At 40.0% G+C, this 245,409-nt stretch overlaps 3 protein-coding genes and 1 long non-coding RNA gene across 17 annotated transcripts; 2 read left to right on the top strand and 2 right to left on the bottom strand.

The window, feature by feature from the left end:
- PSEN2 (presenilin 2) lies at window positions 8,398-25,976 on the top strand. 5 transcript variants are annotated; one of them, XM_021389519.1, is made up of 12 exons: window positions 8,398-8,536; window positions 9,442-9,499; window positions 12,452-12,648; window positions 13,353-13,582; window positions 14,533-14,674; window positions 15,270-15,337; window positions 16,260-16,480; window positions 17,333-17,431; window positions 19,212-19,289; window positions 20,897-21,007; window positions 21,547-21,665; window positions 23,566-25,976. In XM_021389519.1, exons 3-12 carry the CDS (start codon window positions 12,505-12,507, stop codon window positions 23,719-23,721), a joined length of 1,368 nt encoding a protein of 455 aa, XP_021245194.1. In that variant the 5' UTR covers window positions 8,398-8,536; window positions 9,442-9,499; window positions 12,452-12,504; the 3' UTR covers window positions 23,722-25,976. The 5 variants fall into 5 exon arrangements, with proteins under 5 accessions (XP_021245194.1, XP_021245192.1, XP_021245195.1 ...); XM_021389517.1 differs by having other exon boundaries at window positions 20,894-21,007; XM_021389520.1 differs by lacking the exon at window positions 23,566-25,976 and adding an exon at window positions 22,653-23,102 and having other exon boundaries at window positions 20,894-21,007.
- LOC110395325 lies at window positions 21,568-35,284 on the bottom strand. Its single transcript, XR_002436339.1, has 3 exons — window positions 35,144-35,284; window positions 34,276-34,368; window positions 21,568-22,097 (listed from the first exon to the last, which is right to left on the bottom strand). It is a non-coding gene; the product is annotated as an uncharacterized LOC110395325 (long non-coding RNA).
- COQ8A (coenzyme Q8A) lies at window positions 35,311-70,076 on the top strand. 3 transcript variants are annotated; one of them, XM_021389512.1, is made up of 15 exons: window positions 35,311-35,444; window positions 45,727-45,921; window positions 47,634-48,038; window positions 49,280-49,346; window positions 50,966-51,040; window positions 57,398-57,520; window positions 60,814-60,899; window positions 61,986-62,126; window positions 63,055-63,136; window positions 64,549-64,642; window positions 65,478-65,619; window positions 67,111-67,218; window positions 67,390-67,455; window positions 68,140-68,226; window positions 68,668-70,076. In XM_021389512.1, exons 2-15 carry the CDS (start codon window positions 45,745-45,747, stop codon window positions 68,959-68,961), a joined length of 1,947 nt encoding a protein of 648 aa, XP_021245187.1. In that variant the 5' UTR covers window positions 35,311-35,444; window positions 45,727-45,744; the 3' UTR covers window positions 68,962-70,076. The 3 variants fall into 3 exon arrangements, with proteins under 3 accessions (XP_021245187.1, XP_021245188.1, XP_021245189.1); XM_021389513.1 differs by having other exon boundaries at window positions 35,338-35,444; window positions 45,730-45,921; XM_021389514.1 differs by lacking the exon at window positions 35,311-35,444 and adding an exon at window positions 38,907-38,941.
- CDC42BPA (CDC42 binding protein kinase alpha) lies at window positions 72,105-238,233 on the bottom strand. Of its 8 annotated transcripts, XM_021389503.1 has the most exons (39): window positions 237,732-238,233; window positions 236,770-236,994; window positions 192,596-192,687; window positions 186,894-186,977; window positions 182,086-182,181; window positions 179,190-179,338; window positions 150,583-150,676; window positions 149,633-149,833; window positions 148,791-149,039; window positions 146,021-146,100; window positions 144,733-144,899; window positions 143,948-144,070; window positions 139,424-139,557; window positions 137,624-137,866; window positions 137,270-137,380; window positions 132,682-132,929; window positions 127,838-127,943; window positions 126,208-126,332; window positions 120,230-120,335; window positions 119,505-119,653; window positions 117,466-117,557; window positions 115,246-115,322; window positions 106,884-107,003; window positions 106,158-106,238; window positions 104,027-104,132; window positions 103,156-103,292; window positions 101,858-101,997; window positions 101,104-101,185; window positions 99,731-99,947; window positions 98,792-98,854; window positions 97,631-98,224; window positions 95,626-95,723; window positions 94,539-94,623; window positions 92,899-93,022; window positions 92,194-92,311; window positions 85,335-85,403; window positions 79,763-79,880; window positions 78,692-78,849; window positions 72,105-76,945 (listed from the first exon to the last, which is right to left on the bottom strand). In XM_021389503.1, exons 2-39 carry the CDS (start codon window positions 236,945-236,947, stop codon window positions 76,814-76,816), a joined length of 5,346 nt encoding a protein of 1,781 aa, XP_021245178.1. In that variant the 5' UTR covers window positions 236,948-236,994; window positions 237,732-238,233; the 3' UTR covers window positions 72,105-76,813. The 8 variants fall into 8 exon arrangements, with proteins under 8 accessions (XP_021245178.1, XP_021245179.1, XP_021245181.1 ...); XM_021389504.1 differs by lacking the exon at window positions 85,335-85,403; XM_021389506.1 differs by lacking the exon at window positions 137,624-137,866.

Here is a 245,409-nt window from a genome sequence, read left to right as displayed (position 1 = left end):
TTTTGGTGTTCATTGCTGTGAATATCCAAGTAGATATACTTTATGATTCATTTTTTCTGCTATGAGTCAACTTATGCTTGCTTCAGATTTTGCAAGAAATATTTTACATTAAAAAGCCTTCCAATCCCATAATCTAAAGTATACATCAAACTATTTGGCACATGACTTAAAACATGTTATATTTCATATATTTTTTATGATAAAGCAGAGGCCCTTCTAGAAAAGTCCCAAAGAGACTGGTATCATTTGTATCCTTTTTCTACTCTCCCACAGATTTTAGTAGAAGATTATATCCTATTTTTAGAAGTCCATTGGACAGTTTAAAACCAAAACAAAATAACAATCAAGAAGCAAAGAAAAATAAGAGATCCTATGAACTTGCCTGTTTCAGAAGTATAGCTTTGTTTGAGCCAAAAAAAAACCCAAACCAACCAACCAACCAACCAAAAAAAAACAGCAGAAAAAAACCTATTTCAGCATGTCAGAAATGTATTGCCTTTTAACAAGATCAAATTATAAGACAAGAGAAATCACTGCATTGGGCAAGGTTCCTCCCTTTGACTAAATCTGGCTGATGTAGAACAACCTTGAGAAGATACCTCTGTGAGAAAGGAGAGATGCAGATCAGATCCTCTCAGATGGAGGGTGTATTCAAATCTGGGTTTTACACTGCCTAGATGAGCGCCTGCTTTTGCAAATCGTGGCTGCTGCCATCAGCAATTTTATGTTAGCCTGCTAACTAACTTTTTTCACTCTAAGTAAGGAAAGCTTTCATTTGGGGTTGAATAATGTATGTTCTACAACTCACAGCAACATTTTACACTTTTTCTTGGGAACACACACACAAAAAAAACCACCCAAGATATCTCTGTCACAATCATTTCAAACTGATTTCAGCCCTGTTCTGATTTCTTTGGCTCAGCCACAAAACTGAAAATGTATTCAAATGACATTAGAGGCAGAATTTCCTTGACATAAATGACATGCACCTCTATAATAAGGAGTTTCTCTGTCCGAGTTTATTCTCTGAGAAGCAACTCAGGACCCAAGAAGATTCCCATCTTCATGTTGTATGGACGTTTAGGAACATTGAGCAGGAACTGGGAAGCCAACCTGGACTACCAGCACCCTAAAACAGTGACCAAGCCACAAGCTTTTTCTCCTTGCTGCTCAAATCTCCCACTTCCTTTCTGCAGCAAAACTATTCCAGCTCTGGTGGCTAAAGGTTCCCCTTGGTGTCAGAAGCGTTAGCTTCCTTATTCCCTTAGTGTGCACAAGGCAGCTATCCAGAGACCCTGAGACACAGCTCAGTACTGAGATTAGAAACAAACAGAGGTTCTGTGTTTGGATACAACCTCTGCAATGGGAACAAGTTCTTATTTTCAAGGTCTAGAAAAACTTCTCATCTGCAACCACCTGCCAAAACATCTGCTGGGGCATAGCCTGTTTTAACTACAGATCAGGATCTGCAGGCTAGACTTGCTTCAGCAATCACAAGGAGTCTTTTCTGAATAAGCAGAGTAGGCTTTGAGCTTACGAAAAGTGTCACACTGGCCTTCTGGGACAGAAAATTATTTTAATAGATGAAATGATCTGACTGGCTTCCAAGACATTTGTGCTAGGTGGAAGAATGAAATGATGAGGTTACGGAACCTCCTGTATGAATGTTGAAATAAACAGGAGTATGAACAGCTCCGCAGAAAGACATGGGAGGCAGAAATCTTATTTAGGGAGAAAAGCAGCAGAAGGCAAGAAGTGATCTAAGCATTGGCATTCCATACAGTGTAGAGGGCACTGCTTACCTTCATTAGAGAGATTTTGCTACCCCTCCCTGGATATCAAGGCACTTGTAACCCAGTGCAAGTCTCATTTTTTACATTATGCAGATGAGAAAATGAAGGCAGAGAGAGGTAAAGACTAACATACTTAAATCTGGCCAGTGAGTTTTGGTGTCCCTGTTTCCACATGTGTAAAAGGAACCTGATCTGGACTAAGCCATGACTTTCATGAACAATGTTTTTCATGAAATGTGAAGTATTTTCTGTTCAGCATGTACAAAAAAGAGGCACAAGATGTCTCAAATTCAAAATCTGAAATGAGTATATATTGGAAAAGCTGGTCTCGTATGTGCTACTTTTGCTCATACAGAAAGTGACTGCCATTACTGTTTCTTTTTCTAAGTTACAGCGAAGGTTGATTTCTTCTTTTCAAATGATGTATTTGATTTTTATGTTATTTATTATACCTTTTGTATTAACACTTGAATACAAACTGTAGGTCATCCATGCATAACACGGAGGTATCTGTGGAGTTGCATTTGCTTTTTCCAGATGTTTGTATGAGCATCTGCCTTAATAAGGAAAATGTATCTTACATATAAGTCATGAAGAACTGTATTTTGTTTTGGGTATGGGTATTGCAGCTCTTCTGACAGCACCACATCCATCTGCTGTCTGAGCTTTATGCCTCCTTCTGTGACAGCACAGATGCTAGAACTCCTTAGTGACTACCAGGCAATGTGTCCACAGAGCGGTGTTATTCTTTTACCAAAGATTTTGAGCACAGAAAATCTCCTGAATGAACCAAGCAGAAACCAAGCAGACTGCCTGCCTGGATTTTCACAGGGCTGCTTTGCAGGACCCATCAGTGAATTCAGACTGCTTCACTGAGCGCAGATCCAAATTCTGATGCAGCACCTCCCTTTGCTCAGATGCTCACCTGGGCACAATGACAGCATGTTCTCCATCCTGCTGTTTTCCCCTTCTCCTTATATGATGACCACATTGCTGCTATTTGTGCTGTGCAAGTACCCAGTTCCTCATATGGATCTAAGAAAAATCAATTACGCTTCCACAGATATGAGACATTTTGGAAAACCCATAGCTTGTATTCAAATGAATGTTTGTGATTTTTATTTATTTGCATTGTCCTTTTGTCTGCACTTCCCTATCGGGTAATGACTTTCTGACAGGCTAACTTTACCTTGACAATGTCAGATCTATGTGCTACTCTCTTATACTTCTCTCTCCTTGACAACTGTGTCTCGGCATGCTGTTAAACAGCAGCTGTGCTTAGACCCAGACCTGGCTGAAATGACCTGCAGGCTCTAACAGGGCTTTGGGAGACAAACACAGTCAGGCTCAAATTGATAGAGCTTAAGCACCTGCAGTCAACTCCGGGCTGTCTATGAGAGTTGCAGTATGACTGTTGCATGAAGATTGTTTTTACTATAGTGCCTGCAACATTTTGCTGCTCTGGAAACACTTGCTACTGGTATATGAAAACAGCTGTGAGATGTACAGTGATATCACCGTGGCAAGATGGGAACACCAAGATGATCTGGTTGAAAAATGGCGATGAAATGGAAAATGGCAAGCGTAACCGTGCCTACAAAAAATTACTGAGGTATGATTCATCAGCAAAGTGCAACACCTTGCAGCATTTAAAAATGGTTACCTTCTGAAGTTCTGCTTGAAGCAATTTATGTTTGTCATGTGGGAAGAAAGGAGGGAAGTTACAAAGACGAATCATAGAATGGCTTGAGTTGGAAGGTATACTTCTTTTTTCACACCTCGTTTAATAATTACCCACCTGCTGTAGAGCCATTTACATATGTACATGCTGACACCCCAAAATGAGGTGCTGCAAGGAAATAAAGGGAGCCCTTGCTGGGGCTGGTTTGAAGGGATGTAGGGTGCTTAAGGGACAAGGGGGTGGGGGGTTGTATCCCCTTTCTGTGCCATTTGGGGCCTCTGTGCACAGTGAGGGTGTTTTAGGGTGCCCAGCACACACACCCAGGCCCATCTTGGGCTGAGTAGGTACCAGTTACTGCTATTTCCTTAATTTTAGACGTATACCTGAACATCCTTGACATATAAGAGAAATCTTGTGGTACATTTTTTTTCAACTTACTTACAGTTTCATTGTACAAGAATAATAAAGCTCTATGGTTTTGAAAGCCACAGTGGTTTAACTGTAGGCTTAACTTAAAACTGCTTTGTCTGATCAGTAGACAGCCCCTATGTAAAATCTTTTATTTCATTTATCTCGAAGTGAAATAACTTTTCAGCTACCGCATAACTGAAAAATCAAACTGGCTTGATCCAGTTTTACTAAGTTGGTTCAAAAACCTAATTTAAGACTTGATTAAATGCTATTAATGCAAAGCTAAATAAACTACAGCCGGTGAAGGCTATTTTAGGAATGGCTGCTGCTGCTGAAGGAGTAGGGTTTTAAAACAAACTTAATTAATTTACTTTAAAAGTTAGTAAGATAAACTATTCTAAGTGTTTCCACGTAGAGAAACTTATGGAAGTATGACAACAGATCCTTTGGAAAGCTGCTGCTTAACACGAAGACAGGAGCGAATTTCAGAAGCCACAGGAAATAAAGCTTCGTGGGGTTGTTTTTGTTTGTTTGATTTTTAAAACTAAAATCAAAAAAGGACATTTTTTCCACTTACCACACATGGGAATGAAAAATCTCTTTTTGTTACATTCACTCAGTTTTTTTTGCTATTGCTGCTACAGTTGCAACTCCAGCATTGAGAACACTGATCTGTGCTAACAGAAACCAGCTGGGCTGAACCAAAGTGCCCCAATGGCATGGTGTAATCTGGCAAACAACAGGTCTCAAAACAATTGCTCTGCTAGTGTCAGGAGGTTTCCAACATGAGACATTTCACAGATTAATTCTCAGCAGAGGGCTATAGGACCACCCAGTGTATTTTGCAAGAATCTGATGACAATAAAATCTCCAAGGATTATCACGTAGTGTAACAGAGTTCAGACTGGAAATGTGTGCATGTCGAAGAGCTAATCCAGCTACAACGACGCCCATGCATAGAAGGCCTCTGCCCCCTAGTGTACGTACAGTAAGGCTCTCTTTCATAGGATATAGGGCAGTGAACCTCCTTGAAATACAAAGAGGAAGCATTTCTTTGAATGTTAATGTATAATTCACATGCCTCATCCACGTCCTCCCCCCAGTGACTGCATGAGCAGAGAGCCCAAGTAAATTGTTCAGGGTCATCTGCATTGTTATGGGGAACATCTTGTTTTGTCTGACATGCATTTTTAAAAGCTGTTAGATGTGTACCTTCCTTTTTACTTGGACTGACCTTTTCAGTTAAAGTCCTTATTGATTTACCATTGGCTTCAGGCAGAGCAGAGTGGTATTAACTCAAACTTTTCTCATTCATGTGAATAGGTCTGCTGACTTCTTGGAGCCTGAGACTGTCTGAAGGATTTGTCCTGAGGTCTGGATGGCCAAAGAGATACCAACCATTAAAGCCATAATACTTCTTTTCAAGTTAATGCATTTGTCCCCTAAGGAAATATTTGACTTTTTAGCAAAACCACACAAAGCAAATACATAAAGAGACAGAAGAAGCTGATTAAATGACACAGTGGTCCCGAGGGCTCCTCCCCTAGACCTGTGCTTAATGGTCCCACAAAGTTTGTAAGGCTCAAAGCAAAGCAAGACTTTGCTGGTATTGTGTTGATCTGGATGTGTCACCAATTGCTTTCTGACTGCTGACCTAAGCAGATTTAATTCCTGTTCCCCTCCCAGTACCTTGGCTTTGTCTGTTTGATTGAGCTCTCATGTTTGACTAATTTCTACCTACATGAGAAAGTAGCCATCTATAAAGTTTCTGTAATGCTACAAATGTTGGAATCAACGGACCATGATGATCTTTGATCTGTTTAATACCATAGGAGATATGTAGTTCATGAACATTCACAGCATAGTGTCAATTGCCTACTGGTCAGTACTGACATACAATTTGGATGCACTTCCAACAATAAGACCTGGGGGACTTCAGATATTTTGTCATTGTGTTAGGCAGAATGATATACCATGCTCATCAGTACTCGAGCATACATCTAAAATGTCTGGCTGGATCTGAGGCTCCGTGGATGCAGCAACATGAGATCACTCTTTAAAAACTAACACAAACTCGAGACACCAGTGTATGATTCCAGCCCACAGCTGGCACTCCATCATGAGCCCTGACTATACACTAAATGACCTTACAAATGAGCAGAACTCCTACAATTACAAGGAAGATGTTTACTTTGATACTCAGTAACAAACTTTTCTTGAGGGACTGCAGATTTAGTGTGCAATAAACCAAGAAAGACTCTTTCAAGGAATTGTCTATTCTAGCATAAAACCTCAGATATGCTGGGCCTGACTCTACTCAGACCTTCTGGGTAGGCATAAGAGGCTTTTTATGTTGGTTGTTTCTTCGCTGTTGCTGTTTTTTGTTTTATTTTAAGATAGCGTTGTGTCTGTTTCCATTCGAAAGCTGAGAGAGCATCTCAGTGTTTGAATTTGTGTCGGTAGTTCTATTTACAGATATTATTTATACCTCCTGAAATAAAACAGTTGCAATTCCTCAGATGTATTTGGATGACTGTAACAGTTTATGACCAAAAACTCTTCAAGATCTCCTACTGGAAATGTACAAAAATGAATCAAATTATGGCAATTCCACAGAATGTCCTTATGTACTTCAGTAAGGCACTGTGATCCCCCAAATCAAAAAGCTGTGATGCAGCTTGTCACACGGCCTTCTTAGGAACTGGCATACTTCACATTATCTGTGAAAGATCCTTCAAGGAAATGACTGCGTAGATCTGTTTAAAGAAGAGAGAAAAAGCAGAAATATTTTGATGGCCATATAAACACAGCGTGTGGGGGGGGGGGCCTGTTCAAAGAGTCTTTTAACACACTCTTGGGTCAGATGCTTCTCGTGTTCTCATGTGATGAAGCTAGAAAAAAAGCAAACAAAAAAACCCAAACATGTGAAGGGAGATTCTGACCGAAAGCTGTATCGCAATATCTCTCAGGAAAGTATGGACTGAAATACCTCTTTGCCATCATATTAACCACTAGTGCAGAAGAGGAACACTGAGTTATGCCAAATTTTTGTCTCTAACCTCCAGGCCAGAGACCTGACAAGAGGTCTTTTTAAGTATTCTTCTCCCTGAGGTCTTTATACTCCAGAGAAGTCATTCTAACTGAGAACAAAGCTGCGAACTCAGCTTCCAAGAGTCTCCATGAGAGGCCAGTTGGTCCCATTCCAGCCGCCAGGCAAGAAGGCTGGTAGTGAGGGTGGGACAAGGCCTTGTTAGAAGGGAAACGAAAAGACTTGTCGCCATTGTCTTGCAGCTCAATTATCAGCGATGGCACCAAGTGAAGGTGAAGCTCTGCCTAAAATACTGCGTGCCTGTGGTTGATGTTACCCCTAATAACAGCAGCAGCAGAGCAAAGTGGCTCTGGCACCATTTGTGGGGGCAGAGACATGAAGTGATGAAGAAGTGCTACAAAGCTGCCTGGATCTGAATTCCATGCTGTTACTGGTTGGACATGATCATATAATGGCCTTTTCCAACTTTAATGATTCTACGATTCTGTATGGCAATAGGTAACAAAAGATGAACAGGAGCAGCACTTGTGCTGACTGAAAACCTTTTATCTGTCTGTGTTATCTTGCTTGCTGTTACGCTTGACTTTTTAAAGCAAAAATGTTTACATTCTGAAAATAAAAACTTCTTGCATCCACAGCAAATAATGCTAAAACGTTTGTAATGTCACATTTTTCCTACTTGCTCCCGCGGGGAGAGGCCTAGCTGCCCGCGGGCTCCAGTGCCCCTCACGGCATCAGCCGGCAGAGCCCCGCCATGACAGGCAACTCCACCGCCGGGCGACACGGTGGGGAGAGCTCCCTCCCTATTGGCCGCCCCTCTTCCCACCCACCCTTCTCTGCTATTGGAGGAGACTGCCGGATGGGTGGAGACGCCCACTGAGTGGCAGCTGCACCGGCGAATCGCGGTGGAAGGGCACTCGTCCCCGCGGCCAGCGGTGCGGCCAGAACACGCTGGAGCCAATGGGATAGGAGAGAGGGGAGGCCGGCCGGGCCGGGTAGGGGCGAGCGCAGGTATGGGGGGCCCGCGGGTCGGGCGCCGGCTGCGGAGTCTCCGCCTGAGCCGGTTCGCTGAGGGGTGGGCGGGGGGCTCCGACACGGGGCTGCCCGGCGGCAGCGGGCATCGCGCATCGCGCTGCTGGGGCGGCGTGCGGCCGCTCTGCTCCGCGCTGGGCCCGGCGTGAAGGCAGGGCACGGCAGCAAGTAGGTCCGGCAGCTTTGCTGGCTCACGCTGGTGGGAGTCGCATGGCTGTGTGCGTATGTATAACGCTTACTGGCGTGTAAAGTAGAAGATCAAATACCTCTTTTTTTTTCTCCGGGGCGGTACGCCTGCCTGGAGCAGCGCTGGGACGTGGCGTTGGGCCGCGGATCGCTGAGCGCGGGGAGCAGCTGCTCGAGGTGATCCCGGCTGGGCACTCCGAGAAGCCTCCGGCCGGCGTCTTCCGTCGGGAAGCCTTCTGTTCTCCTGTTGCCCGCCGCCAGCTCCGTGCGGCGCACCTGGATGCGGCCGGCCATGCGCTTGGATGGACGAGGACGCTGAGCCCGCTGCGCAGCACCCAGCTCGCCGCCTGCACGCCGTGCCCTTGGGAGGAAGGGAGAGCGTTGGTGAGCCTTAAAAAGGAAAGAGGGGGCTGCAAACCTTTGCTGTCGCACCTCCAGTTCTGTTGTCTTTGCACGCTGGGGCAAAGCAAAATGTGAATGGCAATTACAGATCCTGTCTGTTTGGATGGTGCGTTTCGAGTAAGCTGTGATTTTAGCAGCATGCATGCCATGGCTTTATTTGTTGGCAAGAATCTGAAAGTCTTTTCTCTCGTTTTTTAGCGTGCCAGTTAGCCGTTCTGAAAGTGTTTTCCTCCTCTTTGTATTTACCAACAGCACTGATTGTTATAGCTGAAACTTAGGAGAACATCAGGCTGTCAGTGTCAGTCCAGAGTTTTCTCTTGATCTAAGTTCAGCAAAGGAGAATGCTTCTCTCCATCTGATTGTCATCAAAGAGAACAGCCTGTATAAACAGGAGTTTAATAATCTACTTGAGAGTTTAAATATTTTGCCAGGCAACAACAGCTGTTTTATGCTGTATTTTATGTTGGTATTTTTTTTTTTTTTGATGGATGAAGTACAAAGCAAAGGATTTGGGTTTGCTCCAGCACAGTAGCATGAAATAAGAGGCAAGCCAAGGCTCGACTCTGATGCTCGGGGGAATGGGCCCAGTTTCAGTGAAATCTATAAGACTGCTTCATCACAACAGAGGAAAGCTGTCCCTTGCACAAAGGGTATCTGCAAAGAGAGAAACAGTAATTCACACCTTTCTGTAAGCTTCACAGGGCTGCTATAAAGCAGGACTCACTGTAGTCCCACCTCAGCTGCTCCAGTAAAAGCTGCACTCGACTACTGACCTAGTTTTTTTGTCCCCTTTCATCTTTGCCACGTGACCTTGAGAGTTTGGTCTTTCAGCTCTTAAACATCTTATGATTTTTGAATGTGTCCTAACAGTTTGTATCTGTCCACAGAGGAAAAGAGGAAAACCTTGCCCGATACCTGTGACTTACTGAGTAAATTTGAAGACTGGTACGTGTTGTTCCTGTCCTTCATTTACTGTATTTGGTAGACAACGCTCTTTAGTCATCTGAATATAGATAAAGCATCTTTGGGAGGCAGAAATCATATCTGCAAGACCTTTTCCTTTTGTTTATTCAAAGAAACGATATCAGAAGAGTGTGTGGCTTTGGTTGTCAGGTGCTTTGTTGGCGTCCTTCCCATTCTTCAAGTGAGATCCTTGGGCAGAGGCTTTCTCTCCATTCCCTTTGCTCAGTCTGTGCTCAGGATGCAGTTGTGAGAGTTCCCGGGCAGGTCCTTCCTTCCTTAAAGGAGAGACTGCTTAAACCAAAGCTCTGCGGGGCAGTCAGCGCAGCCTTGGTGCCAGTTCACGGTGTGGCTCGGATGAATGAATGGTGGCATTAGACCGACTCACAGGGAGCCAGTGTGGGTGCCAGTCCTGCTGAAACCTGGCTCTGCCAAAGCCATGGAAAACAAGCGCCCATTGTCTCTTCAAAAGAACTGGATTGCCAGTGAGCACCTGATGTTGGCACTAGAAGCTGAGGATGGTGGGACAGCCCCTTTGGCAGTAACACAGATTTAGGTCACTTTAAGGCAGCTGTGAATACAACTTTAGAGGATTTGTTGAGAGGATTTGTTGAGGGCCAGTGGCTCCAGTAAAATCCTTAATGCTTTGGGGACAGCTTCACTTCTCACTGAAAGCAAAGCGCAGTAAACAAGGGGTGGTAAAGCAGCATTCAGGTGTAAGTCTGCCTGCCGATGAAAGCATTGTTATATCTTTGCCACTGTCCTTTCTGAGAGAGAATAATGGAAAATGTCAGGCATAAAAATGTCTGCCTGTTTTACAACATGAGACTCTTTTTCCAAGTAATCATGAGGGTCAGTAATTAGTGGAGTATTTGTGCTGTCTGTTTTTAACTCTTCCAGTGGGCATGACTGTGATGTGCAAAGTAGACTAATTGGCTTCCTCTTCTGAAATCTGCAGCGTTGCTTTGCTCACATAGCGCAAATTGTGTTGCAGTTTCTTAAATATTGGGAGAAAAAAATCTTTAATATTTTTATTGGGTTGTTAAAACCTGAATATTGGTTCCAAACTATGAAAGAGTAAAATCTAATTATTATTTTTTTTCCTTCCCCGGTTTCTTGACGATATCAGGAAGTTTTAAGAATTATTTACGTTCCACAGCTCACAGATTTAAGTACTTAGAATCCCATGGCATGCATATTTTAATCTGCAGACGGGTCCAGAAGTATGTCATGCTTGAATGATTTCATGTTACATGTGTATACAACTTCTTTAAAGAAGGCCTAAATCTAACTGAACCAGAATCTAGGCTCTCACTTGGAATCTATGAGTTCCCACATGCTGAGTGGGAATAATGTGTTAAGCACCTGGCAAATGGAAATTTCTGGCTCGGTAAAAGGAAAAAAAAAACAGTACAAAAATGTAAGTGTTAGGCAGCTTGCTCAGAAGGAACATGGTATTACTGTAAAGCTGACAGGCCTGGCTTCAGGGCTGCCCCTGCATTTGTTTCCCATAAATGTACAATTTTTATCACCGAAAGAGGAACAAAATGAGAGGAAAAGGCTTGAAGAGAAGGCAGGAGAGGAACAGTTGTCTGAAAATTCTTTGCTTGGGCGGAGTGAGTTTGCTTTCTAAAATATCTTGAAGGTGCTAGATGTGTTCAGGATTTTGTGAAAGACAGCGGAATGTCACACTCCTTCCTCTTTCCATCCCTTGAAGTGAATTTCAGTTTCTTTAATGAGAACAAGAATGTATCATAGAGCTTCAAGGCACCGACTCTAACCTCTCAGGCTAGCTGGTAGACAGCAATATCTACTGGTTGGCCTGCAAGTGCTTGATGCAGATGTGACTGTGTCCAAGTCACGTGGCTTCTTCAGCTTCCTTCTCTGAGCTGGATTAGTGGTCTCGTTTTGCTTACGGATAGGTGGCTGAGAATCAGGTCTCTGAAGTATCCTTATTTACTGCTGCTGCTTTGTTGAGCTGACTTAATAAGTCATAAAAGGAATTTTTGCTATCACCTATCTTTAGAGCTTCCTGAAATCATAGCTCTAAGGCTGTTCTGTATTAGCCTTAGCAGGGGCAGAGCCCACCTCCTTTCTCTTGTGTCTTAAAAACAAAACAAAAAAAACAGCAAAGCAAACAAAAAAACAGCTGTTCTTTGCTTTCTGCACTGTGCCACTCCTTTCTTTGTTATTCTGCAATAGGTGGAAAGAGGCCAAAAATTTCTAGCCCCCGCTTCCGTACTCCAAGTTGTTGCCCATCCCGGTGGCTTTGCTTTTAAGTACAAGGTGATATATAAAGGGGAGGGTGGGGGAGTGGGAAAGAAGTGGCTCACTTAAAGGATCAGGTCTTTCCCTTTCTTTTCTCCACGGTCCCTGAGCAAAGAGAAGAACTGCTTCTGAAATTCATCTGGTTAATCAACAGTCGAAACAGGGAAGACAGCATATAGCTCCTGCTTAGTGGCTTATGTAAAGCTGAGGCTCCAGGTTACTAGGAAACTTCTGCTACCTGCTAACGCTTGTAGGAGTGTTGTGCAAGAGCTGAGCTCTCTAACTTGTTTAGCAGTCAGCCAGCATTTGAAGTGAAGCGTTGTTTTGGCTCACACAAAACAAATATTAAGCACTGAAAAGCCTCCTTTGTGAATGTCAAGGTGCTAATGGGAGAGGCAAAGCATAGAGGCAGAAACTGTGAAAGCTGTGGCAGAGAAAAAATGTTAAGTTGACCTGGTCCAGTTGGGTCACTGCTGCGTTTGCTGTTCTCCCTGACTGCAAAAGATTTTAACTGAATGGATTGTCATGTCTGATGTGACAGCAGATAAAATCAGCAACTAGGAGTCACACAGTCTGCCTGCAGAAATTGTGCTTCTTTTTCAGGCTTCCAGTTGTTTGTGCTGCAGTATTTACTGTTTCTCTTTCCTTTGGCTTCCTTTGTCCTCTCAGTCCTGTGTAGTGCTTGGCTGAGCCCCTCCTGAGCGCTCCCTGTGAAAGCAACGATGATCACATTCATGAACAACTCGGACAGTGAGGATGAGCCCTGTAATGAGAGAACATCTCTGATGTCTGCAGAGAGCCCTCCAGTACCTTCCTACCAGGATGGCCTGCAAGCCTCAGAAACAAGGGAAGCACAGACACATAGGGTAGGCATGCATCCTTCTTGAGAGTGAAGAAATGGGGTATGATGATAAATGTAGTCCTGTTACCCTCTCAGTCCCTTTCAGCAGGCTGGCTTCTAGGACTGGCTTTAGACTGTGTTATTTCTCTAGTATTGCTCTTGGCCAGCAGCTGTAATGCCTGTTCCTATTTCCTCCACTGTGACTTTTCCCCCCTTTTACTCTCTGTATATACTCCTCCCCTTTCCTTCCTTTTGGTGAAGATACAAGCTTTTAATCAGGACCTGATGCATGCATGACTCTTGCAGGATATCCTTTCCAGCCTTTTTGTTTTGCCAGAAGTGTTGGAACAAAATCTAGTCTTACCGCTAGAGAAGCAGCACGGTAAAGCAAGCACAGTGCTGCTGTGGGAGCAGGAACTGCTCAGGTTTATATCACCTTAGATAAAATTTATTCTCTCCCAGTTCTCTGTACCTTGCCCTTCATGTGCTTGTGTCAGTCTTTCCGTATGTGCATTGAAGAGGCCCTTAGATATTCATGGTTCTTGTTTTAAAAACTCTGTTGCAGCCTGTTTGTAATGGCATTTCTAGTTGTATTGCTCAGTTGGTACCGTCTTACTAGGAACAAGTTGGTATGCTGTGGTTGCCCACAGAAGCATCATCCAGTATGATGGAATGAAGCTTTGAACGCAAAGTAAAAAGTCTTACATATTTGCTAATCCTTCTTTTCAGAAGAGGCAAACAGGTAGCAGCCGTAGCCCTAACAATGTTGCGGATGAGGATGCGTCTGACTCGGATGTTCGAGTGAGAGAGAGTGCCTTGGAAAATGAAGAGGAGGAACTGACTCTGAAATATGGAGCAAAGCATGTAATCATGCTTTTTGTGCCTGTCACCCTTTGTATGATTGTTGTCGTCGCCACCATAAAGTCAGTGCGCTTCTATACGGAGAAAAACGGGCAGCTGTAAGTGGGGTCTTCAAAACAGCCTCTGAGTACGTGGGATCCCTAGCATTACGCATACCTTCCATGCACACGCATCTGCGTACACAGAGTGCTTCCTTGGCAGGCTGGGGGAGCCTTTACACTGCTAAAGGTGGCTGTGTAAGCATACCAAGATCTTACACAGATGAACACAGCATACTTTTAGTAAGTTTTTTCTGTACCTGCGTTACACTGATTCATTAGCGCTGTCATTAGGCATTAGCCTGTGAGAAGCATAGCAATGAAGTTGCTTCATACTGCGGTATAAAAGACCCAGGCTTAACTCCTAGTCTGTTCACCCAGTGGCTGGCAGCAATCAGGGAATAGCATGTTCATTTGGATGAGTGTCTCATTTCCTGATGACATTTTTGTTTCCTAAAGACTCATGGTGTGGATACATAATTCCATCCAGCTCTTGCTGACTGTGCCCGAGAGTGTTCCTGGGGCTCTAACTGCACTTGCCATGGTGGGTAGAGAAATGGAACCAAAGAAAACGGGGTGGGGATGTGATGAAAAGGAGTAAAACAGTCTAAGAGACTCCTACAAAATGTGGAAAGAAGGGGTCCCTCCTGCAGGTCAGTACCTGGGATGTATCCTTGTCATTGTTGTGAAGAGGGTCCATAGACATGAACTAAAAACTAGTGGCCTGGGGAAAAGTTCACAAACTTAGTCATTTATGCTCTAGGAGTTTTTCTTTAGAGCTTTGCCAGCCACAGCTGCTCTGTAGGAATGTGCTTTTGTTAAAAACAACTAATCTTCAGTTGATAATTAACCGGAGCCCGGCCCCTTCAAAGGATACTTCTCATGTTTACTGCCCTTGGCATTCCTATTTCCCTTTCTTTCCCACATACACACAGAGCTCCGTTTTTATCTTGGGGCAATTATTTAAAAGAGAATGTATGTACTTTACATGGCTTTGCTTCCTTTTGCAGGATCTACACCCCTTTCAGTGAAGACACCCCATCTGTGGGCCAGCGTCTCTTGAACTCAGTGTTGAACACTATCATCATGATCAGCGTCATCGTTGTCATGACTGTGTTCTTAGTTGTGCTTTATAAATACCGCTGCTATAAGGTAAAGTATTTATGACAGAGCTTTTTCTACACGTGTTCTGTGAACATGTTCAAGTCCTTGCACGTCAGTGAGAAATTAAGGCACTGCATGGGCTAGTGAACAACTCAGTCATGGCAACAATCTCATTGGAGAGAAACCTTTGCTAGCAGTGGTGGAGCTGTGCTCTGGAGCGTGCTTGGCTGTTATTTTGCCACTAATGTTAGGATATTAAAACAAAGCCTGTTACTTGTGCTAGTCAGGTCTGAGTATTCTCCACATGGTTAAAAAATTCGGCAGCTTGTATTTATGGAGCAAGTTGTATTGTTTGCTGCAAATGCCTTCTCTGAAATCTTGGACAAGTCATGTGGGAGCTAGTATTATTCTTGCTTGTGGAGGTGCTGGTGGAAGAGAAGGATTGAATGTAGAGTGAAAGGGTTGGGGAGAACTGGGAGCAACTGGCTGTCTCTCCTACTTTACCAGCTGTGGGGAAGGTCTCTGGAAACTGGAGAAGTAAGAAAAGAAAGCTGGACAATACAAAGTTCTGTTAATAGTGCATGCAGTACTGCAAACTGTGCACTGAGCCCCTTCAGTCACTGTCTTTTCTTGCCCTTACTAGTTCATCCATGGTTGGCTAATCCTGTCCTCTTTTATGTTGCTGTTCCTCTTCACCTACATATATCTCGGGTAAGTAGAGATGTTGCAGGTAACCTGGCAATTCAGAATTAAATCTTTCACCTCTTTGAAGAAAATCCCCAACTTCATGAACAGAATGTCTTTCCCCTTCTCCAAATTGACCTTTTTTTTAAAATGGAAACCTAGATCTTTAATGGACAATGCCTGATTTTTACAGTACATACTCTCCAAAAATCAATGGGAGGTGATACAGTGAGCATGAAGTAAACTGAACCTTGTTGTGCAGAGATGCATTGATAGCAACTCTCAGGAAATATTGTTATAAACTGCTAGGATCCTAGGATATCTGTTATCAATTGTTTGAAGAGATAATGTCACATGAAACTGTTTGGTTTAGGTGGAGGTTCCCAGTACATGCTGTCAGTTTGTCTTTAGCCTCTGAGAACCAAGTGCAAAGGAACTTTACGTGCTGAGTTGGTTCTCTGGTTTGCCTTATCCTCAGGCTGTATCTCTTCAAGCTTGTTTCCTTGCCTCCAAGCTTAGAAAGAACAAAGTTTTTAACTTGCAGTTTATAAATATATATATTTTTAATTCATCTTCAGTATTGAACATCATACTTCCGGTGGGTTTACTTGTATTTGATGTCTTACCTAAAGACCTAAGTCTTATAGCCTATGTTAAATCTACTTTTGAAATCTGGTCTGCTAAAATCCTTGGAATCACCTCAGGACTGAGGCAGTGTGGTCCTTGCCTGTACTCACAGGGTGCCCATCTCCTGCACAGGGAACAGAGAATTAAGAGCAGCAATTGGCTGCAAAGCAGGTTCCCCTCTCGTGATGAGGCCTGCTTCTGTCCTGCTTCCTTTTGGTGTTGTAGGAGGCTTGTTTAACTACAGCTAGTAAGATGCTTTGTGTGTCAGGTTTTTTTTTTGGCTATATTTTTTGCTCAGCTGAATTTCCTTGTTGTATTCCAGTGAAGTATTGAAGACATACAATGTGGCCATGGATTACCCCACAGTTATCTTAATCATCTGGAATTTTGGAGCTGTTGGAATGATTTGCATCCACTGGAAAGGTCCCTTGCAGCTCCAGCAAGCATATCTCATTATGATCAGTGCTCTGATGGCGCTGGTTTTCATTAAATATCTACCTGAGTGGTCAGCATGGGTGATTCTGGGTGCAATCTCAATCTATGGTAAGTCCGGGTGGTGAATCACAAGGCTCACGGAGAAGTTACTCTGAGGCCATCTCAGGGCTGTACATGTAATTCAGAAAATGACTTTATCATGCTTACAGCTTTAGAAAGAGGCAGATGGGCAATTAAGTTGATTCCCTGTCTTGTCTCTTGTTCACGTAGTTACTGTACTCCTACCATGTCTTTCCTTCCTTAGAGTGGAACACTGATTTGAGGAAGTACTGAACCACATCTAATTGGTTGGCAGGGATGGTTGGATTTTTATCAGTAGCAACCTGATAGTCTTGCAGGTTTCAATTACCGGTTATGAAGAAATCACAGATTTTGGTATGAGTTAAAAGTTTGAAGAGAACCTGCAGAACAGGAGGGATCTGCAAGGTAACATTTAGATTGGTGAGGAGCTATGACGGAGAGAGAGAGAGAGTAAGCAAAGAGGAATTGGATCAAAGGGCTCGATTCACCTGAAAAATAGACTCAGTGTATGTAGTGACAGATTGTAGAACACGAAGTACTCCCAGTCCTTCTCTAAATAAATTTAACTGTTTTGTGTAATCTGGTCATCTACTCTCATAGAAATAATGCGCACTCAAGAGGCTCTTAAAAGTATTAACACATTGAAAACTCTTATTGTCCTGTTAAGCCTTGGAGATGGTATTTTAAGTGAAACACATTTTCAGAGACGCAGCTAGAATCACACAGTGTGGCAGAAAACTCCATTCAGGAAGTCATCCAGTTAATATTGATAGATGCCAGTATGAGGGCAGTATGAGGGAAGAATAGTTTTTCAAATACTTGGAATGTAAAATGTGTTACGGCTTAAGATGAGATTGTCTGGCCCCTTTCTGTTTGCAGATCTGATTGCTGTTCTGTGTCCTAAGGGGCCACTGAGAATGCTGGTAGAAACTGCACAGGAGAGAAACGAGCCCATTTTTCCTGCATTAATATATTCCTGTGAGTAAGATTGGAATATTAATGTTTTTAACCACATTAAACTTGCAACCTTTCTCTATGTCAAATCAATAAGCACTATTTCAGTTACTTCCTTGCCCTCAGATTAGTGTGCATTTATGTCCTATAAGACACAGTTTGTGGAAGACTTTGTTTACCGCTTACATGGTATTAACTCTAATTAGCCACAGGAGGGGCAGGTTTGCCTTGTGAAGCTGAAGCGTTCAGAAGTCGATTTATCTTTCCATGAATACACTGCAGAACGTGCCTCTTTGCTCTGCATACAAAAGCCTCGAGTGGACAACAGTGTTTGCAAAGTTATTTAGTTAGATGATACCCTCTCAGTACCCATATTCCTTCTGCATGTGCCTTACAGACATACTTTAATGACGTTCCATCTTTTCCTGTAGCCTTCTCTTCTGTGCATAGTATAGATGGAAGTGCTTAGAACGTACTTGCTTTGTTTTTTTCATTGTGTGGCTGCTCCTTTCAATTTGTTCTATTCAAATATTGCTCTGCAAACAAAATCAGTCATCCCTTTGCTGGCTTTTGTAGGCTACTTAGCTATGATGATGTCCTGTGCACTTATTCACAAAGGCATTTGTATGCTTAAGATTAGGTTAGGTAGAATGTGGGAGACTTAGGACTCCAAGGATCTGGGCTCACGAGCTTCGTGGACCTCAGTGACTTCCATTACATCTTTTTTAAGATGAAAGAGTATTTCCAAATGTTGGGTGCCATGCTGGGGATGCCTACAACTTGGCTCTCGTGGTTTTTCAAGTATTTAGTGCTACGTAAATGCTTTTTTGTGTTCCAAATAGAGGTTCTGTTGGCTTCACCTTGGAATGGAAGTGAAATGTAAGTCCATTTTATTGGAGATTCTGTTAGACTGGCCTGAGACAAACTAGATGAAGTCTCCCAGATATTTTAGTTAACATTTAAGAGTTGCCTTAAAGGAGAATGCAATTCAACAAATAGTAAATACTGAACAAGAAGTTCTTGTGCAGAACGTCAGTGTCTCCATTGCAAGACCATGTTCTGTGGATATCTCTAGATGCAAAAACATCATGTTTGCTGAACTTGTAATGGAATGGCAGACGCTGTGTTTGCCTTGGCTTTTTTGTTTCTTAGTTTAGTTTAGCTTTAGTGAAAACAGGAAGACTGATGTACACTTAAATAAAAAGCTGATATGAGTTCCCTTCCACTGATCTCAGAATGGCTTGTATTCCTTCTTAAGTTAGAGATCTCAAGAATAAACCCACAAACATTCTTCAGTTGTTATTGGAACCAAAACAGAAATTGCCTGTATTTTGACAGGAAAAATAATTACACAGAAAAAGGCGGAGAAAACTGGCACTGAGCTCCACTGTCTCCTTTGCTTGTGTGGTTTACCTTTAGCAGAAGAGGAGGAGTATGCCATCTAACTTAACCTCTGGTTATATTTGTACTAGCATCATTTCCTGGGCAACTGTTCCCTTTGAACAGAGGAAACCAGGAGGAAAACAAAGGAGATGAGGACCATTGTTTTGTATTTTTGCTTTCTTCACCCTATAGAGAAGACAATACTGACTTGTGCTCTGAGACTCTCTTAAAAATTGAATAAATGCAGTGCTTTAACTTTCTCTCTGACCTTGCCTTCTAAGGAACTAGGGAAACAAACTGAGAGCCAGTACCATTTGCAGGGGCAAGTGTTTATATTCTCAGAGATAGCTAAACACTTAGTTGCTCTGAGCTACAGTGACCAGCGTTCTAAGCAGCTGATAACTTGCTCTCTTTCTTCTAGCTGCTATGATATGGACAGTTGGAATGGCAAAACCAGACATGGCAGCAAAAGAACAAAGCCAGCAGACATGGGATGCAGGTATGCTTGCATGTCATTCTCCTATATAGAGCAGTGGCTCATAGAAATAATACATACATTGAGACTGCAAGTAAATGCACATTCTTGAATCTCAAAGGACACACTTTTTTTGTAGTATTGCTACATTAGTTGCAGAACTTAATGGTGTTCTGAAACCTGCTTTTTGAACTGGCAGCAAAGATTATTAGATGATGCTGGAAGTTCCAGTATTCAGGCTACCTTTATTCAAACAAACAAAAAACCCTCTTGAGGTGTACTGAAGTCAAAGGTGGAAGCGGGTACTGGATTTTTTGTTTGTTTAACAGCTTTACCAGCTGGCGATGGTTAATTACAACGCAGGCTCAAAACGATAATGCCAATGAACTGGTGAACTGGAGTGCATTTCAGTGTGTTGTATTCAGACAAGTGCCATGAAACAGATGTGCTCTTACCTAGCTCTAAGTTCAGTTTGGCTTACCCTGCCAAAGAAAATTGACATTCTTACAATTACCCTTGGGTAAAGGTTTGGACAGTTACACAGCAGTAGCTGATGTGTTCCAGGTTTATGTTCTAGCTGATCCTGTGGCAATTTGTGTGCCACTGCTTATACCTTCTTGAAATGAAAATTAAACTGCAGTTTTGAGAGTGATTGAATAAAATCTGACTTCTGGTGTTGAAAGCATTTCCTGTCTGGTCCTGTTCCACTTGAGAACAACTTTTTTTGCTACAGAAATACATTGTATTCTGAGGTTTGATAATGGCACATACTGCTTATTTTCAGGCTAAAGTAGCTGATATGTAACAGACCACAGGGACACAATCTTACTTTTAAATCTAGCACAGAGCAGGAGCGAACTACACTGTTGGGTCTACTGAATGCCTCCGTGGAAACTTTGTGTGTCCCAGGTCGTGGTCTGCTCCCATCTGCAGTGGCAGCATTCTGTCATGCTGGCATGAACTGGAAAGTTCGTATGAGTGCTTCTGAAAAATAGGAACTGTCAGCTAGAGTCATGTCTCACAGAGCAGATGCTTCTGAAAGCACTGACGAGAGGAATGGGAAAGATGAAAGCTACTGGTTAGATGTGTTTAACAAGATTAAAAAAAAAATTGTGAAGAAGGAAATACGTCTACTTACCTCTGCATGACCAGCCAACTCCAATGTCAATGTGATTCAGGGCAGAACTTTTCTCATAAATGGCTGTTCTCCTAGTCATCCATTTTTTATCATACTACCAAGGAGGGAATACCTGAGCACCTCCATGCTAAAGAAGTAACAACGTGGCAGTATGTGTTAGCTTTACTCAGTTTCACTTGTCACTTTAGCCTGCACAGACAGCAGATACTAGCACGTCTGACAGTTTGATCCATGGATTGGGAATTGAGGTGAAAACTCCCTTTGTCTTTAATGACTGGTAGATAAATGCTTAGTTCTGTGCATTTACTTGCTTGTTTAGGCCGCTGAACTCCTGGATAGCAGCCAAGCGAGCTGTGAACATGCAACAATCTGGACTGTTTCAAATAATAACATGCATGTTTTCATCAAATACACTGAATGTCTATGATTGAGCTGGTTTTTTTTTGTTTGTTTGTTTTCTTCTTGGCTAATTTTTTGTGGAACCAACAAGAAGATGGGAGAGAGAGCCACGGTAGCACTTCACACTCAGACTCTCAGATTTTGGACACAAGGAGCCCTGCTCCCAGCCATCCCATCACTTTAGAGGAAATGGAAGAGGAGGAACGTAAGAGAAGCTTCATACATTGTTTTCAGTGCGGTCAGGATCAGAGCCTGACATTTTTACTCATGGTGGTTAACACTGTAACTCATTTGGGTCTAATTGCAGTTTATTTGAAAAGCTGTGACGTGCTGAGGAACTAAGGTCTTGTATTACTTCTTGCTGCTGCAGTATCTGTTCTGGGTTTGTGGTTCCAGTGACATACCTCGGCTACGCAGACAACTTAAGCAGTTCCTTCTTCCCCTTGCATCCCCCTCCTTTCTGTCTCCACGCTTCCTCAGTTGGTACAGCTGTAAGGCAGCACAGGGAAGCACCTCTGAGAATTAGGTTATGTAAAAATAACTGGAGAAGAAGAGTTGGAAGTCTTGGCCTCCTCAGTAACCTGTGGAGGTAATCCCTTTTATGCCTGTGCCGAATGCAAAAGGTTCAGCTTGGTTGGTAGCCAGGGTTAGCAACCTTCACCTGGTCCCCAGGGGAGAAGACTTGGTTCAGGAGGAAGCAAAACAGAAGTAAAACTTGTTTTCTTTCCCTTCCGCTTCTTGCAGGGGGTGTGAAGCTGGGCCTTGGAGACTTCATATTTTACAGTGTGCTGGTTGGGAAAGCAGCTGCCACACCTAGTGGAGACTGGAATACTACGCTGGCCTGCTTTGTAGCCATTCTCATAGTAAGTGAGCAAGTTCTTAAAAACTGTTCCAGTCTTGTTTAGCACAGCTAAAGACTGCTAAATCACTCCGGTCATGTCCTGGGTACTCAGGTGAAAGCATCCATGGATTTCTTAGCCCAGTGCTCTATCTATAAAGACAGGCTGTAAGTGACTTCTAGGAGAAGCTGCATGATACAGGCTGGGAGGGAGGATTCCTCAGAGCAGAGCCAAATGTGGAGATGGTGCTGGTCAAACAGACCCTAGGAAAACAGTAACAGCTGAACAGCTTGCATGTTTGCTTCAATGTTAGAGACTGGAGACTTTGTCAGAAGCGAGAGTCAATATTACGAACTCCATGTTGATTAGCAGGTGTAGCCTAGGAGGCTAACTCTCTTTTGCTAAGGAGAACTGTGACGTAAAAGCATGAAGGCAGATTTCATTCTTGTGTTTGAGCTGGAAAAAAAAAAAAACAAAACATAAGGAGACTTAAAAATCCATGGCAATTATGAGTAAAAGCAGACGACTATCATATTGTACCTGCTTAAGGACTCAGGCCTGCCAGCTCTAACTACTATACACTGTTGAGCTTTCACCTAAGTAGAAAGTGATTAACAGTAACTAGCTCTTTACACCAGCATACTTGCTGAAACTAAGAAGAGCAGTGGCAGGAGTTCTAGAAGGTAAAAGAAAATGAATTATTGTGTGCTTCTTGAGCTTCCATTTCCGATTCTGCCCCAAGGGTAGAGAATTATAGTGACTCTCAGTTATGAAGAGCATGGCTCAGAGAACACTGGAACTAGAAATCTAATTTTAATAGTGTGTCGACTAGCTTTCCTGATGTGTCCTACCTCATAGGTCAGAGACACCTATACCGTTGCCTACCTCTGTGTCCTCGGGTCTAGCACAGGGTCCCTTGACTGTGAGGAAAGCTCTCCTCTGTCTGTCAGGCCTTATAGCCTATTCTGTGTCTTTTAGGGTGCTGTTAAGTTTGTTCTGGTTTCTTTTCAGTTTCATAATTCTGGTGCTGTATGGCTTTCTGGTTCCAAAACTGTCCCTGCAGCGTCCAGGCACATCATTTAATTACACTACAGAGCAGGTGTAGGCCAGATACGGTCCATGAAGAGTGTAAAGAACAGAGCCACGGGCTCAGCTGGCTTGTAGCCAGCCATGCAGCCCAGAAACACTGATTTAAAAATAAAGTCCCACCTGCTGATCCCTAGCTAACGGATGTTTTTTGGAGCCCAGTGTGAACGTCATCTCTGAAGTTTCATCATCTTAAAGGAAGAAAAAAGGGCTCAGATAAGAGAAGCAATCCATACGTAAATACACTTCATCAAACCGTACTGTATAACCCAAACCTTTAAAAGCTTCCACATGTTTTCTAAAAGATGGATTTTGGCCTGCTATGAAATAAAGAGAATTCACTGATTATAGTAAGCGACCCGGTCAAAAGAACAACAGTGGGATATTTTTTGTTGATTTTCTTTTTTCCCCAAGAGACCTTGAAACATGTGATGGTGTTAGAAGTATGTGCTGCTGTGTGTTAGAGCCGTCCAGTGAAACTCCTTCCAGTTCAACAGGACTAAATGGTTTCATCTGCTGGTTCAGTAATTGGTACGGAATGGTGTAGAACAAAATGTGAAATAACCTGAAAATAAATTAACCTCTCAATATGTCAGCACAAGCTGTTTACACTAATATCTGGAGCTGTGCTCCAGATTGCTGAAGAAAATACTTGGCCAGCTGTTCAGAAAGATGAAGATGGGGGGAAACGTATCTCCTTGCATTGGTAGTTTGGTGGTTCAGGCAGGCTTCAATTTCTGCACAGTGTATCTAGCTTCCTTATACATCGGATTGTTATGACACGCATGTTTCTGGGCTTCTTACTTTATTTCCTTGTGTTTTTTATTCTCTCTGGCAGGGTTTATGCTTAACTCTTTTATTACTGGCTGTTTTTAAGAAAGCATTGCCTGCTCTTCCCATCTCCATCACCTTCGGCTTGATCTTTTACTTCTCGACAGACAACCTTGTGCGACCGTTCATGGACACCCTGGCCTCCCACCAGCTGTATATTTAGAAGAAGTGGGAGTTGAAGAATTCTTTTTAAGCTTTGCTGTGGAGTATGGTACACTGTTTGGAATAAGTCATAACCTTTTTCACCTAGTGCCATATATTTGTAAGGAAAACAGTAACTCTGTGACATGATGTGTACTAAAAACCTAGTTACATGTTAAGCTGAACTTTCTCACAGGACTCCCAACTCTCGGACTCCAATGAAAAGCCTGGCTCATTGCAGATGTCAGAGCATTACTTAAATGTTAGTTAATGTGCACGCTGGCTCTTGTGAGCAAGGAAACCTATATGTAGTGTGGGGTACTGGAGAGACGAAGGGTCTGATCTGTGCTTCCAGAAGCTCAGGCGTTTTAGCCTTGGAACTGCAGTCTTGTTTAACTGCGCTCTGGAATTGTTAGCACTTCACACTTTGGAAGTGTTGTGCACACGTGTAGTGAAAGTCAGTCATGCTTGTAATTAGAAAAGCACAGCAGTCAGTGTGCAGAGAACAGAGAGGCGCGTTACACCTAGTGGTGAGTGCTAAACAGATGCGTGATGCCGGACTTCGTAAGCGAGGCTGTGTCAGTGCCCCAGATGTCTGTTTGTTCTGACCCTCGTGAGACGTGGCCGCGGCAGTCCTAGGTGGGATGTCAGCAGTAGGATGTCTGAGCATCAGGCTTCTGTTTCTGAGCGCATCCATCACGGCAGCTAGCAGCTGGAGGCAGGGCTGACTGTTAAGCAGATCGGATCCTCAGCGTGGAAATTACTGCACAGCTCCCAGTAAATCAGTTGACCTGTAACATCTTCTGTGTATCTCTGGTCTCATTTCTGTACGTTACTGTAACCGCTCCAGAGGAGGATTTGCCTTCCCTCTCTGAAGAGGTCCTCATACGCTGATTGAAGCTTGGTTTACCTAGTTTTTGGTACTGTTGTTTAAAGAGGTTTTTATTACAAATTTTAAAATAGCTATTTAATGTAAAAGGAACTCTTTTAAAAATACTGTCATAGTTTGTATCAAAATATGGGGGGGCAAACAGGAATCTGCTGTGACATTACATAAGGCGCCATCAATGCTGGAAACATTGACACAGCCTCAAGTGACTTCATTTAAAAAAACAGCAACAAAAAAATCACGCTGCCTGTTGCCAGTAAAGAAGAACAGGTCTGACTCTAACCTTACTGTTATTACTTAATTGCTATTTTCCTCCAGATTTGAAAAACATTTTATTTCTACTCTGAGGGTCATTTGTAGCAATAGGCAAGTTCTGTGATTTTTTTTTTCTTCTTACTTGAGTGTGTAACAAACAAGCTCTGTTTTCTTTGACAGCTGATCAGTATCAGTGTTTAAAATTGTAACGTTATGCAGGGTTTTTTGAACAATGCAATGTCAATGAGAGATACAGAACTTCAGCTCTGAGAACACTTTTTAGATAAGGCTTTGAAGTATGCCTTTTTAAGATAATGTTTTTTTTCCAGTAGACTTCTTCAAGCTAATCTACTTTTTGATATTTTAACAAGAACATCAGGTAGGTGCTTCAAGCTAATCTTCAAAAGCACGTAAGGTTTTTTGAGTTGTGTGTCTTAGTTTGGACAAGTAACTAATTTTTGCTCTTGGTTTAATTTTCTGTTCTTACTACTTACATTTGCAATGTTTGAATGTAAAAATTGCAGACAACTAATTATTACTGATAGGTATTTTCCTTTGGAAACAAACTGTCTGCTTGTTTTTTAAGGTTTATATAAATTAATTTTTCTTTTTAACAAATACAGTAATGGGGCCAAATCAAAATACAATCACTTGCAATCATGATTTTGTATTTTATATTGCATGGTGTAGAGGATGTGAAATAGTTACGTATATATATATGTAAGAAAAAAATCCTGCTTGGCTTAACAGGGCTGTAGCATATTGCTAGAAATTATTTATTTTTCTGAAAGTGAAGTTGATATAAGAAGGAAACTGGGTGGGTCCTTCTTACTGAAGTATCATTAATAGAGCTTGAGTTTTATGTAGATTTGTGCTTACAAAGATTGGCCCCTCACGGAGCAAATTCTGCACAACTTATAAAATAATTTAAAAGATGACTGAGCAATGGATTCTGTCAGTGCAACAAAATGTACTCGCTTGGTGAGTAAAGGGGTGTGTTGTGTGTGTATATACTGGAGTGGTTCAAACTGTGTAAATGTTTATATGTATTTACTAATATATATTCACTGTGAGTGTGTGTATATATGTATGTATATATACACATACAAGAGTTTTAAAATGATATCAAGTGATCTCTCGTCTCATCGGACATTTTTACTTGCATATAAAAGTGAAGTTCTGTTCATGTTGTTAACACCGCACGGGATGGCACAGGGTTAACGTTGTGCCCTTCAAAAGGGACGGACTGTAGCCTAGGGGCTACATGAGAAATGGGCCCAGGGATCTTGCAACTTGAGTGAGCGTGTGCGTGTGTAGCGAAGCGGTTGTCTGTCGTTCCTGCACACTCCTTGATTTCACCTTGCTGCACGCTCTGCTAAACTGCAGTCTGACCTTGGAGAAATCCTAAGTATTCCTGCTGATGTGCCTCCATGAGAACGTACAGCTGTCAGGTAGGTTAGGATGATAACCACCTTAATGTGGGTGTCACTCAACAGCTTGAAGTCCTACAGGAGATGCCATGCGTCTGTGTTTTCCTACATTTACCCTATCACACCTTCTTTCCAGTTTAAAATGAGTGTTTCATTGCATCTAGACTAAAGCGTGGCTTGGGCATATAACAATCCCTAATGTGTAAGATTGAAGCAGTATCCAGGAACAAAAATGCAGTGGTAAGCCTGCCTAATGCTGGGGGATATGCAGCATTTACTGCCTTCCTTCCATTTCCATCTTATTGCAACAGATTTTCTATCGTTTCCCACTAAATTCAAGATGTTTGCCCTCAGCTGTCAAGGAGTTAAGTGAATATGAACTGTTTACTTTTTCCTTCGTACAACTCATTTGTTTGACAGGTGCCCAGGAGCACATTTTGGGAGGTGTCAGTGTTCGGTGCTATTTATTGCTCAGTATTAAAAAGATATAAATAAATCAAGACTATGAAGTGGAACTAGCTAAGCTTCTTGATATAGAAACCTGAGCCACGTATGGGGCCAAGCAGTGGGAGTGGAAGATTTCCAGAACTGAGAACTGTTTGAATCCTATCAAATGCAGCCTGAACAATGTGTCAGCTTCTAGGCCAACTTGGGGTTAGGGACAGTACAGAAATACATAGTGTGAGCCTAGTGCTCCCTAACTGCTGCCTTGCAGGACCTGAAGAGTCAGAAGGAGGCAGAGCAGGGAAAGCGTCAGGCCTATCTCTGGTTTCAGTGAATTCAAGGAGAACCCTTGCTCACCCTAGCATAAAATCTGAGCAACTGTACAGCTAACTTGCATTTAGGAAGGGTAACAGCAAATGTAGAAAACCGGTCCAACATTTTAATTTTCACAGTACTCATCCTCAAGCTTTACAAAGCTAAATGGAAGCAATTACAATTCTCCCTGACTTGGTAGAGCTGCATCTATTTATGGAAGAACTCAAGTCATCATTCAGAACCGATTGGCAAGCAGGGTGTCTGAGGCTGCAGGTAGGTAGGTAGTCAGGGTTATTTTTAAAGCCACAGCTTTGATGTACCAACAAATAGTTAATAGCAATAAAATGACAGTAATGTGAACAGGATTATTCCAGAAGGAACTCCTTGCCCTTTTACCATACTAGAAAACACATGCCATCTCTTTAAGCCCCCACCAAATACGGCTATTTTGATCTTCCTGGAAATGGAATCAGAGCTATTCTTGTTTTCCAAATATTGTGCTAATAATTAGTCTCACAGCAGTGTTATATGCAGTTTTCAAGAGGCATGGAAACCATTTGATTTTCTTCCTTAATATGGAAAAATAAATCTGTGATTTTTGGCCTTATGTGATTTGGGCGAGCAAACCGAGGACCAGAATGGCAAACACTATGACTAATTTCAGAGAATTCATCGTGCAGGCAATCCAAACTCTGGGTCGTGTGGAGAACTAACAGGGAACAGGAATCCAGCAAATGCATTTGACTATAGAGGCTGCAATCTGAGGACTGTTAGCCTACGGATTAATACAAGGTTAGAAGAAACAAAGCATACCTGAGGCATAGGTTAGATCTACCAAAGAGAAGTAGGGTGCTGGTTTATCCAGGATTATCACAGCAGTGCAGTTATAAAGACTTCAACAGGGTGGAAAAATCGGGGCTAGCAGGGAACATAAAGCCGTATCAAAAGCACTTATCTAAAGGATTAAGTTACCTTACTTGCTGTCAGTGTGTCTCTGTGCTTTTCAGTGCTATCATGAAATAGTTCTGCTGCAGAGAGCAGAGAGAAGATCTGTCTCCCAGGAAAGGAACCGCTCCTTGTGTTGTGAAAGCAGGCCACCAATTAAACTAGAGTGACAGTTCTCCAAGTCCGTGGAGTGGATGGCACAGAATATAGTTACATGCTTCATCGTTATACTGTTTCTAGGGGGACTGCTGAAGTAAAGGGACATCTCTGATCCCACACCTTGGGCTCCTCCAGGCTAGAAATTCTTTCGGAAACATCTGAGAGCTCACTCTGGGAGAGTGAACCTGTACTGCTGGTTCTTGGCGCTGCTGTGCCTGAAGGCAAGCTCTTTTCACAGTGTGCAGCTACAGAGCATGTTGAAATTACTCTGCTGTGCTTCCAGTGAGGCTTTCCATGCGCTACTTTAAGAGCCAGGCTTCAAGAGCATGACAGAGCAGAAAATTACCTGCAGCTTTGTTTTACAGATAGGAGTAGAAGCATTTGTCGAGGGTCAAATGAAGGGCTTAACCTGGATGTCTGGACCATTTCTTGATGTGTCATTCTTTCCAGAGGCGTTAACTGCAAGAGTGCCCCCTCAGCTGAACTCAGATACGTGTCAGTCACTAGTGAATCCTTCTCTCCAGCTGTGATGACACAAATATAGATACTAGAGATCAGATTACGTAGCCTTTCTCAGCTGACCTCAAGCGTAGGATCAATAGCCATAACAAAGCAGAAAAAGGGTCAGTCAGCATCCAAAGTTAGCAGTGATTCGGCTTGCCCCAGAGACTGACTGCTAAAAGTAAATTGTTAGGACTCTGTGACTCACCTTCCCGCAAGTGGACAGAGTCTAGGAGATTGCCTGTTTGCCACACAGGTGCTCAGAAACCCCCCAGCTTGTCCTCTCTCCCTCGTGTTCCATGCTGTGTGTTGGAACAGCAAGTCAAGGTGCCAGGAAGGACCAGGAAGATGCAGAGCAGCTCTTGGGGCAGCAAAAGAAAACCCGCTGTCTTGAGGGTGAGTCTAGGCTGGGGCAACGCTGCTACAGCTATGTGACATGCAGCCATGCTTTGCCAAAGGTGGTGCAGCAGCTGTGTTGGGCAGCAAACTACCATTAGCTGTCAAACTGCCATGACTAGTGCTAATTCTTAGTTTGGGCTAAGTTCTCCAAAGCCTAGTGAAATGTTCTGAAACAGCTCCATTTCTCCTGTATTCTCCATCCTGTCTTCCTGTTTAGACTGATTCTGTGGGAACTCTTCTAGACAACCCTTCTGTCCTTCATCTAAGGGTCTTCAGAGTGGCTCAGTGCAGGTGAGGGACTTGCTTCTGTTTGCCTAGCTTTAAATTAGTTTCCACGTTTAACCAAGGAGTGAATGGCTTCACTAGTTATTATCTGTACAGTGAATCCTGCCTGGAATCTACAAGGAACTGACTTTCTACTATGTTTCTGCGGGCTCTACTGTGGTACATGTAAAATCAGTTAGGTGGCAGAAGGAAAAGGTAAAGCACACACTAAACTATACAAAGGAACGCAATTTACGGTGAGCAAGAAGAATAGACCTGTCTAGCCCAGGAACAAAGATCTACTGCCCAAGTGTTGTTTAACCAACAGAAATGCCACATTCTTGAGGCACACAGCTGCTGATCAGACTGCTGCATTCTCTTTCATCTCATCCAAAAGGCCTTTGCTCAGTATCTATAAAGCGCTGTGGTGCAAAAGAATCTGAACATTGTAAGCAGTACTGTGAATGTTTTACTGCACTGGGAGAGGTTTTGTCTTGAAATAAGAGAAATTCTTTACACTGAGAGCAGCCCATCGCTGGAATGACCACCCCAGCAATATGGTAGAATCCCCATCATGAGGTTTTCAAGATGCAGTTGGTCAGGGTGCCACCTGAGCTCCCTTTTCCCACAGAATGTTGGTCTTGATGATTTTCCAAGGTTCTTTCCAACCTGGGCTCTCCTACGTCTTGGATTAATTGCTAAGGTGGCAGGAGCCAAGTGCGCTGTCCCACGAGCAACCCGAAGACAAGGACTAGTATCGCTTTCTTCCATTTAGTGCTCTTTGTGCAGTCTTGCCACCTGTCTCTGCCCTTCTCTCAGCGCACTCCGCCCCCACAGGCTCGTCTCCAACTTTCCAAAGCACCCAGTGCCCACTGCAGCCACGTCCCAAAGTTTGGAGGGAACAGTGGCTGGCACAAACCACAGCCGGGTGGTGCGGTGGTAAGCGTAGTGTGCTGGTCAACTTTTTTCCAGCTATCCTCTGTCAGTGATGAACATGTTTGTAGCTTTGGCTTGTTGTGACTTGTTACCACCCCATCTAGAGAATAACAACTACTTCTGTGTTCTTTCATAGTGTAAGGAAAAACAGATACCTGTGTGTAAATTTCCACTTTGAGAGAAGATGTTTGTAACGCTTTTTTTCTCCCAGTGGGAAGAAATCGTGTTATCTGGCACAGTGAGAACGTGTGTGTGTTGGGGGGCAGGGGCAAACCCTGGTGAAAGATAAAGAGGCTGTGATCTCTGTCACGTCCCTGAGAAATCTGGGAGGATGCTCTTTAAGATGCCTGAAGAGTAGACTTGATATTTATTCCCTGATTATTAAAGACAATCCCAGCATTAGTGGGCCTGCCTCCACTTCCTATTAGAGGTCAGTACTGTATAGTAAATTTCGTGGAGCTGTATAGCTCTAGTGACAAATACTCTGTCAAAAGCCACATCGTGTATAACCTCACAGCAATCCCTGCCCACCTCCTCCTAGCAAGGGGCCTCAGCCTTCCAGCAGCCCCACTGGCCTCCCCTGCCTTCTCCAGCCATGCAGAGCAAGGCCGCTTGCTGAGAGCCCTGGATTGAAAATAGGGGTGGAAGTTTGTGAAATACCTGTCCCATTCCCGGCAATGCATCTTGGACAGAAAATGTTTGTTGCGAGAACAGACACACTGACTCCTTCCAAGAGAGCTAAACCATCACAGAATAAATTTCAACAAAATGAAATTGAGCCTCGTCTCCTTCCATTTACAGTGAGGGGAGAGAGGAAAGAAGGTCAAGTACAAACAAAGCCTGAGTGTTTGGGGGTGAAAATACACAATTCAGGAGTCAGGGCGTTCCAAAGTGCTATAAAAATAGCTCATCATTTGGATCCTATGATGATAGTGGATGTGCATCTGCCACTGACTGAAGTCAGAGGGATCTCATTTCTTTACAAGGTTGTTGCTCTCATTCTTGGCCATAAAGCCATGTAAATAACATATGGTACAAACAGCGTCACTGAAACCTGCCAAAGTTTTGAAATACTTAGAAGTTAAGTACTGAAACCAAGCCACCTGTCCAGTAAGTTCTCCTTGAGCTGTTCCAGTTCATCATCATTGCAGCGTTACGTTGATGGAACACCATAAATCTACGCAGGCAGATATGACATTCTTCCTGCCCTGTAGAAACATCCCTCTAAAGATGAGTGAACACATCTGAAGGTGAAGTTTTCCAAGACGTAGCTTATCTGAGCTTTCAGTGGTTGCTTGGAGGGGAAGAACTGACGGAAGCATTTCCAAAGTAGTTTTTGCCTTGTGGTTAGCTGTATGAATGTTAGAGAAGGACGGTGACGCATATTTTATTGTGGTCAGAGAAACAGCTTGGGCCTGTCCTATGCCTATGTAAGAGGATTTCTGTGCATTCTCTGAATAGTCCTGATGCTCATCAACCTGATGACAAGACCAATAGTTGCTTAATTGAGAATACATTAACTCATTTTTTTCCTGCAGGTCAGTTGTCTGCCTACTAATTTCCCATTGCAGTGGAACCCTTCTGACTGCAGGGCCCAAAGATCCTTCCAGGCTCTGGTTCTCTAATCTTGTTTTTCTGAAGTTGAGACAGCCTGACCAATTCCTCTCCTGTGCGCCTGGGAACTTGGCCCACTTTGTACAAAGCTCTGATAGAAGCCAGCTTTTTCTGAGTTCTTCAAAGCAGTCAACATCAGAACTGGCAAGCTTTTTTTTGGGTGTTCCCTGGCATTCAGTAAGCAGTGAGCTGCTAGCTGATGAGCAAACAGACTTACCTCAGAAAACAGCAAGCAGGAGAAAAGCAACCTCACCCAAAGCCTGACAGAGAGCCTGCTGGAAGTCACATTTAAAAAGTCCTAGATTCTATCTTCCCCATGTTGCTCTTGCTGCTTTTACCGAGACCTGCAGCACAGCTGTTTCTGCACCTCATGAAATTACATAATTAAGCCCTTTGTTATGTAAGTATCAACAGGCAATACAAGGTAAAGATATGATGGCAACGTGAAAGCATCTGCTACAGAGCCATAACTTCTAGCTGCTACATCAAGCATTCTCTAGAGGTGCTCAACATTTCTGGATAAGGCAGCAAATACATTGAAAGTTGACTGAATGTAACAATACTGAATAAGATGTGAGAAGCAAATGAGAGCCATAGTACCAAAGATATACTGTGGTTGAGTTCTTATTGCATCTTGTTCTCATAGGCCAACAAGAGACTCCTAAAACTTCAGGAACTTCATTTTTCACAGAACTGCTCAGGCTTGCTCTGCAAATTCAGATCTGCATTGCACAGATCTGCAAAAGGATACAAGAATGTAACACAGAAATTACAGAGGATCTAGACACTGAAGTACAAACTCATATAACACCCTCATTCTGCTGCCACATCACACTGGAGGCACTAAAGCATCAATGGATGCCAAAGTTTTTAATGTGAAACAGAATCGGAAGGGGTGGCCCGGACTGACCCCTACTGAATTCACATCCACATGTCCTGCCTCTGAAAACAGCTTGCACAAGGGAAGACCGTACATTTGTCTGGGATTTGGAAAGAATGGATGAGTACTCTATTCTCATTTCCTATTGCTGAGCTTTTCCATCAGGTACAGCATAACAAGTAGTAAGAATAATATTTGTGAGGCTAGAGAGTAGAAGGCAAGAACATGTGTAACAACTAGAGTCTCAGTGTGAGGGTGGAATGCATAAAGTTTTCACAGGCAGAGAAGGAAGCTGAATTTGGATCTTTTAAAGCCCGTGGGGGCTGTTAACCACTAGGCTATTACATAAATCACTGATATTTGACTCCTTGGTTTATTTTTGAAGTAGTTTGCCTCTCCTTTCTCCAGAAATTCAGAGCTATAAATTTAATTATCGGTAGCACTAAATATTGATTGTATTTTACCTTTTGCCGTTACTCTTCAGAGTACATGGCGATCTTGCAAGACTTCTGCCATGGAACAATTCTCCCTGTGCACTACATACGTTTGCCTTTTTATTTAGGATTGCGAACACTGTTAGCCAACCAAATCCCACAAATTAGCCTCTGGATTACAGATTTTGAATCCTGTGTGTTTTGTTCTTATCCGCCCTACAAAACTAAATGGTAACAAGAAAAAAAAAAAAGATATAAAGTATCAATTTCTGCCAGCTTCAGTCCAGTTCTTTAATCCCAACTCTTTGCGTTCCAAATTCCATGGAGAACAGATCGATCCTTCTCACTTCTTCAGTCTAAGTATAGAAGAAGTCTGTCTTGCATTCAAATACAAGGGGTCTTTTAAGGATGCAGAAAGCCTGGCAGTAGAAGGTGTGATGCAAATTAAACAGCAGCTGCAAGAATGGTTTACCACATGGGAATGAAGTGAACCAGCCAGGCCTGTCTTGGAAAGATGGGGAGAGCTTGATCCTTTGCTTGCTCTGCCTACATCTCAAACTACGACAGCGTGTTCATGCAGAAACCCACGGAATTCTCTGTGCTCAGCACAGTGAGTAAGGTATATTTCACAATTAATGCTGAGCTGACGCAAATTAAGTGGTGTTACACAGAGACTTAGAGGTGGCATCCAAATTCAGTGCAGTTGTAGATGAAAGAGCATACTTTAAAGAAAGATATCTCAAATACATCTGTTTCCAGATGAGGGTAAAGATTACCTTTCTTTTAGAGAAAAATAACAGCTAATTCATATGTATTTCTGGAGATGTCAGTACTACGTGCTTAGAGACAAAATTCTCAAGGCTAGTATCTTATTAAAGCCACGTTTTTGCATCACCTAGCAAGTCTAATCTCTATCCAGTTCTCCGGCACGAAAGCGTCATGTTTGGCCTTTGCATTTCAGACATATTGTGTCCGTGCAAGGCCTGGGTGTAGAGCAGTGAAGCCAATAATGAATCTTAACCTTTTAACTTCAAATTTAGCCTATCTAGCACTGACCGAGGCTTCCTTCCAATCCGGATAGCAGCTGGGTGATGAGTTTTACTAAACGTACCTGTAGCTGTCTGCTCAGTTCCAGGCAGGGAGCTTCTCATGGTTCAGTCAGGAAGGCGAGCAGAGCTTGGGTAGGATGCTATCCTTTTTTTATCTAAAACAAAACACATGAAGGAACGTAGGTAATATTTAAGCAACGTTTTATGTGTTCATAAAAACCAGCCAAATCACCTTTGGTATCAGCAGCTGGAACTAAGGGACACAATTGCTGCCGTGTAGGGAGGCCTGGAACTAGCAGCTGGGCAGGAGCATTCAGCAGCCGTGGAAGCAACCCCTGTATACAAGAGTGCAGCCGCACAGCAGCACAGCTCCGGCTGGCTATGAAACATGTCCTTCAGTGTGGATTTCGGGCTGCTGGTTAGCTTACAGGCTGGGCCAAAACAAGCAATTAACACGGCTGAAATTGAAGCTCAGGGCTGTTTGTTGGTCACTCCTGTAAACTACGCTAAGACTGGAGGATACCTATGAATCCTCTTTAAGAAGAAACGAACTATTTAAGCCCCAAACCTTGTGCGAATACACCCCTGCAGTCCCGCAGCCTTGCAGCACACGCAGCACTGGGCCGCGTTGCCGGGTGTCCGTCAGGCAGGAGAGCTGCTGCCAGCAACAACCACCACAGTGCTTACCGCCGGCCCCGGGACAGCGCGGGGAGCCCGCCGGCGGGAGCCGTGCTGTAAGGCAGCGCTGCCCCCCAAAAACGTTTCCTCAGCACGGAGCCCCGCGAAGCGGCGCTGCCTGCCGCCCGCCCGGCACTCCGCTGACGGGATACCGCCATCCCCACTGCCATCTCCCGCAGCCAGGCCCAACCCAGGCGGCCCCGGCCCGGCCCGGCCCCGCCCCGCCCGCCCGCCGTGCCGCGGCACACGCACCTCACGCGCCTCCCGCCCAGCGCCCGCCACCGCCGCACGGACCTCACGGGCCTCACGTCCCCCTGCAGCCGCCGCGCGCCCCGCCCTCCCCCGCCTGCCATTGGTGGGGGCGCGCCGCGCACGGGCTCGGCACGCTCCTCGCGGCCCCTTCCGTCGGGGGCGGGGCGAGAGGCGCGGAGGAGCCAATGGGAGAGCGGAGGGGGCGGGCCCGAGGCCGGGGGCGGATGCGACGGTAAACAGTCGCGCGGGGCACACGGCGCGGCGCTGGGCCCGCGGAGGTGACCGTCGGGGCCGGCGGCAGGTGAGCGCGGGGGGGAGACGGGCTGCCTCGGGGAGGCGGCACCCGGCTCTCACTGCGGTGGGACGGCGAGGGGGCCGGCGGGGAATGGCGACGGCGCGGAGGGCTGGAGCTACTGCAGAAACGGGCCTCCGGTACGGCCTTCCCGGCCGTAAACCGCTTCGGCGCTGTGCGAGGTGCCCGGCCTCCGCTGCCGGCCGTCCCGGCGTTTGCAGAAACGCCCGCTGTGTGGGAAGGCCGCTTCTCACAGCCCGCCGGGTTTCTCTTGCGTCTAGGGAGATCGTCGGTGTGCAGCTCTGCGGTCCCTCGCGGGGACGGAAGCCTGAACTCTGCGCTCAGCTCGATGGGAAAATAAACTAGTTAGGAAGTTAGATCTCTTTATGAGAAGGGAGCATGTTGTTTTGCTTAATGCGTAAGCAAAGGCGAAAGGAAAAGGGTGCAAAAGATTCTTCTTTTAATAACCTGACTTATTAATTTTCTGTAAAGCATGAGCTATCAACCTCTGAGCTTTATCTTTTCCGTTGCTTGTCTTTAGATTGCTCTGCAAAGCTGGGTTGTGTTCTCTGAGCATATGGAAGATGATTCTTAGCACCGAGTGCAGAGAGATTATGGTCAAAGTCAATAGTAAATCAGTAAGAGGCCTCAGAAGGGGTTCGGGAGTTGCTTGGAGTTGAAGGCTGAAGGCAGATCTGTCCCCTCAACAGAGAATTTGGGGCCTTGCGTCTTTCCTCCGTGTCACAAGTACTTTGTCTCTCACTTTTGCATAGATAGAAGGAAAAGTTTAGCAGGGGCTCGTGTGCTTGCCGGTCTGCTTGCTCTTAGACCCGAGGACTTATTTCTTCCTTTTGTAAACGCTTTTTCCTTAATGTTAGCAATGACCTTAGCAACCTTGAATAAGATATGCTTAAAATAAACAGTTGCACGTTGGCCAGTCTTAATCAAGAGGAGGAAAAAAATAGGCCACCGGCTGTGCTTTGAAAGCGTCTCCCTTTCCAAAATAAAGTGGTGTGATAAGTGGAAGAAAAGGTCAGATGTGGAGAATTCCCTGACATGTTTGCCGTCTGAGTGCTCATCACCTTGTTTTGTTGCGGTCAAGGAGAATTCTGTGCTGTGTAATGCAACTCTGCTTGTTTCATTTGTGATATTTAGAGCAGGTTAATAATAGCTCGTATTGAATCTATGCAGCAAGAACAGAACTTGTTTTGGCATCTAGTCTTCCAGCAGTCCTTTTACAGGCAAGCGGTGGACTATTTTTTCACGCCTTGTTTGTCAGGCATTTGTGTTTGGCCAGTCAGTAGAGACGTGTGGAGCTGAAGGAAAGATCTTAGATTCCCAGTTATTGTGTGCCCGAAGTGTTTGATGCACTTCTCAGCATAAGAGGTAGCACTAAATGTGGTCCTAGGGCTGTTTTACGTTGTGCAGGCACTGGCTTCTACTTATGAAGTTCTGTTACTGTGTTTGTTCTGCCTCTACAGTTTCTCCTGTTTTTTTTTGTTGTTGTTGTTTTTGTGTGTATGGATTAGATCTTCATGTAGCTTCTTTGTTGTCATTCAGGTCTCCTTTTTAACCAGTCATACGTCATGTTTTTTTGATGTGCTGGGCAAATGTACTGTAAAAGGGCTTAATGTAGGATTCTGAAATGTCGCAGCTCTTCTGCTGTTTGAATTATGGCATTTGGGAGTATTAAATCCTCATTTAAGTCTGATACAATCCAAGTGCTTAGTGATTGGGACTAGGAAAGAGGTGGAAAGATTGGATAGTAAGCTGCAAGTGAAATGATTATTTCTTTCAGAGAACTCCTGAAGTGCTTTGTGATGGAACCCTTTGTTTTTCAGTTTGTACCCATTGCCTTTTGTCCTGGCACTGGGCACCACTGAAAAGAGCCTGGCTCCCTCCTCTTTGCACACATATATCAGGTGTTTATACACATGATAAGATCTCTGTTCAGCCTCCTTTAGGCTGAACAGTTCCAGTTCTCTGCCTCCTCTTAGGAGAGGTGCTCCAGTCCTTTGATCTGTCTTAGCGGCCCTCTGTTGGACTCTTTCCATGCAATATGTCCGTGTTTCTCTTGTACTGGAGTGCCCAGAACTGAACCCACCACTCCACGTGCAGCTTCACAAATGCTGAATAGAGGGGATGGATTACCTCTTCTGCCCTGCTGGTGAGACTTTGCCTAATGCAGCCAATGATACCATCAGTCATCTTAGCAGCAAGTGCGCGTTGCTGACTCATATTCAACTTGGTGTCCACTAGGACCCTCAGGCTCTTTTCTGCTGAGCTGCTTTCCAGCTGGATGGCCCCAGGGGTTGTTCTTCCCCAGGCACAGTACTTGGCGCTTCTTCTTGTTGAACTCCATGAGGTTCCTGAGGTCCAAGAGGACAATATCCAGTGCCCTTCTCTCATCCATCAGGTTGGGCATTTTGTTGTAGAAGCTTACGAGGTTGGTTAAGCATGGCTTCCCCTTGGTGAATTCCTGCTGACTATGTCTGATGATTTCCCTTCATGCACTCGGAAATGGTTTCATCACCTTCTTGGGGATCGAGGTGAGGCTGACCAGCCTGTTGTTCCCCAGGCCATCCTTCTTGAAAATGGGAGTGATGTTTGCTTTCCTCCAGTCTTTACGCACTTCTCTCATTTGACATGATTGACCAAAGATTTGTGAGTGGGTTCCATCAGGGCCCATGGGCTTCTTAATGTCCAAGTATTCCCTCACATGATCATTTTCCACCTAGGGTCCATCTTCCTTGCTCCAGCCTTTCAGCCTCACCTCTTGGACCTGGAATTTCTGAAGGCCAGTCTTGCTGAGGCACAGAAGGCATTCAGTACTTCAGCTTTTCCACTATCGTGTGTGACCAGGTCTCCTGTTTCCCTCAGGAGAGGGCCCACATTTTTCCTAGTCTTTCTCTTGTAATTGAGGCACTTGTAGAAGCCCTTTTTGTTGCCCTTTGCATCCCTGGCCAGTTTCAATTCCATTTGGGCTGTAACTTTCATAACTCCATCCCTGCATTCTCTGACCATCTCTGTATCTCGCAGATTACCTGTCCCTGCTTCTGCTGCAGGCTTCTGTTTTGTTGCCAGGCCTCCTGGCAATTTTATCTGTTGTCCTTTTTGTTGAGACGAATTGCTCTTGAATTTGGAAGTGGTGATCCTCGAATATCAACCAGCTTTCTTGGGCCCCTCTTTCCTTGAGGGTTCTATCCCATGGGACTCTACCCAGCAGATCTGTGAAAAGGCCAAAGTCTGTTCTGAAGTTAGTTAGCTTGCTGTGCATCCTCATCACTGTTCTAAGGATCTTGAACTCCATCGTTTCATAGTCACTGCAGCCATAACTGCCAGTCTCCAATAAGCCCCTCCTTTCTGGTGAAAATAAGATCAGTTTGTGTTTTCTTGAAGCATTCTGTTTTGCCTACAGACCTCTTGTTGCTTCCTGTATTCTTTTTCTTCTTACAGAGAGGTTCTGACACAGCCAGAAGGAGAAGCATTACTGGTGCCCGAACTATGTGAGTTAAGGGGTCTATGAATAGCCTGTCTTGTAAGTTGCTAAATTTGATCATAACCCTAGTCTTCAGGGCAAAGTTGAAAGGCACGGGATATGTATAGATATGTACACCTCCAGGATCAATAGTGGGAGGCTGTGGTGTTTGACCTGCTGTTCACAGTGATAACGGAGGGGTTATGTTCACTGTGTGAGCAGAGAATGCATCTGTGCTGCCTGAAGATGCATGTGTGGAGTGCCTCTTCCTGGCTTCTTAAAGCAGTGACTTGAGATGTAACGTGCTTGGTTCTGTCTCTCTCTGCAGAAAGGGTTATAAGAAAAAGGTCATCTTACGCATAGGAAGATAGATTTACAATAAAGTTACAGGGTGTATCTAGTTTTCCAGAAGGTTATAATTAAAGTGTTCGACTAAAAACCTTTGCTGGTTCTTTGTTTAATCCTTTAAATATGTCTGTTAACAATATACCAGTAAGATACTCGGCAAACTGGTCATGAATCTGAGTGTTTTTCTGCATTATAGTGGAGGTGTTCTGTAAGGATTGTTGTGCTCAGAACAGAACAGTGATTCTTTTCCCAAGTCCAACACTGAGATGCTGTGTGACTTTGGGTAAATTACCTGCTATCTTCTAAAATAGAGGACTTTCCAATCAATCTTGTTTGTGTAGCTTTCTGAGATCTACTAGTGAAGAGTGATGCCTCTTTCAGTGAGAGAGGAAGAACTTCTATTTTCTCAAGAAAATGAGAGTCTTAAGTAATGAAGTATTTGAGCCTAAAGGAATCTTGCTTGTTTGTGAGACATAGCTTTTGTATCAGTTTTCAGTTTCCATATTGGATTCTGTGTCCTTTAAGAAGGTTAAAACTTGAACTAAAAACGATTACAACATGAGAGTGTATGGTGGGGTGGGAAAGACAAAAACAACCCAAATCAGTAGGCAGCCTTGTTGGTTACCTGTGCAGAGCTTCATGCTATGGGGCTGTGCACCATCCTGTTGACATCCAACGTGGAGCTGATGTTCGGTGCTATCTTCTGTCCTAAATGGTAAAGTAGCTCTGAGAAAGTGCAAACATCTGGATTTGATCAGCAGAGCTTTAGCATAACATTTTCATCAATACTGCAAGTTGGAATTCTTACATATTGTGGGAAAACATTGTTTTTGAAGGGATACTTCGTGCTGACACTGGTAGAGGGATGCCTCAGAACTTGTCAACTCTGTGAACTGTGCTTTTGTGCGAGTTTGCCATAAAAACAAAGGTGTTAATACAACTCGTAGTAGTTCTGTTTTTTAAGTGTGTGCTTAAAATATAGTATAGACATCTACTTAATTCTCAGGTTTTGTGGTCATGCTCTGTTTTTATTTTAATAAACAATCATCTGTGTTGCTGAGTGAAGTGTTCATGTGTGTGGGAAGCAACTTAGATTTTTTCAGAACTACTCATGATTAAAGTTACACCTGTACTTGCAACTTTTGAACCATACAGAGGATGCAGTGCATTGGCTTATTCTAAGCACTGCCCAATGCATAAATAATAGATAACAAAACAAGAGCCCAAACAACAAAACGAAAAGCTTTGTCTGGCTGGAACTGAGTGAGTTATAGATGAGTGTGAGTGGCAGATGGGCCACAGTAGTACTCCACAGGATCGATGAGGATTAACGTAATTATTTGTGAAATTAAATTAGTTAGGTGGTAACACAACAGAGCTTTTGATCCATTCCACTAAGAACAGCTAATGAAAAGTCTGCTGCTTTTGTTTGTGCCGCTTCAGTTCCTGGAGGAAGAGGGACTGTAAGTGCTTCTTTTCACTCAGTGTTGGGTGAAACGGGGAATAGAAAAAAAATAGCGTCATAATTCCAGTATCAAAGGCATTAGCCTCCATTAGGAGTCAAACATGCCACTCGTTGCATCCAGAAGACCACCTTTCTGGAGAGAAAAATGATGAATTGTAGTTAGTGGCTTGACAGTCCCGTTTTAGAGACTGTATACTCCAATTAGAGAGCCAAACCAGTGTTGCTACATCCTCGATGTAACAGAGCTAGAAAAAGTGTAAAAATAGCATAAATCTTTATTTGCCTGAATAGTGCATTTTAAAGAGCTGCAAGTGAGGTAAATGCAACTTTAATTTGTCCCGTCATTGCAAATACTTAATCCCTGGCAGAGCTTATTCTTGGGGAAAAGCAAGCGAGCGGTAGCCTTAAAATCAGAGAGAAAACTGCTTCAGTGAAGTGGGAAAGAACTTGTGCTTGGGACAGAACTTATTAGTGTATTGTGTTGAGATCTGTGGAGGAAAGTAGAGGAAAGCAGCTTGTAATGAGGGAATGCACTCTCTTGCTAGGATCTGAATTGTGAGTGAATTATTTCTAGGTTATGATTGTGGCAGAAGGAGCTGCTGTTAATTCCAGGCATGTGGCTGTGACCGTGCCTTTGCATGACCCCAGGCAGCGTCCAGAAAGAAGTCTATGGAGCAGTCGGTCCAGAGCATTCACTTTGCATTGATGTGTCTGTGCCTAAAATAAAGCAGACTGTGTTTGCTTCTAAAGTGTCCAAGTATTTTATTATTATTATTTTTTCACTCTTAGGTTGTGTATTAAGCCATTTATGGGGAAAATTGTTCATGCTGGATTTTGAAGTATCTATCTTTTGCCATAAATGACTGCAAAGCCTTCTGAATTTTGGTGGGAAGATATATTTGTCTGCCAAGCAGCCAACTCTATCAGTGCGCGTAGTGCTGTTACAATGATTAGAGAGTAAGCAAGTTCTGCCTGCCTTTCATAGGTGTTTGTCTGAAATTGCATTGGCAAGCTCTCTTGTATAAGAATAATACTAAAAGCTCTTTCAGAGACTTGAAAGAACTCAGCTTAAGGAGGCTTGAATCAAAGCCACAGGGCAAGAGGCAAATGTAGGGACCCTTGGAATATAGGCCGGATCTTGGAACAAATTTCTTCTGGAGCTGAAGTGTGTATGAATCATAGAATCACAGAATGGCTTGGGTTGGAAGGGACCCCAAGGATCATCAAGCTCCAACCCCCCTGCCACAGGCAGGGCCGCCAGCGTCCACATCTAATACTAGACCAGGCTGCCCAGGGCCCCATCCAACCTGGTCTTGAACACCTCCAGGGATAGGGCATCCACAGCCTCTCTGGGCAGCCTGTTCCAGCACCTCACCACTCTCATAGTGAAGAACTTCCCCGTGATACCCAACCTAAATCTTCCCTCCTTCAACTTAAAACCATTTTCCCTTGTCCTGCAATTATCTACCCTTTCAAAGAGTTGCAGTGAGGTATGGAGAGCAGGAAGAATGAAAGAGAAGCAGGGTAGGTCTTCAGTTTAAAGGATGATGAGGATGATGGCAACCTCTTAAAATGCTGTTTTCTCTGTGCCCAGTATGGTTGAAGAGTGGGTCAGCTGCAACCCAGGGAATCCAGCTAATGAAAACATGTCTAAGCAGGGACCTGGAAATCTGGTATAAAGAAGATTGGTAGGGAGGTATGTGGTGGAACTGAAGAAGGCCATGAGTGAAAGGAGCACATGAAAAGGCTGCTACAGCAAAACATGAAAAGAAATGGAATGCTTACTTTGAAGTTATTGTCTCCTGCTGGATTTATGGCCACGAAACAAATGTGCTGAATAGCTGGTGACGTGTATCTTGTCTTGTGGGATCTATATCTTGTGGTTGTGGGATTTTAATTTTGTTTTTTGGTTATTTGTTTCATACTGGTACAACAATCCGTCTAGTGTTGATGATGTGGTTTTAACATTGTTGCCAGGATTATAGCCCTTGTGTAGATACAACTAAGATAGCAGTGATTGCGATAACAGAAATAATGGAGTGGCAGAACACATAGAGACTGTTTAAATTATTTTCTTCATGTGCATGCAATTATCTGCCTTACTGTGATTAGTTTGTTTAAAAGAGAAGTTGGAGATAAAGAGGGAAGTTAAAATTTTGTGGAGACCTGAAAGAAATGTGGGCTATTGCAAAACTACTGTATAGTGGGGTGTGTGTGTGGAGTTTGTTTAAATTGACAGTAGATGAGCTTCCTTCTTGTGTGGGTAGCATACTGTTGATGGTAGAGAAATAATTCCCTTACACTGAGAGAGCTGTATTTTTTTTGGAAGAAGACTTTCAAAAATATTTCTGGTGTATTTCTGTACAGTTAGAAATCTCCTTGGCTTTAATTTTTGTCTTGTATATGTATTTGTATGTATACTATGAATAAGATTTTTGGCTGTTCAGGATTAGGGAGGAAAAAAGTCTAGGAGTCGGTCTAGTCTGTATGTTTGTAGAGCATTTGCCAGCATGGGGAAGAGAAGGGAGACCGATGGAGAAGTGTTTTGAAAAAAGCATAAACAGCATTTGTTAGCTCTCTGTTGTGAGGCTGTTTGTTACTGTGCTTGAGTGTCATGTTATACTTGCTAATCTTGCAGTCCGGTAGTTGGCATGCTGATAAAGGAAGGAAAGGTCGTTTTTCATCGAAGGAAAGTGACTTGCTAGGTGGGTGGGCGTTGCACTCGGGAGCATCCCAGGCAGCTTGCTTTATTACTTGGTTTAGTTGTGTGACATTACAATAGGGTTCAAAGACTCACGTGATGTCAGGAAGCTATTTACCTACCAGGGTGGTATCTAACCCATATCAGCCTTTCTGCCTTCTCTCTGCCCCACTGTGGATCTTGTCTGGTGTCCGTGGGTGGCTTTGTTCTGGTCTCCTCCATCACGTGCTGCTTGAAGGTGGGAGTGCTTTCCGTAGAAACTGGGGAACTGTGACACGGCCTATGCTGGGAAAATAGCTCTTGACTGACATTTGTCAGCTGTCTTTGATACGGCTTTGCAGGCACTTTGACAACTTGTGCAAATGTGATGACTTGTCTGTATGCATGCAGAAAGTGCCCTCCTCTGCCAGTTCTAGATAGTCCTCAGGAGACAAGTCAAGTGTGATACAGACTTCCGATGCTGGAGCCGATTCTGTTTGAAATGACTCCTTTAAATCACTTTGATAAAGCTTGCTTAAGCTGCTTTTTATTGATTTAGTAGTATCATAAACAGAGCTTAGTGTAAGGGAGAAAAAAATCCTTTACCTCCAGCCTGCACTGGGTTTTAATCTGTGTACACTGTTGGGGTTACGTATCAGTCTTCTGCCTTGGAAGTACATGCTTCGTGTCTTCCAGTTTTCATATTTCCTGTTCTTACTTGTGCTTATTGCTTTTCTATTGAAGAAAAAATAATTTCCTTAGCTGACAGGGAGCTTTCAAGTTTAAAAAGTGCATTATGCAGCATTAAACTATTGGTTAAATGCTGCAGGCATTCAGAAGTAACGGTTGTTATAGGTCTGTAGCTTACGGACAGGAGTCGTTAGGTTAACCACAGAATAATGACCTAGGTGGACTTCATTTTCATTTTTAGAGCTAACTCTAGCCTAGATATGCTGCTAACACTTGATTGTCCTTCTAACAACCACTCTTCAAAGCCTGTAGTGTGTAATACTTCCTGGCTACGGCAATTGTTTCTGATTTTGATCACTGATTAACAGTTGCTAGATAAATACTCCAGACACCACAGCTTACTCTACATTTGCCTAACGTGCTTACAAAATTCAGCTATAGGACACGTTTCTGAGACAGGCTCTGTTTTCCTGGAAAGGTTGCTTGTTGTTTGCAGCAGGATGTAATGCCGTGTGGACTGTTGCCTTAGTATCGCTCATACCACTTCAGTGTGTTAACTTTTATGTTTGTTGTATGTAGATGTTGAAAGGTTATCTTCTGAAAATGAATTGGTGTCTGTGTACCTACCTAGGAAATAACTTAAATCTGTGGCCTTGTAATGCTCAGAGGTGAATGAAATAAGTAGGTGAAAGTCTCCCTTCTGTATACTTAAGGCATATCCTGGCCACTCCTGACTTTCTTTTACATGAACCACAGACGTGAAGGAAAGCCAGTGTCCTGAGCCTGAGCTTAGTTCTCATGCAGGTAAAAGAGTTGGTGTGACTTGTTCTTCTCAGGCACACTGTCCTGCATCCTACAGTGCTTGCTTTGTATCTGAAGATACTGAAACTGATAAACTGTAAGGAATCTGAGACGGTGCCTCTCAAACAGGAAGGGATGTGGAATAAAAAGATGCAGCATCACAGTGTGATACTTTCAAATTGAGTGCACGACTGTGGTAGGTGAGTGTTCTGAGCCTACTTAAGTTTCCAACTAAAAGTAGTAGTGTGAGTTGAGGACTGAGCGGACAACCTTTGGAGGACAGACAAAGCTTACTCATTGATGTGAGGGTGAAGAAATTTGGCTGTGTAAAATGAGCAGGCATGACTCCGGGGCAGGAATGGGATGTGACAGTTGTCGGTACACTTCATCCGTGCTATCAGTCGCTGAGAACGTGTTCCATGTCCTGGTAATCAAAGGTCAAATGCTAATGCTTTTAATGCTTTTTAAATATTTGGAAAGAATTAAGACCATCTTTGCGGTGTTGCTGAAGTGTATCTGTCTTTGCTTCCTCTGGTCAGTGGCAACTTAAATATTCGCGTGAAATCCTGGAATGCTGTCCTAATTCATGGATAGTCCTAAGAAGAGTTCTCACCTTGCCTGGTAAGGTGACGGCTAACTAGCTGTCATTCAGGCTGGCCAAAGTGTTATCTGAGCTGCAAACAAATCTCACGGTGGCTGGTAGCCAGAGTGAAACAAGATTGTCTGCTATATGCCGCTAGCTCTTAGGTAACGTGAACATAGTTGTGAACTTGTTCCTTGACCTCTTACCTTGTTTTGTTTTGTTCTGGTTTTTTTTTTTTTTTTTCAGCAGAGAAAAAGTTCAGTCATGGCGGGAGATGCCATCATGGTCATGAGAGGTTTGACAAAGCTCAGTAAAGCAGTCCTGGAAACCCAAGCAGGACAGCTGCGGCAGGTGATCCTTGGGGGCGATGCAGTTACCATTGCAAGAAGTCTCCAGGCCACTGCTGAAGAGCAGTTTAGTTCTGCCTGGGGGAAAGTGCAGGTAAGAAATCTTCTAATGTGCAGTCTAGTATGGTGTTTGGCTTTTGCTCCAGGTACTCCCTGTGCTGTGTAGAGCTGAGGAAATCCTGTCATAAGCCTAGCTCTCTGAGTTACTAAAACAACTAATACAGATGTTGGAGTGTGCCAGGAATTGTCCAGGACTTCAGCTGTATGCCATAGATGCTTGGACAGGAGTGTAAGGGGATGGTTATTGTTACTGTGGAGCATACTGGTTTCCATTACTCAGTGTTTGAGGCCTGCTGACAATGCAGTGTGCTTTGCTTACCTAATCTTGTCAAAGATCAAGGAAGAGTGGCCAGTAGCTTTGTTATTTAAAGTCTCCTTCAGACTTCAGTAACTGATTACCTCTGCTTTGACTGAGAGAATGAGCTCTTGGAATTTATTGGCATTGTTGCTTCCTTTCTTTACAGGATTGGTACAAGTAATGTGTTTCAGAATAGGTCAGATATTCACGTGTTCCTCACTCACAGCTCAGGCTGGATTTTCAGAAGAACAGGCTTGCAAATGAGGAATATAAGGAAAGCCAGACTTTTTTTTTTTTTTTTTTAAGCAGTAGCTTCTCTTACCAGACACAAGGATGGTGCATTTATAAGAGCTTCACATTTGCTGTGTTGCCATCTCTTGGAAAAAGTGGGGCTTGTCCTCGGGAAAGAACTTATCTACATCAAGAGTAATCATCCTTTAGAACAACAGTGTGGCTCAGATAATGATTTTAAAACAAAAGCTAATGGGTGAGGTTTTAATGATATTTTATGCAGTAAGCTTGGGCTGTCCTGGCAGCTTCCTTAGGCTTCAGTCCTAGAACCTGTGTCTGTTACCTTATTTCTATTTAAGCTTGTAATAGCTTTGTCCTGAGAAATACCCTGAGTTTGTTTCTTTATGGGGACAATACTTTGTTTTGCCTTTGTCTTCCTTTTGCATTCAGGAAGGGAGAGAATATTCTTCTGTTTCTGTGCATGTTTCTCTACACAAGAGAGGTCAATGTCAAAACACCTACAAGAACTCTCACACTGCATTCTGAGTAGAAGTTGCTTGAGAAGCTGCTGCCAAAAGAACTTTATAAGAAATTTGCAGTCAGAAGCGACAATATTTTTCTCTTTTGGAGAGGAAAGCTTTTACATTAAGTGAATGCATTTCATTTCTCTTGACTGTCTGACCTGCTTTTAAATTTAAAACTATGAAAGTAGAGAAGCCTTCTTGCTCAAGATCATCAGTCAGTGCTTGGCCACAGTCCCTATCTGTAAACAGATTTCTCCCCTGCCCTTGCTGTGAAGTTGAAGTTCAGAATAGCATGAGACCTGCTGAATAATCATGAAGACATTCGGGTGGTGGTTTTTTTGTAAGGACAGGAAATGCATTTAGTGTTTAGGAGAGAGTCTAAAATGCACTGACTGTTTACCTGACCACAGGAGGACTAAAATTGTGTTGACTGGGGCATCTCCAGGTACTGGTGTTTGAGAATCTATCAATGAATTTGCCCGCATCAGTGGGGCTGGAAGATGGCCAGTAGTTCCAGGTGTCCTCAGCATCTCTTCCTTTTTTTTTCCTGTATTATGCTATGAATGTGACAGAGTCTCAACAAGTTAGTTATTTGACTTTGAGCCAAGCTGCATGCCCTTTTCTGAGGACCATGGATGAGTAGGGAGCAGGTTTTAAGTTCTTTACTTCAAGTATTTCTATTACTGTTTACAGGAACTGGGCAAACAACAGGAGAACTTAAGTGATCTCGGTGAGGATTTTGGGAAAGACTATGACTTCTTGGCACAAGAGCCATCAGATGCTTCGAGGGACTTCTCTGCTGCCCCCAGCAAGCCTCATGAACACAGCAGTGAAGGCCCTGCTTACTCTTACACTACAAATGGACCTTTTAAAAACGTTGGTGAGACTGGAGATTCTGGCCTGGGTCAGAAGCCTTTCCCTCCCAAAGTGGATGCAAGGTTATTTGGAGGCTTTAGGGACCCTGGAAATCCTTTTGCTGCTGTCTTTGGACAAAATAGGGCTTTTCACCAAGATCATTCCTCTGTTGGTGGATTAACAGCTGAAGATATTGACAAAGCCAGACAGGCCAAAACTGAGCAGAAACCCTATAAACAGATGGTATGTGTATGTTTGTGTGTGTATTTGTTTTAATTATAGGTTCTTGTTACTATTCTGGATTATCCATAAGTCACTTTCTCCTGTGTTTTTATATTTTTCTTTTTCTGAAATTCCCTTTTGGGGAGGCAAAGATAGAAGTGCCAGCGATTCTTAATCCAGATTTCTATGACATCTATTCTGGTAGTTGATTTTCAGACTCTCCTTTCACACCTACTCCCTTTGTATCCAACATTCTGATGTGAGAGGATGTTAAAAATGCCTATGCAGGGTTAGGCTTAAACTTCACGTTGACAGGAGTTCTTCTTTAATTCACTGGACTGTGAAGACTCAGTGTATTGATGCAGTAATGAAGGGTCTGTATTTCATCCCAGTTTTTGAGGTGAAGTGTTGAGAAGGCATGGACAGTTTGTAGGCTACTGTGGTTTGAAGACTGCCCTGAAGGGTCTGTCTTCTCCTTGAAAGGCTCTGTCTCCTTTAGCTAATGGTCTTGCTATGGCCATGAAGAATGGATTGGACCTAAACTTCTCTCAGCAAAGGCCGTGGCTTCCTGCATTGTCTTGTGGTCCTCCTAGAAATGGATGGAATGTTGTCCTCAGCGTTGGTAGATGGGAGAGTAGCATAGAGCCCTGAAGCAACAGTTGTGATCTATGCCCTTGTACGAGCCAGCACACAAAACCCACAGCAGAATTCACAGTGGAGGTACTTGCCTTCTGCTCTAACCTGCCTCCTACAAACCTAGCATCAGGTGCTGCTGTGGGTTCACTTACTCAGGGTATTGCTTCAGTGAAACTGTATGCTTCTGCTTTGGCTGTTTTGCGGGGAAATCATCTGCGGTCCTGTCAATCTGATGACTTGCCAAGAGTTTTAATTGCGTGCGTAGAAGAGAGTGTGGCATTGGTTGAGATTGTACTGCTTCTCCAAGTTCAAAACTTAAGGGCTATGGAGGTAAAAAATGAATATGGGGTTTCTAAATGTGGTTTTCGGCTTTTCTGTCTTTCCCACTCTTGTCCATTTCTTAGTTTAATGTATTTTTGAGTTTGGTGGCAGTATTTTGCAGTGTGCTCATTTGAAAATCTCCCACTGTGTATTAGGCTTGGTGCTCAAGAAGAGCTTTCTGTAGCACAGATATGCTCTTCAAGAGTTCTTGAAGTTGCACTCTGTATTTGCAGGTAACTGACTGTATACCCAGTTCATTGTGGATTTCTTTTTTTTTTTTCCTTTGCCCTGTCTTTCTCCGGCAGCTAAGCGAACGGGCCCGGGAGCGAAAGGTTCCTGTCACGAGGATCGGGCGGCTTGCCAACTTTGGAGGTGAGTTTGCACACCTGCATCTGCACAGACTGCTTGATGGCTGGCTGTGACAGTGCTCCTCCTAAAGCAGTTGTTGGTTCTATTTTTGTGTTAAGCTTGCTGATAGAAAGGTGCTTTCCCACAAACACACTGTTTGGCTCAGAGCTTGATTAGGGCTTTTTCATTACAATTACGGCTCTTAGCCTTTAGTCAGAATGAAGTTGCACTTTTCATCCTGTCTTTGTTGCTCTTTTATCGTCTCTGACTGCCGAGGAAGGTAGTACTTGTCTGCCTCTCTTTGCTACTGACAGTCCTCACTGGATTTGAGTTGTTTGTTTTTGTGGTCAAGGTCAAGTAAGTTAAAAAGATGCTGAGGAGGTCAAAAGCAGTTTTCATGTAACTGTTCCTGGGGTTCAGAAAGCTGAATTCCCATGCTGTTGGCATTATGGCCCTCACACTTGAATTATCCCTCCTCCTTGTTTATCTCATTGCATATTTTTCATTGTCCCCAGATGTACTAGGGAATACTGATCTCTGCTGTGACATGAAGGCATTGCGAGGTGATGAACGTATTATTAACAGGGGGCAGAATTACATGGACAGCAGAGTTCTGGGAGCAAAGAACATGTTGCTGGAACAATTAAGGATGCTTTTTTTTTCTCCAGTGCTTTTCTTGCTCTCCCTACTGAGCTCACGTTTCTGTGGTGTGAGGCACTGCTGAACTTCGTCACATTTGTACGTTTTCATATGCTGCTTGCTGCAGCTGGAGTGACTACTGGTAGCTGCATTTATAGTACTAAATATCATCCTTCCATTATTTATTTTATTTTTCCATACCATAGTTTGAAATGGTGAAACAAATTATTTGACTGAAGATGACTGAATTTTAAGTGCAAAAGATATTTACTCAGTGGTCGTGCGTAGCTTGGCACTATTGAAGAGTCTTCAGAAGTTGTTAGTTCTGTACCATAAATCATGGAAAAGACACTAAAAATATTTTGTTAAGGGCTTTTAAATCTGTGTAGTGTAAAGTTAAAGTCGTGGCATTATGTAAAAGGATTTTTGTTTATTACACATTTCTGTCTTTTGCTCTATGCCTTTAAATGTCTATGTGCAATGGAAATTGGAAGGTTGGTGTGAAGGTAAACCACCTCATAAAGATAAGATGGTGTGGAAGCAGCCCTGCGTGCAGTCCATGCAAAGGCCTTGTAACGAGCACTTTGAAGTCAGAGGCAGCTAAGGAGTACAAACAAACGTGGATGTTTAAACAGTAGGATCATAGGATCATACCCTTTTGAAGGGCTTTATCTGAATATAGTTTTGCTTCCTCTTATCGTGGTGATGCAGAGCTGGGGAGATGGGGGGTGTCTATTCTTTCCTCTGTTCTTCTGAACCCCACAATTTGAGTCTTCAGCATGACCTGAGCCAGAGCACAGTGCTCTCAGTAGTGCCTAGTGTGCTTTATAAAAGCTGGCCATCCCGGACTGGCCAGGCCTATGACACCTGGCTGCCATCTAATCAAGCTGTTTTGCAGCTGTACTTACGATAATGCTGTTTAAGATTAATTACAAAAAAAAAATGCTTCTGTATGTAGTTAAGATGAAAAGTATTTTCACTCTGACCTGCTTCTTATTTTAAAGGATTAGCTGTTGGTCTTGGCATTGGGGCACTGGCAGAAGTTGCAAAGAAGAGCCTTAGACCTGAAGACCGTAATGGTAAGCTCCTTCTGCATCCTCATTCTTTTTTTCTTTCTTCCTTTTTTCCTCCAGCCGCTGACTGCTTGCATAACTGTTTGAAAGACTGTATTCTTTTGAAAGATGAGAGATTGGTTAGTTCTTTTGTTTTTAACGTAATCCTTCTATCCTTTTCCTATTGAAGTAAGCCAGAAGCTCAGTGTGTAGACTGTGTAGTTTATTTTCCCATAGTCGCACATGAGCGTGAATACTGTACTTGTGTCTGCTCTTGGACTGTGTTGGTACAGCAATGTTTTTGAACTGTTCAGTGAAACCGTGCAGTTCTGTCAGTACACAAACTGTAAAAGAGCCCTTATGTCTGAAAACGTCATGCTGTTATTGGCTGTGGACTCTTCGAAACGTAAGGATGTTCTGCATAGTAGGAGTTTAGAGGATGGCTATTCTCTTCTGCTCTTAAGAGAGACAAAACACTTTGTGCACATGCTAAATGGCATTTCCCTACTTCTAGTATCTTTCATTTGTCTTTCTCTGAACAATTTTTGTATACATGCGGCTTATTTGAAGTTGGAGGTAAAAATGTTTCTGAGTTATACCTGGCTACGTTACGGTGGTTTCTTTCTAAGCTTATGCTTTGGTAGATCATGGTGGTACAGAATGGTACCATGCAGGTGAATGGCTTAGGGCCTAAAAAGTACATGGTGTTCTTTCCTAGAAAATGTAGGATTATTATAAACTTATGGTTCAAGGCACTTGTTCCTTATCAGTGAAATGCTTTGGTGGCATGTTGCGGAGTATAAAGTTGTTAAAATTATTGCAGGCTGTATGGTCTTCAGCTGCTCTTCATGTTTAGATTATGTTCATATTTAGATTATTTCCAGTGATGAGAAGGAACTGATAAAAAGGATAAGCTTTTGCAGTTAGAAGTTTAAAAGAAAAAAAAAGTCAAATTGTTTCTTGTTCAGAAGCATTGCTTTGTGATAACTTACAAGTACCCAGCAGTTCCAATTTACTCTGTGGTCATCAGTATTGTACTATGAGGCCAGTTTGTGTCTTTCCCACTCTTTTTTTTTTTTTTTTTTTTTTTTAGCAGTGAGGGAAGGATAGAGACTGGGGAAGTGAGAACCTCTATTCCAGGAGGTACTGGAGTGGCTTAGAATTAGAGAAATAAAAACCAACCAACCAAATTACAATTCTGTACCTCGCTCCCTGAAACAAACAAAACCACCAAGACCACAACAACAACAAAACAAATGCAACCCCACAGAAGAACTAACACATTCCTGGTGGTGGTGGGGAAGGAAAGGATTGTGAGCTGCCCAGGATGCTACCTGATAACATGTGCATTTTTGTATTCCCTTACAACTAGGCAATGCAGAGCAACCCAGCAAAGAAGGAGGATCCTTGGCAAAGAGTTTTCTCTCCATGACCTGAGGTTTTTGAGGCTGGATGACTTTCTTTGCTTTGATTTAAGAGCATGCATGTAGGCAAACATGACCCATCCTCTAGAGAATACTTGAAATCTTTTGCTTTCAGCGCTTGTGATGTTTGACAGGTTGTTCATAGCTGCTGGAAGTTAATGATTTGCCTTGCTTTAAGCGGAGAAGGAATTGCACGGTTGCTGGTATTTCTCTGCTTGTCAGATTATTTTCTAATTGGGCACCCACTAAAGCATAAACATGAGCTTGCAGAGCTGTGAAATTCGCTAGAGTACATAAGCTTTGTTTCTCAGCCTTACAGCATGAAAAGGGATATATATATATTTATTTATTTAGAGGGCAACAGACACTTTTTTTTCTTGAAATAAGGAAATTGTAGCTTAAGATTTTTTTCCTCTTGCTAGGGAAATGATTGTTTTCCCGTGTAACTGTAACCTGGGGCCAGAAGTCTGCTCCGCAGGCTGAGTCATGTTCTGGAGAAAGTAATTTTCTTGAACAAACCTTGGTTAGTATATATGGCAATGAAGGCTGCTGACTTAGATGCTGGGCAAGGGAGTTGGAAAAATTACCTGGGTTTTATTTTTAGCTGTCTTACTTGCTTTCATTTTTACTTCTTGTCTTGCTGTTGTCTGCTTAGATCTTGGAGCAGTGGTTATACTGTGTAGAGGAGAATTGGACAAGAGTGGTAAGTGTTGAAGTAAGGCAGAAGGAAAAGACTATTTCAGCCCTTATGCTTTCTTGGAGTGTCTCAAACCAAGAACATAAGAAGGACTCTGGGTGATCTAGGCTCTCACTCTTGCTGCTCTTCAGTTAGCTACAGCCTCTAGCTATAGTGTCCTTGGACATGATTTCCACAGAACTTTACAGTGGATATGACTTTCTCTAGGGAGACCTCATTATGATCTTTCAGTACTTGAAAGGAGCTTACAGACAGGATGGGGACCGTCTTTTTATGCACGTTTATAGTGATAGGACAAGGGGGGATGGATTTAAACAGAAAGAGGGGAGGTTTAGGTTAGAGGTTAGGAAGAAATTCTTCACTCAGAGGGCAGCGAAGCACTGGAACAGGTTGCTCAGAGCTGTGGGTGCCCATCCCTGGAGGCGCTCAAGGCCAGGTTGGATGGGCCCTGGGCAGCCTGAGCTGGTGGGGGCAGCCCTGCTCATGGCTGGGGGTGGGACTAGGTGATCTTTGAGGTCCCTTCCAACCCAAACCATTCCATGATTCTGGATGAGACCTCTCTCCGAGGGCTCTGCCCCTGCAGAAATGCATGGCTGAGGACACGAATGCAGATTTGAGTCCAAGATCCCATTTTCTTACTGCTCTTTCTGGCAGTACCAGCCTTTGCTATTGTAGGAGGAAACCTCTTGCATAGCTACCTCTACCTCTTTTTTTTTTTTTTTTCTGTAAACAGAGAAACAAAAAAGTACCTCTGCACTCCAGTGATGACTTCAGCTTGAGGCAGTTATGCCCGGGTTAAGACATTTTTCTGGCTGCCAGCAGCCAGGCAGCTCAGGCTAAGGTGCCTCTCTGAGAATGACACATTATCCTGTTTTCTGGAAGTTATTAGATGTTGTTCCTCTTGCTACTGCTACACTATATTAACAGTAATTTCTTGGAACACCAAACAAGTGGGACACATATGATGAAAGGCACGCCTGAGAATTTCCCACTTGCAGTGGCACCCAGGAGTGACTGGAAGGAGTCTTCTCCTGATTTCCTTCCCTCCTGCTCAGTCGGTACAACTGAAAACGTCACACTTGTAAAGCAGCTAGAAACATTCATCCTTCAGACACAAAATTGCAAGCCCAAAACTCCTGAGCGACAGGCCACTCTAGTGTGGTTTGTACTTCTGTTGTCTTGTCCCTGCTGTTACCAGAGAGACTGTCTGTTTTCCTGCACGTTCTCTAGTAACAATGCTAGCATAAATAACTTCCACCACCAATTTCTATGTGGAATTGCAGGGGCCTTTTAAAGGGCCTGAAGGCATATGGCTGCCGTCTTTAAGTGCATTAATAACTGGTTTGGTTCATCTTGCTCTTTTATTAAAAAGGATGGCTGTGCTTTATTTCCAGTGTGAATTTTCTTGTTAGGCTGATTTTAAAATATCCTCTTGAGTCACTGGTGTCTGCAATGGCAGTCACTGTATTTAGTGCATATGTAAAGTGCAAGGCTTAGAGGGAGTGGGTATGGGAGAGTAGAACAAATTAGCATGAATAGAAATGAAATGCTGCCCAGTTAAATATTGCCATTACTAGCCGAAAGGCGCTCTGGATTCAAGGTCAAATTTGTAACTTATTAATGACCTGTATACTAGGCTGTCCTGATAGGCAGTGTGCCAGGCCTGGTAGAGCCCCAATGGGCTGAATGTCAGCCCAGGTTTGAACATATGTGTGTTTCTTTAAGGAAAGAAGAAATAACAATCTCCTTGAATTATTAGTCATAAGTGCTTAGGTTATATTCTGAACTGTTCCCTTGCTCCAAGGTCTGTGTGGCAGATGGTCCTAAAAATAAATACATGCGATGTCATGGAATTGTAGATTGGCTTAGGTTGGAAGGGAGCTTGGAGATCATCTAGTTTCAACCCCCTTGGCTGCCAAGGCCCCATCCAACCTGGCTTTGAACACCTCCAGAGATGGGGCATCCAGAGCTTCTCTGGGCAGCCTGTACCAGTGGAAAAAAATATTCTGATCTTGAGGTGGAAAGGAAACAGTTTCTAGTATCAAAAGTTGCTTGCCATCTCTGGGAAGAACTCAATGAAAATTGACACAGGGCATATTTTGATGAACTGTGTTGCGCATTATACCTGTTGTCTTCCACCTACTCGTGGAAGACTACGTCTGTTTTCTGTGTTGTTTCTTCACTGACATCTACATTAAAACTGCTTTTGACTCTCACTTTCAGGTTAGCTACTTGTTCGTGCCCACTTTCAGCAATGTACATAAACAAGCAACAGCTAATCACCTACTCCTGGACAGATTGTTGATGAGGTAGTACCCCTCTGGTCTTGATTTGAATGAGTAGCTTGGCAGGAAAAGAGAATGAGGAGTGCCTGTGTAGGGCTTTTTCTCTGATTAAACTCTGTTAGGGTTCATTTTCTTCTGGAAGTGACTTTAATCATTAACTGACTCTTTCATCCTGCTGTACTCTCAAAATAGGGTATTTGCGTGTGCAGCCGTTATGAAGGAAGGTAGGGCTTTAACTTATTACTTTCCTTAGCTCCAGTGTGTCTGGAGCTTGTGAGAGGGACTGTTTGTCTCATCATTACTAAGGACCCAGAATTTTTCTTATGGGACAGTTGAGAGCCAGAACTCAGAACATGCCTTCAAGCATTCCAGTATTTTTTTTTATTTTTTTTTTTGCCCTGGCCAGTCTGAGCTCTCTCTGTATACATTCCTGAGAGCTAGCTGGAGATGGAGAGGATCTCTTGTTGCTGTAATCACTGTACAGCACATGAGTAATTTCCATCTGTCTGAGATCATCACAGCCATTGCAGCTGCTGTGCCCTTTCAGGATCTGCTTGTTGTATTTGTTGGCTTCAGCTGTTCCATCCTTTGTGCCCTTTCCTCTGAAGTGTTGAAAACAGAGTAGCTTGAAGATCAACATATCAGCTCCAGGCTCTGTGGCCTGACTATAAGGCCTGACCTCCCTCCTGCTTGGCTCTCTGTCAGCAGGCGCTGAGCAGCAGCTCCAAGAGAAGTGGTTGGTGGATGTCTGCCCACCCCTTCTGTCCCTGCTCTGTGAGCTGGAGGAGCTGTCCTACTGGAGAAGGAGTTCTGGGTTGCTTCACCCAAAGGGATCAAAAAATCAAGTCACTCTTTCCCTCCTCCTTTCCTCCTCCTTCCCTTTCCTCTTTAAAAAGAAAGAAATAAAAATCAGTCAGTCTTTACCCATTACTGGGGACAGGAACGTGTATATTTGAGTCCGTATATTTTGGACCATGTTTTACATAAGCTGTCGCTTGCATTGGAACAAATAAATGTAGCAACACTGGGATGTTCTTCTGTCTAAATTCGGTATTTTTCTCAGTAGCAAGTTGCCCATAAGAATTGGTGAGAAATGGAACACATGCTTGAGGATGTAGGAGGGAAAGATACTTGGAATTGATTTCCTCTGACAATTGTCAAAGAAGAATGCGGTATCCCAGATGAGAGCTCCTGCTGGGCTTCTCCTGTGAGAACTATCTCCTTGGATTTGACTGGCTTCATAACCTGATCATAAAATCTGCTGCTTTTTCAAGATACTGTATGCAACCATGATGTTTTGGGGTTACGGTGCTGGGACAGTTCATTTTACCTGTGCATCAGGAGACAGTGTTTCATTTTGATTAAGAAGATGACAGTTATGGACTCGGAAATGTGAAAGCTGTGTCTGCTTTCTACAGATGCCTAGTGCATGCTTTAGAAGTACAGCTGCACAGCAATATGTGTTCATGTATGAATGGATGTGTTTCAGGCAAGAATCACTGGATATGGGAAAGTAGGTTGGGTGCTGGTATTGGTTCTGCTCCCACCCTGTGAAATGCTAGCACGTTTTCAGACAATCCCAGTGTGCTGTCAAGGTTTTTGACAGTTCCCTTTGCTGTGTTTCACCCTTGCTGCTCTTCGGAAGCTATGGCTATACAGCAGCCTATGTCATAGAACTTGGGAGACCATTATGTAGTGCGTTAGACTGCACTATCTGGTACAGCCAATTCAAACACCAACATCCTGGACAGTTTTCATAGCCTCCAAGGATATCTGTGGTGCTGTGGCTCATTGCTGTTGGCCCTCAAGCCAGCAGTGCCCAAACTGGAGCATGATGCGTATATCCACAGTTCGTGCCCCTGGGTTGCAGTGAAGACTGGGTTTTAGTCCTAGTTTGTTTTTCTCTGAGGAAAGGCAAATCTCCTCTTACTGAGTTGAGGGTGATTTTCATCCATAAGTTTCTTCTCCTTGCCCTCAGGAAAGAAAGCAGTGATGGATTCCAGCCCGTTCCTGTCAGAGGCCAATGCGGAAAGAATTGTGAGAACCTTGTGCAAGGTCCGGGGAGCAGCGCTGAAGCTGGGACAGATGTTAAGCATCCAAGGTAAGTGGGGGCATAGGTCCTCAGCTACCCTCATTAGCAGCACTGGCTGGTGGGGGCAGTTGGCTTCTTTTAATGTGTTGTGAGCTGTCTGAAATGTGTCAGTGCAAAGTGAATGTGAACGCTAGGCATGTGGCTTTCTAATGTGAGAACAGGGACAGTGATATGTTTGATTCAGTTCAGCCTAATCCCAGTCTGAAATAACTGATGTATAGATTACATACCACTGCTTTCCCAGTGCCCCTGTTGTAGATCTGAGCTCAGTCAGGCACACAACTGAAACCAACTGAAAATAAGATGACTCTGGAATGTATCACACTCTGCTCACAAGCAGGAGAAAGACAAGAACGTGATCCTGTTCTTTGTTCACCAGAAGTGTTTGAGGTTATATCCGCAGCCCTATCCCAGTACAGCAACCTGTTTGTGATTTACACGATCAGAAACTTCGCTGATAATCTTATCAAGTATATAAAACACTTTTCTTTCCCTCTTGAAGAGATTTCATACTGACTTGCTGCATCAGGCTCTGAAGTCAGCGATCACAGATGAAGGCATGAGAGACAGCTGTGTCTCTACGCTTAAGTGTTAGATTACTCCTGGAAGCCAGCAGTTGTATTGATTTCAAACCTTATCTGAACCTGCCTGCTTCACCTTCCTGCCCAACAAAATGAAGAAGGAAAGAACCAGCAAAAAATAGCTTTTCAATTTGTCTGGAAATAGCTTTTAATCTGTCACTGAAACAGAGTCAGTTGTCTGAGAGTTTGAAGTACTCAGCTCGTTTGGCTTGTGCTTCTACTTGAATTTTTGTAGGTGTTTACTGAGGCTGGATCTTGTGTTGTATTATATAACTTGAGCTAGCCAATAGAGCAAGTTCAGTTCAGTGTTCCAGAGTACCCTCCTTGTGGTATTACATCACTGTTCATTTGCTCATCACGTGTTCTGAGTGTGTGCTGGGCTGATGGCAACACTAACAAAGCTTGGTGGCAGGCAGCAGCTGGTTTGTCAAAGGCTGCCACCTGTATGCTCTTTTCTCACTCTCCAGAAGCTGCCAGGTGTTGCTACCAGCAGTTCACAGTGCAGATTCAGGAGTTCATCTGTTCCTTGCTTTGTGTGGCCAGTGCCTCACATATGTGGGGTGAGTGAGCCATGTCTGGAAATAGGCTCTGAAGTTAACTTACGTACTGTAGATGGAGATTAACTTAAAATTCTTAGGATGCTGTTATGAGTTGCACCTGATACGTGCCCAGAGCCTGGTTGTAGAGGTACTAGCCTGGGATGTGAGTGAATAGGGGACAGCTGTGAAAGACCAGCTCTGAGGAACAGAAACACTCTGGATTTTTGTCACTTGTCGGCTGTCTCCTAATGTTGCTGAGCTTTGGCAGGAGTTTGGGACACATGCCAACTGACTTCACTCAAGTGTCAAGAACATACAGGACTTTAGCAACCTTAGTGGCAGTGCCCAGTCCTCATCTGACTCTTGTGACAAGGGTGTGGAGTGCTGCTTTGCTTGGGGAGATCACAGGCCCTAGAAACCCTGCTGTGGCACAGTCATGGTGAAAGATACTTCTAGCCGTGCAGCATATCCCATTCGTGGGTTAGCTATTTGCACAAGAAGTTTTAGCACAGTTCCTGCCACTTCTTGGGCTTCTCTGTAACCTAGTGAGTTTGAAATGGCTTCTTCTGTTAACAGGGCTGAGTGCTAATTGAGTATAGGTGCTCTGTGTTGCCTTGTTGCAACTGAGCACCTGCAGGCTAAACCCAGAAGTTTCAAAGTGGTGACCTTAAAAACCTTGATGTCCACTTCTGGGAATCAAGAGATCTGTTAGGGACCCACATTCCTGAAGGTCACACACAGAAAGGATGCCAAAACCACTCTGTGAAGGTGCATGTGCTCTGGGAGATAATTGGGAGATTTGTCAGTTTTAAGGGGAGTTCTGTTAGTGCTTTTTAATGTTGCTCTCTGCATTATGTATTTTTACTCCCTTCCCTTTTTCCCCCATGTTTCTTTCCACTCCACTTCCCAGGACAGACAGTGGACAGTGCTCATAAAGTAGCTGTTTTTCTTGTTTCCTGGGACAGACTTAAAGCTGTAGGTGTATTTGTAAATGCACATCAATGATGCACTTTTATATGAATATCAGAAACAAATGCATAGGTTCTCAAAAATAAGGCTGCTAGCCTGGGCTTGTTTCCAGAGTTGGGAGAGCAGCAGAGAAATCTCATTCTTCTACAAGTCTTAATGAAATCAAATGTTTGCCAGAGCAGGTGGCTTTTCCCTGTTGTAGAAGCCTTTTGCTTGCGGGAGAGGACCAATCTGTCAAGACCCCTCTTCTCCCATGCTTTCCTATGGGGTAAAATATGTTTGCTAAATGCCTTCTGACACTTAAAAACAAGTTACTTTTAGTTGTCTTTTTGGTCGACACAGCTGCTTTTCATTTGAGTTGTTTACAATAGCAGATGCTGAATAGTGGTTACTCCGGGTCCAGCACTTGCGTAAGTGGTGTTTTAATATTGCACAGCTTTCTAGAGAAACTGCTGCCCCTTGGAATGAATTGGATTAAACCACACCACGAACACGGGGTCATTGGGATGACTCTCCAGAGGGCTTCTCCTGCAATCTGTGTCCACGACACGGCATCCTGTCTGACTTGCTGTACTGCTGTCAGCAAGAAGGGCTGGCGGATGACAGGCCTGGGCAGAGCACTTTGCTCTTTGGGGTCGTGCAGCCTGCCATCTTACCAAAAGCCTCCGAGCTGTGCAGAGCTGCCCACTGCTCTTGGTGGTGCTGCTACTGAACGTGTGGGATCTGTGTCAGTACTCTGTTTCTCTGAACAGAGACAGTGACCGTCACGACAACGGAGGCTTGATGACAAAGTATAAGAGGTTTCTCAGCGTATTTTCTGGTGTATTCATACTTCCTCTTTCCATTGTTGAGAGAGGATGCAGAAACTTTCTCTAGCTGCAGCAGGAGATAAGCTTAGGAGAAGTTCAGGTAATATGCAGTTTTTGATGAGCGTGAAAAGGAAGGAGGAGCTTTTTCCTCTCTTGCTGCCTGCCTGCAGGACTTCTGTATGGCTCATTTCCAGAGGTGTGGTGCTTCAGGAGGTCTGCCTAAGGGTTCGCTTCTGGGCATGGTATTTATGAACTAGAATTACACCTCAGTGAAGGTTATGAAAGTGCTTGGGGACAGGAGAACCTGACTTGTTTAAGTGCAGACGTCTGTTTCTTTGCATGCTGAAGAACAAGTAGAGAATGCAGTGCTTGTGCTGACTGCTGTTTGCTTTTTCCCTTGGCAGATGATGCCTTCATCAATCCACACCTCCAAAGGATTTTTGAGCGTGTACGTCAGAGTGCCGACTTCATGCCAATAAAGCAGATGATGGTGAGGAACATTTCTTTTCCTTCCTGCTTACTAGGTAGGAGGGGCAATAACAGAATAAATGTCATCCGTTACGTACCTTGGCGGGGAGGCTGACAAGTACTTCTATTTTTTTAAGAGTATTCCTTCAGTAGAGGTTGCGTCTTTTCAATTGTTGGTGACATCTGATTCCTAATCTCAGCTATGTGCTGCTATTTCTCTCCCATACATAGAAATTCAGCTCTGGGCAAAGGAAAAATGTGGGTTTTGTATGTCCTGAGGCTATGCTAGTGGAACTGGAAGTTATACACAAATATGATCATATGGCTCTTGTTTAATGTAGCCTCATGTTCTTTCTCATGGATGTTAAACCAGTGTTTTGAAATGCCTAAATCCCATTTTAAAAACAAACAAGTCTTAGTCTGATGGAAATTTTGGCAATTTTGTCCTTTTGGTTATATCTAACCCAGTTTCAAGAAGAGTTAAAACGAAGCAGGCTGTTTGCTTTCCCTTGTGTACATGTTCTCTTTCTCCCTCTCTCTCCCTTGGATAATTAAGATGTGAAGGGTAATGTGGAAGATGTTGCTAGTACTACTTACCTTCTGAAAGACACTGAGCAGAGCCAGCACTTAAGTTTGGCAGTCTGGCAGTATAACAAAAAAGCTGTTAATGCAGGTTGTGGTGTTTAATTTTCAATATTGCCTTTAAAGAGAATCACTCTTGCGTGCCTGGATTGCTTCTGATCAGCTTGGTGTGATGAAAGAGAAGGGCTATCTAACTCCTTGCTTGCTTTCTGGAAGATAACAAGTGGCCCTAAGAAGGCGGCCGCTTTTATTCCTAAGACTGGGGTGTTTGTGCTCAGGATCCCTGCTCTTCAGGCCACAGTAACACAGCCTCGCATAGATCTGCTCAGAATCAGTGTAGTGAGGGGGAACCGCTGCTGGCTGGACTACTCCATGCAATTGCATGCTCACTGAGAGGAAGGGAGGACAATCTAGAAAGCAGAGTGTAGGTACTCAGTGCAAGTGACCTTAGAGAGGAACATGATTTCAAAAAAGAAAATCTTAAATCCTTGCCTTCTATCTCCTAATGCTTTCCATTCATTCGTAGAAAACGCTGAACAATGACCTTGGCCCCAACTGGAGAGACAAACTGGAATCCTTTGAAGAACGCCCTTTTGCTGCTGCTTCAATTGGTCAGGTTCACCTGGCGCGCTTGAAAAATGGGAAAGAAGTTGCTATGAAAATTCAGGTGGGCTTTACAGACCAGCCTCTTCTCTTGCTTGTGCTCCACAGAGAGGCAGTGGAACTGCATAAATATATTTAGTGCTTAATAGATTAAAAAAAAACCCTTTCATGTAAATGAAACTTGGATCTAGCAATGTCATACCCTAATTCTAGTGGAGGAGAAGGACAGAAAAGGCTTTGCAGCTTGGGCCAGTCTCTGAGCCTAGGTGAGCGGGAGACCTCTCACATATCCCTGCAATGTGGGGCTAATGGTGGTGTCAGACTGCTTGTACCTGCTAATGCTGTGTGCAAGGGTTCTACCTGCTCCATGGTCCCAGCTTGTCTCTGAGATATGCACAGGCCTTGAGAAGAAGCACATGCTTCTTCTCAAACTAACAGTGTCCAAAGTGATCTCTGAAGTTAGGCCAAGGTAATAGCAATGGAAAGTGGCACCAATGTGTGTTTTGCTCCACAACAGTGTAGACTGTCTCACATCATTACAGACTAGGTGAAAAAGAACAGGAGGAGGAACCTTTGCCAGAACTGGGCTGAGGTCTCATTGCTTGCCATGCTGCTATGCATGAAACACTGGGGCTATCAGTGGCATGTGCTTTCAGCTGTGTTAGGGAAAAGGCTGATTGCCACCACTGGAATTTGTGTGTCTGAGGGATTCGTGTGTTGCTGGGATTGATGACTCAGGATTTCTTTCACGTGTTAGAGAGTCCATGTCAGAGGAACTGAGAGGTGGTTCTCTTTGCCAGGGGTGAATCTCACTCGGGCTCTGTGTGGCCCATTTTAGATGCAGGGCATTAAACAAAGGAAGGATGTGTGGCTCAAGTATGCCCTGATACATATGTAGGCTGTAGATAGGAATCAATTTTATCTTACCTGTACAGCTAGATTCCCTGAGTTTATCCAGTCTCAATGCTGTCCTTTCCAATTCTGTCCTGCAGTACCCTGGAGTTGCCCAGAGCATCAACAGCGATGTTAATAACCTGATGACTGTCCTGAGCATGAGCAATATTCTGCCTGAAGGTAAAAAGACCAAGTCTTGTCCCTCTGATACATGTTCAGTTCTGCCAGCGCCTTTCAAAATGCATCTTGCTTACTTCTCTCCATACATTGGAGAGAGGAAACAGTGGAAAGAATTTAGAATTCCTTAGTCTGCGCAGGAGGTGATTTCTTACAGAAAGCAGAACGTAGTGGCTGTGGATGCAGGGCCAATTTGGGGAGCTATACTCCGCTTCCCTTTCCTGATGCAGAGCTGCCACTGCATTTACTGAGTATGTCCAGTGTTCACTCAGTGGGATAGGAGGTTCACCTGTTAGTTTTTTTCTTGGTCATGCTCATACACACATGTACATGCATGCTGTATGTGCACCTGGCAAAGTAAAGTGCTCTTGTCTGTGTGCTCTTTATAGTCAAAGACACACAGGGACTCTTGGCAAAGTCTGAAGTGTCTGGGTGTACTCCCTTTTGATGGCTTTCTAGGCTTGGAGCATGGCAGTGGTGACATAACGTAGTCACGCTTTGTCCCTGTTATTTTCTGGCACAGTTGGCAGAACTCGTTCTTCCCTGTGCTTCCTGTAGCCCTCTCTGCCTGTCATTCTCCACTCATCCAAAGTTGCGGAGAGATGGAACTGTTGGACTGGGCATTCTCGGAGTCCCAGCACGAGTACACCCATTTTTCAAGAGTGAATGCAGGATTTACTGCTTTTTTTCCCCAAACACCTGTGTGTGGCAGCTGTAAATCACAGCGGGACTGTACAAACATTGTCCTTAAGCCAGGCTGCATGCTGACAAAGTGATGGTTCCCCTGTGGTGTCTGGGCAGGGCCCTGCAGAGGCTGCAGTCCCAGCTGTGTGTGGCCCAAGGCTCAGATGGGTTTTCCAGCTCCAAGACTGGGAAGATCAGATTTGGCAGTTCAGGCCCTGGCCGTGTGCTGCTGCAGCTCACTCATAGTCATGCTAACAGTTTTTGTGTAGCGTTCCTAGTTGCAGGCAGGTACAGTCTGGAGGGTTTTTTGTTTTGTTTTTGTTTTTCTTGCATTTGCCAAGGCAAGTTTTTGGGTGCTTCTGCTCCTTGGTGCGTCTCACTGCAGAGCTGTGTCAGCACCACACAAGAGCTGCCCTGAGCACAACACAACAGCAGCAATAGGCAGCTTGGGTTAAGGGCTGGGAGAGCGGGGGAGGTGGGTCGGGCTGTACAAGCACAGAGTGAATATACGCTGCTGTGCAGCAGCTGCTTAGCTACAGCCTAGGATTACTTGCAGACCTGTATCGACTTGAAAATGCATGTTGGTCTCTGGGGCTTCTGCCACTCTTCAGCCCAGAGCTGGCTGGACAGCAGGTTGTCCCTCAGCTGCAGCTCTGGCAAGCTTAATCTGAGGAGCTTTTTTTTTAATTTCCCTGTAAGCTTTCTCTATTTTCTGGTGTTTGGCTTTTAAGGTTTGTTCCCTGAACACTTGATTGAAGTCTTGAGCAGAGAGCTGGCCCTGGAGTGCGACTACCAGAGAGAAGCTGCCTGCGCCAAGAAATTCCAGTACGTTCACACCAGTGCCTTCAACCTATCTCTGCCTGTGCGCGTGAAATGCAGAGAGGTGCCTTAACTTCAGGGGCAGGGGGGAGGTGAATTGCATGCCCTGAGGACACAAGGGAATAGTTTGTGCTCATGATCCCCTCGTGTTACCACCTCTTCTCAGCCAGGTATGTTTTCATTTAGCTGAACTGTTGCTGAATGTTGAAGCTAGGGGATGCAGCAGGCAGCTGGTGTCCTCTCTTTCAGCATGAAGGTACTGTAGTAACTCTTGAGGCCAGGCTGCAGTGCTGTTCTATGTTACCTTATGCCTAGCTGTAGTAAGCTTCTCTTTCATTGAGGAGGGTTTTCAGTTCAGCCCTCTCACAGCAATTATTGCCATCAGCACCAGCTGCTCCCTTTTCTCACTACAGCACTGGTGTACAGATTGCTTTTACACTAAGTCTGGATCTGGGAGTGCTGCAGGAGGCTGGATATTCCTCTTTGCCCCCTGCAGAACTGTTCCTGTGGCATGGCATGGCTTGCTCTCTCTGTTTCTTCTGTTAATGCAGTCTTGCCCTGAAGTGAAGTAGGTTGAGCAAAGGAGCCCAGTGCCCTCATTATCCTAATGCTGCTGCTTCAGCAGAAGATGTGACCTCAGGAATCATCAGCAGCTGTAACACAGTGGCATGGCTCCTGGTGACTTGATCCCTACTGTAACTGCTGAGCAAAACGTCCCCTGGCAGCACAGCAGTGCTGCCTTAGGTCGCATGAAGGGGCTGTGTGTTACGCAAGGTGTTGCGGAGGGACTTGCGTGCTCATGGCACTCCTAACCTTTTCCTCTCCTTTCTCCATGTCCTAGGGAGCTGCTGAAAGACCACCCTTTCTTTTACGTCCCAAGAGTGGTGGATGAGCTGTGCAGCAAACATGTCCTGACCACAGAGCTGGTGTCTGGTTTCCCCTTGGATCAAGCTGTAGGGCTGAGCCAGGAGATACGAAATGAGGTACTGCTGGGTGGTCTCACTTTTCATGCAGCTCAGAGAAGCATGCTCGGGCCTCCCTGCTGATTGGGAGGCTGAGAGTTTGTGGAAGGGCAAACCCTGAAGACTACAAAGCAGAGCTGGAGTCTCTTAAAAGCTTTCTGTGCAGTGAATTAGGGAGCAGTGCTGGGCTCTTCCTAGTCTGGTTTAGGCCTTACAAACACTGGCAGTCATGCACAGGGAGCAGTTTGGAGAGGATGAGTGGCGAGCTGGATGAAGGGAAGGTAGCCTGAGTAACTTCTAGGTGCCTTGTTTCTCTTAGATGACCCTATTCCTCGGAGGAATTGCTAGCTAGGGGAAGAAAGGTTTTGTTTTCAGCTGTTCCCTTGGGTGAACATGCAGAAGTATCTCCCCCCACATGCCCAAATGGCTGGGCATCACCTCTGAGGCTGAGGTCTGCTGGAAAAGTACCTTGCAGGAAAAAGGAGCGAGGATGTGGTGGTGGCCAGGCATTGGTGCTGAATATATCAAGGGGCCAGAGTGCTGTTGTAGGAGAAGCAGCTGCTCTAGTAGCAGAAATAACTACCCTGGTATTTGGGTATGGGTATTTTTTTCTGCCTTGGTGTGAGTTGCCAGCTGTTAGCAGGTCACTGGGGAAAAGTGCAGATCTCGGCACCATGCTGGGCTTGAAGCTGTGCCAGAACTGGTTGCCTGTGATCCCTGAGCTGCTTGTCCTCTTGAATGGGCTGCTGCACCATCAGGGCTACTTTTAACAGGTTAGCAGGCAATGACTTGATGTGGTGCAGCTTTTCTTCCTTTAAGCAAAGAACTGAAGTGATTGGCATAGCAGACCCACAGCCTTCTGACCCCAGTGGCAGCGTCTTGTAGCAGGGCCTGGCTTGTGTTTGCTGCTCTCTTCCGTTTTGAAACTCATGCTTCATTGGAAGACAGGCAGAATGAGGCTGGCAGTTCTTCTCCAGAATAAGCTCTAGCTTAAAAATCCTCACAGAGAAGCTTTGCTGTACGTAACAGCAGCAGGCTGGCCAGAGACTACTGTTCTTGACTCCCCCTATGCCTGCCAGGCCCAAGCTGTATGCTTACTGCTTCTCCCTTAATAGGCTGGACCTAGCTCTGTACGTTGTTGAGCAGCTTTACAGGAAGAGGCTCTCCTCTTTTAGGTTCTTTTGCACCTTTGACTCAAAATGCTGTGAAACAGGGCATCTTGAGTCCTGTGAGCCACACTGGCTTCCCTTTGGCCCAGCTCTGCAGGGCTTTCCTTTACAGGGTAGGCTGTGATGCCCTGCTGGTGTTCACTTCTGCTGCTACAGCCATTCTTGCTCAGTGAAGATGCTCCTGAGAGGCAGCCTCTCAGCAAATTCAGAGTTTTGCAGTGTGGAGCAGATAGTTCCCACCCGTGTGGTGACATGTTCCTTGTGTGCTAATAATGTGTGCTGTTAATTACATGTGTGAATAGGGCTTCCACTTTGCTGACTTTTTCTTCCTCTGATTTTCAAGATCTGTCACAACATTCTGGTCCTGTGTCTGCGGGAGCTGTTTGAGTTCAGGTACATGCAGACTGACCCGAACTGGTCCAACTTCTTCTATGACCCACAGCTGCACAAGGTAAGTTCAGGCAGTACCCCTTCTGCCTGAACAAGAGCTGCTTTTCACTAGCTCTTGATTATTCCCCACTCCCAAAGTTTAATGGGTTTCTGAACATGTTGAGTGTCTTCTGATGAAAGGCTTTCCTTAAGTGGTTGATGCTGTCCTACAAAAAGGTCTGTCCATTTCCAGGTGGCTCTGCTGGACTTCGGAGCAACACGAGGGTTTGATGAGAAGTTCACTGATGTTTACATTGAGGTGAGAGCTTGCAGTGTGTCTTAGAAGTATTTGCAAAATTCATTTCTCTTAGCTGTATCACTTTGTGTTTGTATTTGAATCTGCTTTCAGCTGTGGAGGGAAGCAGGGATGGACATCTCTGTTCCAGTTTTATCCCTCACTTTTATCCCATGCCTTATGCACGTGCGCTGCAAACCTCTGACTTCCTCTATTCTGATGTTTAAAGTACATGACAAATGTGGAGGACTGTAATGCTGCTTACAAGAGGACTTAGGCAGCAGAGTGTACCTGGAAGGGCATGCTCTCTTCTCACTCACTCGCTCAGAATTAATTTTTATATGAGGGTGTGCAGGAATTGCTCGTTCTTCTCACTGTCTTACTTTTCCTGTCACAGATGCATGAATTTCTGCAGTCATACGTGCTTCCTTCTTGATCACCTTTTTCTGCATTTGCTAAATTGAGCTGCAGGGGCCAGCAGACCTCACCTAAAGCTTCTCACAGTTAGTTCTGTTGTATTTTTGCAGTGATGAAGTGATGGGTTCATGCAGCTTTTTTAATGTCTTATGTTCTCTGGCCTGTGCACAGTTACAGGAGAGAGCTTTGCAGAGCCAGTAGCTGTATGTTTTTTTTTCAGTAGCTCTTAGACTGTAGTCTGCAAACATGTCAGTCATTACCCAGATCTCCTAAAGTGATGTTCCTGTTCAGGTAATCAAGGCAGCTGCTGACATGGACAGAGAGAGAGTACTGAAGAAGTCCATTGAAATGAAATTCCTCACTGGCTATGAAGTCAAGGTATGGAACGGAAGCATCTGCTTTTGGTGGTGGGCAGTGAAAGGTTTGAAGGACGCAGATCTTTAACTTCTACAGCTTTCCTGATGGCTGTGTGAAAGCCCTGTTGCTGGGCCGAGGGAGGAGGGCAAAAAGTTTCACCTTCTGTTCTCTCATTTCTTATGGCAGCAAGAGCCATAGTGATATCTCCAGTTCCCTCCTCTCTTTAGCCCCCAACAGGGCCTGCAGGTGGTGATGCTGCTGAAGTCTCATGGCTGGGCAGACAGCTGCTTGAAGCTGCATTAAACAGCTGTTGATTGGTCTGTTGGGATCTGGGGGTTATCTTCATTGTGGGTATAGCTAGGTGTTTCTCCTAAGCTGCAGTTTTTAGTACTAGCACTTCTTTTCCTCCCTGGTATTTAAGATGTTTAGTGATGTTATTTGTGCCTCTTTCCTTTTGGGCAGGAAATGGAAGATGCCCACTTAAATGCTGTCCTCATCCTGGGAGAGGCTTTTGCGTCTGAGGAGCCTTTTGACTTTGGCAACCAAAGCACCACTGAAAAGATCCATGGTTTAATTCCAGTCATGCTGAAGCATCGGCTTGTTCCTCCACCAGAAGAGACCTACTCTCTGCATAGGAAGATGGGGGGTTCTTTCCTTATCTGCACCAAACTGAAGGCCAAAATTCCCTGCAAAAACATGTTCCAAGAGGCATACAGCAAATACTGGAGCAATAGGGGCAAGAAGCCAGAGGATTAGTAAGAATGAACTAATGTACCTTGTTCTGAGGGCACAGTTTGCGCCTTGCAAAGAGCGTTCTAGCCTCCCATGTGTTGCGTTGTAGTTCTCCATCCTCTTGAGATGCAGCAGCCTGGGCCCTGGAAGCCAAGCGTGCGTTTCACGAGGACAAAGTTTGTTCTTTCATGTTCTGTCTGTTCTACACTAAGACTGCCAGTACAGTCTGCAGCTTGCAGGAAAATAGCTCGAGTGCTTCTGTACTGATGCACCAGCCATCTACCTTGAATACGTTTTTAACATTGTGATGGTGGCTGCATAGTGATCGGGTTTTATAATGAGTAGGTGAACGAGAACAAGAGTGGAATTCAGTGTTGAAACCTGTTGGTAATTCTCCAAAAAAACTTTTTTTTTTTAAAAAAAAAAACCCTTCACTCTTTCATGCTAAGGTGGAATTCAAGTAGTTTTCATTATAGAATGAAATAGGTGTACCCTACCACGAGGTGCCCCTCCCCCCCCCCTTTTGCCCTGGTTTTGTAAGTCAAGTGGTGGCAGCCCAAGAACCCTCCTGGATTTTACTGACACTGATTTAATACAAGGGGGGTGTGTGTGTGTGTGTGTACACAGGATGAGGTTTTAAGCTTTCTGCTCCTCTTTGGCTTGCAAAGCAAACATAGGAAACATTTAAAAAAAAAAAAAATCTGAGAATTGAGTGCCAAGATCTTTTAAACACACACACATTCTCACACAATCCTTGGTTCTGGGAGACAAATACTTAACCAACAGAACTATATCTCAGCACAGATAGTGGGTTTCTTCACTGTCTGTAGGTATCATCTTTCCTGATATTGAGTTAGGTAGGTTCCATCTCTGACACTAATTGCTTGCTGGACTCTTAACTAACAAGCAAGTCTGTGTTTGTGGCTGTTTTCTGGTAACGCGAAGCTTATGGCAAGGCAGCCAAACACTTCCTGTCTCTCATGAACATTTCAAGCTTTTGCTGATATGTCACGTTTAAAACCAGACGCACAATTTTCAACTATCGGAGTCAAGCTAGCAAACTTACTTTCTTAGATTTTTGTACAAAGCCCTGTACCTGTACGAGTTCTGATTTCAATAAACAAGTGCTTGTGCGGTGGGCCTGTGGTTTTTCCTGTCTTCTGTTGGGGTAATGAATACCGCAGTGACCAGATGCTGTTCTGTGGGATAAATGGCAGCAGAGAAGGGGAAGCTTCCAAGTGTCTTCCTGTTTTGTTTTTTGGCTCCACAAATTGCTGTGACACTTGCAATGCCACCCATGGCCTGTTTATTCCCTCATCTTTCCACCGCAGCTCTGTCACACACTAACAGCGATGGTGATAAGGTTACCAGGAGCCAGAGGGATGCCAGCCTGAACATCTGCCTGCCCACCAGAAGCTCCTAGCAACTGACTTTTTTTGTTTTTCCCTTTCTTAATCACTCTGTTACGAGTATTCTGGACACGGGTCTTTTTGCCCTTCTCCCACTTGTGAAGAAAGTGGCAGTTAGAGTTGATGCTTACCTGGTGCTAGTACAGCAGGCATCCTCGGCAGCAGACTCCGCTGATCCTATTGAGTTAACGCAGAGGGTTGTATGATCTTAGACTTTGGTACACCGTGAGAAATCCTGACTGCTGATGCTTCCAGAGGTAAAGAACAGGTAAGTGAATAAACAGCCTCTCTCAGGAGGCTGAGACATAGGGGAACAGGTTATTGTATTACCTTTCTTCCACGATCGTAAACATGGACCTGCTTCATGTAAGACTGTTTCAGAAAGATCCAGTACTAAAAGTACTCCGCGGGTTAGTCCTAATACCTGTGAGAAGTATGAACTCCGCTAGTCAGTGAAATAATAGTTTGGCATAAAGCTGATTAACTTTGGTGGAGTAGCTTTTCTTGGTGCTTTGGGTTCTGATCTATGTGATGTAGTTAGTCTCCTCTGGATCTACACCTTGCAGCTGTAAAAATGGTGGAATTATTGGAGATATTAATGCTTGCATTAGAGCTTAAGAAGCAAAGTGCAAAAAGCTGTCATGTGCCTTGGACTAGGTGAGCTTCAGAGCAAAACTTCTGTCCCTGAAGACTGACAGCTGCTATGCGTAGAAGACTTGTGAGGAAGACAAAAAAAAAAACCAACCAACTGCATCACTGTTCAATTTTTCCAGTGGGCACAGCTGGGTGAGATTTGCTATGCGGTCATTTGTGTGACCACAGCTCTGTATGCCATGCTGGGGCACGAGTGTTTAATTCTCAGCAAACAATTCCCTTCCCTAGAGAGAGACTGTTTGTTTAAGACTGAACAATGGAGTTGTTTTGCATTTGCCTTAAGGATAACAAGTGGCGGAAGGTGAGCTGTTCCCTTATTAGGAAAGCCAACCAGAGCTCAGGCCCTAATTCTCCTGGCCTTTTGTGCATGTTCCAAAAGCTTTAATAGTTTCTGCAGATTTGGCCAGAATTTTGTGACATGAGGAATTACTCTGTTATACTCAGAAACAAGAATACTGTGCTCAGGCTCAGTCAAAGGAGTCATGACATTTTACAAGGTGCAAGACCACCGTATCACTGCTGCTTGCTCTGTGCTGCTAGTGAATTTGCTTGAGCTACACAAGCAGCGCATGGGTATGAATATTTCTCTGCTGCAGCAAACTTGTAAGTTCTAGAAAGCTCCTCTTGCAGAAACAATTCGTAGTTCCACAGGGCAAACCAGAGGTTAAATTCACTTCTGTGAAGCTGCGTGGTAGCAGCAATGTACAGACCTTTTTACCCAACCTGCATATTGCATCAAAACAAACTGAGTGCCAGGGAGCTGAACAGGGCCCCTAACACACAGTTCACTTTCTACTTCTCTAATGCCCCAATCCCTTGACAACAGAAGGCCCACTGCCATGCAACAGGAAACCAAAGGTGCCTGCAGAGGTCACAGCACAAGGAATGGACGGCGTTCCACCAAGCTACAGCAAAAAGGATAAGAGTTCAGGTAAGTTTTTCTGAAAGGTGATAAGCTAAGTAGAACTGCACACCCACTACTTTTCTTCCCCATGTCCTTGGGCAGATGCATTAAATATGCCTGTTATATTTTCAAAAACACAATTACATTACCTCCTCGATGCTTAAGCAGAGGTATGGAGAGGAAAGAAAAGACAAAACATCTGCATTTCTAACAGTTCCCTGTTTTATTGCAGTACATCAAAGTAGGTTAATATTAAGTGTTACCAACATAAAATATTGGTGGTAAGTCATTTTTACATTGTTGACTTTTCCACCTTAAATATTTCTGTGCAAAAGAATCTACATCATTGTTCTGTAGCAGAGAATCTCTTACAATGTCCCCTACAACATTGAGGGCATTAAACAAAACAGTGAGAAGAGGCAAAAAGCAGAATCTTTCCCCCACACGCACACTTGTCAGCTTTTATAATCTAAAACAAAAAAGTGATTACATCTATGCCATGCAAAACTGTACAATAATATTACAATGAAAAACCTAAAAAATCCCATATTTTAAAAATAAATGATATGAAACTGTCATACATAAAAAGGCAGGTATAATTGCTCTGAATTACCAACACTGGTTTGTTTGTGGATTTCTTCCCTGTGGATGAGACTTTCTCAAACGCAAAGTGAGAACAGGTTATACAAAGCTGTGGCTGGAAAGAAAGACAAAGTGGAGTTTGAATTTAGCACGGAAAGTCCGTAGACCTGCTTCTGAGGGCACCTGCCAAACGCAGCCTGAACACAGCCGTGCCCTTCTGCACGCTTTGGTTCTAGTGCAGAAAAGCACCCCTTTCCTTCGAGCAACCGACTCCTATGTAAAAAGAAGAAACCCAGAAACCCACAGCAGAAGCTACACCTGCCACTTTGATTCCCAGGCTAAGGAGGTAGGGGTAGTTGCACTGTGATAGATTTGACCTTTAACGTAGTTGTATAAAACTAAATGATGTGCACAAAACGGAACGAGTAACTACTTCTACCCAAGAGCGTGTTTGTTCTGTCATTCAGGGTCCTGCTGTGCAAGACAGTACGATGCTGGTTGGTGTCTGTTTCTCTGTGAACAGGCCAGGCGTTTTATTTTTGAAAGGCTCCGTGAACTGCTGTTTCCATAAGAACACGATGCTCTGGGGATTTCTTTGTTACGACAAGACCCTGTACTTCCCTCTGCTGCATACCTGAGACTAACACAGCTGGCCGTTCAGTTTATCAGAATCAAATCAGACACGGCAAGCTTTGAAACTCGCTAAAATGAGCAAAACGTGCATTCCTAACAAGCTGCAGCAGCTAACAGAGAGGAAAAGCAGCCGCTTCCACAGCAACAGACATGGGTTTCTGGAGTCACCAGCTGTTTTCTACAGGTCAGATACAACGGAGCAGAGTGTACTCTAACCCTGCTTTTGGGTGTAGGAAACGTGGAAGGAAAGCTCACGTCTGGGTCCATGCACGTGCAGGGGAAATCTACTGACCAAACCTTTGCGTTCTCTAACCTGGAGTCCTTAGTAGCTGCCTGAATCTTCAGATCCTTTGTTGCCACCAAAATTATCAATAAAAAGCAAAAAACCAACAGCCCATATGTTTAAGTAGTGTCATAAATGCAAGATACCTTCAGTCTCAGCCAAAAGGAAAAAATCAGCTAGACACGGAACTGCGTACACAGAACATCTGCTACAGTCAAAGTCTGAAGGGGAGGTTTCAAGCTCCCCGGACAAGTTGCAGCCCTCAAACTGTGGAGGTGAAACAATGCTACAGTGCAAAGCAGCAGACATCAAACCTTAAGAGACAACTGTCATTGAGATACCAGGCAAAAGTCCTACAGTTCAAATGACCGAGCTGCTTGCCCCAGCCCAACGCATAAAGCTCAGCTACAGAATGCTTTTGTTTTCCGTGTTCGTGCCAACAAAAAAGATGAGCGTGGTTTAAGATTGAGTGTATAACCAAATGGTCCCCAAGTACATAAAAACTATTCAAGTCCCAGGACGACATTTCTCTTTTCCAATAAGTGATGTGGTCATTTGCTTTTCAACTGAGAGAACAGTTGCTGTTTCTCTTTTTAACAGATGCGTATAAAAAAGCACAGTACCAAACTACTGATTAAACATAGCAATCCTAAAGGAAACTGCCCAGGCTTAGAAACTGTGGTGCACAAACAGTGTAGTCCTGTGGAGCTCATCCTGCGGAGCATCGTGTCACATAGCTGCCCTCTGCTCTGCCTGAAAATGCCCATTTGTTGGGGGTTGGGGCTAGCAATAGCTTGCAGGCACCGGGCGTGTTTGGTCGTTCTAATTATTTGCTGTGTCGTGGCCCTTTGGGTTCCATTTTCAGACAGAGCATTAACTCAACTGCAAAAACATCCACACAGACGATGCGGTGACCCTCCCTCAGGGGACTCGTCGCACAGGCGGCTCTACCTTACGTGACTATTGTTTAAATGCCTTCTCTCGATATCAAAATAAGGTTAATGTTTAAATACAACATACAGTAAATACAAAACTAGTCTGCAAAGGCTTTGAGAAGTGTGTGGACATGCTTCACCAAAAGGAGGGAATTGTGGGGAAAAGCAGTGACTATACTGGAAGCAATAGGCAGCCTGTAAAAAGAAGCTGATGCGGAGTTCTAGTGATGCCAATAACACTCTGCCTCTCCGTCCCTCAGAAAAATGAAAACCTGTTCTGGGAGGAATTCATTTCAAGTGCTTAGCTGCTGGCTAAGGCCTTTAACATTAAAGGCTTGCAACAGTAGTAGCTTTGAAGTGAAAACAAACCACCACTACCGTCTTGCTACTCTGAAAAACCCAAACTGGAGAGAGACAGGTTTTGATATGATGGTTATTAAAACAAAACGTTGAATTCCTGTCCTAACGTAACACTGAATGAGCTTAAACTCAGACAAGCCTCAATTTAGGGTGAAAGAGAAATCTTACTGAGGAGACCCAGCAAGATAAAATGGTACAGGCGATTAGCGCTGCGTCTCATCCCCTGTCCCACATTTAGCTCATATCTGGAAATTACTGTACACGGTCTGAACTTGCCTATAACTTCCACTACAGAAGACAGAAACTGGAAAACTCCAAACATTTCTGTGTGGGTGAAACACAATATTACCGCTAACTGCAAGAACATGGAATGGTTTAAGAGCCATAGCGAGTTTCTGAAACCCACAAAAAACAGTATTCTAAATACAAAAAGCCCTTACATGTTTGAGAATGGTCATAGTATAATGCCAGCAACAATACTACTGAGAAAAGAGGCTCATCTGAACACTCCTAAATGAAAAATGCATCTGTCTTGCTACCTAAAGAGAGAGAGATCTTCCTCTTACCGTCCCTTTGTACGTCAGTCTCTCACTTTATTCCGGTGACTGCATGACCAGCTTCGGCTTTTTACTTATTTTTGCAACCTCAGTGGGCTCTGTCATCCTCTGCAATACTTTCTGCCTTCCTGGCCTGCTTCTGGAACCGAACAGCAGGTGAGCACATAGAAACAACTGCAAATTGCACAGACCCACAGCACGGGTGGGGAGGGAGCGGAAAACCAACCTTACCCACACGGCAGTTGTGGGCGACCAGGCATCTGTGATGGCCACAGTGTGAACAGTGTGAGGTCAGTCTTCAAGGTTCGTTGTTGCTACAGTGACAGCAGAGCCAGCAGTAGCTAGCTTCAGGGTAAGAGCACTCATTTGGCTGATGTGTATTATAAACTAGTATTTGGTAACAACAGTAACAGGTTTCTGTCAAGGGATAATGAAAGAGATGTGGAAGACCGCTCCCTTCCTAGTGAAGCCCGGTGAAAGGCTGACCCAGGGAAACAGTTTTCCTGCTGAATCCTGTGGCGCTGAGCTCCCCTGCTGCTGTAAAGACCTCTACTGCAGGTTTCTCAGCTGCACAGCCACACACCAGCACCCAGCGCAGCCAGCTGGCTGATGGGCGCCCTCGGGTGTCGGGGCAGGAGGTTGCTTTCCAAGCATTGTCATTTTTGCAAAGGATGGGGATTAACATGACCTTAAGAATTATAGCCTCAGATGCTACTGCCAGAAATAAAGAACGCTGGGAAAGAACTGCAGGGGCTTCTCCTGGCAGTGCAGCGAATGATCCGCGAAAGGAATATCTGTCCTGTGAAAGGTTTTAGGCCAGGCCTCCAGGTCTGTATATCTCCAAGCTTGAAAACAGGGACAACACAAATCTTAAATTAAAGGCTCTCTTAAATAAGCATCCATCTTCTGCTGCATACACAATGCTTTTTTTTTTCTCTTTTTTTTTTCTTTTTTAATATATACATACATATTTTACTCTAACATCTGTGTATTTATTTAAACTCTGTACTGTAGTAAAATATGCATCATCTTAATAAGGATTTGCTGGCAACAATCAGATTGACATTCAAACGTGGTGGCTGAAAGCTCTTATGTGCCTCTGACATACCGATCATTCCCCATGCAGGGGAAGGGGTCTCTGTCCTGCTTCTGTACAGTACAATGAGCTATTGTATGAAAAACAATCCCTCTAGATTTTCTCTTGCCGATACTGGTCTGGTCTATTTAAGTTCCTTTTGAGGGAATCATGGGGTACGATAAATATATGTCTTTGAAAATGAAAGCAGCTGTAACCGCAAAAGATGAAACCAATACTAATACAAATCTACAGCATCTGATTATTTACCAACACCCTAGCTTTGCTCATTCGCTGCTGTCAAATCTGGGGAAGGGAGGGTGAGGCAGCACTGAAGACAACCAGCTTCTACCTTCCTCTCTATCCGACTCCCAGTTGACTTTCGAGTGGGGAATGAGGAGGGTTAGGATGGTGAAGGTGTGAACTGGAGCAAGTGAAGGGGACAGCAAGCTGCTGTGGTGTCAAATCTGAATGCTGAAGCAGTTCATGAGTCCCAACTCACGTGGTCAGAGCTCTCCAGGGAGAGGCTCTTGGTCTTGTGAGGAGAAACAGGGCTGGGAGGGCTGCTGAGGTTGGAGCTGTTTGACGCAGTGGAGTGTCTCGGCGAGTCGGAGTCCTGCAGCCAAAATACACAGAAAAACACCAGTAAGTAACAGGATGGAAAGTTTGAGTGAAGGTGTCCGAGCAACAAGCGACTGGATTCAGAGGTATTCACATATTTTGTTTGCGTCCAAAAATACTGAGGAATTTTCTTGGCAGGGGGTGGGAATTAAGAGTAAGCTGTCAGATCAGTCTGCTTACAGCAGGCATAACCTGATGCAGGTAGAAGGACACAGCACCTGTGGAATCCTTGCAGATTACACATCACTGCATCAACAGTGTGTGCAACTTCAGGCTGTGAGCTACATCTCCTGTCTTTTCACAGATTTGAGATGCTCTTGCACTAAACAGTAGAATCTTCATTGTATAGGTTTCATCACAGTTTCTCCTGTGATGCCCCAAGGATATTAATTCAAATCATCTAGATCAAGTTAGTCCAGTTAGATCTTCCACAGTACAGCAGAATGCTAATATGTCTGACCTGTATTTGGGTTGGCACTTGCCTGCCAGTTTTAACTGGAAGGATATGTTTTCCGTACAGTGAAAAGCCTGTGTCATCTCTAATTTTCACAGTTCTTGGTTAGAAAACCATCTGGGGAAGTTTTTCTGGCCAACTTCAGATTGAGCTCTTCTACGTAAAACATTCTTGGTTGGAAGGACTGAGTTTAGCACTGGGTAGGATTGCTGTCCTATTGTAATGATAGTCTCATTTTGCACAGTGTATAAACGATTAATACCAGTTTCTGCTCTAAATAGAATTGTTACATGATAATTCTTAAGTAATCTCATTAACTTCAGACGCTCAAGAGTGAATACTACGACAAAATACCTGCTGTGAAATGTTTGCTACTACAGCTTAAGAGTCTTTGCAAATAAAGGACAGAAGGAGTACTGGCACTTCAAGCCATGAGAGGTTGCAATCAAGCTGTTAGTCCACTGAGCCACTATCTTTGGAAGCCTCACTGCTCCTGTAATTCCATGTAAAGAGCACAATGAGAATTTTCTGCATGTCAAATACCGGGACCAGAGTTGAAAAAGAGTCACAGAATCATCAAGGTTGGAAAACACCTTCAAGATCAAGTCCAAACATGAAGCCGAACTACCAAGTCCCATCTGTAAACCACGTCCCTTAGTGCCACATTCACACATCTCTTCGGTACCTCCAGGGACGGGGACTCCAGCACTTCCCTGGGCAGCCCGCTCTAATGCTTGACCACCCTCTGCGTGCAGAAATTCTTCCCTATGTCCAGCCTAAACTTGCACGGGTACAACTGGAGGTTGTTTCCCCACACCTTATCACTCATCTCCCGAGAAAAGAGACTGACACCCTCCTCGCTGCAACCTCCTTTCAAGTAGTTGTAGAGAACGATGAGGTCTCCCCTCAGCCTCATTCTCTGCAGACTAAATAACCCCGATTCCCTCACAAACTTTGTCTTCTAGTCCCTTCACCAGCTTTGTTGCTTTTCTCTGCACACGCACAAGCAACTCAATATCCTTGTAGTGAGGGGCCCAAAACTGAACACTATATATGAGGGGCAGTCTCACCAGTGCCACATACTGGGGGACAATCACATACAAAGTTTGTCTGCACAACTTGAAATATGAGAAATACAAGTTTGCATTTTTGACAGTGAGTTTTCATTTCAACAGTGATTCCCAAACTCGCAGGCAATCAAGGAGTTACACCGAACCCATGACATAATTTAACTTCCTCATCTTTATCAACGCACTTAGGTTGTTTCCTCTTTATCCTATCACTCACCTCTCGCTCATAGTCCCTTGTTGGCGCATCACTGCCTTGGTCCAGGCCACCAGAGGATAACGAACCATCTGAGGGCGATGCCATAGGCTGACGCTTTGCTCCATAGCTACCTCCTGAGAATTCCCTCCGCAATGCACTGCCATTTTGTGCAGATGATCCTAAAATGTGCAGAGGAATTAAACCATTGCAGACGCCCAGACACGGTGCTAGAAAGTTGTTAGCTGTTTGGCTGGCTATTTCTGCTTTCCTCTGGCATGTCCCAGGATGCTCAGCTCGTGGCTTACAGCCTACGCGTGCTTTTATCTTGTCTGATGCCAGATGCAGTTTTTCTCTGGTCCCTCCCTTGACACGTCAGGGTTAGCACACAGCACAGACGTAGTCACTATGCCCCTAACAAAGACAGCAGTTGAAGAAACTGCTGTGGTGTCAGCCTCGTTCCAGGGACCTCTCCCCAGCAGTGGGTAGAGTCGTACCGGCACATGCAGACTACAGCAGACATATGGGCTTTCTGAAGTCTTTTGCCTATTTTCACATGCTCCATTATTTAGTCACTTGCCTCTTCTCAGCACAGATTGTTTTGCTGACTCTGGCACACAAGGACAGCATGGCAGCACTAGGAAAGCTGTTTCAAACGCAATGTGATTCTTCTGTACCAGCAGCCGGTTCTCTACTACGTCCTCTTTGCACTAGCAGCAAGAGAGGCATCAAGAGCTCTAGAGAGTTCAGCAACAAAATTAATAAATGTGGAGCTTGTGAACAACTTGTCAACGATTTACACCACTTCAGCTGCAGCAAAGAAGTCCCAAGGGTAAGAATGTCTTTTTAATTCTAAGTGCAGTTTTAAAAATTTGACAAATTCCACAGGTGGGAACATCAAAACTGCTAGCTGCTTACTGACGGGCTTCTTTGAAAGCGAGATTTTTTTGAAACTGTCCTGCCTGCAGAGGGAGGACAGCCAGCCATCGCCTCTGAAAGTCCTGTCTTGTGGCAGCACACACAGAAGCGGTGCAGGTAGCTCTTCCCTAACACACGTGTGCACAGCCCCAAAGCAACACAGATCTGATTGCTTACTTGCTGCTAACCCACTGCTTGCGCTCATCGATCGTCCTGGTTCTGTGCGGGATTTCGTGATCGATGGGATACTGACAGAGCCACTGAATACGGTCCGACTTTCCTGAGGCCGAAGATTCTGCAATGCAGACACACAACAACATGTTTCTTATTGACTGCTGGCTCAACCTTGGACGTTAGGGAGGAAGGCCCCAAAATACAACAAATCCCCAGCCTTACCAGAGCTGAATTATCTGAGCAGCAAGTCAGCAAAATTTGCAAAGTAATATTCTGCAGTTTAGTGCAGAGCTTGGAAGCACACACAGCTGACAATGAAGTGCTGAATTACATGGACATATGCAGACAACTGAAAAGGTAGGTCTAATCATTCAAGAATTTCCTTGAAAGGATGGTTTGCAAGCCTCATCTGCCGTAGATGTAATTCCACGTTTATTGCATTATGCATTCTTTCTGAGCACATGCTTCCGTGGATTTGTTAAAATTTCTCTTTGATACCATCACTTGTGGCTTGCATGCGTAATTTTGTACAGACGTCACATGAATCCCCAGTGCCTGCAGAGTTATGGACACATACTGGATCAGAGGATCAATCTCTCCTTCAGTTAACTGAGGTGGTTCCAAAGATATTAACAGCATTTCTCCAGACTGACACCAGCTGAACCAAAGCCAGAATCAGACTCCTGGTTTCAGTCTGCTCAGAGCACCCACCATGGGTCTTTCTATGGATTGCCATTATCACTCCTGGTCTGCAGTCTAGGAGTTCCAGTGAGATTTTCTTAAATTGTCACTGAACTGAAGTGGTCCTTTACTGAGGGAACAGAGAAAACAGTGTCTTTACGGCACCTCCTTAAACATGGGCTATGTCTTTAAAAGAAAAAAATACTTCAATATAATTTCGGGGAGATTTTATTTCCGCTTCTGTTAACTTACAGCTGACTTTAGGGGAAAAAGCTTCGCAGGTTATTTAACCCATCTTCTGTATATGAGCTGTCTTCTCTGCCTAAACAAGAGACAAATGTGATTTGCACTATTCAGTGATTAGCATTAATGAGAATTAGGCTTGGGAAACCTGTACAGCTGCAGACTGTGACAAGAGCTGCAGGTAGCCATGAGCACTACCTTGTTTCCACTTCAGCCAACACTTCCTGCACTAATGGTTATTTCTTCCTATTCATATGTAATAATTTCCCCACCCTCGATTTGAGATAAAGTAACCAAATAAAAAACTACATTTTCTATTGCAATTCCTATTTAGGCTGAAATGTTACAGAAGAGAAATTCCCACCCCCTGCATGGGTATTCTGAAAGACCCTCAGACACCATCCATTTCTCTAGCTGTATTCTAACATGGGTAATTACATAGTGGCTTTGTAATGAACAGGTATTAGGTGGTGCAGACTTTATCAGATAATTGTTACAACCTGCTGCCCATCCAATTTTACAGTGATCCTTAAGAGTCACTGCTGTTACAGACCTTGTTGCTATTACAGTCAACTCGTTGCTTTTCACCCTCCCAGTGGCCTAGGAATGACGGATTTTTAGCATGCAAAAACCAAGAATTAAAAAACTCTCAAAAACCAACAAAATACATGAGAGCTTACCAGTGAAAAAGCCCTGATTAATTCTCCCTGTAGCTACTGCTGCACTGTTTTCAAGAAAGTCTCTTTTGAAAATCCCTTGAGGATCCCACTGCTGCCTCCTGTTTCTTTGTTTCCCAAATGAGGACAACCAACCTACTCTGCAGCACTGAATTTCTTTCCTGGTGTCCCTCACCATACCAAAAGTGATCTGTGCTACAGCTCCATGCGACCAGCCTGGCTGTGCATCAACACCAGAGGCCCCACGGTGATACCAAAGGAATCAAGGGGCCAGGGAACAGCTTACCACTGTGTGTTGAGAAACAGAAAGGAAAGCCAAGCTCAGCAGCGCTGAACAGTACACCGGAGCTGCACGGAAGGGGCTTTGCACTTGTAGAAACCTATAATATTTCATGCTGCGGGGAGAGCAATTATATGTAATGATAAGGCGACTGACCTCCTTAACAGTGACTGAGCAGACAACACACAGGCACCAGTGGAAGGAAGGAATGGGTGCGTTAAAAATACTAATTTATTTTATTAGTGCAATCTAATGATTATTTTTTGTGACCTCAGTTTGCAAAGTCCATGTAATTCCTTGTAGAAAGTTTTTCCACAAAGCAAATCCTCCTTTGTTCTTCGATCTAAAATAAAAGAAGCACATGCTGGAGACCCTGGCACTTTGGACCCAAAGTGATATGCACACAATGCAGAAAAGGGATTCAAAGAAAAATAGATGGCAGTTAGCGGTAGTTATCAAGCAGCCAAATGCAGCAAATTAAAAACAGAGGAAAGAAAAACAAAACCCGAGCTTGCTTTACTTAGAGACAAAAACCCCTCATTTGGAGCAACAATCCAAATCCTATCAGGTGAATTCATCCCCGCTGCTGAACCAAATGGAGAAATGTGAAAGGATTCATCTCTGAAGAGAAAAACTCAGCAGCAGAGAAGCTGCTTGCTGAGCAGTTACTCGCCGTGCAGGAGGCAATGACCAACCGGTGCGTGCAGCCCCAGCGGGAGGCAGCGCTGCTGAGCCCCAGCTCGTGCCCACCACCAGTCGCAGCGCCCACGGGGAACTGTTTGCCTGCATTTCTGTCTGTGGTGCTTCTTGTGGTTTGTTTTCTTGTGTTAATTGAGGTTTGGTTCCTTGCGATGTAAACCCAAGCTTTTCTTTCACAAAATGGCAGGACATGACTTAAGAGCCTATTTTAAGGGCTCATTTTCAACTCTGCTACAGACACCAGGTTCCGATATTTGGTTGGTCCCAGGGTTCCCCAACCCCTGCAGAGGGACCGCTAGCATTCTTGTACTAAAAACCCCAAACACAGAGAGGATATGGACGGACACAAAAGCAAAATCTATGGCCTCGCTTTCCAGAGACAGCTTACAGCATCTCTTCTCTGAAGCCAAACAGGGACAAATGCTTTCCTTCACACAAGCCTAAACCTCCAGTGCTCGAAGGAGCAAAGAGGCACAAAATCTCAGTGCTCCAGGTTGCCCACTTTGCTCGTCTCTCCAGTTTATTCTAGTGGGCTGCAATGATAGGAAGAAGGATGCTTCTGAAGCAAAGAGGAGAATCGTTATTGTCTGAAACATCTGGGACCCAATCAAATTGATTTCAGGAAGACAACTCACATGAGGAAGGGAAGGTAGAGGATGGGCCTCAGTCTGGTGACTGGGGTATTAAACATAGAAAATTCTATACTACAGTTGGATTTAAAAAGCTGTTAAAAACCAGAGCTGAAATACAGCTTTGGTGATCCTACAGTGGCTCTCCAAAGGAGAAACAAATTCTGCTTATCAAGACTTTTTTTTTTTTTTTTTTTTTTTCCATTTTGATAGAGCATTCCTCATTTGTATTTGCATCTATCCTACAAGAAAATCCAGGACGTATGCAGACCTGTCAGCACAGGGTGTCTTCCAAAATGCTGCAACTTCATTTTTGGATATTAATGTCTGCGACCACTACACAACAGTGACATGAGTGTACACATGACCAGTCAAAGTTCACGGTGTGAAATTTTGTGCTGGGGCTTTATGGAGAAGATATTTTCCTCCTGCATTTTTAAGTTCTCTTTAGTATTGGATGCAGATATGCATATAAATCCCTTCCCAGTGACAGGGAACTAGAACAGCAAGGCAGTCTGGCAGTGAAGGTTTGCTGTATGTGTCTGAAGAGTGTCTAAAGGCCACAGAAACCAACAGCAGTGTTTCCATTGCAGCAGCAGGCACAGCTCAGACACACACAAACCCTCAGCAACAGTCCACCGCTACAGAACCACCCATCATCCACCAGCTCAGGCTGCCCAGGGCCCATCCATCCTGGCCCCGAGCTCCTCCAGGGATGAGGCACCCACAGCTCTCAGCAGCAGTGCCAGGGCCTCATCACCCTCTGAGTAAAGAATTGTTTCCTAACAGCTAACCTAAATCTGCCTTCTTTTAGTTTAAAGCCATTCCCCCTTGTCCTATCACTGTCAGACCGTGTAAAAAGTTGGTCCCCCTCCTGCTTGCAAGCTCCCTTCAAGTACTGGAAGGCCACAGCAAGGTGTCACTACAGCCTTCTCTTCTCCAGACTGAATAAGCCCAGCTCCCTCAGCCTGTTTTAGGAGAGGTGCTCCAGCCCTCTGAGCATCTTTGTGGCCTGCTCTGGACCTGGTCCAACAGCTTCATGTCCTTCCTGTGCTGGGGGCCCCCAGCCTGGCCACAGCACTGCAGGTATGACCTTACGAGGGCAGAGCAGAGGGAACAATTGCCTCTCTGGCCCTGCTGGCCATCCCTCATTTATACACATCTACCTCACAGATTATTCAAGATCTATCTGCAAATCTGTTCCAAAGCAGAACAGCAGGCCACAGCGCAGAACACGATTACAACGCAGCAGGAGGTACATGTGGGCTTGTTTTAGTACAGCTTGTATTACCACAGGATATTGCAACCTCACGTAAGTCAGGCCAGGATACACAATACAAGAAAAAAGAAAGTATCACCTCCATCCCCCAGATTTTATGTTCCAAATGGAAGGATACTTACAGCAAAGTATCTTACCTCAGCCTCTGTTTAAAACCACCAGGATTAAGAGGATCTATATGAACAAGTTCCCAACATCTTTAAGTTCTGATCTTTCTGCTTGTACATACTCCAGCTTTTTTTTTATCTGAACCTAGAAACCACCTAGGCACAATCTGTGTCTCTCTCCATCTGTGTACAGTACTGGGTAACAATGAACTCCCATGATTTCATTATAAACAAACAGTTTGGACAAAGTTTGGTCCTGCAGAGACAGATCCAGAATCCTTTTCTTAATGCAACCTGATACACAGCATCCTGTCCCTGCCACTGAGTGCTAGAGATGTACACTGTGAAACACAAATATTATTCAGATTTCCCACAACTTCCTGGTGACTAAAAATGCCATTTTCATAGCAAAAGGCTCAGTCCAGTTGTTAAACACTTTTTTCTTTTTAAAGCCATGAAATATCTGTTTTTTTTTAGCTTGTCAGAGCTGTTGAAAGACCACAGCCGGCAGCAGAAGGCAAATCCGCTGTGATAGAAGAAAGCAAAGAGGTGAAGGAAACCACTTTACAAGGGTTTTTCTCCCATGTTAATAGCCAGGCAAAAGGAAAACCACACAGCGTTAGTAGAGTGAACACCTGACCCAGCCATTCATACCCTCTGAGTCATAAAGTTTGGAGTACCCAGGGCAGAGCACGGAGGCGGGGAAAATGCAGTGTTTATGGAATCGTAAGAGAGGAATTTTTCGGCTGAATTAACAGTCATGTGGTAGATGTGCTCAAAGTTGCTCGGAGAGGAGATCAGACGGGAGTGATGATGAGGGAATTGATAAGGGGAGCGCTGCTATCAAAGACAACAGAGAGAGAAAGCAATGAAGGATGATTGTACAGGTTACACCAGCAACAGCAGTCTGCAAGAGCAGTCAAACACTGACGGACAGCCGAACAGCAGCCCTGCTCACTCGTCAGCACGCAGGTTCTTACATTGTCACCCCCAGTCCTCTGAGCACCTTCCTTACATGGTATCACATGGGCCTGCCGCCCTTGCTGTTGCTAAAACATTAAAAACAAATAAAACTTTTAACTCATTGGGAATCGATTCTATTATTTATTATAATTTGTATTTCAAAGAGCACCGCAGTTGTAGAAGGTGCTTTACAGACAGTCGAGAAGCAATCAGTTCCCTGCCTTGAGGAGCTTACAATCTAAAATAGACATAACACAGAGGAAGGTGAACACAGGTGAGATGGAGTGGGGAGAAAAAAAGATGAGAATACACAACAGTTAAAGATTGTAAGAGATTTCCTTCCGTTATTCATGCACTTTAGCGGTTCCATTAAAATTAAGTATCACCCATACAACCAACACAGTGTTTCTAACGGGGGTGAACAGTGTTTCAACAGGATAGGGACACAGACTGGGTGGGAAGGCGAACTGGTTAGTCAGACAACTGGGACAATTTACTCTGTTGTAGACAGACAACACAAGGCCTACTCCTTCTGTGTAACCACTGAACCTTACAGTGCTTTAACGATGCGTTCAGACTTTGCTCTGCCATCTGTGTGCTGCAGAAGAGTAGGTCCTTATCAGATAAGGTGCAAAAGTACTGGGAAATTCAAACGTTTTTAACAGGTCAACTGAGCAATGTGCTCCCAAAGTGTGACACAAAAGGAGGAGAAAAGTAACCCTGCTTCTTGATTAAACGGGAACAATTTCTAATCAATCTCTACAGAATGCGCTGATACAAGTGCTCTCATTATTAAAACTCGTGTGAATCTAGATTTAACAGAAGTGTGTTTTAGGGCTCGATCTCACTCCCTGTGCCATCTGCACATTTCCAGCAGGTCAGCCTGCTGTGTACGTGGTTTGCCCAAAGGCCACCAGCAAATCAAAACACCAATTCTAATTTTCCCTTCCCCATGTCCAACTGATTTTATCACCTTAAAAGAAACAGATCTGGGTACCACTAGAAATGTTAGGACTTTAAAAAAAGAAAAAAAAAAGGTAGAAATTCAGCTTACCCCTCCACTAAACCTAAGGCACTACTCTTTGTATGTGGAACATATTGAAGTTTGAAAGAACATTAAATAACATTTCAGTACATATTAGCAAACATTATTGTTATTGTTCTTCATTTCTCTCAGCTGGTAAAATCCAACTTCGTTTTTTTTTAAAAAAAAAACGCACAGGTATTATGAGGCTTTGCATGTTAAATGAAACATCAATTACCACATTATGGCATGTAAGACATAATACACATTAGGTTGTTATTAGAAAGTTTAGCAGCATCTAAATATGAGTACTAGAACCCACCATTTCAATAATGGTCCATGAAAGCAGACTTTGCCGAGTCACCTGCTACCAAAAGAACCGGCAGCAAAGCCAGCTACATTCTTAAAAGCCAATAAGGGAGAAAAGGGAGAGTCTAAAATCACAAGCTGAAAAGCAGAGGGTAGGCCAACTGCAGACCATGAAGATATTTAGCCAGCATTCATGAATGTGAAAAAGCCACGATAAGGCAACATTTTAAAAACAATCCTTGGAACTCTCTCCATGGATTCTGCCATTAGGTGCAAGCATGCAGCTCCCACTTTCTTTAAAGAATACCAAATATATATTTACTCTGAAAGTTTCTCACTTGAAACAAGCAAAGCTTCACACATAATCTGTAATGGAAGTATAATGGCTCATGTATGATGAGATTGAACTGAAGGATAACGTTCAAATATAATGGCAGTTGAGACTAGCTGTTGCATGTAGAATACTCAGGCATGCAGAATATGAAAGCAAAATCAATCCTGTAAATCTGATGTGCACAGAGAGCTGGTCTGTGCTGCAGTTAGTGCAGTTCCAGATTTCAGATCTTCACTACAAAGGAGCATCCACGATAAAGTGGCTTCAAGGGACAAGAGGGCAGAAGGGAGGCCAGACTGTACGGCCAGCTAATTGGTGACAGGCTGCTAGGGAAGAAAAACACGTACAGAAATAAGTTTGGGGATATACTAACAGGAACCATTCTAAATTGTACACAGCAAAACAACGACCCCAATCGAGTATCCATGTCAATAAAATACAAATATGCACCAATTACAGCTCTGCAAATAGTAATTAAGAATTTCCAGTTTCTGTTATGCTGTAGCCCACATCCTTGCTTGTCAAAGCCAGACCCCTAACTGCTAACGATGAAGAAAAGAAGAATGCGAAGTTGCCTGATAGCCTCTAATATATTCTCTTTTAAATGTGATCTCATTCTGAGCCTTGGGAACATTCATTTCTGTGCGAACATAGGACTATGCTGAAGACAAAAGTGTCCGTCACAGAGAGACCGTGGGACTGAGTGAATAGGCCACAATTTGCCATAAATACATCTCGCTGTGCATGTCACGTGCCTGTTGCATACCAAGACCTTGGAAACAACACACAGAAAAAGCAACTCTTCTCCTTGTGTGGCTGCATCAGCAAGGACATTCACATGCAGACGGACATGCTGTGCATATGGAGGCCTCTGTTTTGTACACAACACATCAAATAGACAGTAATCATTTTAAACTCTCCATTTATCTGATTTTCATTGTGTACTTTTACAATTCAAAGTAAGCTCACTGAAGTTGATCTTCTAAAACACATCACAAAGGACAGCAGTAAGCTGACAGCCAGCAGACTCCTGTTGGCCCTGCATCCAGCAGGCAGTTACCTGCCTCCTGGCATACAGCAGCCTGCCATGCAAGGGCCGCTGCTACCACTTCTAATGCTGTGCTCTGTTCAGTTTTAGGCACTCTGCCTGAAAAAGGTAGCAGAGGCAGGTTAGTGGGACTTGCAGAGACAAGTTTTGATTGGGATCACTTCATGTAAACATATATATTATATTATATATGCATATATATATACACACTATACATACATATGCATACTATGTATATAGTGTATATCATAAATAAAAATGAATAAATGAAAATTTAAATTGTCATTTGTTTTAGAGAGTTCACTCATGGATGCTAGATAAAAGCCAGGCTGAGCTGGCTGTTAGTTTGTGACAATATAATTCAGTGCAGAGATTAAAATATCCATTTTCTATCAAATCCTATTAATAAGGACCTTTCTGCCTACATAATACTACACTGAGTTCCATGAAAGCTCACCCTAGATGAACAAATTCCTATCAGCAGATTCAGCCAAATCTGAAATGACTCGAATAAGTCAGAAGAAACAGCAAGTAAAAAGGCTCAGTCCATCATTTTCTTTCACTTTCTGCATTCTTTAAGTGGCATCGACTAAAGGAGTCGGATGGCAGTCGGAGAAAACCACTGACCTTGCACAGCAGGTTCCCCCTAGTGGCAGCACCCTTCCAATGCAAACATGTATTTTATCATCCCCTTTGGGCAAACAAAATGAAACATTCCCATGCTGCAATTCTTCCCACATTTCTTTAAGGATAAATACATTTTTCTCTGAAAAATTATATCCTATTTCATATACGAAGAAGATATTCTGGCTGCAAAATCATCACACGAGCTAAGAAACAAAAAAATCTCTTCACTGTTTGGAACAAGGTCTGAATCTAATGAAATAATGTTATGCCTTTGAAAAGAAACTGTCATACAGATGAGCTGTACCTAAGACCGGATGAGTATTCTTTACCTCGTGAACCAACCTTCCAGAGAATGTCCTATATCTCTCTTCCCTTTTTATTCTAATTTTTTATCTTTCAAATAAAACATTGGACTCAAAATACAATGTTAACTGCAAACACAGCTCCTTGTCCTCTGTTTTCATGCCAGAGAAAACAAAGTAGGCAGCTTGGATCAGACCAAGCTGAGACTTATCCAGTCAAACACCTTTCAGGAAATTGTTAGAAAAGAGAAAGTTGCCTGGGCAGAAGTAGATTTTGACAGAATTTCTTTTTCCTAATCTCAAGTTACGCTCTTGAGTTCACCTACTTTTAAGTCCCATGGCTGGTGCTGTCCTGTAAGGAATACAAACAATGATACTGCAAGGAGCTTCCAGGATAACAGACCTCAAATTTGCTTTACCTGCAGTGACTTCTCCAAGCATTAAGACTACCTGCGACAAGGGAATTTCTAATAGCAACTTTAAACAGAAGCCGTAGCAGCCAAATGAGAGCAGAAGCCAATTCTACACTGTTAACATTTTCTAATGTTGTCTTATTAAGTGTAGAAAGTGACTCCTAAATTTCTTTTAAAACATAATGTTGATGGGTAATAAGCAAAGTACCAGCCATATCTCCAAACATGACCTTTGACCCAATACAAGACTCGTGTAAGTGGAATGAATTTAAAGCTAAAAGCCATTCAATGATGACACAGCTGAAGAAATATTTATCCAGGTAAGAATCTGGAAAACCCCTGTCTATAGGTAACTTTATTCCTTATTTTACAGTTGCCAGATCTGGGCAACATTTTCATTAGGAATCTTCTTGGCTTTTGATTCTCGTGAACTTTCAACAATTGTGTGAAACATGACATCTTTTGCCCTACATTTAGCAGTAGTAGTTTATTTTCTCTGCTAAGGAAAAGCCAGAGCTATCTGAAGGAACCCAGCAGAAAAGGAAGAGTTAAAAAGAAGTCTGGATCTGCATCCTGCCCTGAAGCAAATTATCATTACTTGTTAAACATAGCACACACATGTATACACAACCAGGTGAGATAAACAGTCACTCAACTTCCCTTGGATTTGTCTCGTGTTTTCTAGAACCAGCCTGCTCCTTCTCATTTTTAGTTCATTTATAAATACACGTGTATACACAAAATACTGCTTACTGCTCAGCTGCGTTGAGTCTACTGTAGAGAGACTCTAAGTGTCTCTCATATGAGATTTAAAGGAAATCCTTTCCCTTCCCCTGCCTATCCTCATACAAGTGAAGGCTAGTGCCAAAAGGGTTCACGTACAAGATAAAGACCTTACAGTACAGTGTAACAGAAAACACCATTTTTTGCAAAAGTGAGGTAAAGTGAGAACCTAGAAACCAGAAGTTAAGCTCCTAAACCCATAAACTACTGCAGCTGCAAGGTTTCTTTTCCAGTCTGATTGTTACTTCCTTTTAGTTTTCCATATACTGAAAAGCCCTCCTACGTCCTGTCTTGCCTTCAAGCAATAGTGATGATCATTTTAGACAGCACTGCTGTAGTGACTGTAGAATGGCTTAGGTTGGAAGGAACCTCAAATATCATCTAATTCCAAACCCCAGTCGTGGGCAGGCTGCCCCAACAGCTCAGGCTGCCCAGGGCCCATCCAACCTGGCCTGGAGCACTTCCAGGGATGGGGCACCCAAAGCTCTGGGCAGCAGTGCCAGGGCCTCACAGCCCTCTGAGTAAAGAATTTTCTCCTAACATCTAACCTAAATATTTTAGTTTAAAACCATTCCCCCTTGCCCTATCACTGTTAGATGGTGTAAAAAAAGTCAGTCATCCTCCTGTTTGTAAGCTCCCTTCAAGTACTGGAAGGCTGCACTGAGGTCTCCTCGGAACTTTCACTTCTCCAGGCTGAATAAGCCCAACTCCAGTAATCTTTCCTCTTTGGAGAGGTGCTCCAGCCCTCTGATCATCTCCTCTGGACCCACTCCAACAGCTCCGCATCCTTTCGGCACTGTAGTGGCTCCAGGCCTGAACACAGTACTCCAGATGGGGCCTCACAAGGGCAGAGCAGAGAGGGACAATCCCTTCCCGCTCCACGCTGGCCACCTACTTTTAATGCAGCCCAGGATACTGTTGGCCTTCCAGGTTGCAAGCCCACACTGTTGGCACATGCCCAGCTTTTCATCCACCAGAGCCCTCAGGTCCTTCTCCACAGGGCTGCTCCCCATGAGTTCTTCTCCTACTCTGTACTACTCGTATCTGGGATTGCCTTGATCTAAGTGCAGCACTTTGCACCTGCCCTTGTTAATCCTCATTAGATTCTCATATGCTCACTTTCTGAGCATGTCCAGGTACCTGTGGTTGGCATCCCTCCCTTCTATTTAGTCAACAAATAAGCTATGTGCCTATGTCTTATGGAGGTACTCATACAATCTATTAGTATCATATAATCTAATCTTTCTTACAGAGTTAATTATCGTATCTTCAATCACATCTATCATGAATAATTTAGAAAGCAATAGAGAACACACAAACAAGATGCTCAACATAGCTTCAAGTAAGCTGTATGACAATATCCTAATATTAATTCATCTGTTGCTCAGCAAAAACTTCACTAACTTCCAGGTGAGTATTTCCTAAATAAGGCTTTGTGGAAACAAACATATGTGTGCACTATGGTTAGTTTTCAAGCAAGGAATTCTGTTTCACTGACATTAATTAATTTGGGAAGAAAATGAAAAAATAGCATCTTTTTCATGGAAAGAAATTTGGTCACTATACACTGTTAAACTACTGCACTTTCACTGTCAGGAGAAGGGGCTGTAAAGAGAGGTAAGGCTAAATTGGAGGTAAGGATGGGAAGAGAAGAAAGGAATTGAACTTACAGTAATATAGTTCATGAAGAAAGGAATTTCTTTTTCCATTTCCACACAGAATCCTGGCACAAATCCTCTAAATTTTGTACCTTCTTATGTGTTAGAAAAACTATACTCAGCACTGAGAGACCAATCTGTCTTAAAACCCAGGAGGCATTAGTCATTCCTTCCTTCACCCTCTACATTTAAGTGCCATCCTCTTCATTTAATCACTAACACCTGAGCATGTTCCCCTTCATTTTCCTAGTTACATTGCCACTGATATGAAACAGATCAAACACTCTCAACATGCATCCAAAATTGTAGTTGTTTGTCTTTCTCTTACTTGCAGCCTCGGCTGAAGTCAGTTACTCTCACACGTACTTCTGCACTTACCATTGGAAGGTCTTTGAGAATCTGTATACCATCTCCAGGACCCATATGTGCTATGTGGTTAAAATTAGTTGGGTTAGAAATTAATTTATTTCTCATTTCTGGATCGCGTAGCATCTCCCTGGAAGAGAAAATACCATTCAGGAATCTTGTTCAAGTTGAAGATAGCCATTCAAAAAATAGTTACAGCTTCGATTGTCAGCTATTTTAAATGGAAATCAACTATTTAGCCATTTTAACAGTAATAAACTCTTGCTATCAGCACTGGTACGAACAGGCTTTCACCCTGAAGAGAGAGCTTGGGGACAGAACAAATGAATGCTGTTTTGCAGGCTAACAGTCTATACACCCAACAGCTACTATTAAGAATATACTAACACTATGAGCTGATAAAAAGCTCTGTAAGATGAGCAAGAGCAGAAGCTGTGATGCTGTATTACACGCACATATTGAACCTCTACACTGTATGTAGAAACAAACTACAGCTGTTTCAGATCATCTGAATAAATGAAATTACTTGAGCAGCCAGTGCACATCCATTTCCAATCTGGTAATAAGCACAAATTATACGGAGGATTAACACACTGCTAAAGACAAAGAAACACCTGAATGAGCATTCAGAAAGCAGCAAGTGAAGTACTACATTGGCATCAGCCACTGTCCTTTAGGGATGCATGTACAGAAAACAATCACAGGTTGAACACTGACCTCCTCTGCTGCATCCTCTCCTCTTCTGGCACTCTGAATGAATAGCGGCGCTTGTTGTTGATGTTTCGAACCATTTGCTTCCGGCTGTTATCTGATGTTTCAGGAACCACCAGTTCATCACCCTCTGGAATCAATATGAAAATGATTCAGTGGGCCACTTCATTAGACATTCATGGAATATGACTCCAAAGACATTTTCTCTCTCTGCCTTTCCTAGTGCAGCACACCACTCATTTCCCATGAAGCCTGAATAAACACTCCTTGATTTATGGGTTTTCTTGGTCACTATTACTCTGTTATACAAAAGCAGACTTAACTCTTCTTCACACACAAGCTGCCACAACCATATTTTCCTCAAAACAGCATAGATTAATTCTTTCAAACAAAATCACTATCTTCCCTTTTCAAGGAAAACATTCTTGAAAAATCTTCATAGTATGAAACATACTTTGACACATAAGCAAACCTACAATGTGTCTTCTCACGGTGAAGAACCAAGAGCCTGGAAACATTTAGGTGGGCAGGAAAGGATCTCAGTTCTCTCTCTCAAACTTTTTTTGGCAGCTTTTAGTGAAAGCCACTGAAAGTCTTGTTCTGCCAATCATCTGGAAACTCAATGCAATATCCCGTTTCATTCATTTCCTCAAATATTTGAACTCTGATATTTTTTGCTGCAACTGTGGGAAGAGGGAATATTTTTCTTCCATATGTGTAGGTCTGGGCAAGACATCTTCAATAAAAATGTGAAATGTACAGCAGTGATCATCATACAACAGGAACATCATTTTAAATGAACGCTGCAACTGCTTTGCCTTGTTTTGCACACATGGAGACCAAGGTTAAACTTAATACGCTTGAACATATCCAGCACTTACCGCTGAGAACCAGAAGAGATTTTGTATGGAATTGAAGCTTCCTTTTTCCCTAAGATCAACTGCAGATTTCATGACACATCCACCAAATTGTTCCTCTCTACGACTGCTACTCCTTTTGCACTAATTTGCTCACAGATAATTTAAGTAAACAATGAAACACTGTCAACAGCAGTAGACTTGAGTGCTTATTTCCACTATTTTCAAAATAGTTGCTAAAACATATATAGCTTTTGATTGCTAAACAGCATAGATCACATGGCCTCTCAACTTAAGTAAAGCATATTACTTGTTTTTTTGCTTAAGAAGTGTGCTCCAACACTGAAAAAAGGCCAAAAAGACTCATAACAAAAATTCACTTATAAAACTGACATTTTGGCACACAATCATGTGTGCCCTAATTAGAAGTTATGAATATATAAAACTATACTTTTTTTGATCCTTGGGAAACGCTTCTTTAGGTCAAGTATAGTATTAATTTCTATCCAGTGCTGCCAAGTTAACTATTAATGCTTAAACTACGAAAATATAGTTAGATGTCATTTTGGCAGGTAATACTAGGTCTGGGGGAGAAACTCGTCATTCTTTTATTTGCAGACTTTTAAAAGTTTTCATTGCAAATTTAAAAGGAAAAAAATAATCGGACTACGTATCTATCAGACAACTGTATCATTACAACTACTGTGGAATCTATAAGCATGGCTTTCTACCAAAATGTTCTTTCTAAACAAAAACTTTCATGACTAAAATCAGCTCCTCTTTACTTACCTGCCATTTTGTTTTTGAAATATATTAATCTAACTGTCTCCAAACCTAAAAGGTTGAGTGATCCTTCTGTATTCAAGGGTCGTACCTGAAACAAGGAATAACAGCCTTTTAATAACTCATATTTATATAGTGCATCTTATTGTAGAAGCTGCAAGGAGCAATAAAAACTTTATAAAAGGAGCACTGTTATAAAATCAACCAGAAAGCAGAACAGCGTAACCGGTAAAAAGTAAAGTTCGCTTCAAAGAAGAAAAAGAGGCTGGAGGAAGCAATGTTTTCCTCTCTCATGATGCATGCACGCTCTCAGAAGTAGCAGTTGTGAGCCATTAAATCCTCAAAGCTGAGGTAAGGGCAATTTTAGATTTTAAACTCCTGTTTGGAGATCTAGAACACAAAGTTGTCTAAAATTCCTTTTAAAGACACAGGCTCAACATCATTCCTACGAGCATTTATATAAATAGTTCCATAAGAAGCCTACTTCATATAACAGTATAGTTTTATCTGTGACATGAACAAAGCACTAAGCTGTGCTTTTAGTTTTTGTGTCTCATTTACACTTTTTGACCTCTTAAGAGTATACACAGATTGTTAAAATCTACTGATATTTGTGACCTACAGCTTCATAAGGAAATATTCCACTGTCCAACTGTGTTAGAAACAATCCCTTCCCTCCCCAGCTTTAAGATTAGAATGGTTCAGTTGGAAGGGACCTTCAAAGATCATCAAGTCCAACTGCCTGACTACTTCAGGGCTAACCAACAGTCAGAGCATATTACCAAGGGTATTATTCAAATGCCTCTTGAACATGGATAGGCATGGAGCATCCACTATTTTGCTACGAAGCCTGCTGCAGCTGTAACACCTCCTAAATACCAAGGTAGTGCCAAGTTTTCAAAAACTTCTGTTTGATAAGCGATCCAAACCTGATAGAATTCTGGCTGTAATACTTCTTTTAATTCAATTACATTTAAAACAAGCAGTTTTAATGACAACCTCTAATGCCCTTAAAAAAAGCACTGTATGACAGTAGCAAATAAAAATCGAAGTGTAGTCATATTCTTTAGCTGATACCAAAACAGCAAGTTACCTTCTTGAGAGGAATAGTTTGAATCCACTCCATGGAGTTCACGTCAAAGATATCAATTGCATTTTCGCTATACACAGAGAGGTATGGTGCATTGTAACCTGAGACGGAATGATACATTGTCATATGCTTTTAGACAGGGCTGATGACATATAACTTCTCAGGGTCTGACCATATTACTACTAACAAAAAATAAACACATGAAACAAAACCACAATCCAACAACAACCTTGGCTTAAAAAATACATTGTAACTAAAAAGAAGGTCATTAAATTTATTGTAAAAGCAAACCAGCACCAACAAAACACTTAAAACCTTCACAAAATTTCTTTTAACTCTGCAGAACCAAACTATTTTTACTACATGGGGTTCCAATTTGCAATACCAAACACTGATGTGGTTCAGTGTTTTTTTCCCTCTAAAAATTCTATTTTTAAGAGTTTGTATTTAGTACATGATGTAGAAGGAAAATACATTATTGCTATTTAATAACCATCATTTGATTGAATGAGTTTAGTCTTTGGACTATATACTAAATGAACATCAGTTGGAACTAAGCACCATGACACAGTGCTCATGTTTCCTACTAGCTTCAATTCTCTTTTTGTATTTTCCAGACTGTAAAGGGAATTCTATGCTACTCATCTGGCACATGTCCCCAGCATGAAATTTGTTCCACTGGGACCACTAAAGAGAATGCAGTATTTCCATGTCGACAAAAAGACTGCCATGGTCTGCCAAGAATAACAAAAGCATCAAATTTATGTTTAAACGCAATCGTTTTGCTATAAAATATACCTCTGTTCTCAGTTGGAACAACATCAAATTACTTCATTTAAGGTAATGAAAAAACTTCCACAAATGTCCATGACATAGACATGCCATACATGTGAAAATATTTGTTTTTTAATCAAATGTCATCTTTTATTTTGATTCATTCACTAAGTACTGATATTGTAATAATCATGCTATTGCTTGAAAAACAGAAGTGACACACAGCCTGTAGAAATGGATCCTTTCACATTCAGAAGAGGCTTCACTCAGACCAGGTGAAATGTTAATCACCCTCTGCAGTGTGACTGTAGTGCTGTCACAGTGAAGTAAGAAGGCTGGCTGTCTTAAAAATCAACCTAAGACTGTGCTCATTTGCAAACATTCTGAGGACAAATTTGGCTACTCTTCAACTACACTTAGAAAGACAATAAAAAGAGGAAGATAGGCATCACGCTTTTCTTTTTCCTCTGTCACAAATATAAAGTTCCAATTTTGAAAAAAACATAATAAATGCTTAACAGATCTTATTGGGAATTAAAATTTTGTAAGACTGCATGCTTTTTTTCCTTAAGGTTTGGAAACACATTTTCTACATCACCTGTCACACACTGTATTTTGGAGAGGAAGAGGGAGAGGAGGGGGTAAAAAATTAAAAACTGAATTAAAAAAAGAAGGAGAGAAAGGAGAGAGAGAATATGAACAAGAAACAAGCTGAGAGAATGATGGAGTATCAAAAGAAAAGAAAAAAACACAATAAGCAAGAATAAGTACCATTAAGAGAAAGACACCTTTAACTATCAGATCCTGATAACTGAACATCAAGAAAGTTTGAATCACAATGCTGAGACAAAGTACAATCAAATCCTAAGGCTTTAAACAATAGACAAATGCAAAAGATCACAATAGCCTCTCTAGGACCTAAGGCTTTAAGCTGTTATAGAGTTCAGGACATGTGTCTAGAAATGAGACATCAGGCAAGTAAGAAAACCAGACCTTTGATTTCTCTTTATGCTAGCTACAACAGCAGAGGTATGTTACAGAGCTTGCAATACTAGTATAAATGAGATCATGTTTAAACCCTCTGATTAGATTTTAAAGCTGCTGACGCAGAAGCTGAGTCTTCATTTAACTGCTGGGCAGTTTTCCTTGTATTTCACTTCCTGTGGATATTAATAAAAGCAGTGATCACTTCCATGTATAATAGCAAATTACAGTGACACACAGAGCAACTTACAGCAAGATGATGGAGTTGCAGGCCACATCAATTCTTGTTGTCTCGATCTTCGGCCCTGGCAGTCAACGTAAACCCCTACGCTGCTAAAACACAGCAGGTATTCTTTATTTGAGATTTCGACTGCACAGATGGCATCGGTTGGCTGCTGTGAGATAAACGATAGCGTGTGGTCATCTGGATGGAGCAGACTGTATGGGCTGCCTTCTCCATGAAGGGGATGTTTTAAGAAACCTGACTGGTAGCCCACACAAAGACGCTCACTGAAGATCGACATCCACTGGACGTTCCCCTGAACTTGGATCTCCTTGATCTTTTTGTGACGGGTCTTACTCTGATTTAGTTCGTAACAGAGGACCTGCCTTTTCATAGCTACACACAGGCATGTAAGGGCTCCATGGCGCACGTGTCCAGAAACTATTGACTGGCAGCCTTTTGTTTCTGCCAACTTATAAAACTCAGTCTCCCTTCCATCCAGGGCTGTCATAGGGAAAAGTCGCACGTGACGGTTTCGTCCTGAGATAACTGCAATGAGCTGTTCGCTTGGGATAAGCTCAATCTGATGAACCTTCTTATTATCACCAACACGGATTATCTCTAAAATAAAAACAAACAGAAACACCAAAACTCAAGTATACAACAGTGAAATGTGAACAGATTAAAAACCTTGTGTTGGGTAAACACAAGAAACTCCCTTTATTGCACTCTTGCTTCATTTAAATATACAAGAATAAAAAGTTGTATTCTAATGATACCAAATCTGGTAATGGCTGGATAAACTTTGACTCTCATCAGAAAAAAGGAGAAGCAGATGCTTCAGCAACAACTGCAATATTATGAAGAATTCATTTTAAAAATGGTCACATCTCTCCACTACTGAACGTGAGGTTTAATTTCCAGCACTAAGGAAGAGGTTACAGTGAAGACCAAGGCAACCTTCCTTACTGAGGCGTGCAGCAGGAAAAGAGGAGGCAAAAGTCACAGATACCCAAAACAGAAAGCACACAGAACAGCTTCTTGATTATCTGCTCCCACATGGGGCTGTCCAGCTGGTAATACAGTAAATCAAGTAAAATGAAACTGGGGGATACAGAAAGAGAAAAAACCTTGTGAAGACACTTTCTGATTATTAAGGGAAATTATTACCAGTTCCCAATCTCTTACCGTCTTTGGTGACATGCACAACAAATAACCCTTCTTCATTCCCCAGTGCTATTCTTTCATGGTCTACAACATTAATTAAAAAAAAAACACAGTTATTTTTCTTTCAAAATACTTTTTCAACAAGTGTGATAAATGATCAACAGTTTTTCAATATTCTAAGATAAACAAATAAAAAGCCCTAACCAACACATTTGGTCGGCCTCTTCTCCTAGGTAACTAGCCTAGGAGGCTAGGACAAGAGGGAATGGCCTCAAGCTGCATGAGGGGAGGCTCAGGTTGGATATTTGGAAGAATTTCTTCTCAGAAAGAAGGCATTGGTCAGGCATTGGAACAGATTGCTCGGGGAAGCAGTGGAGTCACTGTCCCTGGAGGTGTTTAAGGAAAGGGTAAATGTAGCACTTTGGGATGTGGTTTAGTGGGCAATGTTGGTGGTAGGTGGACGGTTGGACTAGATGATCTTACAGGTCTCTTCTAACCTTAATGATTCTATGATTACATGATCTAACAAAACATTAGAAACCACCCAGGCTTTCAAATTTCTGAAAAAAACACCTTTTCCCATTTCTCCTGTTAGTATAAGTAACACAAGAAACATTATTTTTAACAAGTCTCTCAGACTATTTAAGCATACTACTGACATTGAAATAACTAAAACATCACATTCAAACAAGCTGAGTTTAACATATTTTGTGCGGTCGCATTTAAAATGACTAAGCTCTTTCTCAACTCTCAAGTTTTCTCTCCGGTCTCAGAAGCAGACTGAAGTAAAACCAGTGATTTACACCTATTTTATGGTTCTAATTTTGCCCGTTTAAGGAGTTATCATTACAGAACAATAAAACAATAATAACCAACTGTTAGCCAATATGGCTCATAATTATGAATGTGTGTGTATGGGGGAATGTTATTACAGAGTCAGATTTCTTATTCATTTCATACCTATGATTGCTGCTGACTGTGTTGTTTTGATGAGGGGTAAGGTGCTGTCATAAGCTTCTTTGGGAACATAGACTGAGCGGTCTTTGAGTTTGTTCTTCTTCAAGATCCTATGCAATTCATTCAGCACTCCTACCCACTTGCTTTTTTCATTCTCACCGTCTGTTAGAATCAGGATTGAACACTTATTACTGGTTGCAGAGAGTTGGGAAGCTGTGACCTGAAAAAATTTTAAATATATATTTTAAATATTAAGCAATAAAAGATTTCATCCTGATCATTTATACAAGAATATCAAATATATTTAGATACTCTTTTCATTAGCTGTCTGAGCTAAGAATGCACGAAATATAGCCTTACTTAATATAAAAACTCTATCACAGTTAGGAAAAAAGTAGCATGAGTAACTCAGCAGAATCTGAAAACTTTATTTTCCTAAATGCATTTATACTTATTCTGTAATTTGGAAACACACACTCTGAATCAGATAGACACCTGTTTATCACAGTAATTTTATCATGTAAAGCATTTCTTACAAAGCATTCTGTGTTTTTTAAAGGACAACAGTTTTCATTGTTAATTAATGTAATAGGAATGGTATATACATAAGAACGACTTATGGTCTTTTTCATGTACTTGGTACAACTATTACAGCTAAAAGTGAAAGCCACTTTGGGATATTTATCTCCTCTCCGCATGCAGAGTGATGAACAGTCTGAAAGCAGGAAAGTCAAGGAGTGGAATACAATGGTACAGTAAAGAAATGATATGGGAATTAACTAGACACCAAAGATTTTTCCCTGAGGTAAAATCTTCAATTCAATATCCAGAAGAGTAACAGAAAAAGTCAGTGATGGCAAAATCCTCGCATACCAGGTAACTGACAAATTCTTATGAATAGCTTACACTGGATTTCTATAATAACTACTTGATGAGGGAGTTTTCAGAGATCCAGCGCATACATACAAAGAATTAACATATAATAAAGGCTTCAGGATTAATTCAACAAATCAAACTGAGAAGCAGAAAGCAACTTTGGGAAATGAAAATGTAGAAAATCATGAACAAAAGAATTCCAAATGACAAACAGAAAGCTGAGAAACACAGGTCTTAATGAAAAGATTAGAAAAAAAATAAAACCTATTAAAATGGAGATGGGAGCTTGTCTAAATGTCTCAGTGCTATTTTCACCATGAAAAAATGTATGATATATATGGATATACGGACAGAGCTTTATGCATTGCTACAGCTATGAATACCACACAGTCAGAGCTTGCAGAAGTAGTTAAACATTAGTAAGCACTCTGTGAATGCACACTGCACATCACAGAGTGAAATCCTCTCTTCCTGGGTTAATAAGTTCAAGTCATACTTACTCTAAAGATACAGGGGATATCTTTTCGATTTGCATGGATGACATCCGAAGCCAAGACAGAACTCACTGAGAATTCTTCATCCCTTGTGGAGACCATAAACATTATTGCAAAATAGTTAAACAGAGTAAAACCTGTGGCTTTTTTTTTTTATTTATTTTTACTTAATTTCCATAGTACCAATAACCTTGATTTGTTAAGGGCACAACAAGATAGTAGTGAGATCTAATTTTGGAAGTTATCGTGACTTTCCCCTTTATCTGCAGATGAAACCCACAAGTGCATTGCTACATAACTAATTCCAGGTATATGCCGATAGAAAAAAATCTACTACAAATATATGTTTTTGCGTCTGTTTAAATTTAAACCTTTCAAAAATCAAACTACAAAGAAGAGACTAAAGTAAGAACATCCTTCTAATAATTTCGTAAAAATCCAAACACCCTAGAAGTTTTAATATACCCATTTATAGCTTACACATCCTCAACCTTCAACGACATCAGTAGTACTTCAATAATGCTGAAGATGAACAAAATACAAGTCTTTCCGCATAGAAATTTATACTAATTCTACAACAAAGGTCAATCTGTCTTCAAAAACTCTAATCAACCTGAAAAGAATATAATTCTGTTCTTCACTCATTCCAGATCTTCTACACAGCTAAAGAGATGAATTGCAGTATGTGAAGTAGTAATGAAGGCTGAATTGCCACCCCCCACTCCCATGGCAAGCTCCCACTCAGCACCAAAAAGCTTACCTCATGTCTATGACCTGACTCACTACCACACTTGGCTGGGATGCTTTTCCTTCTGCTATGTCATACAGGAAGAGTTTAAAATCACAGATTACTGCCAGTGCTCTCTGCCAACCTTTCTTTACTCCAGCTGGTTTTGGTACCTATAGCAAAATAAACTTTGATCACCTCTCTTTAAAAGCGTGCGCAATCAAAGATCAAACTGACAGTAACAAAATCACAGAATCATAGGTTGGAAGGACCTTAAAAACCATCAACATCCAAGCCCCTGCTGTGGGCAGGGTTTCCAACCTCTATATCAGGCTATCCAGGGCCCCATCCAAGCTGGCCTTGAATGCCTCCAGGGATGGAGCATCCAAACCTCTCTGAACAGCCTCTTTCAGCACTTCATCACCATCTAAGTAAAGAATTCCTTCCTAACATCCAAACTACATTTCCTCTCTTTTAGTTCAAAGACATTCCCCCCTGTCCCATCAATATTAGACTGTGTAAGAAGTTGGTTGTCCTCCTGTTTGTAAGCTCCCCTCAAGTACTGGAAAGGCCACAGTGAGGTGGGCTGCTCCCCATGAGTTCTTTTCCTAGTCTGTACTCACATCTGAGATTGCCTTGACCCAAGTGCAACACCTTGCACTTGGCCCTGTTAAACTTCATTAGATTCTCATGGGCTCACCTTTTGAGCACATCCACATCCCTTTGGGTGGCATCCCTCCCTTCTATGGCTCTCTCATCTAGGCTGACAAGCTTTAATTCAGTGATAACATTAATCAACATCAGAAATAGCACAGGTACACTAGGAGAATGAAACACAGGTATACTGATACCACAGTACAGTATTTAGAAATTTTAAAGCACCATGGATTCTTTCTTCCTAATCCACAAACTCACACAAAGATACTTTGAGAGAAATATATCCATCTCTAGTTGGTCAACAAAGATCTGCCTAGTAATTTTTAAATTATTTCTTTACAAGTATACAGGTCAACAACATCAGAGTAGTAGCAACAGACAGTACTAGCAAACAGTATTGGTCAACAGAAAGACTCAAAAACTCCCTGGGATGAGATGATGATCTGGTCTCTAGAGATGGACTATTAAAGATCAACTCGAAGCACAGTGGCCAACAGAGAGAGAAATACACTTGAAAACACCAAGAGCAGCTCTGTAAAAAATTTAAGTCTTAGTTTCCAAACTGTTACCTTAAGGTATTATTAAACCATCCTCCTCTAAAATTAGTTTAATTCCCACTCCAGAAAGAAAAAAGTTAACCTAAGTGTTCCCAATTGCAGCCACCTGATACTTACTCGGACATGTCCTTCATAAGCTGTTCCTATACCTTTCTGTGGATCTATTCCCAAAGGGCCCTTAGTCTGTTCGGGAGGGATTGGACATACTGCAGGGGCCTTGTCTGCACAGGTCACATGGCAGGAGAATCCACACACTTTTGAGGAGGAAAAGGAACAAATGGATTTAATGTTTATTTCTTGCAATGCAAAAGCTATGATAATGATGACAACATACACAAAATAACACTTTTTTTTGGCTAACAACCAAATATTTGTACTGAACTTTGCTATACTGAGACAGAAATCTTAATTTGTGCACTTGGTCTGATATGATCTGAATTCAGAGTCGCACAGTTTCAGAGCTGTATGGCTACAGTCTGGTTTCATTCAAGTAAGAAAAATTAGAAGCTCATATTGAAATAATTTCCCTATGATTTTTTTCCAGGCCCATTTCTACTAGTAAACAAAAAGCTGGCAACTCTACTAAGTGATGTGTGTTATTCTGTGTATACACAAACCCAGAATAAATCAGTCCTAGAGAGAAACAAAATTGGTACTAAATGGAAAAAATGCCTTACACAATGACCTCACAAAAGCAAGACTGCTGTCAGCACACTTAACCACTGACTGTGGCCCCTTACTGCCATTTTAAATAAACTCAACTAAACTCTTCTGCCATGAAACAGAATTAGCGTTCTAGCAGATAACTGGGTAATCTTTTATGTGAGATATTCAAAGCGTTTGACTTCCACTATTAGAAGATGGAAGGCTGAGTACATATTCTGTTATTCAAAATGTGAACAAAAGACTACTGCACTATCACACCACAACATTCATTGTACAATCTGCATCCGTATGAATTTCAATTCCCATTTCCTGCCTTACTTACCTTCACAAGTGCAGCCCTGTCTTATTAAACCAACCATTAGAGATGTGCACTGATTGCATTTTGTTGGGATATTAAATGATTTCACTACAAACTGGTGGGCTTTAGGCTGCGAAACAAGCAGAAAAGGATATTAGTATCTGCAATGCTTCTGAAGAACAGTTATTTTCTCACAGTCATAAGGGTGTTTTCTGAAGTGAGATATGAGTTCATAACACAAAGGCTGCAAATACTCCTTATCCAGGCTTGTTACTGATAACTTAAACCATTCTCTGTAAACAAAATCATAGAAACCGGACCTTGCCTCAAACATGAGTTTGCTTATGCCACAGATAAGAAAGCTAACAAAATAATCCCATTACACTGATTACAAGTTGAACATGTACATGTATTTATCTTCCAAGAGACATACTCGATGCTTCATTGTAAGGAGTGTTGCCTTACTTCAAAGAAAAATATCAAACTTTTTCAGAATTCTCATTTTTATGCCAGAAAGAATAACAGAGTTCAGTTTTATAGTGCTGGGCCCAGGCTGTTTCAGACTATCAGAATTAAAAGCTAGAATACAGATGAAGCTGATTTTAAAAGGGATTTCCTTTTTGGTAGTTCTGAGGAACACAGACTACATAAGTCCATGTTTTAATTCTTACTCTCACTCCAGAGGATAGCAGTGCTGACACTATGACATCAAGGCTAAGTGTCTAGGTACCGTCTTAGAATGATTCATAAAAGGCCTCATATAAAAATATGGAAAAGTAAATGTACAGACATTTGTTTTTCTAAAAAAACTCCCACAGAAGTAAGAACTAGTAGGTGGAAAAAGGACACAGCACAGGGTGGATGCAAAAGCATTCTGGATAAGGTATGCAGTGGTCCCAAATATGAGAATTTTGGAGGCTACCCTAATAGGTAGGTATACTAAAATTTTATTTACTTTCCTGTTTTTCACACCACATATCACAGATAAGGCCTCAAATGTCATCCGTATTTAATAACAGTTGTACTGTTAGAATGGAAACTTTCTGCCTACAGATGGCTTTATTTTGAAACTTGCAGGGAAACAATACTTAGCTTTAAAAACCAATGCAATCTTAAAGTAAGAAGGTTCTAGAGGGAACATATTAAATTAGAAAAACAATCATTACTTACTGTTAAAGCAAAACATTTGCAAAAATAAAATGATGTGCGCAGTAAAGTCTGTTTTGCATGATTCCACGTGCACACACAATATTTTTAATCACTCTATTAAGATGTTGTCAACAGAACACTGCTTAACTGTCTTTAGCCTTTCTTTACACAGTCCTTATTTTATTCTGCAATTTATCAAAACAATGGAATAGATATATCAGAAAGACTGACTTCATTAACTGCAGTAAAAGTCTTTTTTTTTTAATATAATCAGAAGATTCCTGAGCTATTGAGGCACATCTGAAATTTTTATGAGAAATGCTTTCCTTTAAGAACTTCTCTCTTACTCCTCAATTACTTGAATATATGCAATTTGCCATGGACTGACCAAGTGCAAATTAATTTCAACAACTTACATAAAATCAGCATCTATGCAGGCAAAAGCCAGAGAACAGAAAAAAACTGAATTCCTTCTCCCAGTGTTGCAGTGCTAATTGTAGTACTCATTATGCTGCTTAGAAAAAATCCCCCCCAAATCTATGGTTTCATTTTAGCCTCAATCTTTGTCCTTTCGCAATATAATTTTCTAATTAAGCTAATCTGAGACTGTCCCATAGTGACACCGGTTTTACTGTTTGCAGAGAATAGAGGCAGGTTAGTCATACAGATAATGGAAAACAGTCTTCCTAGAAAATCTTTTCATATTCTAGTTCATTTATGTCTTTCTAATGTTCAAACTAGTAACCAAATGTATTAACATATTGATAATTAATACTACATATAATCAAATGTAATAATTGAATGCCTGTGTGTTGTTACACTGAAATGCCTACTATAACTTGTCAACACCACATAATGTAAGAATCAGGCTGTTAAATTTTAGGAAGCAACCAGCTTGCATACTAAGAACCCTTCCAGAGAGTTCTCTCAAGATAACAGAAGCTGTGGCCCAGGAGTGATATTTTTTCTCTTACAATATAAAACTTGAGAACACTTGACTGAATACCTTTGGTGCAGAGAGTCCCGATCCAATATACGCTGTCCTCATGGTTGGTGTGTGAAGTGATCGAGGAGGGTGATCTGTAACCTGAACGTAGTCCCCAAAAGATCAATACAACATCAAATACACACTATCAAAGACTGCTTGAATAAAATAAAAAGATTACAATCTGCCATCCACTCCATCCCCAGATACACAAGCAAAGAAACCAAACTAACTAACGAAGGACAGACTCAGGAATACAAATCTTATTTGTCATAAAGAAGATGTGCGATATTCATTTCTTAAATGTCTAAAATTGTTTTGCATAATCTCCATTTGATTATTTTCTAACACAAAATAATCAGAGAATTTAATATTTTAAGAGGGAAAGGGGATACTTTATTATAGTTGCAGAGACTTGCTAATATTTTGTATTAGTAAGCCTTTCAAGCAAGGCTCCATAATATGCTCTTATGCAATATGACATAAACTTTGCACAAACATTTTTGAAGTGTTCATAGCTAAGAATACGTTGCGAAGAGAGAGGGTATCTAGTACCTGATTTCACACAGTCTCCATCCTTCATCAACTAACCAGGTGTAAAAGCTCCCCTAAATACAGCTCACTGCTCGTGCAGTCCTAAATGCCTCAGTCTCTGCAGAATGAGTTTAGTTCTAAACAAAAAGACTTGCTTGAGCAATTTTTATATGAGTACTCCTTAAACAACAAAAAAAAGCCAGCTCCATGTACCTCAATTGGTTCGATTTCACTAGCTGTAGAAGGAGATCTTGATCTTGAATGGAGGTGAGACTTAGTATCTTCATCCCGTGATGGCGTATTGGATAATGTAAAGTTCTCAACTGAATCAATCTAGCAGAACAATTGCAGAGGAAAAAAAAAGAAAACAACCAAAAAATAAATCAAAGACATCACTAAAATAGAAATCTTTACTCTTACCAAAACAAGATAAGGAAGCAGTAGAATTCCTTAGAGAGAACGGAGAGAGAAAAATTCAGTTTTAAGCAACTTCTTAATCAAGATACAAAATCACAACAAAAATTACTAAATATGAATACATTATGGCTTCTGATGAGAGGTGAGCACATGCATAAGAACTGCTAGTTCAAGGGCCTGATAAATAGTCAAGATTTGTAATTCAGCACTTTTAAAGGGTGAATATTTCCTAACTGCAACTGTTTTTTTGTCCATCAGTAAGAGAGACCTGTTCGGACTGAATTCCCATATAGCCTATGAAAATCACTGCAACCATATTTAGAAGAAAATTAGGAGAAAAAGTAGAGCAAATAATGTATCTCCTTAAATCAGTGTTTCACAGAGAATTGAGGTTTTTTGTACTCCATTTGAACTACAAAAAAGGAAAATATACTTATTAGGAATATAGTTTCTTCAGGGTGCTGTTTTCCTAGACCTTGACATACAATGAAACTAAGCCAAACACAGGATTATACTGGACAGCATAGTACATACGTTGCTCTGAAAGTAATGCCTCCTATTATTTCCATGGAAGCCACAACAGATACAAAGAGCACAATAATGCTATTTGATAGAGCAAATTCTCAGCTACAAAAGACTCTTTTTCAACAGTCACCACCAGGAGCTCTGCATTTTCGCCAGCAATGCACAAGACTCTGCATGCCATGCTTGTAAAAATCTGCACTGGCAGAGGTGACCTCCACTGTCACTGCCACCGCTGCTGAAATGCACCACCCACAGCCTCACTGTGCTCACGTCCACTGCCGGGTCTCCATAAACATTCAGCAAGCATTGATGAATGTCAGTGGGTGCCATTTTTTCTGCATGGAGGAATTAAATGACACCCCTTTGCTCCATATGCACTTACATGTCAGATGCTGTTTTGTCAGACTGCCCCTCTACTTCCATCTGCTGCACAGCAACAACATGTAACGGAATATTGATGGGAAGGTTCAACCTCTGCTGCCATCCCACCAACATCCACCTCTGATGTGGTGGGCCAACATAATATAATAGGAGACATTACTTTTGGAGCAGCCCTCATGTATGAGTATGATTTGATGTCCCATATAACAAGTTATCTTCAAGAGAATGCAAAATTCTTCACTGAAAATAAGACATATCCATATGAAAGTTTTCTTTGTTAATTTCGATTTTAAGATTAAAGTGAGATGGTATGCTTTTCTCTCCTACTAATAAAGCTAAAAGCTGAGGCCTACAGATGGCTCCGCTACATGTTGGGCTTTTCTGGAGCAACATTATCAACTGTTCCTCATCACTAAGGATTTGGCTAGCTTGCACACAAAATAAAATCTACAGCAACCTTTACAGAATATATTTGAATATTCCAATTTTTTTCCTCATTTGGTATTGACATCATAATAGGAATTCCATGGACTTTACTCCTTTTTGGGTATAAAATATAATGGCAAGCCAATCTTATACATTCATATACTGTCCTCCAGAAATTTAGTCATGGTAGCGAACAGGTGCAGATGAAGCTCTCTCCTGTTGTTTGGTTGGTATTTTGTTTGTTTGTTTTTCAATTGTAGTGAGTTAAGTTTAATGGCCTCTTCAAAAAAAAAAAAGGCTCATCAGCTTAATCAACATAGGCATATTAAGATGCATCTTCTTTCTGTAATGAGAACAGACTTTCTCACCATGCGATACACCCGTTTTCTACACACGGATCATGTATTTCAAGCACTGAGGCAAAAATCAGCAGTAAAGCAAACATTTTGAACTCAGATTTATCAGAAGCAAATTATAATTGGAAGCTTTACCCAGAATCAGAAGCACCTACGCCTTGAAGTCGTAAATCCCTAGATACCTTGAATTAATTACTTTAAACTTCTTTTTTTCTCAAATGAAGTCTTAATATGCAATAACATGACATGCACTCGAAGACTGTTTAACCCCCAAAATTCTAGCTACTTCTTAACAGCCTTATTTAAAAAATAAACCCAATGAGTAACCACAGGAAAATTTTTCATAGCAAGCAGCAGATGTTCCTTGTCTTCTGTAAGTTAAGATCAGAGATCGTATCTATAATTGCATAAACATTTCCACATACTCAGAAGGTTCTCCCTTCAAAGTAGCATCTGCATACCAAAGAATTTTCATGGTGTCTCTTAAAAAATTTGGTACAAGGATAATATAAATGATGGAACTGTTCTGGAATGTCCTACAAAGCCTTTGTGGTACAAAAACAACTGCTGAACTAGTTACAAATCTATTTTTACTTTGCTTATGAACATAAAAAGCCCACAAAGCAGACAGAACCTGATCTACCATTACTGAATTTGAAGGGAATTTAACCACCAACTTCACTGTAGAAACAGGGCCCTAAGCTGTATTGCAGTAATCTTCAGGTTCCTTACTTCTAGAAGAAAGTATAGAAGCAACTGAACTCAACTTAAGTGGGCCATATTAGTACCACTAAAATTAGTTTTAAACTAAGCCACTGGGTTATGAAAACAGCATTTCAGATCAAATTGTAATAGCCCTGTTGACTTCCACCGCTCTGTGTTTGGTGGTCTACATAATGTCACCTGTGAAGGCCTGAGCCAAAGCTGGCCACTGTGCCATCTGAACTGGAGCCACAGTGGGCAAAAACAAGGAGTTACTGTAAGCTTGCCTCAAACATTGAGATGTCTGCTTTGAACTACACAGGTCAGGTAATTATTGGACCTGTGAGTACCACTGTTCATTGAAAATTCATTATAAATGCTTTCTACGCTTTCCTGTTCCTGTTATCTTATATACATAAAAAAATCAAAAGCAGCAATATGAGTTCAAAATGCATACCTAGTACCAAAGCAGCCTGACAAAGCTTGGATAACACCATGTTTTAAAATCCACTTTGTTCTTTTAAACATCATAGAGCTTTCCAGCTTAACAGACTATAACATATACAACACTGTTTTCCTTGTATGCATTTTTCCTGTCCTCTTCAACACTCAGTTTCCCTCTTCCTATTTATTTTTGTGCTATTTTCAATTACTTGCTACGATAAGCCTCCTGAATGCTAAAATTCTACCTTCCATAGGAAATTCCTGTAACCCTACACACACTCTCTTCAAACAGACCCTCATTCGGCACCTGCTCATCCTGCTTATTTGACATCTCATCCTGCAGCAACCTGAACAGCTCTCACAATGAACTTCCACACTGAAATGAAAAAGTAGACAAAGCTACTGTGATATTCTGCTCATGGAAGTATTACCAAATCAAATTATCCAAAAGCTTTTAGTCCAGGGCTGTAAAACAACAAAAAGCACAGCAGCAGCAGCAGCAGCAAACAGCAGCACAAGACATGCAGACGATCCATACATTAAACGAAGGCATGTACACAACAGGCAAAAATAAAGGGCTACATAGAGTAAGACAGCCTCTTACACGTCTGCCTTTGTTAGCTGGAATACAGGAAGGAGAGCGCTTTAACAAAGAAAGGAGGAGAATATGTTACAAAACCAAACAGTGACACAGAAATCAGCTCAGTATTCATTGCTGTATGCTTCCAGATGTAGTTTTTAGACACACACAGAGACATGTTCATTTTTAAATGTATTCTCAAAACAGTATTCTGGGGCAACAAGAGGAAAGAAGCATCACAAAAAGGAACAGTTATTTTAAAGTTTGTAGCTTTACACTGGACAGTAACAGTGAAACTGTAGACTACGTTACATCAAAGACACAAAATTTGCAGTTAGAATCTCTGTGTCCTGAACAAGATGAACAAGGCAATCTCTTGTAGGCACAATATGTCCAATTTGAAGTATTAAGGATTATTCTAAACTTAATGATGAATGTGCAGGTACAGTCAGAGCACTCTCCACACACTACTGCGGCCTACTTAAAAATGAGAATTCAGAACATGATTTATTCTGCTGCTATTTACAAAGCCAAGATTTGTTTAGTTTAACCAAAGCCCACAGGAAGATTTAAGACAGCTATTTTTAATTCATAATGTGTTACTAACAGGAGAAAAATAATCTTTTATGGCAAGTGAAAAAAAATGATTTTGTCAAGGGAAAATGGAATTCCATTTTATTGTTACTAAATAATGACTAACTCAACTTTAAATAAAACAACTCGATTGCTTCCATTAGCTGATAAGATACACAAAGATCAACCTTCATAAAAAATAAAATAAGCTCAAAGCCCACTGCTCAACAGTGCCATTATCAGACACTTCCAGGGAACACAGCAGACTTAAGCCCTACATGACATTACCAATAGTCTGCAACACACAAGGCAACAGGGGCAAAGATTCAGAAGAGAGTACAGTAGAGTCACTCTGGGGGTGATTGCTCTCCCATCAAAATCTGAATCCACAGACAGCAAAACCTATCCCTACTCCTTTTCACGCTCTCCCATGCACAAAGGAGAAACAAGGATCATTTCTGGACATATCAGCTTCCGCTACTAAGAAGATTTCAGCACCAGTTCTGTAGATCTGACTAAGTATTGAGGATTTAAGGAGGAATAGCTGGAAGCAGCAACAACTGCAACTCTGAATGCTGAGCTACTTGGTTTTTTGCTCAGTTTCTGCAGGGTACAGAGACAGTGAGATATCTATTTTTTACTTCTCTCCAGTGGAAACGCACGGCTATTGTTTTCCTCACTGATACAATTAGCATTAACTGCAATTATTCTCAGTGTGATAAACAATTACACTATTTGGATGGCACACACAAAATACCGTACCCACCCAAATAAGTGTCAAATATAACCAGCGAGTCAAAGTCAGTGCTGCTTACACCCTGTCATTTTGTAATGAAGCAGAGAGGCTAGAGAAACGTTACAGGCCACTGGTAATATTTACTTTGGGATCCTGATTATAGGAGAGGCTTTTCCTGAAAACCATCCTATACTGAATCTAACCTAAGGACTTCCAATTCTTCCCTGGACTTAATTTAAAGAATCCATCCACTTCACAGGTTTGACTGAGCATAGATTTAACTCTCCTTGAGATGCTACAGGAAACATTGCCTTTCAAGTTACTGTCAAAAAGAGATATTGAAAAGGAATGGAGGTCATGTCCAGCAAATAGGATGCTATGCTTTTCTTTCATTAGTGGGGGAGGGGAAGAGGCTGAGGGGTGTGGACGGAGAGAGGAGTGAGGCCCTGATTTTAAGTTCAGCCAAATATACGGACACTGAACCTACGTGATTAGCTGAAACACAAAAAGCATTCACCTTGATAACTGAGGCTAGGTATTACGAATCCATGAATGAATCCAATAATCATCCAAGTAAAGAAGGATGCAGAACTGACTTTAAACACAATTTAATTACACCACTTCCCACTACTAACAAGGTGATCAGGCATTTCTTTTTGAAAAAAGAAGGGTAACTCAACAGGCGCTGTACTTGTCTGTAAAGCACTTTTCTCATCTTTGAACAGTCAGCTCTCTGGTTCTGGAGTTTTACCAGAAGATTTGTGAGAAAGCATTCTGCCTCTGTGTTAGAGAGGTAAGTCCCTCGCCAGTGCAATCCAGAAATGTACTCCTGCCCAAAGCAATTGAGAAAAAATAGCTGTTGGCCTCAACTTGAAGATACAGTATCAGAAGTTTGATTCTGCATGTATTACGTCATCCAGATGCAACACTACACACATCAATACTTAGAGTTATTCTGAAAACTAAAAGATGGGTACCAAACAAGATTTTCCTCAGAGTGTGTGGTCCAATCCCTTCATCGGTCGTTGTAGGAGAGTATCAGATACTTTTTAGAAGTACCTTTCTATGAAAGAGCCTGCTGATACAAACTAAGTGTTCCTAATATTATGGCAACATGCAGAACACTTCCTTAACCCAGTAAAGGATATAAATATTCATTTATTATACATTTAACAAGACAGGAAGCTACACTTGTAATATTTTGGTGCAATAAAATTCCAACAATACCAGCAAGACAAGGTTTTCTATATGCTATAGAAAAATGAGGACAAAAGTCTGCTACTTCTGTAGAATGTACAAATGCTCATCCACATTTTGGCTATGGTATATACTTGATTTGCAGAAAAAAAACGTCTAGATGAAAAGCGTTCTTTCAGAGTTGGTACAAGGAAATGCAGTCGGTAGAATAGATCTATACATGATAACTTTGTTACATCATTCGTAACAAATACCTCTAGAATAAAATAAATTATACTGCATTTTAATGCGAATATGATTACTGTACCTTAAATGCTATACATTTGTGTATGCGTATTTCACATACACCCAAAAAACACACAGATGTACACACAGTATACAAAGAATGGTAATGGGTGGTTTTCTACAAATGATGTAGAGTATTTAAAGCCTCTCAGCATTTACAATTATGTGCTTATTACTTCAGCCTGGAAGAAATATAATGCAGTCAATTTTCAGCTTGTAACTTCATTTCCTTAGCAAGCAACTAATCAGGGCAAATTTTTAAACACTGCTGTGACTAAAAATTAGCATCTGAAATGGCAGTAAAAAGAAATCAAGGAGGTCACTTCACAGTTAAATTAAGGGTTACTTGCTACAATATAGGCTTAAAAACAAACATTTTCATTGAAGTGACCAGATGAGTTTTGGAAACAATTAATGACAGATGTAATGACATGAAGCAATAGAACTAAATAATATAAGTATGCCAGTAATTTTAGAACCATTTTCTAAAGTAGTTACGGCCCAAAACCAGCTTCCCCCCATTAGAAACAACCTTCTCCAGTATAGAATTATTCACATAAAGAAAAACATTTAATTCAAAATCACATGATTATCTATATAGACAGGTGTAAGTACTACGGATACAGCTCTCCACTGCACTTGCAGCATTTTATTTGACTGCATTATTGTTCAAATACTCCAAATCAATCAAATGATCTCTGTTATCAAGGGATTTACTGATTTGAAAGTCAAAGACTTACGTCATCCATAAAATCAATCAATGAGGATGAAGAGGAGGAAAAGGAATCCTAGTTTAATGAAAACAGCAGTAAAGAAAAAAAAAAGGAAGGGAGAGAGACAGAAAAAGAGATGGATGAAGAAAACGGTTCAGTATAAAAAAATACAAAAATAAACAACTGAAAATGACAAGGGCCAATACGTTACCTAAATAAGTTTTCATTAATTGCCTTCTATAGACAATTAATAATCTACACATATAAAATCAAATGTTTTTCTTGCATTGACTTGATAAAACAAGATTCCTACACTCCAACCAGATTTTAATTTTAAAAGTAACTGATAAGAGAAATAATTAAAAAAAGAAGTGAAAAAAAATGTATTAACTATGAATCAAGAGACAACAATGGATTAATGAATACACAATAAAAAGCAAGTTAATTTTGGAAGATTAATAACATCAGGCTATATGTGATGCACTTGTATACACATAAGAAAAAAACAAGTGCAAATTTTACCACAAATGTATAACCGTGAAGGTGGTGCATTGTCCCCACTGAATTTAGTTTAACCAACATTTCATCCTAGCTGTTCTTTTAAAAGAACAACAATGCACTGTTGGCTGTTGGTTAAAATAGAGGATAGGAAACGTACAGTACTGTTTCAATTTCCCACATCCATGCTTTCTACCTAAACTGGCCTTCATTCTAGAAGTGACAAAGGAATTAAACAGTTTTATTTTTTAAGAATATAGGATCTGCGGAGAGGAAATGAACAGCAATTATCTGGGTTTTACAAACCTGTGAATGAAAATGAATAAAAGATGAAAACAGCCTAATAAATACACAGTATCAACGACTTCACAGAACACATTCAAGGATTATTTACATCTTTTCTCTCATGTTTACCAAACCAGTATTCACATTACTTCGCATTATTCTGAACACATACCAAAGTCATTTGAGCACCTCTGCTTTGTGTGTTTGCTATGAAACTAGGAAAATTTCTGCATTCAACATTTTAGGGAGAATTCACTATGATTATAAGTGTTCAAGAAAAGACAGCCAGCTCTGCAAATGACAAGCAATATTCACATACTGTCATACAGAAATATATATGGGGCAATATGATCAGAACAGTAACAAACTCTCGGCAAATATGCATGTATTCTGTATAAAACAGCGACAGTAAAAAGTTCCACTGACTTATTGAGAGAGAGAACAGCTGTACACTTACTTCAAATTGATCCAGAGCAGAGGTAGGCGCATTCAAAAATGCCAAGAAAGAATTCTGTGAGTCTTGGTGCTTTACACCTAGAAAACAGCAGCAAGTTTTTAAGCTACAGAAAAATGACTTTTTCATGGAGGACCTTTGCCTTGCCGAATTCAGGGACTGGGCATCCACCTGAGCCAGCTATATTTTTTAAATGAGTTGTCTCGTTTGGTCTGTTTTCCATAGAAAAAGGTATTTTTAATAGTTACACACCCACTAAAGCAAGCAACAAGTGTTTTATACACCTTTTCCAAGCTAGGATGTACGTGGTGTGAATCGAACATGAAAACATATTTTTGTGTGTATTACACAGGAGGCACATGTTTCTAATGTGCTTATGGCCATCTGCAACACGCACTGAATCATATAGGCTTAAGCACTAACACAGCAGGTGTCACCCCTGCTCTGTCTGCACATTGGACAGTCTACTGTGACAAGATCGTAGATAAAAGCAAACAGTGAGGTTCCACAAAAAGCACAGAAAACATGCTGTTTGAGGAATACACAGTATTTTCAAATAATATGGTTCTATATAAATACACTGAAATCCTAGAAAAAGACAAAAAAATTCTCTAATTCCCTACCTCTTAACAGAATCATATTTAGTGATCATTTCCCCCACCCTCCTAGGATTCTGCAATACATTTATCAAGAGCAAAGCATGGCAGAAATCAATCTACACACACAAGAAAGTTAGTCTACCACAGAACACTGACTGCAGTTGAATCCTCAACACAGTTAATGATTCAAACTTCTACATAATTCTTCTTACAAACAAGAATCAAGTCCAAAGATAACAAGGATGTTGAATTAAGGTATATTTCTATCAAAATATTTGAATAATTACAGTAGAATCTTTTACATTTACTTCTGGAAACAAAAATAATAATTAACTTTTCCTAGAGTAATACTCCTTTTTTTTAAAAAAAAAGTAAATGTTTATCTCTGCTTGCACAAAAATAATAAGGTATTAACACAAACAATACAAGATAAAACATTAATTACGAATTCTTAACAGATTGTTTCATGGAAAGATAGATTTCATAAGCAAAGTAACTATGTACAATATTTAAGATAGTTCAAAAATCTAAAAATAAAAGCTAAAAACGACAAAGCATTATTGTCCCCATGAAAATGCTATCGTAAGTTCCCCTCCAAACACTGAGCAGTACAATCCTGATATCAGCGCTAACATCAAGATGAACAATTAACAATTCCCTAAGTGGTATTTGCAAATCAACTCCAGTGACTTCTGAATATTTTGTGTAAGTTTATATCCTTTTTAGCAGTCAACCAACGCTTGGAGGCCTACATACAGGTAATGAATGTTAACTACAATACATTATTGATTGTCATGCCAGTAGGATGCAAAAGCTGAACAACATTTGAAATCCCTATGCAGCAACTGTTGCTAGAATTTTGAAACTCAAGTTCAAGCAGTTTCCTACAAAATAACTGGTAATTCCTTTTGGCCTGAAAAATCACTTCTTCCCTTGTAATTCATAAGATACAAACATTAGAGATACTATGGGAACTGTAAAGAATCAGCCAAGTCATTAATCTTACCTCAGTGATTTTTTTTCATTTCAGAATTACTAAAAGTCTCTTTTCTAATGCAAAATACTGTTAGGCACATGCAACAGAAATCCCAGAATATTCTCTTACAACCACAGCAAAGCAAACATGACCACACTGATCACTACATGTTTACAAAGCCAATCAATGAAGCCATCCAAGAAACCAGTGAATGAACTACATAGTGTCTCTGCGGTTGTTTTCTTTCTTACATACTCCAAATGTTTATAGATGAAGAAAACAGTGATTAGTGCTAAAGTCTAAATACCTTCATTCATCAAAAATGGAAAATAATTACAAATAAATCCATACTTCCAGAAGTTTTCTGGCAGTCAAACACCATACATATGCCAAATAAAAGTAATACAATTTCAACACGGATAATAATCTTACTGGTTCAAGTGTATCAACAAAACTAAATCATATTACAAGTACATATAAGCAAATTCAACTGCTGCGGGTACATCTTACCAGGCAATAGCCGTGCTCACATTTTGTATGCCAAAGTTTCTTGATATCATATTTTAGAGGCAAGATGACACTTAATTGATAAGATGTACCCACAAATGCGAAATATGTTCTTATTTAGTTGGTTATCAGTTGCCATACCCTTTTCTGATCTAAGTTCTTCTGTCTCCTTTTTCAGCCTTTCAATATCTGTCAACAGTTCCAAGTTCTTCTTCTCAGATTCTTGCAATTTACTTCAAAAGAACATAAACAAAAATCCTATGTAAATACTGAGAACCAATGTTACAAATCACTACTTCTTGGTCCACCTTTGCATGCTATGTGGACTACTGCTCAGTTAAAAATCAGTGCCCAATAAGCTACACGATCTCATCAAATGCAAGAATGAATTCAGAAACCTGCTTGGACCTCTTTAGTATGGTATCTTAAAGATACAGAACAAGCATTAATTGCCCCTGTTTATCCATTAGGTAGGCTCACATCTCTAATTTGTGAGTAAGTGTGTGAGCCTGTATTGTGTGAATAAGACCATGTGTATTTATGAACTTATAAACTGACTTTTGATTTTGTTCATTCATAGTACCTGTGATACTAATAGATTATGTATTACAGTTAGCTGTTCCAGTTTTTTCTGAAGCAGTGCTTTTACAGCAGGTAGGTTACATTGCATTCTACAGCATTCATACAGCAGTCCTCATCCTTGCTTATCAAGGAAAACACTGGCTTTCCTAATCTTAGAGGATCTACACTGCTGCCTGCCATCAGGTTAACCGGTGTGAAAACCTCCCGGTTAAGGTGGAAGTGGTATTCCCACTTCACAGATACCTCAGCTCTGTCCAAATGGTTTCTTAAAGCTGCAAAACAAGTCAGTACTCCAGAAATATGACTACAGAAAAACTTTTCATTTTGCTTGTATTTGAAATTCTTACATCACATCCTATCCCTTCTCTGCTAGGGGCTGTTTCCATGCTTTGGATTGTCCTTTTATTTGTTTAGGCACAGCAAGATGACAGAATTGCTCCTGTAAAAAATATTTTTGTAGAGAAAGTAAAAGGAACAGGATGCGTGCCACTCTAAGAGAAGGCTCAAAAGTCGTATTTCAGCTTAAGCACCTACTTCAATCTAAACCAACTCAAAGGACTAGCACTGCAATAGTACAGTTGGATTCATAATTTGGAAATATAACTTCTATTACATTATAGTGCAGGACCAACTTTCTTCTCATGGCAAATTTGCTATGCTTTAGTTTAAGTCAAATTACAACATATGACAGGAGCTATGCAAACAGTATGCATGTCGTACTTCATCATATTGCATATTTCATCTATTATGCCTCTGCTTAACAGAATTAATGGCTTGTAGAAGGAATCGGAACCACAGCTAATTCACGCCTACTTTTTCAGCAGAACTTAGCTGTAACCGTTAGTAACAGTGCAAGCTTGTTCTTAAACATGCCATAAGCAGAATTCTCTTGCAGGCTCAGAAAATCTCATGTTCTGTATTTGATTTCTGTCCAAACTAGCAAAGGAAACAACAGGTACTAGTTTCAATGGTGAATGCTATGATGAAGACCTGCACCACCAAATTTGTGTTCACAGGGTTCCAAGAGATTTCTTCAGTATTAGTTTTTAGGCACCACTGAACTGAACTAGATTTAAGCTAGAGTCCTAGAAATTGAACGCCTTGGTACTAGTTCCCTGCTTCTGTCATTCACCCTACTTGGAATAAATTTTATAATTTAAGTTTTAAAAAAACAACTCAAAAAAGGGATCCAAGGAAGGAATAAGAGCATTCATAATCTCCTACAAACACATATTGCTGCTGTGCAAACCAATATACAATAATAGCATTTTTTCAAATGAGCCAGTATAGCCATCAATATAATGGAAAAGAACAAATCCTAACCAACTCTGCATTTGAACTTGTTACCTAAACTAAAAGACATTATATTATTAAAAACAAAGTGTCCCCTCTGAAAGCCTTCAAGATTCCAAATCTTCAAAGGAAGCATCCAGCTGCTTGCACAGTGAAGACATATACTGTATTTTTTCGCATTTAGATATAAGAAATTGGCATCATTCATTATCAAATTTTGACAGAAAATGTAAATTAAATGATGGCTTGTTGACACTCTCTGGGAGATAACAAAGTAAATTTCCACTAGAACAATTCAGTCTTACCACTCTGTAGAGATACAGGAAGCTTTGACTTTATTCAACTCATCTTGAATAGCCTGTTTGGCCCGGATTTCAGCATCAAGAGCTGACTGCAGTTCCAACCTTGCAGACATATCTAGCTTTGCAAAACGCCGCATCTTCCACGGCATGTCCTAGTAAAAAATGATAAAAGGGACAAGGAAGAGTAAAGCAAAAGAAGGCAGAAAAGGTGAAATGTAACTAACTTCAGCAATTAAATTTCTCAGTCCACTATGTTCTTGACATAACAGTTCCTTATTTTCAAAGTAATCAAAAAAATTCTAGAGGATATTCTTATGATTCTTAAACTCAAGTAATAAACAGGCAGGATGGATATCTTATGCTGTCATAGTCTCGAAAACAAAGAGACTCGACTCTACTCTGTGAATTCTACTTTTGGTGTGCCTCAATTCAAATGACCACTATGAAGGACAGTCACAAGTGAAAGACTTCATGTTTTCCGTGAATCATAGTATGTATTTCCTTCAACATATTAATATATGATTAGAAAGTAGCTACTTCAGCAATATCATAGATAAAAGTTACATTGTGTGATAAACAATACATTTGCTATTAGTTATTCAGAAGGGAAGCTCTAGAAAAGCTTAACTTTTGACCAACACAGCTTCTACAGACAGAATATTATTGCAGCTGAAACCATTACCATTTTTAAACAAAGAAAAGATCTGATACATAGAATTAAGTCTTACTGTAGCTCTTGCACCCAAACTGGAGTTCCTCAGGGCCTCTAGTTCTTCCGTCATTTTAGAGGCCAAGGCTTGAAGATAACCTCGAGCATCTTTTTCATCACTTACCCTAGACAATCACATTAGAAGAAAAATACATTTTAACTAAAAAATCTAAACAAAACCCACAGTTCTCTTCATTTCTCTTAGTGTACTGACACAGGCTAAGCAACAACCCTGCCTTAAGCCCCTGCACAGGGAAGGTAAGCTAACTTCCAAACCTGAGGAACTGCACTGACACACAAGACGAGGGAAAGTGGATCCTCATCTCTGCTCAGAGCAGGAGAAGTTTCTCCTTCGCCCCCAAAGCGCCCCTACACAACAGATACGAGGCTCTGGGGCCGGAAAAAAGAAAGGTCATGGCTAATAGTCAAGACACAGGAGAAGACGAATGCTTAAAGTTGGTCAGACTTTCTGAGGATGCACTCAACTCCACTGTCAGTATCACTGATGAAGATATTAAAGAGTATTGGTCCCAGTACTGACCCCTGAGGGACACCACTTGTCACTGATCTCCATCCAGACACTGATCTGTAGACTGCCACTCTCTGGATATGATCTCGCAACCAGTTCCTTGTCAACTGAACAGTCCTCCCATCAAATTGATACATTTCCAATCTGGAGAGAAGGGAGTTATGGGGGATCATGTCAAAAGCCTTACTGAAGTCCAGACAAGTGACATCAGTGGATCTTCCCTTGTTCACCAACGTAGTTATGCCAACATAAAAAGCCACTAGGTTGGTCAGGCAGGACCTGCCGCTGGTGAAGCCATGCTGGTTATCCCATATCACCTCCCTCTCTTCCATGTGCTTTAGCATAGCTTCCAGGAGGATCTGCTGCATGATATTCCCCAACACAGAGGTGAGAGGCTGACAGGTCGGTAGTTCCCTGGGTCATCCTTTCTACCCTACTTAAGAATGGCTGCAACATTGCCTTTTTTCCAGCCTCTCCAGAAGGTTGAATTTGCCCCTAGTGACCTGTCTGCAGAAAGGGATTTCCCCTCATTGCATATAAAGCAATACAAGTTTCTCTTGTTGATTTTATAGGGTTCATGAACACAATGAATATGGAAAAGGTGCTACTTCAAAGTCTGCCATTAATTAATAAAAATAAAACAAAGCTTCAATGAAGTTTTACAAATGGCAAGAGAGGAGAAGCTCTCACTCTGGACTGCCATGGGCTTGGGAGGAACAGAAGAGCTTCACCATAGTAAAAGCTACAGGGTAAATATCTACAGGTTGCAGAGACTTCTGGGTGTGCAGTTTAAGATTTATATAAGGAAGATTGCTTTAATCAGAGAAGCTAGATACTACTTGCCACAAAACTCCCACCCAACATGAAAAAGAACCTAATTATTCTTTCAGCTTTATCTTCTTTGTCTCCTGCTTACAATTTAATTCAAAGGGTAAGGAAGAGACCTAAAAACATAACAAAAAAAAACCCCTAAAAACCATGTCCTGATTCTACTGAAGTCAGTAAGATAGTTTTGATATGGATGAGTTAGTATTTTTCCCAACGTATGTGAGAACTCAATGGAAGCAGACTATCATTTTTTTTTCCCATAGCATTCTAGATGTAACCCATTTTGATGACTAGATGAGAAGATCTTGTCCCATACAAACCACTTATGATACAAGAGTGGGCAAAAGGTACAGAAGTTAGCATAAGAAGCTTAAGCATAACAAAATGGATAGTAAAAAGAAAACGGAGTGCAAGTAGAACAGAAAGACTCACTTTCCAGGTGAGAAAGGAAGTCATTTCCTTTTACCAAAAAAGTTTTAAGTAGACTCTTCAGTGTTTAAATACAGTAAGGAGTACAATTTACAGTAGAGATATAGTGTTGTCCACTAGATGGCAACATGTTCTCCAAAATGATTTACATGTTGAACAAATGTGAACCCAGGAGCTGGTAGAACTTTTGGATTTGTTACTGTTTTGCTAGTGATTATTATGCTGCCGTTGTTGGAAAGTAACAAAATAAAATTAAAATTTCATTTTGTACTTGGAGACAACATCATGGCAACCTTCCAATAACCACTGACAAACATCTCATAGCCTATTTATCATGCTACTCGGGAAGTTGGACTATCTGTGTCCATATCCAGAATGCTTTACAACACAAAATGAATTGGGACCAGAGATTTTTATTTATTTGCTAAACAGAAGGGATCTTGAAGCCCTGGGATCATGTGCCAAGCTGCACCATATTTGATTTAAAAACCTCAGGGAAGTCTGAGGGCCGTGACTTTTAGTTCTTCCATGGATTCTCAAAACTTTTAGATCCTCTCCCTTTCTATCACTATCCGTAAAGCCTCCAACTTTTTTCTTCCCCAATCTATTTAAAAGAAACAAACAAATCAATCCTATTTCTCTAAACTTTCAGAACTTTGCGTTGCTCTCAAACACTGAAGTTTCCTGCTACTCTCTATAATTTCTATTTAACAGATGAATAACGTCTGATTATTCCTACTTTGAACACCATGAATCTCATAACATCTGATGTTTCCAGCTGAATTTCCTGCAAATTTTTGATAGTTATTCCCAGTTCCATCCTACTCTATATCTCTTACACAATTTGTGTGTGCTTTATTCTGAGAGCAAGTAGATTTCAAAAATCAAAGAACTACTGCAGTACTTTTTAATTTTTTAAAAAATGAAATTAATGATCAGCACAGAATCAGTCACACTGCAGTTGGTGGAAAGAAATCTAGTTAATAAGGAGAATATTCACTAAATCTTCTCTGTAACAATAGCCACACCTTCTGGCCTCAGTTGAATCTAAGCTTAATGTTTCACTCTATGGGTAAATTAGGTAGGATTTAGTTCATTTTTACATACATACTCAGCATACAGAGTAATTAATTTGAACTTGTCATTAAAGACACCATTTCAATCAGTGGAGAGAAAACAGACTTCTATAGTATTAGTTATGGGATTGTCTACCTTTATGACTTTTAAAATTGACTTAAAAGCCTCCTAGAGAAGCTAGTAAGTTTTTTGACAAGTACTCTAGGAATCCCTACCAAGATTTCCATCAATCTCCGTACAGCAATAAATCAGAAATACAGTACCATGGCGGTTCAAAAGTTTCCCTTTTAAAGTGACTGTGTTAGCCTCACATACAATGAATTTCTTCCCTATCTCCCACAGGAAAATTTATAGCTGACTATAAAACCCTCAACATTTCTTATTCTTGTCAAGGAATGATGAGTGATTTGGCCAATATAAGCATGTCATTATAATAGCTCCATTAAAGCTGAATGATCTGTGAAGGTCTACTGCTACCACATTAGAATTTGCAATGAAAGTTTGATTGAAGTATTTCTATTAAGAAGTTGGCTATATTTACGGTGTCTTGGGGTAATGATAGCAAAAAGAGTTTTGTACATCTGCCATAAACAAGATGCAAGAGACTACAGTAAGAATGCAGGGAAAGGCTAAGGGGAACACGATAGGTCAGTTTTATAACTTGCACATTGCAAAATCAAAATAGGAAAAAAAAATTAGAAAGTCACAAGTAGTTGTGAAGAGAGCAACAGTATTAACTGCCCAAAATGTGAACTCAAAGAGTACCACACATGTCCTGAGAGAGAGCTACAAGATGGTAAAGCACTCAAAGCGAAGGACTCCTTAGGCTTAGGTTACTTAAAACAGAGCTACCACAAATACCTTGAACTCACAGGGAGTCAAACTGCATACCAAAATAGTAATTAATTGCATATACTGCCTCCTATCCTTCATGAATCATGGTAGAAAAATTAGACAGGAGGACAAAAAACATTTTAAAGGTGCTTTAAAGTATGCACCCAAAATATATATTTACCCAAAATATATATTTTAATTCAAAATCATATGAAAATCTGTTAGCTGGGGAGAGGGAGCTCTAGAAGTTCTACCCTACTTTGTTAGCTCCAAGGCATGCTATTTCCACACTGAAGATGCAGACAGGTACAGATTTAATTTGTACGTTCTACCAAAGAAAATACAGACGTGCGACAGACTAAATTAGTTTTAAAAAAATTACAGACTTCTCTTTTCAAATGTTTACCATTATAATGGATACTAATTTATACAGCAGCCCAAGTTCCACAGCAAAAAAAGTTCCCAGATAAGGACCTAGTTTTAGTACGCAGTGCTGAATTCTAAGGACAGCAGAGGGACATTACCAGATCATCTGGCTAACACGTGGGAAATCTGAAAACAGTAAGAAAGAAATGTGAGCAACTGTATCTCTTTACAATGCTGAAAAATTTCAATACAGGTGGAAAGAAATATGAGGGGAAAATTGAGATATCTAAGGTAACTAAAAACTGAAACTAAATCATGTTTTTTAATCTCCTTAATGTTTGCCCACAGTATTTTTTTGCCTTTTTTAAAACGATACTTTAATTTTTAGTTCCATACTTTTTTAAAGACACTGTACTATCTGAAGAGATTAGTAAAATGCTTTTAAGAAAGTTATTCTTGCATGTTGCTAATCTTGTTTCATTTAGTATCTTTAGGGACACCAAAAACACCAATCCCAAACCTCTTTTCCTCCCAAGTGATGTCTGATGCGTGCAAGATGCCTTATTGTGTATCTGAACCACATCAGTAGTACATCTTAAAATATTAAACACTCCCATAAATTGGAGAACAGACTTTCTTAATGGCTGCTGGTACACTTTTACATAGTGTCAAGAAAAACAATCCGCATTTAATGCTGACTTGTCTTTTTCTGTAACTCTAAACTTTTATGAGTGCTTTTCAACAATATGGAATGCAAAATAACAGACTTGTGTCTCTTCTTACCTTGATTTTTTTTTTCTGAATAAGTATTTCCAATCAGCTACAAACTAACACAGTTTTAGCAAATAAACGTATACTCATTTCTCTGATGCAGGCAGTCAACTATGCTTAGAGTGATGACAGAAAAACCTGCACAATTGGACCCCTTAAATTTTGTAATCTCTGCTTTGAATTCAATGCCTTGACACACTATGAACTTCATAATACAGATCAGAGTTATATTATGTAAGAAACAGTTTAAAACACTTCCAGAAAACCAGAGGACAACCTTGCTTTCCAGTTATACATCGCATAGTTACATTCAAAGGCAAACTTCCCGTGTATTTGAAGAACAAAATTATACTGGCCTTACAACAATCAGCATACTAGGGTTCATTAAAATAAATGTTTCTGATTCTTGCTTTGGCATAACGAGCTAGATTACTTAGTTACCATGAGGCAGAAGAAACAGGGAAGAATTCAAGTAGTAAATGAAAAAAAGACTAGTATGATGATGAAATGTTCACAGAAGTGGAAAAAATGTTGAGATACAAAACATTTCATAGATACTAAACACTACAATGAGCAATACAAAGGGAGGGGAGAGAAAAACAGCAACTACTTAATAGTTTCAAGTTGTTATTTTTTTTCCCTCCATTTATTAGAAGTGGACAGAAGACTTTATAAACACAACATCATTATTTAACTAAAGTATTATTAGAAACATCACCTGACTGGCACTGGGACTGTCTCAAATCTTCTGCCTTTCTCCCTTGTAAAAATCACATAAAAGTTGCACTGCATTTGTTTCATTCTGACACATGCCAAGCAGATGAAGGACATTAACGCTGAGACACAAACGCTCTCAGCCACCGCTTTTCCCAGGCTAGTTCCTTCTTGGAGGCGTGAGCTCAGCACATGATTCCTTTCAGCATTCTTCCAAAGCCACAAGCCCCACCCAACAGCCATGATTACTTTGTGCTTCAATCCCTGTATTTGAAAAGACACTTTCCTTCTTAAGGAGGAACACACTTTTCCAGATATGTATATTATTAAAATCTCAGGCGAAAATACAGCAGAAACCCAGACAGGTGTGGGATTTCACCTAAGCACTTGCAAACGTCAAGTACAAATGCAAAACTCAGCAACAGCCCTACCACATACTGAATACTCACCACTGGATGATCTCAGTAATTTGGGCCTCCCAGTGGGCCACAGACTCCTTTTTATCAGCTAGGTCTCTCATTTCTTCTTCCAGCTGCCGGTTATTCATACTCAGCCTCTCAAACATGGTGGTGAGCTGAATGAGAAATTAAACAAATGGTTAAATGTATAAGCTATTGTGACTCCATCTCTCTACAGACTCAGAGCCATGTGTCCCTTCTCTCTCTCAGTTTATATATCTGCTTTAAAATTTGGTAATACCCATCACAATGAACACCACGCAACAATAAAACCCAGGATCTTTTCTCATTTATGACCTCAGCTGTACTTGAAAGTCTTTTTAGGGACTAGAACTACATTTTTGCTCTAACGAACAACACATTAGTTTCCAGAGAACTAGTCTCCATATAACTCTACAACTCTTAAAAGGTTTCTGTTTCACACCATATATGTGTGGAATGCTCTTCACATGAAAAAAAAAAATAAAAAGGCAAAATAAGGGCACAAAAAATGTCACAGCTCAGATAAAACTACTGAATCTCTCTCTTGTCTAGTAATCATGGAGAATGAGGCTTAACAGATACAGCTACAAATCAGCCAAGAGATTCTCCAGGTATTTCACATTCCCCTATTTTTCATTTTACTCACTTGCAGACGGAGAAATTGAAATTAAATGCACATCTGTAAGTACAAAATGGAATACCTAGCAATTAACCTTCCTTGCATTCACACAGCTGTCATTCATACAAGCACCTTCTGCAAGACAAAAGCCACAGCTAACCTGATTTTGTATGGGAAACTAAGCCTTCATTATGCTAAATATTCCCAAAATCAAAATGGAATTAGACATCAGATAGACTTAATAGAAAGGCCTGATGAGGAGAATAAATCTCATGTGAAACGTTGCTTTTTGCACTGAAATACATTAACAAATCAAAATGATGAAAAAACGCTGATTTTTATGCTATTCTGTCTTTTTCATTCCTTATATGAATACATAGCTACATATTTATCATTTCAATGGGCTTCTCATTTAAATGTCTGTTTTCTCAATGTCACTTCACAAGATAGATACAAAGCTAATCAAATTTTAATAAATGGAGAAAAGTGAAATGAACAATTCAGAGATAACCTAAATATACAAAATCTAAGTATTCCTTGCTCAACACGCTTCAATTAAATTATCTTTCTGTTTGTATCTTTTTAGTGACTCAAAGTAATATACAATCTTGCCAAGCAGGAGAGGCTCTGCTATTTAACACTAACTGACAGGCAAACAGACTCCACATAACCACATCATTTAACATATAACTTTATATGTGGATCACACAAATATTTTTTTTTCTTTTTTGGCTTAGAATATTGTATCAAATTAATCTTAGCAAACTTAACACTCGGTAAAACCATATAACTTAATTCTGACCCATATATACCTATACCTGCAGATATACATTTATATATATATGAACACACTCTCAAACTTAGATGCCTGTAGATATTCTCTATTCAAATATTAATGACAAATTTTTCTGTAATATTAACTTCTAGTAAGAGTTTGTTAACCAATAAAGCTTTGCACTGTCAAATTTGTATACAGCCTATAGAAATTGTAAACTCAGGACTCCGCTAATCAGCACTTACCTTATCAAGTTCATTTGAAAGTTTTTTATTTTCCTCTGTTAGCAGAATCTTTTCCCGTTCATACTTCTGTTTGAACTCTGTTTCAAATTCCTCTCTTTCACTTTGGCTAAGAAATAAAATGGATTAGATTTAGAAAATTTCCTTTCAAAAATTTATCGCACTCTTTATTTAAATACATAACGATCAATACAGATAGTAGCTGAAAGGAAAGTACCACACTGGTAATACCTGAGTCTATCAAAACTAAAACACATAATGCGTGACACTACCATTTTAGCACTGCAAAACAGTCTTCAATTTTATCATCAATTAGCTTTCCTTCAATACAATATTAAAAGAGCTCCACCAAGCCATTGTTTGTCAATCCCCTTGTACACAGTTTACACTTTAATGATTCTCTCAAACACTGAGCAGCTGAAATTCTGCAGACTGAAGTCTGTGTCAATATTCTGAGACATTCCAGACAACTTCACTTAAAGTTCACAGAAACATTATTTTAATTTACACGTTTCCGTAGTTCCGGGTTTCATACAGAATGACAGGTGAAAACAACCTCGAGTGAAACTAGAATGTACAAAAGTTAATTACAGCAGCTGGGACTGAGTCGCTGATAAGAAAACCTTACATGGGCAGCAAGCTTCGGACACAAGGACATATTTGAACACTTAATTCAGTTATTGTATTACTATCAGCAAAAGGTGGAGGGATAACTTTTACACACCCAATATGACAAGATTCTAGTTTGGGTTGGGCCCGTCTGTTCTGAAAAACTGTTTCAAACAGCTGTTTCCCCGAACCCTTTCCTTCTCTTGTGGGTGTCATTCAGCAGAAAAGAATGACTGCACTGAATCTGTGCAAGTTCGATGTTGTAGTGAACTTGAGAACCTGAAATTAAATTAATCTTTTGACAAAAAACATTGTCGCTTCCTTAAAGAGGTGTACTGTCTCTTCTCAGACTCACTACAATTGAAAGTTTCAGAAAGATGGCATTGTAGCATCTTGTATTCACTGTGACGGGAAATTGGTGCAAAGTTCATGTAGGTTGATGGAACTGCACTATGAATGCCACAGGTACAGAAAATACCCATTCAGTAAACATCACTGTCCGGCTTTAAAGGGTCTAAAAAAAATGCAGTTCTTTAAAAAAGAACTGTGTAAAAATAAAATCCAGGGGAAACTTGGTCTTGAACGTTGCCACTGTTATTCTGGATACCAATCAGAATTTTATGTTGCACAATAGAGAAATTATAACCTCACTTCTTTTTCTGAGATGCGTAACTAGTACAAATCTACCAAATTACAAGAACACCCTTAAAAAACAGAGAAGCGCCAGGGGTTACAGTGAACCCAGTTAAGAGTAATGCTGGTTTGAATTTCCTATCCCTAATTTGAAATTCATTTCGTGCTTTGACTACTCTTTGAAATCTAGTACAGCATGTTAGATTCATGGTGAAATCTTACGTTGCTAGGCATCCTTTGAAACATAACACTACCTCCTGGCGAAGTAACATACTATCGTTACTGTTTAAACGCCAAGTTTGAAATTCACCACCACTCCTTTTCTGCATCAAGAGATTCCCTGCATATGATGAGCCGTCCAGGGAAAAGGCAGGAAAGGATTAAAGCATTGGCTGTCAGGGAATTAACAACAGGTCTTGCTTCTGTTTGCAAGGCAGAGATTCAAAACTAATTTCTCAGAGTGTAGACCAAACTTACTTATAATTTTTTTACTTCTTTTATTTAGCTTTTACATATTTATGGTTTTTTTTTTTTTGTGGGGATTTACTTATTTATTTATAGCTTTTATGTTCTGTGTTTGTATAAAACTTGTTATTTTAAGGCCTCAAGGGTAAAAGCAGTCAAAAATGGTGGTGAATTATGGATAGCCACCCAACATGTTTGTAGTTTTCTGTATTTCAGGTTCTTAATTAAACTGCTAATTGTGACTAATCCAGTGAGCCAAATTGCTATAGTATGGTTCACAAATGAAGAAAATAAACAAAGGAGAATGTGGATATAATCCATCATACCCAAATATCAATTCAGCAAGCCACAGAACTACGACAGACTCCAAAAGCGTATCTTCGACAGCCAAGAAGATCAAAATAACACATTTGCTTTGAAACCTAGCATCCTCCTCTCCCATCAAGCTTTTTCTCTCATCTAAAATTTAGCTGTGCGTCCCCTTTTGAAGGTTAAGAAATGATACATGATCCAGATTTCTTTTTATTGGTAAAAACAAAGAAAAAAACGCACTTTCACAAACCACATGCAAGCAACATGAAATACAGCTTTATGATATCGCTTTGTCACTTCAGCTCTTAGCTGTGGATGTAGAAAGTGGATTAACATTTTATCTTCCTGCTTTGAAAACAAGAAAACTAGACCTAAAACAAACACCAGCCCTCAGGCTTCTTCATATCATAAATCTAAAAAAGTAAACACTGTTTCATAAAACTTTCTTGCTTTGTAAATCTATCATTACTAGACTCAAAAGAAAATTCTACAGACACGATTTATTCTTCACCCTAGGTTTTTTGCAACTTCTTCAGAAATATTTCATAATAGCAATTCTAAGAAACTGAGTATTGTATTATACATACTACTGGCCTGATACCACGTCCTTACATTTCCAATTTTAGTAGTCCACAGTTTATCAGACTTTTTGCAAAGAGTACAGAGGGGTAATTTCTCTCCTTTGAACAATTCTGCTGCTGAGATAACAAGAAATAATTCCTGAATTTAAAGGAAACAAATAAAGAAATCCCTATTTTAAAAAATGAAATGGAAACCAAAAGCATGCAAGTTAAAAAGAAAAAAAAGTTCCCAGAGTAGATTCTGACGGAGACCTTACTGACCCTTGCTTAGAAAAACACACAGAATTAACTTTAATACTATAGCCCTTACAAACCAATGCAACCCTATCCTTCTAACATATACTAAAGTTTATTTCTAAACTACCAAATACACTCCAATGTTGTGCCCACTCCAAACCTATTGTTTAAATAGCTCTACTTATTTCACCATGAAGACTTCAGGTGTTTCCTTTTCAACACTTACACTGAACAACACCTCTGTAATTCCTTGTTGGCAGACTCACGAAAAGCTTTGTATGCCTGATTACAAAAGCTAACCACAATACATGCAAGGAGAAAAAAAAAAAAAAGCAGCTGTCTCATGAGAAAAACTACCAAATACTATGAACTGAACAGCAATTCTTCCTTTCTTAATATTTAAGCTTTCCTTCTAAATCCGAGAACCACTACAGATGTCAACCTGTAGCATACCTTAAACAGTGAAATTCTGCATTTCTGTGGAGACACAGTGAAATTCTGCCTGTTTAACAAAACCCAGCTGAAGGTGAAGTCTTTGCTAATCCCTCCTGCTGCGCTTGGACACCTGACTTGGTACAATGCTTAAGCCCTTTCCACTAAGGGCTAAATGTTGGATTCTGGGTATGTGTTACATTTCTGTTCATTCTTTACAATTTTTTCTTACGTCAACATTTGAAATGCAGAAATACATGACTACATCACCCTTCATTTCAGATTTTGATGCAGCTCATTTTCTATTTACAGGGAGAAGCTGGACTGAAAGACAGTTTACAAAAAGCTAGCACAAAGGAGATCCGTATTGCTAGGCCATTTGTCACTTAGCTAGGTGAACAGGTAGTTGTAGCCTCTGCAGCTATGCATTAGAATGGTTCTGATAGAACTCCAGGGAGTTTTCGTACTGGTTGATGTTTGAAGGTTTGATCTCTAAGAACAGTTTAGGTTGCAGAAAGAAGTATTAATGATTCTTTCTTGAACATTCCCTCCTTTAGAGGCACTATTGAGCTGACGTCATTAAAGGGGCATCATACTATCCCCTTTATTGATTACAAGGCAGCATAGCCTCTTCTGTATTTATAAGCCATAGGTCAAGCAAGACCATTAAGTTGTGAAACAACAAAAACGCACTACTGATGGCATGCTTCATGCTTCAACACAGAATGAAGCAGCAAACTGCTGCAATAATATGTCCAGCCTACAAATTTGCACAGGCTTTTTGAAAAATGCTTTTATTTTTTTTTTACTGCTAGTTTGTATAAGCTTTCAGTAGGAATCTCTCCCTTATGCTTTCTCTAATATCCCATCTTATCACAGCAGCAAAAAGAAACACCTACTTCCAACGTCTATAAGGCACTCTGATTTTTATGAACGCAAATGAAGAACACATTCAAGATATGACTATTAGTATTTTCAACACTACACTGTCCAACAGAAAAACTCATTTCTACTGATGAATACCTCAAGAAACATTGTCAAGGCTAGTTAAAAGCTCCACTGCATGGGAGACAAGAAAGCAGTTCTCTGACAAATTACCACGTCAAAAGAGATAAAGCAGCTTATGCCTACAGTAGTCTGATGACTGATGTTAACACTGGATACAACCCAGCACGGATTAGTCCTAGTCCACATTAAGTTTCTGTGCAAGCAGAAATCTAAGCAATAGTTGATCTTTAACAAATTTGTTCTGCATGGAAGAGTGAAAATACCAAACAAAAAAAAGTTAAAAAATTATTTTAAACTGCAACACAAATATCTGGGGTCAATATAGCCCGAGCTGCAACTCTCAAACTCGAGTTACATGCCTTGAAACCATCAGACAGTGCCAGAGTTCTGGTGTAACATTAACCGTTTCATTACAGCGCTGTGGATTTTGTTGCCACTGTTGTTTCACTTTTAGCTCAGCCAAAATCAACCTACCTGCACTCCAATTAAGGAAATGATATTGTGTCTGGAAATACAAAAGGAGCCTTAGAAAGATGTTCAGCTTACAGTTAAGGTCCATAAAATACTCACTTTTCTCTTCTGGTTTTCTCTAACTTGTCTTTCAAAATCATGATCTCCTTCTTAAGGGCAAGCTGCTGGCTCTCTGCATCTCGTAGCTCCTTCTTCAGACTTTTAATTTCATTAGCATGCATTATTTCACGTTTAGATAGTTCCTCTTCATAGAAAACGCTTTTCTTTTCCAGGTCTGCCTTTAATTTAGTGATCTCTTGCTGGTGTTCTATACTGCTTACCCCGGGTGAGCGACCAATCTGTTTTTGCTAAAACAAGCAGCTCCAAGTTAGCACTCAAGAATGCTGAAAACAATGCTTAGCAGCAACTCAACACTCTTAAGCCTGCGTTAAGAAAATATCCCACTAGAGACTTCACATAAAAACATCTACCTCAACTTTTCAGAAAATTTGTTGATTGTAAATCTGAGCTGTACTTTTATCATTTTGTGATTTAAATGCAGTAATAGTTTTCAAAATGGAGATCATCACTTTAAACACCACATGCCACATTCTGACTCCCCTTACACGTGGTCAGAAAGCAACCGCAGTATTGAAAGACTTCTATGTTCCCACTCATCCAGCTCACAGCAACAAGACCAAGCAACTTTCAGGAATACAGAAAAAGGACAATGATATATAGTCAATATATTTCAAAGCACAAATAATTTCTGGAAAAGCTATACAAATGCAGGCAGAGGCTTAACAGAGGGCTAAATTCTAGCTACGAAAACACTATATGGATTGCATCAGTCACGAAAACCTGACCTGTTTTACTTAAACTGACCGTTTACATCACAGCAGATTAACAGGAAAAACAAGCTTTAAACAATAAGAGTACTTACTTCACTTTTCTTTCACTTTGCAAAGCTCTCTTGGTGAGATCTGGCATTTCAACAGTCTTTACACATTGCTTTAGGGTACGTATACATTTGTATCAACTGCACACTCACTAAATTCAAAGTCCTGCTGTAACAGGACAGACTGTGGCATTACACATGCACTGAAGTCCAAGTATGGAAATGTAGATACATTTACATTTAATATAAATACATGCATAACTTGGTTCAGTTTTTTTTTTCCTATTTTTAATATGGGAGGAAATGTAGTCTAAACAAATAAAGCAAATTACTTAATAAAAAGACTGCTTCAAAAAAACTGCAGATAACTGAAAAACCTTCTTGCTTAGGATAACTGTCACACTTCTAGGAGATTCTACAAAATTTTGTAACTAACTCCATTTTTATCATAAGTAAACATAGCTTTCCTTAGTTTACTTTGCTGACGTATGAACAGATTTCAAGAGCTAAAAGTCACTGAAGAAATTCAGATAATCTGAATACTGTTACGATGAATTCTGTGAGAAAAAGGTCTTAGTGTCAGTCTAACACTGTAAGAACCCCCAACTGTATGAGCCAGCTACATGCTGCTACCTCACTGTTTTCTCTAACTTACCCTCATCAAAATGACCATCTGCTTTGATCAAAGAACAAAATCCTGCTGTTAGGATGCAGAATGGCTTATCAGAGAAAAAAGATGCCATACTAAATGGAGATGGTCTGGAGAGAAAAGGGAAGGAATTCTCTTTCATATCCACACAGTAAACTACTGAACTTGCTTTTTACTGCCCAAGAAGCTAAACTGCCTACACGCATATAACAGTGGAGCATGTAAAAATTTTTTTTGCAACACCATGGTCTTAATGGTTTTTCACATTTTATTTCACAATTAAAAAATCCCATTGGGTGAAAGACTGAAAAAGCGAGCAGCCTCCTGGAGCCCGCCAGGAGCCGTGTGGCCCTGAGGCTGTGGCTGCTGTGGCTGCTGGGCCTTGCTGGGGGCTGCTGAGGCCTACTTTTCAGTAGTGCCCAACAGCACAGCAAGGGACAACGGGCACAAGCTGGAACACAGGAAGTTCTGTATGAACATGAAGAAAAATCTTCATTACTTTTAAGGTGACAAAGCACTGGAACAGGCTGCCCAGAGAGGTTGTGGAGTCTCTTTCTCTGAGGATATTCAAGACTTGCTTGGACACCTTCCTATGTGACCTGCTGTAGGGAACTGCTTTAGCAGGGGGCTGGACTCAATGACAACCAGAGGTCCCTTCCAACCCCTGCAATTCTGTGATAAATCAGACGTTGCAGCAGAAGTGAGAGCTCGGTGGTACTGTACAATGGCTAACAGAACTAGACTAATAGAAGAAATACAAAATATGTTTTGAATTGATGTAAGCACAAATTCCAAATGGATGTTTTCATACATGCTTCTTTCCAGTGGACAAATAGTGCAACTGAGACATAATGCATCATTTGGCACTCAGACAGATGCCATAACTCAGTGCAGGAATTCTTCCTTCTCTCTCCCCTCTCTCACAGGCACATACGAATAATAAAGGCACCACACAGCAGCTCTTTCATCGGACACATATGAAGCTGGCTGAGTGCAAACTGACAGCAGAGTTGTAAATAACAGTATATGGCTAGACATGTACATCATGTACTACAAACAATGTAATTGCAACAAAACAGACAACAAGTTTTGTACTCGTAGAATAAAGAATAATCATTAAATATTGCAGTAATAGATCAGATGGCATGGAAAAAACTTACTATTTAAGTAATCTAGTATTAAACAAACATACTATTAAAAATCTTGGAAGACTTTTATCTTGGCTTTAATGTGATTAGCCTCTGGTATTTTGTATTGCTTCAAGATTTGTATCTGACATTCTGCAGATGGTAATGATAATTTACCATGCTAGGAATACGAAGAACCTTAGGACTGTGATGCAAGTAGAAATACTTCCCAAATGCAGCATATTAAAAAAGATTCAATTTTTTTTTTTTTTTTTACAATTTATATAAATGATCACTTATTTAGATTACTACATTATTCCTCTCAATTTAATAATTTGCTATTGCTCAGGTAAGAAGGAAAGAATTTCTTCTTCAGTATGCTACCTAAAAATTTAACATACAGAATGTAGTCTAAATTTGCTTGAAATGTACTTACAAATTTAACAAACTAATAGAAAAGCAGTCAAAAATTAGCACCAGAATCACTTAATCGTAAAAACACACTCTCTGTGTAATTAGTCCTTTTCAGCCCAGAATCAGCCCAGATGAATGTTTATTTTGAAATTCTAGCATATGAATGTACTTAAAATATCTACTAACAGAAAGAAAATATATGTGTTCGTAGTATTTCTTCTGTTAAAGAACTGAGCCTTCTACCTATGCAATCCAAGCTTCACCTGCATCACTGAATCTACATCTGGTACAGGTCTCTGAAGTGCTAAAGCCACAAGGTATGAAGCGCAAAGCACTAGGATTTGGGCAGAATTTTGGCTAAGTATATATCCGAATGTTTCTAAGAACGTTTACCGAAGTAAATAGGAAGGGTAAGATTTTCTAGCGCATCTATAAAGTGCCATAAAAATACAATAAACATGCCCAACAACAGATGAAGAACAGAGAGACATTTGTAGGTATTTTTGTATTATATTTGTAGATAGTATTTGTGTATTTGTAGGCATCCTTATATTATCATATCTGATGAAAATCAAGCTACAATTTCACTTTCCTATTCTGATAAACTTGCCTTGTTGTTGCAAATCAGCTTACTACCTTTTCTCTGTAGATCTTCAATAAATTCCTCTCATGTCTGAGAGAGATATACTGATATACAAACTCTTTCCTGATGGCGAAGATTCATGAAAGCAGAACAAATACATCTTAGTTTTCAGACAACAATCTGAACTGACAGCATCAGGAGCTCTAAAAATTCAAATTTCACAATGAATGGATTTCCTTATTTACATTTAAGGAAGGAAGGCAAAATAAAAGAATGTGTGTTCAAAACAAAACAACATTCTGTGCAGTGACTTAATGTTGACAAATGTTCCATGGAATTCTAATAATGAAACTATTATTCATGTGATTTATGACCAGAGTAGACCTAACTTGAAATTTTGTACAAAAAATTTTGAACTATTCTGGGAACAGCATTTTGCTGTAAATGAACAACAGTCCCAATGCAGAAACAAAAAAAGCTTCCCCTTCAATTTTTGAGAAAGTCTAATTGCTTCAGAGCATTGTAAACAATGCTAGAGCATAGAATAAAATAACAGTATTCTTGGCTTATTTAAATTTCTGTTCCTAAAAAAAATGTATACACGTGTGAGCAATCTAAATACACTAAAGCTTTTCCTTTACAGTTATATCAGTTAACTTCCATTTTGGAGAAACCCACCTTTCTTTTCATTTACAACACAGTACATGGAACACCTTTACAGAAACCTGCAGAGGCTTTATCTCCATTCTACACTAAAAAATGCTTTTAAGAGGTAAACAAAGTAATAACTGAAGCAATTTGGTAAAAAGATTACTGAGAAGCTCTTCAGTGAGCAGTGAATACAGTGGTGTGAAAACTGCAATAGGTAAATGTTAACTCTTCTGGACAATAATGCAATTCATGCTTGCATCAGTATTCAACACCAACTGAAGTGTCAAACTGACAATACCTTTTTGACTTACAACTGAAAGCAAACAAACAGATCCAGTTCTCGTTGCCTGCTAAGTTTGCAGGTGTTAATACTAGAATAGACTAACCTTTAGACCTTCTACTTCGCTTTCCAACTGTTTAGAGTACTGTTCGCTCCGCTCTCGCAATTTCCTGTCTTTGGATGCCTCAGCAGCCGCAGCTTCAGCTTGGACTTCCAGCTACAAAAACACATGCATTTATTAATGGGCAGGGTTCTTACATTTTTTCAAAACCTATTTATGATTTTCAGTGAGACAGACACATCTTCAGCACTAACCTGGACACTTCAAATTCTTATTTAAAAAAATGGTACTGTTTGAAATAAGAAAAACTTAAAAGATTTACAAACAACATTAAAAAATACTTCATCAGAAAACCTTACATATAACTACTATTTCATAAATTCTAAACTTACTACTTACTTCTTTTTTAAGTCTCTCTGTTCTGCGTAACTCTTGCCTTAAACTTTCTACTTTTTGCATCACCACTTCCATTTCTTCTTCCTTATCTCGGAGCTGGCGGGCAAGCTTTTGTTTTTGAGAGTGCAAGTCTGTCAGCCGCTCGTTCATCTCTGAGAACTCCTGCATTGCCAATTTCCGCTGGCTGTGTGCATCTTTCAGCTCTTTGGCTTGGGATTTTAATCTGTCACTAGACTCTGCCAGTTCCTACAGTTTAAAAGAAGAATTAAGTAATAAACCTAGAAAGCTGCAAGGCCAATTCTCTGGATGTGCACCTAAAACTTCTCCAAAGTAAAGAGAAAATAGATAGATACTCATTTATGTTGATAAATGCATCTACGATACAGATTGTATATAGATTTTACTATGGATGTCAGTTAAACTGTATAAACTTATACAAAGTCTGAATTTGCTCCATTATTATAGGTTCAATACAAGCACTCACACTAAAATATAAAAAGCCTTGCAGTCTGAAAAAATTTCATCTGCCAAGTTTTTCACAAACTACTTAAAAATCAACAAAAAGCAAAGCACTCATCTTAATTGATAAATAATGATAATAAAAAAAGTTTTTGCATTAGCTGAATGGAAAACTCTTGTATGTGAGAAATTCTACTTTTGAAGCTTCTGAGAACTGATGTGCACATGGCAATTAAGATTTTCACACACTATACCATAATATAAAATATTACAGAATGTTTCAGATAAAACACTGTGTTTAACAATTAGAAATGATAATTACCCTTTCACAAGAACCTACATAAGAATACCGCTAGTCCTGTGGTGTAAAACTTTCACAAAATGTTCTGTCTTACATCTGTGCTACTACACTATGAATGCAGGTTTATATGGTTTAATGACGTTCAGCCAAAATGGAGTTGAACAAAGAAGCAAGGAAAGGCAAGTCTGAAGATGAAAAGAAAAGCAGGAGGAATAAAGAATATCTGGCACCCATACAAATTTAACAGTATTTTCTAAGGTTGATAAAAGATGTCCTAATCACTGTAAATTGTTTTAGAATGGCCTTTCTTAGACAAGCTGGGAGCATTCAAGATTTTAAGAACCTTATGAGTTAAACAAAATCAGTGTTAAACACAGATGGCAGGTCAACACTGAACGTGGACTCTAAAATACTGGGCTATACAGATTATCATGACAAAAAGCCCAGCGTATTTTGTACCTTATAATATTTTCAATTTCACTCAGTCATGAACACAAAGTAGGCACAGAAGACTGTGCAATAAATAAAAACAGAGGAATCAGTGACAGAGAGAAAAGTCAGTATTTGTTACTGTAGTTATTTCAAATCACTTTTCAACTCTTTATATTTGGGAAATTTTTCGTATCTCTCTTCTTGGAATGCTTCCACGACACATTCCTAATAGCAAATTCTCAGCATTTTTTTCCCTGCTACAGTCTCACTCATACTTCAAATTAAATTATTTGTCTGGAATTGTTCTTCTCCATCTTTTAACCACTATAATTATAGCCTTAGTCTAATGCTACAAAACTTTCTTTGCAGACATTCCAAATTTAGATCAAGGAGTAGTTTATTATCAGGAATTAGTCACTCAGGACCACCCAACAGTGGTTACAGAATGCTTTAAACAGTGTCCTTGTCTTAAAACAAGTCAGAAAGCAAAGTAGGTCACACTACACATTTATTATCTACTCATTAATTTTATATCTTAAAGTTATTTTAACCAAAACGAAAGCATAAAAATAGTCTTTAGGTTTTAGAATAGTCACTGGCAAAACACTTACCTTATTAAGATCTTCCCTCTCTTGCTTCAACGTTCTAACCTGTTTCTCAAAAGCCTTTATTTGTCTGGAAGCATCGTCCAACTCCCGCCTTGCAGTGCTGGCCTCTTCAAGTTGCTGTTCTAGATGACCAGAATCTAGAAAAAGCAGCATATTTTAAATATGTTAAGGAGAAAGTTATCCTACAATAGCACTTTCTAGCTGCTTTAAACCTCCCTCCAGTATTTACTCCTGTCTCAACCACAAATGAAAACAATTCTTACATGGTTTCAGAATAGGGAGCAAGTTGTTTCAACCGCTCTATTTGCTTTCAGCAGCATCGAATAGAAGGTCACAGATTACCGTAATGCAACACAGAAAACGACAACTTGTCTTTTTACATTGTAACAATCAAACACACATATAACTCTATTTTGCACTTCAACATGACCTAAGCATTTGACTTGTGTGCACGGTGATGTAAGATACAAAGTACATTTTATTACACTGTATCTTAACTATAAACGGGCTCTTTCCTCGCCACAAATTCCTCCAGAAAGAACCAGCAAAAATAATAGGTCATCCAAGAGCTGGCAAAGATTCTCCTTGTTGGTGGACTTAAAATCAGCTTCAGGAGATTTTACTTATTTCTAGTGTGGAAACCATCTGTATTTATGTGACCCGCTTTATTACTACTATATATACAAGAGAACTACCACAGCCAGTTTCTCACTGTCAGTTATACAATGAAAATACATCACAAAGGCAGAGATAAATAATGTCATATGAATACTCTCAAATGCTCTAACATAAAAAGTTGAAATCCATAAAATATTACAGAAAACTGAAAATTCTAACTAGCGTTTTCTTTCTAGGATTTCACTCAAAAACAGATACTTAAAGCAAGATATATGTGAAGGTGGGTTAATTCTAAGTTCTAGGAAATCTGCAGACATTTTGCCTTTGATTTCAGTTGTAGCAGGAGTTCATGCTACACATATTTATCCACAGAACAGTAGCTCATCCATACTCTTTAATATGAGCCTTTTACTACATTTTCACAAATGCATCCCTAAGAGACTGGCTCTTAGAGAAGTCAGTCAGAAAAATACATTTCTAAGAGTTGCAATTCCTGAAACAGAACAATTTTAAAAGGAAAAGAGCACCATTATCTTGTCCTCGTACAAATATTCGTTGTTGTTTTAATTCATTGACTCTTATTCAGAAATGTAAAAGCGTGCATTTAAATAAGAGACGTAGCTCAGAGCCATAAATTATTAACTGCCTCCCTTATGTAGGCTACTCTGAAGTCACCAGCAAAAAGAAAGTTTATATACAGCCCTGCTGAGCCAAGATAAATCTCTCTTCTATGCATGACCTACTTTGTTCCATAGCTCTGTTTTCTTCCTCTATTGCTGCCCTTTACATATCTGGCAATGTTAAAGATTCCTCAAAGTTTTCTCCTATGTAACTTGCTGAACAAAAAAATACAACTTTGACCTCAAAAAGAGGAAGCATATGGCTAGCGTCATTTCACAGAAAACTAGACAGACAAAAAAAAAGCTCCATTTTTCTAAGGTTCCTCTTGTCACAGTCTTGAATTTGACACAATTTCACATTATTCTTATTACCTTTTTAAATGGCTGTTTACACCTACAGTTCCAGATAAGACAGAAAAAAGATTTAAGAATAGAACTAAAGCTGGTTGTAACATATGAATAGTAAACAGCAATTTTCCATCTAATCGCCCTAATTTTTGCTAACACTTTAGCTAATATATGCAAACACTCACTGTAGGAAGTTACTGCATTACACTTAAATGCTGAAGAGATGAGCCCAAACTATAAAGTTCAGCTCTGCACCTCAAAATCTACCTTCTTAAAGTTCATCAGATCTAGGCTTGTGAAGGCCATCCAGAGAGTCTGAAACTAGCTCCACTGAACTTGCATGAATTCAGACATGCTCATCATCTGTTTTGTGTCTGTCTTCTGCAGTTAGTTTTAATTAGTTTTAACATCTATCTCATAAAAACAACAACATCAAACCAACCAAGCAAAAACCCACAAATCCATAAGATCAAGTATAATAAAACATTCTCTTTTTCCTGTTTTATCAAACTACCTTGTATTAGTAAAAATTCAAGGCACAGATGCATGCCTTCTGTTGAATATATTGTGTAGACCAGTGAAGGCATTCAAGCGTATACCGGAAAAGTTACATAGTGACTGGATGGATTAGATGATTCTGCATGTTCTTTACTTGATCACATTTTTCACTTCCAACCCCAAAATCAAAGGCATGTGTGTTTTGTAGGACGAAACATAAAAATATGTATGCAGCATGAAAGAGAAAACACTTAATGGTTACTTTTGGGGAAAGTTTCTCAGTATTAACTGCCATTACCAGACATTGACTTCTTTTATATGTAGAAACGGATATCAGTTGTGTTGAGAAATGTTTCACACCTTGTCTTTGTTTTTCATCACCAAAGAAAGGGAAAAATACCTGCAAGAATGAACTAATATCTGAGCCGCAGCTCAGTAAGTCAAGAGCAAAATATAACTTAAAACTGATACTGCTGCTTTTCTGTGAAGGGCTGGTCCTCTGCAAAAGCTGTTCTAATAAACGTTGCTATTCTGTGGTCCTAAGGAATCAAAAGCAGAGCTGAGAATTGATTCAGAATAGAGATTTCCAATGATGCCATGCCCTTCATCATTACAACATCAAGTAGAGGGACTGGAAAGAAGTTTCACAAAAACTTTTGTCCTGACACACCTATAGGGCCTAGTGAGATCCTCCCTGAGGTATTTAAGCTATGTTCACATTCAAAAGCAATACTTAAGGCACAGTGAAATACTATCAGAGAACATGCCAGAGAAGCTGTCCAACTGCACATCTATAACACAGACTCTTTCAGACAATGTAATTTTAGCAATATATAATCTACGCACTTAAATCTGCAGATCATACATAGTGTGCCTCTGCCCCATAACACAGCAGCAGAGTGTAAACACACCAAGTAGAACGTCTGGAAGTTAAATTCAATTTCTTCTTTCTATGGGTGTCCCTGCTGGCATTCCTGACACTTTCAGGAACTGAAAGTTTTTTCACAAGTGCAAACCAGGTCAACATTTTTTCAGTTCCCTTGAGACTTTCTCAGTGGGTATTCCCTTGGCACAGGTAACTTATGGGCATATAAGTAGAGATTCATTAACCACCTCTCGTGTCTGATTTTTCCCCACATAAAATCCAGGCATTTTCCTACCTAGGTTAATGAGAGAAATCAGGTTTGTCAAAATGACAAAATTATGTATCAGAAAATAAACTTAATTTCAAAGAAAATATAAATACTATCAAAATTTCCAAGAAAAATTTCCAAGAAAAGGAGGGAAAAAAAAGTAGAAAAAAACTTCCATCAAGTTGTTCTGGTTTTGGCTTAGATAGAGTTAATTTTCTTCCCAATAGCCAGCATGGTGCTGTGTTTTGGATTTAGGATGAGAATAATGGTGATAACACACGGATGTTTTAGTTGTTGCTGAGCAGCACCTACACTAAGTCAAGGAATTTTCAGCTTCTTGTGCTGCCCTGCCAGAGAGGTGGCTACAGGAGCACACTAAAGCTGGAATGGGACAGAACCAGGATAGCTGACCCAAACTGGCCAAAGGGATCTCCCATGCCATATGGTGTCATGCAGAACAATTAAAGTGGGGCAGCTGTCCAGGGGGTTGCTGTTGCTGGTGACTGGCTGGACAATGATCAGCTGGTGGTGAACAACTGCACAGTGAATCCCTTGCTTACTTTATTCTTGATACTGTTTTGGTTTTGTTCTCTCTTTTTTCCCCTCTTTCTTATTAAACTGCCCTTATCTCAACCCAGGAATTACTGCACTTGTCTTTTCAATTTTCTGGCCCATCCCAGTGCAGGGGCGGGGAGCGAACAAACAGCTGTGTGGTGTTTAACTGTCTGCCAGGTTAAACCACAACACAAGCATTTCGCAGACAAACTAAAAAAAACTGCTAGGCTAGCATCTTCACTTCTCATGTTTACCTTCATAATCAAGAATCAACACCTTCCACACCTCCAGTTTACTTGCATACAAAGCAAGAAATACTAAGGTATGCTACAGTGACTGTGACTTGCAAAAGGACTACAATGACTTTTGATACTGTGAAAACACACAAGTGCTCCACCTACTCTTGTAGTACATTGAGGGGAAAAAACAAGGTAATAGAAATGAAAATTCTCAAGCAGTGCCTGATCACATCACTGTAAATTAGCAGTACAACTTTTTGAATCCAGAGGAACTTTACCATCAATAGTAACAGCTGAAGTCACTTGAATTACCTTTCCCTCTTGTAATAAGAATTACTTAAGTATGGAATATTAAGCTGAATTTGAAGAAAATGTTTCACTGCAAGCGAAGAGAAGGGTATAATGAGAAGTAAAAATACACTGGGAAACTCTCTATAAAAGGAAAACAAAATAAGCATTATCTTAGAGAAGTCACAATTTTTGCTTATTGTTACAGGTTTTATATTAATAACTTACCTGTTACTTGTTTCTTCAACTTTTCAATTTCTTCTTTTAAGTTTTTAATTTCTAAATCTTTGCTTGCTGCAATTGGGCCATCCACTGTTGAATACTGAAGAGCCTGGACTGTCTGAGTGGACTCTAGAAAGAGATGCAAGAGAGAGGCACAGAGGTGGTCAGAAGGATGTTACTGGTAAATCATAGAAATAAATGAAGATACAGCAAAAAGCCCCTCCATTGCAGCATGTTAGATGTATGCATTTAAGGCCATATCCCAAATGTTAGCACTTAATCCACAGACACAGAACCTTAAATCAAAAATTATGATGAATATTTAAAAAAAAAAACACAATTGCAAATAAAAAATGGCTTTTATTTTTCCAAACAACAGAGCAATATACACCTGAGAGAATTTAAGCACTTGTGTATTAAGACCTTTCCCTGTCCCCAGCAAGACCATGTCTTACTCCTGTAAAAAACTATCCTGTAAAACACATATCAACATATTAGGATTCCGCAGTTTAAAATTTGGAATGGCTAAGTGCCAATTTTTCAGCATTTGTCAGGTAGACAAATTAAGTTCTTTTAGACGTAGTGCAGAGTTAGGATGTTGTAAGGAATTGCGTATATTTCAGGCATAAAGGCTATCAGAAGTTTAATTTGTCAACAGAAATAATAAATAGATGTTTTTTTCCGCCACAAGGCATTCCAGGAGGTTTTGGTTTTTTTCCACAGGACAAATTGCGCTTCACAGAACTGTAAGCTAATTAGGTCAGAATAGTGACTGAAATATCTTTTTATACCTTGCAGTTTTCTACTGAGTTCAAGTTTCTCTTGCTCTAGACGTCTTATTCTCCTCTCATAAGCTTCTGTTGCTAAACTGTCCTCCAAAGTTCTTTGAATGTTGGCATCAAGATCCATGGAGGGTGGTCCAGCTGTCAGTCTTAAACAGCTGCGGTCTGAAAGCACACTGGGAAAAAAAAATTCAACAGTATTTGATTTTACAACAGGTTGTCTTTAAAATGAAAAACAACAACAACAACAAAAACAAACAGTAAAGTTGTTTAAACTCTGAATTACTACGCAAATCATTTGATTTTATAACAGGTCGTCTTTAAAATTAAAAACAACAACAACAAACAACCAAACAGTAAAGTTGTTTAAACTGTGAATCACTATGCAAATTCTTATACGATATATTTACACAATAAGAGAACACTTGGTTAGTATGTGCTTATTAGAAATTCTTTTTTACCTAGCATGACTGATCTCAATGTATTTTCAATTCCCGATTAAAAATGACCGTCACTGACAGTCCAAGTTAGCCAGACAGCAAAAAGTGACCTCCTAGATATTCGTAAGATTACAGAAACTGTTTATTTTAAAATAATTCATGAAGTTCCCCAAACATTTTGAACATAACAACTACAATAAATGGCGTGAAATTTTCATGTGAAAACCAGGACATCTATATATCAAAAATACTGTGAAACCCTGGGTCTGTGTATACTCATGTACGCTTGCTACCTATGTAAATAATCCTTTTGAAGTCTACAGGCGATCTCACATTACCAGCATCAAGCACATGTGTTTGCGGAAACATGGCTGGATTTACAACAGCTGTAATCATTATTTATTTTTATAAATGGTTGTGGAAGAGTACATGGGCTTTCTTGTTACTGTTTAATTTAGCAGCAGAGATGAACATGACAAACACTACATTAGCACCAAGTATTGTTTCCATTCAGACTTACAAGAGTGTAAAGTGACTAGAAATAAAACAGTTTTCTAAAGTCCTTTAAGCCAAGTTCCCTCTGGATCCGCACATCTGATGTTATCTTTGTCATACTGTTATGTGATCGACTTCTTACGTTGTCTGAAAACCACCTCTCTACACAGTTGTTGACCTTTATACTGATGTAAATTTTACCTGCAGAGAGTTCATTCTTTTTGGACAAACTGCATTTTAGCTTATAATCCTTTAATCTCCTCAACAGACCACAATGTTTAGTTATTTGTTTGCAGTGCATATCAGAGAGAAACAGAATATTATGTCACTATCCTGAAAATAATTTCAAAACTCTTACTTACCAGCTACTCGTATATGTGAAACCTACAAATGGTAAATGATGGCCAGAAAACGCAGTGTGTGATGGAGGAGGCATCGTCTCCTAGAAAAATGATAGTTGAGAGAGTAATATTCCACTGCACTATAAAAAAAAAATTGAGTTTAATCATGTGTGAAGTGTAAGTGACAATATCATATTATCTGGACTCTCAGCTATTCTTACCTACAGCTCAAATATGAAACACATCACCTAAGTCTATCCATAATAGCATGTAATACAGAAAAATATGGCAGGTTAGCCTAAAAATCTTTTTCTAATTAAATAAGCTATCACTAGAAAAAAGGAGAATACAACAAATTTTAAAAGGCAATTAACTCCTTCTGTTTTCCAAGAAGCTCTTAAAATGCAGCATACTTTTTTAATTCCCTCTTTCACATCTCTCTGCTCTTCAATCAGCAGTGCTTCCTACCCGTAGATTTACCAACCTCTTTTCTGTACAGCCTCTCTATGTTTCGAGAGAACAATAGTTCAACAGAAAAAAGTAATGTAACAAAATTTTCTAAGCCCATTAGTGTTATGAACATTTCTATCATCCGTGCTTTCTACTCTGCCAGACAAAAAACTAAAAACCAAGACAATCTTTGAGTTTTCTCCTCATGCTAAAATGACCCTGTTGCTATATTTCTGGAACCATTAAGAGTTTCCAAAATTCATAAGTATACCGTTAGAATTTTCCTGTTCAACCCAAAATGTCTGGTTTATGCTGTTACTAGAGGTGGCCTCACAATCTGTCTTGCATAACATCTGCTCACATACTGGTCATCAAAAGAAACCCCCCTGTGAAGAAGCTTATTGCAATTAAAGTGCTATAAGGTTTGAAAGATAAGAAAATGTAATGATTTTTTTCTGAACTCAAACAAAAAAGAAAGGATCTAGTTGTGCATGCTGTAAAATTCACCAGGACAGAATAGGGAGCAAGAATGCATTCAAAAGAAATCCAAATTTACTTTTTTGGTGGTGGTATCAGCTATATTACATCGTAACTTTGATCTTTTAGCAAAAAAAGACTTTCATATCAAAAAAAGAATTGCCAGAACAAAAACCAAACCACTGCTATGGCTAGACAGTCAAAATACATCAAGTCTGTTGGGCATTTGGAAACTAGGGACAAAACCGAATTACAAAGCCTCATCTTTCCAGTAATCGTTAATAAAAATATAAATTACTACACTCTGCAGTTTGGAAAACTAAAATTCTTTACTCTCCTTTTATATTTCGTTCTTGCTTTTCATAGATTTGAAGTTTCAAAAGCTTCTATGTCAAGAAATTAAAAAAGATTAAACCCATAACTGTAGTCTATATGACAGTCTTCAGCTACCACACAGGCATCCATATGGATTACACTGGTTCTAAAATATCCTATCTATTGATAACGATGCAGGAATTTGAAAATAATTTCTTTGCTGATTTCGGAGTAGTCAATAAAAGTACTAAATCAAAGAGTGAAAAGCTGAAAACCAACACAACTCAGGCTGCCTGAACAACACTGTGTTGTCCTTTTGAATGTATGTGTTCTTTTAACATACATTTCATTATTACGCATATAATTTTTCCACATGACCACCGTCTCTTTCCAAGTCCAGGTAAAAAAAATAATTGTTGCTTTTCAGAGCTGCCTTTTAGCTTCAGTATTGGGCATTACTCATTTGCCGTATGTCATTCAAACCTTCCAATGAATAAAAAAATAATAATTCTCCTGTGCTTTTCTGTGATGCTCACATCTGTAGTGTACAATAGGTGAATGCAATAAACAACAAGTGAACATACACTAGTGTACTAGTAGATGAAACTTCCTCATAACATGCATATGAAAGACGGATGGGAAAACATCTCGAAGTCACATATAAAGAATTTGAGGTGAAGAAACATTAAATACAATATCAACTAGTTGAAGCAAAAACATACCATACCCTCTACCATGCAATGCCTTAAGCTATTTTTCTCTGAGGTTCTGAGATACTAGGTGTCAAAAGGAGTGGTAAAAGCATAACCTTCTTAAATTAAAACAAAACAAAGCCCAACCTCACACACTAACAACAGATTTCTGCATCCTTCAATAAATAAAAATGCATTTCCACATAGAGAACAGAAGGCTTTCCTCTGATGCTAGAATCCCTACCATCTGGCAGAGGTCCTGTTTAAAAGCACAGAAACACTAGGATTGTTAAAAATCATTAGTTGCAAAGTTTTTTTTAGCAAAGGTAAAACTAATTATTTCTCAGTAAGATTGTTCCTGAAAATAACTTTTTTCCAAAACTTTCCTAAGTCAGAAAACAACCTTGAAAAATTTTAGTCAGTAGGAATCGAAATGAAATTTGGCAGAGATATGGGCAATTACAAATAGAGTGCTACAATAATACACATTATGCAAATATAATACAAACATCAACAATGCTCTACTAGAAACAGTGTCCTGTAGATGTAAATGAGTATGTAAAAAACACTCTTTATGGAACCTGGACACAAAATATTGTCATTGAAAATAACAGATATATACATTAGAAGGTTACAATGACTTTACAATTTTTAATTGAAATTGTCCCTACACATACATGCTTGGAGCATCAGCTTCCAAATAATGAACACGTACCTCCTACAGGTTCTTCAAAGTTGCATTTGACTGTTCTTTGTGCAGAACATAGTGAACACACAAAAAAATAAACTTCCATTTACATATACTTTTGAAGTATACTACAAAAACAGATCTGTCAAAACGTTAATTCTATACTTACAGAATTTTTTAAGCAATCATCATCCACATCAAAGTTTGATGTATCAGTGGGGCTGCTGACTTCTGGGATGTAAGGTGCATCACAGTTTCTAATGTTGTCCCAGTCAATCCCAGCAAAAAATGGATGGTTCTTAAAGTCTTCTATCCCGTTCTGCCCAAGTCGATGCTCTCTGCTACAAATTAGCCTTCGGATGAGGTCCTTTGCGCTTTCAGAGACATCTGTCACTTGAGCAGGAAACTGGAACCTCTCCTTAAAGATTAAAATAACAGAAAATAGTTTATTACCAAGAAAAAGTTGGAAAAATCACCCTTCTGAGTGATAATTATTAAGTAGAAAAATAAATGTGCAAATACTCAAGTTATTAAAAATATACAGTAAGGTTTCTAGGAAAAAGACTTTCCCCAAAGGATAGAAACTATCAAAATTTTTTTGTATCCTGCTTTGCCTTGTTTATTTGAATTGCTCTTGAACTGTTGGATTCTACAGCTGCCTCCAGGTGGAAGAACATTTAAGAATCTGCTGCCTAAGCCAACCAACGTATCCAACAGAAAAAAAAAAATAGTGCAAAAGGAGCGAGGCAATGTAGCCAAGACTTACTCCAGTAAGTGAGCTAGCAGCCATTTTGCTAAATCCAGATTTTTAACTTTGAACTGTTTTATCCCAAAGCAAATCCATCTGCAATCCATAACCATAAACTCTTTATATGGAAACATTTTATGTTCTACATTAATGAACATTAATACAATTATTACATAAAAATCCATTTTATAATATGCCTCCAAGTTACCCTATTGCTTATTAAAATTAGCTTAGAGAGAGACAGAAAGAGAAAATGCACTAACTTTGTGGTTCATTATTTTCCCATAGGTCTCCACCAAGGACTCAGCATAAAAGGGTGTTTCTCCATAAAGCATTTCATACATGCAAACGCCTAGGGACCACCAGTCACACTCAGGCCCATACTTCCCTTTTCCATCTTCCATGGCCTGCAAAATTTCTGGAGAGATGTAGTCTGGCGTCCCAACAGCTACTGAAGATTGAACCTGTAGAAGTTACATTTGCAAGGCTAAGATCAGCTTCCATCATTACAGACACTACTGGCTGTGGCAACGTGTTTAAATTTCGCCTCATGTTCTGGTTATAACAGTAACACCCAAAACCAAAAAAAACCTTCTGAATTTATAACAGAATATTAAAGCACTCAAGACACTTCATTAAGAAGCATCCCAAGGATACGTTTTTTAAAAACTCTTCTGTATATCCAGTAACAGAGAAAGAACAAAATGCCAGTGCTTAGGCTAGAATTATTATTCATTAATTATATTTTAGTTAATGACATAAATTAAATCTTTTTAACACTCTGGGGCATGATTTGCACCACCAGCACTACATTCTATTCATACCTTCTAGATACTGTGCAAGTTTAAATATACTACTGAAACATGATGATGATATGCAAATTGTATCTAGCCCTGCTTATACAAAAGATTCCACTTCCAGTAAAAAATTAGAGCTTAGAGCTCAAAGCTGTTCATTCATGATTCATCAACAAACACCTACTCAATACTGATAGTGCAGCACCCCTTTATTAATTAATTGACTACACACATCTAAAAAGCTTTTAAAATACAGTAAATCCAAACAGCACATACTCATATCTTGAGCTGAGGTTAGCTGCAAACCAATACCACTATAATTCTATTTGATTTAAAATAAAGCACCTTTTCTCTTTATTAACACATATTTTAGTGGCTAGGAAAGGACTGAAGAAGAAGTGCTCTTTCTAATTTACCGTTCCATCTTCCATCAGTTTCAGACAAGAACCAAAATCTGCTAATCGAATATGGCCATTCATATCCATCAAGATGTTGTCGGGTTTAATATCCCTGAAAAACAAACAAACAAACACACCACATTTAAAAATTAGTACAACAATCTACTGTATAATATATAGCCCAATCACTAACTCCAACACTCAACATCAAAAAAACAGAGAAAGAGTCAGCAGATAATAGACAATCACATTATGTAAAAAAATTTACACCAAGAGTGTTTCATGTCAGGACATGTAGGTCAAATCAAATAATATGTTAACTGTAGTAAGAGTTGTGTAGTCCAAATCCTCTCACCTTTCACAGGTAGACAGAACGCATACACACTCCACTGCACAGCTGACTGGGGGAAAGTACCTATGCTCTCTAAAACCTACCAGAGGGAGTTTCATTGTTTAACTCGTAAACTAAGTTCAAACGTTGAAATTCTTTTTTACTCTAAAGTACCAAGTTACCATTTTAAAAATATGACAAATTTTTACATTTATCCTTACCCAATATATTCAAAGATAAGTTATGACTGTATGAGTAAACAACTACAAATATTTTCTCAGTTAACAGTTATTTTTATGATGCAAGAACAACCCCCTAAAACAAACAGAATGCAAGTTCTAACTTGGCTTAAATCCCATAAAACATATGAATGAATTTAATCAAATTATTTGCAGACAGATTTCAAAATATTCACGAGCTAACATATTCACACGGGAAATGACAGCAAAGTCTTTTTCTGTTTCTGTTTTTTATAACATCTCAGTTTCCATGAATTTCATTAAGTGGTTTGCTTTGGAAAAGACCTTAAAGATCACCCGGCTCCAGCCCCCACCCCTGGTGACTTCACCAGCTCAGGCTGCCCAGGGCCCATCCAACCTGGCCTTGAGCACCTCCATGGATGGGGACCCACAGCTCTGGGAGCTGTGCCAGCACCTCACGGCCCTCTGAATAAAGAATTTCTGCCTAACATCTAACCTCAGTCTCCCCTCTTTCAGTTTAAAGCTCTTACTCCTTGTTCTATCACTAGACTCACTGATAAAGGAGTCCTTCTCCAGCTTTCTTGTTCTGCACTTCATGACTTATGCTTATTCCATATCAATTAAGCCATCAGTTTTCTAACAGTCTTTTACTCCAATAAATACTTTCACAACTATTTCCATATACAATAATTCACATCTTGCATCTGGCACTGAACTTAAATCCTGATTCACTCACAACTTTAAAAAACTATGTTACAAAGGTAGACCTGTTACTACACCTCGCTTCTTTTTCCCTGTCTCTTCAAAGCAACATTTTTGTTGTAACTAAAATCTGATTCAGGCACATGACTGCCTGTGGTTCACATGCAGCTGGGTGAGGAGGCGTGGCTCTGTTTAGTACTGAAGCTGCAATCCTCCCGTTCTTCATGCCCTCTGCAGTCCCTCTCACCAGAACTGACAGCATGCAGAAGATGCAGAGAAGTGTCAAGCAGAGCTGGAACACACCAGCACATCCCAGGTCACAAGCAATGTGCAACCCTGCAGCTCTCTTGATTCAATGCCTAACAGTTTGTGTCTTGTGACTTGAAAAACAGATACTACTGAGCACGAAGAACAGAGTTGCTCTTGCCTCTCATACACTCAATCTCCTTATTTAAGTATAGATAACACTGTTGGTATCCCAGGTTCCCTCGTGTAACCAGGCCAATGACTAAAATTCTTATGCAAATAAAGCTAAGAAAAAATGATGTACCATTAACTCAAATCTAACTCAGAACTCAGTTTCTGATCTACTATCTACTATCAACTCTTGGGACTTGAATATATTGGCACAAAAATGTTAAGAGGCAAGAGATAGAAGCTCAATTTCAAAACTCAAAGAAAGGAGGCAGTGGCCCAATTTTAGCCACCTTATAAAAATTAAAAAACATACAATAACAACAGGACGCTGTATATGAAACTAAACTTTCATATCTTGCATAGCGAAGACGTTTTGTTACAAAGTTAACAATAAAAGTTAACAAAGGGCATTCTCTAAATAACCTTGTTCCACTTGATTTTTGCTGACATTGAATATGCCAAAGAATTGCAGCCTCCAGATTGAGATACTTTATTTTGCAGTGACCTACTAAAAACATGTTCCTAAATGAAAACAAACACGTGCTGTTGAGACCTCTGGAAATCTAACTTCAGCTTAAAATACTTTGCAAAAACATCCATCAAGTTCCTTTTAGAAGCTGGACCTAGTTCAAGCCAAATAAAAATAGGAGTCACCGTTGAGGCTCCATTTAGCCATGCTCTATCTTTTAATATATTCCTAAGAGAAATAATAATAGTAATTATGATAATAAAACCAAACCGTCTCCCCCCTGCCTCAACTCACAAAGCAGCAAAAAAACAAGAAAAAGCTCACTCTATTGTCTGTACTAAGCAAAAACACAACTGCAAACACTGAAAGCACTCAGAGGAACAAGTACTTCTTCCACAGCCACATTTGTAAGGCTCAGCAATAACTTTACAGGAGTAATTTTTACAGTTACGGGAAAAGGCCAACTTAATTCATACAAATTCTTTTCAGCACTTCTAACAAAAGGTATGGGTTTTGAACAGCCGTTCTGAATCCAGCTGAATTACATTAATAAAATACAGTTTGGAAGACAAGAATTGCTGGCACCTGCAGAGCAGAGTGGGCTATATGCAAAGGGAAAGTCAGGAAAATTATCAGCGCCAGTGGGGAACAAGGAAGGGGAGTAATTATTGCCAGTGTAACCGAAGAGTTAGAAGGAGGCGATTATGTGGGAAAACAATGCATAAACCCTGCACCTCCACCAAGCCTGCAGTTGTTAGATGCCATTACAGTTGTGTAATGGCATCTATTCCAAAATTAATCTATAATTATGCTTTACATGAGAGTTTTGTTTTGAAGATATTTGGTACCTCTCCTTTGGTCAGAACTCATTCTTCTATTCTAAACAGAGGATGCCTTCCCCATGTTCCTTGGCTTATCTCAGCTTCCTTCTTGTATGAGTGGTGCTCTGCTTCCATCTCAGCTGTAATTCTAATCTTATCACCCCCTGCCTCCTAAATGCATCTTAGTATTTGCGATGTCTGGTCCTCCACTGCTCATCAAACCTAAATCACCTCCATCCCGATTCCATTCTTCCCCTGTCAGTTTCTTCACTCCTCAGTCCTTGTCCTCCCACATGTGTACGTGCCAACATTTTTTCTCCCATCTCAGTTCACAGCAGTCAGTATATTGCATAATCATTTCTCAGATTCCCTTCCCATTCCCACTGGCTTCCTATTCCTCCAATCTTTACTTCCTCTTTCCTCATCATCTTATTGTTCTGCTGCACAGGAATCTTCTTTGGCATTGAAAGGAAGAGCACTATTCATTCTTACAGAGCAAACCTACAGCAGAAAAAAACCTACAAAGAACACAGGATCCAAACCTGCATATGTTTATTTTAAACTTATAACAACTAGCATACTGTGAGAAAAGTTATAACCTGAATATCCTGGGAGGAGGCATGGCTGGAAGGAGGAGAATGAAAATTGATCCATGACTGAAGAAAGATCCTCTCATGAATTTCAGTGGTATCTCAGAGCAGAAGAATTTCTTAAAATGTTTAGAAGAATATTTTTTTTCCTAAGTAATCTACACAGGAAAAGCAACACATGCTTCCTGATTTCATTCCTGGAAAGAGATGATGCTACTTCAGGTAGATACTCAGGATGCAAAATTCCAGAACAAGCATCTAAAATTTGGCCAAATTATATGGTTTAGAGTAATACGGTTTAGTGAACAGACCACTAGACTGAATCTCGACAGTTAAGAGTTTCTAGGTGATTGCAGATGAACTATTTCTACATCCCTCAAAGACAACACTAGCGCTCAGTCAAGCCACTAATAGCTGAGGAGCACTAACATTGTAGTAACACTAATTAGTTTCCTGCAGGAAAAGAAGAAGGTCTCCTCACTTGAGATAGAAAATAATAATTCCCTTTCAGTAAACATAAGCATTTGGAAGCCGTTTTACAAACAGATCTATAGTGGGAACAAACAGAATTTGGGGACATGCTCTGACCTAAGGAGACCCTAACTGTGTTCTAGAAAGTCACAGACCGTTCAGCACTACTCTTGAGATGTACAATGGGTATGGGTTGCTAGAGTCAGATACAGTAAAAAGCAAATCCGTTACACAAGTTCTTCTTCTCACCACAGTGAATTATGGGGGGGTGGGTACCCAGCATACCCAAGGAAATCTGGACTTTCTCTCTATCGACTTACTTGCAGCATTGTCACCAGAGGATGTGATCTGAGCAAAGGCTACTTTTCTGTTTGTTTCAACAGTACTGATATATCAACCTCAAAGGAGCCAGAAGTCTAGAAGAATGAACTATTTAACTGTTTCTTAGTTTTTGTTGGTTGTTTTTGTTTTGTTTTGTTTTTTAGTTGATTTGGTCTTGATTATATGAGAAAATTGGCACTGTATAGCAGCTTGGACAAACTGATGCTATTTGTATATTATGCAGGCTTTCGTTATTTGCTTCTATTCAGCTGACAAATGCTATAGGAACAACTAGTTTGTGTCATGCTGGCACCTTCACTTATACAGAAAACAGAAGTGTGGAGGCTTCTGATAAAAACTGAACAAATCTTTAAAGAATCATTTCTCAATCTTTATAATGCTTCCTGGATTAATGTGAGGAGCTTTTAATTCTTCAGATTGGCTTGTTTATTCAGATGACTTCATTAAACTCCCTTTAAAGTAAGTTTACTTTCTTAAGCCATAATTAAAACCCAAACATTTTACATAGGAACTGTGTTAATATAAACAACATTCTAAAATGAGACAATAGCAGACATTTGGATTAGTGCCATTTATTTTGATTTCTATGTTAATAAGAATAGAATTTCATTTGTTCAGTAAGACTCATGACAAAGTATTCCCTCTGAGACTTGCTAAAACCCATAGCACATTCCAGTTACAAAACAAATAATGTCAGTGCATTTTTTTTTCCAGGAATCATTTCTGATATTAAGTTGTGAGGTCTTGCATATTGAAATTTAGGCTGGAAAATCTCCCAACGCTCTTTCCAACACAAATTATCTGATGATTTTGAGATTTCAAAGTACATTCAAAGTTCCTGATGTTCATCTATACCATTGTCTGAATCACTGAATCAACGTTATTCGGTTATTTGCAACACAACAAGCATTTCCTCAGGTCTACAGCACAGGAAGGAAGGATTCCAGAAGAATCTTAAGCTAAATCAGGTTGGACATGAGGAGCGACTTCTTTCTTCTGCGGGTGGTCAAACACTGGCTTCCTAGCAAGGCGGTGGATGCCTCATGCCTGTCAGTTTTCAAGAGGCAATTGGCTAATGCCCTGAATAACATGCTTTAGCTTTTGGATAGCCCTGAAGGGGTCAGGAGGTTGGACTAGATGATCTTTGAAGGTCACTTCCAACTGATCCATTCTATTCTAATTTTGTTTCACGGGCAACCTCACGGAGGCAGAAGAACAGGTAAGGGAAAGGAAATTACCCAAAATATATAGTGATATTTAATGCAAAAAGTGTGATTAAGTAGCAACTGTATCAGCTAATGCCAAAGATTATGTTAACAGAAAAACTCACAGGCCCACACATTTCAGTTTATGTGATAAAAACCTCTCTGGCACTGAGGAACTTGCAATCAGTACGGATCACTGTTCTCAGTAACTGTACAGTAACGATGCAGAATGTGCTTGGTTTGCATTCCTCATCTGCAATTTATTTACCTCTTATTTTCAAAATAATCAGGTGGAAATGGAGGAAGAAGTGAGTCCTCCTCTGTAACTAATACAAACAAAAAGCAGTCAGATAGGGCAAGAGAGCAGGACACATCCTCCTTGGTCTAAACACTTTCAGATGCTAATGGACTGTCCTCACAAGCACAGATGCTCTTAAAAAAGCACTAGAACTGAAATGACAATAAAGAGCTACATAGGTTTCTAAATTCAACATCTGCAGTCAGCTGAGTCTGAAGAAAGAAGTGAACCTGCCTGAAATTGAAGGAGTAATTTGATAACAGAGCTACCAGTTTATTTTAGGACACTGGTTAAGAAAGTGATAATTTGCAGAACAAATTTTTATTTCTAATGTAAACATTAGAAAAATACAGAAATGAATTCACTCTTCTAAAGAGATCAGACACTCCAAGATGTACTCTTAAGAGCGATACAAAAGGAATAGGTTATATTAAATTATTTTCAGATGAACAGCATATTGTTCATGTTACCAATGAAAATCAAAATACAGCAGATGAAAAAATAGATTCAGGTGCAAGTGCTGGCACAGAAGGACCAGACAACATATTACTAATTGAGAACATCACAGTAAATTATATGTTCATTATGCATGCAAGAGAATTCTCCTAAAGCATAAATCAAAAAGTTAAAAGCAGACATCAATGGTTACTATTATCTATTCTTCAAGGAGAAATATTACTATCTCCCAAGTTACCTCCTAAAAAAAAAAACCCACCACATCAAGACTTTAGTGTCAAAATGCCTGGACTTTTTATCCAAAACTCCTTCAAAACACTGGGTTATTCTTAGCCAGGACAGGTTTTGCAAACAATTTATTTCAATCCCTTCTGTTATTTCAGACAGGCTTTTCTTCCACACTCCTCCTCACATAGAAATGTTACAACCATGATAAAGAAAATGAAGATGTTTGTTTTTGGCAGCATTTCAATGAAAGGAGAAAATTTGGTGCCTGTGAAGTTTTTACTAAGGTATTCAGCAATGTCATACTTGCAATGCCTGCTTTAGATATGCAGAGTGAAACAAGTGGTCATCTTCCATCAAGAATGGCAGTCGGTTGATTCATTGTTTCAGTCACCGCTACAGCCTCTGATGTCCAGGAGCTTATTTCTATTTTCCATTACAGTGAGCCAGGTTATATCTAAGTTGCCATATTCCAACAACTAAACCTTATCTAAATTCTAGTGAGCATAACTAGAAATACACTCCATCTGGCAGAAAGACCAACGTGCACTGAGCCAAATTAGATGCAGACAGTTGGCAGTTATTCTTTAGTAATCCCAATAAGATAGGCTGCACAAGATAACACCCTGAGAACATGGAACACATTGTACTTCGTTAACTGTTCCTCTTACCAAGACTCTACTGTGCCTTCTCCTAAACAGTCACTCCTCCTTGGGGTGGAATCCAGGAAGTGTCTATTCCTATAGATTTCCAAATAATTTAAATAATTTTGATTATGACCTTATAATTTGCATACCACCCAAACAGTTGCATCATGTTTGTATACTAAACAAAACCTGCTTCATGCGAAGCTGACGAACTAAAGCTTTAAACTGAAAATGATACAGTGGCCATGTACATAGCCTTGAAGTCTATATGAACAGTCAAAGACTAAACACTTTAGGATGTATGCCTTAATAAGCAAAGAAACCAGAAGAAAAAAAAAAGAAATGCTATAAACAATTGTATTTCAACCTTGCAGTGCTTGTAGTGAGGTGGCTCTGGGTTGTTTTTTTTTCTTAGACAATATATTAATACTATAAAACTCCATTGTTTTCTCATAAAGTCTTGATAATAAATCACTATGTATGTGTTGTTCCAGGAACATCCAGTAATTCAACTCTGGAAAAACAATCTCACTATTCTCAGCAGCAGGAGATTCATCTAAATCTCATTAAAGCCAGTGGACAGACTCCCATCAATTACTGGGACAGCTCAACAAAACCAGGACGATAAAAGTTTAGATCTGGTATACGATCATACTTACTGATCAGCGTGTGCAATTTTATATTTATACTGCTACACATCCTAAGCAGGATTTAGTCTTAGTCATACTACAAAACTAAACGAAACACAATATAGAACTCAAGGTTTCAAGTACTGGATGCAGCACATGCATTACCCAAAACTCTCATTGACAACACATACACATAAATTATATTAGTTTGCTTACTTCAGCATTTAGGTGTTCATTGTTTCAACATCTATCGGATGTAATTAGGAACTGAACTTGATATTACTTAAGACTACAGTTTCTGAGAAAGCAGAATTGAGAGAAATTACCTCATTTTTAGTGGGTGCAGAAGCTGCTACTTTCCTCTTTTAGCACAGAGAATTTGCATTACCTTCTTAGAGCATACAATGCAAAGATTGAAAGCACTGAGTGTGGGCATCACAATGTAATGTGTAAAGAATTTAAATTCCAGTTAAAGATTCTTAAATTAGACATAAGAAAGCGCTTTCATAATGACGGTAGCACACTACAACAAATTGCTTAGGGAAATTTCATCAGATCCATCACTATTTTTTTCAGAACCGGTTAGACAAATATCTTTCAAGAATAGTTTCGCTCTAATTTCATCTCACCTTGCAGCAGTGGAAAAGCATCAACCTCCCCAAGTCCTTGCCCTTTTCTCTACAGTTCTACGCTGATCTATTTCTGCTGCTCAGACAAGTCCTCTGGACACAATGCAGTATTTAGCTTATTGTATCCAATATATCTTATGCATTCTCAAATGCTAATAAAGGGAATCGTAACAAACAACAAGGAATGAATACATCAGCCAACACATATGCATCTTCAGTTTGTTCAGACACTGATACTCATTCCTGAACGCTTGAACTGACCGGAGTTAGTAGCTTATAAACAAATGCTCTACCAACAACACTATAATATCACAGCATTTTATTTTTTTTTTTACCTAGGAAAAATCTGTGACCTTTGTGTATAGGTATTTGCTTTAAAATAACAGCCATCTCAAATATGATAACAGTTTAGAAGTAAAGATAGCTACTTTTAGAAACTGCCTATATCCACTTCTTTTTCTACTTCCCAAAAAATAAATAACTTGAAAAATTCCTTCTGATTAGTATTTGGCAGCTACTTACTCCTTGTAGCTATTATTTTTCATCTAAAATGCTAATCAGCTGTCAGAACCAGACAGCCAGGGAGAAAACTCTCACATTCAGACTAAATACCATCATGCTGCTAAGGACTTAGATGACATATCAAGGTGCAGTCTCTTGCATGTCTAACCATAATTTCCATTGTCTTGTCAGTTTTACAGACTGCAACCAGAAAGACAGTGTGTCATTTCAGAAAGATTTTAAATGTAGTACCTTACAATGCTGATTTACAGGTGTTATTTTAAACACCTATGAAATCAAAACATAAGTTGTAGACATTACTAGAAAAACACTTCCTTACGGCAGAGAATCACAGGCACATAAATTCAGATTGCCAATGCATTCTGGAAACGATAACATTTCAGATAAAAAAGTATGGAACTTAAATGAAATAGTCTGACTACCAAGCATTAGAAGTAAAAGGAAAAAAAAAGAAAGAAAAAATGGACTAGGATCTTGCAGAAGAACAAGAACACAGGAGATAAAAATTTTCCCTCAGTTGTCTTGTAGACCAAACAACTTTGCAGGTAATAAAATATAAACTAAGGCACACGTAAAGAATTGAGCATTTGATCTTGAAAATAGTAGTATCGTTAAGTAATTAGTCATGCATAAAAACTTGAGAGCTTTACACCTTTGTGCCTCTCAGGTAATTCTAATAGTTTAAAATAGCTATTTCTAATAGTCTCTCGGGATGCAGAAAATCTAAGGCATAAAAGTTTTGAAAGATGCGCAAACCAAAAATGGAAGAAAAAACAGGAACTTAAATTACCATGATACTATACGTTCAGTTGAAGGATATATACTTGCAAGTTCTATGGGCTTCAGACAGAACGTGCCTTCAGCCTCAGTATTAGTAACCTGAACATTTCCGCACTGGAAATTCCAGTTCATAAAACTCTCAAAACCTTGCAATGATATGGCAAGTAAACAGGCAAAACTGCCTTGATCAGACTTGACATTTAATAGCAGACAGGCTTATGAAATTGGCTCAAATGTAAAATTTCCTTTTCCTGCTCTAAACCCTGACAAATACAAACCCCTTACTGATCCTAAAATACACAGCAATCAAGGCTAGTCTTTGACATTACCGACACTGAAAAACAACAAATGCTGGAAAGACTGGCCTCAAACCATTGGATAACACAAAGCAAGTTACCATCCACAACGCTAATCTTTTGCTTCTGTTTTCTCTGCGTAAGAACTCCGGCTATTATAGAAGACTATTCTAATAAGCATGACGTCAGGGCACAAGTCAGCACCCGCAACAGGGCACAGAGTACAAGTCTTCTCCTTGTACCTCAGAAGTATGGGAATCACAAGATCTATGACCCTGTTGCCTTAAAGCAGTCTTTCTTTCACATAGTACAAAGTGTCAGCTCTTCCTGAAACTGCTAAGTACTACTAACAGATTAGCTACCTGTTTTGTTCTGATGAAACCCAGCATCATCATATGGTTTCTCACCAACATCAGCAGCACCAGCTATGATAGCAGCTTCCCCTTAACAGCCCTTGCTTTTCTTATCTGAGGACTTTGTCTTAACCTGGCTCAAGAATTAGTCATATTGAAATTCACTGCACAACAATTCACTCCCATTTTTACAAAAGGAAGGCCTGGGGAACCCCAGGCTGATGAGTCTGATTCTTTATGCCTCAGAAGATCACAGAGCAGATCCTCCTGGAAGCTACGTTAAGACACATGAAGGAGGAGCAGGTGATACAGGGCAGATTGTGCCTGGCCAATCCGGTGGCCTTCAGTGATGGAATGACACCATCAGTGGGCAAAAGGAAAGCAACTGATGCCATCTACCTGGACTTGTGCAAGGCCTTTGACATGGTCCTGCACCATATCGTTATTTCTAAATTGGAGAGACTAGGATTTGAAGGCTAGATTATTCAGTGGATAAAGAATTGTTTGGACGGTCACAGTCAGAGGGTTGTGGTCAGATCTATGTCTGGGTGGAGGCCAATCACAAGTGGTGCCCCCCCCAGGGATCAGTACTCTTCAATATCTTTATCAATGACATAGTGAGATTGAGAGCACCCTCAGCAAGTCTACTGGTGACACCAAGCTGAGTGGTGCAGTCAGTACAGCAGGAGGAAGGGATGCCATCCAGAGGAACCTGGACAGGCTTGAGAAGTGGGCACATGAGAACCTACTAATGAGGTTCAAAAAGATCAAGTGCAAAGTGGTGCAGCTGGGTCAGGGCAATCTCAGATATGTGTACAGACTGGATAAAGAACTCAATGAGAGCAACCCCATGGAAAAGAACTTGTGGGTCCTGGTGGACAGGAAGGTCAACAGTATCCTGGGCTTCATCAAAAGTGGGATGGCCAGCAGGGAGAGGGAGGGGACTGTCCCCCTCGACTCTACCCTCATGAGACCCCATCTGTAGCAGTATGTCCAGGACTAGGGCCTCCGATACGAGAAAGACACGTCATGTTTATTCTGCAGAACCCAACTATTTCCCAGAGGAGGGTGAAGGCAAATGTTTAGTTTATACATTTACGTCACTAAGTAACTAAGCCTACACTGAAAACACAACAATAAGAGGCCTCTATGAAAAAAGTGATGAGAGGGAATGGATTGCTCTGCTGGCCTACACCAGCAGGGCCCTGAAATAAAAAGCACTTGCAAATGGGTTATGAAGCAGAAGTCTTACTACACAGTAGACTACAAAATATTTGAGAAAGAGAAGTTGAGAAACATTTACATATTATTGAGGAGAAAAAAAAACAAAAAAGATTTCATTGCTTCACCTCCATCAGTTATCTTCCAGTTTTCTAATAAACTACTAATACATAAAAGCAGAGGACCTAGCTGAGGGCATCTCTAACTTGCCCAGCTGTCACAATGCTTTTTTTGGATCCAATCATTCTGTTTATAGTTTCACATTCCTCAAGAGAAACTCCACACTGATCGCATTCGTCAGAGAAAGCGACCATTTGAACAAACACTTGAGAGAATGAGACCCTTCATGTTCAAGGCCAAAGCTGCATTAATATTGAGGAACAACACTAAGCACGTGATACACAAATAACTATCAGACAAGTGTACTCAATCTTGAACACAACTTGCTCTTTTTGTAACAGGCTATTAGGTGGATATGTAAACATACTTGCTAAAGACAGACTGCTAAAAACAGCTCTCACAAAATTTAAAATATTAGGTTTATTAACTTAAGATTCCAGTGTAATTACAACAGAACACCAGGTAGCTTGTTTGAACTCTGACAGTCTCCACTGACAGTTATTTTGGGGTTGCTAAACTGTATTCTTTTGTATCCTTCTACATTTTTCCCTCCAAAATTTAGACAGAAAAATGACAATTCAAAAACATTTGAAAAATACTATTTTTGCTACATTTTGTCAACACAACTTTATCAAAATTGCATTCTGGCTTCTAAGGACTAAGTACACAGATTAAGAACTCCACCACCACTGCCAAGCAGCATATTCTAAAGATTAAAAAATTAAAGTCTGCTAAGTAAGGCTAATTCATGTCAAAGCTTTTAGTTTTCTAATAGTATCATGAGTTACTGGAGGGTAAAGAAGTAGAAAGAGTAAGCTCCTTAAGAATGTTATGTCCATCTGTGAGTGCCATCTGCCAAAGAAATCCTGAAAGAAGAGGCTAGAGAGGAATCCAGAATATGCCCAGCTGTCATACTGTAAATTACTACCTATACTAGAAAACGTTAATACGTATTTATAGGCAGATAAATGCTTTCTTTTGATTCTCCTTTCGGATAATCTTGCTTTCTGCATTTCAATACAACCATACATTGTCTGAGATGTGATTGCACTGAATAATTCTAAGAGTAAACTAGACAACATAATCTGAGGGCTTGATTGTTTTTGACAATGACAATCAACAAACATGTTTTGCATTTTTTTTTAATGCATTGATGATACAAAGTAAATCATGGAAAAAAACTCATTCAAAAGCTGTCAGGGCAATACAACAATTTTTAATATGTATTCTTACTTATGTGCATCTGTACTGAGAAATATGGTGTTTAACTATCAGCAATATCTGTAAGCTGAAGCAAGATGCAAGCAGCAAATCACTCCAAAATTTCTGGGACTGATCAAGAAACAAACTAACCTGCTGGGTCCATATTACATTCTACAGCAACCCTAAACTTTTTCCACCTTCCTCCAGAAGTAAATACACAAATATAAATACACCAAAAATTATGAGAGATAAGGGAAAGGGAGGTCTGTACATAAATGAGTTTTGAGATCACTGGATGCCTTTCATTTTCCCAAAGGAAGGATATACAGTCTTAATACAAGGTTGATTTTATCCCCTCTCCCCTCCACTTACTTGGTAGGCAATAAAAATCATGACAAAGGTGTAAAAATATATTAAAGGGCAGAGGGGATACACAGAAGAAAGTACAATGTACTTAAGTCATGTAAAAAAACTACAAAAAACTCAAGAATAAGAAGGCATTACTTTAGATACGTGAAGTAAACTCTGGAGGCTAAAGTAATATAAAATGTTTACAATGAGAAGAAATGCCATCCTGAGACAAGTATGTACATCACACACTTGCTATTGCTGTTGCAACTACATGAAGAAGCACTGTTATATCCTATATATTTTACTGGTCTTCCCCCCAGGCCAGTGTGGCTTTAGATTACCCTATTTTTTTCTTGAAAGACTGCCTAGCAGAAAGAAGAATGCTTCAGAAAACAACACTGCTACACAGCCACCTCCATGTGCTGCACAGATCCTTTTTCTTCTTCCTTCATCCAATAAAGTCACACTCAGTAGCTACACAGATACCCGTGATTCCTCTTTTTTCAACAGAAGTCAGTGTTGTTCAGAACGTCTACTGAGAAGAGAAGTGGGGTTAGGGGGAAAGCTACTGAAGAATAACAGAAAAAAGCATGGTTTTTCTACATACAACTTCCACTTAACTGCACCCTAAATTAATAGCACATAGGTTAAATGCTAATGGGAAAGCAGATTCTTTCAAAGTCAGCAATTAAAAAAGTAGAACAGCGGAGAGCAACAAATCTACTACTCCTGAAATAATAGAACTAGATTTAGGATATTCTCTCTTGCTTCCCCATCGCAACTTGATCATGTTCTTTATTGTATCGCAAATATCATGCTACATTTATTGCCTTCTGATTATTTGCATAAAATGAAAAAAATTGAGAGAACTCTACTTTCATGTCATTAAAACCAGCAAAAGATGCTGCAGTTAAATACAAGTAAAGCAAACAAAATTTTAAGTACAGAGAAAGAATAAGAGCATGCATGAAGGCATGCTTACATATACTTGCAAGAGAAGGAAGAAACTGTCCTTCACTCGCAATTTAGATCATTTCATGCTATTATGTATTCCATGTCAATCACATGCACAGCTGCTAGTTCAGCCTGACCAGTGCCGTTGATACAGGCTTTAGTCCAAGCCGAAGCCCACAAGCTTTGCTGGGGGACAGTAAAAAAAACAAGTGAGTGTCCCAGAGGAGTGGGGAGTTGCAAAGTTTAATACCCAAAAGAAAGAAGCAAAGACTGTACCTTATCCTGTGTGTTATCATGTATCCAGATAAGTAACTGTATCACTACTTTCTCATGAAACCCTCAACAAAGTCTTCTACAGAGAGAAACACACAGCATAGAAGAACCCATCAGCAGAAGGAGCCAGAGAGATTAATAAACAGCTCCAAATCCATGACGAACATACAAATGAAGGAACATGCAAATCCTCACACCTCCATTGTAATGCATTCTATTAGTATTTTTTTACTGCACCATCTAACACTCCAGAATACATCTTCTTTTTGAACAGATGCAAAGTGAACATCATGCCCAGTCGCGATGCTGAGTGCGCCAGCCAGGAACGCAGTGCTTCCCTGCTGAAGCACCCAACGCACCGTGTCACAGCAGCCACGCCTGGCACAGCATTCTCACCCACAGGACCAGCCTTCCCCAGCCTGAATGATAGAGCGGCCGCCAAGGAATCTTTTGAGTCAGAAGCTCTACCCTGACAGGTAATAAAAGATACGTTCACGTCGATATTTGACGTGAGCTTTTCAGCTGTTCAGAGTTAATTCAATGTGAAAAGCATGCAGGTTTATTTTTGGTCCAGGAGGATCCCAAGGTAGGAATAGAAGACTCCTAGAAAGCTCCTGTGCCAGTCTGAAAAAGCTTCACTGCCTGAGCAGCCTTTTTGCTCTTATTTTGCTATTTTGAGACAGTATGGGTATTTTACTTTTTGACAACAAACTCACATTCAAAGCAACAGACTTCTGACCCACATCATTTGGATTTGGAATTCACTTTGGCTTTTCACACAAGGGGGCTGTGACCTATGTGAGACGTGTTTCCAATTCCTACACTGATTGTTGAGGAGATTATTTCAATAACAGCCAATTCTATGTTTTTTTTCCCCAATGTACTCTTTTATACTCAATGTCATAAAAGTCATGAACTGCAGAAGTTAGAAGCTTGACAGAGAAAGAATTCTGAAGTCTTTAAAACGCTGGGGAAAAAAAAGCATCCTCTGTAGAGAGCTGAGCAGTAAGGTGATACATGTCTGATTGTATCAGATCTTCTGGAGCAGCCAGGTGAATCAGAAGCCTGTTTCTCAGTGAAAACCACTGAAAGTGAATCAAGGTCTCATCTTTTGTAACTTCTCAGTGTGTATTGAGCAATGAGAAAAAATACGGTAGGAAACTATGACAGTACTATTTTTTTCATTAGATTAAAGCATTATTGATTTGATATACCTAAATTATGAGTGTTATATTAAAGATACTCACACCAAGAACTACAGCTATTAAGTGAAAGCTGCAGTTGAATTCCTATTATTAAAGGAAAGTCAGAGTCTACCATTTTCAGGCAGTTATTTAGGAATATTCAAATGTACAAAAGAAAGCTAAAACCATAACCCACAACTCTCAGAAACCACTCATATTTTCAATCCCTTTTTGCCTCCCTCCCATGCTTGTTTACCTTCTCATCTCCTCCTCTACTTAAATAGCCGGTCACTTGGAGGATCAAAGTTGCTATTTTCAGTCATTTAACCTACAGTTAATCTCATTGTTGCTTGTCTTTTAAGTAGAATTAGTTGCCTACTGCGCATCTATTGGCTAACAAGGATACTGACAGTAAGTCCTTGTTTATAGGGAATGTTACAGGTGTATTTCAGAACTCATTAACAAGTAGTTTTAACCAATTTTAACACTTGCTTTTTATAGAGTGAGTTAATATTTTAACTCATATGATTTTATTAATGTCTATATTAATCATTCTCTGCCTGAGGCTTTCCTTTCTCTGGAATTCAAATTGAAAAGCAAACTCTCTAAAGTGGCAAACAGGAGTACAGAACTTAAACTAGCAAGTAAACATATACATGATTTATTCAAGTCATACAGAAGCAGAGGTAATCAAAAGCCTTCCTTGGTCGCATGTGCTGCATACAAACCGCTTCAGGAAAAGTATGAATAAAAAACAAAGTACAAATTCCAATAATTAAAATCCTGTAAAACCTCCCTTTACTTTCAAAAGCACGGAGTGATCGATCACTCCTAACTGGTGCCTCAGCTCTAACCAGGAAGATTTTTCTGAACCCGCCATCACCCAATGGCTTCCAGCACCGTGCTTATTTAAAAAAACAACAGAACACAACGAAGTTTTTCCACAGTTCTCAACATCATCAACATTATTAATAATCTAAACAAAGCAAAAAAGAACAAACCAAAAAACAATACCTCCTGCTAAAGTTAGCAAGGTTGCCTACATGCTTGAAGACTTATTTTCACAGATTTGAAGAAAAACATTGAAAAGTAAAGGACACTTTAAATACTGAATTTTTAGTACTCCGTTTGAGACAATCTATTATAAACAGATGAACAAGTGAATATTTGGTTCCTTTAATAAATGAAAACACTGCCTAAAAATGTCAGCTGAAATTATCTTCTCAAGTCTGGAGCGAAAGAGAATACCGACCAGATATAGTAGTAGGAAAATAACACCCAATGTTTCCTTAACACAATAAAAGCAAAACCTCATGCAGAGATTTGAATGACATAAATATGTAGTTATGGATATAAAATCATGGTTGAACAAGGATCAGCTAGGTTAGAATTTTACAAACACAAAAAATAAAAATCCAACCCTTTGCCTCTCCTGAGAACTGCATCTCAATTGAATTCAACTCAAATATTCTATTTACATGAAATTCTTCAGCAGCAAATGGAAGACCAGACTGTGCAAGTAATTCAGCTATCTTTCTCAAGAAACACTTATGTATAAAATAACTAACACACATCTAGCTAGCTAAATTCTGAGGATCTTTTCCTACAGTGCAGTTGCATTCATAGTTTAAAGTCTTTGTTGCAAGAGAAAGGGAATTTCACCACTCTCCACAGCTACTAGGAGGTTGTAGCAAGGAGAGCATCAGACTCCTTTCTTGAGTGAAAAGCAGTAAGATGCAAGGACATGGTCTTAAGTTATGCCAGGTTGGACAGGTGGAAGAATTTCTTCATGGAGACAGTGGTCAAGCATTAGAACAGGCTGCCCACAGCAGTGGTTGACTCCCATCCCTGGAGGTATTTAAGAAAATGGCAAATGTGGCACTAAGGGACATAGTTTAGTGATGGGACTTGGATTCCAACCATCAAACTGACCTACCAAGATCCTGAAGGTCTTTTCCAACATAGATAATTCTATGGTTCTGAAAGACCCAATAATGATAAAAGACAACAATCTATTATTGACATGTTTAATAAAGCATGTTATAATAGGAGATCACATTTAAGAACACTAACAAAAATTTACCAGTTGCATTCTGTTTGAGCTGTGTTTTTCCTCTTAGCTAGACTCAATTTTTCAGTTTCTTGTTCTATTTACATTCAGTTTTTAAGCTCTGTAATAAAACCTACAGAAGGGACTAGCTCTGACCTTCTGCATGGTAGTGCACAGTGGATAAGAGAATTCAGAGCTCTTCTGTTTAGTAAATAATGCAAATATAATCTCAAACCTAAATGAAGTTACTATTGATGCTATCTGACTGAAGCCCTAGTTTTGACTGGGATAGCATTAATTTTCTTCCTAGTAGCTGATATAACACCATGTTTTGGATTTAAGAGAAAAACAATGTTGATAACAACGCTGGTGTTTTAGTTGTTGCTGAGCAGTGCTTGCACTAAGTTACGGACTTCTCAGCTTTTTGCACTACTCCGACAGGAACCTGGAGGAACACAAGAGGCTGGAACGGAACAGAAACAAGACAGCTGACCCCAACTGGCAAAAAGAGATATTCCATACCATATGACACCACACTGAACAATAAAACTGAAAAGCACAGGCCAGGGGGGCTCGGAAATCAGCTGGGCATGGGTCAGCTGGTGGTAAGCAACTACACTGCACATCACTTGTGTAGCATATTCTTTTTAATCACTATTTTTCCTTCAATTTCTGTCCTATTAAACTTTATTCTCAACCCACAAGTTTTACCCTGATTCCCTCCCCCATCCCACTGCGGGTGTGCTATACAAACAGCAGCATGGTGCTGAGCTGCCTGCCAGGTTAAACCACAACATGTGCAAAACAGCATCACACCATCAGACACTTTTCTTAATTGCCATAAAATGAAGTCAGTCTGCAAAATGAATCCCATACAATCATATGCATCCCAAGTATTTCACACATCAGCTGCATTTTCAGCTCAAACGTACATGTGATCTCCAGTAATGACTGCACTGTGTTCAAGATCAGTTTAAATAATTTAATCATAACAGAACTAAACAGGAGTAGTGTCAAGATTTCTGGTGGGATCCTGGAAATGTTTTCATTCTTGTTCACAGCATTCTGTTTTCATACACCAACAGGAATTTCCTGCTTTCTGAGAAACAGACTATTATTTCATTACTCTCTCAAGAACAGAGGTAAGGAAAAGATTCTTGATTCTGCTAATAATGTTATATTCATGTCAAATTGCACCGATCTAGTACTACGGAGTTGGGAAGTAATACCAGGGATGGAAGATGTTTGTGAAATGCTTACTGATCTCTCTCAAGGAAGAAAGACACTCAAAGTTGAAGTGAAAATCTGTTGTCTTTTTTCCCCCCCCATAATCTTCTGCAAAATGTTCCAGCACATTAAAGATTTCATGTTGGCTTTGTCATGATACTGTGAACTGTCAGGGTAAATCGTGATGAAGGACAACAAATACATTGAGATAGGCGCAGTTTTGGCAGACAGCATCACGGAAAGATTGTGCCAACACATTTAAAAGACAAGGAGGCAAATCAACAAGCCGTACTGGCATAGTGCATTAGTTACTAACACATCTAAAAATCTCCGGACAAGTTTTGGATGCCACTACATCCATAGAGAAAGCAAGAAAGTGACAAAACAACACAAAACAGATAACAGAACTCACCTCCCTAGGGAAACTGCAGTAAGCAACTCCCACATTTGTTCATGTTTGAGTTTCTAATTGAGCTGGCGTAATTGTTGATGAGACATGTTTGTTTGACAATTCATGCTTGTGTCGGGTTTTTTTTTTTTGGTAAGATATCTTATGTACGCTAGCTTCAGACTTCATGGTATATTATAAATAGTTTTTCACTTTAACTGGAATTAAATCTGTGAGAACGGATAACATTTGACATTAAATACTATAAGAAACAAATGCTGCATTTCTTGGCCCTTGACATCTCCAGAATCCCTGATTTTTTGATGATAAGAGACAAGTTATTCTTATTTATGATATTCAAATGGGAATCATGATGTTATACATTTCAGTATTCACAACTCTCCTGTGCATTTAACTGTCAAAAGCAATCATGACAGTAGTAATATGGAATCTCAGACAAACATTTTCTAGGAACTATGGCTTAAAGCAATAAAATAAGGAAGTTACTGTTTATGCAAGAAGTGCACCTTTACAATAATTTTTTTTTTTTAGTACATTAGGCAATAGACATCAATGTAAATCATGTTTTTGTTATTTCATTTTTCACACCAGTTCAGTTTTCATGTTCTTGAAAACAAAGAACTGCTTTGTGATGCAGCTGAACAGCAAAAGGTATCTTTTCTCTGGAGATAAGAAGGGAACGTCATGGAACTGAGTCAAGGGAGAGTCAGGGAGGGTGGGGGGTGGATTAGGGAAAGGGTCTGCCCCAGAGGGCAGTGGGCATGGCACAGGCTGCCCAGGGCAGTGGGCAAGGCCCAGAGCTGTCAGAGCTCAAGGGGTGTTTGGACAGCACTCTCAGACATAGGGTTTGGATTTGGGTGGTGCTGTGTGGAGCCAGGGGTTGGACTCAGTAATCCTTGTGGGTCTCTTCCACCTCAGGAAATCCTATGTTTTTATATATTTAGCTTTCAAGTACAGACAGTAGAAAGTTTTTGGTGTACAAAATTAGTCAATCTGAAACAAGTTCTGGTAATAACTTTGCTAAGCAAAGATACTGCAGGTCTACGTAAACACAAGTTATCATATTAAGTGTGCTTGTATAAACATAACATATCAAGGTATTAACATTTAAAGTTAGCATTCAATTAGTCTAGGATATCTCTGAAATCTCAGGCGGATTTTAAGATTATTCTTTCTCTAAAAACGATCAGTGAACTAGAGATAAAAATTGGAATTCTGTACTTTTACATAAGAATATTTTATAGTCTGTAGAAATACCTCTTCAGATGGAACAGATCTCTTAAATGCACAAGCATTAATGCTTAAATCACACAAAAAAATAACTGAGATTAACAAATCTGAAATTAATGTATATTCTTACAGAATATAGAAATGAAGGGAAAGAATAAAAATGTATCCTAAAGACTCTCATCCCATAAGCCATTCAGAATGTGTTCAGGTGGGTTCAACTTGTAAGACAACCTTAACAGCACCAGAAAACCAAGGAAACGCACAGGAATAAACTAGATCAAGGTTAAATGTACGTCTACTACACAGACAGGTATTAATGAATGTAAGATATAAATTGTTCTACGTGTTTTTTCCTTTCATTGTTGTTAAAAACAAAAAGCATATTGGAAGTATGATCCAGATATAATAAGCACTGTAATACCTCCCTAAAATCCCTGATAGCATCAGACAGTGAAGAATGGAGCCAGAACTTGTAACAGAAGAAATCATTTAATCTACACGTATCCCAGTAAATTCTGCAGTAGTTTGGCAGAAAAACATCTTCAAACTTTAAAAATGAGAAAAATGAAAAGTGCACTGCTTGCTTAAACACACTAAAATTACTTATTCAGAATAAAGAACAGTTTTACTGAAAAAGTCTTCATAAGCAAGTTGCACACGTGAAAGACTTTCTTTCAACATAAGAAAAAGAATAAGACACAATATATGCTTAAAAAGAGAAGAAATGAATAAATTTTTAATATCTCAGGTAGAAATTTAGGGCCTGAATTTTCAGCCATTACACTTCAGTAGAATCATAAAAGATCTGCAGCAGAGTAATGTAAAAAGCTATCTTCTTTCTGTGCTAAAACCTCAGCTTCCTATAACAGGAAAACACAATTTTGATACCATTACACCAGATCTGATTCAGATGAGATTTCAGACTCCCTCCCCCTTTTTCCTCCTCTAGATGGCATTTTCTGTTTTGTCCCTTTCTAACACCCTTTTCCTGGATTTTACACACAATAAGGGATTGAAAATTACTGAGTTACAGTATCAGTTTCCTGCTGCATGAGGAAATGCTAAAGGCTGGCTCCCAGTAGCTAACAAAGAACGGACAGCATAAACATCACAGCACCTGAGTCAATAAAGAATTTTACACAACTTTCCCAATAAATCTGTACAAGGTCTTCCTTCCATGACCCCAACCACAAAGCCTTCCATAACAGAACCACTCACAACCAACCTCAAGCATTTGCTTTGTAAGCAGTATTCTAATTTGCAGGATATTAAGTGACCTACTTTTTAACTCATTTAAGAAGTTATAAGCTAGTAATATTTTGTCATTATTAAAAAGGAACATGGTGTAGGATCTTCTAACAATAGTACAGCTCAGGAAAACGTTTACTGTAGGACAGTATCAATGCAAACAAGTTTATCTGGGCAGAATTGCCTTAATTGTCCTTTCAGGAATCAAATGCCTCCCCTTCATGCAAGGATATTTTCATTTACTGAAAAGACAAGGAAAAGAAGGGTACCACACAGGGTACTAATGAATGAAAATTTAAGACACTATTAAGGGAGGTGGTATGAAATACTGGGTTCACAAGAAGACAAAAACCAAATGGAAAGGTTGTAGAAGACGAAACAGGCAGTTAGTCTAGTTCTAATATAACAAAAACCTCGAAAGCCTCCATCTGCTAACTGTCATGCTCATTTCTGCCAGAACCATTCCGAACCTTTCAAGCAAGAACAAAATCAGTGAAAGCCTTAACAACCAACTCTATCCTCAGTCACCAAACAATGAGCTAATTACACCCTCCAAACCACAGTCACCAGGACTCAAAATTAAGAAACAATAAAAATGTTTTTGTCCTACTTCCCTACTATTGATTCTGGATATCAAAGCATCAGTTGGAGAAAACGTTTCTAGGTCTGAAATAATCAGAAAAGAATGAGTGTAAAATTATAGCTTCACTCATATAATAACAGCTTACAAATGGGAATGTTCATCTTCAAAAGAAGTTTCAAAATTCTGAAAACACCTCCAACATTGTAAGACACTGAAAAAGTTCTCATCACAGAGCAGTTCCTTATAACGTGGACGGTTTTCTTCCAAGACCACTACAGAAGTCAAACAAATTTTTATGTTCAAAGTAGCAGCATCTCTTCAGAAGTTCCAACACATTTGGTATCCACTGAGCCTTGCTATAAACATTATTACTTGGAAGGCAAGACTAGGTTTTGTTTTTTGTTTTTTTTTAAATATGGAGTAATTCAGTGGAAGATATTTGGCAATAAGAATTTTCCCATTAAGGCATATGGTTAAAGAGGGCTCTTCTCAGTCGACCTTTATTTCCCAGCCTTCTCTCTAATGTTCAATTTCAGCAGAGTTTTGCATACTTCTGTTTTACGATAACCACATCCAGTTCCGACCTAAACAGAATTCCATAACATCTAACAGAATGCTCTCATCTATCTGCCTTTGAAGCAACTGCAACCAGAAGATACACTGATACACTAATCTACATTAAAGAAAAAAAATAACAAAAAAATCATATTCTAAACTTTTCTTCTTTGCCTATGACTCTTCCTAATAAGAGGAGTCACAGTGTTAAAAACATGATTTTACTGCCAAGTTCAACTTAGAAAGAATGGAGAGACAGAACTATTTTTTCCTCCATCAAATAGACTGGGGAACTGACCCAGATTAAAATGTAAAGTCACTTCTAACTTGGACCAGCGTCCTCAATTCAGTTCACTGCACAGCACCATAAACCCTTTCAGCAGAGCTGAAGTGATGTTTGGAGCCTGAGTCTTGGGGAGAGCGGAACAATGAGAGAAGAAAGATGGATTTGTTAAAGCGCCTCTGCTGAAAGGACCACTCCAGGCTACCATCACTTAAGGCATTACAGTTAAGGTTTCTCAATTCCTTCTGCTCAAGTTACGCAGAATGTGAGTCTACAGTAGCTAATGCATCCATTACATGCATTTCATTTAAATTAACACTTCCACTAGACACAATATTGTAAGAAACTGTTTGACTTCGACATTATAGTAAATCCAGTCTGATTCACTTGCTCTTGACACTGTAAGCATATATAGGTCTTTTATTTCAAATACTTCTAGTTTATCACAGCCTCCTCAGGAAATCCTATCAGCAAATCCAAGTCAAATAACATTAGCCTCACACAGTCCTCATGGCAGATTGGGTGCCACCCTGAAGGGATACTACAGCAGTAGCCAGCAGCCTTTATAAGGGGTCATGAAGCAAAACGAAAGCCCAGAGTTTGTAAATAGGACTGGAAACAAAGGTCATTTCTCAGTGGAAAAATGGAGAAGAAACAGCCTAGACTAACGGAGCTCTCCTACCTCTGTAAAGAAATACCTTGCAAGACAACACTAGCTTACCAAATACCCGCTAAAATAATTTTGTCCTTCAGTTTTCCACGTAAAACTAAACCCTACAACAATTCAAAGCAATACATTTTCAGCAGACTCTCAAAATACTCTCCGTGTTATTTTTTCCTTTATTTTTATCCCCATTTCCTTCATTCTCAGCACTTTGTAAGGACATCTTCATGTGTGTGTTCGACATTACGTCTGACGCAAAGTCCGATAAACATCTAAAATATGTTGCTGCTTTCTTTCAAACCCACAATTACGGTTCACTTTACCAAAGGCCAGAGCACTTGGCGCTTCTTGGTGCCAACTCAACTCAGACATACCGCACAATGCAGCTAACTCCCTACACATGCCTTCCACCCCCAAATTTTCCACTTAGGCAAATTAATGATCAGGAAAGATGGGATACACCCAGAATACAGAAAACCACTTATTCAGCAAGTCCAGAAATGGATACGTTGGCACTGAAACTTATAGTTGAAAGTGAAATGTATCCCGAAAACAATCCCAGATTCCAGCTGCCTGCTTGCTGCCGTAAGTATTTCAGGGATGTCCCTAAGATGATTTTTTACTGAGGACAAATGGTAACTTGTTAGAAATGAAGCAAAGGCAGGCTTGATAGGAACAGACAGCTCCTCTACCCCTCTAATGGATTTATTCCCTTATGTTCAATATTTTTCAAAAAGGATGTCACTTCCATAGAGACTTCTGCTGTTCTACATTTTAAGGACTCAAGTGTTCCAGTGAAGCCTGACTTAAATTTTAGAAGCTGATACAGAAAACGGAAAGAAAAGAAAAACAAATGTATTGTTACTCAGAACACTAGAATACTTCACACTAATGAAGTGGCAACTAGAAATCTAGAAACACACTGATCAAGCTAACTGGATTCTCACATACCTCATGGAACTAGTTATGTTTATGCTGAAATGCATGTAACTTGAGAGCTTGCCTTGCAGTCATAGCTATCCTCCCATGAACTTAACCAACAAAAGTAATAATTAACATAGGTGTTTCAAAATCCTTCCAAAACATTTTCTTAGTAAGAAAGTGAGATTTGTTTTTCTTCCAGTGGCAAGCAGGCCTTCCAAAGCAATTTTTTTTTAAATTTAAAATGATTTAGACAAGAAGCAGCATTTACCACCTCTATTTCCATCTTAGATAAAATACACAGAAACCTATCTTGCCATTGAAATAAGTGATATATTTTTTTTAAATCTCCATTGTATGAAAAAAACAAATTCAACATATTTGAGATAATACTGCATAAGTGTAGCTACCTTGAGATGAGAGAGTTCAGCCTTCATTCTGGTATTTGAGAACACATGCAAATTTAAACTTTAACATATATCATAAGGAATTAAACATTTCTAGGAACAACAAAACCCCAAAACTGATATTAGTATTAATGCCTGTAGAGGTTTTTCTGTTCAAATCAAGGTGCTAAAACCTGTAGAAATTCAAAATAAATCAATATTGATGCCAAAATAAAAGCAGTATTTCGCCTTGCATGATACTACGATTTGCAGAAAACTAGCACACGATAATATTTAACCTTGGCCTACAAGCGAGCATGACTTCATTATTTTCAATTAGTTATTTAAAGTATCAGGGGTAGGTATAAGCTTAACACAAACTCCCAAGGAAGTGAGAGTTACACTTAAGTACTTTCTTCCTCATTGTGAACACCTGCATATATACTTTTAGATGAAGTTTCTTTCTGAAAATAATCTTGGAGCTGTCAATGTCATATGGTAATCGCAAGAGCAAAAGCTAAGACATATATTAAAGAAAATGCTATGTTGTAAACATTCTGAGCCATCAGTTGACTATCAAGTAAAATACTACAAGATCCATTCACAGGAATTATTTGATCAGAAATTAATAAAGTTTTTATTCTGGTTATTTCAAAACCTTACTGTTTAGACTACTGGACTATTAATTTTAAAAGCAAATAAAAGTGAAAAAATCCTAAAAATGGTTGTACTGATGATATTTTCAACTAGCAACTGTTATCCGTCTTTGTTCATGAGGTATTAAGAGACAGCTTCAAAAACAACTTTTATTTGCAATTCCACCAATAGATTGTCGTCTCCTTCCCACTATTAATTCACCCCATCATTCCACAATGCTACAGCAGAAATCACACTTAAATTTGGAATTCCAAAACCCCAAACACTCTTGAAGCAATTTTGTTTAATAACATTGCTGTCGCTTGTGATTAATGTTTGAGAGCCCTAATCAGTGTATTTTAACTGACTTTCATCTCACTTCAGATTGGTCTGCACAACACCTACCACTACATTCAGTATCATTCCCAAACAAAATTAGTTGATAACAAAGAAGTATTTAACAATTCCAAAGAAGAGTGGCACAATGAGATGATAAATAGAAATACATTTTTTAAAGGTATAAAAACATTCAGGGAAAAAGAAAACTATTATCAGGGTACGATACCGTATGGTTAATTTGAAAAACCTGAAAGAACTGGTGCACTAACGAAAACAAAACAATCTGCTATCTCATTGTACGGGTAGGAAAGAAAAAAGCCAACCAATAAGCTTCAGATAGATGTGCTTAAGGCACAATTTCTAGTTCATCGGATAGAATTCAGTTCAAAGCTTGCTGGATATTGACAATTCATCTGATGTACTGCTATCACAGCTGTTACATTATCCTTTTTTGTTTTAAAATAGTACTTCCCTTTCGTTTCTCCTACATCCTTTGCTGTGTGCAACAGGCTCCCAGAAAGAATGAGGCCACCAGAGCTGAACTTTCAGTACAACAGTATTAGTGGCATTTACACGTGTTTTCTTTTCCTTTCTTTTGCCTTAACAGTTGCAAACATCCTACTAACAGTGAAGGGGTCACATTTCAGAGGCTGACTGTTTAACATATACTCAGGTTCCCTTTATGTTTTTAATCTTTGCTAAACATTCCCCTATAAACAGGCATCCTATTACAGCGGTATTAACGATGAAAAGTGCAGACTGCTTGTGCCAAGGGCCAAAATACCAAACTTAGGATTTGGTTTGTAAGCATAGGAATCTCACTGGCAAAACTGCAAATCAAACAAAGGGCAGAGAATTCACTGGGGTTTTTTTTGTTAAACACTCAATAGTAACAGATGCGCAGGCATAAAAATTCGTACGTTGTTTTGGACTGCAACTCTACTTCACGTTCTATCCAAACTTTATACCTACACGAGATTTTCTTGTCCTCAGAAAAGTTACTGCTACATGTGCAGGCTTATTGGTTAAAAGACAGCTGTCTGTGCAGTACGTGGGTAACTCTCCACCAGGTAACAGAAGGTACCATATCAGCAGTTCACTCACAAATGCATTTGAAATGCTAGATCCAAATTAAAACTGAGTATCAAAGCCTTTCATATTACATCTTAAGTGAAGAAATGGTTTCTCAGAAACACAAGGATGAAATCTTCAAAATTCAAGAAACTCATCAAGGAAAATACTTCGCTCAGGCTTCCCCAAGAGGCATTATCACAGAGAGCTCTTTATCAGGTACATAGCTCTCCAACAAAACTAGCAGACTTCAAAATATTCCAGAAAAGCCATTTGCAGCTTAGCACCTATCTCAAATTGAAGCACTCCTAGTTACAGCTCCTTGATGAAAACCCACAGTGTCAAAGGAAAGAAAACAATTCAGTTAAAAACCAAAGCCAGCTGCAATATACCTTTCCAACAAAGCAAGCAACAACAACATACAAAAATCCATTCTTCTGAAGCCAATCAGACAAATGTGAACAGTAAAAGAAGGACTGGCCAGTAAAGACAAAGGACAATACCAGATGTATCAAAGGAGCTGGTTCGGCCAGAGGTTAACAATCCAGGTTAAGCAGCAGAGTTTTCCCACTGATTTCCATCAGAGCAAGCAAAGTAATTGATTCAGAGTGCACTTAAAACTTCTGCCTCCTGTAAAGTAATCCTTTGCTCTGCATACAAGAACTACCATGGCATTCAGCAGAAAATGATACACTAAAGAAATGATGATGCTAGGTTCACAGAAAAAGTAAACACAGCCTCCCAGTATGTGAGGGACAAACAACTTAAAACTTTCCTTTGAACAAAATATATTATTTACCTGTACATTATACCAATGTACAGGTAAGTACCACAGTTTAAGTACTTCCACTTATTTAGGGAAATGTCATCATAATTTCATAGACAATTTGATCAAGTTCAAAAGAATATGCTAGGGAGGGGTATAAGAAATCCAAAGAAGAACACAAAAATAGTGTATTTTCAACGTTTTTTTCTTAATAGATTGAACCAGTTAACTGAGAACCAGAATCTAATCCTTCAACAAACCTGTTCAAAGATGGACATTTCATAAATAGGTTTCCAGTTTTGCTTTTGTAAATGAAGATCATTATTTCAGCACACGCGCAAGATACAGTGAACACATTTGGATATTCACGAAATCTCCTTACTCACATCTGTGATCAGATGGTACAAGACTATCAACAAATCGCAATATTCAGAAGATGTAGGCAGTCATACTTACTATTATGGCAAATACTTGTTAGTAGCTTAAACACTAACAAGAATATTTTTTTTCCACTCCTGCAAGTAATTCCCTCTAATTCCAACAAGAATCTGGAGCCAAGATTGCTTACCTGTGGACATAATGCAACTGATGCACAGAATCAATAGCTATCACCATTTCAGCCAAATAAAAACGGGCCATATCTTCAGGTAATCTGTCCTCAAACTTGCTGAGCAATGTAAGCAGGTCTCCTCCAACATAATAATCCATAACCAGGTACTTTGGAGTGGGAATGACAAGAAAACAAAGGGAAGAAACAATGTATTGAGTGAATTTGAGATTAGAACCTAACTGATGCATAAGAATTAATTTATTGCAAAAGTTACCATGAGCTTTACAAATTCCTAGATGCTTGGATGTTCCAAAAATTGTAGCTGTTTTAGTCTCATTTAAATATTTTACCTACTTGGGTATTTTTTCTTACTTATGTGTATCCATATACAGTAAATCTCATGACAAAACATTAGCTTCATCCAATGTCCCTCTATCAAATGCAGTTGTTATACTCAAATACTCAAGTCTTCAATACTTCACAAAATACTACTGTACAAGAGCGTCATCCTTCCAGGTGAAAAAAACCTCACAGATTTAAGGACATTAAATTATAGTAATTATTACAAGTTCAACACGGTCATTTAATCCTAGATTACAGAATAATTTAAGTTGGATGAGTTCTGTTGATATCATCTAGTCTGACTCCACGTGCTCAAGGAGGATGAGCTACACCAGGCTGACCAGGACCGCAGCAGCCAGCTGCATTTTGAGTACCTCTACAGATGGAGACTCCCTGAGCAGTCTGTTTCAGTAGTTGACCACCCTCAAAGCAGAAAAACATTTTCTTGTAGTCAGATAAAATTCCACACGTTTAAGTTAGTGTTCATTGTCTCTTGTTCTGTCATTGGGTGCTAGTGAAAAAAGTCTGTCTCCCTGGCCATCAATCTCCTGCCATCATGAATTTATACATATCGATGAGAGATTCACCTAAGATTTTATTTCTCTAGGCTGAAGAGTCTGAAGCTCTCAGACTCTTCTTACACGGAAGATGCTCCAGTCCTTTTGTCATCTTTCAGGTCTTGTACTGGACTTGCTCCAGTAGCTCCGTCTTTCCCTTGTACTGGGGGGAACCCACAGCTAGACCAGTAATTCAGATGCAGCCTAACCAGTGCTGCGCAGAAAGGAAGGATCTCCGCTGACCTGCTGTCAACACTTCTCCTAATGCACCTGAAGATACCTTTTTTTTTCCTGCAAGGGTGCACTGCTGGCTCATGGTCAGCTTGTTATCCACCAGGACCTCAGGGCCCTTTTCCACAAAGCTGCTTTCCAGCCAGCTGACACTCAACATGTACTGGTGCCTGAGGTTATCCCTCTCCAGATGCAGCACAATGCATTTCCCTTTGTGGAACTTCATCAGCCTTCTCTGCATCCAGTTCTCCAGTCTCTGAATGACAGCACAATCACTGAGCATATGAACCACATCTCCTAGATTTTTATTGTCTGCTAACTTGCTGAGGGTGCATGCCATCCCATTAATGAAGATGCTGGCTCCAGTACAGAGCACTGGGGTAAGCCACCAGAGATCAGCCTCCAAACTGACTTTGAGTCACAGATCAGAACTCTCTGGACCCTGTAGTCAATCCAATTTTCAATCCACCCATACTGCCAACTTAACTCATATTTTGTCAGCTTGTCTACAAAGATGTTAGGTGAGAGAAGGTCGAAGGCATTCCTAAAGTCAAGCTAAACAATATCCACTTCCCAACAATATATGCTGCTCAACTGTTTTTGTTTTTTTTTTGGGGGGGGGGGACACTTCTATTATATCCTATTTTTTTTTAATAAAAGGTAGGTAGAGAAGTATTAGTACACTTACACTAAAATGATGAGAAATGACATTACTGATGTTTTCTCCAAAAGGTTACAAGACTTGCTTCTACTAGCAGACTACTGAAAAATAGAAGCTGCTCTGCACTTAGCGAAAATAGGGAAAGTGGAGTGACTGCCACAAATTCTATTTGGCTGCTGATGAATATATACTATTTACGCTGTAACACTGTTGATAGTAAGATCAAAACTACATAAAATATGAGATCGCATTTGTTGCCCACATTAAAGCATGGAAGTGGTTGGTAAGTTTTTAAGGCAATACTTCGATTCATAAATGCAGAGCCCTATTTCTTCATAAACTACCCCAAAACCCACATATCTCCAAGCATCTGAGCTGAGAGAACAGAAAGCTATAAATATTGCAATTCTACGATGATTCTGTGAATAGTGCTTCTTCTATTGCACACAACTACAAAAAAGATTATGTTTGTATTAGATTTTTAAGAAAACATTAAAAGTTACTACTGATGCAGATTCAAAAGCACAAAGTATTACAGCCTAAATTAGTAAAATCCACCAATGCGTTGTTGTTTACCTTTTGAGTCATAATATTACCAGAACTGTAATACCACAATCAAAACGTAATTTTACACGGAAAAATTTCACAGAAAATCAGTACATTTTCTCATACTATCTTCTTTTTTGCAAGTCTTTCAAAATACTTGAAAGCATAGTAACAGTCACTATTAAGAGATGCTTAAATCTACAGCTACATCTTCCAATTCTTATTTAAGATGACTTAGCAGCATTCATCCAAGCAAGAATGCTTGCTTTATGATATGTAAGTAGTTTTAAGTCTTCAAAAAAGCAGATTATTATTTCAAAAATGGGGCTATTCCATATTTTAACTGTAAAGCAGTAATTGGTAATATTTACCATGTAAAAACAAGTCAAATAGAATGTTTAAGTCAGTAAACACTTTCATTTTTATTAATTTCGTTAAACTATTCCATTAAGTCCAATCACAGATGCTCATAAGGTTTGGATGGTCCAGAATACACAATTAGTAAGCTATGTTTGTCTCTCAAACCACAACTAAGAATCTGTATTTCTGTTCATACATTCATAAAAGCAATACTCACTAAATAGTTTTCATCCTGGAACGCATAATGTAATGTTGTGATCCACTGGTTATCTCCATTCACTAACACATCTCTCTCTTCTCGAAAACACGCTGTCTGAAGGGGAGAAAAATAATTATTATAGGCACGTAAGTAAAATACACGAAGAACCACATTTTGCAAGTTGGCTATTTTTTAACACTGCACATGGAAAAAATAATTCTCACTGTTATAATATCGTTTATTATACTGTTTGAACACACCAAAATCTGTGTAAAATTATGTATCAGAAAAGCCCTCTTTATTCAAATGTGAAGTTATACTTCTACACTGCTAAGTGATGGAAGGGGAGAAAAAGCTGCTGCTTAATCAGTGTATGATTAAATAGAAAGATCAATAAGGATCAATAAAGGCAATACAACTTCAATAGGACAGAAGAACTAGAACATGGAGACTTCTGTCATTGTCTCATCATGCTATCAGTCTCTTCCCCTGATACACTGGAAAGAATCAAAGGTGGCAAAAGGTGCCTTCATGCCAAATGGAACAGATGAAGCACAAGAAAGACACAGAGCTCTTGGAATGGGTCCAGAGGAGGGTCACCAAGATGATCAAAGGGCTGGAGCACCCCTCCTGCAAAGAAAAGTTGAGGGAACCAGGCTTGTTCAGCTTGGAGAAGAGAAGGCTCTGGGAAGGCCTCATTGTGGCCTTCCAGTACTTGAAGGGAGCATATAAACAGCAGGGGGAAAGACTGGTTACATGGATTGATAGTGATAGGACAAGGCGGAATGGTTTTAAACTAAGACAGGGTAGATTTAGGTATTAGGAAGAAGTTTTTCACTCAGAGGGTGGTGACGCACCAGAACAGGCTGCCCAGAGAGGCTGTGGATGCCCCATACCTGGAGGCATTCAAGGCCAGGCTGGATGTGGCTCTGGGCAGCCTGGTCTAGTGGTTGGCAACCCTGTCCAACGCAGGCGGGTTGAAACTAGATGATCATTACGGTCCTTTTCAACCCAGGCCATTCTATGATTCTATGAACAGAGAGAAATACTAAGGACCACCTCAGAGAAGAACACAGCCTCATAAGAAACGGAGGAAGATAAAATGCAAAGAGAAACAATTCTGAAAGCAGCAAGGCATTTAATTCAATGGAAATCTTGCAACTTGCCCTGAGAAGTCAATAAAATACCTCAGCAAAAAGAACTTTACAGAATGACAAACACGACCAAAAACAAACTACAGCAAAGAAAGATAATAAACTATTTTTGAAGGGACTGAGTTTTAAAATGAATATCACAAGAAAATGCAAGGAAAGATAACATACAATTTTGCTTAGAAAAAAATGTCTAAAAGATACTGTAAAAGAGAATAATAATTGTACAGGCTCCATTTCAAAGGCAGATGGAGAGGCAGAGAAAAATACAGACCATAACCTCTTCCAGCACACTCTTCTACTTCACAAAGATGGTTCATCAATTTGAACCATGCTCTCTCCCTTACATCCTACCAGAAAGCTAAATTTAAGGGAAAAAAAATCAAGTTTATTCTTCATACTTCTCCCATTTCATTTCTACAAACAAAAGCCATATCCCAGACCTCTGCCATGATTATTGATGGCCGTGAGATCTGGAGAGTGAAGAACAAACAGTGGAAACAGCATTTTAGATTGAGCTACACAGAATACATTCAGTATGAACTAGATTCCTCCTCCAATCAAACAAGCTGTAACAGGTCTCATTTTGGTGAATACAGTGAGTATGAATAGGGAAAAGAAATATGCTATGTTTTAATCATAGCACAATGCATGAGGTAAAGCACTGAAATTTGGTTAATTACTTCAAACAAATATTGCCAAAGGTTATTAAACAAAAAGTGGACTTAAGGGTGGGGAGGAGAAAAAGAGGATGACCTTTAGAAGGGAGAGCGGCTGCTCATGCTCCCGCTACATTTTTTCCTTTCTTGTTTGTAAACTCTTGGGATATTTCAGAAAGAGATAACACAAACTCTTCGCAAGGATGACATGCAGTTTCTCTCCTTGTTGTTGCACAACTCAGAGGTTATACAATTCCAGTTGTTTTTGCCATGATTTAACAGGAGACTGTGCATTCCTCATGCACTCTAGACACCAACCTCTGGGCAGAGTGCCTAGAGCTAACAGCAACAGCCATTATCACAGTAGATCAGTTGAGACAGCGTAACAGCTGAGTAGTTTAAGTAAGTGGTTCCTGGACTTTGTGTTAATTCTTGGCCAAAAAAGATGGAAGCAGCGGTTCCTGTAATTACTGTAATTGTTCAATTACATAAATTTGTGTTTTTTGTGCCTTTACACTGTTTCCAAATCAAAGAAAATTCTAGAGTAGCTGTAACTGCATCAGTATAAAAGTGGTTTATACATCAACACAACTCTGTTTGCACAAGGACATACAGTTATTTAACATAACTAATAAATGAACCTATTCCTAAAATGGAGGTTTGCATTTGTGGCCTCCCTCTCTAGCTCGCTGAAGAGTCAGGTGGCTGAGGACTTCCATCACAACTCCCAGAGCACTGGACAAAGCAACGCCTTCTCATGGATGAAAGGAAAAGACGCATAACAAACTCTACTCCTTCTTCTGTGGACTCAATATGCGTCTCTGGGGTCTGACTTCTTTGGGAACGTTAATTACTTTGGCCTTACTGAAACTCTGTAAGTGGGGGCAAGACTGAACCTTTTTATCTCAGCACTACATGTAATTTTCCTTGAGCACAGTCCTGTTCAACTGCTGACAGAGACTTCAGAGATCATCTGGTCAGACTCCCTGACACAGTCAACTCAGTGTTCTGCACATACATCATCATGTTATCGTGGCCTTCAACCAGCAAAGGATTCAGGGCTCTCAGCTATTTGCTGCGGGTGTCTTAGCAGCTCAGAGTTAGCACCTCCAGAAGCAGCGCTGACTGCTTCCATGCTGCATAATGCACGTCCTGATCTCTCCTGAGCCTCAGCTGGCACCGGTGTGGCACAAATACACTCATGGTAACAGGTCCGAGAATGCAACAGGAAGTCACTGCAAACATTCAGGCTGTCCTTGTATCAGTAACATCTAGTTCTGCACCACATCTCCGAGTTGTCAACACGAGCGAGCATTTGGAAAATAGCTCTTTATAAAACAAAACAGTGACCTCATACCTCATTTAACTTCCTTGTAATGAAGTTTTTGCATACAATTACCCTCAAGAGTTTGCAGGGAATACCTTAATCTGGAATTCACAAGCCTCTTAGTACATACTCCCTTTGTGTTTTCACAAATGAATCTCACTTCCCATAAAGACAATACAGGCATAGACAAACAACTTAACTCTGCCATTTACACATACACCTATCTACATGCTTATATTCTTGAACTGTGTATTTTTCCCATGTGTTTCTCTGTTATTGCACCACATTGCTAACAGGGCCAAAATGAGTCATTACTGTTCCAGAAGTAACAACAGCGGTGCATTCATCAGCATTATGAGTGACAGGTTATAGCTGCTGCAGATCGTGCCTTGTAATGCATTTTCCCTCCAGATGGTTCTCTTCCCTCTGCATAACCATGGATTACAAATACATGGAAAAACAGAGCTGTAGTTCTTTTTAGGCTAACGGTTCAGACTTTCAGAAATTAATCTTGACCCAAGGGAAAAGTATTTTTAATACCTTTCACAGAGAAAATCTTGCAAACCTATTTATAACTTTACTTTAATGGAAAGAATTGGCAATTAAACCAACCCTAAAAGTGGACATCTGAAAATAGAGTGGAACTTGATTTCTGGTCTTTTATTTTTCACTAAAATAAAATCTACAATAATGATGTTTGTCTTAGAGAAATTCCTCTTTATATCAGGATTATTCAGTATCTGAATAATTCCTGAATAAAGATGAAACCCATTATGTATGTCTAACAGAAGTCTGCATATGCCATCTATACCTCTTCATGTAACAACATTTTCATTAAAAGATACAGGATCTGATGTGCATCAGAAACTGGCTTTAATTCATCTGCGTAATTTCTCTTTTTTTATTTCAAGCGCGATGGTTTCCCATTGATGTTGAAGCAACATTTTTGCTTTTACCAAATTTTGAGTCTGTTTTTTTAAGCAGTTTATTTTCAGTTTGCAAGGATGAAGGATTTCAATGCAATTTAGAGTTAAATATATGTTCTATTTAAAACAAATACGCCCATCTTCAGTTGCAGACTGCATTTTTTTTAGAATTTTTTTTCCCTTTAAGTTACTTTCCCTAAAAATTCAGGGAAAGGTAATGAGGGTGGAGTCATAAAATAAAAGTAGGAAACCAAGGCAAAGCAATGCTAGTGGAAGAGTATTTTAAGAACACAGAATGGACTTAAGCTATAGAAGGAAATTTTCATCACAAAGTTTTGTAAACTGACATTTTTATGAAACGTTCTCAAATTAATTTGAAACTTACATGTATCTAATTTTTCTATCTAAAAATTGGACTTCACATCAGGAGTTAGAGCTTAGCAATTTCATTATATCACAAAAATATACCTGCTAAAGACTACTAAAATGCATGCATTATAACATTGCTTGCATAGTAGGTAATTCTTGGGCAATACATAAAAGGTGTACCATATTCAGCCCCACCTAAAATCAAGACATGGTACCATCAAGACTTGTTATAAACTGCTTTAAACTTATTTTAATATTAATCTTCATACTGGCACTAAGTACTGAAGCACCTCCTTAATCTGTATATATACAGTTTTCTAGAGGATAAAGTAGCAATAATTCAGAACAGTAAGAGGGTACATAACTATTATAAAGAACATTTACGTAATCTTACTTCAGCTCTCTTCAGCATCTCCCACTTATTAAGTATCTTCATGGCAAAAACTTTATCTGCATTCTTCAGTTTTACTACTGCAACCTGGAAAAGATAGATCTAAGATGAGCTAAAACATTCAAGACATTGTTTTTTATTTTACAAAATCTTGAGGATTCTGTGTGATTGTTTTTTTCTTCAGTGTTTCTTACACTTAACTTCATTATCCATGCATAGTACCATACCATCACTATCCAGAAAGAGTAACATCACAACAGTACAGGATATTTATTCTGGAAAAGACCCAAGTCTATTTCAAGCTTCCATTATGTATCACACTTCCATTAAACATCATTCTTTCCAAGTGACTGTAGATGAACAATAGTATTTCTCATTATCACACTTTTTGCTCTATCATCTGCATGAAGTTACCAAGGACAATTGATGTTCTTCCTGATTCCAGTATTACAAAGTAATCAAATTACAGACCCACCTAGAAAAGACAACAATCTAGTAGTCAGTTCGTAAAACCAAGAAACAATATACTTAAGGTTTTTGACACAAATTACGACTGCAGATACGCTACAATTTCCACTCATTTAAAAAAATGCACTAGGCTTTCTCTGAAGAGATGGTAAGGTATTCCTTCACATTTTTCTACCTTAAGTTCAGTGAACCCTTTTATGACATCTCTCGTCAGTGATACAGAAACACTGAAATTCACATTTCCCAGAAAAGCAAGATTTAGGAAATACAAGCCCTGCTCCCCTTTGTTGTCTGTTAAACACTATATACCACAGGCATGTGTTATATTAACAAAATCAACTGACCTAGTCTTTTTCTACGAAATGTACAGCTTGAGCTGATTATACTAAAAGCTAAGAGGGAATGTTTTTAAGAAAGGGTAAGGGAAGAAATTTACATGAACACGTTTTCACTGTCAGGATTCCCCAGGTAGGGAAAGCTATACATCTTAACCCAACCGGCCATCAATCTTTCACACACTCAGAGCTGCCAATCAAAGTGAGACTGAACCAATCTACTACCACCCTAATTGTAGAAAAGCTCCACCAGCAATACATTTTACCAGCCATTCTCCCACTACCTCATTCTGTCTACTCCCTTTCAAATAAACCCTAAGGCTTAAGGAAATAAGTTCATTTCTGTGTGCACTTGGTTACAAACCAGCATGCTATCACCCAGACCATCACCTTCACCCTGCAGGTCAGTGACAAAAAAAATACTAAGGTTGACTCCAACATTCCTTCTGCCTCTTTCATAATCAGTAAACTAGCTCTGTGCAAAAACAGTGAGAACAGGAAGTACATAAAAATATCACACAAACATCTCTCCACCACCTTCAAATGTGTCATCAGCTGTAGCAGCTTCATACATAGAGCAAAAGTACACGTTGCAGGATTGCAATACTCAGATGTCTAACTTAAGCATATCTAAATGCGAACCTCCTGCTTAGCTAGATTCATAGACAAAGCAGCTGTCACCTCCCATATGTGCAGCAATGCATTATCAGCCCTGCTGCTGACACCGCTGCCTTGGGGGCTGGAGGCTAGGAAAAAAAAGAAGAAAGGTACTAGATCTATCTACATGTTTAAGCAAAATTTTTAGAGGCTACTGCAAGCATAAAAACCGAGGCTAATGTCCAGACCTGGAATCCCTCCAAGGTACTTTGAAATTTGAAACACAAACGTAGATTGTTAGACTATAATCTCATGTTATTTCATAAATCACATCCATACTGAGCATCATAGTTTTGGAGGAAAAGATGAATCCACTGTGGTGATACATACATAAACTGCTACGCAAGTCTGAAACTTGAGTCTTTTTTTTTTTAAGCTTTACCAGCTAGGAATCTGTCAAGCCATATCTGCATTGGCTTTTAATGAGAAATGGCAGGAAAAGAAAGCCTTGATGTTGCAACTAGTCCGCATTTAAATTATATCTTATCTTGGATGACACAGATGCCCTCTGCAGAGTGCACTCTACAATATGAAGCTACTGTGTAATTCTGCCTTAAGCATCTTAAAGGATTTTGCCATTGTTGTGGAGAAAAATAAAGATGTTGGTGCAAGAGTTGACAAGATTGCTGCTGCTTGCAGTGGAAGTATTTTTACCGCCAGCACCATCGTCATTGTAGGACAGAAAGGAAGAGGATTAGGCAGAACACAGGGATTTTTATTCCAACTTTAGGGTTCTTTCATGGCAGGCTCAGTGAAAGGTTTTTTGTGTGCTTGTTCTGGATTTCCCCCCCAGAACTATGTTCTTCAATCTCCAAATTACATATGCTCACTGCACAACCATCTAGAACTGCAGTGCCCTACACAGCACTCACGTGGACACAACCAAAGGAGTCACAGTGCTGCCTTAGGTTAACAGCTGGAGGATAGGGTTTCATAACAGTTGAGGATTTGGTACCCTAGCACGTCTACCAGTACTGTGTAGAGGCTAAAGAACAAAAAATGGGCTCGTGTTTCCCAGCTGTGTTTACAATCAGAGGCAGCCTTTTAGTTCATGAAATTCATTAATGTTATTCCCTATCAGTAGCCACTATGCACACACAAGACCAGATCAAAAACATCATGACTCCTCCACAATCACAACACCTCTTTGCAGGTGTCTCAGTGCTTTACTGGAAGTCTAAAACGCTTATCTCAGGATTTGACTGTGAAACAACAACCTGACACCTCAAAGAACAGTTTGACGCAGTTTCTGACTGTAACAAAAAATTCTGGAAGCTGATTACAGATGCCACAGTGTTTACATACACACACTATACGCTCTTTGTATAAATGCGCAAAGACTGAGCGCTGTTTTGATATTCTCCCTTCCCCAATGAAGCTGTCAAGACAGAAGAAGAGCCATTCCTAAGTAGTTGTCCTGAAGTGCCTTCCTACAGGAATTTACTCAAATTGGACACCAGATTTTTTTTGTGGTGGAGGTTTTGTTTGCTTGCTTTTTTTTTTAGTTTACATTTTCCTGTGAGCAGCTCAGCAAAAATTATTGGTATGTGCTGATGTAAACATTTTGGTTTAGTCTCTCTTTCTTTCCTCATTCTTCCAACAGTTTTCTGTACTTCCCACAAACAGCAGCACTGTCTGGTACACTGCCAGTCACATCTGCTGCCACAAAAAGCAATGATCTCAAAAATAAAATAATTATTCATAATAATAAAGGACAGAAGCTACTGCTAAGAGACACCAGTAAGAAGTGCTGCCTACTGGAATCAACAGTGGTCCTGTACTTTCCCTAGCAGACTCCTTCAGTTCCCAAGTACGAACTCTTTTCATTTAGAGTTGTCCATTAAAGTTTTTCAAAACACATGCGGAAAGCAAGCACAATGAGAACACCTGATGTCCACATCAGGAAGACATCTATTTTCTAATGGCAACACTCTTTTACTCAAAATCTTTAGAAAGTAAATGTATACATGGAGAGGGAAAGCTGACATCAGGAATTTGACAAAAAGAAAGCATTCTCAGAATGACAGCGAGCAGGCTAAGGACTTCAGGGAAAAAGAAAACCAGAAACCTCTTACAGCTGTAAGCTATCTTTAAGCTACTTGTCTACATCAAATTTGCATAAACAAAAAGGGAAATATTTATTGAGTAAGCAAATTAAAGAAATTGAGCAGTGTAAAATCTGAGTAAGTCTGAGACTTGCTACCTGGAGTAGCTTTGGTCTCTTTCACAGTCGGCTGTAAAGAAAGTATCTTTTTCCAGATTTCTTCATCTGTCTCAGCAAACTGCTATCATCTACTGCATCAAGAAAGTATTTCACACTTAAATATTAACCTAGTGTTTAGTGGCTGGGAAAGTAGTAATATTTGTCTGTCCTTTTTTAAATTGCTGTTAATTTCACACAGAGCTCATTTTCTTAGACAAATGTCTAAGTAAGACTTGAAATTTGTTTTTAAGCTGGTCAGGATACTTAAAATATATCAGTACAAATATTTAAGTCCTGCTTTAAGAACATGTAAGAACAAATGTTTTCATTGAGAGAATTCAGGTTTTCCCCTTACTGAAGATCTTCACAGTTAAGTACTAATGCTGACTTTCTCAGGTAGGGCCTTACAAAGAAACACTGTTCCTAGAACTACTACATTATGCACACTGCCCCCAGAAAAAGATGGTGAAAGTTAAGCTCTCACTATTTGTGGTATGATTCACTGCAAAGAAGCTTCTTAAGAAAGCACTACAGGATTTTTTTGTGGTTTAGCTGCTGTGCAGTTTGATGCTGACTCAGCAGACAAAAATGACTTCCTTCAAAAACGAGATACAAGGCAGGTTTCACACATGCTTCTTCTGACACGAAAGTACTTACACCAGAGATTTTTCTTGCATCTTATGTGATTTGTACGTGAACTAAACTGCAACTGCTATGGCAGTACTAAGAAAAGTCACCGTTTCATGCAGAAACATTTGTCTCAAAATGGCAAATTCAGCATTTTCTTTGTGGCAAAGGTTAAGATTGAAGACCAATTATCCACAAATGGATAATATTCACAGGATGGTCTTTAGTCTTCTCTATAGAGAATCATTAGTCCAGACAGAGCAAAAACAACAAGTGATGAAGTAAATCCTATCCTTTTGTTGTTGTTTTCACATCTGCCCAACGATGACATCTACAGAGATATCAGAGTATGTAGTGATATACATTACAGTAAAAAAAAAATCCTCGTTCCTTAAAAACTATAGAAATTTGATTTTCCATAATCACAGACTAGCAAAGCCAAATCTTCACATTAAGCTATCCACAAGCAAACCTTAAACCAACTCTTCCTCATCTACCATGGTGCCTTCAGAGATGCTCTCAAACCATTCAGAATGTCACAGTTGGAAAAACATTTCCAGAATCTTTTCCTTGTACTCTGGATTTCAGCTCTCAGATTTTATGAGACAGATACAAGTATGTTCTGCAGAAACTTCACATGCTAACCCCATTCTAGCACATTTGGCTGCAAAAAATTCAAGCTACTGTTATATATAACATTGTTCTTTTGAACTAAACAGTGCCTTGCATGAAGAAAGCACGCATACTTAGTATCAAGAAGCAGAGGCTGAAACATAAGATTTATTCATTCAGGTTTCCTCAGCCTGTATATTCTTATACCCCCAGCGTCCATAAAGTCTAGCAATGAACAGCCTTGTTGGACAACTTAAAGTAGGAGATTGTATAATTAGAAGCAGCTAACACTTTTTATAGTTCATAGTAATAGCTGACAACTGAAAACTGACAGTAAATTCCTCAAAAGAAATGCAGGAAAACAGACTTCTCTGTGTTTGTAGAACATCAGTATCAATATCTGTTTACTTAAGTTCTTGAAAAATGCCTTCAGACAATTTACTCATTAGGATAATTAGAAAAGACTAGATCTTTATACTGTCAGTAACTTGGTGGTGTCCATCTGCTGACTAGAAAGAACTAGAGTCGAGCAAATAGTTTATCATCAGACAGTTGAAACACAGTCCTTCAACTCACGCGTACGTGTCTCCTCTCAAAATTAAGAGACTTAAACTATAAAGAGCTGTCAGAGAATGTATAAATCCAAGTATACTTGCATCATTAGGTTGACCTGTATCATCCATTATGCCCACATAATGTAATATTTGCACATCAATATATGGGCTGTCAACTGTCTCTCTTCAGTGCCGCAGTTCTGCAAGAGCACATTCAAATCCTTCCTTCAGCTTATTTCACATACATACCTCACCAAAGGCTCCTCGACCAATCACCTTCAGGATTTCAAAGTCTTCTTTATGTAGTCGCATCTGTTTCACTTTAGATGTAAATGGTTTGGCTGAAACAAAAGGAAAATATCTATCATTAAAAGCCAACAACAAAAAACAATGTAACAGTAGCATAAAATAGGTGTAATTAGAGTCCAGAAAGTAAGAGACTGCTTTACTTAGATATCTGTATACTATAATGTAATATTGCAAAGTATAAAGCTAGAAATAATACCAGTAAAAACTAAGTCAACTTTCTGCTGTGAGAGAAACTTTAAACACTGGAAACTTTTTTATTCTAGCTAGAATGATACATTCTCAAGTCAAAGATATGAAATATTTACTATATTTCAGACAAAAGTTCTTGATAGTGGTCACGTTGTATAAATAATAGCATTCTTTTCCACAACATTTCATTTCTCTGAAGCACAAAGGGTTTCGTCCACCCCTCCTTAATCTTGTGAACAACTCCACTATGGTAAACACTGAAGATGACTTACTAAACTTTTGTTCTTAAGCTTTGATATTGAGACAATATAAAGAAGAAAAAAGAAACAATAAAAACCTGTTTCTGTCCATACAGAAGTTGAAACAGCAACATAACTTCAAAAAGGCATGACCTTGCCAGAGAGCATTCAGGCAACTGAGAGATCAAGCCCCCAGCTTGCAGTGGGAGTTTTCACCTGACTTGGTAATGGAAGAAAAGGCAGGCTGAACTATCTAGAAATAAACCCACCCAACAGTTGGTAAACAAATCTGCAAATTAGGGTTTTTTTGACTCTCATATAGTTTGAGTGTACAAACCATAAAATAATTGCTATCATCACACTACAAAAATAAGTGTTCTTTAGAATTTTCCTACCAGCCCCATTTTTCCTTCCTAACATCCCTGGCACTGCAGCCATAACAGCACAAGCTGACTTAGAGGTTGAGAAGTCTGAACTTAATTTTTCTAAGATTCCTCAGATGCAAGCAATCAACTCTCTAACAGCAGCTACATTTGTTCTAGCTCTAGAAACATAAGCCTTGACTTAAATAAAACAAAAAAAAACAGGCTTTAGGTCCAAATAGTAAAGATACAGCCATAAGACACTGAGACTCACGTTTATTTTGCATTTTTTTTTACCTCAGACTTAACTGTTTTACTCCAAATATTTATTACACAATTGAAATGCAGGCATTCTTTCAAGATGTGAATTCAAAGAAGCATTTTTCTCAAGTTCACAGAGATCTCAAACTTCCCATCAGTCATTTATACCTTATTTACACCTTAAAAAAAGTCTTAGAATAGGCAAAATAAATGACAAGCATTCCTTTACTGAGAGAACACAAGCTATAACCTACCAAGTGATTTAACACAAGTATTAATACTACTGACAAACACCACTGAACAAATTAAAACCAGTCATTAAAGTCTTTTAACTTGAAAAACAACTGATTGAAAACAAACGCCTCGTTACTGACTTCAACATTCTTTGACCATCATAGGCCTGGCTAGAGTAACAGGCAAAATATCTTGTTAACAAGCAACAGCATAGCTGTTTAAACCACAAAACTCTTTCTCACTTTATATTGCAAGGAAAGGCCTGTCGTTCTTTAATTATTACATTTTGGAATCTTCCAGGGTTCCCATAGGGACAATGGAAAAATAAACATCATTAAAACTGATTCAGTAAAATACGACAGACTAAAATACGCTTGGATTTGGTTTAACGATTTGCAGTATCAGTGTTAGCAGCAACGTTTGTAAACCCTTCTCTTCAGTCTTTTTTAATCATCTCTAGCAACAGACAGACACATCAACGTATAGCCAACAGCTTTATGAAGCAAGATACAGTCCAAGAAAAAAAGACTTGCCCTAGGAATGTGCTCTAAATAGCTTGTTCTAAAAAAGGGTCAGCACGATTCATCAATGTTGTTTGTCTGCTGTGCAAACATTTGATATTCTTGTGGTAACAGCAATCTTCAGCACAGAAAATTTGGCCTGGTCAAGGGTCTTGGAAGGCATATCTTCAGCCAGCGATTTCATGCATCGAGCTTTGCAGACTATGAGGTTAACAGGCAGATTTTCTGCAACTAGTTTGGCAATGCTGTATGAGCTGCTATGAAGACAGTGAACCCCAAGGTCAAGCAACAGTTTTCAAAATGCAATTTGCTCAAAGGGCTCCTGAATTTAAATATTTGTGTATGCAACCCTGTTCTCTATTTACATGCTCATCCCCTTTAATAGAATCATAAGGGAATTAACAGTTCAAAAATAACACCCCCTTTTTCAGAGAGTTGAAGTTTCCTTGATCAATACTAGCACTTGTCTGCAGCTTTTTAATAGCAAAAGGTGGCATAGGAGACGTGGGCATTTCCTTTAGCACTTCCTTCAAACTACAGAAATACACAGAGCAACAGCTCTTTCCCCTCCCACATCCCTTCTCACAATTACTAACCAAGCACCAAGGAGCAGCAGACTGTTATGCCAAATTGAATTCTTTCTCCTCCAAAGCAGCAGAGAAGTACAGGCAGCACGTCCCCTGGCTCACGTATTTGTTCAGCTCAGGGATTCTCAACTTAGCAGGAGCCACAATCTCATTATATAAAACTTACAGCTTTGCCAGTGTATCATCTATGGCCACAAGCTGCTGAGTCATATATAGACACTATAGAGACTGTTATTCTGAAAAACACCAATACGTTGTTGTTGCTATTGCCACAGACATGGATGGATACACCTTTATCTGTAAGAACGATTCTACAAAAACACTGGCCACCCATCCTGGTCAACACTTTGGATCTCAATCTGCCTGGGAAAACTGAACCACCATACTCTTGGCAAAGATTCCTTACACTTAATTAGATACGGCAAGAAAAAGCCATCTGACAACTCAGCCTCTAGGGAAACCAGCGCACTAGTAGTTAGGCTACACTATTTTCTAATGAGGAAAACTTGTCATGACTATTTCTTCAAGTTATTTAAGTCTCTATGGGTTGTTCTGTACATTTTATGTTTGAGACATTCATTCCATTTCTGTTTATAATGCAATCAAACTGTTAGAACAGCAACAACAGTATGAGAAGAATTCTCTAATTGTTTAGAATTCTTCCAGCTGAAGCCAGTCTGTAATTTCACCTGGAGTAACACGTTAAGAGCACACTAAACCAATCACCAGGACTCCCTCTGCCAAACCAGACATACCGAGGAGCATACATTCCAGCTCATATGTGTCCTGAAGTAGAGACATCAAACTTGAACAGCGTAACAAGGTACAAGGCGAAGCATCTGTTAGCACTGCTTACAGAATATTTAATACCAAGTGATTTAATTTTTCAACTGTTGGAGATAAAAGTCCACCTCCCAAAGAGCTGACAGGGAGGACAGCAACACTGTTGGTAACCCAGCAGTTTAGTATTGTAGTTATAAATGCGCACGATACCAAACATCAGTCAATAGCAATTAAAAAAGCAACAAAAACACACAGAGAAAATGGAGCAGTACTGGAGTGTCATTTGTAAAGTTAGCCTTCCTGCCTCTCTTTCCCTCCAGTTCCCAGTAGGCAGAGCTTGGGCGGGGTAGCCCTGAAACTCCAATCTGTCAGGGCTGTCCTGCCAGCTGGGGCAGTGGAGTTCCTTCTCTCTCTCCCTCATCTGCAACTGACCCTTCCCCTCCCCAGCAAACCACTGAAGAGAACCAGCGCTGCTGTACGCACCAGCTGAAATTAAACCCCGGTGAGATGAGGATCAGATTGACTGTCTAAAGAAAGTGCTAAGTATCCGCAGGCCTGGGGCTGCAACTATCTGAAAATTCACATGCACAATTGATTTAAAAATGAAACGAAACAGAATAGGACAGTATCAGGGAATTCTAGATCCTCCTTGGTGCCTCACTGATGCCATAGGTAAGCAGAGCAACTAATGCAGCTTCAATGAAAGGCTGTACCTTCTACTGGCAGGTCTCAGTAAGATACCTATGCCCTGCCTCTCAAAAGAATTATAAAACACACTTCCTCCTCAGTAATCCAGGTATCACACAGCAAAACCAAGCTTCTGCCCACTGCACTGTTCCATACAAAGTATCACAGTAAGCCAAAGATTTAGAAACTAAACACTGCATCCATCAGAACTGTTGACAGCAATGACAAAAGTTCATTCTGAAAGAAACAAAGAACCAAAAAAAGAAAACAGCAGCCATGGAAAACTAGCAGATTGCCATCTCAAAAGAAAGCCCCCCTTCCTTCACCAGCTAAAAATAATTATAAAAATACATAGAGAGTATTCCCTTGCTAAGGAGAAAACCCACACGATCTAGGACACTGTCACTCAACACACTCCCAGAAGGCTCTTGGATTTCTCCTAACAGTCCTTGCAAACACAAAACAAACAAAATAAAACCGAAGAAGAAAGCAGAATACACTGAGAGCGCCTTGTTTTTGAAGACATTCTGTAGCTTTGAATTTCTGCTAAATTCCTGAACGTTAACAAGTGTTTTTATTGTACATGCGCAATCTTGAATTTATTTTCAACTGACTTTATCAGTTGTGATTACGAAATGCATGAAATGCATTTCTGAGTTAAGAAAACCACAGCTGAATGCTTCAAAAAGCTCCAGAGAAGAGGTGCGAGAAAACTCCTTCCAAAATCAACACAGCTCCTCCAAAGAAATAACGGACAGCCAGCAAGGCTGAGCTGCTCAAAGAGCTGCTCAACTTAACTGAGAGATGAAGTATACCTTCCTCTCTACCCACCTAAGATTGGCAGGGCAGCACAAGAAAGCTTTCTGGCAGCTTCTTGTCTCTTTGGAATACATCAGGCACAAAACAGAGTAAATAACAGCTGAACCACAGAACTTTATTTAAGGCTATGTAAAAAAAGAGAAGCCTCAAATAGCCTTCTCAGGTTTTCACAGTTCAGGTTCGATCTTCAGTCCCTCAGAACATTTTTAACATGTTTTTCCTGATGAACATGGAAGTGCCAACATCTGTATGCACAACTTAAGAATCTGTCATTTCCCAAGAATGAGAAGTATGTCCACAAATTCCTGCACTATGGTACAGACAGACACAATATTCTGGATCCTGAGGGAAAAAAAAAAGTAGTGATCTGTTCTCATCCAGGTCAACTGGAGACCATCCAGCCATCTTTGGCTACAGCTACCACAAAAGATTCTTCAGCAGGAATTGTAAAATCAGAGACAGAAATAAAATATCCTTCCCAAACATACAAGAATAATTCTGTTCCACTCCCAAAGTCTCAAATGAAAAATAATCCACGCACTCATAAAACATTCACCCTGGGACTGGGTAACCCTTCCACACTACATCAAGGGACAGCCTTTTTTTTTGCGTTATTGTGCTTCCTTGTCACACCAGTTTTGGTGAACCATTTTATGATTAAATATTATTATACCAGCAGCAAAATGAAATGTTGAACTTCAGTTCATCCTGCTGTGCACTCAACTCTTGAATTCTTGTAGCACTGTCAGTACAATCTTCACCACAAGACTCCTGTTTCACCTAGCAGAGTGTGGAGATGCTCCAGGAGTAAAACAAGAGCAGTGAAAAAAAATAATGTGTGGTACTTAGAAAACCTGCAAGGCTAATAAGGAAGAAGAAGGTGGTCATGTGCCCCTAAAACTGGATGCTGCTTAGACACCAACCCTCCCTTGCTGTCTGGCAAGACAAGAGTAAACTCAACATCCCTCGGTATTTGACATAACTCAATTTGCTGTTATTTGACTGCCTAAAAAACACTACATGCTTGCACTCAAATCAATTGGACCCATGTTCAGAACTACTAAACGTTCTGAAGAATCAAAATAGAAGTACTCCTCTAAGATCTGTTTAAAATTTATAATCCCTCAAGTCCTTAATTTTATCACATAAAACGAAGATCTCACCATTTAATGACTACACTCTTGAAAAATACCGTCTTACTCTTCGTGAAGATTATGAGTTGGTGACTACCTGAGCAAAGTGGGACAATTACGCAAGAAACGAAGCATGCAACCATGCAGCAAATTTCTAGGAGTGCGGCGGGAAATGACCACCTGTCAAGTAACAGATCTCCCTTCTGAAGAATGGATATTGTCTAACCACAAAGGAAACCCGCAAAGCGCCCTCATGGGTGCTTTGGAGACATCATTAATTCTGCAGTTTCCTTCATTCTGCATGCATGGTTTCGCATCTTTAATTAAACAGTTGTTCAAAATATACAGTTTAGATAATTATCTCGTCTGAATAAAAACAAAAAATAACCTCTAGAAAATCTACTGCATACCATAACAACATAGGAGCATCTTTCCAGAACAAAGGCAGTGACTTTGGCCCACCGAAGGCAGGCACCTACCTACCACTTAATGCTCAGCAACTGAAGGGCCCGTGCTGCAGGCTGCTGCTCACAGCCTGAGCCAGCACTACACAAGCTGCCTGCTTTAGTATTTCACAGCACTTTAGGAGTCCCCATTCCATTTCTGAAGACGAAGAAGAATGCTAAGGATTTCAGTCCAACACCTGTCTTAGTAGTAGGTAGTTAGACTATCCTCCCTTCCTCTCAGAAATAAGGGATCAGTTTCACCTCTTCCCTCCTACAACTCTTCATCCCATCACTTTCTCAGCTATTCAGTCCCATCTCTACCCCAAGAGCCTGTACCCAGCATCACTCTGCACTATTCCCATGTCATTTTACCACGCAGCCACCTCTGGTCTCTCCACATCCACACCTCACTCACTTTTAAATCAGCCTGCTCGTGGCTGTCCCTCTTCACCAGCACATCCCCATCCCCTCGTCCTGCAAGTCACAGAATCCTCCAGCTGAACCCAGCTCTCTTAGCAGCCCTAACTGCCGGTTTTCTGATTTCCTCCCTTTCCTTCCGAACTCCATTCTGCCCATCTGAAGTCTGTCTACCAAAGTCCCAGCACTGGCAATGAAGACCTGCCACCACCCTTCCTCCCCGGTGCATTTCCTTTCTCCTTTTACCAACACAAAAAGTTTTAAAGGCATTGCTCCCACTTATTTTCCGTTAAGTTGCAGCTTACTAACGAGTACTTGAGCTGTGCAGCAGTCCACCTTCCTTTTACTTTAGAATTTTAATTTGAAGTCTGTTTTTATAGTCATCTATATAAAGAAAATATACTGAGGTCAAATTTATGTTTTGTTGATACTCACAGCCTCACTACATCCTATGTGAGCAACTCACTTCATTTGTTCTCATTTCTAAGAAAAAGTAGTAAAAACTTCGTTAAACTCCAAAGCTCTTTTAATCTCTTTGAGTTCAAGGATATGCTCTAAGACTTGTGGATATTGGGGGTGATCAGATTCTTCGAACTCCCCTCCTCTAAAATGACTTGTTTATGTCATTATGTTTTTAGCATCTACATACACTTAAAACTTGTAAAAATGCACACCTGACAAATCTCACACACTGAACACATGAATATTTGGGTCTCATCTCTGTCCTCCATCACAGTGCTTTTACCCTGAAGCATTCACTAGGCATTATTGCAGACCCTTCCCAGCAAGCTGCAAGGGTCTCGGAGCAGAAGGCTGATAATAGAGTCAAGCTGAAAAAGCAGACACACTGTTCTACAGCCTGTCACAGGCAAGCACCCACCAAATGAACTGACATATCATGTAACAAAATACCTCCTTTCCTCTTCACAAGCACTGCATAAGCCTGCACAAAACCACATGAGTACACCACAGACAGCATATTTCACTGATTCTGTTATTCACGTTTGCGTTACAACAGTTCTCCAAAGTCCCAGTCACAACTGGAGAACTCCTGGAGATGAGTATCATACAAGCACATACAGTTACAATTCTCATTCTGCCCCCATGGACAACAGGCTTGAAATGAAAGCTGCTCTCTGGAGTCATGCAGTTACGATCCAAACCTCACGGCTAACTGAAGTTCAAACATTAAAAGAAAGTTCAAAATACATCTAAGTAATTCTTTTCTTTCGGAAGTTACCACTCGTTGTCATCAGATAAATTGACTTCTGAACTCTGCCGACATTTATTTTACACTGACTGGTAAGACCAATAGGCTCTTCAGCAAAAATGAAATAATTGTACTACATTTCATTAATACATCACAGTAAAATGTTGCTTCTGAGTGTCAAGTCACTAAAAAAAATACACCACTACAGTTTCTTCGACTGCTTTCTACTACAATTTCAAGTTCCTGTTCACAAAACGCCACACCATTCCTACAGCCACAGAAATTTTTCCACCTCCATAGCTCAGTCCATACACCACTCCCCATACCATTTCAGTGCCACCACCCTATATTAATTCCACTGTAATAACAGCAAACTTTTTGCTTGCTCTCTGTATTCAAGCTGGGCAATGCAACTGGTTCTTATCACTAACACAACCATAAAAGCATGGGTGGTTTTGTTTGTTTCACAAAATACGATTTTAAGGCATGATTCAACTACGACTTTAATAATAATCCTTCAATAACTTACCAGCACTCCTTGAAGATCTTCAGATAACTTAGTTTTAAGGTAATCCTTTCTAATTAAAATTAAAAAAATGATTTGAAAGTGCAGTACCATTCAAATGTAAATTGCCTACAACAAACTCGATTTGGCCCGTTTTAGAATAAAGAACATTTCATCATGCTCAAGTACATAACTGTGCACCAGATCCAGCACTCTATTTCTCAGCTACAGTCATCTCTACTTTCCTCCTGATTAAGCAATCTCTGTAAAGTAATGCTGATTAATATTCTTTTATTTCAATTCCACCTCATGACAATGTTAACTATTCAACCTTCAGTGCAATTGAATCACTGAAATCTACTACTGCTTCAAGAAAGATCACTAATATCCATTAATAAAATTGAACTTCTAACAGAATCTTGATTTTGACAGTAGCACAAATATTTTCCTAAACAACAAAAGGGTTTTCAAAGCACCCTTAAGAGATGCTTCAAATTAAACCTTTAGAGATCCTAACTTGGCAGGTGAAGGGATTCTCACAAAGCAGCACATGTGAACTGCCTTCACGCTCCCGCATGAAACGTGCTCTTATTCCAGTATGCCCAACAGTGCTACATCAGAAAGGAGTCCTCAAACCTGGGAGCTCTTGTATGTATGTGTTTACAGGGTGGTCTTTTTTGAACGTCATTCCCTAAAGTAACACAAAGATGCATTGCTATATGCCTGTTATGACAGGCTACACTCAAATTAAAGCATTTGTTTACTACAACATTGATTAAAGACAATTTTTCTCTGACAATACTAATGTAACACAATAGGATTATGTGGTTAGATTTATCAGCCTAAGAGGAAAAGATCTGGTGGTGAGTAAAACTACATTTTTTTCCCCTTTAAGTCAAGGATTAATCATTTCCATTTCAGACTGACTGACCAGAAAAGAACTCGTAACAACACAAACCATTCTCAAGGCATTTTCCCCAAGTTTTCTTTGCTTTCTCTTTCTATGCTTTTTTCCCCTCCAGATACGGACAGGAGAGGGGGTCCTGTATGCATGCAACGCACTAAAGGAAAAACTGTTTGCAAACTCAGATACTATGGCCCACTTGTTTAGACACATAAAATGTTCTGTGAGTTCTGAAAATTCTTTGCTTTTTAGCCAAGTGTCACCTCAAGGGTTTTGTTTATGAGAAACTTGAAAGGAAAAGCCATGGAAAAAACAAAGCGCACACAAAGAAAGTAAAGCAGTAGATAATATTTCAGAAAAGCATAGAAAATAAATCCTTTAATTCATATACAAATGCAGAAGTTTTTAGGAGAGGGAGTACCCATTTAGTTAGTTCAGTAAAGCAGCCACATTTCCCAGGCAGGTTATTGCACAGCTTCTAGTTAGTGTTCATTGTTTTCAAGTATTATCAGTCTCGCTATTTCATATTTATATGTCAATGGAAACTGCACTCTAAAAAATGGATTCCAGTTACAGGCACTAAAATACTTTGGAAATATGCTTAAGTCATAAGAAAAATGAATGCTAGGAAATAGGGAAAAAAGAAATCAATTTTCTTGTCACCAAATGCAGAAGAAAATTCACTTGCTAGAAATAAATCCTTGAAGATTTAGTAAAATGCAGGGTGGGGAAATCTAGCTTTAAGGACAACTAAATAATGGTACTAGACACATACGCTAATTTGTGCAATTCAGACCTCTCAAGGCTTTCAAGAATCAGTGCCATCTATACTATGAATATGAATGCAACTGAGCTTATCACGCTGACTACTCTGCACGTATGCTGCTGTCTGCCTCCTGACATCTTTGGCAAAACACATGGCACACATGGCTTTCAACTTCTCCATTCCTCCATTACACAGATGATTATTTTTTCTAAAAGGTTCTTTCTTAACATAGAGGCAAACAGGTTCCTACACATCTTGGTGCAAGAACACAGCCAGATGAAGATATTTGCTCATAAGTTACAGAATCCATGGGGCAGTGGGGTGGGGGGTGGACATGTTTGAGCAGACCTAAGGATGAGGGCAACTTTCAAGGAGATCCTCATGTCTGTAGACAGAGCTCATGATTTTAAGGCCCTGGTGCATTTTTTACTCCAAGCACCAGGGAGGAAATTCTGAAGCACTTTAAGGAGCCATAGTACAGTCGGGGGATTACAGAAGGTGTAAAGTTGATATCAGACACATGAAAGCTGATCTCAAAACCCTATGTAGAGATCAGACAGCACCATCAGATTGAGTCAAACTAAAGCAACACCAAACAAGTATAATTCAATATCTTCTGGCCCCAAACTTCTTAATCTTGAAGAAAGCAGCAAACAAAGGTTGAACAAAGAACTTTTCTTCTAATTAAGCATTCAAGTTTCTTTTTCTGGACACCACAAGTACATTTCAATATCAACACCAGTAACTTGCATACTGGAGGAACTAGTACAACTGAAGTTCTGCCACATCACGTAATGGGAAAACATTTCATCTACACATACAGCTATATAAAATGAAGATACACTACTTTCAGGAAACACAGTATCAATGCAAGTCCTTAGAAGACTGTGAAAGTGATCACAGAAGAGTACTATAAGGCCATTGTGCTCAAAAATGTCAAACAAAGCTCTGCAATATATCAGAAGTATGATACTGCCCACATCAGAAAAAAAATATCAATATTTTAGGCCACTGTGCTATATCTAACATTTAGAAGAAAACTGACAAATAAGGAAAAAATTACATTAATTCAGCTAGACTCCAACCTTTTGGCTTCACAACAATAGTTACTCCTAAGTTTGAATGACTCTACCAATGCAAACAATATCTTGCAACATTTGAAAGAAAGATGTTTGCTACCTACTCTTATCAACACCTTTTCTAGATTTAAAAATAATGGGTACGTAATTCATCAGGTCTCCCTGGAGCCTTCTCTTCTCCAGGCTGAGCAGCCCCAGCCCTCTCAGCCTGTCCCTGCAGGGGAGGTGCTCCAGCCCTCTGATCATCTCCGTGGCCCTCCTCTGGACCTGCTCCAACAGCATCATTTACAAGAACTGGAAAAAAAGCTTCTGTTACACATCAAGACCGCTACAAAATACAGATACATCAAGATATGAAGTTCTCGAAATTTACTCAGATTCAAGTTCAAATTCTCCCAACTACTTCCTTCTTCTGTCTTGTGGGATGTTTCTTTGTTTTTTGCTTGCTTTTGTTGTTTGATTACGGTGTGAACGTTCCCATGAAAGAACTCTTCCAATAGCATGTTATTCTTTGGTTATTGTAAGGACTTCTCAGCTTCCTTCCTGCACTCCATAAGATCTTACGATTAAAGCTGGGTGGCTGACCTGGAAAACTGTGCTTTATGTGGTAAGACATTACATTTCAAAAAAGACAATACCTAAGCACACAAGCCTTCTTTTAAAGAACACAAAGAACACAGAGCTATTTGAATAGGCTCTATTGCTGTATTAATAGTTGAAATGCAGAATAGTCAAGGGAGTAAAGCTTTTTCCTCATTTGAACTCGCTCAGGATCCCTTTCCCACTCTCCCAATCCCTTGGGTTCCTACAAACCAAGACCAAAACAGGACCCAGCTGTCTCTGCTTGTTCAAATCCATTCAATTACAGCTGGAAGGCAGAACATTTCCTGGCAAAACTTTCCTCTGGGATGCTTACTCATATGAACAACATACAGACCAATCAGGTACAATCAGCCACAGCAGAGCATTAAGCTTGCTAAATATGGTAGCATATTTAACATAAGAAAGTGCTTAAGTAGTTATTACAGCTGTAATTAAGCACAAGCAAATGAGTTAACATAGGATACATTAACAGCAAAGAAATCAAAGAAGTAGTTGTCCTGACCATCAATTAGGATGAGAGGATCTTGTCTGCCACTCAAGACCTGAAAGCCAGATGGAATAATCAAAGATATTGATTATAAATATCCCACTTGACCATGCTAAGCTTGTGACTGCATATGCAAGACGAGCAGCTAACAAAGGACAAACATGCACAAAGCAGTTATGTTATATTTGGAGGTTTCAGTGGGGAATATTTCTTTGAACTTCAAAACCATTGCTTGCTAGACTTTTGTCACAAGATAAAGGAATATAATCAACAGCTCCAAAGTAGAATAGTCAGTGTCTGTGACCATAAAAGAGAATACTGCCCCAAGCCAAAACCTAAGCAACAGCAGTATCTGAAAGAAAAGTTCCCAAATACAAAATAACTCTAATTACCTGCATCACAACAAAGAGGAAAAATTCAGCCCTTACCACTTTATTCGTATGTACTTACGTCTGAGTGCTCTCCAAGTTGGAGACTGTTCCTACAAACATTCTTGTTTAGTTCTGTAGTTGTCACAAACAAAAACTCCTCAATAATAGACACCACCACCTGTCTTTCCTCTCTTCCCTCAAGTCAGGTAAGTCTTCCAGCTCAAACTCTTTGGCCTCTATCGAGACAGAGCTCTTTGGGGGCTGTGTGAGTAACTGGAATAAACACTGATTTCAAACTCAAATGTTCTGTATGGAATTCCATGCTTTCAGTTGAATAATTTCAACTTAAGAAGGCAGAAAGCTAGTACTAAAGGATTCTATATACTGCTTATATTAACACTAGAGCTGAAGCATTTCCAAAAGCTCTACGGTGTTTTTGGAAACTCAAATTGTCTTTGTAAAACATTACAGGTTTTCCCCCACGCTCATTGCAGACTTTAAACCTCCTAAGGGGTTGTTGATAACTATGTAGCACAGCTGAAGAACAATGCCACTTCTGAGCGCAGCACAGAAAATATTTAGTGCTAAGTCCTCAGGGATAATACCAATTATCCTGGGGAAGTTCCTAAAAGACATTCACCAGCTATCTTTTTGAAGTGCTCAGAACTGCAAACAAAATGCGTCAGAAAACCCAAGTAATGACAGCCAGTTAAAACACCTCACACTCACAATTTTATTTGAGCTGCCTACACTGTATTCAATGATAATTGACAAATCCTGTAGTTATTCTGTAATGTTTTGTCCTACAAATTAGAACAAATCAGGAACACTTGAAATTGATATATTCACAAATCTACCTGTTCCCAATGCACACTGACAATAATGTTCACTAGCAGTAAAAAAAACCATTTGTATCAAAATGCCCTGTGCTTTCTCTGAATATAGTATATAATATCTTGTCTGAATACTGATTAGCTTTTTTACAAACGAATGCACGAGAACAAGTGTAAGCTGTGCGATACAAGCAACCCAGCTTAGAAGATTCAGCTTCGAACCCATCTGCCAGTGTTACTCCACCAGAAGTAGCAAAGAGGAACTGCCTCTGCCACAGAGTCGTTACACTCTCCCAGAAAGTCACCAGTGCAGAATGCCACGACTCACAGCTCGCATCAATTCCCACACTGAAACCTCTCCTGCTGCCATCTCTTCTGTTCTACAGCTCCCCAGGGTCCCTGCTCTGATGCCCAAATAAGCTGCCAGGAATATGAGCTGTGCAGAGCTGCCATGTTATTATTTGCTTTACAAATAGTATAATTATTAATAATCTAATTAAAATCTTAAATTTAATTAACTAAAGGTGAGAAACCAAAATTGAGGACGCGCATTACATTTAAAACCTCCTTTATATTATATTTAGTACCTTAGTAACACCTACCCCCTTTAAATGGGCTCAGCCTAAGGTGTTATTGGAAATAATAATTTATGAATATATAGTACCCGGTAAAACGCGAAAGTGATTCATTAGCTCTGCAGCTGACAAAAAAAACATATTAGTTACACTGGTCCGAGCAAATAACAGCTGCAGTCTTTTAAGACGTGGTCATCTGGTGTTACACTTAGAGGTGAATGCTGCTCCTTCAGAGCATAACACACACAGCTCTCCAAAGGCTCCACGCATGAGCCACTCGAGCCAAGCACAACACATCTGATCAACAGTGAAATACATTTCAGAAAGCAAAGCAGCTGTCATTTCCACAGCATTTCCCATAAGACTCAACACATTTTCCCTGATCAGCACTGAACAAGTTTTGAAAGCTAGGGAGCATTTAATTTTTATCTGTAAAGTTAAAGGGTCACAGTGACAACTTGCTTAGGCTACAACGCAAAGTGTTACTCTTATTTCCTCTATAATGCGTTCATCTACTCCAACCATATTGTTTTACCTTTAACATGTTTTAACAAGCTTTCAACAAATATTTCTGTAAATGGCACAGCTTTGTCTTAATGTCAATGAGGCCTTCAACCTGAAAAATTCACATGTACCCTACCTATTACAGTTTATTTTATGTTAACATACTGAATATGCCCACAGCCAGACTCAGCTCTCCAACAAGGGCATCAGAAGCTCACAAAAAAACACTGACCTTAGAAATTCAACTAACATCAGTACTTTGTACTTTAGATCAGGGAAAAAAAGACGACATTTATCAACAAGATCAGTGAGTACGCATCTGTTCTCACTTAGAACAAATGAAGTATCTGTATTGCAACTATGCACGTATCTGATGATGAAATCCAGCTATGATAGAATGTGCTACACAAGTTCACCTAGAGCTGGGTCTTCAAGATTTCATAGCCACAGTGCAAGTCTTGAGATATCACTTGCCTTAAGATCTTTTATGTTTACATTTATATAAAGGAAAGACTTCACAGCTTTAAAGAAAGCTTGGAAGAGCACTAGACAGTAATGTTTCAAAGGAGAAGTCTGTTCCCTTTGAACTACTATATTTTATGTAGCTAAGAATCTCCAGCATCAGAAGAAAGCTGAAGTTCTTGCAAGTTAGACCAGGAACATAAGAAAACACTAACAGTAACACAGAAGCAAACAGAACAGCCTTAATGCCAAGTAACAGGCCAAGGCTCAAGAATGAGGAGTTGGAAGTTTCCTCGCTTCTTTTCTCAAATTCAGGGCCATCCTCATAAAGTGAAGAAACCAGGAGAAAAGGGATTTCAAAAACTACGTAGATAAAAATGCACAGGTCTCTCAAACACAAAGGACCCCGTGTCCTGGCTCAGTAAGTGCCTGAGGCACAATGCTAAGCAAAAGCGACAGGGAGAGGGTTTGCCTGTCCCCCACCACTCTTCCCAAGACCATTCTCCTCTCTGGCCTAAAGGGCTACCTCAGCAAACACCTCTCCTGAGTGCCGGCCAAGAGGCCGGGAGCACCTTTGCCTTTCCTGAGGCTATTAAGGTAGTTTCATACCAACACAAAGACTACGGTAGACACACTGGAGGAATCAAGGACTGAAAGAGCTCACCGTTGCATTTTTGCACCAAATGTTCAGCATTTCTAAGTAACCATCGCATTACTCTTCACTGCCAAAGCTAAGAGCTTTTTCTAGGAGGCAAAAATTGTACAACTTCCAAATATCTTCAGCTTGTACATTAAACTCCAGTGCATTCAACTTACAACTACAAACAACCCTTCTCTCTGTCTGCCAAAAGTCAAACTCACATGAGACTGGAATATCTGTCTGTAGGGAGGACCTGCTTATCCACCTCTCAGATTAAATTAGGTATCAAGCCTGCGTGACAGCACATTCACGTGCAGACCAGACTTACACAAGCAAAGAAAAACAAATGAAAGACTGCTCCTGGAGGGAAGACATCTCATTATTTTTGCCAACAAACAGCTCATAGAGGGGAATATCTTGATTATCTCCCCATAGAAGGGCTTGGAAATTAATTATTTTTACAACAAGAAAAACATTCAAATGTATTCCTATTCAAAAATATAAATCCTTAAAAATACTGTTATCTCAAATCAACTTAGATTAGAAAGACCAAAACGTTCATTTTTCAACAGTTTCCAAATGTCATTCCTCTTTACCTTAGCAGCTTAGCTTCATAGTTTATACCTTTACCCATAGTAGTTAATATCTACTATAGCATAGTAGAAAAAATCCTATAAAAACCCGTAATTTTATAAATAGTCAAAACTGCAGTTAAGGATCTTCCAAAGAAGATCCTATATTTGAATTGGTATAGATATTTATAGCAATACTATATTTTATTTCAAGCTGTGCCACTTTTTTAAGCAAGAAAAAATTCTCAGTAGATCTTGGTAACAAGAAATTAGGTGCGCCTCACATGTACATTTCTCTTGTAATGCTTCCCCTTCCCTCTGATCGTTTTTCCATCTTACTTGGATTGCAGAGTCTGGAACACTAAAACACAAATTCTATTTTAAAATAATTTCTGTCAAGCATGTACATCTGTGTAAGAGGTTCTCTGGCACTTCACTTTTTCTACTAAGTGCTATGGCAACTAGATTTGTTCTTTTTGGAATTCAAGCATTAAAGTATGTATGTATTACAGTATCAACAAGAAATCAGCTCTGCAGTTAGAACATTTGATCCAATTCTTGTGCACAAATTCAGAAAGGCAGAAGAGAAGGCAGAACCTAGGCAACCTAGGAACATAACAACTTGATCTGATCTCATTTTTCTCCATAAAGTTTTACTCTGTTTAACAACAGCCTCATTTTGACAGCTTTCCAAAAAATCAAGAGCCTTTACACATTTTTCAGAGGCCTTTCCATCAGATGCTGTAAAATATAATACTAATGAGCACAACATACTCAACAGCTAAGCCAGTATTAAATTATGGAGGTAATTACTTCTTTCCACACACTAAACACAGTACCTTAATTCTTTCTGGGAACTGAAAGTTTACAACATTTCTGAACGGTATCAGAAATTATTGAACCGTTGTTAAATTCCAGCCAAGACCAAGTACCAAAGCAACACACGATTTCCTTCTCAATATACTAACATATTTGACATATGCACGCATGTTTGTGTGTACATTCACTGTACATGCATATGAACATAAGATACCTATGCTTACATAGAACAATATGAATGAAATACAGCCTGTAAGTTCTACAGGGCCTTAGTCACGTGACTTCATCACCAATCAGAGCAATTAGGTACAACTTTCAACTGAATGACTTCTGGCACTACCTACAGATTTTCACCAGTGTTTATAGGTTATGTTGCAAACTTCCTTCCACATAACTGGTGAGCCTATTTCTTATTATTTGGTTCTCCAAACATTTAATTTAAGGAAAGAAAAAAATAAATATGTACTAAAACATTACCACTACTAACTAGTGTCTAATACTGGGAAGATGCTTGATCCAAAGTAATCTCGCATACTCCTTACAACATCTACACAGAAAGTATTTTCTTCTAGAAACAAAGATCCTGAAGCCTTAGCTGATGCCAGTAAATTAGCTGAAGCTGTGCTTTCAGCAGAGCAACATCCATGCACCTGAAGAAAGCGAGGGTCTCTCTTAAGCAAAGAAATATGCTAATATCCATACTAATATTCAATTTACTACACAAGCTATATAATGGTAATTTATTAGTTATGTGCGCTGATGCACTCTACACTAAGAGGAATACCCTCAATGCTAAGCCTAAGAGGAAAATTACCTGCTCTCAAAGAAAAAACAAAAAAAAAAAGCCAGCACTCACTCACATTGAATGCTTTGAAGTAATACCTCAAAAATAAATTACATATTTGGTCTACTCCTTTTTTTTTTTTAAGCTAATCATCCCCACTCCCACCTCTACAATTAATGAACATGTTCTGCAACACTGCTACAAATCAGAACTCAGTCCTTCCAAGGAAAGATTTCTCCCTCCTCTGCCAGAGTTTTCAGCAGTTTTACTTCCGCCATCCACTTCCACTCAGCCTGCAATTGCTATCAGGAAAAAGGTGTTGTCTCTTTTTGACTACATACAAGGTGCTCCTATATAATCCAGTTTTAGTAATATCTTGATTTTGGATGAGAAAAGTAGAAAGCTCCACATTTTTTCATCCTGCTATGGGTTTTCAATGCTCTGAAATTGTTGGGGTGGGTCACAGTAATTAAAAAGCAAGGCAAAGATAGCACAGAACAGTTCTAGTTGCCCAAAAAGACTACTTAAAAGTATAGTATGGATTGGAAAAAAAAGAGTTCTTACGCAACTTCTTCCCCAGCTACCTATATAATCTTGAAAGAGATCAGGAATCAGTGGGAGGAACTGTTTGGTGGTTTAAGTATTTCATACTGTAATGCTATGTGATGCAAAGTACAGCAATAATAGCAGAGTAGCACAATCCTAGGCTGGAGCAAACAAGAAGCCCAAAGGCAGCAGCCGTGGACGCAGAAACAAAGGAAGAAAAACTGCTTACCTTCAGAAGGCATCCAGTAGGCAGGGATCTCCAGCAAGATCCCCCCACCTCCACTGCCAACCCTTAAATGAGGTCTGGGAAGGGGTGGATCCTGGCTCCACCTCTTCCAGTCACTCAGGAACATTGCTTGCACCTGAGCTCCCCTGGGTTGGCCCTGCCTTCCCACCAGGTGCTCCATCACTGGTTCAGGCCACGACTTAGCATTTCCACTACACATACTAATAATTTGTATGGTATTGTCATTCTTATGTTTATCAACTGTGCATTAAGAACTCATCGGATGAGGAAATAAGTAAACAAACATAAACAGTGCATTGCTTCAGTTGAAGTAGTGAGCCAGATCTCTGGCTGACATAAACCAGCTAAGTTTTCATCAGCTCCCAGGTCTCACACTGTTCATATTCAGGTCACTATGGTCAAGCTGTTAGGTCTTCTTGGATAATATTTTGAGCTTCAGCCTTTTTTGTTGTTGGGTGATGTTTAAGTCTTCAGAAGACTACACGGTATATTTTGTCATTGAATCAGGAGAGTGCTACAATTTCACGTAAGTATATCAGAAAGAAGGAGCTAACTCTGCAAAGCTTTGAGCTATGCTGGGTGACAGGAATTCCTTTGGCTTTTCTATCACATAGAACTGCAAATAATCAAATGTCAATTTCTGCATTCTTTCATCCCACAATCTTCTTATGTTGGCCAGAACATAGCATGAAAACATAGCTCAAGTAAAATGTTACAGCAACATCCCTAATCTTTGTTGTGAAGCAAGAAAGAATTTCCCAAAAAACATACCTAGAGTGCTACTTAAGTAAACTTCATAGGCACTCTCTGATGACTCAGGCAGTCTGGCAAAGCCACCTACATCCCCGCCTCCGGTCCAGACTTCTGCATTAGATACTCAGCCATCCTAATTCTTTTAGCAAACAGCATGCTTCTTCCTTAAATTTGTTATCGATGACAACAAATAATTATTACATTACAAAGTGTTCTTACTGCTTCAAGCAAGGAAGGAAATAAATTCAGTTCCAATTCTGCTACGTCATTTTCAGCCACTTTCTGACTAGTTATTCTTAAGTCCTACTGCTACCATTTCCAAAATGCCATTTTCCACAAGTTAAAATGTTACCAACCTTTAAATTTCCATGATTTCTGAGCTTTAAATTTCATTTTAAGTTCTGAAGAGCAATGTATTCAAGATGCATATACTCAGCCCAGCAGTGGAAGTGCACATTGATACTGTTAGTATTGAACAGTCTGTTCCTGTTTGGTACTTGGACACATGGCATAAATTTCTATGGTCAACACTTCCACCCGTAACATTTCTGGTAGATCTACAGGAAGATTCTATAATTCCAACCACTCCCAAGCAGTGGAACAGTGCCACAGCTATCCGCATCCCACCCAGCAGGGAGCAAACAATGCCCACTCCAGCACTCTACTTCATGACACATGACAGCAACACAAAAGCATGGTTTCCTGGCCAGATTGAGCAACTCCAACACTATCCGGTACCAAGGCTGTAAACATACAGTAAGTAACAGCCACCAGCAATTTTAGATGGCTGATGCTCAGAAGTTAAGGACTACAAATATCAAGGATACCAATAACCTGGGGGCTGCACATCTCAGCATTTCCTGACCCTTTTTCCCCATCCCATTTAGTTCTCACTTCATCTTTCTTTGTTCTCAAAACATTTTATTCTTCCCTTGCCCTTTAGTTTAGGGATATATTTATTTCCTTAACTTACAAATAAGAAGGCATATTAGTAACAGTAAGTCCAAAGAAAAAAGCAGACATGCTGAAGAATTTCGTACCTTTCCCTGGATTTACCCAGCATGGTAACCAATTCTTTTAAAATACTTAAAAATTGAAGGGGGAAAAAAAAGCATCTGCAGCTGGACCTAAAGTTTATTCAGAAAATTTGATATATATTTTATTTTAAATATTTTATATACAATAAATATTTCTATTTACATACGTATATATCTATAACTATTCTGTTTGTATGTTGCAACAAGCACCACCTTTTAAAACTCAAAATACAATGTAGCCCTAAATCAAATACAATATCCTGCAAGATCAAAATTACTATCAAAAGTAAGTAGAGAACTAAGCTGGTTTCAGCCACAGGATTTCCTGTGGTTGTATCATTACTCTTCAGTCACATAATCAGTTAAATGTGGCTTCCTATGACACCACATGAGGAAACCAGGAGGAACTTACCCAGCTGTCAACCAGTATTACATAAAGAAAGTAGAGCAAGTCTCAGTGATATCAGTGTCCAGAAATAGCCCATAAATATCTACAAAGAATACTTAGATTTCGTGAGAGGATAAAACCAAAGAGATCAGAAGAACAATACTGATGAACAATAACCATGCATTAACAAAGCAGTTCTGATTTATTTCTACCATACTGCAAGCCATAAGGTACAGCATAAGGCATCTTTCAGTTTAGGTGATTTAATGAACATACTCAACTAGAGATTGCATTATCTGCCTGCATGTAACCTGAAGATCTAACTTAATCTATACAAATAGAAAAATCACCCTAGCGAGTATTAAATTAGCACTATTTATAAATTCGCCATAAAAACATAAGTTCTGTGGGTCTGCTAAGTGATCATGAAATCCAAGATTTCAAACTAAAGAAAAACCAAGACAGATATAGTACATGTGCCTTTGACCTGTCCTCAACTACTACATTAGGTATAACGCAAATGAGGCAGGATGGAGAAGAGTAGGAAACAAAGGGTACGGAAATGTTTCCCAGTACGCATGTCATGACATACTAATATATAACCTGTCCATGGGTGCCGATAGCTATCTGAAAAGACCAAAAGTTGAAGACAATAAGTAGCTACAAACATCTTAAGGCATAGAAGTGGCCTTTAGGCACCACAATGCAGTTGTTGTATTACTTAAACCTGATTTTAAGAGAAAGCAATAAGAGAGCATCTCATAGAAGTGTCATTTCACATTCCCCATAAAACACCTAGCAGTACTCACCCACATAAACATCAGAATGCTAATCGTTTAACAAACGATAATAACTAAACAGCAAACATGCCACGTAAATGTCAGTCTACTTTGGTTATAATAAATGAAGAGTTAAAGAGAGTTACGTACCTGCAAACCACGAAGTATAATTGGTCTGTATAATTCCATTCAATTTCACAGCTCGTTACCCAGAATAGATGGTTAAAACCTGTACCAGATGGATTTTCTATAGACAGTGCTTCACCGGGCTGTATTTACACTTTTTAACGTGATGTAAATTACACCTATGCACTGTCTTTTTATCTTAGCATGGAGACTAGCTTTAGCTTCCATTCTTTTACTTTTTGCAGTATTTGTTATTGCACAGGCACAGATTATTAGCACAGATGTTTGTGGTTTTCAAGTGATACACACTGACTATGAGATAACGATTAAGTGAAGATTACATGCAATCATGATTTCTGGGCAGTAATTTATATCATGGTAACTATGTAATGACAAAGCTTAAACATAGCCTGCAGCATCATCCCTCTTAACCATTCTTTCTAAAGAACATGAAACTTCTAAAGCAAGCTATTTTGTCTAACCCAAGAAATGAAGGTGTTGATCTGGTATCATGTTATAGTGCTCTGATCCAGTAAAATTAATTAGCAGGCCCCAAAAGAAGTCCTTATCCAGTTCAACACTAGCAAAATCCTTGATGGATACCATCAGGAACTTCAGAAGAAAGAAAGAGAAGGTACAAAGAAACTGCTGAAAATTCTTCTGGCAAGTGAATGTGCTGGAGAATCTACTCCTAACATGTTTTTTTTTTTTCCCCCCACTTCTAATTTTTACAACTGAAGGAAACTGTAAAGGCTTTGTAAGGGATAAATGAGATCACCAAGTGACCAAAAGGAAGCAAGAATTAAATAGAAGCTTCTATTACGTAGTTCAAGTGAAGAACACATGCAAGATGCCGCATCCTCTACTTGTACAAATTATAACCTTCAAAACTTAAGCCCACTCGCTCCTCCAAAGCAGAAGTTCTCTGATCAGCTCAGCATTCTGTGGGACATCACTGAATGACCATGAAAGATCCATTTTGTAAACTGATTTTTGCCAACTAGACAGTCCTATTCAAGGTGAAAGCTGTACGTAAACAAAGACACAAAAGTACCTTGCAATGACTTCCCTTTCTTCTCCCCCCCAAAGTTTCCTCTTACTGCATTTCTCTACAATACTTGTTTTCTTTCAAGTTTATCATTGCATTGTCTTTTTGGTTCATCAGAAAAGGAAAGCGTCTGTAAACTTTTTTTCTTTAATTATTTTTAAATATACGTGCCGGCTAATATCTAGTAATTTGGTTGTAATTACAATTGTACAGCTTATCTCAGCCCAAAGACAAATAGCAGTATGAGCTTTGAACCAGATTCAAATGTGGTAAGTACATCCTTACACTCAGGAAAGCACTTCATGATGTGAGTAACAGTAGCCACTGATTAAGTTTCATTTACATCTTTCTTGAAAGGAACAAATATTTTCAACTTATAACTTGGGACCTTTTCTTCCTCTTCTCACTGATCACAATCTAACCCATCGGGAAGAAAGTGATCTTTTCATTTTCCATATTAAGAGATACCAACAATACCTAAAGATGGCCACGTGCCAGAAGCTACGCTTGGCAGCTGTTTGAGACCATGGCATAGCTAGCACATTTTCAAGGCCTAGTGTTGACAGGGATTACTTAAGAACAACAGTGCTTGAAGAAACTGTTCTGCAGGCTACTCCTAAGCAGGGTTTTCACAAACACAGAAGCTGTCAGAGAATGCATTAATTTGTACTTCAAAACCATGATTCCATTAAATACCGCAAATTCTTTACTGTAGTTCATGATTTCAAAATTTACCTACCATCACCAATGCCAAGACAATTCCACCTTTATGAACATATAAATTTCAAGTCCACAGTAAAGTGAAGACCAATCGTTCACTAGCATCCAAGACTACAAGCATTTAATTTTTATTATTTAAAGTACATAAATTTTAAAATTCATTTACTGGAGATAAAGAGGGTTTACTTTTTCACATTTTGCTCCCACTCAAAACAGACTGATTTTCAGCACAGTCACTGTAAGCTAAACTAGTCTAATCTGTGGGCACACCAAGAGCTGTCCTGTCCCTAACAGGATCTAAACGTAACACACGTTTTGCAGACAGTCTACTAGTTCCTTAATACCCATTAGAGATATTCTCTGGTCTCCAATTGTTGAAATTAAAAGCTCCCTTACAGCTCTGAAAAATAGAAAGCCAATGAAAAAACCACAGATATGCTGCTAAATTATACCAATTACTTCTGCACCATTATTAGACAGGTGTAAATAGTCTCTCTTATCAGTAACAGAGTTCGACAAGTCTGATGAACATGGAAATAGTCTTAAAATTAACGCAGGTGGACAACAGACAATGGTTGGTAATTACCAATGTTGGTTAAATTGCAACAAAAAGCTGTTTATGTTCTCTAACAAGATAATGACAGAACTGATGGAATTGTGTTGGCCTAGATCCAACACAAAAAACTTTCACTTGCACCATGATGATTTCAGCCCAGCGTGAGCAAACAAAGCCACTATGGCCCTAAAAGCAAACTTTGAAGTTCTTGCACTTAACAAGATTGAAAGCAATGCTGACAATCTTTAAATATAACTACTAAAACCTGAAAGTATGAAGTAGAAGACAAGTAATGTTCAATTAGAACTGGAAAACATCGTAAAGAACAAGAAAAGGCAACCCATCCTTCGTTTGTTTGATTTAATTAGATAAATATTTTTAGAATAGAGTATATCCATTTGGAAAGGACTTACAAAGATCATCATGCCCAACTGCCTGACCACTTCAAGGCTAACTAAAAGTTAAAGCATATTACCCAGGGCATTATTCAAATGCTTCTTGAACACTGACAGGCATGGGATGGGGCATCAACTACCTCACTAGGAAGTCTGTTCCAATATTTGATCACACCAGGGCAAAGAAATTTTCCCTCATGCCCAGACCAAACCTGCCTAGTGAAGCTTTGTGCCATTCCCATCCTGGTGGGATGGGGGTGGTGCTGTGTGGAGCCGGGGGTTGGACTCAGTGAACCCTGCGGGTCCCTTCCTACTCAGGATATTTTGTGATTGAATCTGGACCCCTCTACAAGGCTGCAGAGCCCACAGCGCCTCCCAGCTTAGTATTGCAGCAAACTTGCTAAGGATGCATTCAAATCCTGCATCTATATCATTGATTTTTGCCCACTTTGTTAGAATTTTACATGCTATTATAACTCTGCCGTTCTGCTACAATGTGGGAAAGAAAATACTGCTGTGCAACAAAGCAGTCAATTCAACAAACTGACTTCAGTACTAGTCTTCTTGACTTTCGCACTTCTACTTGCCTAATTACAAATTGATGAATCCAGCATCCAAAAAACAACTGTTACTATTGACTATTTCTCACCATTGTCACCTGTCAAGGCATACTGGGTGCAGATGGCGAGGTGCTGGCAGTGGGGCAGCTGCAGGGCTCTCAGAGGAGCGCAACCCTGTGCCAGGCATGGCTGCTTCCAGACAGTGCTGACAGCCTTCAGCGGCCCCACCACAGGCACAGCTGAGCCCCTCAGTCATGCATGCTGTCTGGGGGAAAACATACTTGAAAGGGCAAAATGCCAGAGAGCAGAGAGGGAAAGTGTGAGAAGCAGGCTTACCGTCAGAGCAGGAGAGGAGAGGTGCTACAGGTACCAGAGCAGAGATTGCCCTGCAGCCCCTGAGAGAACACCGTAGTGGAGCAGGCATTTCCTAGGAGCCCATGAGAAGAGACCACAGTGGATCCTTTCTAATCTACACAACACAGGAAGGCTGCAAAAAAAGTTTTTTCATACTATAATGTCAAACATGCATCTATCACAATATGCAAATGCTGTTTAGGCTCAAAAGAAAGCTCAACCATCTGACAACTTCACTGGTCATACATGAGCATCAGCAGCCAGAAGACATTTCTGTTTCTTTCACATTAGACTCTTAAAGTATAACACCAACATTAAAGCATGGTTTTTTGCTTTTTGGAAGCAGTCATTTATCCGATATTATCTTGCAATGGTGTGCTCCAGAATTCCAAAACCCAAGACATTCATTAAGATGTTTGAAATGAACCCAAGTAAATCAAACTTTAAATGTCTGATTACTTACTTGATTACCCCAATCAAATCTAACTTAACTGTAATCAATACATGGAAAGCTGTAACTACAGCAACAGTAACTTCAGAAATGATATTAACCACAACCACACCTTCCTAAACAGGAAACCACTGGGGTTATATTACATCATTATGGAATGCCTTTTCTGAATTAAAAATAGTACATGTTTTTAATCTTTGCAACATCCTCCTTCAACTTTAGTAGAAATCCTAAAAAGAAAAAATATAAGAAAACAGCTTATTATAGTCTGTGCTGCAAAGAAAAATCACACACTGAAATACCTAGACATTCTCCTAAGTCTTGTTTAGATGTATGACTCTTATGTACATACATGTTAGAAGTCTCCAATCCCTATTTCACCTGAATGAACAACAGGTCAGAAGAGGTTATCAAATAAATTCACACTTTCACATTTTAACACTCTTGTTTTTGTACTGGACTGATTTGTTCTCACACCACCATTCATCTATCTGCACTGCTCCTGAAGATTCAAAATAAAAATCTTTACAAATGAGTATACACAACTGTTTCAAAACTCCTTGAGTAGAAAACAGATGTATCTCAAAACACACCTTACTTGAAAGCTTTGCATGATACCATAGCTACATCTAACAGAGTGGCTTTCTCTTAATATTATAAATTAGGCAGTGTCACGGTGTTTGCATGAACTCGAACAAAATTTTGAGATTATTGCAGTAACTGTCTTTTGTGTGTACTCTTCTTAATTTAAGGCTTGTTGAAGTACAGTCCTACTATTAAGATTATCACTTCAGAAGAAAAACAGAGCCTCTTTTCCTCAAAATGGTTACACAAAAGAGATACAAGAGATCCTCTCTCTTTGGACTTGGATACTATCTTCCAGCCACAAGTGTCTAGAGCTGGAATTGAAATACTAGTTTCCTTCCTTCTATGACTGGTAGAGCTATCTCTGAGCATTTAATGATACAGCACCACCAAAGTGTAGATGGAGCAAACTGACAGGTGCAATATATGAGAACTGGACCATCCTCCCAAAGACAAAACAGCACAGCAGAAAGCCTCTAATTTAGGTAGACAGGATACCTCCCTAGAAGCCTTTAAAACATTTATGTACCATCACTCAGTTTACAGAAATTTTAAACGTGCTCTAAAATGTGCTTACTTGTCTGTTACTCAGTACAGTCCCCTTACACTAAACATAAATATACAGTGACATTGACTAAGCCAAACTAATTTTTTACCACTGCTTTATTGTTCATGCAATATTAACCAATAATTTTAGAATTCCAGATATGAACTTTTTAGAGTACCTAACCCCATACAGTTTACAGCAGGGCTCCAACTCCGCCAGTGACAGCTGAGTTCTCGTTATCTCTTCACATCAAACCACAGGAAGTCAACCAACTGATCGAGATGTGATGAACATGCAATTAGTGGCTACGTACAAGGTGGTTAAGTAGCCTACTCCATCATTGCAAAGAACTCTGTAGCAGTCAGCAAAAGAATCAAATTCTCCATCATTCAGTTTCCCCATAAAAATGTTTTCCTTTTCTGCAAAATCACAGCTTCATTCACTCTAAGTTTCACAGTTTACTCCACAATGCAATGTTACTAAGTTCCCAGATCCCTATTATCCTACACAAGCAAAAAAGGTGTGGGGCAGTGGGAGGCAGATAGGCTGGGAAAACCACAGACTAAAGATAGCACGCACATTGTGAATTCCGTCAGCCTGCATTTATGTCTGAATGATTTTTTTAATATGCATTTATGATAGAAATACTAAGAACATACTCCAAATATTAACAAAAACAGGAAATAACTCTCAGAAAACTTCACTGTACTACTAAATCATTTAACAACCACTTAAATAACATCAAAACTTTCACCCCAAATCCACTCACATAATATTCTTGACCCATCTACATGAAAATGGCCTTCAGGTTGCTCCTAAATTCAATTTCTCCCTGTCCTCAAAACTTGACACTCCTAGGTACGACAGCAGGCAGAACCCCTGGAAGGTGCAGCAAACCACCTCCCACCCCATCTTCTAAGCATGCTTTACACTTGCTCCATGTCAGAGCCTCTGGAGAGAGTGGCTGCTGACAGCTCCTCCTTCCTGATTTCTGATGTTTCAAATACCGCTCTCAAGTGTGTGCAAGCGGAGAAAAAACACAGAAGCAAACATTATTAACATTCAAAGAAATCCCCAGAAAGACTCTCACTGCTATTTGGAATGTATTATCTTACCTCCTCATTTGAGGATAAAATGCGGTATGAGTGATTTTGGCTAAAGCTATAAACGAAAGTCACACTTCCTGTTTTTCAAACTAGAAGGAATTCCCTGACCTTTAATGCAGAGCCACGATTAGCTCAAGCCTTCATGAAGCCAAAATACTTCAAAAATGCACAAAGAACAACGTAAATTTCTTCATAACGCTAACACTGTCACTTCTTACTCCTTTCTTATGCTCTTAGAATCTAGTGTTATATTTCTGGGAAAGAGTTAAATCATCTCCTGGCTGCTCCACAAGGTACAGTTACACAATACATCTTCAACCTACTAAGCACCTTTGCTGCTATCATGGATGTCACCCTGCGATCAGTTCACTGCCCTCAGGTATGCGAATGTCAGTCCGCGGGGCTGAGCTGTACATCTGTATCACTGAAACAGCAACCAAAAGGCTGCCAAAAAAAGCTCAAGTCACTTGAGCAGGAGATCCTACTTCGGTAAGAGTCTTCAAAATAATATCAAGGAAAGATGCAGGAACACATTCATGAATTGGGCTTAGCGTTTCCAAATGACAGGTAGGCCTGGTCCCGGTCTTACTGCTTGAAATGGAGATATTTATGGGCAGAGGGCTATTTATGGGCTTTCCTCCCTCACAGCAGGTAGCTCTTTCACATCTCATACAAACTTCTCAAATACAACAGAAATAGCACCCCAAGCCAAACCTCAAAGATGATTCTTGCTTAATTTCCTAGTCAGGCTTAACACACAGAACATTCAGGGTAATTCTGAGAAACTGGTAAGCAAGACCTGGTCCCACGTGTCCTATCACTGACTTGAAATGATTTAAAAGCAAAGTACATAAAACATAAAGAGACTTCGGGCTTCATTTTTAGTTCACCAACTGCTAAGGTTCAGGAAGGAGTTGAAACTCTCAGCAGAAGTGGAACAAGAGGTCTGAAATACAATCCATCTGTCCTATGCTTCTGCAGGAGCTAAGCACAGGGCAGTGCCCCCAGCACAACCGGAATGCCAACACTCTGCACTGCTGTTGAAATGGCAATGGGTGAAATTCTCTCGTCAAGTTAAGGTTTCCTTCCTGAACTACCAGCCTTGGAAGTAAAAGGGGAAAAAAAACCACATTAACCCTTCTTGTATTTTGATATTGTTAAGAGAAAGAAAAAAGAAAAACTTGAATTATTATTACTCCAAGAATTCAAGACTTAAATAATAACTACTCATCTCAGCTAATAGTCCCCAAAACAATCCACAGTAAGCAGTTATTGAAATCACAAGGGAGAAACATTTCTTTTCCAGTGCAACAGCCTGGAGTAGTCTTTTAGAGGAATTAAATAGATGCACAGTAAGTTTATTATTATACTTGGTGCAGAAAAGTACATTAAAACAAAAAAATTATTTTGACTGTGCTGATAAAGCCTACAGTATGCCTGAGAATGGTAATCCAGAGTCCTGGACTACCACTTAAAGCACAAGAAGCAAAAGGAAAAACCAAAAGGACGAGCAGAGGTAATACTCTCCATTTAATCTACTGCTCATATACTACAGTGCCGACCGCTCAAAATCGAAGAGAGTAGAAAAGTTTTACACTAATACTATATATAGGTTCTTCTGTTACATGAGATGAAGAAACGGAAAGGACCCAAGAGCCTTCAGGAGAACGAAAAACTCCTCTATGCAAACTGAGATTTAGCTCAATGAGCTAAGCCACTGAAATTAAAATCAATGAGCAGCTGGCTCTGCACCCTTCCTCAGCAGCACAGAGACACAGATACACTCATCAGCAGAACATACAAAGAACAAAAACACTCAGCACGAGCCGGGAAGATGGGCTAACTGCACTATTAACAAGCAACAAAACCACAAATGAGCTACTGAAGCTCTCCAAAACAAATACAACCATAGGATCTGGTTTTGCACCGTTTGCACTTCATTCAGATGTCACTGTTCTAATACCAATAATTCAGTAAACGAATAAGCCCCCTCTGCTCCCCTGACTGCTTCTGGTTTTACAAAGGTGTGAATGACTATCCATTATTTCAGACGTCACGCCGTCTAGCTGAAAACTATTGTGTTAACACCTTTTTCAAGAAAGCTCACTTAAAACAACTAAAGTAGTCATTTGAAGTTCTCTGTCCACGTGCTAATGGAGCCAAGACTGGACTAAAATCCTCAATTCCACTCTTCACACAGTAGCAAGAACACAGATTCTTTTCAGTACAGCCTGTCTCTTCAGAGCACACATTCATTCCTGACCTTCCACACCCAACTGCAAAAGAAGGAATAGCTTTTCAAGTCCTAGTATCCCAAGTCAAGGCGAGACCCTCAGTCGCAGTCATTTTACAAATATTACATGTGCAATAGTAAAGCAATAGCTATTTCTTTTTCACATCCCAGAATCGTGCACAAGGGCTGGCTATGGCAACAAGCCATAGAAGGCAAATCCAACCTTTATCATGCTTCCAGAGAGGAGCTGTGAGAACTTGCATGCTCCTCGATTCCTCTAGGCTGGGTACACCATAAGTAACTACCTTGGGACAGCTCAACGACTATTGCTGTTTGAACCCAACAGAGAAAAAACACATACTACAGTCATTTGAACTAAGCACGTTTCTGCCCAAACAAAATATTAAGTAAGCAGATTCTAATGAAACAGTAAAATCATTCAAGAATATCCTTATTAGATACACCTCCCCCCATAAATGAAGCACGCTCATTTACTATGCAAAACATCACATATTACAGAAACTACATTGTGTCTGGAAGGTAGATGCTATCTCAACAATAATTTTTCAATTTTTTTTTTTTTACAGTACTGATAAGGTAAAAATTCAGATAAATAAATCAGCACTTCTATTCTGACAAGTTATGACTAAGCTGCTACAAAAAACACACCAACCAACCTCAGAACACATTCAGAAGTCCTAAATTGCAATAGATGAGAATAAAATCAACAAAAAACGCAAAGCATCCATTCTTACTGGATGCTCCACTAAGAGCAAGAAACAAGAGTTTTATTTTGCACTGTTGCTTTAAGATTGATTCCTTGCAGGGAGTGAAGTGGGAATGGGCAGGAAGCAGGCACTCACGAGGATCAAAAAGAGAAGGAAAAAAAAAGCACACAGAGCAGCGATTTCCTCATCCACACAAGTAACCATACTGTGACAAGAGTTATGCTGTCTTTTTTACCTCGGCTTATGACTACCCAAGGTCATATGAGGACTTGCTTCATCCTTGGGTTACAACTTCTTGGAGAATTACTTCTGCATGTAACACAAGGAGTTGCCACCTGAAAAGCTTTATCTGGAGACTAATCAAGCATTTCTGCTTATCGCTCTTGCCATCAGACTTGACTTCCTGAACACATACCAGGTTTTAAGAAAAAAAGTTCCTGTTGTAGCAAATGTTCCTTTCCTCCTCTTCGAGCTGAATTTCCTGTCCTAACAGTTACTTGCTCCCATAGCACCAACAGTATTCTCCGAACATATTCAGGTTAAGCAAGCCCTATACACAGGGGGGAGTCAGCACGGGCTTATTCTGTAAATAGAGTATGATGCCCAATTTAAAGGTACAACATTACACACTACACAAAACAGACGCTTCGGAAGAACTTCACCGAAATACCAGCAGTGTGCATGCACTTCACGGGGCTGCAGGACAGATTTTGGAAAACAACATACAAACTTCCTTACCAGTTAAAAGAAAATGCTTCTGGAGCGCCAACTTCAAAATACATTAACAGCTGCTCCAAACACAATTCTGGCAAGCATTCACTTGTCCAGTGTAGCACTTCCCTTCTGCGAAATAAAACAATTGCCACAGTTCCGAGCTGCACTGAACTAAAAAAAAAATCACAGGAGGGAAAGGAAAGTGGTGTCACGGGAGCAGGATCACAAAAACAAGATTCGGCACTTTCTTGAGCAATTACGCCAAGAATAAGAGTACCCAAACAGTATGCTGAAAATCTAAACAAATAAATAAAGCACAGAGGTTCTAAACCGCCCCCACTTCCAGGAATTTCCACAGTAAATATTACAAAATCTTTGGAAAAAAACTTTGGAAGGAACTTATTTCAAAACCTAGGCCGTACAAAACTACTTTTCCTCTGCATTTTTGAATGGCCTTCAACAAATCACCTTTCTGCCTCCATTTCTTTGCAGAGATGTTTAAGATATTAATAACCACCTCCTTTACTCCAATAGATTTTTAAGGCAATATACACAAGTGTCCAGCACCACTGTAAATGACTCTCTCACCAGGAATCACATTACTGAAAGAGAAGAAGAACATTTACAACCTTCCCACATTGGAAAGAAATATGAACTGTTAAAGAATGCTTTTAAAAACTACATTAAAATAAAGGAAATATTCTTTCTGGACATCTCAAAAAAGATACAGTACTTGAGCTCTACTTTTATATAGCCTGTTAGTGTCTTCAAGTAAGTGGTTTGACTTTGAAAGCTCACCAACAAACACAAACTGCTTTAACACTGAACAGGAATCACTGAATTAACATCTTGCTTATACCCATTAAACGAGTAGGATTTTGCATACACTTGCTTTCTTCTTCCTACTAGATGGATACCGCTGCTTTGTTTCACAGTTGTAAGGCAACTCCTACCACTTGAAGTCTGTATAAGCTTACTGTATAAAAAAAACACAAGTGTTTTTACATACACATAATCCATATCTATGCATGCACACAGCCTTCTACATATACCATTCAAATTGCTATTTTACACATACTAATTCTGAAAGACACAGTCTTCCCTCCCGAAGATCCACTAGTGAATCTATCCCTATTCAGACAAGCTTTCTTTCTGAAGACCTGATGCTGGGAAATGTGCCCTTCAGTGGACATCTCATTTTTCTTCAAATGAGAGGAAAGCAGCATAAGAAGTGTCAGGCACCGAAGAGTAAGGTGGACACTAAAGCAGAGAGAAAGATGAGAATCTGGGTCTGCTCATCCTGTTCTAGGCTGAAAATCATTGACTTAAAATGTCTGCAAACAGCATAATTACAGATTTCAAACACTGCAATCATATTTTACAACTCTGAGAAAGGCCACAGGTGTTTCACAACACAGAATAGCTACATGGCATTGGTAACACACACACAGGAGCTCCAAACATCTACAATAGGTGTTTATGCCCAAAACAAATGTGCACTTGGCTTGCTTGACTTGCCTTCTATGGAAGCTAATAAACAATGATCAGCACATCAAGAAGAAATCCTTGTAACTTTGCCAAAATTACTTGATTTACTATCTTCCATCTCCCTCAAGTTTCCTCTGCCTTTTCCCACAGGCAATGATTTTGACACAGCAACAGTACTAAGAACGACCTACGCACCCTGTAAGCGTGTACGATTCCATGACAGGAATCATACATGAGGGGGGCAACAGGAAAATGGTTCCCTTAAACAAAAAAAGGGAGTGGGGCAGAAACCCCCCAAAGCTGTTACCTCTCACTACAGTGGAAGACTCATAACAGAAAAAGAGAAACATCTGCTTAATTCCTTGTTTAATGTACAGATTTTAATTTTGTTGATCATGCGCAGTTGTCTAAGTTGACTAAGAATAGTCCACTGATATTCTATGTCTTTTTTTCTACTGAGGTGGTGGGGAAAAATCACAAGATCTCACAGAATAAAATTAAACAAGTTACAAATAACCACAAGGCATCTTGACACCATTTGAAGACTGCGGTGTGAGAAATGTAGCATGCTTTAGAAGTGAATATATGGAGGATTTAGGAAAAGTTACACATCATATAGATTCCAGGGTGCTTAGGAAGCTTTTTTAAGTCTTATTATTACCACACACACTGTTAAATAAGTTTAGTGCCAACATAACCTACACGACCAAGATAAAGCAGAAAGAACCCACGTGGAAACAGACTACTCCACCATGAAGAAATCTTCACAGCAAAATTAAAGCAAATTTTTTTAAGTACTAATGTCAAGAAGAATGGAGTTTCTTCTAATTCCATTCTACAGATAGTGCCAAGGATTACAAGGAGAATGTGCTACTGCCAGTAAGGAATACCAAGTAATTCCATTAAGTAGTCTCAGTTTGGGACAAAAGGAACGTAAAAGCACAAGAAGAGTGCAGCTAGACTGCAGATTGGAAGCTTCTTGCCCCCGTTGTTCCCTCTTGCTTCCACCCCCAAAGAGTAAAGCACTAGGCTACTACTGATGAGATGACAGATCTGATAAAGCACTCAGGAAAAGACTTTTCAGGTTCACACCTGTAGCAAGAGCTCAGGAAACAAATACTTAGTGACCTGTTTGTACAGGTACTGACTAAAGGAGCTAAGAACCAGTACACTGACAGTAACTGCTTCCCCGATCATATACTCTCAAATCAAAGCATTACTAGAGAATCTATTGACCAAGAATTACCAGATTCACGCAACAAGACATCAGCCACGGTGTTAATGATTGGGAGGACCAACACAATGGAAAAGGCCGTACAAAAGAGGTGGAAGGACCAGCACAAGAGAAAGGTGCTACAAGGGAAGGGAAGTAAATTGCTCACCTGTATCAGAAGATTCTGGGTTTGCAGGGAAAAGCTTCCACCAGGGAGGAACCTCCAGAAAGAGACTGTTCCTCAGTGGCAGTCAGCCCTTAAATGAGGCCTAAGAGGAGGGGAGCCAGGCTTCCAGTCACACAGTGAATTGCCTTCACCTGTGCTCCCAGGGCTGACCGGGTCTTTCCTCCAGGTGCTCAATCAGCGGTTCAGGCCCTGACTCAGCAGTTCCCATACACATGGTAATATGCACTACATACAACTTCACTTAGAATTTGCTTTTTGAGAGCCCAGTTTACCATTAATGGAGTTTGGTTTTCAGAGAAATAGATAACACACAAAATTACTTAAAAACAAAAATGAAAGAACCACGCTAGCAAAACATTTATATCCAGAAAATAACATTAGCCTGAGTTTATATCAATTAATAACTTTTGCAAAAATACAGAAGTTTGGAAATATATGTTTCATTAGCTAAAGGCAGTTCCTAGCTAGGAAGGTAAATAGTCAATATAGTCAATAGGGTGGGGAGGCACAGACTCATCACAACAAAGTGTCTCTGGAGCCAGACTGTACAGTTAAGTAATAATGATTTTGTCAGCACATTTCTGTTTGTGTAGGAAACTGCTTCTCTAATTTCTGCCGAACATATCAAATGAAAGCAAAAATAAGTCTCTTTTTCATCAGTCCATATTAAAATTATAAAAGGATCCTTTTAAATTATCACAAAACAGTAGTAGGTAAGTTCAATAAGTGTTTTCCAAGCACTGGGGGTAAAAGAACACAGCTACTCCAAGTCTGTTAAAATAAGAATTCTTGTCCTTCACATACAAAACACGGACAGAAAAAACACTGAACAAAACTGTGTCAAGCATCACAAAACACACAATACAGAACAATTTTTTGTATTCCCCCCCCCCCCCAAGGAATTGCCATCAACAAACTAAGAGACCCATGCTGAAGATTTCTCTTCACAATTAGAAAATTAGCCACACTGCAAGAAGAAAAGTCTTGGTAACTGTGAAACGTGATGAATAAGCTCGCAGAGGTTCTATATCAAACACCCGTTTTAAAAAGCTGGTAACATCAAAATTCAGCTCCAAATTACATCCTCCTTGTACAATTGTAGGAATCTTAAGGGCAGCCTCAGGACTTGGAGCACAGAAAATACAGTAGGTAAAGCCATCTAAGCTTGGGGCACTCCCATCCTTTGTACTACAAACACCAGCACTACCTCTTCACAGCGCTGGACCAGCAGATTTCAGCGTGTTTGTGCAAGGTTAGTTTTACCCTGAATTATGCCCTTCTGGCTCAAGTAAGCACCAGCAGAACAGAGAGCGGTGATAGACTGGTCTCAGCCAGCCTCCACCCAAGATAACAGCGAAGTTACAACTGAAATACCAACATCTATTTCCTCCTTTTCTTGTTACTAGGTGTCCCACAAAACACTCACACAACACAGCGCTTTATTTACAGAAGATGGGGTAAAGGCGAAAGGGCTTTAGAGAGCAGCAGCATGAAATACCTTGCAGCTACGCTGTCCCAACAGCACAGATCGCATTTTCTTCAGCTACTTCGCATTTATGTAATGAAAGTCTTTGTTACTGTTTCTATTAACTCTTTATTTTAGTTGTAGGTATTAAAATTATAAAGCTGTACTCTCACTTAAGTCTCTTAACGTTTAGACTACAGGAGTAAAAGAGATCTCTTTCTAACTGCTGCCAGAACAAATAGCCCAAGTCCCCCAGCTCCACAAGAGCCTACAATACTAACCGCTCATGTTAGTAAATCAACTGATATGTACTGAACCAAACAGGAAATAAACAGGGAGTTCACAGAAAATGCTGGCTGGCTACACCTGTATATAAAGTAATCTATAAACGAAATATGCACAGGCTTTTTGTTGCCATTCTCTACACGTAATTTCTGCATTATGAAACCTTACCAGCTTACCAAACTGTGCAAGTTTGAAGATGACTAGTGAGAAAAAGAAAAAAAACACAGAAGCCATGGTTCTGGCCATGGGAAGTTCAGATCGAGACAGGATATCCAGGTCATATCAGAAAGACAGATGGAGATTTTGCTCAGATAAAAGCAAGAGAATGGACGTTGGGAAGAACAGAAGGTAGCCTCAGCATGGAGAAGACAAACTAAAGCTTTGTTTTAGAACAACATTATCCGTGAAAAAATGCTTAGAAAGGAAACAAGAACTCAAAAAAGGAGACCTGAGGGTCCCACACCACATGTGGAACTGAATTACGGCCTGCAGAAACAATCAGAAGGGCAGCAGGATAGCAAAGAGGGCAGTCACAAAAGGCTGAAACAAGGAAAGATTTTAAGATGAAAAGGATGAACACAAGGGTAACAGTGAGAGGGAATACTCTTAAGAATTTCCCTTTACACAGAGAAAATGCTCGCGCCTTCTCTACCCTGAGAATGAAGTACTTCCAAGCCCCAGAGCTAAGACAACGCAGGACTGATCCAAGGGCAGGCAGCTGAGCCTGAAGAGAAAATTAGCAAAATGGCAACAAAGTGTTTTAAATGTAACCCCACAAAGTTCGAGGGAAATGCAATTATAGTTGTTAGCACTTGAAACAATGTCTTCCTTCCATTTAGAATGCCTCTCTAAACTAGTCTTTCCGTTAAAAGAATTACCAACTACTTCTACTAAGTAACTGAGCAAAATAAATATTCCCTGTGAAAGGTCTCTCCCCTCCTCCAGACAACCTGCAGTAGCTCATAATGCACAAAACTCTGGGTCAAAAACTTCTCAAAAATACACAGCAAGAAGGAGCACTAAGAAGCCGATCCCTAAGAACAAAAGAAACCTACAACACCAACGAAATCAATTTAAATTAAACTGGAAGTCTGGGTAAGTATGGATAAGGAAGAGTTATGGAACACAATGTCTGTGTAGTCCGGATGCACCTCGTCTGGAAGTTTTCCATAGTGACCACTCGTAAAGCACATCAGGCTGCATTACTAGAAATAAGCAAGCTGACCACTCTGAACAGTTCTCACCATACTTAATGTCATCCTTAAAACTATTAGAAATAAAAATCTTGCAGTTAACAAAAATTTGCACGTGACTGACCTAATTCACTCACATTTTTTAAAGATTTTCAACCACATTAGTAGCATTCCTAAGCTTAATGAGGATTTCAGTAAAATAATATGTTGATGTAAGTTAGACCAGAGCAGAACAAAATATTCTAGTTGTTCAGCCAGAAAATCAAATGAAACAAGCAGAAGTGCTCAGAGAAGATATGCCTGACTTCCCAAAAGGTAAGAGTTGGGAGCCTAGGAGCTGGCCTCTTCTTTTAATTCTGCCTCAACTACACATTGTACCTTTTTATGGCCAGGTTTGATGGCTTGGCAAACAGAAGCTAACTGATTCTAGAAGCTTACTGTGCAAATAAACAACAGAGGTGGTATTTTTTACAGTATAAAAGTCATTAGGGTTGCTATGAATGAGTGAATATTTAGCAAAGATATATCCAGTATAATTTGCGGAGTCAATTTTCAGAAAATAACGTGAGGAATAAAAACAACAACAACTTCTGGGACAGACTGCATCCACTTTGTATCAGGAAATTTTGTATTTGCAATTCAATTGCAAGCGAATATCAAAAACATCAGCATTTGACCATTCAGCTGTAGGTTGACAAAAGTGAACTTAATTCTATTTGCTGTTACAGTTCAGAATTCAAGCACTAATCTATGGGCATAAGATAAAGCTTCAAAACGAAAGGCAGTTTCTCTGAATCTCTGTACATATAGATATTCCAAAGTATTAAACAATACTGAGACAAAATGGTTCACTGTCTTTACAGCATAGTATCCTTCTCTCAGTCAGCTATGAACTAATGATACGCTACAGTTACAAAAGAGTACATCAGTAAAATTCAGGAGAGAAAAGACAAGAGAAGATGCGGAGTTTCAATAAGGGACATATACTCAACGTTATATGCTACACAGAGAGTAGGAATGCAAACACACTTTTAGCCTACTGCAGCAGTGCTTTTTACAGTTATACCAACCCACAAACAACCCAATGGATTAACACGAACGTAAAGCATCTTAGCAGCAGGGAATTTATCGCTTTGTTGTGAGAGCTATCGCGCACACTGAGCAAACCAGCTCAAATCATTGCAGTTCTCCATTTGTCCCTGTTAGACCAAAGCATACTATGAATTTCTGTACAGAATAAAGGCATTCCTAAAATTCCTGAAAATGAAGTATTAGAAGCCTTCCTACCCCTGCAAGGCACACTCCTTCACAATTAAAAGGACATCACCGACAGAAAGCAGTCAGCCTAAATACACGCATCCCAGTCCAAGCTTCTCCAAAGGAACAAAAACCACACACACACACACACACACACACACACACAATGCTTCAAAAACTTAAATTTAAGTAACAAGAGGTGCAAAAAGCTTGGCGTACTGTGAAGATATTTAGGAAACAAACTTGTCACAATGGGTTAACGTCTCACTCTTCTGTAAACTGGATTCAACCCTAATGTAAAACAAGAAGAATTAACTGGATGGCCTCACAGTTCACTTGCCCGCACCGTAACTGTTAATTTACAGTAATTGGTTTCCTCTGTACAAGACAAAAATCAGAACTGAAATAAATGTTCATAAGGTTGCCGTTACCAAAATACCAAGGTTAAACACAGAGCTACCTAACAGAAAGGTGTACATGCTGCAATTCTGTCAAACTCTTCTTCTGTGCACTTTACAGTAATACCTTTTTTCTTCTATTAAAATAATTATTATAAAACTATAAATGTATCTCCATAAGCATTGTTTATACAACGTTCTGAAACACAGATTTGAAGGTCACTTCTATGTGACAGAACTTAAGAGCCTCCTTCTTTCACGCTAATCAATAAAAAAGCATTTAATTGCTAGCTGAAGCTATACAGCAGAAAGAACAGCTAATGCAAATGGCCTATTTAATTAAGTGTTATGGCCAACAATGGCAGAAATTTTCACGTCAAGAATGCCACAATGACTTCCACACAGATGGATCCCCATACTTCCATATACCTCAATGGTAGGCAATGAAACAACTCGCCTTTGGTTAAGCGCACGAGGCGCCTTGACAAGAACCATGTCCGTTCCTTCATAAATAGAATTTAATAACTGTTCTCACCTCATTCAGACCGAGCCATGTTCCCAACCATATCACATAGTAGGAAGGCATCAACAGTAATCGCTAAAATGTCATTTCTATGACAAGATATATTTCAATTGTTTAGATAGTACCAACATTAATTAAAAATAAAAAAAAGCGAAGATGAAACTTATGCCTTTCACTGGTGTCTCTGCAAAAAATGGGATCTAAGTGAAGGATTTTTTTAACAGTCTGTTTTAAAAAGAAAATATAAACAAATCATAGCTGAAAATGCCTGCAATTTCTTTCATGACTTACAAACAGACGAAGAGGTACAGAAGTCCATAGACAAGTTTTCTCTTGTTAATAATATTTAAAAACAAACCAAACCAGAAAGTGGGCATACCATTTTTTTCCTTTAGAGAGCTCTACAAAGAGAACACAACAACCTCTCCACAGCTTTGACTTGAAAAAAGTTACATGACATAGAACGATTTTCAATGGCCAAAAGAGACACTGCACATCTGAATAACAGAAGTATGAGAGGAAAGCTGACGGTCTAGCTCATGACCGTAACAGCACTGCCTAAATATCACAACATTTCAGTTCTATTAAAGACGAAATGAGAACAATTAAAGCCATCTACCAAAAGCAGAGAAATCAAAAAGGAAATAAACGTGCTAAAGGACTGTTTACATTTGTCCCACAAGAGAACAGACTGAACTGAGTCATTGACCTCACCATGCCAGTCGTAGTTCCCTGTATCTTCCCTCCTTTATGCCTCCATGTATGTTGAAGAGTTTTCTCTATTTCTCTGTTAATGCACCCTAAGTAAAACTGATCTAATTTCTTCTTAATATCATTTCAAATTGGTGTCATTGTAAGGGACATTTCTTAGCTCAAAAAAATTCTAAAGCTTCTATCACTTTCCATCGTATCTTTCTTTCAAGGTGAGCTTATCAGTCTTGCATTTGCCTTCCTCAGTCTTGAGTAACAGTGAGCAACTCATATACATGTAGAAAAGAAAAAGCAAAATGCCTGGAATCCTCAACAGCTTTTTCAGGTAAGCTCCAGTTGCTAAAATTAGCCAATCCCATTTCTAAATCACAAATGCAGCTGTCATCAGAGATAAAAATTAAAACTATCACCATATAGGTAGAACAAGGCAAATGTAGGTGTTTTGTTTCCTTCTGTGATCTCAAATTGTGCCCTACTTAGCTATCAGAACTCAAATACACCAGTTGTTTCCAAGGGCATTTCTGCATCTGTAACTCCTATACAAAATAAACAACGTCAAATTGTTAGCACGTCACAAAACAAAGCACGTATAAAGATGGGCAAAGTAACTGTTCCCACTATAAATCAAAAAATGATTTTAAAATGCAGATTCTAAATCGCAAAATAATCAACGTGGCACTTCAAACTGAAGTCATTTCAAGCACTTGAGAAAGACTGAAAACCTGTGAAGCTGTACCTCAGACACACTGCAGAAACTTCACTTTCCCCACTTACTGAGCTAAACTCGTAAAATCAATCCAGAACAAAAGACAAAAAAACAACTCAGATGCTCATCTGTTTTACCTTGCTTCATTTTTTAATGAGGTCTAGAACCAGTTTTAGGACTGTTCAAGAAATAGTCCTAAAAAGATCCAAGGACTAGAACGTGAACTTCTTAGCTCCCCTAAATATAGCAGCAGTCACGTGGCTATTACTAAGACCACATAAGCTTTTCCATACTAGAATAGTTTCTAAAGCTTTCCCCCCCAAAATTTCACATTGTGCTGAGAACATTCAGTTTCACATGAAATGAAGCATCTCAGACCTAAAACAGTTTAAACAAAAATACACAACCACTAACAAAAAATATATATAAATCAGAACAGTCCTACCTATACTACACTACTGAAAAATAAGAATAAACTGTTATCGCATTTGAAAGTAGTCTATGATCATCAAAGAGATATTTATTAGCCATAAAATTAAAATTACTTTTTCTAGGAGCAAATAAAAGTCTAAACTTAGGAAGATGAATAGCGCTCTGGAGTAAATTTGTGTTTTGTAATTAGTAAATGTACAAACATAACGAACAATTCATACCACTCCAAGACCAATTCCACTAACTGCAGACTGAACTACTGGCAGTAATAATGCAGCCTTGTGAATGCTTGGCATAAACCCATGTCTTTCCACAACAGTGCTGACACCCACCAGAAGATATACCAGGCACCAAGTTTTATTTCACTGATGGGAGAAATAGATTAATACGCACTTTATTTCATACAGTATGTTCAAAAACAAAGAGTTACCAGGACGCCCTGGCATAAAATTGGTATTATTTTCCCTAATAATCAAGGAGAGAAATTGAAAAAAAAGAGCTGAAAGCACTTGGACATTGATTCACCAGTGGAGGCCATGACAGAAAGTATGATTTCTGGTTGCCAGCTTTCCGCTGCTACCACTGCTCAGTATGTTTCTAACTTTAAAAGCACATACACCCTCTTTGTAATCCATCATTTAGATTGTTTCACCTCTCTGGCAAAGAGGTATGTGAGGTTATGATGGTATCAAAGAACAGGATGCCTGCAGTACATTCACCGCACCCAAGAGCTGGAGCACACAGCGCTTCTATAATAACCTCCTTTCGCTAAGCTCTTCATCTAAACAGAAACGCCAAGGACTGTTGGTTTCACTAGGAGCGCTGGCTTTCAGGAGAGACAACTCACGAGTGTTTGCAAGATAAAGACATCATTCATCTGGACACTTCCAACAGCAGGCACTAGAAACCTTTGCTCCTACATCTCACCTCACAAACCCTCTCGAAAATCTCAAGTTTTAAGTCTGGAGACCAGAGCTGGTCAGACATGACTCTGGCAATACTACCCTGAAAATGGAAGGGACTGCTTTAATCTGAAGCTAAGGCATAGTTGGAAGGGGGGAGCAGCAAAGCAGCAGGAAAAACAGGCTGGTATGAAACCTTATTCCAGCCTTTCCAAAACAGCACATTATTTCCACTAGCCGCCCGTAAGATCTACCGCAGAAATCTTCAGGTACTGTCAGACCCTCAGAATGATGCATTTTTTTCCACCAATAGACAGCATTAAACGTACCAGCTACTCAACATGATGGGCTCTGAACAGACTGTTATTCTACCAATATGGTTAATTTATTGTTATTATCTACAGGCTGTCAGCTTGCTAAATCCACTGCAGACTACACTCTAGCATACAGAAAGTACTGTGAGTCAATGTGTTTTCCAAGTCTTCCCTAGCTTCTGTATGCCACAATTTTAAAGTGAAGATGCTTCAGATTACAAGTGAAGATTCTTCTAATTACTATTTCCTCCTTAGCTAGAATACATTAATTATAGGCTTTTCCTCTTGATAATAAGAAAACAAAGACCAGTGCAACACAAACAGTGTAAGAAACCTAATTACTGAGTCAGATGCCCTTCAGATGTCAGTTTGACTACAGTGAGGAGCAGGAAAATAAAACACACACAACACACACACCTATCAGCCTCGAGTTGTTAGATCAGTTATCAAAACAATGTCTTTCCTCGGTGACTTCATTAGGAGGAACTCAACCAGCTAATTAACCTGTTATGTTTTGAAATGTACTTTTCTAAAGACAGGTAGCCTGCTGATGTATTTATTACAAACCAGATGTGATAAGTAGTTCTGAACGTAAATGCTTAAGTACAGCATGGCTTTGAACTTTGAAGGTCACATACAGTAAGCACTAACATCAATGTTCTTGTGTCAGATTGCACCTTCTGTTTATCACTTATGGTTAGGAGAAGGAAAATGAATTAAGAAAAAATAATGAGAACCAGTTCTGTGATAACTCGAGAAGAACTGTAATCCACTTGTTCTCATTTAAAGACCTACTATCACTGTAATATTCTCCTAAAATTAAACAAGAAAATAGAATGGGGGATGGTGAAGACACAATTTCATTCTACTTTTCAACTCCGTGTAATTAAGCCAGCAATTCTATCGTACAAAAGAATGCATTTTTCTCCATTTTCACAGACGCTTCAAGCATTTCCTTTAAGAGAGCGGAAGGATTTTCTCCTTGATTAACACCTTCTATTTTAAAGCAGCATAGCTGTGACTGCAGACACAAGTCAGAGGGTTTTGTACTGATCTTTTCTCCAGATATCAGGGGATTTATCTTCCATTCTTCTACATTCCCACAAGCTTTAGGATACAAAGCTCAACAGTTGGGCCTACAGGCACAGAAATACACTTCATATACTGGAATTTGGTTCAGGTTTAAGAAAAAAAAAGCACAACTCAGAGATAAATAACCAACATGGATTTCTTTTTAGCACCACCACGTTCAAATGCAGCACAAATGATTACGCTTCCCAGCAGAACACCGAGTTACGCACAATCCCCTCTTACACATAAATAACAAAGCAGACAAGAACGAGGACAGATGTACACGACATATATTTCAACTCACCCCATTCTAGATACTCGAGTATGTTCTTCTCTCTTCTCAGAGGGGAATTGTTACATTCGTCGTACAGGCAGATGAGTATATCCAGCAAGGTTTCCACGCTGAAGCACTGCCCATTAGTCTGAGTTGGCCCATCCAAAATAAACTGCTCCAACTGCTTCAGACGCACTTCTCCAGACATGGTTGTTTCAGTTTGCAATGGGGTTTCCTTTTTAATTATTATTATTACTTCGTCAAAAAAAAAAAAAAAAATCCAAAAACCAGCTTTTCAAGGCGTTGTTTGAAAAGAAGCCGACAGTATTCTTACCAAGTGTCAAGCCCTGGTGGTGCCTTATTTACAGCCCACCTCGGCTCCCAGCCTGGGGCTGAGCCCTGGGAAGTTTCAGGCACACACAGATAAACGCTACGTGTGTGAGCGCGTGTAAATATATATGTACATATATAGGCGTATATATAATTTTTAATTTAAGAAAATAAAGAAAAATCTTCTAATATGCTTAATAAGGAAAAATAGATTGCTTCTTCTGACACTTCAGTGACAATAATCACTCTGAAATTCCACCAGGACTGCCTGACACCGATTTTACCGCGCGTAGAAAGACATAAGCTTTTATATCTTTAAAAACGTCCTTCTCCTTCATTCAAAATTCAGATCATGCAACACAACCCTGAAACGAATCCCACTGCATCATTAAAGTGTAAAAGCCCCATTCCGTCCGCATCGGATTTCGCTTCCCAGAAAGGATCGGAAGGGGAAAAAAAAAAAAATAGAATAAATATATATATTGACGTCGGGAGGGAACAACAGGGCGGGGAGCGGCACGGCCGCCTGGGCCTCGGCCTCCCGGGCAGGGGCAGCGCCCGGCGGTCCCCTCGCCGCCGCCGTGGGGGTGGGGCCCCTCCTGAGGGCGCAGCCACGTCCTGCCCCGGGGAGCCGTCCCCTGCCGCCACCTCCTCCTCCTTACCGAGTCTCCTTTTAAGGCCTTTCAGTGACTGGAAAAAGCTAAAGTCTTCATCGCCGCCCTCTCCTCCTCTGCTGCGCCGAAGGGCGGCGGGAGAACGCCCGTAGCCCTGTCAGAGCCGCCCCATGGCCGCCCACCCTGCTTTTCCTGCTGCTCCTCCGCTGCGCGTCCTGCGGCGGGAAGGAACGCGGCGGCCCCGCTCTGGCTGCGGGCCGGGAGGCCCCGGCGGCGGCTTCACTCCCAGCGGCGAGGAGATGCTCTCCCGGCCTCGCCTCCACAGGCAAAGGGCATCCTTCCTTCCCGGCGTGTGTGTGCGTGCGTGCGCGCGCCGAGCGGCGGCGCGGGGAGGGCTGCCTCCCTGCCGCCCTCCCTCCCGTTCTCCTCGCCTTCTCCCTGCCTCCCTCCCGCGGTCACACGCAGCAGCCGCCGCCGAGCTCGCAGCTGCACAACATGGCGGCCGCGGCGGGAGGGGAGCCGCCGCCGAGCGCCGCCGCAGCGCGGGGAGCCGAGCCCGGGCGCCGCCGCTACTGATGGGATTGAGGGGAGGAGGGAAGCGAGGGGGTGGATGCTGGAGCGGGGAATGCAGGGATACGGGCGGGACCAGGCGGATGGAGGAAGGGAGGCGGGGGGACGCCGGCTGCGGAGGCCCGGTCGGAGCTCCGCGCGCGGCTCGGCCGGTGCTGAGGGGTCGGCCGGCTCGGCTCAGTTCCCTGGGCGGTGCGGGCTGGGCTACACGGGGATCGCACCCGTCCTCACGGCGCACCGCAAGGGCCGTGCTCCAGCGGAGCGTCGCGGCGGTGGAAAATGGCAGTCGACGGAGTGTGGGGCGGTGAATGGCATCTCCTGAGGTGCGGGAGATGTGGGATGGCGCTCGGGCTGAAGTATCACCTGCACATCAGCTCGCAAGTCAAGTTCACTCTTCCTCAGAAGGCGAGAGAAACAGGAAAAAGGTGGGCCGGCAGCCACGTGCCATGGGTCATTGGGAAGAGGTAGAGTTCGGCATTCTCCGAAAATCCTCAAAATCCCAAACCTGTTGGAGCTGAGGGGAAGGAAGCAGCTCAGACGTGTGTTCTCTTGTTTTGGTAACCAGCACAGAAGGCCCTCGGCTGGTTTTTGCCATAACAAGCACCCATGTAATAAATCGTTTTGGCTAGTCTACATCTACTGGATGATGTAATACATAAACGCTCTTAGGTAGGTGAAGGTGGAATGTAGCATTGGGATTAATTGAAAGTCCCACACAATTCACTTGGATTTATAGAAAAATATGTTCAGAATCACTAAGGTGTATATAAATTCCGTAGTGTGAAGCCAATAATAGTGTTGTGGAGGGAAAAAGGAGAACACAAAGAGTTAAAAGGACGTTAGCTCCTTGGATTTTGGCACCGCTTGGTAGGGAAGTGAACTGAAGAACTGTTGCCAGAGATATGATGGGTGTGGATATTTCATTTATTTACTTATGTTACTGTGTTTTCCTCAACCAATAATAAAGTCTTCCCATGTTTTAATCACAGACTAAATGTTTGCAAACAAGAAAGAACTGCCTCTTAAGGATACCTAGCAAAGGCACTCCCTTTCCCTTTATTTCTGGTTTTAACATCTCACCCTTGTTTCTATCAAAGCCACTTAGAAGTTACATGCTGGGACAGTTCTTTTCAGCCTGCTTTCAGCTCAAGTGAGGCTGCAGGAGGTACAGGATAAATTTTGTATATTAAAATCATTCAATTTAAGCCACAGTTGCATGAAAAATAAAAAAAAAATTTAAAAAAAAAAAAAGGAGGAAAAGGAATTATCTGTTCTTTAATCATTTGATAGCCTACAATTTGTCCAAAAATATATAAGCAGTTCCCACAATGAAGTGTGATATGCTCAGTAGGCTCCAGTCTCCAGTTCTGTCACAGAAACTGTGAGGAACAGGTAATAGGAACAGTGACCGGCAGTGCTTTCATTTGCTGGAAATTATCTATGTCCTAGATAAATAATTCTCGCAACACTCCCATGGGATAGAAAAATATATTCTCTGTTTTATAAGAAAGAATGCAAAAGAGATGTTGGTCAAGAATATTTAGGGAACTGGCAAAAGGATGTAAGTGTAAAACTCAGAAGTTCTTTATCTCTCATGTTCTGTCATGAAGATATACCACAGCTTGAAATTACACACACAAATTGTGCAGACATATACCACTGTCTTTGATAATTATCATGTGTTAGTTTCACTCTATTCTTATTTTAATATCACAATCATATTTGCTTATTTAGCTTTGCAAATGTTTACAGCACACACAAAAAAAGGAAGGATAATAAGAAATGCACATTGTGCAACAAATTAAGAAAGCTGATAGCAACACAGGGAATAGTGGGGAATGAGGAGGCTGCAGCTGAAACAATACAGTTTATGCATTAACAATGTGTATGTTGAGTGTTGCAAAACTTGATGTTAGCATAATAGAGTAAACAGCCTTTTCTCTCCAGGGACGTGAGATTTGTTGGTTTTGGTGAAATACTGCAGATACTTGCTAATGTCATACAAATCATTTAAGAGGAATCCCCTACGCTTCCCCTGCAGATGAGTAAATGCTTGTTTGTAACTACTGGATCTGTTACATGTTCAGGGACAAGTTCTCAAGAATGGCCTTTATTTGTTGACAAAATTTTGCATCCAAACTTTTCTGTTCTCTAGAATTTCACTTTGTAGACAGACATTGTTTGCACTGATACAGCAGTTCATCTTTTGAGGAAAGTTTGGGCAGCGTTCTACGCAAATACTGTTTAAAGAATGTGTGTTTAGACACAAATCAGTTCAATTTGAAGAGGGGTCCTAGTGCTGTCATCTGAAAGATGATAATAACTTTGGTTATTATAAGAGAATTCAGGTAACTACAGGCAGAGTATGCCTTGGTTGCTGACTAGGATGGCTCTGAAGACTTTCATGTGCAAAGTGAGCAAGTCTTGCTGTAATATCTGGAGAACTGTCATTTCTCATAGATCTTACCACTGGAGCAAGCTTAATCCTAGCAGACAGAGATATTTCTTCAATGACGCTAACGATTCTATCACAGAAGTAAATTAGTCTCAATACCTATAGTAACATAGTTAGTAATGTGCTTTGGGGTTGTTGAAAACTTATAAATCTATTATTCTTTTCCTCTTTAACTGTCTTCCCAAAACCAATTTCTCCTGTGAGGTCTACAGTAAAGTCAAAGTACAAGCTTCAAATGGTACCTGGCAAAATAAATTCTTATTATTTACTTATTCCCAAAACAGTGATCATAAATGTATGCATACATAAATATAAGTGTAAATATATGTATGCATAAACATTGTAAATACGGATTATTTTTCTCTTCACTCATGCTTCTTTTATTGCTCCTTAGAGTCTCATTTACAGTGCTATTTTCTGTGAATGGCTGAACTGACTAATTTTACCAAGGAGACAAATTGCATCATAGTGATCTCACTTCACTGGTTCAATATCAGCCTCACTCCTTTGATATGGTCTTCATTTAAAGTTAATGAGAACATAGTCGTCATCAGGATAAAATTTTCTGTGAAGACATGAAATGCTTTTGTCCCTACCGAAGTATCCAAGGATGCTGTGCTCTGAAGAGAAACAAAAATAGCCTCTGGGATTAAGGAGGAAGAGAAGAAACAAGATTACATTTATAATACATAGAATTGCCATTATTTTGAATCCTGGAAACTGATCAAAATTATGTCAGATAGCCTTCAAATAGGACCTTGTTTGTACTCTGAGACCCTCTCTTGTTTTTGTAGTCTTCAACATCTGCAGCTTTTCAAACCTGTAGTCCCTTCATAGTCTTTTTATCTCCTGTGGATTCTTCTGTCTGTGCTGCAGTTTTCTTCTACCATCTTCAGAATCTCTTACCTATGTTTTGCCACCTTAAAATGTTGAAGTTTCATCAAGATACTACAATCTCTTAAATGGAGCTATTTAATAAGGTGGAAACCTTCCACAGGCCAAGTAGCTTTTCAAATTAAAGCATTCTCAGGAAAAGCATGCATTTGTCTGTGTAGCTGGATGGAAACAAATGTCTGCCTTTGCAACTTGAGGTATTGCAAGAAAATCCATTGATTCTATAGAAAAGTGGATAAATTTATGAAGTCTGCTCTGAAAGTAATGCTGCTTATTTTATTTTGTTGCCCACAACCTCATAGTTGGGCGTTGGTGGGATGGCAGTAGAGGTTGAACCTTCCCACCTATATCCTATTACATGTTGTCACTGTGCCACAGATGGCAGCAGAGGGGCAGTCTGACAGAATGGTGTCTGACATGGAAGTGCTTGTGAAGCAAAGGTGTGGAACTGAAGTCCTCCATGCGGAAAAAATGGCCCCCATTGACATTCATTGACACTTGCTGAACGTTTCTGGAGGCCAAACAGTGGATGTGAGCACAGTGAGGTGCTGGGTGGTGCATTTCAACAGTGGAGACAGTAACGTGAAAGAAGCCACATTCCAGACTGTCATGCAGATATTTACAAGTGTGACATCCAGGCTCTTGTTCATCGCTGGTGAAAATGCACAGCTAGTGGTGGTGACTATGCTGAAAAAGAGTATTTTGTAGCTGAGAATTTGCTCTATCAAATGGTGTTATCGTACTCTTTGTATTTGTTGTTGTTTCCATTGAAATAAACAGGAGGCATTAATTTCGGAGCAACCTACATATTAATTGACTGAAGCCTATACAACACAAGTATTGATCATCTTCCAACTGCAATAGCTCAGCATGAGCTGCTTCTAAACATACTTTATTTGCAATATTTCATAATTTCTACTGATCATAATCAAGACTTTAATTATCTGATCTTCTAAAACTAGTATCTCTTCTTCTGGTAAACAATCAGTACAGTATTATGGTTTTAAACAAAAAAAAAGTGGATATTGTTAGAGATGAATGCAGTGAGGACCTAACTGTGAAAGCAATTTAAAAAAAATGAAACAAGCTACTGCTGTCATGTAAGTAACAATGATGAATGAGGCAAAGAATGAGGAAACTTGTGAGTAAGAGATCTTTGATGGGGGAAGGAAGCAGGATGAACTGAGGAAAAATGGGATACAGATGAGAGAGGGAGGGAGAGTGGTGATTAATTTGGAGATCATAAGGAAGGGAAGAGTAATTTAGAGAAGGGGAGCCAACAGCAAAGAATTTGGCAAGAGTGGAAGGAAAGCTTATAAACAGAGAGGGGGAAAAACTGGTTTGTAAAACACAGTGAATTCTGTGCTTAAATGAAAACAAGCCCACCAACAAGCATAATTTGGAGTGTCGGATTGATCTGGTTAACTTGATATCAGAGAAGGGCTCGGTGTACTCAGTTCATTATAAAAGGGAATGTGAGAGATCACACATTGCTGTCAATTTCCCCGGGGTCTTGTAGTTTTCAGATTAGGAGTCCGATCAATTCCATTTTGTTCCTTGTTTTAAAGTAATATTGCAGTCTACTTAAATTTCAGTTGAAAGAACACCGATATGTTAATAGCATCAGTACGCCTGTTTTCTTTATTTATGTTTAACTTTAAGCAACAAGGCTCTAGAATGTGTGTTTCATTAGTAAAATAGATAGGGACAACAGTGACAGTTAAAATTCAAGCAGGAGTTGGTGTTTCAATCAGAGAAAAGACACAGGGTGAAGAGACACTTCTGTAATGGTCTGAGAATTGAAATCACAGTATAATTATTTAATAAAAATTGACATTTTTAGTTTGTTTGTTTGTAAAATGTCCCTGTCTTAAGATACTTCTACTATCAGTCATCTTGTTTTAAGCAGGTTATGGCAATGGTTCCACTATTAATGACTACAAATCCGCACCTATTATTTGCCACTAAAACATTTTGTGGATTGATTCCTTATGCAGTGACAACTAATAGAAAAATAAAGTGCTCTGTAAAGCTTGAGAGACTTGTGGAAAACATTTGTTGTAAATAAAAATCTCTTGCCACTCACAAATAACTTGACGTCACCTCATGAAGAAAGCAGATCTTGAGAAGAAATGAGCAACAGAAGAAAATCAGTGTTCAGTCATGTTTCTTCACAAGCCAGTGTTGAAAAGGCTTCCTTGATCTCAGTAAAAACATAAGTGAACATGTAATACCTTCTGAAACAACAACAAAAAAAGGTTGGATGCGGATTTATTTATAATGGAAATGATTTATATCTTTGCACAATGTCAACCATTTTTCTTTGCATACTATCACAAATAAAGAGGAAATAATTATATGAATAGGTTAGAAGTGTGATTCCAATTGTATTTTGAGGTAGAAAAAGACAAATATTTGTACTAGTTCAATCAGAAGTGTGAACATAACACTGGCTCAGAGCCCTGTGTGTGGACATTGAGGCCTATGCACTGGAAATAATTGAACTTGTTGGAAATTACTGTACTTGTGGAAGGAGCTGCTGGCCAGGGGTACAGCTTCATTAACAGTGATCCCTTAGTGAAAGTAACCTTTCATATAAATGTGAGAGTAGATCTGCTAATAGGAGTGTTCCCTATCTGCTTCAGTGCAAAAGAGCAAAGTTAGCACTGAGTCCGTATGTAATTGTTTAAAGTACCCACATCACCTTGGCAGAAATAAGTTGGGGCTCGTTTTGTCCTCTCAAGACGTCAAAAGGAGGGACAGTCTTCAGCAGATGGGTAAAGACAAGCTCGAGTGTCCTGGTTGGGGACAACCTCTACCAATGGGACATATATGGTTCAGGAAGATGTTTCTCTGTAGTCACAGTAATTCAGCTGGAGAGAAGTTTAACTTACAGCAAAATTTTCCCAAGGTAAATGTGTAACTACGGATTACAGTAATTCAACTAAATCAGTCAAACTGAAGACAAGGACTAGGAAATACTAATTCAGAGCAAACATTTCCAATCAGGGTAAGCTTCAGCAATCCGTAGCTTGGTAATCTTTTGGCTGTTTTTCTTCAGTTTTTGCAAAGGTGACTAAAATACAACTGGCAAGCTTCAGGTTTACGTAGCTTTCCAAAGTTATGATGGAGGGATATAGGATACTATAATAGAAGCTAGGTTCATCCTTAACCACAGGTATGTTGCTGCCTCCCCTTAACATTCCTACACTATACCAAAGCACACAGTAAATGAGTTAAAATCATCACATAAAATGGAATATTTATAAAACTTCATTTGGGTGAGGTATTTATCTGTCATAGTAACATTACTCATAATATAGCTAGATCTCAAACCTTTTCTTCCTCAAACATGGAGACTGGCACCTTTTGCCCAGAAGACTAACAATTTCCCTTTGTGTTGAATCAGGAGAAACCAAGGTCCAGTTGGATTCACCTACTGGAGTCTAGCGTTTGTTGTGATTGAGTGCTTGACCCTCTCCCGAAGAGAGGGTTTCATTTCAGAGGCTGTAAAAGTTGAGTGTCTGTATAGGTAAAAAATAAAAATAAAAAGTATAAGGTGTTAGATCTGTATTTTTACTGTAAAAAGTGGTAGTCATAGTTGTGCATTCTCAAAAAAGGTGTTGGCAGTTACTAGATGTTTGTTTGTCTTTTTCAACAAGTTGAAGGTTTTTCTTGCTTGACCAAATAATGAGGGAAGTGGCAAATGGATTTCAAGTTATCTTCCAGCCACAGCTAGCACAGTTGTACACAGCAGCAGTCCTGCAGTCCCCAGTCTGACTCCTGTCAGGAGGAGATGAGCTACAC

The sequence above is a fragment of the Numida meleagris genome, chromosome 3 (assembly GCF_002078875.1).
Source record: "Numida meleagris isolate 19003 breed g44 Domestic line chromosome 3, NumMel1.0, whole genome shotgun sequence".
Classification (NCBI taxonomy): Eukaryota; Metazoa; Chordata; class Aves; order Galliformes; family Numididae; genus Numida; species Numida meleagris.
This window is presented reverse-complemented; position numbering and strand designations above follow the sequence as displayed.

Excerpts from the sequence above, each read along its gene's own strand:
- CDC42BPA (XM_021389503.1), bottom strand. The coding sequence starts at position 236,947 with ATGTCTGGAGAAGTGCGTCTGAAGCAGTTGGAGCAGTTTATTTTGGAT. Across the intron at positions 106,239-106,883 it reads GTGAAATCGAACCAATTGAG|GTTACAGATCACCCTCCTCG; the intron begins GTACATGGAGCT and ends GACTACGTTCAG. Across the intron at positions 98,855-99,730 it reads ACAGTCAGCAGCAATCATAG|ACCATGAAAGAATAGCACTG; the intron begins GTATGAAATGAA and ends TTAATGTTGTAG.
- PSEN2 (XM_021389517.1), top strand. The coding sequence starts at position 12,505 with ATGATCACATTCATGAACAACTCGGACAGTGAGGATGAGCCCTGTAAT. Across the intron at positions 15,338-16,259 it reads TTCACCTACATATATCTCGG|TGAAGTATTGAAGACATACA; the intron begins GTAAGTAGAGAT and ends GTTGTATTCCAG. Across the intron at positions 21,666-23,565 it reads GCTTTGTAGCCATTCTCATA|GGTTTATGCTTAACTCTTTT; the intron begins GTAAGTGAGCAA and ends TCTCTCTGGCAG.
- COQ8A (XM_021389512.1), top strand. The coding sequence starts at position 45,745 with ATGGCGGGAGATGCCATCATGGTCATGAGAGGTTTGACAAAGCTCAGT. Across the intron at positions 49,347-50,965 it reads GCGGCTTGCCAACTTTGGAG|GATTAGCTGTTGGTCTTGGC; the intron begins GTGAGTTTGCAC and ends CTTATTTTAAAG. Across the intron at positions 63,137-64,548 it reads GAGCAATATTCTGCCTGAAG|GTTTGTTCCCTGAACACTTG; the intron begins GTAAAAAGACCA and ends TTGGCTTTTAAG.